The following is a 229048-nucleotide window of genomic DNA, read 5'->3' as shown; positions in this document are numbered from 1 at the left end:
CAGTGGTTTCCCAGCTGCCGAATCCAGTGAATTCTGATTCTTTGGCGGTGGTTGTTGCTGTTTTGCAGTGTTGGGGTGGAACCCAGGGCCTCACACATGCTACACAAGCTCCTTGAGGTACACACTAATTAACTTATTTCTTCTTTCTGCAGCATTTAGTTCTATTGATTCACCTTATTAAAACCCCCTCCTCCCTTACCTGGTCTCTGGGGTGCCAATATCTTGGAAATTTTGACAAATCCAACGAGGTACAGAGCTGCATACCTGTAATCCCAGCAGCTCAGGAGGCTGAGACAGGAGGATCGCAAGTTCAAAGCCAGCCTCAGCAACTTAGCCAGGCCCTGTCTCAAAATAAAAAAATAAAAAGTGCTGGGAGTATGGCTTAGTGACTAAGTGTCTCTGGGTTCAATCCCTGGTACAAAAAAAAAAGGAAAATAAAAAAGAAATAATACTAGGATATTGACAAGATGGACGAAACCTTCACTGACTTTCCTGGGCTGCATTCTTGGCCTAACCTTCAGAGATTGCACCACGGGATCTGTCCTGCGCTCTTCTCTCAGGCCTTGCCTGCAATGAGCTCCCCACTCCAATGACTTCGGCGCCACTGTGTCTATTACTGATTCACCAATGCTCTCGCAGCTCAGCTTCCCTCCTGACCATTGCATTTGACAGTACGTGGTGTGGTCAGTGGCAGCACTAACACTGAGCCAGTGCTGTCCACGCTCTCGTTTCCTGAACATACGTTGCTTAGGGCACACCTCCAGTGACTGAGCCCCATCCGCCATTTCTTCTTGATCTCTCCTCCTCTTTTTCCTTCACTCTTGAGTCCAGGCATGTGTCTGTTGATAGGTCACAGAGGATGTTATTAGGCCCATAGTAATATTTGTCGTATCACCTTCATATCAGATTGTACTTTTGTAGATCATCCTATAATTAGAGTAGCAATCTCAAGTACTGGCACATACAAGAGAAGATCAATTACATTTTACCCAAGGGAACCAAACATGTTCCGGCTTGTGGGCTGGACAGGCTCTGGCTTTGACGTGGCTGCACTCTGATAGTCCAACACTTTTGCCCAGTAGTGACCCAAAGGGGAACTAGTAATCTTCCAATTCTTGTGGATGAAAGATGATATTTCACTTTAATTCCAATTTCTGAGAAAGAAGGTCAAATATTTTGTAAATGCTTATTGGTTTTGGAGGTTACTTATGAATCTGCTAACTTTTGGTGTCATGCATTATATAATAGTGTGAGAGTTTCATGAGATCAAGTCAGCTACTCTTTTTATATATGGCTTCTGTTTTTTGTTTCTCCAGTTCTTGGATGCCACTTGCTACAGCTCAATGAAAGCCAAAGAGGAGATTATTAAGCAGAAAGAATTGCCCAACCGAAGGGCTGGAGGTTACATTTTACAATTATTTATACATATATATATGTATATAGTAATTTTATATACATATATAAATTTTTTTAAACCAGGGATTGAACCCGGGTCACTTCACCATGGAGCCACATCCCCAGCCCTTTTTATTTTTATTTTGAGACAGGGTCTCACCAAGTTGCTTAGGTCCTCGCTAAGTTACTGAGGCTAGTCTTGAACATGGCGATCCTTCAGTTGCTGGAGTCACTGGGATTATAGGACTGTGCCACTGTGTCCAACTGCAATGATATTCTTAATAACCACTTTGCATTCACCTGAGTGGACCCAACCCCAGACCTGAAGTTTTACCCTTTTGGTGACATTCCACATAACCTCATTAACATCTCTTCTTCTTTATCCCACTAACTTCTATTCCACTCTCTCCCACTAGGGGGTAGTGTTGGGCTAAGGATGGTTCCCGTGATCTAATCTGAAGCCCACATTCAATATATTCTCATTGAAGTTTTATTTGTCTGATCAAAACTAAAAGGAGATTCCGCCTTCACGTTAGAGATATTTGAGGCAGGAACAAAGGCAGAGCTATTAATTCAAGGGCCACAAAAATGACATTATCAAAAAAGTGTTTGGGTTGAATGCGGTGGTACATGCCTGTAATCCCAGCAGTTCAAGAATCTGAGGCAGGAGGTTGGCCAGTTCAAAGCCAGCCTCAGCTGGAGGCCCTAGGTAACTCAGTGAGACCCTGTCTCTAAATAAGTTTTTTTTTTTTTAAGTGCTGCAAATGTGGCTCAGTGGATTCAATCCCCAGTATCAAAAAAATAATAATAATTAAAATAAAATAGTTTGGCCAAAACAATTGCCCCAAATCCAAGCAGCTCTTAGCAGGGCCTTGGGGTTTATTCTGTGATGAACACAGGAAGCCAGTGGAGGAAAAGAAGAGGAACCAGAGGGAGAGGGTCCCATTCCTGACACACACTACCTAACATTGAATATTTCCACAGGATTTCGTTTCTGCTTAACATGTAATTTCCTCTTGAGTTCATGGCCTTAAGCTGGCAAAATCCCCTCCTCAGAGTCCAGCCAGAGCCAAGTTTCTGCCGAGCAGGCTGTCTCAGGGGTCACAGAGCCCTCCTCCTCAGCCAGCCCTGTCTGCACCCTGCCTTCAGGGTGCTGGCCAGGACCCCCGCGACTCCCTGGTGGCCTCCCCTGCCAATCATGAGTTCACAGAGCAACATGGCTGGAGGCCAGGTTTTCTCCATTTGCTCCACAATCATGCCCAGAAAAGATCGGATCACCTTTCAACCTTGGAAATATCTTCCACCGCTCTTGGGGCACTTGATTTGATGACACACTTTATTTCTTCCACAAAGGAGGCAAAGTCTGTTGCTGTTTGAAAAGCTTCCTTAAAAAGACTCAAGGTCTGGGGGCTGGGCTGGGGCTCAGTGGCAGAGCGCTTGCCTAGCATGGGTGAGCCACCGGGTTAGATCCTCAGCACCACACATAAATAAATGAATAAAGTCCCACCAACAACTTAAAAAATATTTTTAAAAAATATTCAAGGACTGAATGAAGACACTTAAATGTCCAAAGGATCTAAATAGAATGAAACAACCATTGAAGTGTTCGAGTGTGTGACTTTAAAATTAATATAGCCTGGACCCCGCTAGAGGGACAGATGCAGTGTGGGCCTTCTACTGAAAGCTCACAGGCAACACCACCAGCAAGGAAAGTGGGGTCATTTTCTTTCCCAAATTTTGAGAGGGGGGGGGTGGAAAGGAGGGGAAAATATGTGAGAGAAAGACCCAGTGAGCTCACTGAGGAAAATGGATTTCAAAAACACCAAGAGTAGGGCTGGGCTGTGCTCAGTGGTGGAGCGCTTGCCTAGCATGTGTGAGGCACTGGGTTCCGTCTCAGCACCACATAGAAATAAATGAATAAAACAAAGGTATTGTGTCCATCTGCAACACAAATGTTTTTTACAAAACCATCAGGAGTAAAGGAGGCTCACTCCTTCTGAGGGGGTCTCTAAGGTCACCTTTGACTGTGACATCCAAGGCATTGAGAGGAGTGAGGGACACTGAGCTGAGCCAGTGTCAGCAGGTAACAGGCGCTGGCTTACCCTCCCCGGTGATCCCTGGGTCTCCCTCCCCATCTGCAGTAAGAGGGCTGAGAACAGGAAGGGGCTACTGTGGGCCACCTCAAGTCTCTAGCCCAAGAGCTCGAAGAACAGCAGCCAGTGGAAGTGTGGTGGGGTCGTCTGCAAGGCAGCCTGCAGGTCTCTGGAGCCCCTGAGGAGAGGAAACACCCTCCCACACGATCTCTGCCCTGCCTAAATTGACTCCTGTCCCTCTCTTCTTTCCCTCCTCCCCCACTAATGGCAGCGGCCACTGAAACTCTTGTGAATCACAAAGCAAGCCCGAGATTTTAGTGAGCCCTCTGATCCAGGAGAGGAAAGGAAGAGGTACCACCACAGAGCCACGCCTGAAGAAGGAGCTGGGCTTCTCTCTCCATCCCGCACTTTCCTGTACCCAGAAGCCCACGCTCCCTGCCTGGACAGCCCCGAGCTGCTCCCAGACCTTCCTCCCCACCCCTGAGAGCAGTCACGAATCTAGACCTGGGCACCCCAGGCAGGAGGTGCCTGCCAGTCGCCTGACACATGGCCCTCTGGTGTGGAAACCAGTTCCACATCCGCCCCCACGGGCTACTCGGTGAGGCAGGCAGAGATGGAGGCGGCTACCCACTAGTATGAAATCAAGTTATAAGGTGACAACTGACCGTGACACTCTACGTAGGCAGGGGCGAGCGAGGGGCAGAGGGGCTGTCTGGCTCTGTGATAGGAACTGGGCTACACTGTAGGCCTCTGGGTGTCTCAGCGATGATTCTAACTGGGGTTGGCACCCTCGGCGGCATCAGTACTCACCTAGAAACACTTGCCCCAAACCCGCCTGTGCCTACGAGGGGTCTCATTGTCTATGCCAAGTCCTGGCTTGTGTGTTTTGTGGTGAAGACCCTGGGGCCTTCTCTGGAGTCACCCACTAAAGGTGCCATGATCAGTTATCCAGGCCCCCCAGTGCAGCCGCATGGACCAGGGTCTGCCACCCTGCTCACAACAACCATGCTAATACTTCTGCGCCTGTGCCCTTTAGACTGGAGCCTTCATGTCTGGAATGGTCTAAGGAGAGCAGAACGGATAAGGGCTAGCGTCCTCTGTGGAACACGCGGGGATTTATTTTCTGGAAACCAGAACACCTCCCTTCTGCTAACCCCGGCTGAGTGCATAGTTTGGGGTCACGTCTCATCCCCAACCCCCGCTTCTTCTAGAGGCTACCTCTCTGTCCTCATGGGGCCTTTCTCCCGAACCCCATACTGCTGCTCAGGACCCAGTTTGCCCATCTGAGTGACCTCAGGCACTTGGGAGGCGCCGTCAGATGACAGAGGATTCCCCACACACCAGGCTGCCCTGCTTGGGCCCAAATGACTGGGGTGGCAGATCCAAATAATCAGGAGGCTAAGCTTTGAGCGACTGTCAGGGGGTAACTGGGACAATGAGGTTCTATCCACAGTAGGGAAATCCCCCACTTACGGAATATCATTTTTATGTTTCAAAAGACCTCAAAAATTATTGGTCCCAAATCCCTAATTTTACCAAGAGGGGACTTGAGACCCTGAATATTTAAGCTTTACTTGGATTTTATAGAATAAAAGTGAATCTGGCAATCTTTTGTTACATCCCTGCTTGATGGTCAAAATTTCTACCCAGCCTTGACATAAGATATAGCCTTTCCTCTCAGGAGGTGTGTGTCCTGAGTAGTTTTCCCTAGCACATGCTAGACAGATGGGGGGGGGGAGGTGCTGATCATCTGTATAGCCACAGGCCACCATGTCCCCAGGAAACATCAGAATCCATCGGATCGTGGAAACATGAACTTCTCTGCTGCTTCTCACTAGTTACAGTGACAACTGTCCCCTTTGTTTTTAACTGGTAGCAAACACTACTTAGTTTGCACAAAAGGCACTGCGGTGTAAGGTTATGGCTGCGGAGTGCCGTACAATCTGGTTACTTCCACAGTGACTGACCCAGGGTGTCTCATAGAGCCAAACAAACAACAACAACAAAAATTTAGGAGATGTGTGAAAGAAAATGCTCTACCTGTTTTATATCCTTTGATATTCTTAGGGACTTCCAGTACAAATGAATTTTTTAAATCACATTTAAAGTACAGATCTGTTTATCTTAGGGTAGTGTGCTAATAATTTATCATACATAAAAATAACCCTATAATTTGGGGATCAAGCAACTTCTCACCTCTCTTTACTCTTCTTAAAAAGTATGTTATCAATGCCAGGTGTGGTGGTGCATGCCAGTAATCCCAGCAACTCGGGAGACTGTGGCAGGAGGATTGCAAGATCAAGGCCAGGCTCAGCAACCTAGTGAGGCCCCATCTCAAAATTTAAAAAAATAATAATTAAAAGGCCTGGGGATGTGGCTCAATGGTTAAGCACCCCAGAGTTCAATTCCCACTACCGAAAAAAAAAAGCAAGTATGTTTTCAAGTACTTCAGCTTCTATGTGAGACAGGCTGTCTCGTAGCAGATGAACACTCTCGCAAAAACTGGAAAAGGTGAATAAGATACCAAATCGATGAACAAAAACCCCTTGCATAAGAATGTCATTCAGGAAGCAAGGACTTCAGGGATCCAGGTCTGGACAGAGGACTTGTGCATTTTGCTCAGCCATAACATTCTGCTCAGCTTTCTCCTTTAAGGAATTCTCCAATTATTTGTCAATACAGGGGAAAGAGGTTAAGAAACCAAACAAAGAGGTGAAGATGCTGATCAGAGATTTGGGAGTCTCTTGAGGTTAAACAGACAACAATCGGAGTTTGAGAATGACAAGGCACAGAGGACATCCATCATGAAGGGGTATGAACCCGAAGTGGGGTGCCCCTCTCCCTGCTGGGCGTTGGCTGATCCCGAAGTAGCACACAGCCATTGGGTGACCTCAGCTTCTTACAAACCAGGGAGGTAAGAATGAGGTCTCAGGGCCAGTCAAGGAGGGGATGTCAACACCGCAGGCTGCTCGCTGGTGCTCCTGCAAATCTGTATCCCAACAGTGTGACCCCACGTGGACCAGTCTTTATCCAGACCGACACCCAGGAACAAGTTCAGCTTCTGTCATGAGAGATCTGTGTCCACTTTCACGGGGTGTCAAAAAGAAGGCAGATCCTCTCTGGAAGATACTATCACCTTCGTCATTTTTTAATATATAACACCTGGCATTAAATTTAAAGTTATTAAGCACAGCACGGGACAAGACTGGAAGAGGAAAACACTAGAATCAAACCCGAAGATGATGGGATATTGAAGTTTGTGACACAGACTTTTAAAAGATTGTGTTGAATTTGTTTAAGATGAATTTTATGAGAGGAAAGAGTAAGATGTGAATTAAAATTTCATAACAGATAAAAAGAATAATTCAAGTTAAAAACTCAATAATAAGTTGTACAGAAGGTTAGATGCAGCTTAAAAAAAATGATGGTAAGGGAAAAAGAAAAAAGTCAATAGAAATGTCCAGACAGAAGCACAGAAGGAAGAAAATAGAATAAAAGATGCCAAAAACAGTATCAAATAAATGTGGACTTAGGGGAAAAGGTTTACAATACAGAGAACACAGAAAACAGTATAAAATAAAGATGGGGCTTAGGGGAGAGGTATGAAATACATTGTCGCAATCCCAGAAGAGAAGGAGAGAGAATGAGCAGAAGCAATATTTGAAGAGCAAACGGCTGAGAATGTCACAAATTGACAAAAGACATCAGGCTACAGACTGCCGAAGCTCAAGATATCCCAGCAGGACAAATAAAAGGAAAACCAAGTCTTGACATTTTAAAATTGTTAAAAACATGTGACATAAACAAACCCTTAAAAGCATTTGTGGGGATTATTTTTAAAAGGAACCACAAAAAGACTGAAATCCTATAGAAATGAAGGAAGCCAACAGAGAGCAGGATGAACTCTTTAAAGGACTGAAAGACAGTAACTGACAAAGTAAAATTCTATATTCAGGGAAACTGTCCTGCAAAATGTAGACAGAATAACAAAGCGATGATGTCTTGACTAATAAAAAAAAAATTAAGATATTTAATGACCAACACACAAACAGTAAAAAAAAAAAAAAAAATACTAGCAGGAGTTTTTTTAAGTCAAAGGAAAATGATCCTAAATGGAAACATAAAAATGCAGGAAGGTATGGTAAGGTTAAATAAGTGAGCAACTCTAAATAGACGTTGACCAGACAGAGCAATTATGGTCATGTCTGTGGGTTTACAGAACTGAAATGCGTAGCAGCAACAGCCCAGAAGATAGGAAAGGGGTCGATGGAGCTAGTGTTCTAAGGAACTTGCGTGTTCTGGGAAACAGCAGAAGTAGCAGCATCATTTAACTTCAAACACTCAGTGATGCATGTTGTAATCCCTATCAAAGAATAAAATACAAAACTACTAAAAGAATCATAAACTATCATAAAACAATATGTAACCAGCTCACAGAAGGGGAAAAATGAATAGTAACAACATTAATAAAAACTTGATGGATCCAAAAGAACCCAAGAAGCAAGCAGCACCAAAAAATAGAAACACAAAAAGCATCAAAGAATAGAAGGAACAAACAATTCGATCATAAAATGATGAGATGCAATCTAAATATGTCGCTAATTACATTACTGTAAACAGATTAGACACTCAAAAGACAAAGATTTTTCAGACTATATAAAAAGCAAGTCTCACGATATGCGGCTTCTAACACATATATCTTAAATAGATGGGACAAGAGAAGTTGAAAGTAAAATAATGGAATCAAGTAACACCATTCACAGGATCACAGAAAAAAGTTGGTGTGTCCATAACAATGTATTTTCCGTCATTAAGCAGAAAGCTTTGCTATGGATAAAGAAGTATATTTCACTATTGTAAGAGGGACAATGTATCAGGATTTGTAATTAATAAAAATTTATACTTATAAAAAAATCTTATCTATAAATCCAAAATTGTCAGAAGGAAAAATTAGAAGCCCTGTAATTAAAGGAAGATACTTTTAGATTCAATTAGTGATAGAGCAAGCAGAAAACATAGCTGTAAGCATATAGAAAACTGGAAAATTGTATTTGAAATGCTTGATCTAACTGGCTTATACAGAACATTGCCTCCAACACCTGGTGAAATACTAAATACTTTTTTCCTAAGATCAGACCAAAAACAATGATGACCTCTATCATGACCTCTCTTCAATATACTGAAGGTACTAGTTGAAGTAATAAGACAAGAAAAACAAATAAAATTTTAGGGATGAAAAAACTCTGTCATTTGCAGATGATATGATGATGCATAAAAAAATCCAAAGCTATTAAAATTAATAAATAAATGTATATTTTTGCTGGATAAAATCAATATTAAAAATTAATTTTAGTTCTATACTCAAGTAACTAATTTAAAAAAGTAGTTTTAGAAGAAAATAGGAATTTAGAATTTTAGAAGTCATTTGCAGTAGCAAAAGAATTCACGATATATATCAAAAGAAATCCAACAGAATATGTATTAAGACCTCTATGCTGATAATTATAAAATATTATTGAAGAAATGTAAAGAGAGAAAAATTAATGAAAGCAAATATCATATTCATGGATTGGATGATTAAATATTATAAAGAAGACCATTTCCAACCAAACTTGTAGTAAATGTTAATTTTGTTTTGTCTTATCTTAGTGGAAATGAAACCTGGATCTAAAATTAATGGGAAATGCAAAGGATCTAGAAGAGGCAAAGCAATCTTAGTGGTGTTACGGAAGTAAAGCCGTAGTGATTCAGGCAGCACGCAAGCGTCACAAGTGAGACAGGCAGCTGATATTTGACTTACAACAAAGGCTACCATGAAAAGCGTTGAGAAAAGAGAGGTTTTCTCAATTATTGCTGCAGACCCATCTGTGTGAAACCAAGATTTTTGACCTTTCTTCAAGGTCAATGCTGATAGTGCTTATTTAGCAAGTTCAAGTAGAAATCCCAAAGGATTTTTTTTAAACTTAGCCACAGTTGCCACATCATTTGGAACCTGTGTATGATGGCCTCCCATTTCTTACCCTCCCTGAAGAGATTCAGAAAAGGCTGGAGAGCCCTCCGTCTTGATGAGACAGGATTGAAGAGCCAGCCCTCAAGGTCAGGCAGCTGGGCGGCTGGACCTAGGCCCAGCAAGGTCAGGTGTTCCAGGAGGCAGCCGGATCACAACCAGGAAGCCAGAGAAAACCCAGACTTTCTGCAGGTTTCCTGGAGGGCAGGAGTGAGGAGCCTATGATCCCCTAAATCTTCTTGGCACTTGAGTCCTCCTGGACTTCAGCTTGTCCTGGAAGTGCACCGTCAAAGCCATCACTGGTCACCAGCCATTCATCTCTGCCTTGTCTTCCTCTACTCTTTGCCCTTGTTTCCATTCAAGTTCTAGCAAACTGATTTGTATTTGATACAGTCCTTATCTTTTACCTGAACGATAATAAGAGCTTCTGTCTAGTGTGTACACACCACATATCAAGAACTTCACATGCAATCTGTGATTTCTGAGTCTTATAACAAGCGGTAAGCCAAGTGTCTATTATTATTATTATTTATTTAAAAAAAAGCAAGTTAGGAACTTTCATGTAGTGAGCAAATTGTAAAGCCAAGATTCAAATCCAAACCTTTCTGCCTGCTCGAGTTCATCGCCCTGTGATATTCCAGCTCCCATGTCACTGACATGCCATTTCTGGAACCTCAGCCCCAGAATCCTAGAGATTTGCCTGTCCTCGGAAGGAATGTGGTGCTTGCTAGTTTCAAACCTCCACTGCACACTCCTGAGCTCGCCTTGGGCAATCAATGATCACCCAGAGGAGAAGGGACGCTCACAGACAGGCTAGCTGCGAGGCGCAGAGGAGCAAAGGCAGCTGCACGCTGGGCAGTACAGGTGCCTGTGTCACTGTGTCCTTCTCGGAGCCCATCTCTCCGGATCAGTTGCTCACTTGGGTTCACCTCCTGAATTGCAGATGCCTACTCCAAGCAGTAGGAAGGGCAGTTTGCAAGGGACTCCTTGACAAGTCCTTGCACTTGGAACAGAGACACGCCACCTCCTGCTGCTGGCTGCTCCTGCTCAGGTTCCTTTGCTGCTCCCGACCTCCAGGGGTGAGGCAGCCAGGGTGGGCCCTTGGTCCTCTTCTCTCCATCTGCAACCCGCTGGGTGCTCTCATTCTATTCTCTGCTTCAAAACCATCTGGGTACTGCTGATGTCCCTGAAGCAGAGCCACACACGCAGTCACCTGATTGGAACGGCCGCTTGGATGCCAGTTGACATATTAAACTCAACATGCCGGAAGCGGAATTCTTCACTTCTGGAAGCCTGCTCCGTGCTTCTTCCCTTCTTCCCTTGGCTGTAGCCAAATGACTGTGGAATCATTCTTGGTTCCCCTCTTTCTCCTACAGGTCCTATCAGTTCTGACCTCTTCTCACCACCTCCACGACCACCACCCTACTCCAAACCCCCACCTCACCTCACTTAGACTTTGCAAATACCTCCTTACTGGTCTTTGTGCCACATGGTCCCTCTACAGTTATTCCTTTTAAAATGCAAACTTGATCCCACACTTTGCTGCTGGAATGTCTAGTAGCTTCCTATCACACTAATGATTAAAGCCAAAGTCTTCACCATGGCCCTAATGATCCAGCGCTGACGACTGCTCTAGCTCATTACTTGCTCTCTAACACACCTCCTTGTCCCTCAGGTCTCCTTGCTGTTGCTTGAACATGTAAGTGCATTCCTGCCACAGGGCCTTTGCACTTGCAGATCCCTCTGCATGGACTTCCTTTTCCAGTTACAAGGATGGTTTGTTCCATTACTTCATTCTGGTTCCTGCTCAAGTGATTATTAATGATGCCTGTTCTGAGTAATGCATCAAAATAACAACCCCCAGTCACTATCCATTCCCTTATTCTGCTTTATTTTTCTACATAGCATTGATTATTGCCTGAAATATTATCAATTTACTTACTTGTTTACTAACTTTATTCCCCTCTGCCCTACTCCTAATATAATTTTGCGAGGGCCAATGCATTGCTTTATCAGTAGGATCCAGAATAGTTTTTGAAGCCTATTGAGTGTTGAAAAATATTCGCTATATAAACAAAATGTAGATTGGGTTCCTAAAACATGTGCAAAAGGGTAGAAAAGGAAGTAAACAGAGTTAACAAAAATTCTGTTCCACATGAATTTATAATGACAGCATCTAAAAAGAGGGCTGGGGTAGGTCCATTTTCACGCTCCAGAGGAAAATGAAAACAGCAAATGGCTCCAAGTCTTCCCACCTGGTGACTTCATGTGAAGTTTTAGAATCCAGCTTCCAGGACCACCAACCTCCAGTGGGGCCTGGACCCATTCTGGGGACAGGGCAGGCTGACTGAGGACCCCTGTAAATGTCCATCCCAGGAGCACAGTGGGAACCAAGCAGTATTTTCAGGCCCAGAAGAGATACAGAACATTGCGGATATCTTCTCCCGCCCTCTTTTAGCTTCTTTTTATTATTTTTTCTGCTCCTTTTTTATAGTGACCACATTCATATGGAAGCTCTACCCTTATTTTATATCTCTATATTAGCAACTCTGCCTGTTTCCAGGTCAGCACCCTCGAAATTGTGAACAACTGATTTATATTGAGCAAAGTTTTGATTGGCACTTAAAAGACCGGCTGAAATCGAAAGATCATTTAGATGATTATAGCCAAAGCCACAGGTGACAAAGTATCCAAGCCACTGATTCCAAACAACCAATGAAATGAAGCCTGTCAATCCACTTAAGAGGAGGGAAGCCAACTGTCCTGAACTACCTGGTCACTGCCAGGTACTAAGGGCACACCTGGAGCAAACAGTTGGCCTAAGGGAAAGGCGGGCGCAGGGCAGAGTCCGGGTGGTGAAGGTCTCATAGACCACTGGAGGGGACACGGGCTTAAATAACCAATTATCAAAAAATGGGGACGAGGCATGGCGGGCACTGTGCAGGGAGCCCAGAATCACTGAAAAGTCACCTCCCACCCAGGGGCTGTGCAGGGAGGATGAACTGGAGGAGGTGACATTTCCTGGAGTCTCAGGAACAGGCTGAACAGGGGGGAGAGAAAGCAGAGGTCGCAGCCTGCAATTGACCAAAACGCAGGTGAGGAAGAACTCACAGAGGAGAGACGGTGGGCCCCGGTCGGATGTGGAGAGACGCCACTCTCCTCGCTGCCTGATGCCGATCTTCACTTTATTTGTGGGAACTCTCAGAAGCTTTAGATCGGGACCTAACAAAACAGATGGATAGTGTCTCGCTTCTTTTACCAATTATGTCTGATTCTAATATGCTTTCCCTATTCCAGGTTGGTAAAAATAATCTTTTATATTTTTCCTAGTACTTTTAAATTTAAAAAAAATATTTAACTTGTTCTAATAAGTTATACAAGATACTAGAATGTATTCTGACATGTTATACATACATGGAGTAAAACTGCTCATTCTTCTGGCTGTCCATGATGTAGAATTACATTGGTTGTATAATTTTATGTGACATAGGACAGTAAAATCCAATTCATTCTACTATCTTTCCTACTCCTATTCCCCCTCCCTTCCCTTCATTCCCCTTTTTCTAATCCAAAGTACTTCTATTTTTCCCTAACCCTCCCCACCTTATTATAAAGTTAGCATCTGCATATCAGAGAAAACATTCAGCCTTTGGTTTTTTGCAACTGGCTTATTTCTTTTAGCATGATAGTCTCCAGTTCCATCCAGTTACCATCAAATGCCATAATTTCATTCTTCTTTATGGCTGAGTAATATTCCATTGTGTCTATATATCACATTTTATTATCCATTCATTTGTTGAAGGGCACTTAAGTTGGTTCCATAGTTTTGCTATTGTGAATTAAGCTGCTATAAAAATTGATGTGGCTCTGTCACTGTAGTATGCTGATTTTAAGTCCTTTGGGTATATACCAAGGAGTGGGATAACTGGGTCAAATGGTGATTTCATTCCAAGTTTACTGAGGAATCTCCATACTGCTTTCCAGAGTGGTTGCAGTAATTTGCAGCCCCACCAGCAAAGTAGGAGTGAGCCTTTTCCCCACATCCTCGCCAAAACTTACTGCTTCTTGTATCCTTTTTGTTTTGTTTTGTTTTTTTGTTTCTCTCATTTTAAGTTTATTAAAACTTTAGCAGTACAAATTATCCAGGTTGTAGATTATCAAAAGATCAACTCAATGAAGTCCACATTTAAAAAAAAGGACAAACATAAAACAACTTAAAAACAATGAAAACAACATAAAGGAGATCCATCAGCAAGTCTCTAAAAAATTTCGAGACAGAAAGGAAATAATGTTCACACAATTCACTCAACTCACTCATCCACTTTGGTCTTCATCTGTTCCAGGGTTTGATTCATGATCACGTTTTTTATTTTTATCATGCACATGGTCATTTTCTTGACCCTTTGATTTTTGGTTTCTTTTTCCACTGAGGATCTGGTCTTCTTTTCCTCCTTATTTTTCAGTGTGGAGGACTGTAATTCATTGTCCTGACAGCTTTGTTTTACTTTTGGGAATGGACTTTGATCTCTATCAGACTTTTTCCCCTGTTATCATTTGAGCTATTATGATCACGATTTTTAGAGTACATTCTTTTCTCACCCTCAGAATTTTCTTTTCTGTGGGAGCTCTTACTTTCTTGGTTTCTGTATTTGTCTTTGTTTCTGTTTTGACTTTCTTCTCTCTCTGAGCTCCATGAATCCCTTCTTCTCCTCCTCCTATCTTTACTTCTGATCCTCCTAGTATTGCTCCTGTCTCGGCTTCAGCTTCGGGACCTTCCTCTTCTCCTGTACTCTCGCTCTCTGTATCTGTGCTACTCTTTGCTTCTGCTGCAATCTCTGTCATGGCTTTGAGATCGCACTCTTCTGCTCCTGTCCCTACCTCTGCCTCCTTCCCTTGTCCTGCTATTGTAACTATGTTTCATTTTAATTATATCACATTCTCTACTCCTGGGCTGTGCACATCTATCTTTTTCTTTACTTTTACTATGATCATGCCCATTACTTTTTAAAAATGTATTTATTTTTAAATTTTTTACAGACTGCATTTTGATTCATTTCGTTTCCATGACTGTACACAATGTAGATTCATACCATTCGTGTAATCATACATGTACATAGGGTGACGATGTCTATCTCATTCCACCACTTTTCATACTTCCTGTCCCTCTCATTTCCATCTACATAATCCATAGTTCCTCCATTCTTCTCTCACTCCCCACTCCTCCACCCCCATTATATATCATTCTCCTCTTATCAGGGAAAACATTCGGCCTTTGGTTTTATGGAATTGGTTTATTTCACTTAGCATGATATTCTCCAATTCCATCCATTTATTTGCAAATGCCATAATATTATTCTTTTTTATGGCTCAATAATATTCCATTGTGTATATATACCACAGTTTCTTTATCCATTCGTCTGTTGAAGGGCATCTAGTTACCGTGAATTGAACTGCTATAAACATTGATGTGGTTACGTCACTGTAGTATGCTGATTTTAAGTCCTTTGTATAAACCTAGGAGTGGGATAACTGGGTCAAAAGGTGGGTCCATTCCACCTTTTCTGAGGATTCACCACACTGCTTTCCAGAGTGGCTGCACCAATTTGCAACTCCACCAGCAATGCTGATTACTTTTTGATTCTAAGTTGAGACTTTTCTGTACTTCTACTCCTTTCCTGAGCTTTTCCTTTCAAATCAGACTGCTGTTCTTTTTCTTTAATATTCTCATGATCCCTTTAGCTCTGCTCCTTGGCTCATCCTCTTTTTTTTCATGTCTGTTACATTTTGGATCTCTTGCCTTACTCTTAGATTTCTCTTTGCTCTTATTCCTACTTTTAGGTTTGCCCCTTTTCTTCACTTCGTTTTATTATTTTTACCATCTTTTTCTGAATTCCCTCCGATGTCTCTCTCTTTGCTGTTAGATTTATGGTCTTAAACTTTCTTTTCCTTTTCATTTTTTCTGTTTGGACTCTCAGACGTGCCTGTGATCAGTTATTTTTCTCTCTTTGACTCTAATGGTACTCCTTTGGTTTTCTTTTACTTCATTTCACTCACTCTTATCCCCTTTGATCCATCTTTCACCGCTTGATACCTTCATCCTTGAGCTCTCTGCTCTCTTGCCTCCGATGTGGAGAAGTCTCACTACGTCTGAAACCATCCCTTGCTCTGGATCCGGAAGGAGTTCGCTGGTGCCTTGGTCCTCTTCCTTTAATTTTCCTGGCAGACCTCGTAACTCAGAGACGTCTCTGGTATGAAGCAGCTGGGAGTTCGGCAGGTTACATTCTCTCTTTCTCTCTCCCTGTTTTCCTTTCCTTTCCTTTCCTTTCAGCTTTAGGAGGACTTTTTCTCATTAGCAATCTATTTTCTGGTTTAGGAGGGATCTCTTCTGCACAGACAGTAGACTGGGGTTGTGCTTTGAGATTTTCCACCTCGCTTTCACTAGATGGACACTTTTTGCTTTTCTTTCACTTTCTTCTTCTTTTCTTTCTTGTGCTTTCAGGAATTTTTCCTATGCTTCTTTTTTCTTTCTTTTTTTTTTGACTTCTCTTCAGAAGCGCTTTCCGAGTCAGGAGAGTCAGAAGAGGACTGAGAGTCACTTGAGCTACCTGACTCACTGGATGACTGGTGCTGACTTAGGCCTTTTCTTTTCTTTTTTAATTGTAAACAAATGGGATACATGTTGTTTCTCTGTTTGTACATGGAGTAAAGGCGTACCATTTGTGTGATCACAAATTTACATAAATTTCCCTCTTTCTTAACTTTAGATTTGGGAATTCGCTCTCCACAGCCGAGTGTCTGTACTTCAGCAAACGGTTTGCTAGCTGCATCTGTTTTCTGGTTTTCTCTCTCTCTTACAACCTCTTGGTCAGAGATCACTTGCCCCAAAACAAGCTGATGCCCATCTAGATGAGGAGGTGGTTTTGTTGTTTTGAAGAATACAGAACCGTCTGTATCCTTCCCTCTGCTGGCCATTGACGAGAGAAATTCTTTGTTGTGTTTAACAGCAAAACTTTCATCTTCGAAAAATCCCCCAGAAATAGATTCCCCTCCTCATCCATTTCCTTCACTGAAGTCACCACCCTGAACCATAAAATCTTTGACAGCTCAGTGGAGGAGACAACTCGTATAACGCAATGGCTTCTGAATTGATTCCCCTGTCCCCTCTTCAACTGCACAAAGACAGCGAAAGTTCTCGCATGTGGGGCACACGTCAGAAAATAATTCACAAACAACTCTTCCAGCAGATTGGTTGCTAATGGCGATGTCAGATAAACAGCAAGGACACTGAACCTTTATTCCCATGGTTCCAATGCAGACTTTAATGAACAAAGAACACCAAGGGCAATTGATTCAATCCTTTGCTCCTCCAGGGAAAGACGGTTAACACAACCCAGCCTGCTTGTATTCTTGATTGTTGCCATTCTGGCTGGAGTGAGACGAAATCTCAGTGTAGTGTTTTATTATTATTATTATTATTATTATTTAGCTTTTAACTTTTACAGACTGCCTTTTGATCCATTATACACAAATGGGATGCATCATTTCATTTCTATGGTTGTACACAATGTAGATTCACACCATTCGTGCAATCATTCATGTACATAGGGTAATGATGTCTGTCTCGTTCTACCATTTTTCATACCCCCTCCCTCTTATTTCTCTCTACATAATCTAAAGTTCCCCCATTCTTCTCTCAGTGTAGTTTTAATTTGCATTTCTACTAGTACTTGTATCGTCAGTTTTTTGGTTGGTTGTTTGTTTTTTGGTATTGGGAATGGAACCCAAGGGTACTTAACCACCAAGCCACATCCTTAGTCCTTTTTTTTTTCTTAAGAGGCAGGGTCTCACCAAGTTCCTTAGGGCCTCGCTAAGTTGCTGAGTCTGGGTTTCGAACTTGAGATCCTTCTGCCTCAGCCTCCCAAGCTGCTGGGATATTGTCAGTTTCTTCACATGATTTTATGAATAACATTAAAAAGAGATACCCCTCCATATCCAGATGTCAAATTAAAAGAAGTCAACAGTAGTCAAATTATTCAGAGTCCTAGAAGACTCCTTAATTTTGTTCTCCATCTGGTGACAATTGACTTCAGGGTTGATTGATCATTTTAAACTTTATGGTTTTCACATACTAAAATACCGTCTCTTCAGTGTATACTTCTATGAGTTTCGACATCTTCATGGAAATATGTAGCCACCAATGCCAGTTAGGAGCCAGTGGAGATCCACTGTCCTCCCACACATTCTCATTCAAGCCTTTTTTATTCAAACCCCCCCACCACCCCTGGAAACCAAAGATCTGCTCTTTTTCTATTGCAGTGTCTTTCCCCAGATGTTACGGAGATAGGCTCACACAGTGTGTAGCCTTTTGAGTCTGGCTGCTTTGACTGAGCGTAATTCACTTGGTAGCCATCAATGTGGCTGTACATATCAGTATTTGTGCATTCCTTTCTATATGTACATATGTATATTCCTTTTTATTGCAGAGTAGGATTTCATCATGGTGCAAATGTACCGGAGTTTGTTTATCCATTCATCAATTAACTTTCCCAGTCCCCCCCGATTTCTAGACACTGATACTCTAATATAGGTTTAAGGAATAAGGTTTTTGATATACTATCCTTTTCTATGTACTATGCCTTTTTTTTAAATACCATTTCTTTACCAAATCGCTGTGATGCTCTAGGGGTGTGTGTGGGGGTGTGTGTGTATGTGTGTGTTGCTGGGGATTGAACACAGGGTCTTGGGCTTGCTCAGCACGTCCTCTACCACTGAGCTACACTCCCGGCCCTAAGACAACATTTAAAATGCTTTGAGGTAGGTAACCAGCTGCTGGTTGCTCTGAGTCTCCTGGGCAAAGGCGGCCTTCGCGGGCCGGTAGTAGGACCAGTCAGCATCCTGCCCTGCCTAGAGCTGCCCACCTATGCCGCTGCTTATTGGCTGCCCGGCACCGAGAACACATCGCCTCGCTACCTTAACCGGAAATGCACGGGTATCGAGAGCAACTAATGCTGAGTTCCTGTGCTACTAAGAGAGTCTTTTAAGTCCCTTTTGCATATGATAACATCAAAGTTGTGGGTGAACTGGGAGATACATATGATGATCAAAGAACACATTCTTTTTTTTATTAAAATCTTTTTTATTTTTACAGACTGCATTTTGATTCATTGTACACAAATGGGGTACAACTTTTCATTTCTATGGTTTTACACAATGTAGACTCACACCATTCATGTAATCATACATGTACACAAGGTAATACTGTCTGTTTCATTCTACTGTCTTTCTGTCCCCCAGCCCTCCCACCCCATTTTCCTCTACACCATCCAAAGTTCCTTCATTCTTCTCTTCCCCCGGCCACCACCCCCTCGTTATATATTGTCATGCACTTATCAGAGAAAACATTCGGCCTTTGGCTTTTGGGGCTTGGCCTATTTCACTTAGCATGATATTTTCCAACTTCATTCATTTACCAGCAAATGCCATAATTTTATTCTTCTTTATGGCTGAGTAATATTCCATTGTGTATATATACCACTGTTTCTTTATTCATTTGTCAGTTGAGGGGCATCTAGGTTGGTTCCACAATCTAGCTATTGTGAATTGAGCTGCTATGAACATTCATGTGGCTGCATGACAAATCACATTCATCTTAACATGGAAGCTGGTTTTGTTATTTTTAGCCCTGAGCCTGTGCAAAAGCTTATGGGTACAGTTAATGAAGTGTCTTGTAGCCAGATCATAGACTGATCTGGATAGAACCCATGTTATTAAAGTGCCATTTTATTATAGATGGAATAAAATGGTACATGGGTATTTTAATGCCTCTATCCCTAAACCTGAGCAGATGTCACTGAGCAGTGGCAAACCCTGGAGATAGACGTGGGTGGTGAATTAGAATTTGAACTATTTCAGTTAGACTCGGATGCTGCTGGAGAATAGTAAGTATTCTGCATTCGAGAAAAAATAAATATTGCTTGTTTGCAGTCCAAGTGCCCAGGTGTTTCTGAAGAAGTAACAGAAACTCTCACTGAGGAATCTGTTGGAAAAATTCCAAAGAAAAAAAAAAGAAGATCCAGAAATTTATGAAATAAACGTTGGTACCCCAGAGCTAGCAGATTTTATAAATATTATTCCAGAGGAAGAGGAAGAGTGACAGTAACAATATGATGGCCTTTGTGAGGAAGAGCCAAAGAAGAAGAAGAAGAAGAAGAAGAAGAAAAACAACAACAACAACAAGCACCAAAGATCAGGATCCTAGGTTTCAATGCAGTGACTCCATGGGCTACCAAAGTGACCACAAAAAGAAAACAAAGAAAAGAAAACACAGTGAAAAAGCCACTCTTATACCAGTTCTGGAATGCTCACCTAAGAAGAAATGAAGAAATAATTGTCTTTAGTGCATTTTAAATATGATTTAGTTGATAAAAGACTTATACACAATAGAGGAGCCAATGTTTTGAACCATACTTATGTTATGCTGGGTGTGGTGCACACACCTGCAACCCCAGCTACTCAGGGGGTTACAGGCCAGTCTGGGCAACTTAGTGAGACCTTGTCGCAAAAAGAGCTGGGGAGGTAGCTCAGTGGCATAGCACCCCTGGGTTTAACCCCCAGTGCTGTAAAATAAATAAAAAGGCTATGGATACCAGTAGTCTATAAAACAGGGAACACTTGAATAGGAGTTGGAGGCCTTTTGTGCTAAAATAAACTGACTGATCTGGATAGAACCCATGTTATTAAAGTGCCATTTTATTATAGATGGAATAAAATGGTAACAGCTGCTCTCATTCCCAGCTCTTGAATTCTTCCAGACGTTGCTTTCCACATCAGGTTTTCTTTGCACTCTGAAGATTAGCAAAAGTACTTTATTGTACAGTGTTATTACTATCATTAAGGAATAAGTTTGGGATTTCCACATCCCCTTAATAGGTTTCACCTTTAGTCATTTTATGCTGTTTTCTTTTGCTCATTTTGTTTTCTTTAATCATAGCTACTACAGTGTTTCTGTTGTTTAACTTAAAAAATGAATCGCCAAAGGAGCTTCTGAAATCTCTAAACCCCTTGAGCACCATGCCATTGTCGACTGGTGGATAAGTCAGTATTTACTACACTTTCCTTCAAGGTGTATGTGTGTTTTAATTCTGAAAACTGATGGAAGGTGCTCTTACCTTATACTTGTTCATTTGTGCCTCGTTTGTGTTGGAGGAAGAAAGTAGATGAAGATAAGATAAATAGAACACTGACCAGCGGGAAATTTCTAGATTACTTTTTATTCGTTGGAATAAGCCGTAAGAATCTGTTTTAAAGAGGAGATTTTTACTAAGAAAATATGGAATGTTTTGTGACTTTGTGGAAAAAACAGTCATGAAATGAGAAGCTGGTTGAGGCTGATAATCAGTATGTGGGTATGCGTGTATTTATCAGGGCGATAATGGCAAACAAGGTAGATAGACGTACCTCCTTCCCTCATGGGGTGTCATGAGAGAAACAGATGCACACATACAGCCTGAGTAAGGAAATGAGAACATTACTAATTGTGTCAAATGCTATGAAGCAAAACTTGACCACTCCTGTTACCCATGTTAGTATCTGCAAATAGTCAAATGGTTCAGTCGACTCCTCCATGTCCGCCATTTTTGTTGCCATTCTTCTAGTACCAGATATAGTGCTAGGCTCACAGTTTAATATTTGAGAGTGAGTGAATTCTGCTAGTGGCATATCTTAAACTAATCTACAAGAATAAGAGTTTGGCAAGTGGCAGACCACTCACAACTTGCTGTCACAGGTAGATGTGCCAGACAATGGCAAGGTGTTATAGACAATGTCTTTCATTCCAGTTGAGATGCATTTAGCCCTTGAAACATGACTAACCCCAATTGAGACATGTTGTCAGTACCAAATCCATACCAGATTTTGATGATATACAAGAACGTAAACTATATCCATTTTTATATTGGTAAAATTATAATTTTGGGGTTTAATGAGTTAAATAAAATGTTAATTTAAAAAAATAAAATGCTTTGAACCATCATTCTCAAGATATTCTAGAAACCTTTCAATTTTTGAATACAAAATATATAAAAATTTCCTCCAACTATTTTGATGTAACAAACTCTTGCTTCTTTTTATCATGGAAAGTTACTAATAGATTGTTTTTGATCTTTTTGCATTCATTTAATAACAGAATTTTTAAACAAAGCTATACTGATAGCTCATAAGTGTATTCGCATGTGATACTTTGTGACACCTAAACTGAGCTTAAAACTGAGCTTGTGACACCTAAACTAGTAAAGTATAAAAATAAGAAAGTTTATTATATATATATATATATATATATATATATATACACACACACATATACACACATGCATACATACATGATGTTCATCTTGATACAGGCTGAAATTTATACTGTACTTTAGAAAAAAGGTTATTATTAAAATAGTGCAGTGTCCAGTTTAAAAAAATAATATAATAAACTGGATAAACTAGGGCAAGAATACAGGATAGAATTACTTCCAAAATGAAAATAAGGGGCTGGGGGGTAGAGCTCAGTGGTAGAGCCCTAGCCTCCCATGTGTCAGACCCTGGGTTCAATCCACAGCATCACAGAAAAAAGGCAAGTCTCATCCATTTTGGAAACTGCCTGGTAAGAATTCTGTGCGCCAGTTTTCAATCCCAGGGCAGCAGAACACCTTGCACAGGTGAGTGATCCCAGAGGAGGATCTTGCCATCAGAGTGGTCAAGGAAAACACACCGCCGCCCAGCCCTGGATGGAGCGCTGCTTTACTTACACGGAGAGAAGACGCAGCGACGTCAGCTTCAATATGTTCTCCCAGCATGATCATGGGCTCCGTGCACCCCTCTGCTGGAAAAATTCCCATCTCTTCCTGGTAGAGTCTGAAATTTTGAAAACTGGTCTTGCTCGAAAAATCCAGAGGCACATGCTTAAGCAGAACAAAGGAGAACACAGTGAGTCTGAAACAGGAAAGATAATTTGCAAGCAAGACAATGAGCTGGGCAGGGACTGTGGGGCTCTTACCCAGTGGTGAGGAAGCCTCCCAGGACCAAGGGCCTCTCTTGAGTAGCCCTTCCAGTGTCCGAAGACCACAAGCAGAAGGCTGGCTTCCCCAGTACTGTCCTGCACAGGGGCCAGAGGAACAGTCTGTCTCAACCAGACCAGAACACTGGATCCCTGTGGTCTGGCCTTTGACCCTTTTTCCTTGTAGAAGCCAGACCTATGAGAGTCGGCACATAACAGAAAAGGTATGGACAAATTTACACTGAAAATTCGGACTTCCATAGGTAGCTGGATCTCCTAAAACAAAGGTAGGACCTGCAAAACAAACAGTGGGTTTTGGATAACTCTAGGTAGAAAAGCAAATAATTTTACTAATGTAAAAAACCACAAGTAAAGGACAGAATTTGAATAAAAAACTAATAACTTATGGCATAAATATACACATTCTTGAAATAAGACAATGGATGTTTTTGGTTGATATTGGTTGTTGTTTGTTTGTACTGGGGATTGAACCCAGGGGTGCTCTACCGCTGTGCCACATTCCCAGACCTTCTTATTTTTATTTTTTATTTTGAGACAGGGTCTCACTAAGTTGCTTAGGGCCTCACTAGCTGAGGCTGGCCTTGAACTTGCAATCTCCTGCCTCAGCCTCCCTTGCCACTGGGATTACAGGCGTGCACCACTGTGCCGGCACAATGGATGTATTTGTTAAAAATTGGTGAAATTTTTGCAATGCATAAGATTCCATAACACTCTGATGGGATTTTCTCATCCGAGCACGAAGAGTTTCTTTCTTCTCCTGAGTATAATCTCAAGAAACCGGGAGCTGGCATCCAGGGGCTGCTGCTTGACAGCTCGGGTGCTAAAGAGTGCAGCTCTGTCAGGTAAGGCAATCTCATGCCTTTAAGTTTCAGAAGTCCTGCTGAAAAACAGGGAAATCATCTTACATTGCTTGGTGTCCTGTTTGCTCTCTTCTCCAGCAGGTGTATCTAACACCAGATAGCATTTTTTGGTAATTCTATTTCTGTTTTGCTGCTGTTGCCTATTCTCTTACTTCTTGCATTTCAGTGTCTGCGTGCCTGGAAGCTGTCGATATTAATGCCCCAACCCTGCTGGGGAGTAGCAGGTTAGGGGCTCTCAGGTGGCGTTCTAAGAGCAGAGATCGCCTGGGGTGCTAACATGGCTGGTGTCGGCTGGGGAGCTGGGCGTGAGAAGGTCTTTGCTCTCCCACTTGCCCAACCGGAGATGGAGGTGGGCACACCTGTCCCTGCAGCACAGGGACAGGATGCTTGACAGGAGCTGGTGTCCAGTGCGGTGCCTGGAAGCCTTCACACCTGTCCTGGATCACCTGATGCCCAAGTCCCTCTACAAGCAGCCCAGATCAGGACTGCTGGGGCCACATCCGGGAGGAATCTAGCAGCCAGCAGCAGGGTGTCTTTTCCAGCTTCTTCCTTCACCTTTTAATTTTGATTGGTCTGTCCCTGACCTGGCTCACAGGTTAAAATATTGGTTTTATAAACAATATCATGCGGCTGCTTTTCTGAGCTTTGTTTATCTTATGGTTGAATCACTGTCCACTTTTCCATTCTACCATCTCTCTGATCTATCTTATTTTTTTTTGTCCAACATTCATTGCAATTGAGTGTTTTTCTTCCATCTCTGATTTAAATTCGATGTGTGCCTCTGAGATGTTGGCAAATGCAGGGATGCTTCTTAATTTCTGATTCAGAGCTCATTTCTGAAGGCCAGGTAGAAAATTTTGTTTTAGTTATTCGTTGGACTTCCTCATCCTGGGGTCTTGCTGTGGACCTTACAGTGTCAAGGGTGGAAGGAAGCTTCATGCAGCCCACCTCTGAAGCTCACATGCCAAACCTGGGGCAGGGAAAACCGCTCTGAGGTGGCCTTTCAATTGCTGAGGGGAAGAAGGGATAAGAGGAGGAGGCAAGTCTGCTCTGCATTAAACTGCTTGGAAGCCATTCTGCCTCTAACTGAAACTACTAGAAACAAGGGAAACACAGGTATAGGTAATGCTTTTTTGGATATGCCCCCCCCCCAAAGAACAGGACACAAAAGCAAAAATAGACAAATTTTATTACATCAAACTAGAAAACTTCTGCACAGCAAAGGAAACAAGCAAGAGTGAAGAGACGATACATAGAAAGGAAAAAAAAATTGCAAATGATACGTCTGGCAAAGAGTGATATCCAGAATATATAAGAATTCAAAAACTTAACAACTAGCGGGGTGTGGTGGTGCATGCCTATAATTCCAGCAGCTCTGGAGGCTGAGGCAGGAAGATTGAAAGTTCAACGCCAATCTCAGCAAGTTAGCAAGGCCCTAAGTAGCTTAGTGAGACTCTGTCTCAAAATAAAAGCTTTAAAAAGAGGGCTGGGGATGTGCCTTAGTGGTTGAGCGCCCCTGGGTTCATTCACGGTACCAAAACAAACAAACAACAAAATCTTAAGAACCAAAAGCACTCCAATTTAAAAATGGGCAAATGATCTGAATAGACATTTCCTAAAAGAAGAAACACATATGTTCAATAAAAATATCAAAAAATGCTCAATATCATTAGCCATCAGGGAAATGCAAATCAAAAGCACAATGAGGTGCCATCTCACATGCCCAGTTAGAATGGCACACACCTGTAATCCCAGTGGCTCAGGAGGCTGAGGCAGGAGAATCATGAGTTCAAAGCCAGCCTCAGCAACTTAACTAGGCCCTAAGCAATTCAGAGAGACCCTGTCTCTAAATAAAATACAAATAAGAACTTAGGATGTGGCTTAGTGGTGAAGTACCCCTGATTTCAATCCCTGGTGCCAAAAACAAACAAACAAACAAAAAAATGGCTATTGTAAAAAAAAATAAAATACAACTTTGGGGGAGGATGTAAAGAAAAAAAAAACCTCCTATATACTGTTGGTGGGAATACAAATTAGTACATATAGACAGAATGGAGAATGGTATGGATGTTCCTCAGAAAATCTAAATATAGACCTAACACATGATCCAGCTACTCCCCTTTTGGGTATAATCAAAGAAAATGAAATCACCCATACCAAAGAGACACCTGAAAGTCCATATTTATTGTGGCAGTATTCATAAGAGCTAAGATGAATCCACCCAGGTGCCCATCAGTGGATAAGTGTATGGAAGATGTGATCCGTAAACACAGTGGAATGTTGTTCTGCCATGAAAAGGAGAATGGGACTCCTGTCATTGGCAGCAAAATGGATGGAACTGGAAGACATATGTTAAATGAGGTAAGTCAGACACAATAAGCAGGAACCATATATTCTCTCTCTCACATGGGGAAGTTTAGAAAAGGGCAGGGGAGGAGAGTTCACCTGAGTGGAGGATAGTGATTTCTAGAGCTTAGGAAGGGGCAGGTTGGATAAAGGGAGGGTGTGTTTGATCAGCACACAAGGTATGAATGTATTGAAGTATTACGCTGCACAACACTAATATGTACAGTCAATACATGTTGATCAAAAAAGATTAACTCCCTTTCTGGGACTTTGTTTGGGAAAACAAAAGCTGGGAAGAAAGACTGTTTTTCAGGACCCTGTGATTTTCCATCTGGTCCTCTATCTCCTAAAATAGGGAGGTTGGAGAGTCAGTTACTTGTTTGAAAGAGACGAAGGAAAAGGAGAATATATATGGAGGAAATAACTCTTTAATAATATTCAAACATTGCTGGTGGGGCTGCAAATTAGAACAGCCACTCTGGAAAGCAGTGTGGAGACTCCTTAGAAAACTTGGAATGGAACCACCATTTGACCCAGCTATCCCACTCCTTGGCCTATACCTAAAGGACTTAAAATCAGCATATTACAGAGATACAGCCACATCAATGTTCATAGCTGCTCAATTCACAATAGCCAGATTGTGGAACCAACCTAGATGTCCTTCAACTGATGAATGGATAAAGAAACTGTGGTATATACATACAATGGAATATTACTCAGTCATAAAGAATGATAAAATTATGATATTTGCAGGCAAATGGATGAAATTGGAGAATATCATGCTAAGTGAGATAAGCCAATCTCAAAAAAACAAAGGACAAATGGTATCACTAATAAGTGGATGATGACACATAATGGGGGGTGGGAGGGGTTAGTGTTAGGGTTAGAGTTAGGGTTAGGGAGGGGGGCAAGAATGGAGGAAGGAAGGACTGTATAGAGGGAAAAGAGGGGTGGGAGGGGTGGGGGGAAGGGAAAAAATAACAAAATGAATCAAACCGCATTACTCTATGTAAATTTATGATTACACAAATGGTATGCCTTTACGCCATGTACAAACAGAAACAACATGTATCCCATTTGTTTACAATAAAATAATTTAAAAAATAATAATAATATTCAAAGTACTAAGTAGCTCTATTCAGTGTCTGCTTGTCTCTCACCCACTCAGATTTCTGTTTGACTGTAGACATTTTGAGTTCCCTGTATTTCTTTCTTAGCTCCCCGGTCCTTGTTCCTTTCAACCTGTCTGCATCTCACCCTCTTAACGTTCACCTGTACACAATTGCCCTTGATCTTGTGCTTTAGCTTTCAAAAATCTCATCTTCCTACTTCATTTTTAATTGGCCACTCAGTTTTTCTTACGTTTTCTTCCAGTTCTAGAAAAAAAGATCTCTTTGCCACATTACCTCTTTCTTTGTTTCTCTGTTTACTTGTTCTTGCCCCCAGAGTGACTTTGCAGACTCAAAGCTTGTTTGAAAAAAAAAAAAAAATTAAAAAACCTCTGTAGCTTGCTTCTGTCACCTGTTAAGGGTTGAATTGTGTCCCTCCCTTAAATTTGTATATTGGAGTCATAACTTCCAGGATCTTAGAATGTGGGCTTAGAGCAGATAAAATTAGTGAAGCTAAGATGAGGTCATTAGAGTGAGTCCTAATCCAGGGTGACCGGTCTCCTTACAGAAAGGGGAAATTTGTGCGTACCCACACACACACAGTAACATGCACGCACACACCATGGAAAAATGAAGGCAAACATGGCGTGCTGCATTTTCAAGCCAAAGAACTCCAAAAATGGCCAGTGAACTACCAGAGGCTAGGAGAGAGGCACAGAGCAGGTTCTCCAGCTCTCCCTCCCCACACGCATAAATCCACCAAAAACATAAAGTTAACTTTGTGGCTTCCCTCCTAAAAGCCTCCTTGTTATTTATGAGCTAATAGGATCAAATCCTCTGGAATTGCCCTGACTCCCCAAGCCCCAGTCTAACCTCCTGCTTTCTCCTGCCTTGTCTGCTATGCTCTAGAATGACCAACGAGCTTCTAGGTCTCCAAACCCACGATGCCCACGGCTCCATGTCTTGACTGTGCTGTCTCATCTGTCAGGCAAGACTTTGCTCCCCACTTCCCTGCCCTGTCCCTGCCTGGGTAACTCCTGCTCAGTCTTCAAAATTTGAGTCCATCTGTACATTTTTTGGGACACCTCCTATTATGATTGAATATGAGGGGCCCCCTACCGCCCCAAAGCTCCTGCTCATGCAGGGATATTCAGAGGTAAAATAATTGGATTATGAGCACTATAACCTAATCATTCCATCCAAGTGTGCATGGACTGACTGGGTAGTAAAGCAGGCAGATGAGACATGACTGGAGGGGGTAGGTTACCAGGGACATGCTCTGGAAGGGGGCATCCACGCCTTGGCCCCTTGGTCCCTCCCTTCTCACGCTTTCTTACTGCCATCAAGGGAACAACTTTCCTCCACTGGGCCCGGCCACCATGATATTCTGCCTCACCTCAGGCCCAGACCTGTGGAGTTGGCCAACCATGGACTGAACCTCTGAAACCAGAAGCCAAAATAAACTTTTCCTCCTCTAAGTTGTTCTTGTCAGGTCTTTTGGTCACAGAGTTGCAAAAGCTGACTAAAACACCTCCTAAATGGCCACAGTCATGGCCAGGTCCTCCTTTTCTTTGACCCCCATGCACCTGGGTACATGTTCAATACTTCACTTAGCAGATGGGATTGCAACCCTCTGTTAAGGCGTGCACCTACCCAGACTTTTTAGCACGATGGTTGCAGGGGGTACTCAGTAAAGGTGTGTGAAATTAGACATTCATCGAATAAACTAATAGTTCAAGGATGCATGTTCCATGGAAAGATGCTCCCAATACAAATCTCCTTCATACTCTACCATGAAATGCTGAACAGGGGTGCTTTTAGCAAAGGATCTTAACAGAGAGGACACACCCCCAAACATAATGCCAAAGGATGGTTTCCAATTGTTTTGTTTTATTATGACATTCTGTCAGGCAAAAATCCCTCCTGAGAGCCATCAAAATGGTATTCTTCAGATCATAGATTATAGAAAATAATAGGGAAAAAAAGATTCATTCTCTTACCTATGAGGTTCAGATATTTAAAATCAATCATACCTGTGTTTCCAAATAATCATTTTTATCATATAATGAAATGCACAAGAAAGAGCTCTTATGGAATTTATTTTATTTTATTTTACTTTTTGTACTAGGGAATGAAACCAGGGGCACTTGACCACTAAGCCACATCTCCAGCCCTTTTTAAAAAGATTTTATTTAGAGACAGGTATTGCTACGTTGCTGAGGCTGACTTTGAACTTGCGATCTTCCTGCCTCAGCCTCCCAAGCCGCTGGGATTATATGCATATGCAACGACGCCTAGTGCTCTTAGGGAAATTTAAGCACAGATGTATCGGCACATTATGAAGCATGCGCAGCTCCTGGATGGATGCATTTGTTTCAACCACAGCACCCTGGAAGCTCAGGTGTGGAGACCCTGGAACCCTTTAGAAGGTTCCCCATCACCTGTCCTCCAGCAAACATGCTGAAGCAACCAAGTGAAAGCTATTAAAGGGAATGGTCTCTTCATTATTCCCTGCTCCATTGTGCTATAAAGGAAATAAAACCATCTCTTTTCCTGGTGTCTGGACCTCATTTTTCCCAGACCCTCTGGAACAATCGCTGACCATATGAGGGCCTGCAGGATTTTTTCACAGAGGCAGGGTCCCAGTTGAGAAGACCTCCCAGATGGTCCCCCAATGTCCCCATACTGCCTGGAAATCAGCAAGGAAGTCCAGACACCCAAGGAACTCTTCCAGTGTCACCTCGGTTCATCTCTGCTCCTTCCCCCAGTGTCTGTCACGTTCACACTTGGGCTGCAAGCCTTCACCTTTCACATCATTCTGCAGTGTCCACTTGTCTGGGAGATCAGCAAGGAGGGACAGTGGAAGGAGAGCCCTGGAGTGGGTCTGTGACCTCTAACCTGACAACCGTGTCCTTGTTTGAATAGGGACTGAGCAGCCACTGAACACCAGGAGCCTCCCTGCTGACTCTCAGCTAGAATGTCCCCATTTTACCTTCTGGTCGCTGCTGGTGGTTCTCCATAAAGACATCTGGGAGCCTGAGCTGCTTCGCCTCCGTAATAACTGTCCCTGAGTGGGCCTCGGCGTCATAGGCTCATAGGATCTCAGGGTGGGAAGGGACCTCAGCAGAAGTTTTTTTCTTTAACTGTGTGCAGAATAAATCCAGCCTGTCCAAGCGTCTGAGGACTGACATGGCCTGTTCTCTGAGTCATTTCTTCCTCTTCATTCTCTGGTCCCTCCACTGGCCTCCATCTCTACAAATCTCATCTTTCTTTCTTAAATACAATCATATGATTTAATTATAGTTCTGAACAGTCATTATAATCATGTATTACAAAGCACTGATTTACATAGATGCTTGCCTACTTCAGTTAAACGAATGGAACTTCTGCAATTGTTGTTGACTACAACTTGTTTTTACCATCATGTTAACTTGCAAACGAGTCCAGGAACTTCCTCTAAGTTATTATGCACAGCTGAAAGGGTACCTGAAAGATTTTTCTTAGTGTTGGTGTTTTTTGGAAGTTAGGCATTTCTAAAGTAGGAACTTAACTAGTATATCAGATGCCAGGAATTTCCTCAGCCCTTAGGTTCATTACCAAGGTTCTACAGTGTTTGTAGGAATCAAGGAAAGGCCCGAAGCTAGAGGAATCGTGGGTTGGGGTTAAAACAGAAATGCAGACTGCTTCATGAATTCGCATGTCATCTTTGAACAAGGCCATGCTAATTTTCTCTGTATTGTTCCGAGTTGAATATATGTGCCTTTGAAGTCAGCACCGAGTCTCATTTTTTTAAATCTCTGCTACCAGGTCCTACCAAGAATGAAAAAAGTTCTTCTTAAGCTACAAGTGTTCATCGATGTCTTTGCAAGTCCCCTAATGATTTCAACAAACCAAGTAAAAGAATACATGTTCCATGTGACTTTTAAAAACTTTCAATTTGACCTACCAGAAAATTATTAGGCTAGCTAGTCCTTACATACCTTCACATCACAGGAAAGTATCGGGCCACACACATCTTGGGAAGGCAGCTGGGACATCACATAGGAATGAATCTGGAGGTCTGGCAGACCCTCCATGCCATTTCCTGGTTATGTGACCTAGGAGAAATCGTCTACCGTCTTTGAACCTCTCAACTTTCTCATCTGTGAAGTGGGGATAACAAGCTGTAACTCAGAGGCTGCAATGAGAACTGATGTGTTAAACTCCGTCCAGTCCTTAGAACAGTGTGTCACTTGGGCAATGCTATATAAGTGTTAAATGCATGAAATAAATACTTTATAGGTTTGTGAGGGGTGTGTACCCCATGTACATCCGGTGCTTTCCTCAAAGAGTGACTCGTTAGTGAGAAGGACTCAATGATGCGGGAATATGCTTCAAAATAGCAAACAAGTCGAAGTTCAGTGAAGTTCGGTGATTTGATCATTCTTACTTGGTCAGCATCTCAGAATTTGAACGTAGAGTCTCTGATCTCTCAGTCAGTAGGCCATCTACCACCTTCATCAGAACAGAAATGGAATATTTTCTTTTTATCACAGTTAGGTAGTCCCCCTGTCTTTGGGATGGGCTAGATCAGGAAAACTCGATCCTACTCTTTCTCTTTCCCTAAGGGCACATCAATTCCAAATAGAGGATACTTATGGGTCACCAATATCCACAGCTCTTCAGACAATCCCAGATATGCACATTTAGATCCCAAGCTGACAGTCCCTCTAATTTGCTATTATAAATATTAAACTGTAATATGCATCATTATATATACAACAATTTCATATGCGGGAGAATTATTTTTAGAACTTGAATTATAGGATCAAAGAATAAAGACATTTTCTTAGCTCAATGTGCACTACCCAAGGGGTTTCAAAAGAATTGTGTCATTTTATAAAGTCATCATGAATATAGCATTGATGTTATAATTATTATCTGTTTATAATTTGTAATTTTTAATTATAGCATTCACAATTTATTTGATTCTATTTGTAATATTAAATCAAATTTATAACACGTATAAATGTTATAATAGTTTTACATTGGTAGGGACAAGGTATTAATTTACTAGGTGAAAGATGCACATTTCTTTGTTAGTGGTATGAAATTTATTTCTGGCTCACATTATTTAAGTTTGTTTTTCTCTTTTAAAAATTGTTCCTTATGTCATTTGAACATTCATCTGCATAAGCACATCTTGACATGTCCTACCTGTGGCTAAGGTGAGGGTTATGGAGAGCATAGAACACAAGTTAGATGCAAAGCTTGTTGTGCTTTTGGACTTAAGATGAACACATGTTGTTCAGTGACTCCTGACTGACCACAGTTTGTGCAAATGCACTTGTTAATGTTCCAAATTGTAAGAGGACTGGGAACTGAGTCCATTCAGAACTTGCTGCCGCCCCTTTACTGCGTCACAGAAGGCCAGTGACCCTTGCTCACAGTGCACTTCTTTACCTCTCCACTTCTTGTGCCAGAAGAGCAGAAATCAGACCCTTTGGGGAAGCCACCCTCTCCCCTACTGTTCTCTCCAACCTGAAGCAAACTTTCTCCTACTTCCCAGCGCCTCTCAGAGGTCGTGAGGTCAGCCTGCTCTGGGAATCCACAACCGTCCTCTGTCTTGAACTTCTGTGACCTGGCAGGGTCTCCGTCCCCTAGATTTGAGTTTTGCTTCTCCTTTGATCCTTCATGGCCAGCACTGTACCTGGCACATGGCAGGCCCTCAGTCACTGCTGAGTGACACTGGTGCTATCCCCTGGAGAAGTCTCATTCGTTCATGTCTAGCCCAGTATTCGTATCCCAGAAGGTCATACAGACTCAAGTAAATTAGCCTCTTCACCCTGTCTGAGGTCCTCTCTCCCTACCTGTCCTCACCTGTTCTGGACTTCGACCTATTTTCTAATAGAGCTGTGTCTCTTATATCCACCCCTTGTGGCCTTCTTGTCTCCTTCTCTAGTTGGTTATACTCTACTTCTAAAATAGGCAAGCACATGTTTTATAGAAACCAAAACAACTTTTGGCGCACTCTGCTTTTTCCTAACAATTGTACTGGGGCTTCACTTAATAGTCCAAATCCAAAGACTCTATTCCCACCACGGCATCCAGTTCCTCATCATGATGGTGGGTTGGAGGAAGGGCAGATAGAGCTCGTGCCTCTCCCAGCTCCCCAAACAAGTGAAGCTGCTATTCTCCTCACCCTCTCCTACCTTAAGACAACAATCATTTGGTTTTATCTCACATGTTCACGGGTCAGGAATCTGGGCAGGGCTTGGCTGGGTGGTTCTTCTGTTCTGCTGACATTAACAGAGATGACTTGGTGGTAATGAGCTGGTAGATGGGCTTATCTTGAGGGGTTCAAGAGAGTTGCTCTCAAATGTCTGGTGCCTTGGTTGGGGGACTTAAATGCCTACATGGGGTCTCTTCAGCATGATGGCCTCAAAGAAGTTTAATTCCCTCCCCCATGGTACTGGGAAACCAACCTGGGGTGCTTTACCATTGAGCTACATCTCTGGTCCTTTTTATTTATTTTGAGACAGGGTCTTGCTAAGTTTCTCAGGCTGATCTCAAACTATCAACCCACCTACCTTAGGCTCCCTAGTAGCTGGGATTATAGGAGTACCATATGACTAGTGGGAAGTTTGATTTCTTACATGGTGACCCAGGCCCCTGAGAGCAACGTCCCATTGAATAAGGCAGAAGCAGCAAAGACTTTTATGATCCAGCCTTGGAAACCACACAGTTTTGGTCTTGTATTATTCTATTGGTCAAAGTGTTCACAAGCCTGCCAGAGGCAAGGAGAAGGGACTTGGACCCTCATTTTTTTTTAAATAGGATGAATGTTAGGAATTTGCAATTATATTTTAAAAACCATTCCAGATAGAACCACTGACAAAGATTCAGGGGTAGGATGCAGGTGAGAGTTGGAGACTAACTAGTTGATGATGAGGGTCACTGGAGTTACCAAGGAGTAACGCCCTCATACAATTTAGTTGGATTACACTGGATATGCTGCATCTCTGCTTAGCCGTCAACCTCATGACATACTAACTCCACGACAGCTAGGCTCCCTAAGATAACAAAGAATGTTAGAACCAAAGCCAACAGGCTTTTCTTTGTTTTGGTCCTTTGACACTTATCCCAAACTTGACACTGGCCAAGACCCAACCCTTTAATTATATATCTCAGATCCAGGTTCCGGGACTAGGCAAGCTACTCTTTCTTTCTTTTTTTCATTTTTATACCAGGGATTGAACCCACGGGCACCCAACCACTCAGTCACATCCCTAGTCCTTTATCATATTTTATTTAGAGACAGGGTCTCGCTGAGGGCTTCACTAAGTTGCTGAGGCTGACTTTGAACTCTCGATCCTCCTGTTTCAGCCTCCCGAGCTGCCGAGATTACAGGCGTGCACCGCTGTGCACAGCCCGAGCTGCTGTTTCTTATCCTAACTTTGTCTTTGGTAGGACTTTCTTTTCAGATGAGAACCCTGGGTTCCTCTATGGTTTGGCACGTTCCCCCTTTTCTTACTCCCACATAAAGTGCACCCACTTTCAACAGTCCATGTCCCTAACTCTTAAGTACCTTTCCATCCCAGCATCTCACTCTCTTAGCAAGTTATAGGCAATTTCCTATGGTAGCTGTCTACACAGGTACCAACACCATTCTTTCCAAATAATTTCAAGACTTTAAATGTTGTTCTCATCTCCTCACCCTTAAAATCCACTCCCCTTACCACCTGCTCATGGCAATAAGTTAGCTACATCGCTGAACCTGCTACCCACTAAACAAGTCACCTTTGAACAATCTTTGACTCCACTTCTAAATTTTCATAAAACTGTATTGTCTATCGGATCAAAAGTGACATTTATGTGAGAGCATTTTACACGAATTTCACAGGCATGAAGGAATAATACAAATCCACAATGAGAGTAGATTTTCAGCATCTGCTCCTTATTTGACTTCTCCAGGCTCATCTCCTACCAGCCTTTTGCCCCGCCCCCTCCTTTCCGTTGCTGACTTCCCAATCCATTGGGCCACCAGAATGCATTCCTCCCTATGTGCTCTGCTGGCACCACGTCTTCATGCACACCACTTATTTGCCTCAGTTGCTCTTTACTCCAACAGGTGATTGTAAGGGAGAAACCTCACTGTCTTCTTCCTCTTCTCTGTTTTTTCTGAGCCCACCCATTGGTCCACATGGCCTTCCTTGGGCAAGCCCTCAAAGCCTGCATCCTCTTGGAAATTCCTTAGAACTGGGTTCTTGCCAGGCGAGGTGGCGTTCGCCCATAATCTCAGCGACTGGGGAGGCTGAGGCAAGAAGATGGCAAGTTCAAAGCCAGCCTCAGCAGCTAAGTGAGACCCTGTCTCAAAATAAAATATAAAAAGGGCTGAGGACCTGGCTCAGGACTTAAACACCCCTGGGTTCAAACCAAACTAACCAACCAAACAACAACAACAAAAATGGGTTTTTGTAGAGTACACACCCCTTTTCTTAATAAGGTTTTGGAAATTATTCTTTAGGAGCTTCATGTCTTATTTGCTCCCCTCCCATGACTCCAACTTCCACTCTCCCTTCCAGGGCTTTGTTCCGTGTTGAGTATCAGCAGGACCTAGATGACTCAGTGTGGATGCTGATAATAGTCAAAGGATCTTTGGCCTGAGAGGTCCTGGAAGATGGGACCTGATCTTTTCCCCTGCCCTCTTTCTTTCTCCTGTTTCCTATGATTTCCCACTTACATTTTTTAAAAAGGCAGCAGGGTGTGGGGGTGCACTCCTGTAATTGCAGCAGCTCGGGAGGCTGAGGCAGGAGGTTCACAGTTCAAAGCTAGCTTCAGCAACAGCAAGAGCTAAGCACCTCAGTGAGACCCTCTCTAAATAAAATATAAAATAGGACTGGGGATGTGGCTCAGTGGTCGAGTGCCCCTGAGGTCAATCTCCGTAGCCAAAAAGAAAAAGGCATTTAAGAGGTTTTCAAACTATAAATAAATGCTCAAAATAAATCTTCTCCTGCCACAGTGTTTGACTTCTCACTATAGGTAACAGGATTGCGGTGGCAGGATTTCAGATCTGGGGAGCTCTGGAACCACATTTCACACAGTAGGGAACAAAAGCTGGAGTAAAGACGACTTTCCCAGGGTCACAGAGCTGGTAAGGTGGTAGAGCTGCACCTGGAGCCAAGCCACATACATGCCTGTTGCTTGCGCCCCTTCCACTCTCCCCTAAGAAATGTAACTGAAAGGAGCAAGGGATAGCTCATTCTGTGTGATGCTGTAGCAACTTGCTGGCCGCGTTCTAGTGCGTCAATTATCTCATTGCACATTTTCCTACAAAAATTTTCTTTCTTTTGAGGGCTCAGAGTGTTCTTGATCTTTACATGGATTTCCGAGTCTGATTTTGGTGCTTGGAAAGTAATGGGAAGGAAGGAGAATGTGCAATTTAAAGGAGAGAAATGGAAGCAGAAAACGTTGCCAGGAGCCAGCAAGGAGCCCAGGGAGTCTGAAGAATGCCACACCGTTTATCTCTTCTAGGAGGGGACCTTTTAACAGGATCTCTGAGATCTCGCTCTTTGGGGGATCCCTACCTGCTCCCCACCCCAGCCGAAGGTGCGCAGCTGAAGAGTGATGGAAAGTGCCGCGCGCGTACTGGGAGGGAGAGGATGTCTGCCTGTCGCAGGTGCGCCCTGGGGTGACGTCCAGAGCTTGGCGCAGACCGCGGGGTCCCAGGCCAAGGATTTAGCGATTGAAGGGCGGCTGGGCAGGCGCTGGGCGAGGATGGTGTGGGAGGCACCCGCACCCAGAGCACGCCCCTGCCGGTCCCCACGCCCAGGTCTTTGCCGCCTATATAAGTCACCGCCGAGGTGCGGGTCCGCCAGGGCGCAGCGGGTCCTGCTGGCGCGAGCGTGGGAAGGAGACGCGCGGGGCTCGGTCGCACCGCTGCGCTCCTCCTGCAGCAGCCACGTCTGGGCCGCCACCTCCCTGGTGGCTGTCCCAGAAGTCAGAGGGCGGGCTCGCTGCCCAGGCCGGGAGGGAAATCAGCTTCCACCTTGGGAGCTGGAGCCCTTGCTCTTGCCAGGCGCCGGGTCGCGCTGAGCGAGGATGGTGGGCCCCACCGCCTCCGACGTGCCCCCGACCATGGGCGTCAAGATCTTCTCCGCCGGAGTGGCAGCCTGCTTGGCGGATGTGATCACCTTCCCGCTGGACACCGCCAAAGTCCGGCTACAGGTAGCAAGCCAGACGCGGATGGCGGGGCATCTCCGCCAGAGAGAGGACGCTGTGGTGTGCGTCCCTTTGATGCCCCTCTTGGGCTTAGCCACCTTTTCAGTATGGGAGGCATGGTGGCCGCCTTGGAGAACAGCTTGGCAGTCTGGGGACTGGATGCTTTGGGATGGGAAGCTGGAACCTTTCCCAGGCTAACTGAAGAGCCAACAAGGTCAGGGACGATAGCTTGACCTTGACGACTGCCACACCCTCCAAAAGTTGGGTGCCCTACGCAGCCACAGCTGGGAGCTTTCCCCTTTCTTCTGACTCTGCAGGGCTGCCTTCCCTGCCTACTGCCTTAGGGTTCTGGAGAGTTCGTGGATGAGGAGGAGGGTTGTTTGGAATGTGCATTGAGGTCGAATGTGGCTCCATCCCCCATATATGGGACCTGCGCGCGCGCACACACACACACACACACACACACACACACACACGGGAGGGTGAACATGGCTTCTCCATTCAGGACAATCCCATGCCAATCTTGAATCTACCTCTTACTTAACGTCCACTTCCTAACCCTAACCTTAACCTGCACCTTTCTCATTTCCAGATCCAAGGCGAATGCCAGGTCTCCAGCGGTATTACTTATAAAGGTGTCCTGGGAACAATCACCACCCTGGCGAAAACCGAGGGGCCCATGAAACTGTACAGCGGGCTGCCTGCTGGGCTGCAGAGGCAAATAAGCTTCGCCTCTCTCAGGATCGGCCTCTACGATTCGGTCCAGGAGTTCTTCACCTCAGGGAATGAAAGTAAGCAGTGAGCCTTCCTGGGGTTCTGGGGAGGGGTGGACATGCCTGGGGCTGGGCTCCTTTAAAATGTGACCTGGGGAGCTGAGGTAGAGCCACTCTAGCATGTGGGAGGCCCTGCCTCTATCCCAGCACCACTAAACAAACAGCCTAGAGGTGTTCATAACAATTTGGCCACAAAATATCAATATTGAACTAACTACCTTCCCCAGGTATGAGCTCACTGTTCATAGAAAAAAAATGCAAATCAATTTTTTCAGATGTAAGTTTATACTTTTAAAAATCACCCAAACCATGATGGAAGTTTGGTGTCTAATTTAGGTCTCCCTCTGGAGAATAAGGATGGGCTGCCATAGAATATTTAACCCAAAGTCCCCCAAACAGCAAAGTATACCAGAAAGACCTGTGGAACTTGTCAAAAATCCAAATGAAAACTACCACAGCCCTCTGAATCTAAATTCTCAGGGGACCAGGGAATCTGTGCTTTCTTGTACAAGCCTTCCTGGTAATTTTGTTATCTAACAAAGAGATTTGCGATGAAAGCAAAGCTAGACGTTGAGAAGGGGGTCAAAGGACAGGAAAGACTCATCTTATTCCGAGGGTCCTCGTAGTCTGTCACTGCTAGGGGGGACCAGAGAAGAAAGCAAACTTCAGTTACAGTGGGAAGGCAAGCAATCAGATGATTCCTGAGCGTCAATGCAGCCTGGGCTCCTGCCCTTTCAACCTGGAAGTACTTGTGTTTCCTGTTTCCAGGCTCTGCTCTCAGTGCTAGAGATACATCACAGCTAGAAAGGTACTGGCATTACTATCCTTGGGTAAATGGGGAAACTGAGTAATTTCATAACTTGCCCAAGTTCACCAACCAGGAAAGGAGCAGAGCCAGAGTACCAACCCAGGCAGTCTGTTCTCTGACCCCCGACTTTTAACCACTACACCTGCTGCCCCTGCACCTGGCATGTGATTCTGGACATTCTTCAATGGAGACAATGCCATGAGTAGAAAGTACTATCTGTGTATCCAAGTCAACTGACACAAAAGCACACAGTTAATATTAGAGATGCTGTCATGTGGAGCAGACAAGCCAAGGAGATGTGCTGATGAGGAACAATAGATTTCATCATTTGCCTTGAGAAACTTTTGAATACTATAACTTTATGGGATAATTTAAAATTGTCTGTACAAATATAACTTGAATTATCCACACAGGTACTCTCAAAGTGAAGATAAGTCTGGGTGCTTCTAGATCAATACTGCATTGTCCTAGGTAGAGATGTAGCAAGAGAAGAAACACAAAGGATGTAAAACTGCCCACTCAGGTGGTTTTTTTTTTGTTTTTTGTTTTTTTTTTTTTTAACAGACTGACTGTCCTAATTGATCACTGGGTACTTCAGGCACCACATGAATGAGAAACATTTTGGCACTATTTGATGGTACAATTATTTGGTTCATTTGGCAAGCTTTGTTGAACTGCCAACATGCCAGAAACTGTGTTAGATGTACAGATGTCCATGGTTCAGAACAGGGGACTTGTGGGGAGGATAGATCAATAGATGATTATGTGCCATGCCATGTGCTGCGTCCCAGTGAAGGGGAACACAACCTAGCAGTGGGGGCATGGGCATGCAATGTTTTCCCAAAGTTAATGTCTGAATTGAAGAATCAGTAGAAGTAATCCAGGCAAAGTGGTAAGGAAAGACCTTTCAAGCTGAGTGAAGTTGATGTACAAAGACTCAGGAGTGGAGAGAAGTTACAGAGCAGAGAGAGAGGTGAGGCCAAAAGGCAGGAAGGAGCAGATCACAGAAGGCCTTGCAGGCCATGCTAAGTAGTTTGAACTTTGTCCTGACAGTGGTGGAAAATTATTGAAAAAATATTAAGCAGGGGAATGGCATAAACACATCTGATAGAGAATATATAGAGAAAGGATAAGAAGGGAGTAAGTCAGAAAGTAAGAAATAATCAAGTTATGCCCCACAGCATTGGCAATAGGGAAGGAGATATCAATTAGAAAGATCTAGGAAGTGCAACTGAGTGAACTTGGTGAAGGACTAGAAGTACGGATTAAGGGAAAGGTAGGAATATAAGATGATTTCTGTGATTTTGGCTAAAGACACCACTTCTTCAGGGAAGGAATATAGAAACTGTCTCATGGGAGGAAGATAAATTCAGTTTAGGACTCAACCAGAGGTAATGTCCAGTAGGCACCATGAGCTTAGGAGACAGATCTACACGAGATTCCAGGAAGTGAAATAGCAAAAACCAGTTCAGCAGAGTAAAGGGGTGGAAACCAGGAGCAGGGGACTGAAGAGGGAAAGGGCTGTAGAAGGGAAGGCAAGCTCAGCTCCCTTGGGGGGCCTGCCTGCGATGGAGGAGGACTGGAGGGAGGGAGACTGGCACACGGGGTAAGTGGACCTGGATGAGAATACAGATGTGGGCCTAAGTGAAGGCAGCTGTGATCATGATGTCAGCAAGCGTAAGCGCAGCTCCTGGCCAAGCAAAAAGTACAACCATAATATCGGTGAAAATTTGCTTCCAGTTTTGTGTATTCCCTCTGTACCACCCAGTGTGCTGAGCGCTTTGTCAGTATTATTTCAATTCACAATCACAATTCTGTGAAGCCAATACTATTACCTGTTTCACAGAGTAGGAAACGGGAGTAGGAAGCCTGAGGGAGTCCTCCATGAGCAAAGGTTATTGGACTTTATATCTCATTATAGGGATGAGTTTGGGGCTTCAAGACTCTTTGTAGCTGTATTCGCTGAGGCCTGTCTTGTTATGTTTTGGGTGGTACTGGGGACTGAACCCAGAGGGGCTGTACCACTATGTACATCCCAACCTTTTTTAATTTTGAGACAGATCTCCCTAAGTTGCCCAATCTGACCTCAAACTCGTGATCTTCCTGCCTCAGCCTATTGAATAGCTGGGATTACGGGAGAGCAGCGCCATGCCCAGCTAAACGAGATCTGTCTCAAGTGACAGCTAATTTTTCAACATTTCAAGACAAATACCCCCTTCTTGATGTCCTCTTTCTTATTTTCATCCCCTATGTTCGAGCCTTCTATGTAACTTCCCATATCAAGGCAACCTGTCCACTGGGCTTCTCCTAAGACCAGGAGGTCCAACTACTGGGGTCATCTTTGAATAGAGGAAGACAAGCACCCTCGGTGACTGGTGCTGCCTCGTAGTTGGGGAATATTGAAGAACACAGGAAAGAACTGTGCTGAATGCTAGGAAGAACTAAACCACTGTTCAGACGTTTTTACTTTTTCCTTGAACGTTTTCACTTTTAAAAAAAACTTTCAGACAACTGAATTTTCCTAGTCCAGCTATGATTTGATTCATCTTTAGTACATGGTTGGCACATGAGCACACAATTGGGAAAATAGAAAAGATGTAAAAATATAAAAACGATGATCACCGAACATTTAAAAGAAGTAGGAATGCACTTGGGGTCTTGCATTTCTTGTCTTGAATAATCTTTTTCCTCTCCGGATAGCAACACCCAGTTTGGGAAGCAAGATCTCAGCCGGACTAACAACTGGAGGAGTAGCGGTGTTCATTGGGCAGCCCACGGAGGTCGTGAAGGTCAGGCTGCAAGCACAGAGCCATCTACATGGCCTCAAACCTCGCTACACTGGGACTTACAACGCATACAGAATTATAGCGACAACAGAAAGCTTGAGGAGTCTCTGGAAAGGTAATAACTTCTAGGGGCATCTTCTAATTATTAAAACGTGTTTATCCAATGAGCACCTCATCAAAAACGTTGTCTTTTTTCTCTAGGGACTACTCCTAATCTGTTGAGAAACATCATCATCAATTGCACAGAGCTAGTAACATACGACCTGATGAAGGGGGCCCTTGTGAGAAACAAACTACTAGCAGGTACCTTCCTATCTCATGCCACACACACACTGGCACCTCTATCATTTCATCTCGGAGTTTCTGCAGCCATGTTATACTGAATCCCTCCTCCCCCCACTTTATTTTGGTACCAGGGGTTGAACCCAGGGGCACTTAATCACTTAGCTACACCCTTGGCCCCTTTTAATTTTATTTCTTAGGGCTTTGCTAAGTTGCTAAGGCTGGCCTCGAATTTGTGATCCTCCTGCCTTAGCCTCCTGAGTTGTTGGGATTATAGCGTGTGTCACTGTACCTGATTGAATGAATCCCTTACTTCTAATAGTCTCATTTAAGAAGTTAAGCAATTCTGAACATTAAATATAACTTTTGAGAAGCAGAAAAGATCTATACATTAAGAAGTTTGGGGGCAATAAAATTTTTTTGCAACAAATTGTAGTTTTGCTGCAACAAAACCAAAATTCAATTGCACCTCACATCAATATTATTCTCATTTAATACTGATATATGAGCTTTTGTGAGAATCATATTCTTCATACAGCAGAATTCAGGACATAAGTCTATGCTGCAGTGTATCCAAAAGATCTAGTTATATAAGGAGTTCATCAGTGATTTCATCTTCCATAGGTTGTTCCTAAAAGTAATATTGTTTCTAGAGACCCTGAAAGTCTCCTTTGACAATGACTTTCATTCAGTTAAAAAGCAGCAGATGCCCATGTGTCAGGCATTAAGCCAGGCCCAAGGCCCCAAGGCAAACAGTTATACTACAGTGTTTACAATCCATTATGACGCATACTATTGCCCACCTTCCTGGCTCAAGAGTGACCTTTGTATTGTAATTAGAAGACATCCACACTGACCTCCTACCACCAACAGGCTTACAAGGATCTGACCGATAACTAATAGTGCAAACCCCTTGAGAGTCCCGGGCTGACCTGTCCCATTGATACTTTCTAGATGACGTCCCCTGTCACCTGCTGTCTGCTCTCATTGCTGGATTTTGCACCACGCTTCTGTCCTCCCCGGTGGATGTGGTGAAGACCAGATTTATTAACTCTCCACCAGGGCAGTATACCAGTGTGCCCAGCTGCGCAATGACGATGCTCCACAAGGAAGGGCCAACGGCGTTTTTCAAAGGGTAGGTTGTGCTCTTCTGCATCTGTGTGGTGTGCAGGGCGCCTCTGTGCCTCAGGTACTGCATCTCGACAGCTGGCATCCCAGCCTCAGCATGTGCAGTGGGCTCAGTATCGACTTTTCTTTGTCACGGATTTCTCCAACCCACCAATTTTCCACTGTCCCAGAAAATGAACAACTGTAATGGTAATAAGTTTTCAATGTTGCTTAGAGGCTTATTCAAAATCAATGCCCTTTCTATTGGTTTCAGTCTACTGGAAATGTAAGATCATATTCGAATCATTACACCTTTCTTGGAACAGAGGAACTATAAACCAGAGAAAAGAATAATAGAGGGCTATGAGAAAATGATTTGGTTTTCATTATTTTAATTTGATAGATTCAACTTTTACAATTTTATTAAAGCAAAACTAGAGAAAAGTCACTGCCACCAATCTAGAAAAGTGATGCAGAAAATTATGTGGCTTAACTCACCTAGGAACTAGTATTGGGTAACAGGTCGCATTTTCCCATAGAACTGTAACATATATCAATCATATAAACCACTTTTCTATGAAAATATAATTTGAATTTAATTACTGAATATTTTCAAAGATTACTCTAGTGATAAGATAATAAAGGAAATGGCTCAAACCTTATAAAACAAGCATGAAACTGTGCATGGTGGCTCATGCCTGTAATCCCAGTGGCTTGGGAGGCTGAAGCAGGAAAATCAGAAGTTTGAGGCCAGCCTCAGCAACTTAGCAAGACCCTAAGCAGCTGGGGATGTAGCTCAGTTCAATCCCCAGTAACCCTCCCCCTGCCACGCCCCAAATGAGTATCATAAGCCACCTGTACCACAAAAGTTTTAAGAATTTCAAACAAGCTTATAATATGGTGACATGCACTTTTCTAGATTTGTACCTTCCTTCCTGCGACTGGGATCCTGGAATATCATTATGTTCGTGTGCTTTGAACAGCTGAAACGAGAATTGATGAAGTCTAGGCAGACTGTGGACTGCGCCACATGATCGGCTTCCAGAAAAGCACGGAACACGTCAGAGGGAGACTTTGCTGACTGGATCACTAATAAAAACAACCCCTATTTACTTTAGTTCCCCCTAAAAAGATAAAGAAATACTGGTAGACTGTTGGGACTTTCTTTTAAAGAATAGGAGAGGAAAACTAATAACTATTTTGTGTAATTTTATTGTCAATGCTAAAAAGAACATTAAATTCAGTTTGCACCCTGGGAAATGCTAATGCCCAGATAAGTTACTACTTTGATCATTTGGGGGATTGGATTCTATGAGCAAATATAAAGAAGTTTAACATGGCATTAATTATAGCACAAACTGGTGGAAAAGGAAAACTGAATGCATTTGACATTTATAAATACTTAAAGATTAAGTTATCACAGAAAATTTTACTGTTTTATTTATTAACCACAGTTGTCAGTTAATATATTCAATAAAGCATTGCCAGTATCTTTTGAAGTTTGTCTTCTGGGATCTGTACCTGGACGTAAGAGGGTTCACCTAGAACACAGCTTCGTCCAACAGCAAGTGAAGGTATTTAGAATCAATAGGCATAAGCTGACTGTATGATTAGTATAGATTTTTTGAATCCAGGTTCTATGGCAGCTCTAATCACTTCTAATCTGAGGCATTATACTCATTTGGCTTTGTTGGTATTGTATCTATCCTGGAATCAGAGAATTTAAAAGCTGGAATGCCCCTTTGGGAAGACAGAGGAAGAGTCTAAGATACCTATGCAGAAAAATGAATCTTCATGGGATCTTTCCAGAAAAGCCAAACTGATCATTCACAAATGTAGTGAGCTTTTCATGCTTACATTCTGAGTGCAGAAAAGACAAGGAAAGCAAGCATACACGAGAGATGACCAGAAGTATGACAAGGCCAATCTTGTTTTAAACTAAACACAAAGGCTGCCAGCAGGACCTGGGAGCTATAGCCAGCCAGCCATTATTCTGTTTGTTTTAATTAACTCCACATTATATTTATGATCATAGTTTTCCTCCTTGACTTCACACTTAACTATCAGCTCAGTTTGTGTTGCTATTTCAAAATACTTAAACTGGGTACTTTAAAGGGAAAAGAGGTTTATCTGGAACATCTATCAGCTCTGCTAAGAGCCACATGGCATATGGCATCACAATGGAGGGAGCACGTGGAGAAAGGAGGCAGAGTCTGAGGAGGCAGGGCTTGCTCTTTTTATAACAACCCTTTCTCAAGGGAACTCACCCCTGAGAGACAACCCATGCCAGGAGCCAGGATCTAATTACCTTTCACCAGGAAGCCCCTCTTAGAGGCTCCTCCACCTCAACACTGCACACTGGGGAGCAACTCTCCAGCACAGGATCCTCAGGGACAAATGGCACTCAAACCATAGCACTTTCCCTCCCCACACATATCTCACGATGGATGCTGTCAGGGCCCCCTACACACTGGATTCCTCTTACCAAACTGGTGTATGCTCTCCTGATTTCTGGTTGTCACATCAGCACCTCCTGTTTTTAGGATCTTCCAGCTGCCAAAGCCAGCTCTGTCCATCCGCTCAGGGCACACTAGAGCTGAGAAATACCCCTAGACACAAGTTGTACCAGTGCTTGCCTGAGATGGTGTATCAGTACCTCGGCTCTCTCAACCCTCAGGAGAAACACAGCTCAGGGGTCAAACCCCACCGGCATCTCGCTTTATGTGAAGACCCTATGTGGGCTGAGTTCAAGGTCCTCTCAGTCCCCCACTCCTGGGGTTGCCTCCCAGATGAATTGTAGATCCCTTACTCAAGGTCTGATTCTGAAGGAATCCAAACTAAGGCAAATCACAAACTTAGAGTAAATGAACAATGACAGTAGCCAATGGAGGGAATCAATTTGGCAAATTCCTGGTAAGCAGAAAAGTCAGCAAAGATATGTGAGGGTCTGACATTGTGTCTGAAGTGAGGGAAGTAGGTGGTGGCTTGTTTTAGCATGAAGCAAGCAAAGTGTCATAATCACCTTTTCTAATTAAATAACATCTTAAGTAGGTAATTAGTATGTGAGTTAAAAAGTCACAAAATAAAAATTTACGTATATTCTGATTTGCCTATGACACCATGTTAGAAGATTAAACAAGAAACACTGCTCTATGGGTATTAACAACTGAAATAAAGGTAGGATAAGAAAATAGCAAATGCATCAACAGAAAGGCTTACAATAATTTCAACAGGTTTTTATTTGCTCACTTACATCACAAACAAAATGACATCACGTTTCACACTATTGCTTTTGCTTAAGAAGTCAAATGCTTTATCCAAAGTAGACAAAAAATTAACTTAAGTTGCCAACTGACAATTCTTCCTGCAGGGAACACTACTGCTTAAAGTATTTTTTAATACTTCAACAAAAACACAGAATTCTCTTTAATAGCATTGTGGTAGTTGAGTCCTACCTGCACTACACTTTAAACTTCTCTCATCAAAAGGTGAAGACAGAAAAAACACAAACTCAAGTCATGGTTTCTCTCATATTAACAATTCCCTCAATCTTCATTTACAAACTGCTTGTGTGAACAGGTTCACAAGTATGAAAATGGAAGTTCAGCCTCCCCAGACTTGTTCATAGAGAAGCAGCTGGAACACATCCTGAGAAAATCAGCTGCTGGTTCCCAGTCACCGTTTCAAGAAGGATGACAAACGTTATTGCCCTGTAAGCTACGAAACCGTGTGACCTTTTCTATTCCAGAACAGGCATCCTTTGCACGCTCATATAATACTTTTCCTTCCAGCAGCTCTTGGATCAAATTCTATTTAACTGAATGTTCTCAAAGGGGAGAAATGGTGCTTGAACAATTGTATGAACACTGGAATAAGAATAATATGTACATATACAAGTGTAAACATACAAACTTAAAGAAGTCCTTAGAAAAAAATCAAGATGGACATTTGTAAGAAAAAAATGTGTTTTCTAAACTTTCAATGGTTTCACGTAATGGCCAGTTTAAGTTCTGGGTTTTCTCTCTAGTTATATAGCCAGAGGTTGGTGTAGGTTCACTGATACCTCCTGCTTGCTCCCATTTCTTTAGATTGTCTTTCAGAATATATTTAAACTGCAAATGATTAAACCGTATTTTTACACTATTCCCGTCACTGAGATGATCTCCTCAACCTGGCACATACAAAAATTCATTTCCACACTGATTTCACTTTTTGATGCTAAAACTAACACAATTTTCCTGCTAGTCAATGCCATATTATCCTACCACTACTTTGGCATTTTACTAATTATAGAAAAAGTGAGATTCTAAAGATGGATTTTTATACTACGTAACATTCTAACATACATTTCAAAGTCAGGGGAAGGAGAAAGGAAAGAACATTGTTCTTTTCACATATGTCACTATGCCGTTAAGTCAGAAGGTTCATGCTACGTTCTAACTTAACACCTGGGAAGAGCTTGCCTTCTAGACCATCAAATCTGAAAATCTGCTGGTGGCCTTTAGATCAATTCACAATAGAATATCTGAAATATTATTATTTTAAGCAAAAACAGGACATCTATAATGTACAGAGATGGATTTGAAGAACCTATTATGAGCAAACTTTATAATGACATTTTCTTAACACCATTATTTTTTTTCCCTCTAAAAGGGGAAAAACTTAAAATTTTTTCCTTCCATACTTCAAGCATTCTTTTAATAAGCATACTGACAAAGGTTTAAATGAGATCAAGATCTCAGCTGTTGAAAGATTGTAAAGAACTGTTTTCAGCACAAAAATTAAAGGCTAACTGAATTGCTTTCCATGGTATAGTTAATACCTTAACACAGTGAACTTCGTTGTTAACACCTGATCTTTGTTAGAAATTCTGCTACACATCAGGGGACTCCAGCAGAATGAAAGATCATGAAAACACTTCTGAAAAATAAGTGAAGATATGCCTAAAAGGTGAGAAGTCCCCTAAAGAAATCAATTATGAAATTCCTATAATACTGAAAAGTTAAACTGTCCCTATTATTAAAAAATGAACCATTTTAAAGTTTTATTAAGAAAAAATAATTTTAATGCATGTACTTGAATGTACATGGTATACAACACTGCATGTGTTACTTTCCAATTGGATAGTTCTTCTCACTCTTTGACGTTTTAAGATCTGTCAATAGACATGAGCAAATACTTGAAAAGTATCAAGTCTTGCTATATCACATACAAACCTCTACTTAAACAGTTGATATATATATGTGTGTGTGTGTGTGTGTGTGTATACACATATATATATGCACATATACACACATTAAAAGATGTGCAAAATAACATCATGCTTTAGATTAAATTATGTCTTTAACAAGCTGGATTCCATAGGATTGAAGGAGGACTTAGTTACCACATGAACTTTCCTATCTTTAAGCTCTTTTAGTTTTGCTGAGTACAAACATGTAAATCACATCAAGAAATTTCCATTAGGATCTCATCACATGTAATCCTTGACAGCACATGCTGCCCTCCTGAGAGTTTTAGAAGATTAAAGCTATACAAAACGAACAGTGAAGCTATTTTAGTGTCCCATAGACGGTTAACAGAAGGTCCATACATCGATATCTGGAAACACCATGGAGTCAAAGCAAGAGTTCAAAGTAGGAGAAGCAAGAGTTACGGTTCAAACCAATGATGTTTAAAAAAATTATTAAAAAGTTTTCAGTTTTCTTCTTAAATTTCAAAGACAGCTTTATTTTAATAGAAACTGTTGAATAAAATCAAGATTTACCTGGGCTGGGGTAGCTCAGTGGTAGAACACTTGTATAGCAAGTGTGAGGCCCTGGGCTCCATCTCCAGTAATGAAAGAAGTGGGGGGGGATACTTTTAGCAAACGCACCTCTATTCATAAATACACATAGGGAGAGGCCCTCAGACCAAACCATTAAGTAAATAAGGTTCTTTTCTACAATGGATAAAAAGCAAAGCAAATACTGAAAGAGACTATACCATTAAACCTTAATACTGTGATTTTTTTTAAGCATTATTTAAAAACAAAAAAGCTAGTCACACCATCATCCTCTCCTTATCTGTTATGTTCAATAATCAGAGAAAACAAAAAAGGAGGTCATGATTTTTGATCCTGTCTGACATCTCTGCTCCTGTTACTAATAAATACAGTGACATAAGGGAAAGTAATTGAGATGCCAAGAAAGTCCTAAGGAACTACTCTTGCTGTTAATTAGCCAAGAAATAAAAAGAGGACAAAACAAATGAAAAACAGTTATTGCAGGCAAAAAAAAAAAACCTTAAAGAGCTTTGAAAACAGTACCAATTTGATAGCTATGACACATAAGAAAACTGACTTGTACACATTTTAATCAACCAATTTAATATAAATACCTGATTTATACTTTTCCACAACGGGCTAAGTCCCAAGTTCCAAACTGTAGCTGACATGGCTCTACAGAAGGGATCTTTGGAAGCATAAGGTACCTTTGGAGAACAGTGTATAAACAATTGTAAACATACACTGATTGTCCACTAGCTTTCTTAAATAGAATTTCTGAAGTATTTTTGTAGGAAATTATATATAAGAGTGTAATTGATCAGATAATTTCTATTACAACATATAAATTCTGTTGTGTGTGCAAAATGTGGTAGAAATAGAAGATACTATGGATGATTTACATTTTTAAAGTAAGTGCTACATTGCAATCCATTAAGAGTCCTTTAATCTTTTCATGAAACTTCTCTCTGTACAGGTTGAAATACATAATGCTTTCTGGTTCTTCTTGAAACCAAAACTTGTCAAATTCATAGACAAGATAACCTGCAGTTAAAGAAAAACAAAACAAAGTCTGCAACAGTAAACCACATTCAAACCATTTCATTTCTAGGAAGCATACAATCACCCTTAAATTCTATAGTAGGATACACTCATCAAAAACAGCCTTAAGATTATAAGAAACCTGTGGAACTTTGTAAGAAATATTATTTATGTTCAAAATATACGGCAATTTCAATAAAATAGTTAGTGTACATTTACTATTTGTCTCAAAAATAACAAAATTCCCCAAGTCTGAGAGATGCAGTACTTTAAATAGACACCTTGGGAAGAGGAAAAAAGTTATTTCCAGAGACACCTGAAGCACAAAAATGAGAGTAACAGGAAAATGTTCGACAAGGATAAAGAAAAACTGTGCCCACCTGATTTTTAAATCTAAGAGGTTTTTTTAATATGAATTATCAGCACTTCTCTCTTTGAAAAGAATACATGAGGTAAAAATAGGCTTAATATTTTTGTTATTTCAATACCTTCATTATAGTAGCCAAATGAAATTTCAAATGTTAAAAGTATTTTGTGAAACTAAACGGGTATGTGTATACACATGAGTTGAGACATAAATCTGAAACCACTCATGCAGTGCTCACCACGTGCTCATGTTCTCTTAACGATGACCCTGTGCTATAGGCACTGTGTTATCTCCCCCACTTTACAGACGTGTAGAGAGGCAGAGGTACGGGGGGGCTAAATGATGTGCCCCAAATGCAGTTTGTAAGTAATCTTGGACTTCTATTTTCATTAGAACCTCACTGCCCTTCCAAAGAAACTTCAGAAGGGATAAGAGTGACTTTATTTCAGCTAAATCAGGGGAAAAAGCCAATAACTTTATATAAAGTGTGCCGAGACTATTACCATTGCCCAGTAGAGAAAAAATGGAAATTCCATTTTAAAGAGATGGACCATAAAGCAAAGATTAATAGTTGGGGGCCAGCATGTTTCAACATTACATATTACTGCACAAGAAGTAATATGTAAATCTTAAGAAAGATTTCAGGTTGGGGCCGGGGATGTGGCTCAGTAATAGAGGGCTTACCCAGCATGCCTGAGGCACTGGGTTTGATCCTCAGCACCACCAAAAATAAAAATAAATAAATAAATAAACAAATGTGAAAATAAAAAGATTTCAGGTTAATTTCTTGATATAAGATAAAACAGATTTTTGCATACCAGGACATACAAGAAAAACAAAGAATGAAACTTTGGAAAAATACCATCTGCTTCTTGGGACCAAAAGAGGAACTGAGAATGGCAAACTTGAATATTTTTCAATACTATTTCTTATCTTTATTTCATTCAAAACTTATTCTGTGCATATATGGATAAATAGTATGTGGGTAGAAATAACCTATAACATACGAATTAAATCTATGCCCATCTCCACTCCTAGTATACTGAGAGACCTGCAATATAAAAATCTACAGATTAATGTTCTGGACAGTGGGAAAAAGCAGCTATTCATCAAAGTTTATGATATACTTTTTAAAAAAGCATTTCTGGTTATTAGGTTGTGGCTATTTCCCCCTCCTTATGGTAAGTTGCTTTTTTCATTACTGTTAGCACTATGTGGTTCATTCAAATGACTACACAGGTCAAGTACTAGAAACTTTTGCTTCACAAAGAAGTTGTTGGTCTATACTATAAATCCGTGTCTGAGAAAACCTGCCTTGAGAACTGAGACTGTAGTAGTTGGCTGATTTACTAAACCATAAGGAAAAGCAGAAGAAAATGATATCAAAATTCCAGGAAGTTGGCAGGGCCATCCTTGGTTAAGCCTCTTAAGCTCTGCAGAAACTAATGGAAAAGAGCTATCTCCATGACATATATTGTCCTTTTGACACAGAGAGGTTTGGACTCAATAGAAATTACCATAAGAAAGTACTAAACTTACAAATCCCTGCCTGGTTGTACTTAGGGGAAAAAAACAAGGAAAACAGAAGAAGGGGATTAATGGTAAACCAATATGAAGGGATCTTAATGAGGTGACAAAAAATGTTCTAAAGCTGCATTCTGATGATGACTGCCCAACTCAGGAAGCTCACTAAAATTCACTGGAATATATACTTAAAAAGGAAGAAGTCTCACAAAACACTAAAAAAGAAATTAAAGACCTAAGAAGATGGAAAGATCTCCCATGCTCTTGGATAGGCAGAATTAATATTGTCAAAATGGCCATATTACCAAAAGCATTATACGGATTCAGTGCAATTCCAATTAAAATCTCAACATCTTTCCTCAGGGAATGAAAGCAATTATGAAATGCAATTGGAAAAATAAGAGACCCAGAATAGGCAAAGCAATCCTTAGCCAGAAGAGTGAAGCAGGAGGCATCACAATACCAGATCTTAAACTATATTACAGAGCTATAGTAACAAAAATGGCATGGTATTGGCACCAAAATAGACCAGTAGTACAGAATAGAAGACACAGAGACAAACCCACATAAATACAGTTATCTTATACTAGACAAAGATGCCAAAAACATACACTGGAGAAAATATAGCCTCTTTAACAAATGGTGCTGGGAAAACTGGAAATCCATATGCAGCAAAATTAAATTAAATCCCTATCTTTTACCCTGTACAAAACTCAACTCAAAGTGGATCAAGGACCTAGGAATTAGACGAGAGACCCTGTACCTAACAGAAGAAAAAGCAGGCCCAAATCCTCATGTTGGCTTAGGACCTGACTTCCTTAACAAGACTCCTAAAGCACAAGAATTAAAATCAAGAATCAATAAATGGGATGAATTCAAACTAAAAAGCTTCTTCTCAGCAAAGATAAATAATAACATGATAAGAGGGCCTACAGATTGGGAGAAAACCTTTAACACACGCATATCAGATAAAGCATTAATCTCCAGTATATACAAAGAACTCAAAAAACTTACCAAAAAAAAAAAAAAAAAAAAAAAAAAGCCAGTCAATACATGGGCTAAGGAACTGAGTAAACACTTCACAGAAGAAGAAATACAATCCATCAACAAATATATGAAAAAATGTTCAACATCTCTGCTATTCAGAGAAATGCAAATCAAAACTACTCTTAAGATATCATCTCACTCCAGTCAGAAAGTAATGATCAAGAAAACAAGCAACAGTAGGTGCTGGTGAGGATGTGGGTGGAAAGGAACTACAAAGTGGTGCAACCACTCTGGAAAACAATATGGAGATTCTTTATTGGAATGGAACTACCATTTGACCCAGCTATCCCACTCCTTGATCTATATCTAAAAGATTTAAAATCTGCATACTACAGTGATGCAGACACATTAATGTTTACAGCAGCTCAATTCACAGTAGCTAAGCTATGGAACCAACCTAGATGCCCTTCAACAGATGAATGGATCAAGAAATTGTGGCATATATACACAATGGAATATTACTCAGCCTTAAAGGAAAAATAAAGTTATGGCATTTGCAGGTAAATGTATGGAGTTGGAGAATATCATGATAAGTGAAATAAGTCAATCCCAAAAAACTAAAGTCCAAATGTTTTCTCTATTCTGTGGATGATGATCCATACCGGGGGGTGGGGGTGGAATGAATGAAGAAACTTTGGATTGGGCAGAGGGGAGTGAGGGAAGGGGGCAGGGGAGTGGAAAAGATGGTGGAATGAGATTGATATCATTAACCTAGGCACTTGTATGATTGCACAAATGGTATGGACTCTACATCAAGTACAACCAGAGAAATGAATAGTTGTGCTCCATTCATGTACAACAAATCAAAATGCATTCTGCTGTCATGTATAACTAATTAGAACAAATAAAAATTAAAATTTAAAAAAAGGGAGAAGTTTCTGGCATACAAGTTATCCCTCAATAAACTTGTTATCAAGGTATAACTTTTTGGTTATAGAAATGTGACGTGCCATTCTTTGGAACTACCAATTCAGAACGACACTCAATCCTGGAATTCAGACAACAGCATCTGGAAGATGGAGGGCCTGAGATCTGGAGCCCTCCTGCTGGACCTGTGGTCAGAAGTTTGCCAGGGTAAGAAGCGGACACCTGTTCACAGTTCAGAAGGTGCCAATGGAGAAAGAAGCTAAGGTACTACTTGCCATTCCCAGTCTTTCATACACAGAATAAAAAACAGACAAAAATGTGGGGAGAGTAAAGGGAAAGGTGGATATAAACACAGGGCACCAGGAAAAATACTGTGAAAGCTAATCTCTTTACAGTTCTTTCTTCTGGAAAGGAATCATGATGTTGGAACTGATTTGTGCTAACTGGGCCCATTCCCCCAACAGCAAAATGAATGTGTCTTCAGAAGACAAGGCTTTAAACTATTCCTCTAGTTAGGTCACTCCTGAGAAGAAAAGCCTTAATTAACACATGAACTGTCTGTCCACTGATACAAGTATGATGTCATTCAGTTACAAAGCAGATGGAAAGAGCAGACAAATGCAGGAGAAACTAAGGATGTAGACAAAACTGAAGCAGGTAAGTAAGGCAGGAGAGACTGAGAAGGAGACATGGATAACACTTTCCACTAGAACTGAGGAAGCTGACTTGGCCACTTAGTATCTAAGTAGCTTCCCATATCTTCCCAACATGCAAATGACATTCCAAAGCCACAAAAATACCATGGAAAGCAGAATGTGAAGCTAAGTTAGATTTGAATTCTTTGCTTCTGAGCAGATTTAGAAGAGGGATTCACTCAAACCATGAGTGTTCAAATATCATCACAGTAAAAGTTACTGTAGCAAAGAGGACTGCTTTAGTATTAAGTACCCCAAATTAACACAAGACAACCTCGCCTTAAAATAAGGGGGTGAAAAGTTCCTTTATATTTATTTTCCTTATGAGAGTATTTAAAGAAAAAATCTGCCTTGACTCCACAGCAATCTTTAGCTAGTAGTCAAGAGAGAAAAATTCATTTGTGGTTAACGGGAAAATGAAAACCTACAGAAAAACTACATGAATTCTAAATTTGTACACATGTGAAAAATGTTGCAGATTTTTTTTTAATCAACAAATACAAAAGTGAAGTACAAAATACTCTTAGGGACCATCTTCCATTACTTTCCTGGCTTTCAAAGATCATAAATAATAAAATGATAAACATAAGCTTTATACTTGATAGAGGTATTAGATTAAAATACATGTTATGCCATACTAATGGTTTAAAAATTCTCTTAGAGCTAATTTTCTTGTTCAAATACTCACAATAAAACTGGTGAAAGTGTTCCATTGTTGGTATGCCAGGAACACAGTTGTAGAGATGAGACTTCAAAGCTTCATTCTTTAGCAAGCTATAAGCCATCTCTGTGAGATTGATTCCAACTATTGCATAAGAATACCTATGTCAGAAACATCACCAGTTATACCAGCTAGCCAAATAGCCCATAAAATAAATTTTAAATTAGGTAAGAAATTAGCAAAATTAGAACTGCTTCATTTCTAATGCAGTACTGGTTTTAGAACATTCTCTGTAAAGTAAGAAAAATAAAAATTTTCCAAAAATTTCTTTCTGAAGTCTACTGATTTTCTGAGAAGAACCTAAAAAAATAAAAAAGCTCCGTTCCATGACATCCAAAACAAAAAGGATTACATTCAACAGATCTTACTGGTTTCTAAACTACACTTAATAATTTGTTATTTCTTCTCCATTACCAGGATATTTACTTATTTTTATGATCAAACAGTATTATCTTTTTTCCGAAGATTATATTTCAACAGAGTATAAAAAGATAAAACTCATTACCTGGCCTCAATTTACACTTCATGTTATAATTTTCAAAGTTACTTTCCATTTTCCTATTTTGAAGCCATTTCTATTTTCAACTCCATTTGGAGAAAAAAAATTTTTGTGTGTGTTTGGTTCTGGGGATTAATCCCAGGACTTCATATATGTTAGGAAAGTATAGGAAAGTACTCTGCCAATGAGCTACATCCTGAGCCCTCTTTTTCTTGATAGGGTCTCATTAAGTTGCCCAGACTGGTCTTGAAATTGAGATTCTCCTTCCTAAGACTCCCAAGTTGCTGGGATCAGGCCTGTACCACTATGCCTGGATTTGAAAAAAATTTTTCTAATGGCCCTTATCTTCATTGTGATAAAAATATATTGAAACACACACAAAATTCATTTAAGATCACCTTTTTGCTTAAAAAGAATGTAACATGCAATATCTTTTATAAAGTCCTTTTTTTTTTTTTAATACCAGGGATTGATCCCACTCAACCACTTAACTACACACCCGCAGTCCTTTTTATTTTTTTTTTAATTTTGAGACAAGCTCTCCGTAAGTTGCTTAGGGCCCCACTAAGCTGCTGAGGCTGGCTTTGAACTTGCAATTCTTCTGCCTCAGTGTCCCAAGCTGCTGGGATTACAGGTGTGCACTACCACACCTGCCTTTTATAAAGTTCTTAAGACAATCTCACTCTTTATTAGTTCGTTATAGTTACACACAGTATCAGGGTTCACTTTGACATAATTACACAAACATGAAATATAATATGCTCCAATTCAGTCTCTAGAACTTCCCCTTTCCCTATCCTCCTCCCTTCCCCATTCCCTTCCCTCTACTGATCTTTATTCTTAAAATAATCTCATTTTAAGAAATACCTTCAAATTCACTTAATCATGCAATCATCTTAGCAAGAGACTAGTTTCTCAATGTCATCCAGCTTACCCTAATTTTGGATGATTTGAGCGGGAAAGAATCTGATGAGCTTCACTAGTGTAATTTTCACTGAAATACCTAAAAAAAATGAAGGAAAATAATGAATATTCCATCTCAATATATCCAGAAGCCACTGTTCCTGTCAAAATGATGGTCCTCGTGTTGACCCATCGTCGCCACCTCCAGCTCATATCACTTCAGTGATTCAGATGTTTCTGAACGTGAGCAGAATGCCAAGGAATCAGGCCTATCTAGTATAAGACAGGGACCTTTGGCAAAACTGGAATGGTTTTAACAAACAGATCATCTAAAAGGAGACTTCCTACCTACTTTAAAAAAAAAAAAAAAAAACTTGAGTTCTTTATATTTGATTTGCTTATTCTATTTCTATAAAAGAGTTAATCTGTTCTTAAGACACTCTCCTTTTCATCTAAGCTTATTCTTTCTATTACAACTTAAGTCTGTATTGTTTAATGCCATTTTCAATACAATCAGAAAGGAAAAAGTAAATAATTCTCCTTTTGTATCAAACCCCCTCTTTGATCAATGGTATAAACGAAAATACTGGCTGTAAACAGAAGTGCCAGTAGGTTCGTGAGAAATATAGAACACATTTATAGGTTCATATATCATTTTGGCCTATATAAAGGCAACAATCTTTGGCTCACTTTATAGTGTACTGGTGTGTGGACCGACAGACAGACAGACACACACACACGTACACACAAACAAGATGTTGATATGAAGATTAAGTTGTAAATAAAAACGGACTTCCGTGGTTTATTTAAAATTTAGAGGACACAATCACTGAATTTCCATAAAGTATAGAAATTTCTAATTTAATCTTCCCCCTCTATTTTCATTCTTGAGAACAACACTGTACATATACTTCCATTTTGTTTCCCTGGCTTGAATTTTCAACCCATTTACCCAGGAGCAGATAACTTAGAGGTCCATTAAGGAAGGTTCAGTTATGAATGAAGAGGGTTCCATGAACTACCTTAAATTTTGTACAGATTTTTCTGTGGGTACTTTTTTGGGGAGAGCACATCCAAGGCTTTCAAGTCTTCCATGAGATCCAGAAACCCCAGACAGTAACAAGTCCTGCCTGGTGGGCGGTTCCCCTAAGTGCTCTGAGGTTCCTACTTTATCCTACTTTATTCCTATTTTAGCTCCAAAATGGCCTTCTTGGACTGTTTACACTTCATATTGTGCACAATACTCCTCATATATTTAAGTATTCATTAGCACTGTAAAAGTGATACTACTTTGGATCTGTAATAGAGTCTGTAATAGAGTAACTTCAAATTTCCCTGCTGGATTTATTTAGCTATCCCCTATCTTAAAGTGTCTAATGGTGAAGCCAGGCCCCGTGGTGCTCATTTGTCATCTCAGTGACTCGGGAGGCTGAGGCAGGAGGACTGCAAGTTCAAAGACAGACTCAGCAACTTAGCGAGGCCCTAAGCAACTTAGTGAGGCCCTAAGCAACTTAGTGAGATCCTGTCTCAAAATAAAAAATAAATAAGATGGGCTGGGGATGTAGCTCAGAGTCTAAGCACCCCTGAGTCCAATCTCTTGTATGGAAAAAAAGGTATCTAATGATGAAAAACAAACATCTATATACAACAAGAGAAACTATGACTATAAAAGACCTGCATTTTGAATTCCCTACTTTATTCCCCCCTTTCTCCTTCCATTCTTTCCTTCCTACCTACACAGATTTTTTCCTTTACTTGCAGATTCTTCTACTCTGCTGTTTCTACCTCCTGATTTATTTAGGTTTCTTCCATCTCCCTTGAATTCACTCTGGATGGCATCCTCTCTTTTTCTATAGCTGCCTTGCCATTCCATATCTAAAGCCTTGTTATTTATCAAATTACTAACTATCCTTCAAAGCAAAACAATATCTTAGGAGTTCACACACCAAAGGCCAAGAAATTTAAAGATAATATATCACATAAGGGCATTTTAATAGCTTGCCTGTTCCTGAACCATATATTTGGTTATTGAAATATCACAGCTCCATACGCAGGAAAATAAGCAACATTACAGAAGAATTAGAGTCAAATTTACATTTTCAGTCATTTCTAGTATATTGCTGGCAATCAAATAATTACAAATATATGTGAATCCTGGTCATTTTTCAAATAGGTTGACAGTAGTTCTAAATACTGTGGAAATATTTATGAATCACTTAAAGGTTTACCAGAATTCCTTCCCACAGTCTAGAGTCAAATCCTATTAAATTATTTATACTTTAAGCTAAACTAAAATCTCTTCTGATGAATGCTAATCATTTTCTTTTGCATGATCAAGTTTTATTATATGTAATTGTTTCACAATTTTGAAATGGTTTTGTTATACTTGTTTTTAAGAACTACTTTGATAGCCATTATTAAGAAAAGACCTTACAGTTTTGCATAGTTCATGATTATCATTTTAGTGTACTGATAAACCCCTTTTAAGAAGAATTCATGAGCATTCTAGTGAAAGGTACACTAACCTATCAAGGTACAACTGATCATTTTTGGAAATGAAAAAACTAAGATTATTCTGCTTTCTCTCTATAAAGAATCAGACAATAAAACTTAAATACTTATAAAATTTAGGTACAACAACAAATTAGGTACTTTGGTAATTGAAAAAATTGCAGGCACTGACATCCTACCATAGGTTTCTTTCGATACTGGGGATTGAAGCCAGAGGCACTTTACCACTGAGTTATATTCCTGGCCCTTTTATATTTTTTACTTTGAGACAGGAGCTCACTAAGTTGCTTAGGGCCTATGTTGCCTATGCTGGCCTCAAACCTGCAATCCTCCTGCCTCTGCCTCCTGAGTTACTAGGATTACAGGCATGTGCCACTGAGCCCAGCTAGGTCTGCTATTTTCCCAGTATCCCCACTGACCAAACTGTTTTTCTCAATATTAATGTAATCTACCTTAATTTCAGGTTTAATAAGTGTTTCACCTTTTTGTTTGAATTCCCATTCTAGACATTTTATAGTTGGTAAGTCACATTCACTGACAGAGTCAAACACTAGAATCTGTATATCTGCATATCCTTATAGGAGGAAATTAATCTTCCAGTTTCTTTTTAGTATATCTATATTAATTGTGACCTTAGTTGCATATTTTGGAATTTCATATATGAACCAAATCCGAAGCATTAAAAAAAAAAAAAGAAGCGTGAGTCCATGTAGGCACTGGAAAGTCAGGGATTTGGCTCAGCTGTCACAGGTGGAGAACACGTGAAGAGACTTCATCCCCTTACCTAGTTATATCTCCCCTAATGGAATCAGAGCTGAGAGAGAAGAGGCAAGAGGACGAAAAGAGTTAAGAAAAAGTATGTAATCGTTAAGAGGCATAAAAAGGGGGTCAGGAAGAGAAAGGAAGAGGACCCCTGGTAAGTAAAGAAATCACATGTATCTAGTGTATTCCCAGTGTCTTCAGACTGCTGCCAGCACATCAGTACCACAGCTATTAAAATTCAGAGACAGCGTGAAACACCTAGACCAATTCTTATTAGAACTGAACCAGACTGAAGATTATAAGTAATATCATTTAGAGAAGAAAAGAAAGTTCATTTTCACTTACACAAGATTGATTAATCCGAGTATGCCCATGCCTCTGAAGTCTGTCTTGGGATCATCACCCTGGAAACCAATGTCAGCCCACTGCTTGGAGATTCTCGCCGTCAACTTCTTTGTGGGCATTAGAAGATTCCAAAGCTGCACAAACACGCTTCCATATTACCAATAGTGATGTTCTTCATTTACCAGGACATTTTCCTTCTCATACCTTATATAACTATTCACTGAATACTTTCAATCAAACAACTTTACAAATCGTTAAGTTCAACAAAGATTATATTCAGAAAACTTTTCAGTTATCTTTAAAAAGTAGAACATCTATTCCAGTTTAAAAAGTTGGTCTAAATAGATTGTGAAAAGGTAACAAATAATACACAGCAAACTCAAACACTGAGATGAGATGTGTTTATTTGTTAATTAATACATATTTACAGATTGGTAAATTGCTTGCTTAAGAACACACAATTAGGTCATTGCCCCTATACCTTTTACTTGGCTTTATTAGAACAGTGGGTGATTAATCCTTAATTCAAGAAAAGGAAATAGGTCTGAAGGAGATGATTATGAAGAAATGATTCTGACAATCATTCCAACATATAGGATCACTATCTTATGAATCTTCGGTGTTAAAAGGAAAAAATGACTTCATTTAAAATAAATATAATCCTTAAAATTGAGAATATAAAAATAGCTATCAAATATCAGATACCAATGAACTAATCAATGTACAGTAATTTATTTTCAAAATTTAATATCACAAGTCATCCAACAGAAATACTTGCATTTTTCCCCATTTCACTATCATTTCAGGCATTGTTAAGTAAAGGACTCCTAATGAAGGGAGCATCCTGTTACCTAAAATAAAATGTGCAGAATTGGGACATTCCTTTAGAAAGACGGCCAGGGCTCTGGCTCTGAAGCTAAATCCAATCATTAGATCGGGTTTTCTCTTGTTCCTACTTTTATTACTAACACAAGTGTTTTGCTCATATTAGCAATTCCCCAGGAATTTGGTAAGGAGTTTGGTTATGCCAATAATAAGGTCATGTTACGGTCAGAGTTGCAGTGTAAAAGCACTAGTACTCAAAAATTTAATAAGCAAAGATATCACATTTCTGGGTTCCACCTTGGAGATTCTGATTTCATAAGGGTAAGGTGGGAGGGATAAATATTAAATACTGGTTAAGTCTAGTGAAGGTGGTCCTTGGATGACAGGTAGAGCAATTCAGATCCCATAGCTCTTCAGCTGAGTATGTGCCATGGTAAGTCACTGTCACCATCTGGTCCTTCACCTCTAGAACTGAATTTCATAGGAATCACAAAGGTAAAAGTCCTTGCACTAGAATCCTACGACTTGTATCCTACCCCTCCAAGAGGGAAGATGTTATGTAGAAAAGATCTGAAATTAAAGAAACAATAATGATGACAAGGGACAAGGACAGAAATAGCAGCTAATCCTCAGTGAGTGCCAGGCACTATTTCAAACAGTTTGAATACAAAACTTCAATCAACACAATGGCTCTCATTTTACAAAATCAAGTTTTATTTTATCTTTTTCAAATAGGTAAAGTGTATATGTTATACTTTTCCTGGGGGGAAAAAAGGATTTGGCTGTTTTTAAACTCAGGTCTCTTTTGGATACTGTCAATGTTTATTTTCATGGTACTTGTAGTTATAAAAAAATTCCTATCTACAAGTGCAATGTCTTTTATTTCATTTTAACCATTTTAAAATCCAATTACAACAGGTGTAGAAGATGGACCTAAGAATCAGCTCTCTTCCAGGCCCTAACCTAGTACCTAAGGCGAATCACTTCATCTCCTTTGGACCTTAGAAACCTCTTCCCTACAACAAAGAGGCTATAGGAGACATCTGTAGAGCTTACTCTAGTCTAACATTCTTTAATTCTGGCATTTCATTTGCCTTAAGTACTTACACTTCAGAAGTAAGAAACAGGAAAATTTGAAATAATTTTCATTTTACTTCCTAAATGTTTAAATCTATTGTGGGACTAGTTGGCAATTAACATTCCATATACTTCAAAAGGTTTGACCTAATAATATGTAAAGGGTCATCCATGTTCATAATTTCAGAATAGCTAAAAAATACTAAATTTATATGATCAATTTATATAAAAAGTAGAAAAATCTGAGGCTTGTGGACCTATATTTTTGGTTGAAAAGATTTCCCTTTATGAATTTATAATTTATTTTGAAATAAAAGTATTAAAATAAAATTCATTTGAATATCTTTTAATGATGCTTTCAAAAAATTATAAAAATTGTTGACCAAAAACTTTCCATATTAAGAAATCTAACAATAAAGTTTTCCAAGGGGCAAAGAAACTAGATGGCTCTAGAATCTGCCCAAAGATGTACTCAGCTCATACATGATATACTTTCCCAGTATTCAACAATTCCAAATATAGCAAACAAAAATTTACCTTCAGGAGTAGTTTCTCATGCTGTACATTATCAGAATCATATGGCTTTTTCCTTACATTTTCTACATCCAAATAGAGTTGTTTATAACCAGTTATCTGTAGTAAGCATGTCCTCATGCAGATTTTAAAACTGAAAATGAAAACATTATCATGATTTAGAGTCATACCTTTTTAGCACAATAAAGCAGTGCATTCCCCAGGTTTTGATTTAGGAAGCATCTGGCCATTGGTTTAATACAAGAAGTACCAACAGCCTCCTTCAATGCTGAACACTGTGCAAAGTATTACCCAGGACATGATAAATCAGGGCCTAGGAAGAGGACAAGATGCAGTAAGAATGGTACTTTGCAGTTACAAGGATCTGTCCTCTTCTTCTCATGACTCATTGGGCAACCCCATACATTCCCAAATCTCTACTAACAGATACCAACATACCTAATTTTCCAAATACATATATAACAAAGAGTTCCATGATAGGTTATCTCAGTTTTCCCAAATACAACAGTGTATCTTCCCTGAAACATGCTCTTTCCTAAGTCTCTAATCTATAAGGACATTGATAACCCTTAGTTCTCCAAGTTACAACACTCAATTCTGATCCATCTTTCTCCATCAACAATTCATACAGCAAAAGGTCCCCAAATAATACTGGCCAAATTACATTGTGTGCATGTACAAAAATGTAACAACAAATCCTGTCAGTATGTTGAACTATAAGGCACCAATTTTAAAAAGTGGGGGGAGGGGATTAAAATACATTGTGAAATAAAAAAATAAAAATAAAATGTCTCCAGGAGAACCTGCTGGAGGAGGATGAATTCTGAAGCACAAGTTTATTTAGCCTTAGGAAAGCAATGCCGAGCTCCCCTGAAGAAGGCAGATAGACTGGGAACCACGAGATACAGGTCCTGGGCCTGTGTCTATCACTTACCTCCCTGGACCTTAATTGTTCATTTAATGAAGTTGGTGTCAAATCAGATAATCTCCACAAAACCTTCAGCAGGTTCACAATGTGTGTGATCTCAACACCTCACAGACTGTAAATGCATAACAAAAAATAATAATGTGGAAACAGCACACCTGGTATCTTTCTCAGGATTAATGTTCTTTTCCTTCATTATATCTTCTACACATCTGTCCACTTCACTCTGAATAACTCGTGTTGCTTTCTGTAAAACCTATTTATATGAAAGAAAGGTGAATGAGAAGAATTCCTCAAAGCCGAAAAAGTACATTTTAAGGCAATTAACTGACTATATGAAACAGATATGACAATGCAAAAGCAAACCAAATTTGTTTTGAATTTTCCCCCATGATTATCATAAGCATATTTTGTTTTGGGTTTTTAATCAAAGAAAAGCAGTAAGAGGAATTGAGAGTTTTCTTCTCCCGATATGGACATCCAGTTATTCCAGCACCATTTATTGAAAAGACACTTCTTTCCTCAATGAACTGCTTTGACATTCTTATTAAAACTTCTACGACCTCTTTGTGTGGTCTGTTTTCGTCTCTCATCTGCTATATTCATCTATTTGCCAAGAAAAGTCTTGAAGTCAGGTAGAGTGAGTACTCTAACTTCTTTTAGAAGACGATTTGGTCTACTATACGTTCCTCCCATTTCTGCAAACTCGCTGGGATTTTGATTGGAATTGAATTGGATCCATACATCAACTTGGGATTTAACATCTTAAGAATGCTGCATCTTCTAATCAATGAACATAGCATATCTTTCCATTTTACTTCTCAAAACTGTTCTCCAAGAGTTTGAGTGAAGAAGTCTTAAATTGATCCCTAAGTATTTTATGTTTCTGGATGCTAATGCAAGTGATATTATTCTTTTTAACTTATTGTCCAAGTTTGTTCCTAACTTATAGTACACTGTGTTCTGTGAGACTGTCAAATTTATCAATAATGCTTTGTAGTTTCTACAGATTCCTCAGGATTTTCTAATTCACAAACTCTATCATCTGTTAATACCATTTTACTTCTTTCTGTCAAGTCTTAAATTTCTTTTTCTTGCTTATTGCAATTATTTGATGCTGAACAAAACTACAGACAGGAAACATGCTTGTCCTTTTTCAATTAAATGTGCAGAGCAAAGGTCTTCTATCATGTTAGCTGCAGGTTTTTCATAGGTCACCTTTAACAGGTTGAGGAAATCTTTCTGTTCCTGGTTAGCTGAGAGTTTGTAATCATGGGGTGTTAAAACACTTTTTCTAATATATACTGAAATTTTGATATTTTTCTGTTTACTCTGTTGGAATGGTAAATTATATTGATTTCTGAAAACCCAATCATAAATGTATTATTCTTTTTGATGCATTACTGGAATCAAGTTGCTGATGTTTTGTCAAGGATTTCCGCATATATATGTGTGAAGGATACTGAACTGTAACTTCATTTATTATATTATCCTTGTCAGTATCTGGGTTATGCTAGTCTCAAAAAATGTTTGTTTCTACTGTATATCTTCGAATTTCATGTAATAGTGGCATTGATTCTTCCTTAAATGCTCAGTAAGAATTCACTAGTGAAGCCCACATTGGAGATTTGTGCAAAAGTTCTAAATTATACATTTACTCTCTTTCCTGGGCAGATGGTTATTTTGATTTTTACTTCTTTCTGTGTTGGTTTGACAAACTTTTCAAGGACTTTCAGCCAAGCTACAGCATTCCCTGGCCTAAGGTGGTTCATAGTACCCCTTTTACTTTCAATGACAGAGGCAGGAGTGGTGCCCCTTCTGTAATTCTCAACATTGGTAATCTGCATTTTCTCTTATCTGATCAGTGTTGCTAGAGATTATTATTATTATTAATCCTTTTAAAGAATCAACTTATGAGCTGTTGATAAACTTGTTTGCTAGTTTCAGTGATTTTTAACATCTTAATTTAACAATATCCCTTCTTCTACTTACTTTGGGATTTATATATATATATTTTTTTGTAGTTTCTCAAAGTATAAAACTGATCACTGATATGCCTTTAAAAACTGCTTTAATGAACTACACAAATTTTGATTTTTTTTTTTCCCACGTCCTTGCCAACTTCTATTATACTTCACCTTTTTTGCATCATAGCCATCCTATCAGGTATGAGATGATATATCGTTTCTTTAAAAAAAACTTTTATTGGTTTTTCTTAGTTACACATGACAGTAGAATCAATTTTGATGAAATTATATAAGCATGGAATAGATCTTATTCTAATTAGGACCCCATTGTGGACGGGCACAATGGTGGGATTCACTTAGGTATTTTCATATGTGTACTGGGGAAAATTAAGTTAGATTTACTCTACTGTCTTTCCTATTCCTATCTGCCCTCCCTTCCATTCACTCCCTTTTGTCTAATCCAATGGCTTTCTATTCCCCATCTCCCTTTATTGTGTTTAGCTTCCACATATCAGCAGAAACATTTGCCCTTTGGCTTTTTAGGGTTGGCTTATTTAACTTAGCATGATAGTCTCTAGTTCTATCCATTTACCAGCAAATGTCATAAAATCATTCTTTTTTTATGGCTGAGTAATATTTCATTGTGTATATACCACAATTTATTTATCCAGTCATCTATTGATGGGCATCTAAGTTGGTTCCATAGCTTAGCTATTGTGAACTATGCTGCTATAAACATTGATATGGTTGCATCACTGTAGTATGCTGATTTTAAATCCTTTGGATATATGCCAAACAGTGGGATAAGTAGGTCAAATGACGGTTCCATTCCAAGTTTTCTGAGGAATCTCCATACTGCTTTCCACGGTGGCTGCACCAATTTGCAGTCCCACCAGCAATGTGTGAGCATTCCCTTTTCCCCACATCCTTGCCAGCATATACTGTTACTTGTATTCTTGATAATTGCCATCTTGACTGGAGTGAGATGAAATCTCAGTGTAGTTTTAGTTTGCATTTCTCTAATTACAGAGATGTTGAATGTTTTTTCTTGAATTTGTTGACCATTCTTATTTCTTTTGAGAAGGGTCTATTCAGTACCTTTGCTCATTTACTGACTGGGTTATCTTGTTATTTTGGTGTTAAGCTTTTTGAGTTATTTGTATATCAAGAAATTCATGCTCTGAGGTACAGGAAGCAAAGATTTTCTCCTATTCTGTAGGCTTTCTCTTCACATTATTGTTTCCTTTGCTGAGAAGCTTTTTGTACCCATCCTATTTACTGATTTTTTATTTTATTTCTTATACTTTAGGAGTCTTATTAAGGAAGTCAGTTCCTGAGTCAATATCTTCAAGTGTTGGGCCTACATTTTCTTCTTTGTGCAGGGTTTCTGATCTAGTTCCTAGGCTTTTGATCTACTTAGAGTTGACTTTTGTGCAGGGTGAGAGACAGGGGTTAACTTTCATTCCAGTTTTCCCAGCACCATTTGTTAAAGAGGCTTTTTTCTAGTGTGTTTTTGGTGCCTTTGGCTAGTATGAGATAACTATTTACATGGGTTTGTCTCTGTGTCTTCTATTCTGTTCCATTCATCTTCTTGCCTATTTTGGTGCCATCACCATGCTGTTTTTATTATTTTAGGTCTGTATTATAGCTTAAGGTCTGATACTGTGATGCCTTCTGCTTTATTTTTCTCACCAAGGATTGTTTCTGCTATTCTGGGTCTCTTATTTTTCCAAATGAATTTCATGCCAGCGTTTTTATTTCTATGAAGAGCATCACTGGAATTTCGATGGGAATTTATTATTCAGTTCAATTTTCTTTTTATATTTTTGTGAATTCTTCTTTGACCCATAGGTTACTTAAAAATTTATTTTCCAGTTACTTAGAGATTTTTTTAGTAGTCCTTAATATTTAATAGATAAGTAGACTCTAGTCTAAAAACAAGACAATGAGACTAAATTTTTAACAATCAAAGAATATCCAATGAGGAACAGTTGGCAACCCAACAAGACCATACTTTGAGATCACTACCTTCAAGAACCAGCCTTAACAGATTAAAGTCATTTTCATGAATGCATTAAACTACTAAAATTCTTAGAGTATATACTGATTTAATTCCATTATCATTAGTATGATCAATATTAGGCATTCCCTAAGATTGATTTCATATTAAAATCTCTAATTCTAAAAAATCCATGTGGGTGTTAATAGTTTTTACAATCAGGAAATAAGTATCTCATACAAAGTAGCACAGTTAACTGGTAAGCAATTGAAACCAGAATTTAAAACCAGATTTTTTTACATAATAAAAAAGTAGATCTGGTCAACAGAAATACCTTAAAATCAGAATTAGACTTTCTCTATAAATTAAATGGCATATACAAATCAAAGAGACACATACACTACATGTTTCAATTGATAAGACTTCTAATATGTATTAACGAGTTTGCCTTAGATTTAAAACTTCAAAAGAACAAAGCACCTGTGATTTTGTTCAGTTTTTAAGTAATTTGTTGACCAATCTCTTAGTAGAATGCCTGTACGCTATTAGCAATTTACATTTTAAATAAAATCATAATATAAATTTAATGTTTACTTTCCAAATGAGTTTTTAATAGCCAGTAAATACTATCACTACCGTAAAGCAGCCAACTGCTCTAGTCCCAATTTACCTCTTCCTTCTCTGAACTCCCCTGTATAGTTACATCTGATAACAGTCTCTATTTCTCTCTTATGTACAATGACATAAATAACAATCTTTACTTCTTTTGGATATATCAAAGATCCTGATAGAATACTGAACATATGGTATGTTCCTGGGTTAAAGATTTGATCAATGTTCTCAAAAGTAATATCCTATGTACTATTGCGCTTAAGCTTGGCATGATTTTACCATGCATAAACTTCAATAACAAATTCTGAGACTGAAAATGTTACAATCAATTACAAAGATAACAGTTACACTGTCAGATACAACACTATCCCAATTCCAGGATCTCATTAGTGAAGAAGCGAATGAAAGAAATGTTACAGACTCTTACTGGAGAAAAAGGAGATTTTCATTTACTTTCTACTTTGTCATTTTACATTCCAGGAGCTTATTACATTCATTGGGGGCACTGTTTCAGGAACTACTGATGTATCAGTAAACAAAAAAGCAACACTGTTTTGGTTTTGTTTTGTTCTTCTGTACAGGAGACAATGGAAAAAGGTAAAAATAAAAAGGTGAAACAACTAAGGAAAGACTACAGGGAGAGTTGAGGGGCTTAATTTTAAGCAGAGGGTGGTCAGAGTGCTCAGGGAGAACATCAAGACCGAGAAACACCTGAGGATGAGGAAGTAGTTAAGTTCTTAACCGCAGGAAGAAAGACAAGGCACAAAGGTCCTGTGGCAAGGTAATTTTGTGTCTGGAAAAGAAGTAGCACAGAGGTAATGACCAGTGAGCAATGAAGTCAGAGAGCAACGAGGGGCCAGGTGGAGTTCTGATGGACAGCAGTGGTGGTGTTGGTACACTCTAGGGCACAGGGTGTCAAGGGACACACTCCTGCAAAACGGGGAGTGATGGCTGAGGACTGTGAGTGCAGCATAAAGAGCTTAGTTATGGTTTTACTCTGCAATTTCAAATCTGAAAGAACGCACATTTCACAGAACAATTTATTCTAGAGGGTTTAACATCCAAATAGTTCCAAATTTTTGACATTTTGAAACACAACTTGCTTAAGGTCAATGGAAAATGAACATACTGTTTCTTAGAGAAACAAAGAGCAGTTATGAGGCAAAACAGTTCCCCCAAGAGCATAAATATGAAGGTCTTCAAAGCAGGGCCCTGACCAGATACAGCAGCAGCCTCTGGGAACATGCTGACTGGAATCAAAACTGAATCAGATATGCTGGAGGTGAAGTCCAGTCAACTATATTTTAACAAGTCTCCAGAAGATTCTGACTCACGCTCAAGTTTGACAGACACTCTCTTTATATATCTGATATAAACCACTTGTCCAAGTGCATCTATTACAATTTATGATATTGTTCCTTTGGGTAACTACGTCATAAGGTTCAATTAAGGAACCATATGGGTGGATAAGATACAAAGAGATTTTTTGAACCAGCAACTTGCTAGCTTTCTGGACTCCACAATCTCATTAGGAAGAAAAAACTCAACACAATCTATGACACAAGAGGACTCTGGACTCCTCCTCCCACTACTCATTCTTACACAGACAATTAAAAAATAACAGACTGTAACTAAACTAGTAAAGCACTTACTTTACAGGTCACTCTCTAGAACATAACAGATTTCTTCCACACTCAACAACATCCATTCTGTTTCTAGCAAATCTATCTCATGTCAATATCACTAGAGAGCAGTAAGTCAAGACTTTTTAACCCTGACACATTTTACATCATGACTAAGTACAAACTTACATATGGATATCTGAACTACATAGAGATACACACACATATGGGTAATTAAAGTAAAAATTTCAAAAAGTAATATTTAATCTTAATATGCCCGAGGACTTACATTTTCTATTCTATTCCTTTCATTGTTGTTTAGTGTTAGTTGTGATCTTATTAATGGGCTTTCACACAACTGTCTACGTGACTCAAACTCTATCTTTGGCCATAACAAATAATTTAACTACTTTAGAGAAGTTGCAGCATATGACTGAAACACTGGTCCCAATTTTTCACTGCCCTGAAAGTCAACTATACACTCACTACACACTTCTGCTTGCCATGACCTTGTGGTGGGCATAGTGTAATTATCCACTCCTTGACCTGGGCTTGGGCACTTATTTTAACCAATGAGATGCTAATGGACATGACATATGAGACTTAAAATACGTCTGTGTGGTTGGCCACTGGTGATCCACTATAAGAGCATTCCCTTGATATCCAACTGCATCTCCTACCTGGTTCCAGAGTAAGACACATGGAATAGACCTGAACTTGAAGAAGAGTGGCTCCAGCTAACCCATGGACACATGAGCAAGATATAACATATTGCTTTATGTTCCTGAGATTTTGTAAGTTTCTTATACAGCACATGCTAATAATATAGCATAACCTCCTATATGTCAAGGTTTATTTTGAATCAAAAGGTACACAGGTACATGACACAAGATTTCTTGAGTCAAAGTTGCTTGTTCTCTCACATAACTTGTCCTGAGGATAATCTCAAAGAAGGCTTTATTCTAAGATCCTGTTTTCCCAAATGCTATCAACTCTTAAGGCAAACTAAATGGGGGAAAACAAAAATTACCTCAGAACAAACTATTCAAATATCATCTTTGCTTATAAAACACACACATGCGCTCACTTTGGCAGCACATATACTAAAATTGAAACGATACAGAGAAGATTAGCATGGCCCCTGCGCAAGGATGACACGCAAATTCGTGAAGCGTTCCATATTTTTATGACACATATAGGGGGTGGTAAGGGGGCAAGAATGGAGGAAGGAGGGACTCTATAGAGGGATAAGAGGGGTGGGAGGGGTGGGGGGGAAAATAACAGAATGAATCAAAAACTATTACCCTAGGTAAATGTATGATTACACAAATGGTATGCCTCTACTTCAAGTACAAACAGAGAAACAAGATGTATCCCATTTGTTTACAATAAAAATGAATTAAAACACACACACACACACACACACACACTTGCATTCAAAAGATAAAATGTTTTAAAAACAGTCTTATTACTTCTAAAGAGGGAAAATTTCACTCAAAGTTCTTTATTGCAAAGACACTAATAGGACACTAAAAATAATGATTTCTTAATTGAAGCATTCTTTTAAATATCGTATTTTCTTGTATTCTAGAATTATCATAATATGATCTTACCTTATTCTTGGAGTATGTCAAGGAATTTTCTGAAATTAAAAAAAAAAAAGGAATGCTATCACTTCAATGCTTTCTATAAATAACTCCATAAACAGTAAAAAATCAAAACACGAATTATTTTCAGTTTGAGAAGACATAATTTATACAAAAATAATACAGCATACATTTTAAAATTGATTCTTACAGTATAAAGAAGTAGCTTTCATTCAAAAAATGTCAACCAAATACAACATACTAAGCAAAAGAGGTGACACTAACCTAATTTTCCCAGGGTCTTAGTTCCCATATAGACCCCAAAGTGTCTGTGAATAGCTCAGGTTCCAGAAACTCATGTGAAGACCACAATGAGAGCGCACTCTACTACATGTTCTTCTTTTCTCAGTCTTAAAGAATTAAGCATTAAGGCTCGAGATGCTAGCAACTGAACTGTATCTAGACAAAGGGACAAAGACTTTAGGTTTTCTAGCTAACCATCTATTCACCCAAGAGCAAAATAGCTTCTTCATTCTTGGCCTCTGTGTCAAGAATGGCAAGAACATTTTTGCTGGTCTATTAAAAAATCTGTCTAGCATAGTTACTAACAGTCTTCTCAGCAATTTGAAAAATTCAAGAAAAATGCTTTTACCACAAAGTAAAAACTTTTAACCTATTTTCTGCTCTCAGACTAGAAAACACCAACAAATGCTGCCTGCAGAGACTTCTTATCAAGAAGTACTTTGTTCTTCTGAGCAATCAAAAGGGCAAATCAAAAGAGCAGACAATAATTTAAGTCAGCCGGTGAGTTGTAAGAGAACTAGGAAAGTAATTAAAACTTCAATCACCTAGCTGCCCTGAGGTGGCCTCTGTCACTCTTCCAATGCTATCTTGGATGCCCATTCAGACTGCCAACACCTACTCTCCCCACCTAACAGAGCTGATTTCTCATTTGAAGGACACTTGATCAACACAAAAGGGGACCTGGTTAGTTCCCAACTTTCCATTTAACACAGAGATCTTGATCGGCAGCAGTTCCCAGGTCTTCCTTACCAAGGTTAAAAAAGTAACTTCAAACCACCTTTTTCACTCTTCCATTCTCCTTTGGAGCAGTATTTTTAATTAGCCATTGAAAAACTAACATATTTTGAAAAGAGTAGCACTGACCAACAGAAATATAATGCAAGCCACAATGTGAGACACATATATATTATAAAAGTTCCACAGCCACATTACAGTAAAAAAAATACAACTTTAGTACACATCAATGGGTCTGAACTATTATCACTTCAATGATCAATATAATCAATTATTAATAAGACTTTTTTTCATATAAAGTCTTTGAAATCCATTGTGTATTTCACAGTTACAGCACATCTCAATTCAGATTAGCCACATCTCAAGCTCAGTTACCAAAAGTGACTACAGCTATGGTATTAGTACAGATTTTGAGTCTAATAACCTTTTCTAGGGACTACTGAATAACTAATTATTATCCTTTCATAAATAACAGTAAAAAATTAAGATTGATGAATGAGGCTAAGTATTAAAGTGGATCTAGATGGAAGCACTCACTCTTCACACTATTTGTGTAAAAGTTTCAAAGGGAATTACAGAAATATTAAAAAAAAAAAAATTCTCCAGAAAAGAGGTTGTAACTATAAGCTAACGAACAACTGATACATTTATGAAGCCAGAAAAGATCATTCTTTGCATGGATATGGAATACTTAACTACAAATATACATATAAATAAATATATATTTTTCTATAAAGAAAATTTGAGAGCTTATAGTATTCAGAAATTACAAAGTTCATGATTAACTGACTTAATCAGAATACACAAGAAAAACATCATCACCTGAGAACTAAAATATAGTTAGTTTTATTAATTTTTTTATCTTTTTGAATAATATTACCTATCCTGTGTGTCCTTTGCGCACCTACATAGGTATCAAAAATTCGCTGCAATTCACATTTTCCAGTCATCTGTCGTAAGAGCCATTTCATCCAAAATCGAAAAAAGTGCCCATAGAAGAACTCCCACAAAGAAACAAACATTTTTTCCTGGAGAAAAAAAAAAAAAATACATAAGACAAACTTAATGACCTTACACTTGAATTCTAAAACTACAAAATTTTGTTTATCCAACTTGCCATATCTGAAGTTATATTAAAATCTATTAACCCACTGTGTCTATTTGGTGATGGTGTTTAATTGGGTTAGAAAACAACAGCAGGTGTAAGCCATACGTTCTAGATTAATTAAATGATAGCTGGCCAAAACGTCAATTTTATCATTTTTAAAACTGCAAAAATCAATTGTAAAAATCAAAAGAACTCAAGAGAAGCTACTTAATGGCTTAAAAGAAGCTAATAGAACAGTCTGCAATTTTTGCCAAATAAAATACTTCGTAGTTTCCTATTTTGTCCCTGAGAACTGGGACTAAACAGTTCGAGAACAAGAGGACCCCAACCATTATATCAAACAACAGAATTGTTTCTATAAGGAAAAAGGACTTCTAAACCCTTGTGGATAATTTGTTACAGCTGTCGCACAGTCGTTTGATGTCAGCAAATAAAGACATTACAAATGGCTTACAAACTCAAGTACACAAGTTGAAAGCAGAGTAGATCACACCCCAGCTAATTCATGATTTTCCATTCAATAGGTGAAGTGCAGAAATTCTAATAAGAGGTTCAAAACACACACTCCCCCGGGGGGGGGGGGACACTACACACTTGATAAAACTGGATCTTATAAGGAAACTCTTCAGTTTCTCAAGGAAGAGGAGGAGATGCAAGTGAGGGGCAGAGACTTAAAAACGTAAATGCTCATCTCCTTCCCGCCCTCAACATTCCCTCTCTGAAACAGGGCCCGAGGGTTTGTCAGATTGGAAATCCTCGCAGAGCAGTGCAGACAGTGCATCTCACAGACGGGCTGATCTGTATCTTTAAATTGAATTCATCCGGTCCGCGCTCCTCAGGACAAAAGAAGCAGAACTGCCGAGCCCAGGCAACGCCAGACTGGCGGCGCCGCGGCACCCCAGACCTCGGGGCGTCGCTGCACCGAGCCCCCTGCGCAGCCCCGCGGAGTCCGGCTCGCGTGCTGCCGCGAGTGGGAGGGGAAGGCGCGCACAAAGCCCCGCCGGCCCAGGCGCCCGCGCAACTCCCGCAGGACGGCGCGGAGCTCGCGCTGCCTGTGCGCCCCCGGCGCAGCCGCACGGAAGCAGCGCAGAATGAGAGAAAAGAAACAGCAGCCACCTCACAGCAACGGAAGAACTAGGGGGAGCTGGAGCTGCCTCGGTTTCCCCAACTGCAAACAGCCGGCAACGGAAACGACGCTATTCGCCAAGCGCTCCCTGCAAACACCGCGACCCGGAAGTCGGGGAGGGAGACCGCGGGACCGCCCTCCCCGGACTCTGCGGCCCCGCCCCTGCGGCCTCTTCCGATTGGCCCACGCTCCACCTATTGCAAATACTGAGGGAGTGTCGAGCGGAGCGGCCTGGGCGTGCATGCCCGGGTTCTCGGGACGCTTCCATGGTTACCCTGGCAACGGCGGCTAGTGGACACGCCCAGCGCGAGCGTAGTTCTCCGTGCGCTGCTGCGGAGCCTTTTCTTTCATTAAACCGCAGAGCGAGTTGAATATACGTACTGTTTTCTAGGCTCCGAGCACAGAGGTAACTGTGTGCTTTTAGTAACTTTTATTGCTCCAGGTTACACAACCACTTTCACCTACATTTAGTCTTAGTTCTGCCAAGTAATTAATTTGCCCCAGTTGATAAACAGGTCAATTGACTTGCCCAAGGCCAGTACGTGGCAATTAAGGAAAGCTCTACAGGTTGAGAAATTTAGGCATTTTTTTTTCTGTAATAGCAAACACTTTACAGTTAATGCATCATTCACTCCTTAACTGTTGCTGTCACTGGAAAAGTAGTTTATGCACATGATAAAACTGGTACAGCTACATTTATTAATTCAATAAATATCTGTTGATTACTTATTATGCACCAGGCCGTGTTCCAAAAGGGATTCATACACAAAGATTCAGTATGTCAGGTGGTGCAAAGTATTAAGGGTCTTAGGGGACATTAGGCAGGATGTGAGAAGAGTCTGCAGCGCGGTCAACAGTTTCGGTAAAATAATGTGATGTTTGAGCCTCACTGAATGAAGAGGGGGAGAGAACCATGAGAGTCGGGGGTGGGGCGGGCGAGGACTGCAGGTACTAGAATGGCAAGTCCAAAAGACCTGGAATTGAGCAACGTGTCTGAAATGTTGGAAGAACAGCAAGAAGGCCAGCGTGGCTGGATTAGAAAGAGCAAGGTGGAGAGAAGACAAATGATAGCTTACAATAAAAAAAAATAACTTTCCCCACCCATCCAAGACTCCTAGACCTCAATCCCCTTGCACATAAGCAACTAGTATTAATTTCTTATACTTTCAAAATATTCTCTGCATTTATCTATATGTATATTCCATCTACTTGTTAACAAAAATTAAAGCAAGTAATGCACTTTCCCACATCCCAGGAAGCATTTCTATATTAGATACTCATTGTGGGAGTATCTAATGACATTCACTAGACGAGTGAAGCAGGAGTGCACCACCACCCTTTGTCCCACAGAAGTTCATTCATTACAATGAACTTGGTAATGAAGTCCGGATGTATACTATGAAAATAAAATTATAGGATCTTAGGCCTTGAGGAGAACTTAGAAATTATCCTAACTGAATGTCAATCTGTTTAGTCACAGCCTGAGAAATTGGTTAAGCTGCATTTATGAGAAGTAGTCACTGTACATTTAAATTTACTGTGCATACTGATGGCTATTCTCTTTTTCCGTGAATTCTCTTGCATGTACCTGATGCAAGTATTAAACCAATCCTTTTTGTCTGGGAAGATTGGCCATATCTCTTTCTCTTGCATTTGTTCTTCTTCCATGCAGCTAGCTAAGGGGTGGTTATGTCCTACAATTCAGATTCTGGCTTCATGGAGAAGGTGGGACCTTATACATCTAGGTGTCTGGGTCTCTCAACTAACCTGTGTGCTTCTGCCTTACCTTATCAGATACCTTCATGGAAATCAGGGGCTACAATGTAGGGAAGTTTTTGTTATACTTTTTAGTTGTACTTAAGATCTCCACTGTTTTGAATTTTTGGTTTACTTTTTAGTTGTACTTAAGAATATCTACTGTTTTGAATTCTCAGACTAAACAACCATAGGACTATTGATTTTAGGAACTACTTGGGGAAAATGTTGTCTGGCATGACTACAAATGAACAACTGGTTACAGCATCCAGCATTTAATTCACAAAGTACCCAAGTCGACATTCCTTTTGGAATGTGTGAAGTCTGGAACACAGCAAATTTAACCTGAGAAAAAAATGCTATACCGTTGTCCCTTGCTATTCATGAGGGATTGGTTCCAGGATCCATTCTGATGCAAAATCCATGGATGATCAAGTCCCTTAAGTAAAATCAAATGCTGTTTGCATATAACTCATGACATCCTCCTAGATGAGTAAGGCACTTTAAATCGTCTCTGTATGTCTTATAACACCTTCTGTGATGTAAATGCAATGTAATTGGTTATACTCTATTATTCAGGCAATAATGACAATAAACAATCTGTTCATGCTCAGTACAGATATACTGTCTTCTCAAATATTTTTCATCCACAATTGACTAAATTCATAGGTGCAGAGCTCATGGGTAGAGAGGGCTTACTGTATATTCAGCACAAAGTAGAGATTTTAATTCATCTATTAAGGTTGTGGAAGAAGAAATCTTCATTTGTCTCCTGGTAAATGGTCCAAATGGTCCAAAGATGTAGGACGTAGCTAATGCTAAATGACAGAGGATAGTTGAAAGCTTTTTAAAATTATTAAGTATACCATATGATAGTGCTAAATGCTAAATATAAGCAGCAGAATGAAAAGGCAATATTATGGTATAAAAGCTAAAGTTTGGAACATATGAAAATGTAATCCTGGATGGCACCAGAATGACTATGAAACTGAATTTGGTGACATAAAAAATTTTTTAAAAAATCCAGCTCTTGCTTTTACCTGAATACATAATTAGAATGGATATGATAAAGGCCTTTGTCATTACCAGCTTAAAGCCATGTGTCTTTAAGAGAGATAGGTGTGCCCTTCGCATAGTTTTGATTAGACATGCATAATGGGAGCCCTACAACTTGCTTACTTTGTAATAAGTATCAGGGAGTATCAAATGCTGGAAGGACACAAGAAATCTTATTTTTCATTAAGAAGCAATGGGGGAAAAGATGCTAATCTCCACTGACACTTTCTATTAATCTTGCATGACTTTCTATTAATCTTGCATGGTCTGGGAGAATGCAAGATGGCTCTTGGAGGTAACTCTCACTATCATGATTCGAACAACTAGTTTCCAGAATTTAAACAAGGGTCTGCTCTTCCAGGCATCGTAAATGCTGCACAAGAGGTCCAACAAGCTGAATGTAACCCTATTTTGTGATAGTTTAGGCCAATGCTCGCTCCTTGAGCTCACTCAAAGAAGAGTCAGCTCAGTTTGCCTGTGCATGTTTATGGCCTTTCTCTGGGGATAACTGACCTCCCCAACTTGCTGTTACACTTTGGTGAGGTTGGATTTAGATGTGGTCACTAATGAAAATCAAGTTAATTCATTGCTTTGATGATGACATTAAGATGATTTTCCCCTTGGAAGAATAAACTCGGAAAGATTTGAGTTGTAGTGGTAACTATGACTAGCCTATGACTGGTTATTCCATCCAGCTAAGATTCAGAACCTGCCCCAATCAGCAAAATATCAAAAAATAACTTTGGACCATCAGAGGTATTCCACAAACAATAAATAATAAATTTCTCTCCCATCGGGACACTGACAATAAAAAGGAGGTACAACACCTTGAGGGGTACTTGATAAGCTTTGACCAATAGTAATGGTCGGTGACCTGAATACATCGCCAGGGACCCTCAAATTCCAGTACTTTCACATGATTTTGTAAGTTTCTGTCTCCAGGATACAAGCAAATTAAAGGCTTTGATTGAAAACTAATACTGCCATCTTGTGGCGACCACCAGGATTTTGATCTTGAACGTTGCCTGGTGATGGGACTTTTGCCAGCGTGCTACTGAACTCTCATGAAAACAATCCCCACAACTGAAGAGCATCACATTATTTTAAAATCCGAGCTACCTATTATGTCATTGGAGATCCTGCAAAGAGGTAATAATAAAGAGTGGAACAACAACATTCTCATCATGAGAAGTTTATCTGGGGAGTTTTGAGACATACCTGAGCAGGTATCATCTCTGTCTTAAGATTAACATGTGGCCCACTTCTGTCACTGAATTGTCTAGGCATCAACACTCTCTTTCCACCAAAATAGGTCAGGTTTCTTCGTTTATCCAGAAGAATGCCTATATAGCAGGAATGCCAGTTCCAGTCTGCTACTAGTTGCCCGGTGAACAGAAAAGACTCAAGTAATGTGAAGGCAAGCTCCCATCCGGGCAGAGTTGAGAGCGGTGTACAAGACAGTGGAGAGAGAACTTAGTTCTTTTCTTTGGGTAATGTCTGGATATTTGCAGAATCATAGACAGTAACCAGTGGCTTAATTGTGAGGTCAAGAATGTAAGAATCTTGATGAGTTAACAATAGGAATTCTCCAGTGCTAGAGATTCAATTATGGAAGGCCCTATAGGATTTCCAAGGGAGGATGTTAGGTGAATAAAATACCAAACCGATGGCCTATCATCCTCTGGAAGTAGCCACGTGGGTAGCTACTTTGAGTTGACATGGTGGTACCCAAGACATGTGATAATTATATGTGCTACTTGTTCCTCACTTAAACCATTAATTGGTAAGAAATTGTTGAATGCCAACCACTTAAAGTTGGCTTTTGGGAAAATCTCCTGGACTTGGAGGACTAAGCATAAGAGCCAGTGAACATCTAGGATTACTATTTGGAGCTCCAAAGGATTCAAATAAGTTTGACACTTATTTCATCTTGGGCCAAGTCAAAGCAGCAAATATTATCAAGAGCTCAGAAAGTAGCATTATACAGCCATTTTGCTGCCTAATCATATATCTCAGTGGACCAAAGAATATATTTATGTTAACAATGCACAGAATTATCTACCCCTGGAAAAGAACCCTAGCATGATACAGGTGTTGGAGATAGGAGTGAAGAGGTGGAGGTGGATGTCCTGATAGAACTCTCCTTTCACAACCTATAAACTTTTATTTTAGTCTATCCTATGTTTAAGGAATCACTATTGCATTGGAGTGACCCAATAGAAGGGAAAGTTGCTTCTCAGAACACAACTTCTTTTTCTTCGAATATAAATGTGCCATCACTCAAGTCTGCATTGCCACCCAGGAAACCTCTGCCTTGAATAGTGACTTTATATCATGTGCCTAATCCAGAATGGACTATAAGTCCACACATTTTTCCTGCTCACCCCTTGTAATGGGAATATGGCTAGACTCTACTTGATCTAGACAACAATACCATTTCTTCCTGAGCATGGACAAAAGAGGAGACCCTGGGAAGTTTCCTACTGTGCTTCTTTATGGGTTAGCAGTGTGGACCCTCACCTAAGAGAGCTGATCTGAATTCTGACAGGTGATAAAGGGAAAAGCATTGACATATTAATGGCAGGAGAAAAAGTGAATGGTTAACAGGGAGAAAAGAACTGTCACTCCTTGCCCCCTAGAGTGTCTCTTGGCAAGAGAATGATACGTAGAGTCATTAGACCAGATGTAAAGCCACATCATATTGGTGATGGGAAAAGCCCTCAGAACCACTCTCCTACCAAATCAGCTTGCAGCTCACTTACTTGTTTGGCCTGAAAACTTGGACAATCTGGAGGAAAATTATGACTCAGGATCCAACCCCTGCCTCAGCAGTAGCAGACTAGCATTGTGTGAGTTGTGATTTAACTGGCTATGCTTGTTTTTCTGGTCCTTTCTAGGTACGCTATGCATTAACCTATGTGGCTTTCTTGTTCTTGTAAGGATAGAGGCCTTGACCTTGTCCCATTGTTCCCAGGGCCTGGTGAGGCTCCAAGCATCTTACTCGACAATTCTGCGTGAATTAGTAAAAGACTCACTCCTTCCTCTAAGCACACACATCCTGAATCAGAGTGCCTTTAGAGCAAGTGCTGATTTCAGACTCAATCAGCCCTCCCTGGGCAGGGCCTCCTTGATAAGACACAACCCACACACCTTTATTCAATGATTCTGGAGCTTCCACTTTTATTCTGGAACACCAACATTGCTGATAGATGTTCTGATGCCTGAAGCTGACGTCACCTAGCTGAACCTCCCAGGGTTCTTCTATTTTTAGATTCCCATTACTGCTCTACTCTGCTTGTCTGCTGGAATCCTTTAAATCAGTCAGTTATAAGGTGTAGGACCCCAGCTCAAACTGATTTAAACTGGGTGAAAGAAATGTATTGGCTCATGCAAATAAAATGGCCAGAGGTGAAGAGTGATTCAGACGTGACTGGAGTAGGTAGACCATCAAATAAAATCCTTCGCCTCTGCTGAGTTGGAATTACTCTCGGGCAAGCTCTCCCTTTCTACAGGCAAGATGACCCTAGAAACTCGAGGTCTAGATTTAAAAGTCTCATCATTGAGCCTTGTTTGACCAGTCTGAGAAGAGCTGAACTATCTTCATGTGCAGGGCCATGGAATATGATTGGTCAAATATAAACCCTTCTCACATACAGGAGGCTTAGAGGGAATGAGCTCCCTGTATCATGAGCTTCCTGTATCATTGCTTATTGCAGAAAGACAAACCATTCCATATTTTGTGGCTTAAAATCATGATTTATTATTTCTTATGATTCTGTGGATTTGCTGAGTTCAGCTAGGCAGTTCTGCTGCTGGTCTCACTGAGGGTCTCCCACACAGCTGCATCCAGGTGGAAATTGGCTTCACTGAAAAATGTCTAGCAAGGCTTCTTGTCACTGTGACCTCTAGTCATTCAGTTGTCTGGCTTGGACTTCCTTATGCATGCTAAAGTTCAGGAGGAATGGCTGCCATAGATGATCCAGAAGCGTTCCCCTCGGTCTTGTCATTTTCCTGAAACAACAGCACTCGCCCTGGGTACAGATGACTTCATTTAAGTCATCTGAAACGGGGACCAGGACAGCAGGTATTTTAGTCACCTTCAATATCTCTGTTTTTGTTTTATTTTGTGGTACTGGAGATTGAACCCAGAGGTGCTCTGCCACTGAGTTACATATCCAGAGCTTTATATTTTTAATTTTGAGACAGAGTTTAGTAAGTGGCTCACACTGGCCTCTAATATGTGATCCTCCTGCCTCAGCCTCCTAAGTGGCTGGAATTACAGGTGTGCACTACCGTACTTGGCTTCTCAGCTTGTTTTCACCTTGGGGATCCTACACAAATACTAGAAAAATGTGTTTGTGCTAAGTTTACTTTTCTGTTAACAACTGTCATGAGACCACCAATTAGTCTGAGGTTAACTAAAGAAGATTTGATGGTTGTTTGTAATGCCGATAATGTCCCTGGAGAATACTCTTTCCATTTCTATTAGTGTAGTGAATATTTATCCTCTGCTTAGCAGTTCTCTACTTTCCATGTTCTGAGTGTGACACGAACTTTTAAAAAATCACCAAAGGGAATTGAAGGTGTTTGAGGATGTTATTGTATTCTCTGTCTACTAGGTTTCCAGGAACAAAATTTTTTGTTGGCATAAATCATAGTGGGTGGTGACTATAAATAGTCCGATGTGGATATAGCTCAGTGGTACCACAAGCTTGTGTTTCAATCAATCAATATCTTTCATTCTGTTTTCTTTTTTTCTTTTGGTACTGGGGATTGAACCCAGGATGCTTAACTACTAAGCCATATCTCCAGCCCTTTTTTATATTTTATTTAGAGACAAGGTCTCACTGAGTTGCTGAGGGCCTCACTAAGTTGCTGAGGCTGACTTTGAACTCATGATCCTCCTGCCTCAGTCTCCTAAGCTGCTGGGAGTACTGGTGTGCACACATCAATATCTTTGCACAGTAAACCACCTTGAACCATACAGCTGGGAATAGGACGTGAAAATGTTACATCTCTCCCTTCTAGGGCTCATGATATGGTAGAGGGTGTAGCAATCATGTGATGCAGACTGAGTACCCTGAGAGAGGGTCAAGTGCTCCAGAAGTTCAAGGAGGAGAGGAATGGCTTCACGCATGGGCCATCATGAAGGCTTCACAAAGGAAGGGCCATTTCAGCTGAGTCCTGAATACTTCTGACAGGTAAGAATATCAGTATTTAGCGGATGCAGTCCAGGTTTGAGCATAAAGAAGCTGGATGGAACAGAGAGCAAGCAGGTGAATACTTGTATCAACAGTATCTTATTTGCTGACTGGCACAGAGCAGGTGCTCAATAAATGTCATGTGTCCTGACTCAAGGAAAAATCATTGGCAAGGTTTTGGGGGGTTTTGTTCTTTTCTTTATAGTTTCAAGAACTATAAAATGTGAGAACCAAGTACTTTTCTGATCTCAACCACATGGTGTTGATGAATTTGTGTAGAGCATGACCTTTAAGTACTATAACTGGAGAGGTTAAAATGAAATCAGACTGGGTGAGTGCAGGAATCTAGGCTGACAGCACTTACATTAGGACCGGAAGTGTGCTAGGCTATTTTAAATATTTTATTTAACCTCAGCAACCTTGGACAAGTGTTATTCATCTCATCTCACTGATGAGGAATGCAAGCTTGGAGAGGATTTAAAACCTTTCCAATTTATATAATATACTCAGGAATTTCTGGGTCAAGGTTATATTTCTTATTAACTTTAATATAATGCCATTTCCTTATTATTGCCATAAAAAAAAAAAAACCTTTCCAATGGTACTTGGCTGGTAAGTAGCAACATTGTGTTCAAATTTACTATAAAATTAATTACATATTTAATGTGACTGATATGTTTTCTTTCTAATAATACTATGCTCCTTCTTGGTTGTACTAATTTATCAATTTCAAAAACTAATGATTTATTTAGAAGGGTAGAGGAGTTACATTTTTTGTGTTAGGGTTTGAATCTAGGGACTAATGCATAGTAGGCAAGCACTCTCTGACTCTCTGAGCTTCACCCCAGCCTAAAAGTTCTGAGAAACATTATTTTTATTTTGGTTAAGATGCCCAGCCCGGACTATATTTTTTAGGGTGTTTGTTTGTTTGTTTTGGTAAAATTTCAGTGGAATTCACTCGTGTCAATTTTAATCAAGATACCCCTTCCCCCAATCTCTAGTGAACCAAAGAAGTTTCCAAAACCCTAGAGGACAGGAAAGTCACATGATGAAAGAGGCTGGGACTCTGGATGATCACTTGGAAAGCAGCCAAGAAATTGGAAATAGTTATTAAACATTACTTGTGTCAGGAAAAAAAATCCTCTTTTGAATTAAACTATGGAAATGTAAAAAGCTATCTGTTCCTGGAGCTGGTATTATTTTAACTAATCAGTTGCTAATATATTTTAATTAAAGTTACGAAGCAAATAGTGAATATGAAGAAAATGTATTTATTTGATTTGTGATTTGGATTGAGTTGTTATGAAGATTTAATTCACTTGATGACATGTGGTTTAAAGTAAAATGCCCAAATGAAAAGCTCTAAATGTGTAAGTCAATTTCCTAAGACAACTAACAATTCAGTCCACTTTGAATATTTTTCTCCCTCAACCATGAGTGAAATTAGGATCATTTTGAGGACCCTTCCTCCCGAATACATTAGGTAAGCATCAAAATGAATGGGAGGGACCTATATACTATAGGAAGTCAGAGAAGTCTGCTCTCATCAGGTTTTGATTTATGAAACAGATATAATGTGAGACCTTGAGATAATGAAAAGATTTGGATGGTCAGAAAGAATGGGGGGCACTGTGGGCAGAGGGCAGACATCAAGAGAAGAGGCATAGAAAGAGCGATATGATACACATACGCAGGGTAGGGGGAAGAAAAGAGCCTGGCGGGTTCCAAAGGCATGTAAGTTTCCTGGGAAGTAGTGAAAAAGCATTGAGGGACTGGACAGGGAGAGAGGGGCTACTAAACAGGACTTAGTGCTGACAGTGGTGAACCAGAAAGGTCAACTGACATTGGAGAGGGCAGATACTACAGTGAGACCTGTTGGAATGTCATTGTAATAATCCAAATATTGGGGTTATAACAACAGAAACACAAGTCTGGAAATTTGACATTTCAAAGAAGGACTGTAAAGAGTTTATAAGTGATGGGATGTAATGAAAGCCAGTGAAATTGATCTGGTGCCATTGATAAAATTGAGGAGCTCTGGAAAGATAGCTAGCTTGGTGGGCATGTTTGGACATCTGTAAATTGAAGTGGGACATCCAACGGAGGTGGTGGGAAGACAACTCAAATAGCAATACTGAAGGATAAGGAAGTACTGATTCTGGAGACACCTGTTTGTGCTGAGTAGCTTCCTTCCCCTGCCCTCATCTACTCCAAGCCTCTCTCTACCCTTCTCCATTCCCCATGAGGAAGGTTTGTAGGACCGGGTACACTAAGCTGAAATGCTTGTCTTGTCTTCTGACTCCTGGTAGAGTTTAGCCAAAAGACACAGTCGGAAGGCATGCAGGAGGAAAAAGTTGAAGTACTTCTTCACCTCCCTCTTCTAGGATCTGGCCACTCCCTGCTCAACTCAAGGTCACAGCTCCTGGCCACTAGCACACAGGCTTACAATGGCATTCACAGGCTGGCAGATGTTCACATCATTCTCCCTTCTCCAGGGCCAAGAATCCAGTCCAGCGCTGGTATGAAATAGATCCCTTATAACCACATAGAACCAGCGCATCCCAAATAAGAGAGATCAGAGTGGAGAACTACAAGTACCGCGCTTGGATCAAGGAGCTACTTAGCGTTTCCCAGCTTTGAAAAGAAGTCTGACGAATTACTACGGGGAAATAAGTGAGCACCCACCACGTGCCAGGCACTGGGGGGTTTTCCCATCGTTCGTTGTATTCAACAACCAGCAGCATAGCAAACGGGTTATATTATGTGCTAAACCCGAGGTCAGAGATAAACGTTCAGGAGTTCTGCGGGAAGGAAGTCCTCAAGGGCCAGTGTGCTGGGGTCCCAAGCGGCACTGTGGGCTCACGTGCAGAGGAGGCTCAGAGGCGCGCGTGCAGAGGCCACGCGCTTGGCCTCTGCATCCTGGGGGCTGCCGGCTGCCGACCACCGGGCCAGCAATCATGAGGACCAAGCAAGTGAACTTGCTCATTTCCTTCGTCGCGGTCACGCTCTTCAGCTTCTCCTGCTTCTGCATCTCCAAGCTGACTCAAACTTGTAAGCGGCGGGCAGCTTCTCCAGCCCTGCTTAGCCCCCAGCCGGGCTTCCAGGATCTAGGATTGTGGGAGTGGCCGGGAAGGGGAGTAGGGTAGACGTGGCCACCTGGTGGCATTGGCCTGCTCTCGTTTTAGGATACATGCGTCGTGCTTTGTAGTTGAAGTGCCCCAAGTCCCCGACCTGCTGGCGGGCGGTTGAGCTGTAACGGGCGCACCCGGTCCTCTATGCGGTGACCATGACCCGCCCGCGCGCGCTAACGGACCTGGCGGCGGGACCCGGGCCCGATCGCTGTGTGGGGCTCCGGTCCCTCCAAAGGTACCGGCCGAATCCCGCCTCTGAGGCTGCTGCCCCTCCAATGATACAAGGACCCCGGACCTACGTCCCGCCTTCCCTCCTTTTCTTCCTTCTCCATCATTTTCAGAAGCGTGTGAATGTGTGACTTCAACTCCTCTCAGAAGCCGAAGTCTTTCATGGTCTATGGGGGTGCCGATTTAGCAAGCAAAAATAAACCTTGCCAGGAAACTCAAATTTCAGATAAAGAATGAATTTTGCTAGTATAAAAAATTGCATGGGACATAATTCTAAAAATTTGTTCCTCGCGTGTCTGATATTCAACTCTAACTAGGAGTCTTGTTTGTCAACCGCACTTGTCCGTAGTTGACCTTTAGGGTTCACATTTTTTAAAGTTAAGGCATAAGGACACTTAAATTTTTAAACTTAAGACATAGGAACACTAAATTATTAATCCAGATTTCCAAAATTGTGTTAAGTTGTTTTAGGTTAAATTTTCATCTTTCCAACTGAACACATTTATGATTCGGGTGCACACTAGGTAATCTTAGTAATTAAAGGTTCAAGTTTGGAAAGGGTTCCATATTTGAGTTCTTTAGTGTCATGGTGTATGCAAAATACCCACATACTCTTTTCAAAGATTAGAAATGTATATTAATTTATCTGATTTATAAAATGTCCCCTAATCTTTAGTTAAACCCTTTCCCTCTTCTGCACTTTCTATAAAGAGCATTATTGAAATTCATTTTTATTTTTAGAACAACAATGAGCTCATTTATAATAAAAATAAGCAGTTTCCTGTAATTAGAAAGCAAAAAGTAAACTTATAGTAATTTTGGAAGATAATTTAGAATGATAGTTTCAGAGGATGCTTTAATACAATTAACATTCTTATAATGAAATTGTAAACTTTGAGATACAAATCATTTTGATGTGTTTTCTAGTTATGATCAGAAAAAAGAGGTTTGGTTCCTGAAAGCATTTATATTATTGCCATTCAGATGGTCAAGCTCAGAAAATGAGATACAGTTCCTGGGGGAAAAAACTCACTTTTAAAATGCAGATAAAAGATTTTTCATTTTCTCTGTGTTTCTATGGAATCTACCTCTAAAATAACTAGGAAATCAATCCTATGATGAGAGATGTTCTTATATGAACAAAATAAAACACAGACATCATTTAATATTTGATGTAGTGATTTATATAAAGCACCTGGGATAGTCCCAGTGTTTTACAAAATTTGGTCTGTAGTTGTAATCATTATCAATGAAAATTTGGGGATATTTATTAAAAGATAGCCACAGTCTCATGCTTTACTCCCCCCCTTTTTAAGTTAACTAATTTTTATGGGTAGATAACCACTTTGATTTTCTTTAAGTTCATGGTATTAATAACTCATTTATTTGTTCAACTAATATTTGAACTCTGTGAGGACAGATGTTTTCCCCCTGTTTTGCTGATTACCATGTTCCCAGCATGTGGAAAAATGCACGGTACAGTCAAGAGGTCAAGGGAATAAGGAAAGTGGGAGAAGAATGATGTCATAGGGACCAAGAAAGGACCACGGGTTCCATTCTGTGGAAGACAGAGTGGTAGGAGGGTTTTATGCAGGGGAGTGGCACATGCTCGTATATATTTAAATGACTATTGATGTGGACTACGACAGAATCACAGAATGCTCCAAGAATTTTTGGCTTAAAGTAGGATTCTTCAACCTTAGCACTATTGATATTTTGGGTTGGATAGGGTTTTTTTTTTTTTCTTCTTAGGCAGGGAGGGCTATCCTGTACTTTGTAGAATGTTTAGCAGTATCCCTGGGTTCCCTCCAGTCTATGTCAGTGGAAACACCCCTTCCCCAGTTGTGAAAATCAGTATTTGAGAACCACTGGTTGAAACCATTGGAGAAATGGAGTTGCCATTTACTGAATGGTGAAGGTTGGAGAAGGAACAGTTTGGGGAGATAAAAATCAATACTGCTGCTATGCATGAAATACCTAATAGACCTCAAAGTCAAAGAACTCAAGAGGCAAGTGGATGTGTCAGTCTGAATCAGGACTTGTGATATTAACCTGAAGACTCCATACAGTGCTTAAAGCCATGAGACTGGAAGAGACTACCTAGGGAATAGATGAAAAGTCCCAAGAAATAAGCTTTGGGGAAATTCCAGTAGCTCAAAGTCGAAGAAAAACTAGAAAAATGAGAAAGCAAAGCCAAGAAGGTATTTCCAGGAGAGCACAAGAGTTTAAAAATGCTGAGATGGAGAATTCTCTCTAGTGTAGTAATAAAAAACCATCCCGCCCACAATCCTTAGAAGTCATCTCTCCTGTGCTATTGGTGAATACAGCATCCATTTGATCTCTAGGGTCCCAATTGAAGTTCATCATTACCACCAATGATAATTTAGAAAATTATTTTGCCAGTGCATATCATGGACTTATAGTATTCCATTTCCTGGGAGCAGCCTTTAAGCCCAAGTAGTGCAGATAACCAATCCCAGATTTTCTCCTTTGAGACCTTATTACCTGAGTAATGCAGGCACCCCCAAGAGCCCCTAGTTACCTCTTTGGGAAGAGCAAGCACTTGCCTTCCACTAACGCTGGATTTGGAGCTAGCGTGTTATTGCTGCCGTTGCCACTGCCTGAACATCTGACATTCCAGCAAGGGCTAGCAGATCAGTGGAGGAAACACCAAAAGCAAGCAGAATAACTTCCTTCCTTTTATACACAACTGCCTTCCTTGGCAAAATATAAGAAGAACACCACTGGTAATGGAGTCTGGGACAAATAACAGTTTTCTAATTTTGTTCGCAATGAAGATAATTTAGAAAGACTTATAAGAAGTATCAGTACATACAAGTTTTAGAAAGTCCGGGAACAAGGAAAATTAAACCACATATTATGTAGGGGCATATGTAAATGCGATAAAAATTGTATTCTGAAAAGCACAGAAATGATAAGCAGATACAATTCAGAAGAGTAGTAACATTAAGAGATAGGGTAGGAAAGGAATCCACCATAGACAAAGGCATTTGGGTGATAAGTTAGGTATATATATTTTGCATCATGCTGCAGAAATTCTCTAGGTATTACATCTTTTCTTTTGGATGTATACATTTTTTAAATGGAAAGAATTGAATGGTGAGAATATAGAAGCAAGAATATGGAAATGATGGTCACAGAGTATCTAACTCACTTGGAGAACGTGGGAGCAATCAGAACATCTTTTTGAAAATGTTTTTAAGTGAATGCTAATACTCTTTTATGTGCTTACGTAGTTGTTTATTAAAGTGGTTCAGCTAGTAGGGATAAAAATAAGAACAGCTTTTTCAATTTTTCTAGTAATTCCCTTACCTACTTCACGGTAGAGTTTCCTAGTGATCACGAAGACTCATTCTGTATTTTTAGGATAACTTTTGTTTATTTCAAACAGTCTCACTGGTGCTTGTAAAGACCCTGTCACCTTCTTTTCAAGTCTTCAATGGAATCGTCAATTAATAGTTTCTTCTCTCTTCCTCCTGGATAGACTAGACTATGGCTCTAGGAAGAAAAGGACTGGCAGGAGAAGAAAGTGGTCTGCTCTCAGAGAGTTCCCTCTTCTTTGCTGTATAATGTCCTCAAACTTTAGTGGTTCAAAATTATCATTTTGTTTAACTCTTGTTTTAGGAATTTCGGGATTTCAAGAAGGGCACACTGGGAAGTTGTCCATGATGGGAAGTAGTGTCAGCTGGGACACTCGGGGCTGCCTCTAGTAGATCTGCTAGATCCACTACCAAGAAGTCTCTTGCACACACCAATGTGGCATCTCTCTCCTCCCCGTGAGGTGCCTCATCCTCCAAGGCTTCTCCACATGGCATTGTGGTTATAGCAAGATTGTACTTTTTTTTTTGCCCATAAGGCAACTCCCCTTCAAAATGCAGAAAGTGGAAGCTGTCCAGCCAGGTCAAGACTATATCCCAAATTGGTAGAGCATTACTTCTGCTGTATCTACTAGTCAAAGTAGTCACAGGGTGTACCCAGATTCGGGAAGGAGAGAGATGGTACCTCTTGACCAAAGAGGGAAAAGGTCACCTTGCAGAACACTATCAGATAGGGGAGTTGTAACCATCTTTGGCAAATACAATCTGCTGTACCCCTCCTCCTTTTCTGTGCTTCCCCTATGGAATTGGACTGGGAGGGAATAGGGGAGCCAGAGGTTTCCTTTTGTGATAGCAGTATGGTGGTTTGGATTTCTCTAGAAGATGCTTCTGTCTGGGCAGGCGCCCAGTGCTTATGTATCCAATGCCGATGTCCTTAGTGGGGTGACTTTTGGTTGCTTCTGAGGGCCTGTTGGAGTCTCCCCACTGATTACGGTTCTGGCTGTCCATTTCCTGCTTGGGCCCTTCCTCCTTCCCTCTGCCACAGCCCCTTGCCCCTTAGGCAACCCCTTGTGGTTGTGCTGTAATATTTTCTTAAGCCACAGCATTCTTGCATCTTTGCCACTCCAGGCTACATGCCTGCAGGCCCCTTTCAGAAGACCCCCCTGGGCTTAGCATCCTTTCCCTCTCTCCTGCTCCTCTGCATCTTCTTATAGGTCCAGTGGTTCTGTAATTTCAAATAGAGATGCTCCTGGGCCTCTGTATTATTTCTTGGGGTTTCTCTTCCTTTGGTGGAAGGAAAACACCTGCATCCTCACACAAATGGCAGAGCATATAAATATCACCATGGTATCTGACCTTGTGGGAATATAGCAGCAATATCATTGTTACTGTGCATGGAGCAGAACTGGGCAGGAGAGGAGAAGCGAGGTGCGATTATAAGCTGGCAGGAAACAAGGTCCAAAGGTGGACTATTAAAGACAATCTGAGGAATGTCTGGTGGAATTTCAAATATGGATAGAACAATAATATTTGCCAAGAATCACAAAAAAAGGTAATAGGGAGAAGTGGAGAATTATACTAAATTTTAGTTCTATCAAGAAGTGAAAATGTAAGAAATGGGTTCGACTATAATGTGTCAAGGACTCATGTTGAAATGTGTAATCTAACCACTAAAATAATAGTAAGATAACATACAACTGTATCACTGATTATAATCAATGCTTTGAAAAAAATTAAAATTTTCTGGATGGATATAATTAAAACCCAACTTGATGATGCTTACAAAAAATATACTCCAATTTTAAAACACAGAGTGTTGGTAGAGTAAGGACGAACTATAAATCTGAAAACTCGGAGCCAAAAGAAAGTTGATGTAGCTATATTCATACCAGCAAAGGAGATTCTAAAGCAAAATGTAATTAATGTTTAATAAGCAGAAAAACATCATTAGCAATCAAGAAAATGCTACCATTCCCTGCCATTTTGATTTTTTTTACATTAGGAAATTGGAAATTTGAGGTGGATGTTGAATTTCAGAAATGTACACAAACATTCCTTGGAGTAGTAAACATTCAGTCACTTCTGTTACAAAACATGTGTTACAAAACTTTATATCTTGGCAATTTTCAACTACATAATACTCAGGGTGTCTGTCTTTTGGTGCTCTGTCTTACCCAAGGTGTGCCAACTTCTGTTCTCACAGATCTGTACCTGTGCCATACAGGTTGTTAAATATTTTAGATAACATCCCCACTACTGGATAGATCCTAGGGAAACTCTTGAACATGCTTACTGTATGTGTCCCAGAGTAGTCTTGGTACATGAATAACTTATAACTGTTCATCAACAGTAGGAGACATAAATATGTTGTGGCATATTTGGTTTAGTGAAATATTTTACAGCAGTAAAAATGAATGAACGACAGCTTGACTCAACAATATGGGTTAATCTTAAAAGTATAAAGAGCAAAAGAAGTATGGACAAATACATGCCTTTTATTTTACTTAACAATGTCTAGATCCAGGGTAAGTCAACTTGCAAAAGTGTTAAGACTATAAAGGAAAGCAGTGGATGATGAATACAAAATTTGGGAATGTGCTAATCCAGGACAAGGAGAAGGGGCAAGTGTCCTGGGAAGGACACAGACAGGGTTTCTAAAACCCACCTAGTGGTTGGTTCATAAACATCATTTTATTATTATCCTTTAAGCTGTTCTGTATATTCTTTGTCATAGCTGATGTATTTCACAATACAACCTCATTCATAAAGGAGCCTCTAAGGAGGAATTTAAAGGGTATGTGGTATGATTTGATTCTTGCAAAGATGCGTGAAGGGGAGTAAGACCAAATGTATTTTTCATCTCCTGTTTTAGCCAACTTTTTCACTGCTGTGACTATGATCTGACCAGCAAAATTACAGAGGAGGAAAAGGTTTATTTGAGGGCTCACAGTTTCAGAGGTCTTAGTCCATAGAAGCCCAGCTCCATTCCTCGGGGCTCGAGGTGAGGCAGGACATCATGGTGGAAGAGTGTGGCAGGGGGAAGCAACTGGCATCATCAGGAAGCAGAGAGAGAGAGAGAGAGAGAGAGAGAGTCTTCAGATACAAAATATATACCCTAAAGTCATGCCCCAGTCCCAACCTCGAGCAGTCACACCTGCCACTGCAATTAACCCCACCAGGGATTAATCCTCTGATTGGGTTAAGAGTCTTACCACCCAATCATTTCTCCTCTGAACCTTCTTGCAGTGTCTCACTTGTGAGCTTTTGGGGGACACCTCACATCCAAACCATAACATCTCCTATTGCCTGCCTATGATCCTCTAGATGCTGAATGTCCCCCAAAGGCCGGTGTGTTAAAGGCTTGGTCTCTAGAATGTTGCTCCTTGGGAGTGGTGGGATCTTGAAGAGGTGGGGTCTAGTGGGAGGTCTTTAGGTCCCTGGGGGCATGCCCTGGAAAGAGACTGTGGGACCCAGGCCCCTTCCTCATTCTCTCTTCTGCTTCCTGGCAATCACTCCTGGTGGAGCAGTTTGGCTCCACACATACTCCCTGCCATTGACATGTGGCACTCCCACCAGAGTCTAAAAGCCATTGGTCTGCCTGGCCATGGACTGGAACCTCCACAACTGGGAGCCAAAATATTCTCTTTTTTTCCTCAGGTATTTGTTGAGAGACAGAGAGCTGACTAACAAACTGCCTCAGATACTCTTTCTTTGGAACCACATTGGGTACAAATGATTGCATAAAAAATTTAAAATAATGGTGTGGTGGTACCTGCCTGTAATCCCAGCGGCTCAGGAGGCAGGAGGACCTTGAGTTCAAAGCCAACCTCAGCAACAGTGAGGCACCAATCAACTCAGTGAGACCCTGTCTCTAAATAAAATACAAAATAGGGCCTGGGATGCGGCTCAGTGGTCCAGTGCCCCTAAGTTCAATCCCCAGTACCGCGCCCCCCCCCGCCCCCCCCACAAATTGAAAGTAGCCTGCAATGTTTTACGACCAGGACTTTTGGTTTTCCTTTTATCCCACGAGTGAATGGCTTACTTTCCTCTAGCTGCACACCCCATTTCAGTCTCTGTGCATTTATGTAAGTGCTTCTGTAGTCTGGAATGCCCTTCCTTGCCTTTGCCTTACAAGGCAAAATTCTATGTAGTCTTCAAGTTGTTAAATATTCCCTTTTCTCTGAAACCTTTCTCACCTCCCTTCCCTGCTCCTCAGTTCTGAGAATTCATCGTTCCTGCTTCCCCTTTCCGATGGCATTTAGGGGATAATTCCATTTTAATCATTATTACATTAAATCTCCCCTATTCTTTGCAACCTGATTGTCAGGTGATTTAGAATAGAAACCTAGCTTTACCCATGTTTATTTTCAAGTAACATAGCACAATGAGTGCAAGAAAGAATGCTGGTCTTGCCATGCTTCTCCTTCCTGGAGGTATTCAGTGAATGAGCCAAGTCGGGTGGAGTCAGGTCATGGACCTTGTGCACCAAGACAAGTAGTTTGGATTTTATTCAGTGAGCATTCAGGGAACCACAAACACTCCTTAGCAGTGTTTCCAGAAGACTAATTGTGAATTGGAGGTGAGAGACCAATTAAGAAGCAATTATTAGAGTGCCACTAAAGGCAGTACGCCTGAACTATGTTAATACCAATGATGATAAAGATAAAACAATTAAAGAGGTTTACATTATTGCTCCTCAAATTTTAATGTGCATACCAGTCAACTGGGAATCTTATTAGAATACATGTTCTGATTCAGTAGGTCTGGGGTGAGAGAGCTGAGATCTGCATTGCTAACAAGCTCACCATTTATGCTAGAGATTTGTGCTGTCCAATATGGTAGCCCAGCCAGGTGGATAGAGAGTATTCAGAAAGCAGTCAGTGTGAATGAGGAACTGAATTTTTACTTTACTTTAATTTCAGGTCATTTGAATTTACATTTAATAGCTGAAGTAATGCAAACTATCTCTCCTTCAGTCAAACTTCAATGTTCTGGTGTGACATTTTGCCAATGTTATTGAAATTCAGCATTAAAATTGAGATGTGCTATAAGTGTGATATATAGAAGTTAGACTACTTAGAACAAAAAAGAAATGTAAGACATCCCATTGATTACTTTTGTGTTGTAATGACATTTTTTGGATATAATGGATTAAATAAAATGTTATTTAAATCTACTTTCCCTAATTTCCTTTTACTTTTTAAAATGTGGCTACCAGAAACCTTAAACTTACAGATATGGCTTACATTTTATTTCTGATGGAGAGCAGTACTTTGGTCCTTGCTGAGAGAGACAAAGATCAATGGTACTTAGGATCACACCTGGAACTTTTTTTTTTTTTTTTCCACGAGCAGAAGTCATATTGGCTCATGACCCACAGGAACCAGTATTTGTTTTCACAATTTCACTACAAAGATGCTCAGTTGACGCAAAGCATCTAATTATTGTTTATTGCAAACCATGCAAAGTAGATTTATAACATGTTGTCCTCACTAAATACCCAAGTGAATATGCATGTAGCATGAATATTTTTAAAAAGATTATCAATAGCTTGATTTATCACAGAAGAACATAAGGAAGCAAATCTAAGATTAGAGATTATGTCTTTTAACACTCTATGACTGTTTCTGTAAATACTGTTTCCTCTAGAGAAAACTCTTTCTTTTCATGTTTACCAAATTGATCCTTCAGGGACTGTTCTACATTCTGGAAACCCAGATATATTGCATCACCCATGATATATTAACTCTGCACATATGATACATTTTGCAAAAAGAATATTACCCAGGAAACCCTAATTACAAAGGGTTATACTGGTTACACTATATCCACCAGCATGTTTGTAAGCATCCTCAAATAATATCTACGATATACATAGTCAAGGCTTATTCAGCTAGGTGCAACTCTTTTGATTAGAGCAGGATTCAGTTTAAAAATCACTAAAATCAATTCCTAAACGGACACATCCATTCATTCCTTTTTTTCTTTCTTTCTTTCTTTCTTTTTTTTTTTTTTTTGATACTGGGTATTGAACTTAGAGACATTTTATCACTGAACTAAATCCCTAGTCGCTTTTATTTTTTATTTTGAGACAGGGTCTCCTTGAACTTTCAGTCCTACATTCATTTCATTCATTCATCATGTATTTGTGCTAAGAGCTATAAGCCATTCACTGTTTCAGGCCTTGGGAATTTAGTAGTTAAAAAAAAAAGAGAGAGAGAGAAGAAAACCAATCTTACTGTTATCAAGCTTACATTCTAGAGAGTTCTGGAGGTAGACATGAAACAGTAAATATGTAATAAGAAGTCAGTTAATGACTAGACATCGTATTAGTTAGTTTTTTGCCACTGTGACAAAATACTTGAGAATAACAAAGGAGGAATGGTTTATTTTTGTTTTCAGAGGTTCCATGGCTTGCTGATTACTTTAGTTCCTAAGGCAGGCATCATGGCAGAAGAGTGTGGTGGAAAAAAGATGCTCACCTCATGGTAGCCAGGAAGGGAAGAGAGAGAGAGAGAGAAGACATTTGCCAGGGGTCAATGACAAAATATACCTTCAAAGATGTACTCCCAGTGACGCACTTTTTCCAACTGGGTCCCACCTCTTAAAGCCTCCATTACCTCCCCACAGCGCCACCAGCTGGGAATCAAGCCTTCAACACGTAAGACTTTGGGAAACATTCCAGATCTAAACTATAGCAGTGATTTGAGGTTTTTTTGAAGGATAAGGGGAGAGAAAGGCTGCATGTATGCTCTTGTTCCTACAAGGCAAAGACTGAAAAACTCGCCAGTGGTGACTCCAAATATACAGCTTTATATTTTGCCTTAATTAAAAAATATCCATCTGAAATTTATTGTAATTCAAGTGTGCACTGACCTTTTATTCCATCCAAGTCATTAACTAATTTCTGTGCTTTCTCTACCAGTTGAAGTAGCATTTTAAAAAATATTCTTAGGTCTCTCATAGTTTTTCTTTATATGTTTTGATATATTGACTGTCTAACAAAGACTTGTTCTTTTGTATGACATGAAACATGGTGATTATAGTGAATAGCAATGTTTTGTATGCTTGAAAATTGATGAGTAGATTTTTAAGTATTCTCATCACCCCCACAAAATGGATGTGAGGTCATGCGCATATTAACTAGCCCCATTTAGCCATCCCACAATGCATAACTATTTCAGAACAACATGTTGTTTACCCGGAATATAGTCAATTTTGTTCAATTAAAAAATTTAAAAATTGTTATTTCATTTTCATCATAGATTATACTCTTTTGACATAAAATGAACCATATAATCTACCTTAATGGACTGTTTCCCTTTATCACTGGATCTGAAATGTATATGGTAAAGTGAGAAACAAAAGTAGGTTAAATGCCAGGTTGATATAAAACAAAACATTAAAACATTTACAGTGATTATCTTGGAGAAGTGAGATTACAATTCTTTTTTCCTTTTGTATGCCTTAAACATTTTTTCAACCTCTCTATTGCTTCTCTAATGATATGTCTGAATATTTGAAGAAAGCAACCAAGGTTAGAAGCTTTATTTTGCCCCTTCCTTTCCTCTAGACCGTATCCTAGGTCCTTTTAATAGGTTCTAAGGCAAGTCCAGATGTGTTAAGGTTAACAAGCACACAGGACAATGGTGTTTTGAATGGAATAGCAGGTAGGAGTGGCAATTCTCCTCTCGAACCTCATTGGAGTCTTTGGGTTCCTTTTATCTCGGTGCTGTCCAACTCCAGGGCACTCGTTCATCTGCAGGATCCATCCTGGCATCCAACCCCCCGGCCGAGAATCCCACTGCTGTGGAATGGAAGGACAGCCTTGCGGGTGACTGTGCATGTCTCCTGGATGCTTAAGTAGGCAGGAGTATTCCCAAATCCTGTCTTAACTGCAGAAAATGCCTGGGAAGGAATGAAGGCAACAGAAGGGTGAAGAGAGATGAGAGCCGTGTGCGAATGAATTAACCCTACTGCCACCTCTTTTCCTCTCTGGTTATCTTTTCTGAGATCCTCAAGACCTTCTATTGAATCTCTGTGCCCTGGACTTTCCTGGGAGCCTCTGCTTTGTCTTGCCCCATCTCCCAGCCTCATCTCCAGTGGAGGCCAGAACCAGTGAACAGCTCCCAGGGAGAAGAATCACCAATAATCCCCAGTTCTGTAACTACTCATTTCTATAACTACTGATGATCAGGTTAATAACAATACAAATGAAGCTTTTGAGCTCTTCCTATTTCAATCTAATACTTTAGGATTTTTATTTCTACCTTCTTTTATTTTCTGGTGTTTGCTACTTTCATCTAGAATTATAATGAAAATGTTTTATTTCCACAATCCCAGAGTCCTGGGGACTTGAACCCACGTCTCCAGCATGAGAGGGAGGCACTCTACGAGATGGGCTATATGGCCTGCACTTAAAGAAAACGTTTTACATATATTTTCATCATGCATAGTCTTATTTTAAAAATTCTGTTGCTTTCTCTTTCATCTTGTTGTCATTTTATAAAAATCATTTATATTTAAATCACTATATCTGGTGAATTTAAATGTACCTCTAATACTTTTAGACCTCGATTTCCTCATTTAATTTCTGTATCTCCAATTACTTGGAAAACATTTTTTTAGTACATTTTGTTAAAGAACGGTACATGTAAATTACCTTTACATTTATGAGAGGGTTTTGGGGTATTTTTTTAGTATATAAATAATAATATATCTGTGTATAAAATTACTGGATCACAGTAATTTTTCCTTCCAGCTGCTTGTCCATCTAGCCTGTGGGTTTTCCATGCTACCCTCAGTCTTGCAAAGTCACAGTAAATCATTCCAGATGGTGGTGATATAGACAGCTTATTAAAGATGCTGGAAACCTACTTGTTTCCATTCGATTTCTCAGGAACACCTTCCCTGCTTCATCTCTACTTCCCTCCAGCATCTACTCTAACACACACACACACACACACACACACACACACACACACACACACTATTGAACCTTTGCATGTGGCCCTGACTTCTTTGGGCTACCTCTTATCTCCTGGGTCATGGCAAACACCACAAGTTGTCTATTCAGTTTACAACCCCAGTCTCCAGTTTCCCTTCAGAACTGTGATTATTTGGGAGAGGATTGAACTAGATAAAATTCACCTAACTTCCCAGACTCTGTTTAATTCCATTGGGAGTTCCATGTGGATCAGATCTCTCCCTTCCAGCCTGTCATCATGGGGCAAGAGGACGTGCCAGAGACCTTAGGTTCAGCAGAGGACGCTCACCCCAGTCTGCCTCAGGGGGGAGAATAAACTGCAGAGTTCTCTGTGTCCCTGAAGATACACTTCCCTCTTTCTTTCCCACACTCAGCCTCATCACTGTGTCTTCCTCAGGCCTTCCATGGTGATCTTTCTCCCAGTCTCTGCTTTTCTGTACTCTAATCCCCAGGTGCTGTGTGGGTAGCCCCTCCACCTTCTATTTCTCTCTCTCAACTCTTCCTATTGCTCAAGGCCTTTGTGCTTTCTAGGATTCATGGTCAGGCACGCTAACTGTCTGTCTCTAACCCTCTTCTCTGAAGTTCCCCGCACCATCTTGCTCTCACTGACACTTGGACCGTCCCTGGGGAGCCAACTTCCCTAGTGGCCTATGTCAAGTGGTGGCTGTTTTCTCTGCCACGCCGCTTGTACTGAAAGCTGGGGAAATGCCCTCTGTCCTTCGCATTGCTGTTTCCAAATCTTCCTCCCACCCTTCGTCCCCAGATGCCCCAGTATTTACTCGGATGATATCAAATGGCACCTTCTCTCCCTGTGTGATTCAGAATCATGGGTCTCTCTCCCTCATTCCTTAAGGCCTTTAACTGTGCTGCTAGCAATAATGATTTTCTTCCATAATGTCCACTTCAAACATCCCGATCTCTGACCACCACCTCCAAATTTCCAGGTTGCGCTCTTTAGTACCCTGATGTCAACCATCCTTTGACACACCAGGGAACAGTCTACTCATTAGCCTAAACTTTTCACATCCCTCAGCCCCACTCTGTTCTTACTTGCCCAGCCTAAACACAGACAATTGTCATAGTTCCCTGGCACATACCCTCAAGAGAGTACCTTGCTTCTCTCTTACACGTGTTTGGCTAAATCATACTCCTGCTGAATCTAGTTCCTCTTTGACGCTGAATATCTACCCCAATGACTGACTATAATTGGAGTAAAACAAACATTACAATGACTCCCTTTCAAATTCGTGACACTAACTTCAAGTTAATGCTTCTTCGATATTGTATGATGAACCCCTGTCCTGTCCAACCTCCTCCTTTTCTAGAGGATTATGTCCAACCTCCTCCTTTTCTAGAGGATTATTTTGTCTTCTTTTCCTTCGAGTTTCCAGTGTCTCCTCCCTACCTTCACTAAGCCTGTCACTATGCTTCCTGTTTCGCTGAGAATAAAGGTGATAAGAAGAGAGCTTCCCAAGGGAAAGCCCACCTTCCAGGTGAAGTGCCGTTTCACCTGTGCTCTGTCCTGTTGTGACAGCTTCAACTGTCCCTGCCCCTGGCAAAAGCCAGCCCCTCCACTTGGATACTAGGTTCCATCCCCTCTTGTCTGCTTTCCCGTGTCTTATAAAATGGTCCCCCCTTCTAGGATCACATCCATCAGCGTACAACACCGCTATTTTCCATCATCTTAAAAAAAAAAAATGAACAACTCTCTTGACCCCAACCCTCTCTAGTTTCTACCCCACTTTTCTACTCCTTCATATAGCAAAGCTCCTAGAAAGAGCTTTGTCCAAACTTCCTGTTCTAAGTCTTCTACTCCTGTCATCTACTGAACCCTCTCCAAATCGGCTTTCACCCACATCACATCACGGAAGTCACCAAGTCACCGTTGTCCATTCAATGTATCCAACAGTTGATCTCCCTCATGCACTTGACTTTCCTCCTTGGTTTCAGGACTCTATATACTCCTAGAGCACCTCCTCCCTCACCAGCAAACCCATCTCAGCCTCCTGAACTGGCTTCTATGCCTGCCGATGTTGACTGTCCCCAGGCCAGGTCTGTGTGCGTGGTCCTGGTCATTTCTTTAGATAAATTCTTAAATGTAATTTTCTACTTTAGATGTGGGTTTTTCACATCTAAATGCAAATCTAATACATGTACAATATGGAAAATTTGGAAGTCATTGGAAAAGTACAAAGAAATAAGGCCAAAATAATCTTTGAGAATTCCATTAGCACCTATTGTTAACATTTTGTTCTTCCTTTTCTGTCTTCTCTATATGTTCATATCTATTCCATATGTTATGCTGTATAAATTTGTATATGTATACATATAATATATACATACCATTCTCCTGTTATGTATATATATAGAGAGATAGATGCTTATATTTTACATATGTTTTGCTAATACAATAAATCGTATGATAAAATTGCTACGTGTATAAATATATGCACATATGTTTTCTTTGCAGACAATCAATTAATTAGTTGTAGAAGCCATGTTTTGGAGTTTAGGGAAAACATGCTGCATTTAAAAAACAAAACTGAACACAACCGTCTAGAGCTGCTGAGAGCCTTGAATCAGATGAAGTATGAAATTACGCTGAAAGAGAATGTTTCCAGAAGCTTAGGTTTGTGTTACTTTTGTGTTTGTGTATGGTGGTTGGTTTTGGTTTTGGAGATTTAGATCTGAAGCCTTCTGATTTTAGGGCATTTTGCCTTGGTTAAACACAACCAGCTGGTACCCATTCTTTTACAGTGAGATATGCAGAAATCAGGTAAGAGACATCGCTGAATTGCTCCCTCATCTCTACCTGGACAGTGTTCTTCCTGTTTCCTGTCTCTGTGAACTGCACCACCCTTGATCCACCCGACAGATGCATCCAGAGACCTGGGCATCGCCTGTGAGTCCGCTGGCTCCCTCTTGCATGACTCCAATCAGGCAGCACACAATTCTCTTGATTCATCATCCTGGGCATCTCAAAAGTGTGCCTGGGTTTTCTATCGCCCTCTCCACTACACTGGTCAGACTGCTTCATGCCTCATCTGAATCACCCATACTCCTGATTTTTCTCTCTTCTTGTTCTTACCTATTTATATTCACTCTAACCAAAGTGCAGGCAACACCTTCAGTGGCTCCCCATTTCCCCAGGATAAAAACCCCTCCCTTGTGCTTCCCCTGGACAGTCAAACCTTCCTCCCACTCTTAGCCTTGGCATCTACTGATCAGTTTTCTGTTCCTACAGTACTGCCTTTTCCAAGATGCCATAAAAACAAACTCACACTGTGTGTAATCCTTTGAAACTTGTTTCTTTCAATTAGCATATATACATTCAATTGTTTTGAGACCAATCATTTGTTCTTTTTTGACTGCTGGGTAGCATTCCATTGTATGTATTTCCAATGGAAATGGTTTGTTTATCCTTTCACCAATTGAGGGAAATTTGGGTTATATTCAGTTTTCAGCTATTACAAATAAATGTCGCTATAAGGATTCACATACAGGTTTTTTGTATGAAGATAAGTTTTTATTTTTTTAGGATTACTACCTAGAAGTCGGGCTGATGGGTCATCTGGCACACACATGCTTTACTTTGTAAGAAACGGCCAGACTTGGCAGGAGCAGTGGCACATGCCTGTAATCCCAGCAACTCAGGAGGCTGAGGCAGGAGGATCACAAGTTCAAAGACAGCCTCAGCAACTTAGTGAGGCCCTAAGAATCTTAGTGAGAACTTGTCTCAAAACAAAAAAAAAAAAATTAAAAGGATTGGGGATGTGACTCTGTGGTTAAATGTCCCTGGAACCAAAAAAGAAAGAAAAAAAAAGAAACTGCCAGATTTTTCCATAGTTCATTGCCATTTTGCATTCTCTACAGCAGTGTATGAGAGCCCAGTCACTCCCATTTATTACAGCCCTGCTAGGGTTAGAATATCTCAGTTTTAGGTTCTATTTCCTTAGTGACTAATGATGGTGAACATTTTTCTTGTTCTTTTATTTTGTCATTCATCTATCTTCTTTGAAGAAATATCTTTTCAAATCCTTTGCCCATTTTTTTGTTTGACTAGTTTGCTTTCTCATTGAACTTGGAGAGTTCCGTATATTACCCTGGATATATATCAGATGAATATGTGAATTGGAAATATTTTCTTCCAATCTGTGGCATGTCTTATCATTTTCTTTATTATGGTCTTCAGAGGGCAAATATTTTAAAGTTTTGATGAAGACTAATGTATCAATTTTTCTATTGTATATTTATTTATTTATCTATTTGTTTGTTTGTTTTCTGTTGTATCTAAGACCTTTTTATGTAGCCCGGTGTCATGAATATTTTGTTCTTAAAATTTTCATAGTTTTATGTTTTACATTCATTTTTTTAGTTTCTTAAAGATAATTTTTAGAAGTAATATGAAGTACAGGTGAAAGTTCAATTTTTTCCCCACACAGAGGCCCAAGCGTTCCACCACCTTCTTGTTAACTGTATTTTTGGCATTGACTGTTTTTGAACTTTTAATTTGAATTACCAGAAGTCAGCATATTATCTGGCAGAAAATAACAACTCCATAAACATTTAGTGACTTCAATTAAAATATCAGTCAACCAGGACTGGGGACAGAGCTCAGTTGTAGAGCACTTGTCTGGTAGGCAATCCTTAGCACTGCAAGAAGGAGGAGGAGGAGGAGGAGGAGGGGGAGGAGGGGGGGTAGGAGGGGGAGGAGGAGAAGGGGGAGGAGGGAGAGGAGGGGGAGGAGAAGCCTCACCCACATATATATGAATCTGTACTCTGTTCCACTAGTCTGCATGTCTACTTTTATATAATACTATACTGTTTTGATTTCTGCACTATGTGTATCAGTTAAAATTGGATTGTGTGAAGCCTCCAAATATTGTTTTAATTTTTTTTCAGAATTACAGAAGAAAATTCTAATGAACAGTACAAATAGGGTCATTAAATCTATAAAACAAAGTTATCAAGATACAAACCTTGACAAAATGATATTAATCAAAGGAACAGAGGAAATAATTTGTAGCAGGTTTCAGTTTTATTTCCTTCATTTGGAAATGACAGCTGTATGGGCCTCTGGTATAGCTCATTGTGCTAGGTTTAAATTAAACATTGCTTTAAAAATAAATATCAGACAATAGTATTAGAGCTATACTTTATAGTATTAGGATTTTGATAATTTTCACTTAAGAGTGTATTTCTCTGAACACTAAATTAATCTGGGGTTAATTTGTTAATCCCAATTTTTAAAAATGTGTCATAGGGGGAAAATACCTATGGCTATAAATTCAGAAGTGCTATTTTTCTTCTCTCAGATGAGAAAACGGTTACCCCAAGGGAGAATGAAACTGAATCTAATAGATTTGAAGCCTTGAAATTCTTTCTTCCTCATCTAAGGCAAGTTTCCAGGATCTATCCTGATGTAATCATCAGCAAAGGGAAAACAAATGGTAAGAAAATTTGAAATTGAAAAATTAAATGCAAATATTTGATGTTTAGGAATACACTTTTAAGTTTGAAAGTGTAATCCATTAATATAATACTCAAATTGTTCTGTAGACCACCCCCAGCCTATTTGAGTAATGTGAATTACCAGCATATTGTCTGACAGAAAATAATTCCATAAGTGTTTAGTGATTTGAATTAAAATTCAGTCTTAATATAGAAACTTTAAAAGTAAATCAATATTAATCAAATATATCTGAAACCTCTGCTAAGTACTTGACAAATCTGTTCTCCTCATTTTGATAAAGCCTTTCTTAGCTGGTTATTTTCCTGTTTCCTCATCTTTCTTGGTGTCAGGCAAAGCTTTACAGAAGGGGTGATGTTTGAGCTCAAACTTGAAGAATGAGTTGAAATTCACCAGTATACATAGTGAGAAAAAGTCCTGGAGTTTGAAGCAGGAATATTAGGCCAAGTCTCTGACTGTCGCGTTCCCTGCCCGCAGAGAAACACGACACCTGGTTGAAGTTTCAATGCTTTATTGCGCTTCCTTCTGCTTCTATTGTTTCTTTTTCTTATCCTATTTCTTCTTATCCTATTTTCTTTTTCTTTTTTTTAGCAGGGAAGTTACAGACCTTATATAGGTAAAACCACCAATCAAAGGAGAGCACACGAGGGAAAAGCGTGGACAGATACAGAGAGCCAAGCAGGGCATACCGAGATTATGCGTTGTGCATGAGACCAGAGAACCAGTCATAAAGACTTCCTTAAAATGATGTCAGATGTTTGTGCAAAAGTTAACTGCTCTGGCTCACTGCCAGGCGCCATCTTAGCCACACCTAGGGCCAGGGGTCCCGGGTACCCCGACATCTGACTGCTTGTCATTCCCACAAACCTCTTTCATTTCAGAGAGTGAGTGACTTTACATACAGTGAATGATTTTACATATAGCTTCATTGGAACATAATCATTATCACTCATTTACTTATTACCTATGTTTGTTTCTGCGCTAGAGTACCATGATAGTATTTGTGACAGAGACAGTGTATTAGTTTTCCTTTACTGTAACAAAACACCTGAGATAATCAACTTTAAAAAGAAGAAGGTTTTATTTTGGCTCACATTTTTGGAGGTTGCAGTCCATTGTCTGGTGTCCTATTCCTTTGATGTCTGTGGTGAGGCAGGACATCATGGCAGCGAACACATGGTGGAACAAACTTCATATGCAAGGCAGCCAGAGGCAAAGAAGGTTCCAGTATCCCCTTCCAGAGCACACCCCCATGACTGAAAAGCCTCCCACTAGGTTGTATCTCTTAAAGGTTCCATCACCTCCAAAGACCACCACGGGCAGAGAACCAAGCCTTTAACACTGAGCTTTGGGTGGATAGTTATCTAAAACACAGCACCTGGATTGTCTCAAGAGTCAAACATGTTCACTGTCTGACCCTTCACAGAAAAGATTTGCTGACCCTTTGTTCTAGACAGCTCCTTGGGAACAGGCAGAGCTCTGTGTCACATGCCTCTGACATGTTATCCAAGCCTTCTGTGTTGGTATTAGGCTGCCACATGGCGTTGATCAACATCAGTTGAATTCCTCCTGTGTTCCCCATACTGATTTCTGGGCTTTCTCTCGTTATACCATTTAATCTGTACTGTCCAATGCAGTAATCCAGATTATTATTATCATCTTCATTTTCACTCCTGAGAAAGCTGAAGTTTAGAGAGATTAAAGAACTTTTTAAGTTCCTACTTGTCAAACTCTTTAACTGCATCTGATTCCCTCTTAGGAGTCTAGCATTTAAAAATGTGCACAGAGGCTCTGGAGGTGTAACTTAATGGCAGAGGGCTTTCCCGCATGGGTGAGGCCCTGGATTTGATCCCCAGCACCAACAAAACAAAACAAATCAGAATAAAACCAAAACAAAAAGAGTTTCTGTCTGAAAGATGGGAAGCCAGGCCACAAGTTACATTTCTGGTGGATTCTCTTGTCTTTAAACGTCTTTCCAGCCCCACAGCATCCATGAAAACCAACTCTGACTGATTCATATTTCTCAATCTGAAAGCCAAACAATAAGTCTTCTAGAAGCTGACTCAGGACAATGTCCTTATGACCTGAAGATAAGCACAGTTTTCTCAATAGGACTCAAAAAGCATGAACTGTAAAGAAAATGATTGCTACACTGTATTGCATGAAAACAAAGAATTTCTCTCCACCCAGAGGCAAAACTTTGAAAAGGAAACACAGAGTGGAAGATGACATTTATAACACACGAAACTGACAAAAGTGTCATATTCAGAATCTGCAAAGAGCATCAATAAATCATTTTTGTAAATGCAGAAACCTCAGTAGAGACATGGGTAAGGACTTAAAGAGGGATTTCCCAGAAGAGGCTATCTAAAGGCCAACAAACGTATGAAACATGTCCAGACTCAAGACTAATCAGCAAAATAACGATTCCTCCTGTAGTTACCAAAGTTAGTTTTTCTTAACATTTTTCAGTTTGTTGTCTGACAGAGTCCTGAGATGATTGTTTTCACTAATTTTTTTTTCCAGTTTTATTTCTGCTTTCTATAAAGAGGATCTTCTGAATGCTTCACTCAACCATCCCAGAGGGCCTTACCTCCACCTTCAGATGGAAAAAGGGAGGCTAGTGGGGCTGTGTGCACTGCCTTCTCTCCTGCAGAGGGCACGGGGGCAGCCAGGACAATGGGGCCTGTCCCCTGTGCTGCCCTCATTACCGGTGACGGCAGGCATGAGGGCATTCATTCATTCATGCCATCCAGCCGTTCAGAAATCACTTCAGACATTTTTATTTTCACAGATGAAACTATTTCATGGCATTTTTTTCATGTTTGGGGTTCCAGTGTGTCTCTAGTAAATAGAGTAGATAAATCAGCCATTGTGAGTTAGGTGAAAGCTATTAAAAAATGGAAAGAAAGAATCTGGTTTTATTCTTACTGCACCAGAATCCTCCCACATAAGAACATCATGGAGTCTCTTGGCTGTGAATCAGAATTCCCTCCAACAAAAAATGAAAAAAATGTGATAAAATCAATCAAGTTTGGATTAGTTTTGTAGTATGTTTTCCAACACTCTCACCATAAGACTGCCCAGTCATAGAAATGAGCACAGAATTAATGCTAAATGATGTTTGCTCTGCGATTTAAGCCTCCTATTCCTTTGTCTGTAGTTACCTTCGCGCTAGGTATTTCCACAGTTAACAGAGGAACTCAAAGTTACCTGAAGCAAACACTGAACTCCATCATCACCAGGATGACACCTTCAGAAGAGAAGGACTCCGTGGTGATTGTCTCTGTTGCAGATGTAAGTGTGAAAAACTGAGAAGTTCTCTTTACTCTCACCCTAGAGTCTCCAGGTTGCCTTTCTCAGTTGTAATCACTACCATTTTAGAATTTTTTTTCTTCAATTAAAAAAAAAAAAAGACATACATAGACACCTTTTGGGGGTGGCATCCAATGTATTTAATCCTTGCTTGGCACCACTGAGAAGAATTAAATATGTAATTCTAAAAAGAAAACATAATGGTGTAATGTGAGAGATATAAGGTTGTTAAATTTTAATTGCATTTGATATAGGATCCAGGTATACTGTAAGATACAGAAATGATATTTACAAATGATATTTACAAATCAAATTAAAATTGATGCAATAGTAACAAAACCTACCCAACCCAATGAAAGGTTGGTATATGAATCCAGAGACGATTTATATTAGGTAAAAACAACTACCATTAATTGAAAAACTCCAGTACTGAGGAATGGTGGTCAATATTTCTAGACGTTACCTAAAACCTGCATTATGTCAGTGTAAAGTAGATATCACTATCCTGATTTTCCTGATGGAAGAACTGATCTTAAAGAAAGTAAGTAAGTTGGCCAGTGATTAATAGAGCGGATTCAAAATTTGGTCTTCCCAATGGCTACAAAGACTTCTAATTTGCACATACTACCAGGATGGTAATCATTGTACCATTTAGAAAATTTGAGTAAAACTATAAAGTACTGTATAAATATTAATGCCAAAAGACTTTTGGGAGAGAAATTTGACAACACAATTCGTAATTAAAATGTGTATATCCTTTGTCTCAGAAATCCAAATTCTGGGAGTTTATCCTTAGGAGACAATCAAGCAAGTATTTAACACAATAAAAACATCACAGTATAGCATGATAGATGAGGATGCAAAATCTGGGTCAGCACTGTTAACCAGCTTCTCTGCTACCTGGTTTGTGAGCTTGGACAACTTACTTAATTTCTCTGTGCCTCACTTATCTGTAAAATTCAGGTGATAATATTACCTATTTGGTGAGGGTGTTTGGGGACAAGATCAGCTAATATACTTACTGTGTCTGTTCTTAGAGTGGTGCATGTACAGAATAAGTGTTCAATGAATAATAATTTCAGGGATTTTCAGTGTGCCAATTGCTTTATAAAAGCATAATGCTGAATATGCCCCTAATACTTATCAATAACAGGCTAATTAAATACTTTGTTATATATTTTTATAATGTGGTACTCTGCAGTCATTGAAAGGAGACTGAAAATCTATACACACAGATATAGAATCATGTTCACATTATACTGTCGAGTGAAAAAAGTTGAAAACCATCACATTTAATTTAATGTTATCTATGAAAATAAGAAGGAAGGAGAAAAAAGATATATAGATAGATTAAATATATATAGAAGAAAAAGAAAGAACAAATCTTAGAATAACAGTCTCCAAGATATTAATAGTGGTTATATTTGGAAGCTGAAAGTTAGAGGAATCTTTGTTATTCTTTCTTTATTATTTCCTTTGTTGTTTGAATTTCCTATAATAAAAATGTATTTAAATGCAGAAAAATGGAAACCTCTAAACAAAACAAGCAATAGAAGAATTATTAGGAAAACAAAAGTCAAGGATTAAATAGTCATTCTAGTTCACTCTAATTTAATTTCTTAATATTGGAAGCATACTGTGCCAGTCAACTTTCTGTTACTGTGACACAATACCTAAGACAATGAACTTAAAGGAGGAAAAATGTAGTTTGGCTCAGTTTCAGAAGTTTCAGTCCATGGTGGCTTGGCCTTGTGACCTTCGGGCCTGTGGCAGCACAGTACATCATGGTGGGAGCTTATGGAGAGAAAACTGCTCACCTCAGGGTATCCAGGAAGCAGAGAAAGAGAGAGAGAGAGAGAGAGAGAGAGAGAGAGAGAGAAAGGAGAAAGGGCTCCAACATCCCCCTTAAGAGCACCCCTCCAATGACCTAATTTCCTTCCACTAGACCCATCTTTTTTTGTTGTTGTTCTTTGTTTTGTTTTGTTTTGTTGGCTTTTGTTTTTGTTTTCTTTTGTTTTGTTTTTGGACCAGGGATGCTTAACCACTGAGCCATATCTGCAGTCCCCACCCCGACCTTTTAAAAATATTTTGTTTTGAGACAGAGTTTTGCTAAGTTGTTTAGTTCCTTTCTAAGCTGCTAAGGCTGGTCTCCAATTTATGATCCTCCTACCTCAGCCTCCCGAGCTGCTGTTATTACAGTTGTGTGTCACCATGCCCGGTTAGACCTCACTTTTTATGGACTTCAGCACCTTCCAGTAGCACCAGAGGCTGGGACCAAGCCTTTGGCATATGAGCCTTTGGGAAACATTTTTAGATGTAGGTGTAACATATATACAAGGCACATCTGCATAAAATGTGTAGACTAATCAGATATGGGAAATGAATTTAAAAGTAGAATGTAGAAGACTTAAGAAGTATAACTTTGATGCTATGTTTAAATTATGATGTGTTTCAGTGCATGACAAATATTTATTGATTTAATTATGGTTATCTTGAGAAATTCAAGTATTATATCCTGTCTGATATTTTCAAACAACCCAGTAACATACATTCAGAGTTGCCTTTCAGAGTACTCCAGTCTGACAATGGAACTGTCATTCTGTCACCAGAATATTTTCAGAATTTTAAGTTGGATATGTTCATGGACCCTGAGGTCACATCTTGTAAATGCCAGAAATTTTTTCTCTTTTTAATCATCTGAGAGGGTAAACCATCAAACACTTTTCACAAATGATCTGTCATCTATTCTGATATTTGAAGAACAGGTGCACAAAGTTTATTGACAGAAAGAAATTTGAGAATTGAGTAACACTGTCTAGAAAAATGTGGGGTAATTTTGAAGCAAGTTTATTGTCAGCTCATACTCATAAAATGAAGGTCTTTCCCCAAAGAGTAGTTCTTTGAAATAAGTTGTTCTAAGATGACCATAACACTTTTAGATACATGAACCCAGGGGTGCTTAATTACTGAGCCACATGCCCAGACTTTTAAAAAAAAAATTTTTTTTTTGAGTCAGGGTCTTACTAAGTTGCTTACAGTCTTGCTAAAATGCTGAGGCTGACTTTGAACTTGTGATCCTCCTGTCTCAGCCTCCACTGATTTGTAATATATACTATGGCAAAGGGAGAAGAATAAAATATTTCCTATATTCAAGTCAAAGTTTTTTAAAAACTTGTTCATTTTTAATTTTCTTAAAGAAAGTGTAAAACATTAGAAATTATTAGGACATAATGACATTCCACACATAAATTAAATTTACTTGTAGCAAAAATGTTGTATTACTACAACTATGAGGTACACTTAGCTTCCATAAATTTTTTTCTTATTTTCAGAGTAATGAAGATTATTTAAAGTCTGTTGTTGACATGATTACGAAAAGGTAAGTATTGTCTGATAGATTTTAAAATTAGCCAGTATCATTGTTCTATACTACTTTCTTTCTACCTAATTGTTATTTATAAATGATCATGTTCTTTTTAGTGAGTGGAGCTGTGCAGAAAGAATCTGCTGTTATTCCTAAACTGGGACGAAGAATAGTTAATGATTTTCCCCAATTTTGTAGTTTATCTACTTACTAGAATTCAGATTTTCATGCAATAATTGTTATAATGTTATCCTTCACGAAATCTATTGACCCTGAGAGAAACAAAATTGTGTTCAAAACACTGTTTTGTTTCTCACCGTATGAAATTACTTCACCTCTTCTGCTTAGATCATTGGAACATACTGATGAATCAATTTAATATCGAGAAGGACTTTGAGGGCTGGGGTTGTGGCTCAGTGGTAGAGCACTTGCCTGGTATATGTAAGGCACTGGGTTTGATCCTCAGCACCACATAAAAATAAATAAATAAATAAATAAATAAAATAAAAGGTATGGTGTCCATTTACAACTAAAATATAAAAAATAAAATAAAATTTCCTGTAATGTACCACATTTAAAAAAAAAAAAAAAGAAAAGAAGAAGGACTTTGAACTGGGCACAGTGGTGCATGCCTGTAATCCCAGGGGTTTGGGAGACTGAGGGAAGAGGATTGAAAGTTCAAAGCCAGTCTCAGCACTTAGTGAGGCCCTGAGCAATTTAGCAAGACCCTGTCTCAAATAAAAAGTACAGAAAAAAATAGGGAATGTGACCCAGTAGTTAAATGCCTGGTACAAAAAAAAAAAGGAAAAATTTTGAAACTTTGAAACCCCCTTGATTATAGGTACACACCTGTAATCTCAGAGACTCAGGAGGAGGAAGATTGCAAGTTCAAGACCAGTCTGGGCAATTTAGGGAGACCCTGTCTCAAAACAAAATCTAAAAAGGGACTGGGGATGTAGCTCAGGGGTAGATCACCCCTGGGTTCAATTCCCAGTACCAATAAAAGAAAAAAAAAAAAAAAGGAAGGACTTTGATAGGAATTGTATTGTTATGAATTAATGTGACATCTGCAGATGTTGAGGACTTTTTCAAGAAGATAGTCATTGAGCTGAGTTTGCACATATTGAGACCATTCATATAAAACTTGGTCCTACTTTATTTAAATTTTTAGGGAGTAAAACATAAACATTTTCTTGAAACTTTAACATCTTAATAAAAACTAATGTCTAAATTTAAAAGCATATTATCTGTCTCTAATGGAAGACCATTTTAAATGTTCTACCTGGTCTCCTATCCTGTATTTCCATGGTTAAAGATCTATTTTACAGCTTCAGCCAGAAGTATTTTATCTATTTTAGTGATGTCCTTGTTAGTCTATCAATATTAACTTTTAATAGAAAAATGCTAAAATGTACTCATAGTTCTCCCTTGCTGTAGTAGTTTGATTCCAGGAGATACATTGCTCTTCAGTAGGACTCTTCCTAAATTCAAAGTCATGCATTTAAAGATGATATGGTGTTATTGCTTTGTTGAAACTACTTTATTATCATAAGATATTAGTTCCCTTGTCAAGTGTGAGAGGACTCCTCTGATCATAAGCCTCAAACATTCAAAGTTCTTAGAATTTTCATGAAGAAATTAATTTTATATCATATATCTTAATTTTTTGATCTGTCATGAACTTATAAAATGAATACTTTGACTAAAAAGTAGTAGTTACATGATATATCAACAAGTAAAATAATTCAAGACAAAACAGTACATAGCTATGCCTTCAAGAAGTTATATCTAAGTATATTATTTTGGTAAAGTCAATATTCAATTATAAGCCTCCATTTACTTCCATTTAAGGTTCAAAAGGCAAGTGAAGTCTGGATCCCTAGAAGTCATTTCAGTACCAGCCTTTTTATACCCAGATAGTTTACATGGCCAGCAACCAACTGAGGTCTCAGAATTTAAGAGGTATGACATAGATAGACATCGTTCATCTTTTCCTAACTTGAATATGAGATCCCAAAGGATGAGGATGGCATTGTGTATTATACTTCATATCAGTGTCTAGTTTAGTATTAAATTACAGTGAAGTTGTTTTTTAGCTTTTAATTTTTTTACAGACTGCATTTTGATTCATTGTACACAAATGGGGTACATCATTTTGTTTCTATGGTTGTGCACCATGTGGATTCACACCATTCATGTAATCATACATGTACAGAGGGTAATGATTTCTGTCTCATTCCACTACAGTAAAGTTTTTTAAATAATTTCTGAACAAGGCATAATATCAGAAAGAATATTAACTTTATTACTTAGATTAAAATGTAAGAAACAAAATATAAAACACATGGGTTATGCTTAGCCTAGTTTAGGTACTGCCTATTGAGTAAAGATGGAAGGTTTCTAGTGTCCGTGTTAGTATAAACTTGTCCACTTTTATTTAATATAGCTACTATGCAGGGAGTAAACTGGAATAAATTTTTTTTGGATTGCTGAAATGTGTTTATAAATGAAATAATAATAACAAACATTAACAGATATTATTGGTTATCTTTAGTTGGCAAAGGAAACAAGTATTGGATTTTTGTATATTGATGCTGTATGCCCAGTCCAAGGCCATATATTATTTACAGGTGAGAACTTGGTCCATATGTAATTGACAATGAAGTCCTATATTCTGCTTCTTTTTTTGAGTTTCTTTCTTCTTGAGTTGTGTTCCCCGACCTTTGTTTGTACCCTGAAAATGGAAAATATCATTATATTCAAATGCCAAGGTGAAGCTTGAAATTGTTTATATATTAATCTTCTTGCAGAGTTCATTGTAATAGAAAAAAAATTAAAGTTACCTGAAGGAAAGTAAAGAGGAAATATAAAATTTGGGGAAAAATAGAAATTGCCCTGCCTCTATTTCTCTGCCCACAATTTTACTATATACAGCAAATGGATTTTCAGCACCTGTTTTAGGCTAGATATTGTGTACCCTCCACCATGGCCCACCTTTCTGCAGTGCCTTATTGTATTTGTAAAGATACAACGTAGATAGTGTAGTGTGTACCTTCTCGATCCTTGCATACTACTAAGTGGTAACTCTGTGATTCCTAATAGTATGTGTCTCACTACATATACAACATGCACTTGTCAGAAGACTTTTCAGAATATCTTTGTAGAATAGAGAGAAAGCTAGAGAAGAGCCAAAAGCAAAATCTTTTCTTTAATTGAAAGAAAAAATCATCCCTTTTGATTCCAAGTTGGTGGCAATGTATTGGAAACATAAGATCTGTCAGTATTCTCCTTCCATTCTGAAAAACAACTCTGTTTTATGCCCTGGTTAATGTGCCTGAGGAGTTCCACATTTTTCTGAACCATTTCGAAGGCACTCTTGGTTTATGAATTATACACTGTAAATATTAAGTGAAAAAGTAAGCTCTCATTTCCATCTTCCCTCTCTCTTCCAGAGGGCTATTTTTTGGGGGGAAGTGAGGTACCAGAGATTGAACTCAGGGGCACTTAACCACTGAGCCACATTCCCAGCCCTATTTTGTATTTTATTTAGAGGCAGGGTTTCACCCGGTTGCTTGGCACCTCCCTGTTGCTGAGGCTGGCTTGAACCTGAGATCCTCCTGCCTCAGCCTCCCGAGTTTCTGGGATTACCGGCAAGAGGGCTATTTTAGGCATTCCAGCACCATCTTTGTATGGGGACAGGAGTGTCCAGTTCCTTTTTGTAACCTCTGCCAGAGACCACTTTGTCAGCTGTAATAGCTGGAGATAGAACATGGCACCCGTCATCCCAAGCATAATTAAGTTAGTCTTTGCTAAGCCCTGGATGTGTGTACCTCTGCCCCAAGTTACTGTATGGAAACCCTAACCCCCAAAGTGATGATATGAGGAGGTGGTGCCTTTAAGACGTGATTAGTCCATGAGGGCGGAGCCCTGGGGATTGGGATTAGTGCCCTCAAGAAGAAGGCCTCAGAGAGCTGGCTAGCTTCTTCTACCAGGAGAGGACACATACAAGATGCCAAGGTTGAAGACCCAGCCCTCAGCAGACACCAGATCTGCCCTGCGCCTTGGTGTTGGCTTCTCAGCCTTCAGAACTGCAAGAGCAAAGTCAGACAGTCTATAGGAAATTTTCTTTTAACAACAACCCCTGCAAAACTAAGAGTCTTAGTCTAGAAGCTGAAGTATTCATGGGGATGAAAATGGATTCAGACAGATTTCTTCAAGAAGGTCTTAAATTGAATGTTACAGGTTAGAATTTAGGAAAGAAAAAAAAAAGATAGACCTTGATCTGGTTGGTTTCAGAATCAGAGAATAAAAATTAACTAGTCGTAACTATCCTCAGCGAACTGAACTAAAAATAAAATTATTAACCTCATGAAACCCACTTTTTCAGTGTATTCTCTTATTAGTATTTTCTATCTTCAGGTTAATATAAGTTATACAATGGAAGCATTGAAGGTAATGGAAGGTAATGCCCTTTTGGTTTTATATTTTTTTTTCCAGCTAGAAGATGATATTATAGCTAAAAGGATGTACTTCACAAAAATGACAGATTTTTTACATAATATCACTTCGAATAATTGGTTTTATATTCAGTTTTCAGTACTTGGATTCATAGGTAAGCAATTGGTTTCATTTGTTGGATCAAGATTTTCTAGCATTTAGAAAAGTTTTTTAAGAACTTATGCGAGAGTTTGTTACCAATGGGAACAGCATGATTCTTATGAAGATGCTATTATTTTAATAGTAAATTCAGATTCAAGTTGCTGAATTTCAGTTTTTCTAACCAAAAGTTTTTTCTAGATAAATCCTAAAAATGTGCAGATCAATACATATACACAGTTGTGATATAAAAATACTTTTTAAGTGGTTGCCAAGAGTCTGGCATAGTAGCTCTCTGAAAAATAGGAGAATACTGAGGGGCCAAGGGTGGAGCTCGGTGGTAGAGCATGTGTAAGGGTCTGGGTTCAAAACCCAGCAACCCCTTCCCCCCAAATTTTGAATCTCAAAGAACTGAAGTTGTAGAGAAAGGAATCTTGGCAATTTCCAGTATGGCAAAGTTGACATTCTTTTAACAATACAGAAATATGATATGAACTGTACCTACCATAGAAAATTTCCTTAAACTGCCCATAATGTGCTTGGGGTGGTGTTGGGGACAGAACCCAGGGCCTTGCACACATTAGGCAAGTGCTCTACAGCTGGACTATGCCCCCACTCCCCCACCCCCAACCCTTTAAAAATTCTGAGGCAGGTTCTTGCTAAATTGCCAAGGCTGACCTTGAACTTGGGATATTCTTGCCTCTACCTCCAGGTCACTGGTATTATAGGTGCATGCCACCACACCCAGCTATGTGAATTTTTTAAAACAATTCTTCCATAGACTTTCTTCTTTCTTCCTTGTGTTCTTCTTTCCTCCTTCCATCTTATTTCCCTTTTCTTCCCAGTGAATCTCAAGGTAGTGAATTCAATCACAGTACTCATTTCACAGTGCCTAGCATTACTGATTCATGCAGGCACCCTCTTATTTTCTTTTATTCTTTCTTTTTATTCTTAATTCCTGCTCTCACTTTCCCCCACCCCTTAGGAAGTTTTCATTCTAACATGCTCAGATACACTTACAAATCTGCACATACCATGTAAAAATATTTGGTACTTCTCTTGTTTGTACCTGTTGTAAATGTACAGAAATGGTAATATGAGAAGTCTATTTCTGACCCTTACATTTTCCCTTGAAACTAGATTTTTTTTTTTTTTTTTTTTTTTTTTTGGTACACAGGATTGAACCCAGGGGTAGCTAACCACTGAGCAACATCCCCAGCCCTTTTTATTTTTTATTTTTTATTTTGAGATAGGGTCTCGCTGAGTTGCTTAGGGCCTCACCAAATTGCTGAGGCTGTCTTTGAACTTCTGCCTCAGCCTCCTGAGCTGCTGGGCTTATGGAAGTATACCCACTGTGCTCTGCAAACCTAGACGTTTAAACTGTCAACATGTCGCTTTATGTCCATTCACTTTATTTACTTATTTATTTTTACTGTTGCACATATACTGAATAATAATCCATTTGACTCACCCACTCCCTGAGTTGCAGACCTTGATTGTTGTCAACTTTCTTTTGCCACAGGGAAAAAAAAAAAAAAAAAAAGAAATGACCTGTAGGTCCCCTGGAGTGGATTAACTAAGGACGAATATAGCTGGGTATCATTACAGTGGATTGCTTTGCAGATCGACTGTAGTTGATGCTCTTATAAGCACAGTGCTCATTGTTCTGGGAACAGTGTGATTGTCCACATTTGGTTTTATTTATTTGCCATTCGGAGGAGTGTAAAGTTTCCACTGATTGCTTAGTAAGGTCAATCTTTTCTTGATATACTTACTTGATCACATTTCTTTTCTCGAAGTTTCCACAACATTTTAAACTTCAAAGATTTTTACTCAGCCTTGGTTAAAATAAGAAAAAAATTATAGGTAAACACAATACCTGATGAGAAGCTTCAAGAAGAAATAATCTCATTGTATTACTCTGGGACTTTAATATTCTCAAAGAATTTTCTGTGTCAGGAACTTCAAATACACAAAGCATAGGGTATTTACATTTTAATCACTGCATACGTCTGGGCATGACACCAAAGTCTTACTGAGGCTTAACTTTGTGCAGGCTTTGCCTTCTCGTGATGAAAGTTTTTTTATTGTTTATTTACCAAAAATATGAACCTAACAAAAAGAATTTTACAGCATGCTAACAGCAGCTGAGGCAATGAATCAACAATTCCTGTTATCAAAACCCTTGCTTTGGCTTAATATGTAAATGAGTACCAAAAGTCAAAATGCAACCATATACTTAAATTACCAACAAAAATGCAAGTTTCAAGGAAAAATGAAACATGCTTACATCCTAAGATCATGCTTGTTAATTGGTTAAAGGTATTTTGCATGATTTACTTTTAAATGGCCATTTAACTGAATCTTATACCTTTTATTTCACTTTAAAATTAAAGATGAAGTGTATTAGCAAAAGCAACTACACCTGGTAGAATCGTATTTTAAATATAGTTAATCTTTAAGAATCATAATATAAAAAATATTTGAATAAAACAATGCTCAAATATTAAAATAATACAGCATTTTAATAAAAGTTAAGTACTAAAAGTAACTAGGCAGTAGATTGATAAAGTGTTACAAAGTTCAGGTAAAAAAATCACACTTTGTACAAAGTTCAGTAAGAGATTACAGCTCTTGTACTTTCCACTTTATTTACTTATCTTTCACTTGATTTTAGACAACCAGTTTGCACTAGATATCAAAATTGATTTCCTGAGATTATCAGTTAATCTAAACCAGTTTATAATCTTTTCTTCAGAACTGGTAACCTTTAATCAAAAGTTAAGCAGATATACTATTTTACTTTCTCATGTTCCAACTTCATTGTTGTTTTATACCTAACTTCTAAAGAATAGGTTATATTTAAGTTTTAATATTTGCTCTTTTCCCATGTTAATGATGGACAACTATTTGTGAATTATTTGCATTTATTTACTTTTGTCTTTAGGAAAACTGTTTAGAACTGAGGACTTGCCTGGCTTTGTACAATTTTTCTTAATGTTCTACAAAGATAAACCCATAGACTGGCTCTTAGAGAGTTTATTTCAGGCAAAGATGTGTGACCCAGCAGAAAATTTTGTGAGTATTTCTTTACTTTATAAATACCAATTATTTTAAGAAAACACTGTCTAATGTAATTACCTAAAACTTGTTTACCAACCCAAATTTGATAAGTGTGTCAATTTTTTTAAACTTCTGATACTCTCAATTTTATACCAACATTTTTGTATATTAATGAAATACTTACAAACCAAAAATGCAGTGAAAAGAGGAAACAGCCAAAAATAGAGTGAACAAATAAAAGAAAGGTAGACATAAATCCAGACATTCCAATATTTATATTAAATATAAATGGTCAGAATATAGCAATGAAGGGATCGTCACAATAGATTTTCTTAAATGATACAACAGCCCATGTCTATACTCAGTTCAAATATAAGGTATAGGTTGAAAGTCCTACATGAAAACTGGACCCTGTGGTGCATGAATGTAAGCCCAGTGACCCTGGAGGCTAAGGCAGGAGGATCACAAGTTCAAAACCAGCCTTAGCAACTTAGCAAGACTCTAAGCAACTTAGTGAGACCCTGTCTCAAAATAAATAAATAAATAAATAAGTAATACATGGAAAAATATTTATGATGCAAGCACAAATCAAAGGAAATTTGTAATAGTAGCTACATTAATAACAAAGGGGACTTCAGACAAAACAAAAACAGAAGAGATCAAGAAAGGTATTAAGTGCTGATAAAAGTGTGAGTTCACCGAGAAGACATCAATCCTAAGTGTATGCACCCAACAACAGAGACTCAGAGTACATGAAGTAAAATCTAACAGAACTGAAAGGAGAAATAGATTTATCCACAAACATACTTGGAGACTTTAACACTCTTCTCTCAGGAAGACAATAAACAGCAAGGAGAAGAGAGAACTGAACAACAGCAACTACCAACTGGATCTAATTAATATTTAAAAACCACTATACCCAACAATAGTGAAACATGAATTCTTTGAAAATACACATAGGAAAGTCACCAAAATAGCCACATCTTGGGTCATAAAACAAAGCTTATCAAATTTAAATGGAAATAACAAAAAAGTATGCTCTGACCACAGCAGGTTCAAATTGGAAATCATAATAGAAAGATAAGTAAAATCTCAAACGTATGGAAAGTAGGCAACAAGCTTCTCAATAAACCATGGGTATAATAGGATGCCTCAAAGGAAATGAGAAAATTATTTAAACTGACTAAAAATACAGTGTATTGATATTTGTGGCATCCAACTGAAGTGCTAGAGAGGCATTTATGGCATTACCAGCTAAATCTTAGAAGAAAGCTCTCACATTAACATCTGCTGCTGCCTTAATAAAGCAGAAAATAAGGGCAAAATAAAGCAAGCAGGGGGAGAAAATAATGACAGAAACAGAAAAAAAAAAAACGCAAACAATAGAGAAGATTAATGAAACCAAAAGCTAGTTCTGCGAAGAACAATGAAACCGATACATTTCTAACAACTGACAAAAACAGAAGACACAAGGATAAACAGGGAACTCTACAAACAGTTCTTTGGGTATAAATTCATCAACTTAAATGAGCCATTCATCAAAATTTGCAAACTATCAAAATTCACTGGGATTAAGTAGACAACCTGAATGGTAATATAGGTACTGAAGAAATTAGAAAAACAATGAAAAACCTTTTGAGAAAGAAATCTTCAGGTCCGGATGATTTCAAAGATGAATTCTATTTAAACATTTAAAGAAGAAATAATAGCAATTATCCCAACCCATTTTACCCTGACATGAAAACCAGACAAAGACAATGCCAAAAACAAAACCAAGGACAATACCTTCATGAATATTGATACAAAAATTCTCAACCAAAAAATAGTGAATTGAATCCAGTAGTACATAAAAAGAGTAATATACATGCCAATTGCTATTTATCTTATGAATACAAGACTGGCTTAATATTTGAAAACCATACAATGTAATCTATCCATTTATTATTCTAAGGAAGAAAAGTCACGTTTTAATATCAATTAAGGCAAAAATAAAAATCACTTGACAAAATTCAATGTCTACTCATGATAAAAAAAGCTCTTAGCCAAATGGGAATAGAGAGGAACTTGGACTTCAGCAAAATGAAAAATAAATAAATAACTTCTGTGTTGCAAAAGATACCGTTAAGAGAATGACTAGAGACCATGGACTAGGAGAAAATATTGATAAATTCCATAACCAGCAATGGACTTACATACAAAATATATTGAGAGAACTTATAAACCCAGCAACAGATGAATGAACAATACAGTTAAAAAATGGCAAAAGACTTGAATGGATACTACAAGGACTCCCTTGGGTTGTTACTTTCCTTACTGCCATATATAATTCACATAGCTTGACTTTACCAGCAGGATCTTTGGAGGGTCCTGCTGGAGTCTCATTTGACCATAAGCTCCTACCAGAGCTTTACTAACTGCTTAGCAAATACTGTCATATTTGTTATATTTTAACTCCTCAACCAATTTTATCTGATAGTAATGTAGTTTCAAGTTGAATTAATTCTAGATCATGAAATCATTATAGTTAGAAAAATGATCCCTTAATATAAAATTTTCCTACTTTCAGTATTTGGTAGAAATGCATCTGAGTAAACCTGCTATTTAAAAACAAAACAAAACAAAAAAATGTTGTGTATATCAATGAGTACAGGAAGAGAAAGGCAGAATAATGTAGTGACAGAAAAAGATAGGAAAGTACTACCGTTTTCGTTTAAATTATTGCAATAAGAAGAAAGGAGAGGAAAATGGTAGCTGATGCACTAGTTGCCTTACTTTCTGAGACAGAGTTCATGGAAATACAGGCTTTAACTAAAACCTTCTCTCTTCTCAACTCTTGCTCTATTGTTCTTATGAAAAGAAGAGCTATGAATTAAAGGTTTGCTTAAATTTTAAAATAGCAACGTAGAACTGTAGCAAAAACAAATGTCATAAAAATCCTGTCATGTGTAAATGTGATAAAAAGGAATATCTGGGATGTTACAGAAGATTGTTGTTTCATTTTCTCCCCAGAGACAGTGCACAACACGCCTGAAGGAAGTACTTATTCAGCACAAACCTTCTCTTTTCCAGCATGTGGGTATACATTCATCATTTCCCGGAAAAGAACAATATTTCAAAGTAAGATTTTGAAATGGAACTTAGTAGTTTATAACGTTTCATGCAATTATAAAATATCATTTAGAAAAGGAGTGATAATGTAAGAGACTATAAAATACTGTTGTTCAAGCACAATTCACGTGCAACAAAACCACGTGTTGTGAAGAGAACTTAGAAATTTAGCAATTAACTTTTAAAGACCCAAGTTATTTATCATGATAAAGAAAATTACAGCCTACATCAATGTGTTCACCTTCCTACTTTCAGCTGCGCAATTCAAGTAATAACATTCAAAATGTGTTTTGAAAATCATAATAAAATTCGCTAAGTCTAAAACTCAAAATTATAAAAAAAGGATATTTCAAAAATAGCAGGCTCTTATTGTTTAGTTTAGATTTATAGGTTTTTTTAAATTTAGATGACTCTTTACCAGATAAAGAAAATTTCAGCTTTCTTTGGTATTTAGTTGTTCTTAAATTTCGCATTATTTTTGGAAACAATATTATTGATAATTGACTTAGCATCTTTGTCAGTCAGCTTTCATCACTGTGACTAAATACCTGACATAATTGATCATTTACCTTAATAAGGGAAATGGTTTATTTTGACTCACAGTTTCAAAGGTTTCCTTCCACATCTTCCTCAGCTTATTGCTTTGGGACTGTTGTGGCACAGTACATCATGATGGGAGCACAGGGCAGAGGTAATGGAAAAGCAAAGAAAGAAAAGAGGGGAGGTTCTAATATCCCCTGAAGGCACATCCTCAGTGACCTAACTTTCTCCCAGTAGGCCCCACCTCCTTAAGTTTCCATCACCTCCCAAGGCAGGCAGTGACCAAGCCTTCATGAGCCTCTGGGGAGTTACTCATCCAAACCACAGGAACAGTTAGTGGATTACAAAAAACAAAGGGTTCATTTTCAAAACACTGAAGTCAGTCACAGTGACCTTGGACTATGTACATACATATAGGTGTGTGTTTGATATTGGACAAACACTCCTCTGAGGTTTCTTCAACAATAAAACAAAAAGTAGAACTTCAATGACCTTTAAGGCTTCTTCACCTTTGCGATGCAATTGGCATCACTATCCTTAGAGTCTTCACACAACAGAGGAAATACTTGCTTTAATCGCTTGTCAGCTGAAATGAGAAATAAGCACATTCACATCCTCCCGTCACTCACGACCTGCCCTCTTTCTATCTTTCCTGCCTTCAATTCGGCACCGCACTCCTGGAGGAGTATGGGGAATGTGGGAACTTAGTCAGTCAGCTGTCAACTCTCAGGCGAGGTAGATTCCGGGAATAAGTGTGCGCAGCAGACAAGACGCGGAAGCCCCTGGAATAATAACATTTTAACCATTGTGAATTTTTAAGCAAGAAATACCACCATCAAAAAAAAATTTTTTAAAACCACAAAATATGGCAGCAGATGATGTAGGCAGAAACTGGTCTATGTCTTCTTATTTTTTGGTCATCTTGTTTTATATAATGGGATGCTTCTCTAACATTTTCTATTTTTGCCATATAAGATATTTTAACATTTGTAAATTCATGACAGATTAAGAATGTACATATTAGCCTTCATATTTTGATGTTATAATCTTGGCTTTTTTCCTTTGTATGCTTAATACCACATAAAATAGAATTAGTAGCAAATAATATGCCATATGTGATTATATTTAAATTATTTTAAAAATTTCTAACAGGATATCCATTATTAGGACTTTCATAATTTTAACAGCTCCTTTAAAAATCATCAGACTCATTCTTTGGAAAAAGTAGCATAACAAGAATAAAACTATTTCTCAACCTTCTTAAGAGTGGATAAGAGACTACATCATTTTTTTTTTAAAGTTAAACCTTTAATAATAAAGTGGTAAGTATAAAGATTGACATAAATATGTAGGCAGTATAAATATGTAGGAAGTTATTAGACATTTGTTAATCTTATGTTACTTTAAAATATTGTGTACTTTATATGTTCAATTTTTGTTTCTGTGTTTTCCTTAATATTCATTCCTACAAGTCTTTCCTTAAAACATTTATGTATAATTCATTCCTTAACCAGTTAAATTATGTATTACACTTACTATAAAACTTTTAAAATATAAGATAAGTTTTCTATACTTCAGTTTTAATAAGTAGAAAGAATATTTATCTAACTTGTAGGTCAAAAAATAAACTAATGAAACAAGAAATATAATGTCCTCTTAGTGATGAGCTTTCTTAGTTTTAATTTTTTTGAAACTTGCCTGGATCTTCCATTTAAATGTTACTTAACATGTCACATATGGAATCTCTAATAAATATAACAAATTTTCTTTTAGAAGTTACTAAAATATTTTGGTGTTTGTAAAATGGTACTTTCTGAAAATCCATACAAAATATTCACACTGATAGGAAGGATAGTAGTGAAACAGGTATTATTACCTCATGTACATATAGGATTGCATGACCCATGTGATCCTCCAATATGTACAATCAGAAAAATGAGAAATTACACTCCATTTATGTATGATCTATCAAAATGTATAAATGCATTCTACTGTCATGTTCAACTAATTAGAACAAGTTAAAAATTAATAATGAAAAATGCTCACACTGGAGATTTAAAAAAAATTGATAAGCAAGCAAATAGCATGTTTTTCTAGAACTAACTCATGTTCTTTCCTATATGAGAAGTAATGTTTCTTTTACTTCACTGCACCAGGTGCAGGGCCGGGCATTTAAATGCATTGGAGATAGGGCTGCCAGATAAAACACACAAATCCTGTTATCTTACAGTTCAACAATTACTTTTTCACCTATGTCTCATTTGTTTTGTCGTTGCTGTTTTGAAGCATGACAAGCCTGGCTGAAGGTGGGGGAAGAGGGAGTAGAAGGAAGGATACTTCCCATCAGAAAGCTTCAACTAGACCGAGTCAAGACTATGGGAATACCCTTGACTTTTATTAAAGAATGATATTCAACATTTTTGCATTTTATTTCAAGTTTATGTTTCCTTTTAATGTAAAGATCCACAGCATCTTCTTAGAATGTTCTTAGATTTTGGGACTAGAAAATGATGTTCTTTCCCAAAGAACAACATTGATTTCTTTGAATCATTGTGGGCATTTTCCCCCTTTCACTTATGAGAAATCCAAAACTGTTGTCATATGAAATGTAATAACTCTATTATTTTATATTGACAGCAAAATACCTTCAGCTCATTAAATTTTACATTTAATCTCTGACTTTCATTAATTATAATTAAAGGATTATTGTATGTGTTTTCATGGTAAGTTACACTAACTCCTTTCTACAACTATCTACAATAGTTCTTTGGCTGTAATGATAATCATTTCCCAGGAATCCACTTTCACAAATTTTAACACCATGACAGCCTATGAAACAGGCATTATCTAATAATGCATCTTAAGAATTATTTTTTGTCAATGCAAAGTTATCTTCTCCATTTAAAGAGGGCAATGTAATGATATCAAAGAAGATACAATGAGTAAACTATCAAGAAATTGCTACAGAAATAATTATATCTTTATGAGTTATGTTATTTCTAGAAGTTACAGGTGTCTAATTTTCATTTCAGAAAATTTGAAGATAATAAGAATACCAAGAAGAAACTGCAGATAAACTTGATTTCTAATAGCATCTTTCAGAAATTGTAGTAGTGAGAACACATAATTATCTAGAAGAGGAAAAACAATGAAGAAACCAACAAACTTGAAAGTTTTAAATGACCTCTTATGCCAAGCAGGGGGGATAGACAGGAGGTGGGGGTATAACTCAGTGGTAGAGCACTTGCTTAGAATGCACAGGGTTTCATCCCCAGTACTGCCAAAAAAAAAATAATAACAATAATTGACCTTTGTTTATGATGTTTGCAACTATTACAATTTACTATCTAAAAAACAGCCAAGGCAGGGACATTTTTAAAAATTAAGAACTGTATTTTATCAACATAGATAACAAGACCATCTCGTAATCTCAATAAATAGCTAAAGTTCAGACAAGTTCTGTGTGAATTGGCATATGCTCTTCTCCATCTTGCTGGAACAGCTAAAGAAATAGATAGCACATATTTGATCAAGGTGGGCAGTGCCAAACATCTTCCCGTGTTTTAACAAATATATTTCAAACTATAAACTTACTCCTAGGTGCCACTAAAGCTGATCATTAAACATCTTGTTATGTAAATATTTTCGATAGCCATTCCGTTTTAAAAATTTGTTTAGCCCAGGGTTATTTGGGAGTACGTTTATTTTCTTCAAACATATTGAGTTTTACCTCCATCTTTTTATTGTTGATGTCTAATTTGATTGCATTGTTGTTAAGAAAATGTTATCTGTGTGATAAAAGTTGAGAACATTGTGAATCCTTATGTTCCATATGATTTTGAAAAGAATGTATAGTTTCTGTACACTTCTTTAAAAATACGTGGAACTCATTTGTTTTTACAAACGTTGATTTTATGCTTTGAAAATGTCTTTTTAAAGTATTCCTAATTATCGGGTCCAGGTTTTTAATTTGGTTGCTTAAATCTTTTAAAATATCATTTGTCTGCCTCACCCATCAGTTTCTTACAGAGATCTATTAAAATCTACTATTTATTCTTGCTGTTTTTCAGTTGAATTTGACTTTATTTTGAGAAAAATGAGATATTTCTTGTTTCTTATCCTTAATCAACTGAGTCTTAATTTCATATCACCATCTTACCTATACCAATTCTTCACACATTTACCTCACTATGAAGGTGTCAATTTGCAAAGAAAATATGGAAGATGTGCTTGCTGTCCATGGGTGTCCACTTAGTTCTGTTCTTTTAGAAGAAAAGAGGACATATGTATGTTGCAAAGATTTTAAATTTGACTATAATTTTGAACTTTTAAAATTAAATCTGCTAGAGCATATTCCATGTTAATATGAAGAATTAAAATTAAGTCTAGGTACAGTTTTGCTCAAGTTGCAACATTCCTTGGGGGGACATTCTTATCCAAACTACAGCAGAACATTTATATGAATTTCTAGTAATGTAGCAATATCACTAATATTTGCATTAGTAGTAGCTATGTTTCCACTCTTGAATAGAAGGGAAAGAGATACCCTCTATTAATGTAGATGTGTAAAAAGGTCTCGGGGACTTTTGTATTCTTTTGCATGAACTTCCACTCCAGGATAAAATTGTGACAATTATGAACAAATAGTGGGAGGTAAATCTGGGGTGGAATTACCAATTGAAACATTGTTATCTTCCTTTCTAAGAATTGGGCATACATTTTTAGATGCTGTGTTGACTTCAGAAGCTGTTATTAGGCAATGAATTATAAAGAAGTTCATATCAGCTGATATATTTTTGTTTTGCTGATACTAACTTTATTTCTCTACCTGCAGATACAATGAATAATTTATTAGGAAACATAGTTTGCTAAAATTGATGTCAGTAGAGACAGAAAGCTTAAAATGAGCAATTTTCATGAAATAAGTACAGATCAAGAAATAACCTAATACATGAAAAGGCACCAGTCCCAGATGCTCATAGTGGGAAATTGAACTAACCTTTTGGAAACCAAATAGTCCAAAATATGAATTTTTCCAAAATATTTTAATGATGTAAATATAACACTAGAATCTAATCCCAATAATGATAACTCAGAAAACTACAGAGCAATATCTTTTATAATGATTGTGCAGAATTCAGAAATGCAGAATTAGAAGTAGGTTTCCAAGCCAAATTAAGAAAACAGCATATCATGACTTGGTATTTATACCAGGAGTGCAAGAACTTGCTGGGATTCTGTTAGGAAGTCTGTCATTGTAATATACAATACTAACAGGTCTAAGGAGAAAAAAATCGTATAATTACTTCCACGGAGGCTGAAAGAAAACCTATCAAAAATTCAACATATATTTCCTATAAAAATTTTGGAGAAAATTTCAATGAACGGGTACTTCTTTAACAAGTGAGAATAAACCCTCTCATCCATTGCTTGTGGGAATGCAAAACAAATACAATTTCTACAGAGGGTATTGGTAATTTTTAAGAAAACTGTGTAACACTAGAAAGGCTACAATTAAAACTGACCATATTAAACAATCAAGATGATGTAGAGCAACTGAAATTCTCACACATTGTTAATGGGAGCATAGCATAGCACAGCCACTTTGGAAAACAGCTCAGCATGTTCTTAAACAGTTGTACAAATGCAGCCCCCACATCCCACCTTCCTGCTCCTAGTTACTCAAGAGAAATTAAGGAATATGTGCCTCCAAAGACTTGTACACAAATGCTTATAGCATCTTTGTTTGTAATTGACAACATCTGTCCATTAAGAGGTAGATATAGTAAACAGTTTTGTTCTGTACAGGGCAATAACAGCAATAAAAGGGAACTAACAATACAAACACAAGAATGGAACTCAAAGTGATTAATGCAACTGAAAGAAGACAAGTCCCCCCCATCCCCTCCAACACACAAAAAGAGTACATACTGTATGTTTCCATTTATATTAAATTCTACGACATGCAATCTAATCAAAACAAATCTGTGGTTGCTAAGGGACAGGGACGGGGAAACAATTGGAGGTGACTAATTCAGTATTCATTGCAATATTTATGCCAAAAGTTATCAAATTCTGTGCCTGACATGCAAAAAGAATACCACAGCTTGAAAGGACTCCCACTGGTGGATTCTGGGGGCATTTGACCACCACAATAACTCAGCACAGCAATGGACTGTAATCCATTGGGAGGGAGAAGCTACTATTCTATACCTATGATAAATTAGATGAATGGGTAAATAAAAACTCTTCTTAATAGAACATTGCCTAGTACAGAAGGAAGATGGGAGTTAGAAAAATCACTGTGTTGCTGATTAGGGCAAAAATTTTTGATAGATCCTAAATTCATGATATAGAAAGTGGAACAGTAAATTTAGTAAATTTGATTAAGAACCATATATTTACATAGCCTCAAAGTTTGTTCGTACAGATTACTTACTAGTTGGCAAATGGGAGAATTGGAGCTGTACAGAGGGAAAGCAGGCAACGCCTTAAAGGAGTATTCAAAATTAGCAACACCGATAAAAGGCACAATGAATGTCATGTGCCCCAGGTAAATTCTTAATAATATTGTCGAAAGGAATGCAATGTTTCGTATATAATTTATGTTACCATTAAATATCAAACACATAGATGAAATAACAGGCCTCCCTGTTGATAACAATGACAGCTCACTTTTTAAAATACAGAATTATAGAAGAAACCTAGAGTGCTAATCTAAACCTGCTGCACCTGTACGTGAGCACCGTCCAAAAACGTGATTTACATAAAATTCAGGACCCAGTATTGGAACCCACTGTTTGCACCGCGGCGGGCGCTCAGGATTCTCGGTCTCGGAGCGGAGCGGCGCGAGCCCAGGAGGATGCGCATTACTCAGGGTCCGTGGCGGTTGAGCCCCTGGCTGCAGGTGCCCATCGCTCGCGCCTCTGGCCGCCGCCTCCTCACCGCTGGCTGCCGCTCGCGCATGCGCGGTTAGCAGTCGCTGCTGGGCGACTGCCGGCGGGATTGGTGTGGGGAGACGCGGGGACCAAGTGGCAGCGAGTCGGACACCTGAGCTGCCACTGCCGAAAACAGACCCGCAAGACAGGTGTGTGAGCAGCAGGCCACCTTCCTGCCGCCTTGCGCTCAAGCTGGGTGAGGAATCCGAGTCTTTGCTGCTCCCCCAGGGTGAGGGCTCCTGGGCCGCACCCTTTTTTTTTTTTTTTTTTTTTTTTTTTTTTTTTTTTTTGCGACTGGAAAGGCTGAACAGGTTAGGGCCAGGTGAGGAGGTGGATGTTGAGGTAGAGGATGGGGGTGCAGTTAGCGTTGCTTTTGGGTGGGTTTTGCCGGCCTCGTGGGCACAAAGGCCAGCTCTGGGCAGAGGGAGTGGATGCCACCTCCAGGTGGTTGGGTCCTCTGGAACTGCTGTGTGCACCTGCTCTGCCTACCTCTGCGGACTTAGGGGACCGCAGGGAGCAGAGTCCGTTATCCCAGCGGTCGTCCTTCCTGCCTCGTTCCACGCTCGAGCCCCGGGACGCGCCCCCGCGGAGAGTAGAGAGCGCCCAGGGCGCATCCCGGCGCTGTTCTCCCCACTGGCTACTCCTCACAAAATCTCCAACACGAGCAGACTTGGCTCATCTTAATCAATGCCACCTCCGTAAAGGCGAAAGAACCCAGCCCTCACAGTGGAGGTGACCAGTGGCTCCTTAGATACACTGTGTGGAACCCAACTTGCGTCACTGGGGACCGCGCGAAAGGGTTGTGTTGAATCCAATGAAGCCTTAATTACTGGTGACTCATTATCTCCTAAACCGTGTTTACTATCAATCAGACACTTTAGCTGAATTTATGTATAGCATCTTCCCAAGTAACAAGGAGGAGGCATTTGCTGGGAATTTAAAAGCAAATGGCAACAAAGCTCAGGAGCGGAGAGAGAAGGTAAATAAAGCCGCCCAGGGAAGAAGTCGCAGATTATAAGAGAGTGAATTTTTACTGAAAGTTTCTGATGCATAAAAGTCTCAAAACTGCACGTAGTATTATGGTTTTGCCAGGTTTTAACATTTCATATCACTGTAGGTAGCCCTCCTTTTGGTAATTTTGACTTATTTTCCACTTGCAGTTTTGCCTTAGCATTTTGTTGGTTTGATCTTACAATCACGTTTAGACTTTGTCCCCAGATTCTTAGAACAATGCACCCTATATTCTTTGTCTTACCTATCTTGTCAATAAGGTTAATTATTGTGTGTAAAGGATGTAGGTGTGTTGATGGGTCTGAAGATATTGACCAGTGCTGTAAATGAACTTAGTATTGTGTTCATGCACTGCCTAATAACGTTCATATTCTTAATTTGAAAACTGGTATTCTCAACATGAATAGAACTTTAGATCATCTAGCTCAACCCTCTTGCTACACAAATGAGAAAACAGGACCAGGGCTGTTGAATCATTTGCCCCTTTAATAATAGAACTTGAAACTTGGTGCTATGGTATCAAGCTCAAAAAATACTTTATATCATTCTGTAGTTGAGTTCTTGAAATGGCACTACTATGAAAACTTTAAAAGGCAATTTTCAGACACTACTCCTGGGGCATACCAGCAATGGCCAAGACCTCAGTCAGCAATATGACTGAATAACAGCAGAAGGACTTCTCAGTTACAAGAAATTGTATATATTTATATGTATGTGCTAGGCATGGTGGTACCTTCCTGGAATCCCAGTGATTTGGAAGACTGAGGCAGGAGGATCATAAGTTCAAGGTCAGTCTGAGCAACTTAGACTCAGTGTCAAAGAATTTTTTAAAAAATGGGACTGGGGATGTAGCTCAGTAGTAAAGTACCCCTGGGTTCAATTCCCAGCACCAAAAAAAAAAAAAAAAAAAAAAAAAAAAAAAAAAAAGAAAGAAAGAAAGAAAATGAAGAAAGCATGCATATAGATGGGAGTGTCTATTAAATAGGTGAGTGCTGAGAGGGTGAAAGAAATGAGTCTTAGAAAAGGTGGAGTTTATGCTGAAAACTCTCAAGGACTATTGAATGTTTTTATAAACAAGTTATAAATTAAGACTTGTGTTTTAGAAAAAAAATCACAAGAATGGAAATGAAGGTATAAAGTGGTGGTTTACTAATACTGTTCAGAAGGGATATGTTTCAAAATTAAGGCTGTGTCATAAAAATAAAGATATTCCAGAAGAACTCAAATGGTTTTATTTACCAATAATGTAGGAAATCAGCGAGGGAAGACTCTTAGGAAAATGGCAAAAGTGACTGATTTGGTTGACTAGAGGTGTTGTTAATAGGAGAAGGGAATAAAAAATTGAGAGGCAGGTTTTGGAGGAAAGAACAAGTTCAAATTCATGGAGATTTTGGGACATCTTTGAAGATAGATTGGAATTTTAAAAGTAACCTCTGAGCTGTGGATAAGGTTTGGGAATCTTTAGCTAGCTTTTATAGGAGAAGCCAAGAATACATATGAAAGCTTGAGAACACAGACCCCTACAGAATACCAACATTTCAGAAGACTAGAGGAAGTGTCCATGAAAGATGCACAGAAGAGGGAAAGAAGCAGGAAGATGTACCGTGGAAACTGAGGGTGGAGAGGGCCCAAGGAGGAGGTCAGAGGGGTGAGACTATAGTGATCTGAAAAAATGCTACTACCCTTGGCAAGTTGTAGCAACGGTTCCAAAGATAAATTTCAGAGAAGTAAGAAATAGAGTACAGGAAGAATATTAGTTTTACCCTACTGCCATAACATTGCCACTAATTTATTGCAGCTTTAAAGCAACACACTTTTATTTTCTCAGAGTTCTATAGGACAGAAGCCCCGACACAAGTTTCGCCAGGTTGAAAACAAGGTTCCAGCAGGGCAGCCTCCTTGCCTAGAGTCCGGGGACACCTGTTTCCTCACTTTTTCAAGTTGGTGACAGAATTCAGTCTCTTGTGATTGTAGGACTAAGGGCCCTGTTCCCTTGAAGAGGTCTATTTCTAGTTTCTCAAGATCACCCTTGCCCTTGACTCAATGAGCCATTTTCTCCATCCTTGAGGCCTCTGTGGTAGGTAGCATCCTGGCCTCTCCCTCTTAAAATCTCTTCTCCCTGTCTCTGTGTGTGTGTCTCTCTCTTTGACTTAGACTTTGACTTTCTTTTCCACCTTGAAGGGCTATTTAGCAACCTCAATTCCATCTTCAAAGCCCCTTATGCTACATGAGGTTACATTCACAGGGTCCAAGTGTGCGCATCTTTGGGGGACTATTAGTTAGCCTGTCAGAGAAAGTTAGAACTATTAGCAGTTAATGGAGACAGTCTTCCTAGAAACTTAGTTGTCAGGGAGAGGAGAGGCCCAGACACATTTATATCATCTATCATGTGATCTGCAGTTCTAATAGTAAACTGTACTTCACCTCTGAACTTTTGAACCAAGAAACACAAGTATCTGCTTAAGTTCCTGAAATTTGTGTAAGTGTCCTTTATGAAATTTTAGAGTGCCTTATAAAATATAAGGTAATACAATGAAAATTTTAGTTTTTATACACTTTAAGATCTTGGATGGAAAAAGGCCACATCACCAACTAACTAAAGATATGTGTATAAAGCATAGTTTGGATATACATCAAATTATGGCTTTTAAAAAATAAAACCCACACTTATTGAAATGTATGTCTAAAGGATGGAACACAATAAGAAACCATTTAACCTTGTCCTTTATTTTGTAGGCCAAGAATTTTAATGCCATTTAGTGAGCATTAAATATTGGAGTCCAACCTTAAAAGTCAATGTTCTAATCTTGGGAATGTAGAATGTGAAACACAATTTACGTTTGAGTCTTGCCTCTTCTCTCTGGTAGCTTTGTGTGGCCTTGCCAAACTGCTAACCTCCAAGAGCCTCACTTTTCTTATGTATAAAATGGCATGTTAATTTGACTTTCATCACAAGGTGCTGTAAAGATTAATGTGCTTGAAACACAGTAAGCACCCAAAACATCACTTCTTGTTCTTCTTACTCTCTCTTCCCCTTTCCACTCCTTTTATCACACAGTGCTTCCTTTGTCCTTGGTCCAGGGAAATCTGTTCTATTCTTTCTATTCCATGTTCTCAAAGAGGCTGTTCTTACCCCGCTTCCACCACGTAAGTTCAATTCCCCAATAACCAACGATCACAAGTTCTTTTCTGCTACAATCATAACAAGGGTATTTGTTTATCATCTGCCTTCTGTCCTGGACTATGCACCTTTTGAACTTGGGATCCATCTATGTTCTGCTAATGCCTGCCATTGCAGCGTCCGTCATAATGCCTGGCACATAACTGACCGTCGTAAATATTTTTGAATGAGTTTTGTTCTACACTGACTGACCTCCTCTGAATTTTTCAAGTGAAACATTAGGCATTGAGAAATAAATAAGTCCCTGATACAATTTATTTCTATGGTGCTCATTGCTACTGTGAAGGTAGCTATATTTCGTATCAAGTCTGCAGTGTCTTTGGAAGAGACTAACATGCAACTGTTACCTACCTTTTAGTCTCATTTGTGACCCTTCAAAGTAATTTTTTTGTGTGCCCCATAGCCAGATAATTCCAGAAATAACCTCTAATCTTGGTAAAAAGTGTCTAATGGTATTTATTTGAGGTGGTATCAAAACATTTTCACCTAAATTTTTGTTTAAGGTCTTTTAATAATTATGATAGAGTCATGGAAATGTGGCATGTCTATAGCAAGACTAAAAAACATCACATTCAGAGCTGTTTCTTTAAAACTATAGATTTCAGTTTAAAAATATGATTAGCTTGCTGTACTAAGTAAAAAAAAAAAAAAAAAAAAAAAAAAAAAAAAAAAAAAAGCTTTCTGGACCACCATTTTCTCTCAGTACAGAAATGCTTTCACTATTTTAAGAACATCCCCCCAAATGTTAGAGGACCCCCTCTTATAATCATTGACTTATTTCTCTCTAATAAACTGTTAAGATACCTCTATATAAGGATTAATTGCATACATTTTTCTAGGAGTTAAACTGTAGGAAAGAATTTTCTCCCCAAGGATCTTGTAGATTTTTACAGTTACTTTTATTTCTGGTTTTCCTCTAATTGCCTACAAACCTTTTGCTAATTTTACTGCTGCTGTGCTACTGCATCAAAAGAAATCATCCTAATTGCTTGCTTGATGCCATCTATCTCCCCTCTCCCCCACCCCCTCATCATCCCTTCTATCAACATTTATCTCTTTCCATTTGTTGTGGGCCCGTGTGCGTTGGGGCACCATGGAGGCAGAAATGAGAGTGTTTTCTGGTGACCTTTTATTTGTATCTGTTTTGTGTTTTGTAAGTTGTCTCATGCTCCTTTTGAGGAACTATTGTAGAAGTAGTATAAATCCTAAATAAGTAAGTAAATATATCATTATAATGTTTATATGAACAGGATATTTTGCACATGGTGCTACCTAGTATTAATTTCCATTTTAGTGCTTAGCTATGGTTTTAAACCCCAGTGCAGAGTACCATGAAATAATATTCCTATATCCAAGCTTGTACCTCTGATTATGTCACACTGACCTTCTGTGGTTTGTCACGTACTTCAGGTCCAGACTCCTTTGGTTGCTCTGTAGTACTTTGTTGCTTAAACCTCCAGAAGGCTGTGTTTTCAACCACCATTTCTGCTGTTAAGGTTCTTTTTCACTTCTTGCTCTAATTCTTGAGGTATTTCACTTGTTTCTAGGTCCTTCCAACTTAGAAGAAAATGCCCAGTGTCAGTTAAAAGCATGTATTAGTTAAGACTAAAGATCAAATAGAAAAAGTTTAAAAAATCTCAGGGACTTGGCACAATATCTGGAGTCTGGTGTTCCTGAGGAGTGAATGACTGTGATGGTCAATGGCATCTGCTGGCCTGAATGGGCCTTGACATACCCAGATATTTGGTCAGACATTATCTGGGAGTGTCTTGTTGAGGGTGTTTCTGGATGAGGTTGAAATGGTAGACTAAATAAAGCAGAGTGCCCTCCCTAATGTGGGTGGCTGCCTTTCAGTCAGTTGGAAGCAGGGATAGAGCACAAAGGTCACCCTCCTCCCGGGAAGAGGTATTCCTCCCACCTGACTATTTGACTGGGACTCAAACTGAAACTTCGACTTTTCTTGGGTCTCAGACCTGCTGGCTCTCAGACTGGAACTTAAACCATCAGTTCTCCTGGGTCTCGGGACTTCAGAAACAGACCACAACTATGCTGTTAGCTCTCCTGGGTCTCTAGCTTACTGTCTTCAGATCTTGGGACTTCTTAGCCTCCATAATCATGTCAGGTAATCCTATATGATTAATAAGTACATCTATGTCCTGTTGGTTTGTTTCTCTGGAGAACCCTGACTCTTAAAATGGCTCTCCACACCACATTGACAGAGTGTAGGAGACACAGTCATTTCTATTGATGCATGAAAAGCATTTGATAGGATTCGGTACTCTTTCATAATAAGAACAAGCATCAATCTAGGAACAGAAGGAAATTACCACAACCTGAGGAAGTCCACATCTGAAGTTCCTCAGCTGACACTGGACTCAGTGTTGAAAGCCTGAACGTTTTTCCTCTGAACCTCAAAGAAGACAAAAGACTTGGGCACTTCTGTGGTGTAAGTCCTAGACAGAGAAATTAGGCAAGAAAAAAGGCCCCTAAATTGAAAAGAAGTAAAATTGTCTCTCTTTGCAGATCTCATGAATCTTATATGTAGAAGGCCCTAAAGATTTCACACGCACAAGGCAAAGACGAAATCTAAAAAATGTTAGCACTAATAAATGAATTCACTAAAGTTGCAGGGTAAAAAAAATACATAAAAATTACTTGCATAGTTACACACTAACAACTAACAATTGACAAGAAATTAACAAAACAATTCCATTTACAATAGCATCAAACAGAAAAAAAAAAAAAAACACTTAGAAATCAACCAAGGAAATAAAACTTGGAAACTATGAAATGCTGCTGAAAAAATTAAAGTAGATACAAATAAATGGAAACACATTCATATTCATGGAGTAAAAGACTTAATATTGTTAAGATACACAGGTCAGTGAAATCCCTATCATAATCCTGATAGCATTTTTGAAGCAATAGAAAAATCTATTCTAAAATTCATATGAAATTGCAAGGGATTCTGAATAGGCAAAGCAATCTTGAGAAAGAAGAATAAAGTTGGAAGTTTCACATTGTCTGATTTGGAAACCTTTTACAAAGCTACAACAATCAAATTAGTATAGGACTGTCATAGAAACAGACATATACCAACTGATAAATAGAACAGAAATAAACTCTTGCATGAATGTCCAAAAGGTTTTCAGCAAGTCGCAGGACCACTCAGTTTGGAGATTACAGTCTTCTCATCAAGTAGTATTGGGGAAAACTAGCTCTCAAAATGGATTGAAGACCTAAACTTAAGAACTGAAACTATAAAATCCTTAAAGCATGGAAAAACTTCATGATGTTGGATTTGGCAATGATTATTTTCTAATATGACTTCAAAAGCACAGGCAATTAAGAAAATAGATAAATCGGACTACTTCAAAATTTAAAAGTTTCTGAGCATCGAAGAACACAACAGAATAAAAAAACCTATGGGAATGGGAGAAAATATTCATGAATCATTTGTCTGATAAGGGGATCAGTGTTCAGAATCTGTAAAGAAATCCTAAAGTTCCATAATAAAAACCAAAACAGCCTCCTGAATTTTAAAAATGGGCAAAGGATTTGAATAGTCATGTCTCCATAGAAGACACACAGATGACTGACAAGCCCTTGGAAAGATGCTCAGCATCACTGGTCATCGGGGGAGAGTGCAGATCAGAATCACAGCATGATGCCCCTGTTAGGGTGGCTGTTGGATAGAACAGTGTGAGCAAGGATTGCAGCCACTGGAACCCGTGCACTGTTGGTGAGAATACAGAACAGTGCAGTGCTATGGAGAACAGCATGGAGGTTTTCAAAAAGCTGAAAGACAGAATTATCATGCACTTGGGCATTTGGTACACAGAAGAATTGAACACAGGGTCTCAAAATAATGTGTACACCTATGTTCATTGTAGCATATTCACAACAGCCAAAAGACAGAAGTAACCCAGGGGTCTGTTGACAGATGAATGTATAAACAAAATGTATAAACAGAATATTATTCAGCTTTAAAAACATGAAATTCTGACACATGCTACAATGTTGGTTGAATCTTGAGGGCATTAAGCTCAGTGAAATAAACCAGTCAGGGGAAGATGGATATGTGTGCTTCTCCTTGGTCAGATTCAGAGAGACAAAGTAGCATGGGGCTAGACAAGAAGGAAGGGGGAGTTATCATTTAATGAGCAGAGTTTCAGTTTTGCAATGTGAGAAGTTTGGGAGATCTGTTGCACAACGGTATGTATGTACTCAACACTATTGAACTGTACAGTGGAAATTAGTTAAAATGGTAAAACTTGTGTCTGTTCTATCACAGATTTAAAAACATTCCAGTGAAATATTTCAGGTTTTTGTAGTATTCCCCATCGTCTGTCCTCTCAAGATTTCAGTAAAGATCTGACAGTATCTTTAAGAGATGGAAGGTGACAAAGCTCCATTGTGTTTGGAACAGAATGACACATTGGCACTATTTTGTGATAGACATGAGCTTTGTGATCTGATTCATGTCAGCCAGAGCATCATTGAATAGACAGGATATTGCAGAATTGAGTTATTAGAAACTATCAGGTCTGAACAACAACCTTGGACTTGTATCATTTTCTTAAAGGAGACTATTATCCTGTAGAACTGCATTGTCTACAGAATGGTTTGTGAATGAGTACAGTACATTCTAAACATATTTCATGTCCATAGTAAAGTAGATATAACCTTTTCTGTGTAAATAACTCCATAACCTAATGCTAATCCGAGTTTTTTTAAATTCTCAAGACGTTTTAAAATATATTTTTTTGCTTCTGTGTGGTTTCTTTAGTATGCATATAATAATGCAATGGGGTATGATGGAAACAAAAGGAAACACAGTATCCCAGAGAAAATTTCTGCATTCTAATCATGTTTTCCACATTTTTAACATGTGACTTTGATCTGTTTTCCTTTTGAAGATTAGGAATGTAATATCTGTGCTACTTAACATATCCTGTTTATAAAAATTAAATTAACTAGTCCTTTTATGTAAATGTAATATCATAGTCTTAGAACTTTAGAGAAGAAACAAACTTTGAAGGTCAAGTGTTTCCTGAGCCTTTTCTGAAACACTGGTGACTATTTCTAAGGGAGAGTTAGGAAGAGCAGCCTATAGAACATAAGTACAGTGGGTTGCTCTGGATGAGTTAGGTCTAGAGTGCCCTAGGGGGCTCATCCCACTTACCTCCCCATCCCTCTGCCCTGGTAGGCTGTGCACCAGAGCCCTATCACTTAGAATGTAGTTTTTCAACCAATTAACTGTTGGGGACCTGAGCATTGTTCATTTTGAAAAACAAAATATGGATCTACAGTAATGTCGATATTCACTATTTTCCTTATTACTGCTATTAGATTTTGCATTTCTGTTTTACTCAAGGACTATTGCTAGCAAATCAAGCAAAACATCTTTTACTGCATTATGTTAAATCACAGAAGATTTAGACTTTTAGAACAACGAAGCCATTTGCAAATATCCTATTTTCTGTGCCCGTAAACTGAAAGTTAAAGAAATTTACTCTGATGTTACTCAGATTGATCTCTTTATATCTAATTCTATCCCAGTTGCACCTCTTCTATGATTGAGAGAGACCAAATACCTCTTACAAATGAATCCTTTTTGTGTGTGTGTCTTGACTTTGTTTATAAAGATGGCAGCATTAACACACTCGAGTATAGGAAGCTCCTGTGTTTTTGAGAAGGTACATTTTCAAAGTAAATTTTAATGCTGTAGTCAGTGTGTAGAGGGAAGCAAGGTTAACTGGCCCACTAGTGTAAAGTTTTGATCTCATTGAAAAGGGTTTTTATCAGTTGAGCTAATTAAGAAAAAATTTATGATCCAGTTTTAAAAACAGCTTTATGTTAATACTCAATTTGCATACTATCAAATTCACCTATTTCATGTGTGTGATTCAGTGGGTTTTGGTATATTACCATTACCTGTTCCACTATTAGAACTGTTCATCATCCCACAAAGGAACCTTGTGCTGTTAGTCCACCCTCAGCCCTTCTCTAGGCAGTCTTCCATCTATTTACAAACCCTATGGATTTGCCGGTTTCTTCCAAGAGGGCTCACACAACGTGGGGTGACTTCTCACACTTAGCATTTGACGTTCATATTTTGTGGTAATATCAGTACTCCATTTTTATTGTAGACTGCTATTTCATAGTATGGTATTCCAATTTTGTCAGTTCATAAGTTGCTGGACTATTTGTTGGGTGGACAGTCTCCATTGTTTAGCTAACGTGAAAAATGTTTCTTTTAACATTTGTACACAAGTTTTTATTTGGACATGTAATTTCTCTTGGATGAGTAGGAGTGGAATTGCTGGGTCATATGGTAATTAAGTCTTTAGTATTTTGAAAAAACTATTGGTAATATTTTAAAGTCCCACACTCCTGGCAGTGTATGAGGGTTCCAATTTCTCCATGTTCCCAATAGTTGTTATTGTCTCTTTTCTATCATAGCCTTTCTGGTGGGTGTAGTGTTTTCTTAATCCTTTGTTTCATAAGCAGACTCATATATGCCTATAGCTATTTTCTAACGAATCTGAGAGTGCTAGCAATTACTTTTTACAAAGTTTTTTTTTTTTCATATTGGTGTTAGCTTTGGAAAAAGAGTAATGTAACTGAACTGTGGATTATCTGGATGATTGATACCTATATGTAATAAAAAAGCCTGCCACGCTGCTTCAATGTCCACATTTAGTTGTTCGAAAGTCTATTGGCACCAAGAAATAAAACTTGGTTTTTTTTATGCTAATGGATATGTAAAAGGATGTAATTATGTAACTCATGTACTTTTGCCAAAAGGCAGCCAAATTGTGTTTGGCTCTTTCTCTTCTCAAAGCCATGAGGAACAGAAGTTTTGCAATATTGGAATAGAGGAATGGTTGGATAATTATGCAGTCAAAAAACTATAGGAAATGATGAATGCAAAAGAATGTTTTCCATAGTGGACAGTTTGAGAAGTCCCAGCAATAAGTCCCAGATTTGTCTGATCTTTCAGGTATTATTTGAATCTGGCAAATACTACAACATTAGATTTGTGATAAAATTTTTTTCCTTTAGCTTCTTTGGTGCTTAAATGTAAATGTATATTGGATTTATCATTATAAAATTTCTAATTGTACATATACATTTAAGCAGCATTGTAATAAAGTAATTTCAGCAAACATTTAGGAATCATAGTTTTTCATTCTTTTAAGGTGATCTACCTATTATTTGAGTTTGATAATCACTGTTACCTGTTTCTTTAGATTTTGTGCTATTGGCTCTTTGTTTCTGGATCTGCGGCAGTAGAATCTGTTTGCTAGATAATTTGAAGTTTGGGTTTTACTTTTTAAAGCAAAATTTAAATAAGTTTTGTTAATGATTGGTTTAAAAAGCTATCTTAGAATAAAGGTGGTATTAAGGAGAAGTCATTTCTTCAGTACTTAACATGTATCTTTTATAACTTTGTCTTATTTTCACTAATTTTTTTAATTTCACAGGTAGTCAATATGCATTTCCAAGGCCTTGGACTATGTTTGAGTCTTCTGTTCATCTCAATCAATGCAGAATTTATGGATGATGGTGTTGAGGTGGAAGACTTCAATGAGCATTCAGAAGAGATTGATGTTAATGAAGGAGAACAATCCTCAGAGGTAAGTTATTGAGAAATAAGTTATAAATTATTCCATTACAAGATGCATAGAAGTGACTGGTCTCTTAGAGTCATCTCAGTTCTAAGAGTCTTCATTTTCCAAGTAAATAGAAAGACGTTGCTTCTTCCTGACTATCTTGTTGCTGTGTTTTTTAGAGTGCCTACATATAACCGAAATTTATGTGGTATCTAGTACAGTTTTGTTAAATAAATATGCAGAAGGTTTTTACTGTCAAAATAGGGGTCCATCACTGGTTGAAGAGGACTAAGTACTTCAGCTAAGAGTAAGGGTTTAGTTTTATTTATGACACTGTCAGTCTTTTCAGTAAATAAAGGGTAGTGTAATATGTGGTCTTTGAAAAGTAAAGGAAGCACGCGGCTTTTGTTCATTTCTGGGAGGAAGAAAATGTTCACAAGGAGGATGAAGTAGAAAGGCAAGTGAAGATGAACCGGGCATTCAGGACGGCTGACTCGCACTTCTGCCTCAGTGTCACTGAGATGCATGCTTTGAGGGTTTGGTTAACAGGAGTCTGGGCACTGCACATAAGACCCTCCAGAAGAGTGTTCCCGCCAGACAAGGTGGAGCACACCTGTAATCCCAGTGACTCAGGAGACTGAGGAGGATAGAAAGTTCAAGGCCAGCCTCTGCAATTTCGTGAGGCCCTAAGCAGCTTAGCGAGATCCTGTCTCAAAATAGAAAATAAAAGGCCTGGGGATGTGGCTCGGTGGTTAAGTGCCCCTGGGTTCAATCCCAGGTACCAAAAAACAAACAAAGAAAAAAAGAAGAAGAAGAGGAGCAGTCCCATTGGGGACTGTTCATGTGACAAGCAGACCTATTTTCAGTGAGAGGAAGTGTTCATCATATTGTGCCAGCCACTGATTCAAGGCTGAGGGGATTAATGGTTTGTAGACGTCTTTGCTTCATTTCCTTTTATTGGGAGTTCTGTGTTTGTAAATGCAAGTGTTTAGTTGTTTAAACTGGATGTTCTGCTTCCCGTCTTACATTTTAAGCTCTATAAGATCATTTCTTTGAAAACCTAGTTCTATGACCAGCAAAGTAAGGACTTGAAGCGTTTCCAGCTGACTTAATACCGCCACCTTACGCATTTTGGAGTTTGGTCTTTAAAGAAATGGACAGATAACTCACCACTCCTGACTATATTTGGTGATAATTTGAGAAGTTGGAAAGAAAAATCATTAAATGTTTTTTGTTAGTGTGCTATAGTAGTGGTGGGGTTCATTGTGACATCATCACACATGCGTGGAATACAAGTTGCTCCCTCCCTCACCTTCCCCTCCCTCTACTGTTCTCAGTCTCCTTCAATGTATTTATTATTTTCAATTGGTGCTCTATACATAAAGGTGGAATTCACTGTGGTATATATTCCTGTATGTAAATACCATAATTTGAACAATTTCATCCCAAAGCTCCTCCCTTTTCCCATCCTGCCCATCCCCTTCTACTACACTGATCAGTGGAGGAAAGAACACTTTTTAATGCTTTTAAATTTGTAGCATGAGTAATCAAGATACTTGCAGTATAAGGGCAAAACAGACTGCTGGTGTTTTAGGGTTAGTCTGACAGAAGAAGCCTCGTGTGACCCCATTGTCCATTTAGGCAGTCTACAAAAATATAGAGAAAAATGAAGTCATACGTGGGTAAACTTCATAGAAAGTTGGCAATTTTGGTAACTGAATCTTGACCCTTTCAGAAATCATGAGTTTAATGAATGATAACCTTCCCTTAAGTGGGTAAAAAAACATTGTACTATCAGTACAGGGTAGGGACAGTGAAGATAGAAAAGCCCCTCTGTACCCTTTTCCCTAATGGCTGAGAGGAAATTTTACAACTAATCATGCAGTCACCAAAGTCTGATTCATAAAGTGCTAGATTATCCTTCACTTTGGGCGACGTTTTATTCATTCATCATCAAGCTGTGTTTTGGTAACTGGTGGATAACTCAATCTTGTACGTTACTTGGTGGGCACAGTCCATGTCGTGGAGTAAGGGGGTACAAGCTTGGGGCCAGTCTGGGCTCCCGCGTTGGCCTCCAGCTCCCCCGGCTAGGCTCTGTCCTGCAGCTTCATCTTCTGCAAAGCAGGCACCTCCGCAGCACTTCCCTCCGATTAGCCATCTCGGGCCACCACAGGCCCCGTCCCCACCCGCTCAGAGTAGTCTGCACTTACTGGCACTTGAGCCAGTGCTTCGCTGACGCCCCTTTGCAGTGCTGCCACCTTCAGATCTGTCTCTTCTCAGGTTCACAGTCTCTGGCGATGGCACCATTAGCACTTAGGCACCCACCAGTGAGATGGCAGACTTGATTTTAAGCTAGTCTAGATGTTTACTAAGTTTGTCCACTGATGTGCTTTTGTTTTGCTATTTGCTTTGCTTCTCATGACTTTCTTCCAAAAATATTGTCAGTTATCAGAATCATGAAACCTTTCAAATGTGTCATGAGGCCTTTTTAGCCACCCCCCCCCCCTTTTTCCAGTGGAGGCAGAGGTCAGTGGGTCTGTTTGGATGTGGAGCATTCTCACCATGACGGTATTCTATTCGCTTGTGTTTGCCATTGCTAGGATACAGCCTTGAGATCAGAGCTGGGGCCACCTCTTATCTGTTACCGTCGTGTGCGTGTCTGCTAAGTTCCTTACTGGATAGATTATTTATTTAAAATATTTGCAAAGATGAGTAACTTTAGGTTTTTAAAATTCTGTTTTTAGATTAAATATAAGACACCTCAGCCTAAAGGAGAAGTGTATTTTACAGAAACCTTTGATAGTGGAAAGTTAGCTGGGTGAGTATTCACTCAAGAGAATGTTTTTCTTGGGGATTCGCTTTTTTGAAGTTATTGGTTATTGGCCTATGAGAATTACTTCTATACATCTATAAGAAAATTTAAAGGACTTTAATTTGACAGTATAAAGTAATACTTCAAGCATCTTATTATTGATGAAAATGTTTAATTTGGATAGTTCTTTAGTTATGCAAAGAAAGATACAAATACATTTTGAATGTAAAGAAGAAACAAAACATCTTTTCATTTTCTAGAAGCATATATTAACAGTCTAAGTTCAGATTACAAATTTTGAGTTGCTATTCTGAGCTTCACAATGGTAAATCAATGAAGGTTAATAGTTATTGATTATTTTGTACCAGACACTGTCCGAAGTAGATAGGTAATTATTATATTTAGCCTCATTTTACAGGTAAGGAAACTGAGGCTTTGTGATCACACAAATAGCTAATTGCAGATTCCAACTTTGGCCTGACTCTAGACTTGCAAAGTCAGTCTAAGTATTCATTATTTTTGAATGAAAAGTGACAGTGTTGGATAATCTTGTTTCTAATATGCATTTTGTCTATAAAATACTAGTTTTATTTTTTAATGATAAACGTGTTTTCAACTTTATTTACAGGTGGGTCTTATCAAAAGCAAAAAAAGATGATGTGGATGCAGAGATTTCTATATATGATGGTAAAATATTTATTTAAATATTTGATATAACCACTATGATCCAGAGTTCACTAGTTGTCAAGATTGTATTTTATTAAATTATGTGGCTAGAGGGTCCATCCTACTTCACCATAAAATGTCCAGTTTATTTTTAACTCATACCTTTTTAGTACTTCTGGAAATCTCTTTTAAGCCACCATCCAGTTTTCTCTCCCTTAATGGTTGAATTTTCACTATGTTGCAATTAGTCTTTTTTTATTTTTATTTTTACACACTGCATTTTGATTCATTGTACATAAATGGGGTACGACTTTTCATTTCTACGGTTGCACACAATGTAAATTCACACTATTTGTGTGATCATACATGTACATAGGGTAATGATATCTGTCCCAGTTCACTATCTTTCCTTCTCCCACCCCCTCCTGCCCCATTTTCCTCTACACCATACGAAATTCCTCCATTCTTCTCTTGCCCCCCGCCCCATTATGTATCATCCACTTACCAGAGAAAACATTTGGCCTTTGGTTTTTTGGGATTGACTTATTTCACTTAGCATGATATTCTCCAACTCCATCCATTTACCAGAAAATACCATAGTTTTATTCTTTTTATGGCTGAGAATATTCCGTTGTGTATATATACCACAGTTTCTTTATCCATTCACCAATTAGTCTTTAATCAGTTATTTCTCAGACCACAACTGTTCCCTGTAATGTTACCTCAAGCTTGGGCACACCTGGATCATGTTCTAATTTATGACAAGGTTCTCCTAGCAAGTGGCAGTCAGAGGCTAATATGCAAGCTACAAGATACATGGCTGCTCCATGTCTCCAGCCTACATCCACCATCACAGGATCTCTGATAGCGTTACATCAGTCTTGGCTGTAGAAAGAACTGACCCTTAGGCAAGGGTCATCCTTTCCCACTATCAAGACTATCCCAGAGAATTCCAAAGAATTATGTCTAGTCTGCAACCAGCCTCCTCAATTGTGATATCCTCAGGGAAGATCAGCCTCTTTTCAAGGTGACATGACTGAGAGTGGAAATTCCCCTCTCAGAGGGTCTCACACTCCCACCCTAGAAGTCAGGTACATTAGAACAAAACCAGTGAGGGCATATGTTGGATGTCAGCTGTCTATTTCCTTTTTAGTTTTATTTTCTTTTAGTAGAAGATAAAGATTGTGTCTGTTGTCTTCCTTTGCTCAAAGCATTCTTCATCCCAGTAAATCCTTCCTGCTTTCGTGTGTTTATATACTCCAAAAGGGAGTATAAATTCCATACGCACAGAACAAACAATACTGCTTTTGGTCTAAGTCCATTCACAGAAAAGAATTGTTTCCTCTAGAGAAGCATTGAATCTGCAGAGACATATAATGCTTCTAAAATAAATCCACATAAACATTAGGTACAATATCAGAGTTCTTGGGCTCATACGCCCATGTTTTCATGCTTTATAGTTTTTTCCTAGAACATTGGGTGTATATTTGCTTTACATGTGAATTTTGTAAGAATCCTTGATGGAGCATCCTTAAAACTTAGATAAGGGTGAGTTTTAACTGTCTATTACTTAGCAAAAAAAAAAAAAAAAAAAAAAAACAACTATTAGTGTGTAGAGTTTTCCCCCCAAGATTAAAACTAAAAACAAACAAGTAAAACATAACATTTTCTTAGTAGCCAAGTTCGATCTGCTGTCTTATTAAACATTAAATATTCAGGTAAGTAACAAATTTTAACAAATATATAGATTCTCCTGGGTGTGAAAATGCAGAGTGCTTATAAATACCTCACAATCACCTAGAAGTGACCATACTGAAATATGTAAAGGGACTGCTAGAGCAGTGGGTGAAGTTGTTTTCTATGTATATTACTTTACCATTAAAAAATTAATGGTTACTGCAAAAAAAAATTAGATTAGCTAGTCAGACTCTTTTTAAATGTCTTAAAAGCAACTTTGAAAAATATGGAGTCTTAAAGTTTCAGGTTAAGGGGAGGATTATCTAAAATTTTCAGATTATTAAAAAAAAGATGTTAAAATTCTAATTCTTTAATTAACCAAATTTCATGATGTGTCATAAAAAGTATGTATAGTCTTTGTGAAATTTTACCTACAAGGGAATTTATATTACCTAATATTTTCCAGAATTTAGGTAAGTAATCTGGTTAATAGAAAGTCATTATTTAAGTTGGGAGAAACCTCTTGTCTTTTGTCGAAATTACCTTGTTTTTAAAAGTGCTAATGCCTTTTTCATAGTTGGTAAATATACATACATAATTGCAAGAAAAGCAACATAGTTTTAAAAATGTTTTACTATCACCATCTTAAAAATCCCAAAGTTGTTACTTCTTAAAATAAGTCCTTTTTTTGTGGACTGAGGGGAAGGGAGTTAGTAATAATATAATTCATTGTCAATGTGGAGAATAAAAACAAATTTATCTTTTAAAAGTACAATGTTGGGCTGGGGTCGTGGCTCAGTGGTAGAGCACTTGCCTGGCATGTGTGAGGCACTGAGTTTGATCCGTAGTACTGCATTAAAAAAATAACTAAATAAGGGTATTGTGTCCTTCTATAAGTAAAAAAAAAAAAAAAAAAAAAAAAAAAAAAAAAAAAAAAAAAAAAGGTACAGTATCACCAAATTGGGAATGAGGAAAAACCCGAAAACTTTTTTTGAAAAAAAGTATTTTAAAAAGTACTAAAATAAGTTTACACAGTGATAGACCAAAAATCACTGTTTTTGATTCATAAACCTTTTCATTCTTGCGTTACTTTTTAAGAAAAAAAAGTAACATGTGAGCATTAGTGATTTCAAAAGAACCCACTAATAAACATTTTGAGTTGACAAAATACTGGAAAACAATCAGTTTTTGCTGAATTGTGTTTACTTGATTTGACAATATCTCTTATATTGAAAACCAAATAAATTTGTGCACATTAATATAAGTTGAGTTTCTAAAGTAGTTAGGAGTAAAGTCCAGCATACCACTTTTTGGGCTGCAGGTGGCCTACTTGTCTTTTTGTCCAGTGCAGTCCCTTGATCTGATGGCAGGAGTGATTCTGGACTAGGAAATCCCAGCCCAGAGAGGCCTGACTCAGCTTTGCTCACTGACTCAATGCTGATCTAGGGCTTTCTGCTTTCCTGAGCTGTTTGGCAGGGCCTGGGAAGGGTGTATGTGAGTTAAGCATGCTGATTTCAAAGTAAAATTTAAATCCCTCCAATTATTACTGTGAGCAAGCAAAGTACCTTGTCAAGTACTGAGCGTTTCAAAATATGCTAATAGACTGAGTCCATGGCTGGTACTGTGTTAAGGATGCTCTTTATCTCATGCAGTTTTCAATATCTCAATTCAAAAATTCAATGTTGATAGACCCTATGAGACAATCCTCATTGTGTAATTCTCAAAAAAAAAAAAATCTGTTACAGAAAATCAAGCTTATCTAGTTTTAGAAGTGCCTTAGTCAGATAGTTTAGTGCCTTAGTTTGTTACTTATTAAATTTCACAGTTCTATCAAAGAAAAATGAAACCATTCTCTGATACAAAAAACGGAAAGGAAAGGAAAGAGGGAAAGGCAGATATATATGTAGCTACAGATATTATTTCCTGACCTATAATTTAGAAAAATTTGTTTACAACTGCTACAAAGTAATTCTAAAGTCAGAATTGTCTGTTTTAATTTGCTTTGCTTTATTTTTTAGGAAGATGGGAAATAGAAGAGTTGAAGGAAAACCGGGTACCTGGTGACCGAGGATTGGTATTGAAATCTAGAGCAAAGCATCATGCCATATCTGCTGTGTTAGCAAAACCCTTTATTTTTGCTGATAAACCTTTGATAGTTCAGTAAGTTTTATTATGTTTTCAAATACTTTTCAGAATTTATAATAGTTTGATGTAATTTGGCATCTGAATACAGCTTGGATTTTTATGCTTGGTTTAAAACTTTTTCCTTTTCAGCTTAGTTAAGTATACAAATGCACATACATAAACACAAGCACACATTTTTTTAGTGAAAAAGAGGTTGATGATAAAATCACATGCAATATAGCCTGTAACATAATCTCATCACCATAAAATACAGTATATAATACAATCACCATTTTTATTTTGTTTTCTTAAAAATACTTGCTACATATTCATATTATATATATGCACATATATGCATGTTTGTATATATATATTTACCTCAGTATATTCAGAATGGAATCATTAATGTTGTTTTTAAGTCAGTGATAAGATATAAAGGCAGCAAATCTATTTTAAAAGGATGTGTGTATGTAGCTCAGTGTCTTCCAGGTCACATTGACACATTCTCCTCTTGCCCAGTGTGTACGTGAACAAGCATGTAGCTTGCTTGTGTACTGCTGCAAAATTGGGTAGATTCCTCCAGATGTGTCACCTATACTGCTATGAAACCAAAATAAATCTATGCAGACAATTACACAACACAAACTCTCCAAATTCTAAAGAAAAGGAAATATATAAACATTACTTTCTGCATTACATCAGAAAATGTAGCTGTCCAAAATTAATTACAACATATGACAGTATGATTAACTATGAATTATGTACTCCAGAATCCCTTCTGTTCTCTGTGAACACATTAGAGGTGTTTTCAACCTGGTACAACTAAAATACTGTCTTGTGTTTTAGACATTTTTGAAAGAATAGCATTTGGTGTAAATGACTTGCTTTGTGAGACTTTATTATGACACTCTAAGGGACTTTAAGGTAGTAATGTCAAAGAATATATGATCATTAATTGAACAAATTAAAAATAGGGTACTTATTGGGACTCATATTTGAACTTGGTATTATTTATTATTATTCAGAATTTGGTTCATTTTTTCCTGGAGAATTTGAAGGTACTCTTATTATTCTCTTGAAACTTAAGTGAATGTAATATCTATTTTGACTCTTTGTGGTTTAAATAAATGACTAAGATTTAAAAATGTATAATTTAACTTCTCCAGAGTAAAATAAAGCAAATTTAGTTTTTTCCAGTGTGAGTACTACTAGGCAAATACTAAAATGGTAGTTTATGAGATCAGAAAATAAGTCTCAACTGTTACTAAAAATATTATGAAGTGCTTGTCCTGGAAAAAGAGAAGGAGAATCAAGAGTTGAATAACCTTCATATGTTTAACAATTCACAGCATAGATGTTTTTCTTCCCTTAATATTGATGAAGTCAAATGGACTAAATAAAATGAAGAAAATTTATAACAATAATATAAATACTATGGACTTATGATCTCTCTGTACCAGAAAGTACTTTTCCCAAATAGTGTACATGTAATACAGTTGAGCATCCCTAATCCAAAAATTCGAAATCTGAAATTTGAAACTTTTTTAACCTGTTCTATCACTTCTTCACATGATAGCAGTTTTGTAAATATTTCTTTTTTCTTTTCAGTTGTTAGGACTCCGAGTTTATGGGGGCTCAGCATGGTAGTTTGGTATGTGTACATAGTACGTAGTGATCAAGTCAGTTAAATTGCATTTCCTTCTCCTTAAACACTTGTCATTTCTTCGTCCTGGGAGCCTTTGAACTGCTCTCTTAATAAAATCTACAGTACATTGTTGTGAGTTGCAGTCACGCTACTGTGATGTGGAGCATTGTGCTGTGTTACCCAACCTCCTTTGTCCCCTACCCAGCTTTTCTTCTGTTTTCTACTTCTGTGAAATCATCTATTTAGCTTCCAGATATAAGTGAGGAGTGAGCGCACACACTGTCTTTCTGCTCCGGCTTATTTTGCTTAATATGACATCCTCCAGTTCTATTCATGTTGCCGCAAATGCCAGTCCCCGTTTGCTGCGGTTGTCTTGGCTGTTGTGAATAGCACTGCAGTAAACGTGAAATGTAGGGCTCTTTCGTGCGGATTCCATTTTGTTTGAATGTATACCAGCAGCTGGATGGCTGGATCATGTAATTCTGTGTTCTCCTTTTTCTACATCCTCATCAGCACTTGTTACTTTTTATCTTTTTTTTTTTTAATTTTTAAAAATTTTTTTACAGACTGCATTTTGATTCATTGTACACAAATGGGGTACATCGTTTCATTTCTATGGTTGTGTACTATGTAGACTCATACCATTCATGTAATCAACCATGTACATAGGGTAAGACTTTTTGTCTTTTTTTATAGTTGTTCTAACTGGGTGAGATGATATTGCATTGTGGTTTTCATTTGCATTTTGTTAATGATTAGTGATGTTGAGCATTTTTTTCATATACTTTTTGATCACTTGTGTATCTGTGTTTTGGTCTATTGCTCATTTTTAAATAGGATTATTTGTGGTTTTGTTTTTTTTTTTTTTTTTTCTTTTGTATTCTGGATATCAAACCCTTGTCGGATACACTAGTTTGCAAATAGGCTTTCCCATTCAACAGGATGAGGAGTGCGTCTTCACTCTGTAGATTGTTTCCTTTGCTGTGCATTATTAGCTTCTTAGTTTGATACAGTCCCATTTTCCTATTTGTGCTTTTTTTGTGTGCTTTGGCTTCTTATCCAAAGTCTATGCCTGTACCAGTGTCTCCTGGTGTTTCCCGTGATGTCTTCTAGCGGTTTCTGAGATTGCAGGCTGAAGCATTGCTCTACCTCTGGAGGCTGCTCCTTTAGATGGAGCATGCAGGGCACATGGCCGCCCCTGGGGTTTCCGTAGGTGGTGTGGGCCAGGGTTGCTCTGCTGGGCCCAGGCTGGCCTGGGGAAGCACATTCATGCTGGGTAGTAGAAGGAGAGTGCCTGTGGGTGTCTGAGTTCATGGGGGACCTGGGCTGCCTGTTGGCTTTGCCAGGCTGTGTGGCCCTCCTGGCTATCGGTGCAGGCAGCCATCCATTTCTCAGGGTTGTGAAGTGGGTGAGGTCATATCAGCAGACCTGGGTGTGGTGCTCTTGAGTGTCTGAGAGCATGTGGGAACTGAGCTGTTCTGATGGCACTGGGCAGGCGAGGCATGGTGCTTGTTGGTGTCCATGGGCTGCACTGGTGCCTTCCGTGCCTTGGCAGGCCAAGCTATTCAGAACAGGATGTCCAGCTCTTCCTGAAGCAGAGGATGGGTGGGCCCTGGCTGCTTTGCTGGCCTGTGGAGGGCCAGGGTGCTTAGGCAGACTTGTTGGTGCTTTCCAGCCTTGGGGGTGGGTGGGCAGGGTTGCACATTTGCTCTGTGGGTCTGTAAGTGGGAAGGATCTTGAGGCGGTGCTATGCATTAGGAGCCTGGTGTCCAGGGACAATGTGAACTGGGCTCTTCCGGGTGTAGTGCAGTGGTGTGGATTCTCTGGCAGCTCCCTAAGCTGCGCTTTGCCAGTGAGGGCTACTGGCTTCTCTAGCAGCATGGAGCAGGTGCCCATGGCACCCGTGAGCACTGCTGGGGCCTCTGCTTACCCATGGCCCTGGCTGAAGCCCCTTCTGTTCATGGTTGATCTCAACTGTAGAGGCTGGATGGTGGATGCTGTATGCTTCATTCCCTGGCCGTCCTAGGCCTCCACTCTTCTGGGTATCTCTACCACATGGCTACTGCATTCTGGCACTTTCCTTCAAACACTCTATAATTTCCTTTGTTTTGGATTCTTTGGTTTTGTTTTCTTATTTAGGTGGAGAGAGACATACTAGGCACCTTTAGTCAGCCACTTTCTCTGAAATCCAAAACTTGTCAAGTATCAGTGTGACTTTCAGAAGCTTCAGACTTTTGGAGCTTGCAAATTTCAGAGTTTCAGATTAGGGATGCTCAACAAATATTCCAAATCCCCAAAATATTCCCAAATGAGAATTTCTGGTCCCAAGCATTTCAGGTATTCAACTTGTGTGTGTTCTGGGGTCACATATGTTTTGAACACTAAAAATATACTAATTTAAGAGATGCAAAGTATATTAACCCATTAAAATTATTGAGAAGTGCTACATTTTAAGGAAAAATAAAACCTGGTTTTAGCTTTAATACTGTGTTTCCCAGGCATGTTTGAAGATATAAATTTATTTTCCTCCTAATGATAATTACTACTTCATAAAATAGTTTGGGAAATGATACTCTAAAGAAATCAGGGTTAACATATACATTCTCATATGTGTCCTCAGTTTTTCTCAAAGTTTAGTAGCACTCAAACTATATGATATGTCTATCCTTTGCTGATCTGTTATCCATTGTGAATCTTTTATGCTAGGCATAAGTTAATGTTTTGAAAAGTTGAAAATTTGCAGAATAAGAAATGGACAAAGTGGTTGAGCTTAGGCATAACAGGGCAGCAGAACTCTGTTAACACTGTGGGCCAACTGGAAAACTGTTCTTTCCAGTTCTGACCTTCACAAAGCACCTTGCCCTGAAATCACCTATAAGGAAGCAGTATCTCTTTTTATTTTTCCTGAAAATTGTGACCTTCTGGTCATATCATGTCCCATTTCTTCTGCTTTATAGTCTTCAAAGACACAAGTTCCCTAAAAAATATTTGTCAAGTTTTGTTTAAAATAAAGACTGTGGAGGAGAAAAAATAACCATGTCTTATTTTAAAAATGAAAATATATCGCTTCTGAAAACAAGCAAGTAGCTGGCTGTTATTGTGCCTAACACCCTGTAAATGTTTCAGTCCTTAGCGGGATAGGTATGGGCTATGTCCCCATGTTATAGGTGAGCAGAGAGAAGCTCAAAGCTTAAACAACTTGGCCTATCCAGGGTGTCACTAGAGCTAGTAGCAGAAGCAAGAATTACCCTTAGGTCTTTGTGACTTCAAAGTATATGGTAGCTAGTCACCACAAATGCCTCTAGTGCCAGCTACTCAGGAGGCTGAGGCAGGAGGATCACTTGAGCCCAGGAGTTGGGGGGCTGACCTGGGCAACATGGAGAGATCCTGTCTCCAAGAATAAACACATGCTTCTCATCACTAGTTTAAACAGCTGGAGAAATAAAGCACAGCAGACAGTGTAGGGAGAAATCACTCAGAGTCTTAGAAGTCGAAGAAAATCATTTAAAAATTTGCTGTATTTCTTCTGTTCTTTTTGATACAAATTATGTATACTTAACTGGTACTGAACTGTTAAAGACTGTATGCTATTATTTTCATCTTCTTGTCATTGAAGTTTCTTGAGAAACATTTAAACCTATAGTTCTTTATTAAAATTACCACTGTTTCCTATTGTTTCTTTGGTTTTCATCTTTGTTTTAATTCATTTAACAAAATCATAGTCCTTTTGATTTTTACTGTTTTTCACTTTGATATTTATTTCCTTACTGATTTTTATCATGTGTAATTCATTGGTCTTTCAGATATCTCTTCTAAGTTATGCTTCATTGTCTTAGCAAGACTATATTCCCTTAAAGTTTTGGTTTTTGCTAAGAATTACACTATGTTATAAATCCATGAAAAGACTCTCATATTAATTCATTCTTTTTTAGCTATTATACTAAATAGCTAAAAATTATCAGATCTCCTGGCTATTTAGGTCTGAAATACTCCAGATAATTAATTGAGATTATGAAATCTCTTTGCTAGAGTCATTTAATTAAATGTAAACTTTATTTAACATGGTATAGCTGAACTAAAAGACAAATTAGATTAGATAGCTAAGATCATCAATGATATCCTAGACATCTGCTATCGCTGTGGCCTTTTGTGGTTCTTTTTCTTTTAGTTTATAAAGAATATGTGTATTTTCCTACCTTTCAGAATTTGAAGTTTCCAGTAATAGTTTTAGTCAAATATCTTATTCTTAATTTTAACAGCTTCAATGGGAAAATATTTAAATAAATTGGTTGGCTTTGCATAGTTGATTATAATCACTCTATTTTTTACTATTTTAATGATGTGCCGTGTGTTACAGTAGTAGGAAAGCATCTCTGCTTATTTCCGAAAGGTTGTAGGTATGCTTTATATAGGAGCTTTCTGGTATTGTAAAACATTTAAATGCATTGGGAGTGATGCAGTAGGTTTTAAAGAGCAATCTGTCATTTTTATTTATCAGCAGTATGGTTCTCTCTCCCCTCGTTTAGATATGAAGTAAATTTTCAAGATGGTATTGATTGTGGAGGTGCATACATTAAACTCCTAGCAGACACTGATGATTTGATTCTGGTATGATATTTTAATATTTAAGAAAATCTTCTTAAAGTTAGTAAGTATTTTTAAGAAGTAATTGGGTACAAATGAAAGTTTCATTTCAAGCTAAAATCAAAAAGGACTCTGAATGTCTTTTCCTAACACAAGTTGACAGAGCTTTTACAGTTTGCCTTCAAGTTTCATATAGAGCTGGGTTACCTGGAAACATCCATTTTGTAATCTTTAGCAATAAAAAATTTTATCACATTTGTAAATAAAAGATGATATGGTGCTTATAAATGCTGTTGAAACATCCACTTAGAGTTCTTTACAAAATAAGAATCATTAAGTTTGTTCAGAGAAATAAGATAACAGACCAAAGTAGGAAAACGAAGCGGGTGGAGAGCCACCTGGAAAGGTGGGTGAGTCCAGGCGTAGCCAGCCCACTGAGAACGGCCGACTCCAAGGCCTTTTCACTGTGAAGTAGCTTCATTACCTCAAGAGGGTTCAGCACGACCGTTTTGAAGGGTGGGATGTTTCTTGGAGCTTTTTTCTGCAGCAGGCTGTGTCACTGTTTTGGCACATGACAAGAGAAGATCTGTGAGCTGTTGGCCAGAATTAATGGCCAAGCATCGGCTATATAATGTGTAGGTTAAAGGTTACTTTTAGGATCAGGCAGAAGAGGCCATCTGTAGTGTATGTTGAAGTTCTTGCTTTGGGTGTTGTGAGGGGATACCACTGAAGGTAGAACGGCAGAACCATTTAACGCCCAGCTTTTCTGTAAGCACCCTTTCTAATTAGCTCAGCAGGTTCTCAAACCAACCTTAGAAGGGGTGGGTATTGTTACCCGTTCTTCAGAGGCGATGAACGTACAGCCAGCATCAGTATCAGTGGTAGTCCTCAAACCCTGGGTTCCCAGTCTTGACCACCATGCCCTGCCAGCTGGAGAAGCTGACGGTTGTAGACGGGGACCATGGCTTTGTGTCTGTTTTCGAGTCTGAATTTCTCTTCATTCTGTACTCAGAAGGGTCATTTCCTGGTATCTTCATCAATAATAGTGATGAGTAAATCATTTTAGTCTTAAAGTCCTATTCATGCTTTCTTCCAATGCATAATTCTCAATGAAATACTACTAACAGATTTACATAAAGGAGCTGAAGCTTTTTATGATGTTACTTGGTCAGTTTCAGCTTATCTCCTACATCTTCAGGAAGGAAGTGGTGCTGTGTTTTAAAAAAATATATTTTGAGGTCAAATCTGTCATCTTTCTATATATTGCATTAAACAGTTCTTTAATAAATCAGTATAATACATTTTGTAAACTCTATTCATTGAATAGGATAGAAAATTTCTTTAAATGCTATGTAATTCTGGACTAATCCCCGCACTCATCTCTCTTTGAAGGAAAACTTTTATGATAAAACATCTTATACCATTATGTTTGGACCAGATAAATGCGGAGAAGATTATAAACTTCATTTTATCTTCAGACATAAACATCCTAAAACTGGAGTTCTTGAAGAAAAACATGCTAAACCTCCAGATGTAGACCTTAAAAAGTTCTTTACAGACAAGAAGACTCACCTTTATACCCTTGGTATATCCTTTTAATTCATTGATTAATTCAAAAACATTTGCTGACTATAAATATATTCATGGCAAGTGCTTTGGGAGAAAACAAACACTCACCTACCTTCCAAAAGTTATCTTTTGGGGAAAGTAAGATACACATATAGGTAGAAAATAAAGTGCCAGATGAGAGAGACAGATGAGGTGCAGTCAGAAGTTCAAAGGCAGTGTTGCCACCAACCTAGAGACTTGGAGAAAACTCAGGATTGTATTTGGACTTGTCTTCAAGTACAGGTGGGATGTAGAGGATAGGAGGAGGAAAGACATTTGGGGCACGCTGACAGTGGTGCTGTAAGAACAGGAAACTAGAAACAGAAATTACAGAAGGGGAGGTCCCAGTGCCCAGATGAAGAGTGCAGGCTTCATCTTGTAGGCAGCTGGGGTTGCTGTTAGGTGCTGCCTGTGGTTGAGGTGTGGCACTACCTAACTTTAAAAGGAAGAGCATTAGCGACCACGTGTTAACATAGGTAGCCTGGCCTAAGTAAATGGGTTTGAATAGGTGCGTCAGGTGTCGCTATTAGGGGCTGCTTCTCCAGGTCCTAAGGATGCTAGAGAGCTTTGGTCTGCCCAGGATTACTTAAACGTCCAGCATTTCAGAATTAACAGGACATTTTAAAATGGCTCTATCAGCTCATCTCTCAAGTTTCAGCTCCATCCAGTTTTCTTTGCAAAGGCTGCAGTTACAGAAACATTTGTCTGCAAAGTCAATGCCCAGTTTTCTCCTTAAGAACAGATATGATAAAAAAAAAAAATCTTTTTCTGAAATAATTGGAAAAGTAATAATAGACATTTTGGGGAGCACAAATGAAAAATTATAACTAGAACAGGACATTTTAACTTTGTGCAAACCTGACAAAGAGTAAATTAATAGAATACATTAGAGGTTGTAAGAGATTCATGTTCTTTGAAACCAAAATGTCACTTTCAGCAGTTTATCCAAAGAGAATAATCCAGAAGAAAGGTGACTTCTGTGTGAAGGTACACTACAAATTTGAAGCAACCTAAGTCTTATAATTAAGGAACTTTGTATACAATACAAAGGTGGTAACCACAAACATGTTTAACAACAGTGTTATTACTTATTCAGATTGAATAACGCTTATCTAAAAATCCAAAATCCCAAATGCTCTGAAATCAAAATTTTGAGGGCTGACAGTTTGAAATTTGGAGCATTTCAGATTTCCAGATTAGGGATGCTTTCAATAAATGAAGTCTATGCTAATACCCCCAAAACCTGAAAAACAGGGGTCATAAGCAATTTACACAAGAGATCCTCAACCTGTAATATTAAAATGGGGAAGGAAAGTGAGATCCAAATTGTAGGGATGTCATGGTGGTCAACAGGCAAATGTGATAAGAAAAGATGTGATATGTACCTGGCCTTGTTCTCAGTCTTTCCTCTGGAACCACAGAGGTGAGCAGTGGTCTCTATTTTCACCTTAGTTAATTTGCATGCCCAAGGGAACAAGAGTAACTAGTTCCTGAAATTCAAGTCCAGTTCTTCAACATTTGCTTCTCTCACTAATATGCACAGAAACATTGATTCTTGTGCTGGGATTACTAAAGGACTTTTTAAAAAATTGTGGTAGTATTACATTTTATAACATTACTTTTTTATAACGCAGTGTTCTTATTATAAAGTCATTTAAAATATTCAGTTTTCTAAATAGAAAATTTTGGCCAAAGATTTTGAACAGAGATTTTTTTCACACGTAACTATTTTCCATATGCTTTCTTTTTCCTAACTATAATTTTAAAAAATCTGTTTTAGCAACAAAATGTTTTCAGAAAGTTCTTTTTAAAATTTTTTTAAATGCTTTTTTTTAAAATTAAGAAGAACCCTGTACTTTTTGCATTTAAGATCTTGCTCTCACCTCTACTTCAGATTTGACTTTTCCTTTATAAGTCACCTAGTTTCATACCCTCAGCTATAATAGAAGAGGAAACAGTGGGGGAAATAGGGAGAAAATACCGAGTGTGAGTATGGTTATTTGGGTTTGCAGACAGCATTATTTTGCTTTGACATGGATAATCCATCATTGTCATGACCAAAAGCCCTGGAGATGGCTCTCACATCAGAGCTGTTGCTTCGCTAGTCAGTTGCCCACTTCTGTAGCAATCAGGATGATCCTGACACTTGTCAACAGCTACTTCTTCTTCTTCTTCTTCTTTTTTTTTTTTTTTTTTTGTATTTTTACTTTTTTAATTAATTTATTTTTTTCATCATCCACAAATGAGGTACCATTTTTCATTTCTCTGGATGTACATCATGTAGAGTCACACCATTCATGTAATCTTACATGTACATAGGCTAATGATGTTTGTCACATTCCACCGTCTTTCCTTCCCCCATCCCTTTCCCTCCTGAAAGCAAATATTAAGCACCTCTTTTTATCAACACTCTTTCCCACGATCTAAATTTTACCCAGAAGGAAGAGTAATCTTTTATTTTGTCATTACAAAGGATAAGGGACTCTTTATGAAATGTTTGACATGGGGACTTAGAGTCCTAGAGTTCACCTGGAACAAACCTACTGGTAAGAGTAAGCTCAGACACTTTAAACACTCGGAAGATGTTTTATACTACATGTGAGTCATTGAATTTGAAATGCCTGTGAGACTTATCTTTAAATCTTTCTGAAATTATATTAACATAGCAATGTTTATTTCTAATTTTAGTGGCCATATTGGACTTTTGTAGGAGAAATGTTTGTGAGAATATACCTTAAAACATTCAGGGTGATGTGTCAGTGGTCTGTAACTTACTCTCAAGTGGTTCAGGAAAAAAGTTATTGTAGTTTACTTGCAACTTTTTAAGTTTGAGAGTGTTTTAAAAATGTTTTAAATGCTGAGGAAGATTGGGTTGTATCTGTAGCTTGAAAAGGTGAAGCCGACTGGCATGAGTCTCAAAGAACTAGCGACTATGTATTTCTTACTTGAGAAGTATTAGAGCATTTTTTTATAAAAAAGTTTAAAAATGAAATTTTATCTTTATTTTAGAAAGTAGTAAATCTAATGATTTCAACATATTTTGATTTAATACAATGGTTATTCCTCTGTTTCTGGTTGGGAGAAAATTTTATCCATGAAGTTTAGATAGTTTTATTGTTTAAAACATTAAATTTTCATGATTAAGTCTGAAATGTTTACGTTGTTCTTCAGTAATGAATCCAGATGACACATTTGAAGTATTAGTTGATCAAATAGTTGTAAACAAAGGAAGCCTCCTAGAAGACGTGGCTCCTCCCATCAATCCTCCCAAAGAAATCGATGATCCCACGGACGTGAAACCCCCGGATTGGGACGAGAGGGTAAAAATCCCTGACCCTAATGCCGTCAAGCCGGAAGACTGGTGAGCACAGAGCTCAGTTGTGAGCCTCATTTCGCATAATTAAGTCAGGACACGTAATGTAGACGAAAGTTTACAACCAAGGAAACTAGTCTGTTCACATCATAACCACTTTTTTTTTTTACCATTTGTATGAAATATTTTTAAATTGGCTTTCCAGATGCTTTTGCACTTTCCTCCCTTTTAATTTTTAAAATTTCATTTTAATTAATACTTGCATGTTATTGTATATTTCAATGTGTTTGTTCAGTGCTGTGGGAGGAAATTCGTGAGTCAAACACCAACTCATTTCATTCCTTTTTCTTTACCATATGCATGTGAATGTTTCATCTAGTTTGGGTTTTTAGTTGATAATTATTTGCCCTTAAAATAACCATATCCTCAACATCTATTAGACTATGTAGGACTAACTCATACCGGTATGATTTCAACCATAAATTTTTCACCAGCCCAGTGTGTGTGTGGTCTCCATTCTAAAGGGTTATGCATATTTTCCTTAAAAGAAATGTATTTGGTTCCTGAGTTCCCATAACTTGAGTTCAGATGGCAAGAGATGCCTATATTTTTTTCATTTACTGGGTCTTCTTTGTAATTTCTCCATAAAGATCATGTTCATTTTATTCCTGAGAACCTTATTTTTTTTCCTGCTGAATAGGTGACCCTTAATTATGGTTTTTCTGGATAGATTATCTTTTTTTACTTTAACACACCTTATTTTCTATGGCTGTGTAACACAATACCCCCAAAACAGTCACTGGATGATACCATCTCACAGGGCTTCTGTGCCAGGGACCCAGAGGGCTTAGCCAAGAGGTGCTGCCTTGGACTGTCCAGAGGCAGTGGTCAAGCCACTGGCCAGAGCTGGATGCAGGGCCCACTTCCAGCAGTTCGAGTGGCTGATGCCAGGAAGTTTCCATTCCTCTCCACTTGGGCTGTCTTTGGGTCTGCTCATGATGTGGCAGATGGCTTCCCCCAAAGGGGAGTGATCTGGGATGAGGAATGAGCAACCACAGAAACTCTGGGTCTGTCTAACCTCGTCTTAGAAGGAACATGTTGCCACTTGAGCTCATTCTACTGGTCACACAGACCAATGCTGGTACATTTGGAAGGGAACCACACAAAGGCTGTTCTTAGTCTACTTAGAGTTTTTTCCTCATGATTTGGTATTGAATTTTGGAAAATCTCTTAAGGGCATCTATTGAAATGACTATGTGGGCTCTATTTTTTTTATTTTTTGAATTATAGTAATTGATTTTCTGTTGTTGAACTAACCTTACAATTCACTTGATATTATCCTTTTTAAAAATTTTTTTTTGGTTGTGGATGAATAGAACACTTTTATTTTTATGCAATGCTGAGGATCAAACCCAGTGCTTCACACTTACTAGGCTAGCACTCTGCCATTGAGCTACAGCCCCAGCCTGTTTTTATCCTTATTATAGTTTCTGGATTCTAGTTATATTTTTTTTTTCTTGTCAGATTCACTGTAGTGTAATTTCCACACACTTAAATTCATTTTAGGTTTACAGTGCTGTGAGTTTCGATGAACATATACAATGATGTAACCACACCACAGTTCTTATCTACAATACGCCCATCATCCCAGAGAGGTCTCTCCTATCCTTTGGTTGTCAGTTCCTGCCTCCCACCCTCAACCCCTGCAGCCACAGGTAGAATTTCTGTCCCTACATTTTGCCTTTTCCAGAACGTAGTTTATGGCTTTTGCATCTGAGAACAGTGCTTTTGAGATTCACTGGTGTTGCTGCACGTCAGTAATTGGTTTGTTTTATTGGTGAGTAGCATTCCTTAGTGGAGGTATAGTGTGAATTGATTATCCATTTACCTATTGATGGAAATTTGGGTGAATTCCAGGTTTGTGCAATTTCAAATAAACTTGTGATGAACATTTGTGGAGAGGGCCTTATATGGAAATTTTTTTTCCCTTTTTGAGGTTAAATTCCTAGGGCCAAGATTGCTGGATTGTACAGGAAGTATGTGTTTAAGTTGATGAGAAACTGCCAAACTTTACCAAAGGATGGTCCCATTTCATGTTCCTACCAGCACTGTGTAAGAGTTCCAGCAGTTCTACCGAGATTATCTGGTTTCATTCCTTAGGTTCTGTTTATTTGTTTTGGTTTTGGCTCTTCTAAAGGATCGGTAGTGATATCTTACTGCATTTTTAATAATTTACATTTCTTTAATAACTTATCACAGTGAGCATCTTTTTTTTTTTTTTTTTTTTGTACCAGGGATTGACCCCAGGGGTGCTTAACCACTGACCCACATCCCCAGCCCTTTTAATATTTTATTTAGAGACAGGGTCTTGCTAAGTTGCTGAGTCTGGCTTTGTATTCCCAATCCTTCCTCAGCCTCCAAAGCTGCTGGGATTATAGGTGTTCGCCACAGTGAGCATCTTTTCACTTACCATTCATACCATTTCAATTTTGCCCATTTTTAATTGTTTTTTTTTTTTTTTTTTATTACTGAGTTGTGAGAATTCTTTATATTCTGGCTACGGGTTTTGTATTGCTATCTAACAAATACCCGTAAACTTAGTGGTTTAAGACATTTCTCTCAGTGTCTGCGAAGGAGGCATCTGCACACAGCTTAGCTGGGCCCTCTGACTCTCAGTCTCTCACAAGGTTGCAGGTAAGGGATCAGCCAAGGCCATGGTTATTTTAAGCCTCTACTGGGGTTAAATCCATTTCTGGAGTGGATGTAAGTGGTTTTTGGCAAGTTCAGTTCCTCAAGGGACAGATTGCTGTTGGAATGATTGGCACAGTTCTGTGGTGGGTTTTGGTCCGTCTTTTCACATTTCAGAGTTCCCTGCAACGTGGACCTTTCAGTAGGGTACTCTGTTCCACAGGTGAAGCATGCGAATGGGGAAATGAGAGAATGTGAAGAAGGCGGAAGTCACAAGCTGTAACTGGGTTAAAGGTATCCTCCAAACATTTCTGTTTGCCTAGACCTGTAGTTGTAACCTTATTTGGAAATAGGGTCTTTGCAAATATAATCAAGTTAAGAGGAGGTCACACTGATTGGCTAATAGGTCATAGGGTGGGAGTCATCAATCCAATAAGGCAGTCTTTTTTATAAGAGGAGGGAAATTTGGACAAGGGCACTAAGGCAGAATGCCATCAAGGCAGAGGTTGGGGTGGCCTGCCTACAAGCCAGGCGTGCTGAGGGCTGCCAGTGACAGAAGATACCACCTCGGGAGAGCAGGGCCCTTCCACCAACCTTGATTTTAGACTTTCAGTATCCACAGCTGGGAGGCCTAAGGAAGGTCACAACGATTTTCTTTTTTCTCCTAGACAAATAATTTTCACTGAAACTCTGTCCTAAGTTGACTGTTTTATGTAGTGTAAGGTATAAATCAAGATGCATTTTTCTAAAAAATAATGGTGTCTAGTTGCCGTGGCATCCCCTTTTTTGTTTATATGCTTTGTTTATCAGAGCATTATACTTATGCTTAATAGCTGGGTTGGTTTTGAGGTGGTCATGCACGCGTGGAATTTGATTTACTCCATTTCAGTTCCTAGTGCCCCCCATTCTCTTCCCTCCCCCCACCCCTATTCTCCCTCCTCTATCTACTGATCTTCTTTCACTCATTTACTTATTTATTTTTGATTGGTGCTTTATAGACATACATAAATGCAGAATTTACTATGGCATATTCATATATGCACATGATGTGACTTTGTGAGATTCATTCTGCATTTCCTGCCCTTTCCCATCCTTCCTCCCTCCCTCTGATGATCTTCTACTCCACTGATCTTCCCTTTATCTTTATGATATCCAGTCTCCCCTCCTGTTCCCTCATCTTGCTCTAGCTTCTGCATATGAGAGACAACATTGACCCTTGACTTTCTGAGTCTGGCTTATTTCACTTAGCATGATGTTCTCCAGTTCCATCCGTTTACAGCACATGACGTAATTTCATTCTTCTTTATGGTTAAATGAAACTAATTGCGTAGATTTACCATATTTTCTTAATCCTCTCATCCGTTGGATGTAACAATATGTGCTGGTGCCCTCACTTTCATTTCTGATATGGTAATTTGTTTTATCTTTTCTGGGTGTGTGTAGGTAGGGGTGTTCCAACTTCACCTTTTTGAAGAACAGACTTCTGTATTAGCCTCCCCCTGCCCTGTTGTCCTTTTTATCCTTCATTATTTTCATCATTCTTACTTTGGCCTTAATTTGCTTCTCTTTTTTTCCCTTACGGGGTAGGGTAATCCTTCTTTTCTAATAGAAGTAGCTGTGAATTTTCTGTGAGCTGCTTTAGCTCATTATACAGTGTCGTTTACAATAGCTTCCCATTCAGACTCTTCCCTAATTTCTCTAGAGATATCTTCTGTGATACATGGCTCTTCATTAATGTGTTGCTTTATTAAAAATGATTTGTGAATTTTTTCAGATAAAACTTTCACTTTGTTTCTTGATTTAATTCCACTCTTGTCAGAAAACAGTCTGCATGAGGTCAGACTTGAGTTTTTTCACAAAGGTCAGTTTCTTCTGGTTGGTTGATAATGTTGTCCCAGGCTCCTGTGTTCTTACTGCTTCTTGGTCTTATGAGAAACACGCTCATTTGTCCGAGCCCAAAGAATGAACTGAGAGACACAAGGAGCAGGAAAAAGTCAGGTTTTAATGACAGGCTTGCAAGATCAGGTGCCTGATGGCCAGGGACCCACCCTCCAGTATAACTAGGTTTTTATCCCCTAGAGCACAAAATTCCCTCCCCTGGTTCCCCATTGGCTGAGTACTATGGAGTGCACAATCTTCCTGAATGTCACATAGGTTTGACTGTTTCCTATTGGGTTATTTAAAAATATAGACCTTTAGTTGTCCTCACCTCCCTTTGTTCTCTTGTGGCAGGACCATCTCCTTGGACTGAGTGTCTTTTGGCACCGTGGTCAGGTCAGCCCTTTCCCTATTACCTCTTGCCCGTGGAAGGGCTGTGAATTTTCACACTCCAGTTTTTACCTGCTTGTAACTGCTCTCCCCACCGGCTGCCTTTCTTCCATCCCAACTCATTTTACATTTAGGGCTCAATGCTGTATTCTGAAAGTGGACCGACCACTGGGATTTTTCTATTTCGGTTGGTTTTTGCTTCCCGTATACTCAAGATCTCTTCTTACATCCAGTCACAGTATCCCATGACCTCTTGAGGATCCGACTCCTACAGTGCTGCCTTGAAGTCTCCATGGTCTTGACCCTAAATCAGCACTCTTGCTTCCCTGTACTCATGTTGCAATGACTTTGTTCCCCATTCCTTACTACAATCTCTGTGTGCCTTTATTTTAAGGTGGGTTTCTTACAGGCAGCCTGCGTTTGGCCCTTTCCTTGAATCGTGTTTAATTCCAGGCTTACCTAATGTGGACCTATCTTTAGTCTCATTGTTTTCTACCTGTCCCATATATTCTGTGTGGCACTTTATAAGAACTTTTTCCTGACTTTGCAGTTGTTTTCTTCTATTGTAGTTTTCCAGTTTTTCTTTCCTGTTGGTTTCCTAGCCTTCCTCTGTGGTTTATGGTTTAGTGGTTGCTTCACCATATGCGTCTTTAACTGCTGTCAGTCTATCTTCAAATAAAAGCGCAGCCTTCACCTGGATTTCGACACTGTTTGAGTCCCCTGTCCTCCCCTGTGCCCTGCATGATGTTTCCGTGCATGTCCTCCCACGTGCACGGTGAAGGAGACCACAGTGCCTACTCTTTGCTCAGTGTCTTTGGATCACATGAAGGGAAAGCCTTTTGTTTGCCCCAAAATTCACCTTCTCTGGGACTCTTCTTCCTTCTGTGCCAGTGCAGACTTCCATCTGTGGTCATCTCCCTGCTGCCTGAGAAGCTTCCCTAAGGTGGGGCCGAGCCCGTCGACTGTCATTGGATTCTCCTGGCCTTCATCTAGATGGTTCCTTTGCCTTCATTTTTGAAGGGCATTTTCCTATCAACTCCAGGTTGGCAGCTGTTTCTCAGCAGGCATCTCTAATCTTGGGGTTTGCACTGTTTTTGCAGAGAAGTCAGCCGTTGCTCTCATCTCTGTTCTCCTTGATCTGATAATGTCATTTGTTTTCAGTTTGGTTTTAAAACATTTTCATTATTACCAGTTTTCAACAACTGAAAACTGTGGTGCCCCAGTGTGGCTTTCTGTATGCTTCTCTGCTTTGGGTTCTTTTGACCTTTCTGGAATGTGGGGGGTCAGAGTTTGTATCAAATTTGGGTGATGTTTTCAGCCATTTTTTCTTCCAACATTCCCAAGTTCTACTCTCTCTCCTTTCTTACCATATCCTCTTGTTCGCATGCTTCTATCTGTGGTCCTGTGTCCTCTCTGTTACACGACTTTAGATTATCTCAGATCACTGAGGAGATGTGCTCATTGTTTTTAAACTAGTTTTCCTCTTTGTGGTTCATGTTAGAAAACATCCCTTTCTATTTCATTACATTCTGTTTGTTTTGTAAACATCAGGGTTGCTACCTGTTCAGAAGGTAGTGTGGTGTTCCTGGAAAATCAAAAATGCTACATTGTTAACTCTCTCCTAGATAAGAAAGTCACTTATTACTAGTGACAATGCCATTGCTTTCAGGCAAAAGTTGTTATGGGGAAGTACCTCACACAAGGTAGGTAGCTCAGAAGTCAGTGGGAAGCTCCAGTCAGTAGCTGACCCTGCCTTCCTACCATCAGGAGTCTCTGCCTTCCATGTGAGCTCATGTGACTTCATGTGTGTTTACCCAAAAAGGGTAAATCTGTCCTTAAATGTGAGAAATCGCAGATAACTGTCATATTCTGACTGGCAAAATGTGTTGGGCTTACTTAATAAGGAATTAAAACAACGTCATCCTGGAACTTTAACCTCTGGTTACCCTGAGCATTCAGAGACTCAAGATGACCTTGATGTCAGGCAAGGTCAGGTCTGTACAGTTATAGTTATTTATTGTAGTTAATTTTTTTACTCAAGTTTTATTTGGAAAGTCATGAAGGAACAGCTTATTTTTAAATTTCTGTAAAGATGAAATTATACTAGTAGTTCTTCTGTTCAGTACTTAGTGTAATTATGTTTATATATTTTAGAATTGGACTCCCTAAGTTTGTGTTATTTTTAAAATAAAAATATTAGAATTAAATATGAAGAGTTTTTAAAGAAAAATAATAGTGGATAGGAAATATCTTTCCAAATATGACATGGTATCCAAGAACCATAACAGGAAATATTAGTAAATTCAACTGTTTGAAAGCAGATGATTTGTGTGTAGTAAAGAAAAAAGAACAAACTTTATAAAAGACACGTAAGAAACTGGAAAATATCTTTTGAATTCATACAACTGGCAAATGACTAATTTCTTTATTCAATGGTAATGAGCTGTTTAAACAAAATATAAATGATTTTTTAAAACTACTTTATGTTGTTAAATGTACACTAAAACTACAGGGCAGTGCCATTTTAAACTATCAAGTAGGCAAAATATCAATGTTTGGTAGCACTATTGGCAAGGTCAGAAGAAAATAGGTACTCTTGTACACCACTGACAGGATAATAACAAAGTGCAAAGAGCAATCTGGAAGTCACCAAAATTTAGAATGCACTTACTTTTACAGGTGAGAAATGGCACGTGTTCTACGAGTTGTGCTATATGGCCTGCACTTGGCACATGTTCTATTATAGCATTGTTTGTAGTGTAAAATTTTGGAAACACTAAATGTCTCTAAAAAGGAAATACCTCAATAAATTATGGTATCCACAAAGTAGAAAATTATGCAACTGCTAAGACTACAGCTGATATATATATATAAATAATATAGAACAATGTTGACACAGAGTAGGCATACAATACATATTTATTGTTGAGCGAGTGAGTGTCTAAGGGACAATGCCAGGGTCTAACCTACTGTGTAAAGCACGCTGTCCTTTGAATGCACACACGGGTGCGCGGTGCAGGTTGGGAAATATATCACAAAGAACCTGCGAGTTAGCAGAAGACTTCGGTGAGAGCGAGGTTGTGGGGCGAGAAGAGCGCCCAGCCACAAGGGCAGGGAACTCTGTGATGGTGCCTTCTGAGCGTGGCAACATGCACTTTAGAACTCTTTGGATAAATATTAATTAACATAAAATAGTGTATTTACAGGGATGAAAGTGAACCTGCCCAGATAGCAGACATCAGTGTGGCCAAGCCTGACGGCTGGCTTGAGGGTGAGCCCAAGTTCATCCCAGATCCTCATGCTGTGAAGCCTGACGACTGGTAAGCACTCTTCAGCTTCCACCCCCATGTCCAGGGGCTCATACTTGCTGTGCTGCCTCAAGCTGACAAGGCTGTTGGGAGAGAATTAAGGTCGCTCTCTGTTCTGTTCTGGTATCTTAAGGAATGAAGACATGGATGGAGAATGGGAGGCACCTCATATATCTAACCCCGCATGCCGGATTGGGTGTGGCGAGTGGAAACCCCCCATGATAGACAACCCAAAATACAAAGGGGTTTGGAGACCACCCATGATTGATAACCCTGACTACCAGGTAAGGACTCCTCTTTCCAGTTCCTAGGTAAAGTGTAAAATGTTTCCTTGTTTTATATATCTAATTGTCAGTAATATTATGTTAATTTTTAGAAGTTTGATTTGTAATTTATGAAAAAAATAGACCTCAGCTAATTTATACTAGAAAGGAAAGCATTCTTTGTGTAATTTTCTAGAGAAATAAAAACTTCAGATAGATAACTTTATACTATATTCTTCCCTAGTAATCAATTGATGCTCCCTTTGGAATAAAGTTCTGTTTTAGAAATAAATATAAGAAATAAATTCTGATCAAGAGGACTCATGTATATTTTAACAAATAGGGCCTGTGCTTAATTAATGTGCTCCTTAATTTTTTTGGATTATTAAAATTCAGAATTTTTTAATCTTTTGAGTGTTCCTAACTTTTTATTTTAAAAGTTCCTGTTACTCATTTAACCTTATAATTTTATCTTTGCAATTATTCATTGATATTTTCTAAAATTATATGTGTGTGTGTTTGCAGTTATATGTATGCAGTTACATATTCTCATTATTCCTTGGGTAGTTTTTGTTTAATGTCCATCTCCTCATTAGACTTCAGATGCTGTAACACAGGAACCAAGTCTGCCTTGATCACCATTGTATCCCTAGCATTTGGCACAGTGACAGTGCCTGGCACAGAGTGGATATGTGTGATGGTGGAATGAGTCAGCAAGTGATCACAGTGTTGAATTTATTTGACTTGATTGACAGTTTAGTCATGTAAGACCATTTGAGATGGGGCTTTTATTTTGAATAATCATCTGAGGTTCAACAGTGATCAGTTACTGATGCCTGCCTTGGGGATAGTCAAGAGAAGTGACTTCATTTTTGGTATACAGTGATCTTCCAGATTTGAACAAGTTTAATGACATCTTGCCTTGAGTAACTTTATTAAATACAGAATGTTTGTGTAAAATAACCCCACATGTGAAATTTAATTACTTAAGTTTCTGTGTGTGTTGGATTTTTGGTTTTTTTTTTCAGGGTTTAAAGTCAGTATTTCTCATAGGAAACATCATGAACAGAATAAGAAGAAACTGAATTTTATTTCCAATAAGTTACTAATGAATTTATGTCATTTTCAGTTTTTTTTCTACTTTCTGATAATTTCATTCAATAGCAACTGCTTCTTGAGCAGCATTTGTAATGAAATTATCTCTTTTGAAAATGTCTTCAATTATTGTTTCTTTCAGGGAATCTGGAGTCCTCGAAAAATTCCTAATCCAGATTATTTTGAAGATGCACATCCATTTCTTCTGACTTCTTTCCGTGCTCTTGGTTTAGAGCTTTGGTCTATGACTTCTGACATCTACTTTGATAATTTTATTATCTGTTCGGAAAAGGAAACAGCAGATCGTTGGGCAGCAGATGGCTGGGGATTGAAAATAATGGTAGAAAATGCTAATGAGGTAGGTACGGCAGTAACCATACTGGTTAGTGACGAAACTAGGACTTGGTCCTGGTTATAGGTTGTATGTGTGGTCCTTTCAGTGGTAAATAAATGTGCAATAATCGCTGTATGCCAATAGAATGTATTAAATAAGTTTATGTGGATAAAATATTTAGCATTGCCATATTATGATACAACTTCATTATAAACTATATAAGCCACTCTGTATGCATGTGTTCTCATGTTCTCATTTTAATTGATAAGTTATGATACTCTTAATGGAATTTAATACCTATTTATTGTTTGTAGAAATAAGATTTCTTAGTATCTTTATCACCTTGCCAATTCAACTAATTAAAACTAATCTATATTCATTTTAATTACTTTTCACTTAGAGAAACACAAAGAATTTTAAATTTAACATTATAAAATTGTGTTCCAGGGTTTGTTTGTTTGTTTTCTCCAAATCTTTCAACTGTTTAGAAAAGGCTAAGCTAAATGTTTCAACACATTTTGGAGAATTTTAAAATCAGTTAGCTGTAAAGAAAAATGCATACTTTGTGTTTGGTTTCTTTGGACACTTGCAATAACTGTCTAAAGAGTAGGTAAAAAGGGACTCTCATTTTGAAACTTTTAACAACATTTGATGTCCTCAGATCCTATTTTAATAAGAGAAACAGTTTCCTTATTGAGGTCATGTGTGAAGTTTGTTTATATGAAAAAGCAATAATTCTAAGGTATGATTTTATTGATAGGTTCCCAAAGTGTAGAATGAATTATCAGAGTTGTATACTTCTGAATGAAGCAGATAACAGGGTCCTGAAAAATAGTTCTATCCTGAGTATTTCTACAAAAAGAAAGAAAATTGTCATTATTCTTGCTGGCAGGTTAGAAGTTTCCATATATGTAGTAATATACTTCCCACTTCAAAGGCTCATTCATGCTAATGATTAAATTCAACTTGACAAAGAATAGTCTAAAGATGGAAAAATTTTTTCTTACAAGATCATTACTCCTAAATACAAAATACCTAGGTAAATATATCTTTTATAGATTGCTTCCCAATGGAGGTTTGTAAAATTTGAGTAACATTTTCATGCTTATCTCTCATGTAGCCTGGTGTATTTAAACAGCTAATAACAGCTGCCGAGGCACGTCCCTGGCTTTGGATCATTTATCTTGCGACGTTGGGGCTGCCAATAGTATTAATTGCTTCATTTTGTTGGCCAAGAAAAGTAAAGGTAAGAAAAACAATTTCCTTTGTGATTCTTAAAAGTAATAAGCTAAACTTCCTGTGTTTACTGATTACTTACTAAATAGTGCTTTCCTTTTGGCAAAAATTACTTGTGTTAAAACTATTGCAGAAAAAATATGTAGACGCAGAGTATAAAAAAACCGACATATGTAAACCACAAACGAAGGGCGCACTGGAGCAAGACGTGAAGGAAGAAAAAGGGAAAGTAGCCCTGGAGAAACCAGCAGAGGAGGAAGAGGAGAAAAAGCAAAGCGACAGTGAAGTTCCTGAAAAAGGTAGGACAACTCTGTGGCCTGTGGGAGGGACCCTGGACCAAGCTCTTGAAAAGAACCTACCACCTGGAAATAGCAAGTGGCAGTGCCGCCTGTTATCAGTGGCACACCTGAGTCCCCGGGTGCAGGCTGGCAGCGTGTGGTACATGGGGGAGGCAGAAGGGTCCACCATCAATTTCCCTTCCCCAAGCCTCACTTTTGGTGGGGTAGGAGTTTTTACTTTATGTAGCTCCTATATATATGTGTATGCTTTATATGTAATGATGGATGACATGACAAAAAAATAAATAAACTACAAAAGTTGGAAGTATGGTTAAGTAGAGTCAGTCCAACACAAACTGGACCATGTCCACAAGGCACAAGCTGAGCAAACAGCATGCTGAAGGGTAAAGAGGTCACCACACACAACACAGGAAGTGTTAGTAAGGTGTGGACACAGAAACCATCCTTCTTGAAAGTTCTCAGAGCACGTTTCATACAGTTTCACGTTATACATAGAATTCTATAAACGTGTCCCTTGCCTCCATTAGTCTTTATATTGTGGTAAAACAATGAGTACTTGCAATTACTTTTTTTTATTTTGGAAAGAAGAAATTGCTTTTATATTTTTGAATTTAAATAAGTCCCCCTTATTGTATTTTAATACTTTTCAGCGACACAATTCTTATTTACCAATTCTTTGCTTTTAATAAAATGTTTATTCTAGAAGATGAAGGCGAACCCGAGGAAAAGAGTGAAGAAGAAATTGAAATTATAGAAGGGCAAGAAGAGGGTAATAAATCAAATAAGTCTGGATCAGAAGATGAGGTAAGCATCTCTTTAACAGAAGACAAATAAGTTTCCATGTGTGATTGTTATCCACTAAAAATTATTTCAATAAAAGCAGCCACCTAGTTTGTGAAGGAATTTTTGCCATATTTTCCCCCAGCTTTCTTAAGAGCCTCAGTTTGCTTTTAGAACATATTGACAAAGAAGACAAGAAAGTACCATAATGATTCTTGACAACAATAAAACAATAAACCTGATTTACAAAATATGTAGAATTAAAATATATGTTAATTTTAATAATCTGATGATTTGAATACTAGGATTATAATCATTATTACAAGAGAATTTTCTTCATAACTGTTGCATATTGTCTCAGTACCGTCGCATTTTGAAATATTTCATTCATTGGGTATTCATTGGGTAGTTGAGTACTATCTGCCTGATTCCATGTTTTTCTCAAATCTTCAGTGAACTAGTTTTTTGTTGTTGTTGTTATGTTTTCTGATATAAAATGGAACTTTCCACAATGCTTTTTCTTTAGTCAGTTTTTATAGAATCAAAAATCACCCAGGACCACAGCTTGCTTTTCCACCCAGCGTAAACCAAAAGCTGTCCAGAGCAGCTGGGAGCCGCATCTCCAGCCGCCCGCCCCCCACGCTGTCGGGGCTCTGACCTGTTGCCGGCTGTGGATTTGAAGAAGTCTCCCATATACGTTAGTTGTTGATGTTTGCTTTTTAAAACTTTGTCTCCCCTAAGGTGGGAATATCCATATTTAGGGGAATTGGGTAAAAATAATTTCTTCCAGAGCAGAATTCTAAACAGGCACTTATTCAGCTATGATGTTCTTAATTAGGACACTTGAAGTCATTTACTCAGATGTTTTCTAGTTGCATTTGCTTCACAAAACATTTTTGTATGACTTAAAGAATATCTTAATTCCATTTTCCAACCTTTTGGTCTTCATATGCAGATTTGTCAGTAAGTCAATTTTGTGTGATATAACCTAAAGAAATAATTATGACTATTAATACCAGATAATATTTTGTTCCAAAAATTTGACTTATGTGCAAAAACACACTCTGAAGGATACAAATTAAAGGAATGAAAAAACTCAACCCATTATATTTCATAATTTCTTTTCCTCTTTTCATATTTTTCTGGTGATACTATGTGTGGAAAGTTCTGAAAACCAGCTCAGCAGTTCATTACTTTAGATACATTCTGATGAATAGTTAGTATTCATTGTCCCACAAAATTATCATATAACTATTAGTTAACTATGACATTGAGACCAAGTTCTGAGTCATAAATAAAATGGTGAATGCAGTGTTAGTGGTTGTCAAATGCTTATTTGAAGAGCAGTGTTATTCTAAAAATGTAACTATGCCAAGAGATGAACAAATGAAAACACATCCATTCCTGTACACCTTTTTGGTCAACTGCATGAAGTAAAGGAGCATGTATAAGATGGCTTTTGACTGTTAGAACATGTATTTTGCAGAATATGAAGTATGTCATTTACTCTTATGTACAGTTACATGTTACACTAAAATATTTCCATAATTCTCTTTTCTAGATGAAAGAAGCAGATGAGGGCACAGGATCTGGAGACGGGCCCATAAAGTCAATACGCAAAAGAAGAGTGCGGAAGGACTGAACTATATTCAAGTATTTTTAATACCTGAGAGAGATTTGGCATTTTAAAATTAGTGTGCCAGAACTGACGTTGAACCAATCTTCACATCCTGTTTCTAAATACCTAGCAATGTGATTCTCTCAGGTATTTATTTCAGTCTTTTCAGGGGGAAAAAGTCATCTTTGAAGTTACCTGGTCTTTGAATTTAGCATAAAAGTGGCACCTTACATATCAGATTTAAGGGATTAATAACATTAGATGTTACAGTTTTAATAGTTTGAAGATAGTTTTGGTTCATACAGAGCAAAATTATATGTAACAACTTCACTGCTATGGGAGAAATCAGTTAATTGTAATTTCCACTAAAATGGCTGTACAAGAAGATAACTGGTAGTTTTATAATAAAAATAAGAGTGTGTTCTGTTGTACAGAGCTAAAGGCAATAAAGTTTCTGTATGGTTGTTTGATTCCATCAGCAATTGAAAGTGCTGTATGTGACCCACATTTACCTAGTTTAAACTTTCTGGTCAGTTGTTCACTTAATTAGATTCCTTTAAGGAGATGCTTTGTTGACAAACATGTCAACAAAACAAATGTCTGTGTGTCACTCAGAGAATCACTGGATAATACTGCAGCATATTTTACACTTAAATACAAAGACAATAGGTCTATCAAAACAATATGGTGTACAGATTTTTTTCAAACTCTTATAGTTGTTATATGCCAGAGAATCTTACCCTGTTCACAAAATTGCTTGTGCCTATATTGCTCTTGAAAATAAAATCTAAATACTTTTCTTCTTTATACTCTCTTTCATACATAGATTATTATTGGGAGGCTTTGAATTATTCTTTTATTATGAGATCCTGATGACTAACATCAGTTTATCATGTTTTGCGTTTTTATCCTGCTTCTCCATTGACAAATTCAGATCTATCTGAAGCCTGTCATCTAGCTGCAGAGCTGCCTCTGTGGTGGATGTGAGCAACTATCACTGTTACGCCTCTTGTCAGAACAGTTACCAAATGTCCCTCAACTACCTTCTAGCGGAACTGTGTAGTTCCATTTAAAATATCACATTGAACAACTTTTTATGTTTAAGTAACAGGTATGAACCCAGTAGAAAGTGATCTATAGGTGTGAGACGGCAGAACTACTTGACTACTAAGTGTCTAGCAAACTTTGTATTAGTTGGGTGAGATTTTAGATTTCTTCCTGGACAGGTACACCCCATTTCCCACCCACGTTCCCATACAACTCCCTCCCACAGGTACATTTAGAATTTAAGTATAGGGAAAGTTAGTCCCTCTAGCTCCCCTTTTACTAAAGGAAACTGAGCACAAGCCAGTAAGACTGCTCACTCCTTATGTCAGCGAATGAACTGAAAATGAAAGGGAAGTGCTGTCCTTTCCTGCTGTGTCCCAACTTCTCAAATTGGTGGTGGAACAATTAGGCATAATTTATATTTATTTACTACTAGGTAAACTTAGCACATCTTGCAAGGACTCTCTTTTGCTTTGAAACTAGACATATTGAATAATTCTAGAGATTTCTCCAAGTGGACAACTATTTCAGGCAATAAATTCTGGAAACTTTGATAAGTGTCTTGTATGTGAACATTTCTTCTAAAGACTGGCTAAAATTGTTTGGACTCTCTTGGTTGCAGATTCATTTTAATTTGAACATTTGATTAAACCCCATGAGTTTGCAGTGGTGAAATTTGAGCGACCAACTTGCAAAGTCAGTGCTAATTTCTGTGTCTGCTCCCCTTTGTAGGTGTACTGTGGCTAATAGGTTTAACCCAAACTAACACTTAGAATTATCGTGTGTGAGATCTATGCAGTAGACAAAGCAGTCTAATAACCGAATGGCTTTTTTTTTGTTTGTTTATTACTCTCATCTGACTTTGCATAATTTAAATGCTGTCCTTTTCTCTATTAAGAGGAGAATAAATGCTTTTTTCTTAAAGTGTTGTCCCCTTTGAGACTTTTTAGCTTTACCAGGTTAAAGAAACTTTGCTTTTCCTGAAAATGTTTTTCATCTAGCTTTGTATCCAATAATTACTTAAGTAGGGAGATATACATAATGTGGGTCAAATAATATGGGTCTTTTTGAAGTGTCAGTCCCCATTTGGAGGAGACACAGGATGGAACAGTTTATATGTTAAAATGAATTAGTAGCAATTGATTTAATGTACCATAAACGTTTGGAATTCTAGTCCAAAAAATGTTTATTCAGTGCAAGCTATTCAGAATGGTCAAATCATAAATGTTATACTCTAGGTGTCTCCGAACAGGTTTTTTGTTGTTGTTGTTGTTCTCTCTTCAGTTTTGGTTATGTTGTAACTTCAAAAGGATTTACAGATGAAATATCAGATGGCTAAAATAACCACTTAAATCCTTAAAAGAAATGATCAAAACATAGTGGCATTTCTTGATAAATTGTAGTACTTTCTTCCCAGAATCTATAGTTCCCATGCATTTCCATAGTATGACTGCTGTTGAGAAGTTTTGTGAATAAAAGTAACCCTACTCTGACAAGTCAAATGGGACCAGTTGATGGAAGAGAAGATGCACGTGGAAACATTTGGAGTTTGTCTTGGGAGATCCAAATGCACAGAAGAGTGAAAGCTAAGGGCAGTTTTAGAGAAGATGGGCAATGGCACAATAGGAACATGATCTTTCAACATCTAACATAGTGTCTTATCACATTTTGTGTTTGATGAATGAATAAAATATACATACTCTGTGATTGGGAATTTTAAGTTTTAGTAACAGACACTTGATACATCATTTAATAAATAAGGTATAAAATTTAAAGCAAGAAAATACATTTACAACTGATTATAATGTATTACTTTAGATCCTGTCATCATTATCAAAACTCCCCCTCCATTATAAAGTAAATTATGTCCTGGGCCAACAAGTTCTTGTTATATAGGTCCTTTTAAACACCATTAATCTACAGTGAAATAAACTGTAGCTGGTTTTATGGATAGACACATGGAAACTAAATCATTCTCTCTTCTAATTCTTAATATTCCATGTAATCACACTCTCTGTACTTTCATGATTTGCAAGTGGTATTAAGAATTAATCTCTGATGTTCACTGGTAAAATTTTTGGTTGTGTTGGCATTGAAGAAGTATCTCATGATAACCACCAGAGGGCGTTAGGAAAGAAAAACGTATTGGACAAAGTAGACTTTAAAGAATTAACATCCATTTCACTTTGTTTTGGACCATAAAATTAATTTTAGATTGCATAATTCAGCTCTCATTTAGATCAGAGGGAAGTGTAATGGACAGGAATAAAGATGCAACATTACTAACTGATAGAAAGTAAATGCTCACAAGTTTTGTTGCTACAAGTACAATGCCGCAATCCAAAAATCTCTGCAAAGTGAAATTTAAAAAATATTTTTTTAGTTGTAGATGGACACAGTAACTTTATTTTTATGTGGTGCTGAAGATCAAACCCAGTGCCTCACACGTGCTAGGCAAGCGCTCTACCATTGAGCCATAACCCCAGCCCCAAAGTGAAATTTTAAAAATTATTTTGGCACTAAAACTCACTTGGCAGCCAAACCTGACAGGCATTTCTAAATATTGTATAGTCTGTCTTCATCCCAGTTAGTATGAATACTGATAGACTTTGCTGAGAAATGTCAATATATTTGATTACAGGTGCTACTCCAAAACATATCAGATATGGGTCATACTACTTTATAGAATCTAAAAAATGCCAAATTCTGAAACATTTGACCCTACTACTTCCAGACAAGGGGTTGCTCTCTGTAGTAACTTCAAGTCCTGTGCAAAGGGAATACAGAAGACAAGTTTGGGATGTAATGGCAGTGTTAGCATTGAGGGAAGTCCTCCTGGGGAAAGGGGTACCACAATTTGTTGAGGCTTCTGTAACAAAATACCATAGACTGGCTGGTTTATAAATAACAGAAATGTGTTCCTCACCGTTCTGGAGGCAGGATGTGAGATCAAAGTGCCAGCAGAGTTAGGTTTGGTGAAGGTCATCTTCCAGGCTGCAGGCTGCTCTTCTTGCTGTGTCCTCTAGTCTTTCTGGCACTGAATACCATTCATGAGGGGCCGACCCCTGATCTAATTATAACCTAGGGCACAACTTCCAAACACCATCACAGGGCATTAGAAGCTGCATCTAAACTGACAGGCCTTCATAGACATCCTGGCTTTTGACCTGAATCAGTAACTGGATAGAGGAGGGTTTGCATACTTTCTAGGTTGTGCAGATACTTAGTAGCAAGAGAAGGCTGTCTAAGCTGCTAGTAGCAACCAAAATCCTTCATGTTTTCATTGTAATAAATTTGTAGCCAGGTGGTTTCCCAGCCAACATCAGCCCTGTATAGAAGTAACTGTCTCTACATGATGGAAATGCAAAAAGAAATGAATAATTTCTAGGCCCAGCCATAAAACCTGACATATGCACACTTCTTTGCTTTTTTTTTTTTTTTTTTTCAAATTAGAATGATATCTGAAGTGACTTAGAATTCATGGCTGAAGATGGTAGAGCCATACTCAATCTAATAATTGTGAATAATTGTGTGTGGCAAAACCTGCTAGCCTGTAATGCTCTTACTTCTGAACCACTGTTGGGAGAGAAGCTGCCTTTCCCCTACATATCTTGGATTCTTTCAACAATTTGCTTCTATTTTTTTAAACTAATGTATAATTGTCCTGTGATATCTGTATTAATAAAAATATTTCCCAAACATTCAGTAACCAGGTACTTAAAAGCTGTAATTTGCCCTATGGCAGTGAGCCCCCCTGAACAGACCACTCATCTAGATACCCCACTCATTTAAGCAACTGTATCAAAACACACACCATCTCTGAAATAGCTTTTTATTAAACAGCAAAGCAGAACTGCAACACAATTTTAAATGTTTGTAAATTAGGTCACAAAAGGGATGCAAAATGTTTGCAGTTATTATATATTCATACAGCTAAAGTCACATATCAAATCTTACACTAATACATAAGATTATTTCATGATCAAAAGTAGCCCAAATCTAATAATCATAAGCTATATTAGTAGATCTCTTTTCCTATTATAACATCTTAATATTATTTCCAATACTGATTCCCTTACCAAATGGAATCTACAAACTAAATTTTTAAAAATTGTTAAAGAATGACTAAACCTCTGCAAACTAAATGGTTGAATTTACAGAAAATACTGGGAGCATAAGTGAGCTAATATGATTAAGATTACTAGTTATTATACATGTAAATTCTACTTTGTGTTCATGATTCTGATACTAATAAGTTGATCTACTGGGTAAATGTCCTTGAGACCAAATGGTATCTGGTCTCCCCAAAATGTGGCTTACATAAAGTTATTCAAACTTAATCCATTTTTATATCTATTGTACCCCAAAAATCTGTTCTGCCAGAGAGAACATAAATTTGGAGTGAAAGCATTTGGAGTTGGTTACTAGTACTTACCAAGTTTCCTGCCCCATTTTTATTTTTCCTTGAGATTTTCTATCTTGAACACATACATGACCAGAACTCCTCTATCTTTTCAGGTACCAAGTAGGTTATTTTGTGCAAAAGGAAGTTTTTAACAAATCTTCCCAATGTGAGACCATTTTTATAGTCTTGGTCCATCTTCAATTGCTTAAAGAGAAACCAGCAATCCTATCTCATTATTAAATATCACAAAGGACAAACCCTAGCTAAGAAACAATCTTATTTTGGTTAAGTTTCAACAATTAGATCAGGTTACTCTCATAAGTGATTAACTATTAAAATTACTTTTACAAATGTGAGACTTTCTTTTTTCCTTAGGGGAAGGGAAATGGGAAGGAAGAGGCAAATGGAGAAGAGGCACAAGATGGTGGACAGGGTACATAAAGCTGTGCATTCAGTACATGATTTTGGTCACTTTTTCACAACATGGTGGTTATTTTCTTATATATTTTACTAAGCCTATATAATAAAAGACAGTGCTAAACCTAAATATCAAAGCAAATTCAATAAAACATTCATCTTCAAGTCTCATAAATATATGCAGTTCTAATTATAAAGTCTCTACAATACATTTGCACATTTTCATAGACTAACATAATACACAAACTCATGGAACTCTCTTGTTATGCAGTTAATTTTGCCTAGATCTGCCATTATCTTCATAAATATTCAATGAAGCCACAAACAAAGGTACTGTAACTTTTGGAATCTATCCAAGTTTTAAAGGGAGGGGAAAAAAAATGGTCAGCAGCAATTCCATAAAACAGAAGGGAACCAATCCCTTACTTTCTTTTGCTTTTTGTGTCAGTTGTTTGAAAAACACTAGAAGCAGACATGAGGTTTTCTATATATTGTCCAAGAACTTGGTTTTCTGACTTTAGCTTCAGATTTTCTTCTTTAACTGCATCTACTCTTGCCGAGAGATCTATATAAAAAACAAAAATATCCATTATCAATAAAATGCCAATGACTCCCTGTTACAAAATGCTGAAGATTCATTACTAAAAGCAAGATCAAAGTGAGGATTATAGCTCAGGGGCTGAGCTCTGGTTTCAATCTGCAGCAGGGCAAAAAAGAGATTACTATTCTTAAGTTTTCTGTTTTAAATTCAGACGGATTTAGAGAAATTTAAGGCAAACAAAGTGAAACTAGTACCATCAGTAGATACCAATTCCCCAAAAGAGATTTCACATTAGATTTAATGTTATTCTTTGTAAACAGCATTTAAGTAGTTAAAACTTAACATGATAGCATAATGTCTTTACCAGAAATGTTTAAGATATGTAATAAAATATAATATGTAATTCATACACAGTGTATGAATTCATACACTGGATATAGGAAGTCTGTTTCCAAGCCAGAGATCATTTTGTATTTTTACATTAGCAAAACATTCAAAAGATGTGGGTCCTCATGATCAAATAAAAAATTACCTCCATATATGCATTTAACAAATAGTTACTGGGTGCCCCCAAATTGCTAAGCGCTGTTCTAGAAGCAACAAAAGCAAAAGGGTGCATGTGGACATGTGGCTTTAGGGGACCCAGAGTGGAGATCAGGAGCAAACATTAAATATACAGATGTCTCACAGTAAAGAGTGGGCTGGAGATAAAGCAAGAAGGGCAAGGGTCCTAAGAAGCTGCTCTTTTCTGGGCTAATTATTTTGGCAAAGGGAACTTGACTGGAGACTTAAAGGAAATGCCAGAAAGAGCCATATAGATAGGCAACTAAGGAAAGAAGACTGAAGCAGAGGGGAACAGCTACTTCTCCTGAGTAGAGGGGTACTTAGCATTTTGAAAAACAAGGAGGACCCTCGATAGTCTGAGGTGAAACATATGAGGCAGAGAGAATGACATGACTCTAAAGATAACAAGGAAGTCACAGTGATTGGCTGTTATTAATTCTGTCAAATGGGAAGCCACTGGAAGTTTCTAAGTGACAAGGTCTGTACATTCTAGTGCCAAGGGTCGGGGGAGACCCTCATCAAAAGATGTTTCAGTGGTAGTTATTCATTTTATGCAAGGCATTTAAAAAATGAAAAAATTCAGATCAATTTCCTTTTAGTTTCTGAGGTTAATTGGCATTTTTTACTTTACTGTAAGCTTTATTAACATGGACTTCGTTACAGGAGGTGAAAAGAGCTCTCATATTAAACAGCATCATGTTAGACCTTAAAGGGAAGCAGAATGTTTGATGTCCTTTGAAGCACATCTGTTCTTTACAATCACCAGCCAAAGCTACAGGCAGAAGCAAGAAAAACAAAACTTAAAATGGACTTTGATTTACGTTTTTCAAATTACACTAACAAAATTTAGCAACATTAATGCTTAAAATTTCAATTAAGTAGATGTCATTCATGAAAACTACAAAATGCAAGCTAACCTTCAAGTGTGTGTTGGAGTTCCAACACTTGATTAATAAGTCTTGTTTTTTCCTCCAGTTCCACCTGATTTTCAGCATCAACTGCTGTAAATAAAAGAGTGACATTTACTATTCATTAACATTAGATACCATTTATTTAGTGTAGCACTTAAAAATCTACAAAACATTTTCTATTATCTTGACTGACTTGTACAAGAGTCCTGCTAAGTAAAAAGTTATAACCCCACAAAGAAGCTGAGGACACCAAGGTAAAAATTTAAAAATGACTTGCCAATATCTCAGTTAAGGAATGGGAGCTGCCTTAGATTCTTTCTAAAACCTACATAGGACATAAATAAATTAGCCAAGTCCCAAACATTCTAAAAAGTGTTTCTCTGCTCTTCCCATTATTTAATAAAGTAAAAGAAAGCAACCAAACAACAACAAACCCCAGAAACACAAAAAAGAAAATGAAGAACACACCATCCATGTCAGCACTCATCATCTTGGGTAACAAACTTTTAGGACTTCGACGTAAAATTCTTGATGAATGATCTACAGTAAGAAAAAGAAACATGGACACATAATAAAACAGAAGTTTATTTTTAAAAAGATGAAGACTTAGTCAAATTATACTTTACTGTTTCTAAGGATAAAAAAGGGAAATGAGCAAAGGATACAGATTACAAAGAATCTGGGAAAATATTGAGCTTCTTGGAAATCAATGAAATTCACTCTTTAAAGGTAAGATAATGATCAAATGATAAAACATCCAAATACTGTACACAAATTTTAAATGTGCAATCTTTTGGGGAGCAGAATTATAATAAACAAGATTCATAAAGACATTTAAAACCTTTTTACTAGATATTTTACTTTTAAGAACTTAGCTGAATGGCAACAAAGAAGGAAAAAATTATACACATAAAAATATTTACTTCAATCTTATTTACAACACAGTATATCAGAAACAACATAACTGGTAAATTATACTTGCAATTCTAATGGAATGACTACTAAAAATAATTATGATTACTAAAATAATATGGAAGAATGTTCACAAAATTATGTATTCATTAATGTAAAATTACATAAAATACACATAAATATGAATAAAGAGAACAGAAAAATGAAAAAAGTTTTTAAAATTAGGTATTATAGCAGGGAAGAAGACAAATCTTTTTCAAAATATTAAGTATTGTTTCACATATGCTGCTTAACTTTTTACACACATAATTCAAAAGAAAAATATTAGATATCTGAAACACTAACATGGAATAAATTTAAAAAATCTACTTTTCATGTGTTATGATTAAACCAAAATGGATTAATCAGGGTGTAGATAATTAATAATAAAATAAATACATAGTAACATTTCATTATTTTAATACAAGGCTCCAAAACATTATTCAACATTAACAAAATTCCTATGAAAGATGGTCTGCTCTATTAATGAGGATAAAGTGTTATTAAACAATGCTACTAGAATATTACTGAAAACAGATTTGTAACCAATCTGCACCGAAGTAACCTAAACCTGTTTTGTCAATGTTCCTTTTTCAACAAGTATTTACTGAACACTAATAAATCCAAGGCATTGTTACACCTCCATATTCAAAGCAGTAGAACCCAGTCCTACTGAACAAAGATGTATGCATACCAAAATTAGGATCACAATCAACAGAAATCAGTGTATTTATCATTCCCTCACATCTATTAATATAATTGTGTTATATTTGTTACTAGCATGAACATAGAAACAGAATGTCCAGTGTACAAATTTATAAACTATTTCTTAAGTAAGACATCACTTGGTCTAAACTAAAAAGCAATTAAGTATCCTTGCATAACATTATTAAAGATCCACAATCAACTCAATGATGCATAATAACCTACTCCAAGTCTTGTTGTATCTTTCCACTTACCCAAACAGCATTTGCAGGTACTACCTTGTGTTTTTTTGAGACAGGGTCTCGCTAAGTTGCCCAAGCTGGTTTGAACTCATAATCCTCCTGCTTCAGCCTCTCAGGTAACTGAGATGACAGGCATGTGCCACTGCACCTGGCCTTTTCCACCTGTTTTTTACATGGTTTTAGTTCTCAGGTTCTCTGCACTTCGAGAAAGTATATGTACATCTCTCTAAATTCAAATAGAGTACCAAATTTTTAAAAAAAAATCTTTAATGCTATTCAATCTATTGTAGTACTGAAGAGCACACTTCAAAAATTATTCCTTACTGTCTCTTCTGATTACTTCCTAATTCACTTAGAATTGTATGTATTTCTTGTGTACATGTGTTGAACTATATATAAATTGTGGAATGACTAAATCTAGCTAATTAATATGTGCATTCCTCACAGTGATCTTTTTTGTGGTGGGAACATGACATCACTCTTAAAATGAAAACTTGATTCAATACCTTCCTGAGAGAAGAACACACTTCTAAGAAGTCACTAGTCACCCTGACTTTTAATACTGTTTTATGCACTGAACTGGCTTGGGTAGGTCTGGGAGAGGTGGCAGAGCAACAGCTGACACAGCAGGTCATCGGGGAGTACTTGGCAAGAGCAACTGCCCGCTGTGTGGCTCTTGTTAAGCGAAAAATAAACAGGGCTTCAAGTTTCTAATATCCAGTGTTTTTTAAGAACACAAGTAAGGCAGAATTTCCATAACTGCTGAGAAAAGTTTCAAGATACACAAGAACCAGGTAATCATGAAATCAATACATCTGATTTTAAAATCAGATATTGTACAGGAATGAAGTATTCCTCTCTGCTTATATTTCAGTCAAATATTAAAATTACAGCAAAAAGACTTCTACAAAAGTACAAGTGTTTCACACTGACCACAGGAGTAAAGAAAAAGTATAGTTTCTGCAATTTTGGCCACATGCAATCCAAACAACAGAAAATCTATGCATGATTTCTCAATGGTTTGACTTCATCTGAAAAAGTGAAAGGGGGAAAAAGGCAGAAAAGCAGAGACAAGAGGGCTCATAGAGGGGAATTTCTCTTACAAACACGTTCACCACTGAGGAGGCAGGGGTGCACACGTAGTGCCACAGGACGGTATTCCAAGACATACCTCACAGTCCCAGAGGGCACTATTCACATCACAGTCTCATGTGGGCCCTCGACCTGGGTGATGTAATGCAGAGCCTGCTGAACTGTAGTGGTGTCCCCATGCAAAAGGGCATTATTTTTAATAAAGTGAGCCAAAGCATTATTCACTGCCTCTTCACAACAATAAAAAAAAGTATCAATTTTCTTTTATTGTGATATGATTAAAAAGAATGGCCTCAAAATGGCACCACTAAATGGTCTTTCAGTAGATTTAAAGCAGTAAACAGATGTATTTTACATATGGGATCAAAAGATTTGTAGAGTTCTTTATGTCAAAGTATTTTAGTCTGGATTTTATTTTCTGTCAGGATGGGATCAATCCTCAATGTCTACATCAGCACTGCATTACATCTTAATAGGTACTCAATACAATACTGCAATTTTCAACTACAAAATCCTTTTATATCTATAGTTGCTATCACATCAGTACAATTCCACACCAAATGTGCCCCTAAAAGTTCATTCTAAATTCCTGCTCTAAACATAAATACAAATCTAACATGAAGAGAATCCAGACCAAAGATCTCAAGGGTGCAAACATGGAAATGAATTTGGAGTTCTGAGGCTTTTGTCTATGCTAAATCTATCTTAGCTCTGAAATGGGCATGGCTCTAAAATTTTTCAGGTCAGATATTTTAAAACTCTTCTCCAAATTTTTTTTTTTTTTTTTTTTTTTTTTTTTTTTTTTTTTTTGCGGTGCTGGGGATTGAACCCAGGGCCTATGTGCTTGCGAGGCAGGCACTCTACCAACTGAGCTATCTCCCCAGCCCCTCTTCTCCAAACTTAACAGTAAATTATGGTGCCTGTCTTTAGCCTTGGTTAGTAGAAGAGAAATTGAAAATTATTTTTGATAAGTTTCTTCATATGGGGAAGAAGGTATGAAGAAAATAAGAATTATGAAATGTGGCAATCATTAAGACAAGATCCACTTAAATAACTGTCTTTCCTATGCCCACAGATCAAATTGTGACCACAGACTACCATCTTACCAAATATTCCTCTACCTTCTTCTATAGTACCTCTTCCAAAGAGGGAGTTTAGCACACTAAGAATATGGTTGTACATGATCTGGATTCAAATTCTATCTCTGCTATTTATTATCTCTGGAACCTTAGCAAAGTTAAAATCTCAGCCTGTAAAACAGAAATAACATATATATGTACAAATCTGGTTTGTTCTGAGAATTCAATAGATTGATATATATAATGTGCTTGTGTACCTAGTAGGTACTCAATAATTAGCTATTATCTTTTCCTTTTAGCACTAGTTTGGGCCACAAAAAGAATTTTAAAAAACACATCTGGTCCAGCTGCCTCATTTTACAAATAAACCAAGGTGAAAGATGAGAATGGGTCAAACATTTATCCGCAGAGCTTAGACTACAGCCAATGCTCCAATCTGTCTTTTTCCACCATTCTACCTCAACTATGCTCACATCTCAGATTTGAAATTTTAAGAAAACCTAATATCCATACAACTTCAACCACTCAACTTTTCTGCATATAAAATTGATTTTCATCATCTGCCATCTACTTACTAGTGAACTGGTTAGATTTTAGCAGAATCTTTGTGTACTAACATGCTAAACACTTTATATTATTTCGTCAAATCAACAAGGAAATTGCAATCTACAGGTGTGGACACTAAATCTTAGAAAGGCTATGTATCTACATTACCTATGTTTTTCAGTCAATGTCTACATCAAGAATTTGAACTCAAGTCTACCTGTAAAGTTCCTTTTCCCACTGTTCAAAGGAAGAAAACTTTAGTATGATACTACTCTAAGTTTGCCAAACATTTTGCAACTACTGATATCAAACTTCTTTGGTGTTTCTACTAAGCAGCTGAAGGTAAATCTCAATCGCTTCAAGTTGCATCAATTTCATCATGGTTTCTTCAGATGTTCAAGTTCTGCTAGTGACTGACTTACTCTGGTTAGGTAATTCCAGTTTCAAATTCCACGATATGAAGGAACTGTTTGGTCAATGAGGATTGACTTAAGCTAGATCCCCCGGGGAACAGCTAGCTATGTTATGCTTTATCAGTGAGGAGTACCAGGATTCTTAGGTATAGTTTTTGGGTCCTCAGGTATGGATAGATATGGTGTTGGGAACACCTGGAATAGTAATCTGTCCTTAATATTGTTACATCACAGCCTGAGATTGATACATTGTAAAACACAAGTCTTGCCTTTCAGGAATGTATGCTCTTTCTCCTATCCAAACCTTACTCTTCAAAACTTGTTCTGTAGGACTCTTGAGAGAAGCTATCGAAGAAACAAGCTCAAGTGCTGCTTTCAGCTTCTGGAAAGATGTCCCCTCCCTTCCTTCGCCGCTAACCAGCCTCTCTTCCCATCCTGGAGTCCTCTCCCATCATCCGGGTTCTCCTAGAGCAGCCATGGGCAAGTCCAGGCGTGCCGGGTCCTATCCCACCCAAACCGCCCTCCTGCAGTTCCATTCCTGAGCGCAAGGCTAGATAAGGGCCCCGAACCACTAGTGGTGGGGACACAGCAGCAGGATGTCGGAGTCAGGGACCGCCGGCGGCCCTGTCCCAAAGGAGCCTCTGGGCCTGATAATGAGAAGAGGATGCGCAAGGGTTCTGCAGGGAGCCAGGCCTCCGCCGCCCACCAAAGCCCAGGCCCGAGGCGGCGGCCAGTCCAGTCCCGCCCGCCCTGCCCTCCAGGCCCGAGGCGGTACCGAGGCCGAAATCCCAATCCCTCCGTCCGGCCCTCGGCTGCACAGGACCAGTCTCACCTTCCGTTTGAGGCTCCGGGATGGGGTGGGAACAGGAGGATGCCTCAGACCGGGACACCTGGACCAACTGACACCGGCAGCTCCGCCCTTTTCGCCCACAGAGCGTGCGCTGAAAAAGTAGCCCCGCCCCGTCCGACCTGGTCGCCTGCCAATCACGACTCGGGATTGCACGCCTGCGCGTTAGCAGCCCGCCGTCCCCAGTCGTCCTATCACAAAGTGCGAAAGCATAACAAAAGGAAAGTGACGCCCAATCAGGATTGAGCTCTTTGTGGGCGGATCCGGGAAGAACAACAGCCAATGGCAATGCAGAAGTGAAGCGACTTCTGAGAAAGTGGGTCCCGGCCAAGCGGTTCTTGTCTCGTCGGGAACCTGAACACTGGCGTCAGAAATTTAGATGGATAATGCTGTCTACCGTTTACCCATACGCTAGGCGAGAGAGAAGACATTCAAATTCAAGAAGAGTATTTGGGGACAGAATAGATATAGAAAGCCAACGCCGTTCCTCAATTATAAAAGCAGGTTTTTCCTTTTCTTTCTTTCTTTCTTCCTTTTTTTTTTTTTTTTTTTTTTTTTTTTTTTTAGTTTCCAAAATCAAAGGGCTCATAAAATGTACGGCTAATCGAATATTTCTTTCCGTACTCCTCCTCCCATCTGTTACTAAATCTATAGTGATCCTGGTCACTTAATGATTGAGGAAATACCTTAAGTACGTTGGTATAGCCCCTTTGCTTGTCTCAGTCCATTTGATCTTCACAGCAACCCAAAGAAAAACTTGCAGCTTAAGAATAAATTCCTTGTTCAAGGTCATAGGTGTGGTACGAAATGCTCTGTGCCAGACTTCAGAGATTCGCGTCACCTTTCTTGGGGATAGCCATTGAGCACAGGTTAGATACCACCGTGATACCGTGATACATTCTTGTTTTGACTTCGATGCAACCTCCTGAGCTGTCGGGGTGAGCCTTTTGTCTACCCTGTTCCTGGCTTCCTACTTCTGTAAGAGCTTTCTGACATGGCCTTAATCCTTTAAGGACTACAAGGAAAAAAAATCTTCCACTTGGTGTTTGAAAAACATACATTTGGCTGGTACTACAATACAGTTTGAGGACATTTACTAGAGTGCATTGCAGGAGGTAATTAAATGAAGGGGGAAAAGAATCCAACAAATCTGACAGAAGTGCCAAGAAGAGTAAGAGAATGGGAGCAGCATTTAAAAGTAATAGCTAAGAATTTCCTAAGATTGTAAAAATATTTGACTACTCAGATTCAAGAAGTACTTTTTCTTGAGCAGGATTAATATAAGGAATTCCATGCAGTGGTGAAACTATGCAGAACCAAGGGAAAGTATTAAAATAACATTTTTTTTTCTTTTTTGCTAGAACATATTGCAAAAAAAAAAAAAAAGTCTTTTCTCAGTTGTGGTAAAAATATATAGCAGAAGATTGAGCATCTTAACCATATTTTAGTTCAGTGGTATTAACTACATTCACATTGTTGTGCAACCAATCTTCAGAACTCTTCATCTTCCCAAACTGAAACTATCACTAAATTCCTCATTTCCCACTCCCTACAACCCCTGGCAACCACTTCCTTCCTCTATGAGTTTCGCTACTCTAGGTACCTACTGGAGACATTGTTTTCAATGTTCATCCACATTGTAGCATAAGGCAGAATGTCTTTTTAAGGCTGAATAATTTTGACCACATTTTGCTTATCTGTTCTTCTGTCAGCAGACACTTAAGATTGCTTCCACCTTTTGGCTATTTCCAATAATGCTGCTGTGTGCAGATGTATCTTTGAGACCTTATTTTCAGTTCTTTGGATATATATCCAGAAGTGGAATTGCTGGATCATATGATAATTCTGTTTGAAAGAAGCTTCTCAATATATGGTATTGACATTGGTAGACCAAAAGAAAATTAGAAAAAAAAATACCTAGAAGTTGGTATATGCTAAAGATATCTGGGATAAGGGTTAATAAAGTAATGGGAAAGAGTATTATTCATTACTATTGGGAGAGTAAATTAGTACTATAATTGTTCATTGTTGTTGAAAACACAGATTATACTGTTTCTAGTTAAATTGGCTCATCGTATAAAATATCAAACCAGATCTCACACCAAAACTAAATTCCAAAAGAAGTGTGACCTTAATATGAAAAACAAAACTCTAAACTTTTAAAGTAAAGACAGAGTTGTTATGACATCACCACAGGGAAGACAAACCAGCACCAGGCAATAGGGTTTAAATATGTTACTATTTTTAAAATTTAAATGTTTTATAAACATAGAAAAGCCATCTTTTTTCAGGTTTACAAAAAAAAAAAAAAGGGTGGGAGAATACAGATCAGTAAGAAAAAGACAACTCAAAATAAATATATGAAAATAACATAAATATGTAACTCACCAAAGAAATTGAATGAATAGAAAGGTTTGTTTTGATGTGTTTTAAATGTTTACTGTCACTGGTAAGCAGGGAAATTAATATGAATACGATGAGATAAAGGGATCAATTCATCAAGAAGATGCAAACATTGATAGAACTGAAATAATAAACTAAGCCCCAACAATAATTGGACAGTTCATCACTTTCTACTTTTTAATTTGTAAAACAATTATATAGAAAATCAGTCAGGATAAAGAAAATAGGTTCCAAACTTCTCTATACATTAGAATCAATGGCAATCTCAATGATTACAATGAACAGGTGATAACTCCTAATTAAATCGAAACCTGTAGGAGTCACATACAGGCATTAGTGGTTTTGGAAGCTACAAAGGTGATGTCAATAAAGGGTTGGCAAATTTTCAAACTATTAATACAGAAGGCCTGAACAATACTATCAACTAACTTGACCCAACTGACATTTACAGACTATCCTACCCAACAACCGAAGAGCAAGCTTTCTTTTCAAATGTACACGGAACAGTCTCCCAAATGGACGCTTAAAAAAAAAAAAAAACTCAATAAATTTAAAATAAAGGCATACAAATTATATTTTTCGCTCACAAAGGAACTAAACTTGAAACAAATAACAGCAAGATATTCATAAATCCCCAGGTAGTTGGAAATCAAACTATGCACTTCTTACAAAAAAAATCAGGAATCACAAGAGAGATTAGAAAATAGTTTAATTAAATAAAATGTAAATATATCAAAATATGCAGAATGTGGCTCAAGTAGCAGACTTTTTTCTTTACTATTATATGCTTATATGAGAAAAACAAGGGAAGTTTCAAATCAAGAATCTAAATGTTCATTTTAGGAAAAGGAAAACAAGTCAAACTCAAAGCAAACAATGAAATAATATAGAGTAAAAACTCAGGCCTGGATCTTCATGGTGTGCAGGGTGCGAGGTATGCTGCATCTGTTACTTTGTTCAGTCCTCAAATAACTCGGTCAACTAGGTATCAAGAACTCCATTTTACAGATAAGGAAATCAAAGCTTACAGAGTGTTTTGTCCAGTATCATGTAATTGGTGATAGACTGAATTAAAATCATCTTTTTATTTGAAAAATAGAAATCATAATACATACTTTATTGAATTGTTAATGTCATTAGAATTAAGTAAAAATAAAGCTCTGCAAACTGAAATGACTTTGGAACCACAACCCCAAGAAGATGGGTTGGAACATGCAGTAGCCTCAGCCTGAACAACTCCTATTCCTAATAAGACCAAAACATCAACATTCTCCATAGAAATTAAAGTCCACAGGCTCATAACATACCAGTCAAAAAGTCCAGGGTCCAATCCACAATTATGCAACTTATAAAGATCCAGGATACTCAATTCCTCGCAGAGTAACAATCAACAGATACCAACACTGAGATGACACAACTGTTGAAATTATCTGAAAATGGCCTTAAGCAACTATTACAGAAATACTCGAACAATCCATCATGAAAAAAACCAAAACAAATTATAATTGGAAGTATGAACAACACAAATAAAAGGTAAGACTCAAGTGGCGATTTTAATTAATGATTTAATTAATTTTTTATATTTTATTGAAATTTAAACCTCTGCAAAAAATCAGTGACAAGATGGAGATGAAAGCAAAAGAGTGAATTTGGAAATCTGTAGAAATCATCCATTTTGAACAACAACAGAGAAAAATTATTGGGAAAAATATGAACAAAATCTTAGGCATCTCAGATATGGGAAAAAAAAAAAAAGGTAACATTTGTATCATCAGAGTCCCAGAAGAGAGGGGTAAAATGAAAATATTTGAAGAAATAATGGTTTTCCAAATTTGGCAAAAGACCATTGCATAGGGGGCAGAGGTTATTAAGAAAGTGTCTAAAAAAGTTCTAAGGAGAAGAATGTGAAAAAGAAGCTGGAGAAAGAATGATTTATAAACTGAGCATCAATATCACTAACACCACAAAGAAAGATACCAGCAGATGTCATTTTTCTTTCTAACAGAAGAATACATTGCCATCTATAAACTAGGTTTGTATTTTAAAAAAGCAAAAGTTGCTAACTGACTTGATCAAGCCCATAAACTAGCAATACAATGGACAAATATGTTAAATCCATCACCTTGGATAAAATTAGGAAAATTTTGCTATGGGAAGCACTGCCAGACAAAACCAAAAAACAGTAAAAACAAAGTTATTTTCTTTGACAAGTTATTGAACTAGAGGATAAAAGGATAGAAAGGAAACCTAAAACTAAAAAGACACTTAAAATACATATTTTAAAATTACACAGAAAAAAATGGCCTTTTGAAAGCATTTTGGGATGATGGAATTATTTTCAAAATGCAAGAAAATTATTTCATGTGGTTATTTTAGAGCATTCACCTTTTTAAAATTCCAGAACCAAACATGTTTGCTACTTAATTCAAACTCTAAAAGAAGTCTTATTCCTGTGCAGTGGTATACACCTGTTCCCTGTTACTCTGGAGCCTGAGGCAGGAGATTATTTAAGTCAAGAGGTTTGAGACCAGCCAGGGCAACAGAGCAAAATCCCAAAATCCCATCTCAAAAAAAAAAAAAAAAAAAAGCATTAAATTAAAAGCAATACACTGTTCACAAAATGTTGCTGATTTGATAAAACAGTGTTACTGTTAATTGAAATGTGCCCTCCAGGGTTGGGGATGTAACTCACAGGTAGAGTACTTGCCTAGCATGCATGAAGCCCTGGGTTCAATCCCCCCCGCATGGCAGGAAAAAAAAAAGTTAAAGATGTGCCCTCCAATGAACAAGAATAGTACACCTAAGTGGATATAAAAGGAACCTGAAAAGTTTGGCAAACTGGTCATGAAGTGAATATGCATTAACTGACATATTTATCTAATGTAATGTTCCATATTTGCATTATAATTAAAAATGGTTTAAAAATTACTTGACCAGAAAAAGTCTCCTTCTGAATAAGGAAAACAAACATACAAATAGAAACCACTGAAATTGTATAGAAATATTTGATTATAAGTGAACATTTATGTGATCTGAAATATATGAATATCGATATTACAGTTCATCAAAATAATAATGCAAACTTGACATTTTCTCCATGGAGAATAGAAGAAAATTTCCTGCACACTGAGGCTGTTTCACAGTCGGTATTATGTGAGGAAAACTATGGCCAAAATGGAGAACTTCAAGGTCATTTTGATGTTCCAGTTGGATACATTGTCGTCAGTCGCATGAAAACTTCTGTCTAAAGTAAATTAGAGGGTTCTAAACTTATTGTGGATATTTTAAGGTTAAGTATGCTAAATGGAGGCATTTTGATAACTTTCAAGTGGAACCAGGTGTGTTCCTTGATACTTCAGGCTCATTGATTTGCAAAACATGTTTCATTTCACTCCTAAATAAGCTCTCACATTTTATTTTTTACTGATTTTTTTTCCTTGAAAGGTTATTGAATTCATTGGAGAATGTGTGCTGTCTTGAAGTTGGTGATTAAAGAATATATCCTACTTGATTCCAAAACCAGATTATAATAGTATACTATAATATACTATAATGTACTATGTTTAGCATTCTATCATTATAAATTAAGTTTTTTTCATGTATCTTTTTCTCAAGATTATAATTTTAACCAATAGTTGGCTAATTTGATCAGTCATTTTTATTCATTTAATAGGAAAAGGAAATGTAAGAAATTACCAGCATAGTTTTTGAAAGTTTCTTAAGTGAAAATTCAATGGAATTCAATAGAATCAGGCTTTGAACTTTATGACAAAAATTAAAATAATTAAAAATGATTCTTCGAAGTTTTGGTGTTCATTTTTCTCTACAATAAGCATTTTTCAATCAATATTTCCCAAATATTGGTGTTTATACCTCTAGTTGTACAAGAAGAGCTTTTAAAAATAGTTACATGTTTATTTTATTAAAATGAAAATATATGAGTAGTACAACTAACCCTCCATTTGCTTACAACAAAGCTGTTATGGTTTTGATATGAGATGTCTTCCAAAAGTTCACATGTGAGACAATGCAAGAATGTTCAGAGGTAAAATGATTAAATTAGATTAATCCACTGATGTGGATCAACTGAGTAGTAACTGCAGGCAGATAGGGTGCAGATGGAGGAAGTAAGTCACTGGGGGTATGCCTTTGAGGTTTATATTTTGTGCCTGGTGAGCAGAAGTCTGTCTGCTTCCTGGTTGTCATGTCCTAAGCTGCTTTCCTCTGCCACACTCTTCTGCTATGATGTTCTGTCTCACCTGGGCCCAGAGCTATGGAGTCGGCCAACTGTGGACTGAAACTCTGAAACTGTGAGCCAAAATAAACTTTTCCTCCTCTAAGTTGTTGCTTTCAGCTCTTTTGGTCACAGTGACAAAGAGCTGTCTAACACAAAGGCCAAGTTCAAAAATGATTTAAAGTAAATGTTTAATTCAATATGGCAACAATTTTGATGTTGGTAGACAAATGCCTGGTTTGGAAAATTCTGATATTTCAGTAGTGCCGTAAGAATTTGTTACAAGAAGAAATCTAGATTCCAGTTCTGGCTCAGCCATTCAATTCTGCATTCACTTTCTAATTAAAAATTTTAATTTCGTGTCCATGATGAGATATATGATAAAATATTTTAAATTAACCTAAGACTGTGGGGGGTAAGTAACTTTTGCTATAAACCCCTGTTTCCTTAAAGGAGAGATTGGAATAGAGCTAATTTAGCTTCTCTGACATGATATAAAATAAAAGAACTTTATCAAATAGCACTATCCTGGAGTTTAGAGCATAGTTCCCCATGTTTAAGAGTTGACCTTTGGTGATTTAATAGTCTCTGACCATTCAGCTCTTAGCACCTGCTGTAGGTTCTCAGGGATGTTTCCTCAGAGTCACCACCCATTCCAACCTTTATGATTTGGTGATCCTCTGATTCTCTAAGCAAATCTACATTTTCATGTATTTTACCTGGATGCCGGTTCCATTAAATTTTTATTTTAAAAAATCTGGCTTTAAAATCAAAACTAATCATTTGGGTCTAAAAGTACTAAAGAGATTTCTGGTTTTAATAAGCCTAAAGTGATGTTTTGAAGGTCACAGAATTCAGGGTTATAGCGATAACTAATATTTTATGAAAGAATGCTCCTGAGTTGCCAGCAAGCCTCTAAAACTGTAGGCTGCTAATGATTTCCTAATTTTGATGTAAGAACATAATCCTTACAGTTTGGGGTTTCCCTGGCAACCATTTACAATAAAAAGAATCAGCTTAGAGCATGCCTCTGTTGGCTTCTGTCAGGATCTGGATTTTGCACTACTTACAAGCTAACAGGTTACCCATCTCATGCCTGCTGGCAGAGGCATAGGATACCTGTGTCTGAGCCCAGGGACTCTTGACTTACAGCTCACCAGCATCACGAACTTCAGGCTGTTTTGCTTCTGTTATCCCAAGTTCTCTGAGGTGAGGCAGAGGTCCTTAATGGATACCTGCACAAGCACTGGGTTGTGCGACAGGAGAAGAACCTAGGGTTTGAGGAGTCTGTTGCTTTTATAGAGAGCAAAAGCAAGCTTGGTCTTTAACCAGAGGGAGGCATTACCTCAGCCTTAAAGTGGCTCTCTATATACACTTTCCATTAAAGTCTGGGCAAGGGCCTTGGAATCTTGGCACATCAGCAAGAAATGCAGTGACTCCCAGGGCTCATGGCAGAGTGCCCCTTCCAGAAACTTCTAACCCTGAATGATCTTCAGTTCTTACACAATATCTCAAGATGAATTCTATAAAACATCTCACAGTGTTGATGAGGAGCCTCAGGCTCAAAAAGTAAGACAACTCCCCTAGCTGGAGATGGAAGAAGCATCAGTGGAAGTCAACAGCACATGAATAATAATGTTTGTAAATAAATGACATTTTGTAGCTCTCTGCCCCTAACCTATTGTTTTCACTATTTGATCTAACTCTGTGACAATTGGAAGTAAGGACAAGCCCATGTGTCACTGTCAAACAACTGGTGAAAATTTCTAATTGCCAGGATGGTAACACTCATCACAACACAGCAGATCAAGGGTTCCCCAGCTTGAAGCAGAGATCTGGTCAGACTCCCTTCCTTCTTTAGTGAAGACAGAAAATAAGAAAAAGTCTTGCCACTAAAGAAGAGGGGCTTTGCCTGTGTCCCGCTCTGAGCTGGCTTCCATGTGAGGTCTAAGTGCTGATTGACAACTAGTTTAAAACAGTTCAAGTCCCCTTAAACTACAGAAAAATAGCCCCTCAAGTTATATAGAGTCCAGAACTCCTCTGATTCATCCCTGAAGATAGAATTGTAAGCTAAGATTAGAAATGGGTTTTGTTAGACGAGAAGTGGAACCAACATATGACCCAGCTGTCCTCCTCCTTGGTATTATCCAAAAGAACTAAAAGCCGCATACTATATTGTGATACAGTCACATCAACATTTATAGCAGCACAATTCACAGTAGTCAACTATGGAATCAGGCTAGGTATCCATCAGTGGATGAATGAAGAAAGAAAATGTGGTATGTACACACAGTGGAGTTTTATTCAGTCATAAAGAAGAATGAAATTTGGCATTTGCTGGTAAATAGATGGAAATGGAGAACATCATGCTAAGTGAAAAAAGCCAGTCTCAGAAAGTCAAGGGTTGAATGTTTTCTCTCATATGTGGAAGCTAGAGCAAAATCAGAGGGAAAGGGTGGAGGGGGCAATCCCACAAAAATCGTGTAGTAGAGGAACGGATAGATGGGGAAAGAGGAAGGACAGGAAAAGGGAGGAAATGCAGAATGAAATTAACCAAATTATGCCAAGTGCATATAAGTGCATATCGCTGTGGACTTTACCTTTGTTTATAATTGTAATGCACCAATTTAAAAAAATCAATAAAAGGAAGACCAGTAGAGTAGAGAAAAAGGGACAAGGGGGAAGAAGAAGTGGAGGGAAAGAGAAAGTACTAGAGACTGAGATGGAGCAAATTATATTCCATGCATCTATGCTTATGTCAAAATAAATCCTAATACTATGAATAACTATAATGTGCTAATAAAACATTAAAATAAAAACTAGATTTTCTTTATATACATCATGAAACAAATTATAAGCAAGTGTCCTGAAGCTTTCACTGTGGGGAAGATTTGATAGAGTCTTCCGAGGCATGTCGGAATCCATCCTTGCTCACTCACAGAGAAGTTCCTTCAGGAGAGATCTCTAGGGATCTTTATGCTCTAGGCATTAATTTCTCCCATTATCTCTCCCATCCAAAGAGTTTTATGTTGAAGTAAATTTTAATAGATTTTTTTCCTAACAAGCATCACAGACCCCAACCCACTGACCATTTTGACATTCTCACGCGCATATCTCTGTGGTTCCATTTTAGATTTGGCATAGAAGGTCTATTGTGTCCTCTTAGCATAGCCTTAGAGAAATTAAAGATTTAAAGTGGACTTTAAAGATCCATTGATCCTTGCTGTGCTGCCAGTGATCATCCACAGAAACAGAAGTTATAGTCTTGTCCTATGGGATCTGAATAGAAACTCGTATACTTGACTCCTTAAATTCCTTGAGGACAGTGTCTTGTCCACTAATGTCACCCCACTGCCCACCACAGTGCCTGAATGTACGTCCACAAATACTGGCTGAATGAATGTTCTGCTTCGGGTCCCTTTTCTGTCACAATGAAGCACACAAATCTGCACTGCATCATGCACGAAACTGGATTTCCACAGTGTTATCACCTCAGAGCTCGTATTGTTTTCTATTGAATTATCTCAGGGCCCCTGATTACACCCCAGTGAGAGGCAGAGGAGCCCAGGAAGTCATTTGCTTACATAGAAGATCACCTACAGTGGCAACTGATATCACCCTGTCACAACTGTACACCTCTGACAACTGTCAGGAGATATTCCTAGTAAACAAAAAGATAACCACGAGTGCCTTGTCTTCAGGCCAAGGCTAGAACTGTTAGGGACCTGAGCGTATTTACTCTTTTTGAGATGGTACACTACTGACCTCTAGTGGCAAAATTGACTCAAAATCAGTTTGTAGTTCACACACACACACAAATTTACTTATTACTTCATAATTCATTTTATCCTTTATTTAGTAATGTGTTGTGCTTGTGGAATGACCTTAAATATCACAGGTATTTGTATCTGTTGATAGCCACATAGTATAATTTTGATTTTTCACAGAATCACAGAATTTTTGAGCTGAAAGAGCTCTCTAAGGGATGTATTTTATGCTCTCTAAGGGATGGGTTCTATTTCACCATGTGTGGAAAATGAGACCCGGAAGAGGAAAGTGATAGACTGAAATCCTCAGCACAGGGATGGGTGGAAAGTTGTCTGAGCCCGATGCTCTTTCTGGTCTAGCACCCTGCCTGCCAGCCGGGAAGAACCCACAGTGACTGAAGAGAAAACAAGATTGTATTCAAAGGTCTACGCTGAGCAAAAGTATTAATGTTTTCCTAGTCAGGAGAGAGTTCTGGAAAACTGAAACTGAACTGAAGCACCTCATTCACATCTGCATCTGCAACCCAAGACCCCCATCTGGAGCCTGTGTCTGATGTCACACTGTACGAGACTCGGAGGGGGCTTGGGAGAGAGTGAATGTATTTGCAGTTGGAAGATTGTGAACTTGGAAGGATGTAATTAATCCTTCCAGTGTTATTAGAGAACCAACTGGCTATAAAGATAGCCACACATTTTTTGATATCCTCTCACAGACATCCGTTCCTGTGTTCCTCCCAAATGAATCTGAACAGGTTTGGGACTATTTTCATCCATAGAATGTGATACTGCAGTGCTATGTGACTTTAAGGATTCATCATAAAAAGTCATACAACCTCTTCCTGGTGGTCACAGAACACTTGCTCTGGGAAACTTTGCCACCAAGGAGAAATACAACTCCCCCAAGACCATGGTATTGAGGAGGCTAAGTGGTTGACAGTCTCAGCTCACCTCCCAGTCAATCGCCAGCATCCACTGAGCACAGTATAGATAAGCCATCTTGGATGTGCAGCCCATCAGACTTCAGATGACTGCAGCCCTAGCACACATCTGACTACAACTGCATAGGAGATCCCTAAAGGAGAACTAGCCAGCTAAGTCCCTCCCAAATCACTGAACCACAAAATAATAAGCAAAATAAAATGTTTGTTGCTTTACAATGCTAAGTTTGGGGGCTAAGTTGTCACAAAACAGTAATAATCAGAACCAAGAATTCATGAAAGGAATTTATCTCATTCTGTAAAAATAATGAATGAAAAATACAAAATAATACATGCATCTCAAATACTAGTGGAATCTTTTATTCTTTCGTTCACATATAAGATATCAAAAAGCTCTTGGTCCAAAGGAATATATATTCTGAGTGACCAAAATATAAGTTATCCTTCTGCCTTAAAGTAGGATCTTCATTTTAAGAAGATTTTTGCAGTTTTCCAGAGACAATTTTCTGCTTAGCAAGCAAATCCTTTCTCAACCAGAAAAGGATCTGAGTGACCGTTTTCTCAGTTTCCAAGGATTCCATGCAAGTGGTACCCTTGTAGATGCAAGGAGAGAATTTATTCTTCACTGCACACAGTGAACACCTTTGGAGGGATTAATTCCTTCTCAGAACCCAGGCTGAGAAGGGCTGGAGGTACTGTAGGCAAACCAAGTCATGGTGTAGAGTTGTCAACCAGATGAGAAAACTGAAGTTGTAGAGGGTCACATAACCTGCCCAGTGTTACCACACTAGCAAAGCCAGGATTTGCTTCCAGGGATCTCATCAGAGCTAGGAAACTTAATAATTTCTCAGTGCTTCCCAAGGAAAAGGCATACTCTATTAAAAAAATAGTAATTAAAGGAGCCACTAACCTTAGCAGCAATGCTGTGTTGTAATGAGCACTTAAAATAGCAAAGCTAAAACTTCTCAATAAGGAGTATGCTAAGCTTTGGACCAAAGGAGCCAAGGGTGAGGCCAGGATGAGAGCCCCAAGACAGAGGACCTGTGGACATGAAAGGGGAGGTGGGCATGAGGGAGGATGGAACACAGGAATGGGAAGGAGACAAGGAGGGAAAGGAAAGGGGGCAGAGTAAGGTCAAAGAACAGCTCGGAGGGCCATTTTGAGAAGGCCACAGAGAACAGCAGAAAGAGAAAGGCGTGAGATCTAACATTAACAACATTTCTACCCTTTGACCTCCATTAGAATGATGAAGATGAGACCAAATGCAATCAAATAATTTTCTCAGAGCAAAAGCAGGAGGAAGGGTTAGGGAAAGTAGCACAGCCAGGTGACAGGCAGCTCAGCTCCTAATCACCATTTTGTTAAAGTTGCATATCCGACGTGAAGAGGTTAAGATCCTAAAGCTAACGTGAGTCCTGGGTCTGAGATCTGCGTGAAAATGCCAGTGTTTGGATTATAAACATCCTATCTCCTGATGACTTTGGAGAGTCCAGACACATGACAAGAAGAACACATGCCGTCTACACTCGCTTTATATCCATTTACTGCAAAAGGGTCAGTCCCCAACTCAAACCAGATGGCTCATACACAGCCTGTATCAAGTACCCAGTACAATGCAGACTCTCATGGAATATTTGTTAAATGGATAAGTGAATACAGGAATATTCATCTTTCTTTGTTGGTCACTCTGCTTATCTCTATTGGAGAGAAATTTGGAGGCAGATTGGTGGAGGAGAAATGAAGGGAGGATGAGAATTTGAATAACTCAAGGCAGTAGGAATAGAATCTAGGCAAACTTGATTAGAATATTATTTTAGAGTAAAATTACAAAATACTATTTTATAAATTACAACTGTGCATGAAAGATTTTAATCTATTATGTAACCCTTCTCTAAGAATATATTAAGGATTATAATGTGGTTAATTAGAAAAACAGTCTATTCTGACATAAATACATAAATAAATTTAAAGTTTGATATGAAATGGAATATCTATATAGTCTCAAAATATATCCTAATTACTACAGAAAAAATTAGTAAGATGACCACTGATGAATCAAAGGATCAAAGTTAACTTCTCCACTAAAGGGACAACAAGAAATCATGGGCTACCAGGTAGGGTGCAATGAGAACTCAGCATCGCTTCTCTGCTATTCTTGCCAGATTTGATCTTGAAGAAATATCAGACAAACACACTTGAAGGTCAATTCACAAAAGAACTGCCTCCTAATTTTTAAAAGCATCCAAGTTATGAAAGTCAAGTAAAGATTGAGGAATTGTTCAGAAGGAAGGAGGTTAAAGCGATGGGACAGCTGAACGCAATGTGGGATTCTGAGCTGGTCCTTCGGCAACAAATCATATCATCAGGACAACCAAGCTCACATGAGCTTTGAGCCTTGGAGTGAGGAATGGTATTGTTGTTTTCTTGACTTGTTAATTACATTATGTGGGAGAAAGTCCTTGTCTGTAGGAAATACTAAAGTATCCAAGGGCGATGGAGTTGGTAACTCAGCCTCAATTAATTCAGGAAAAATAATTCTTTTTAAAGTACTTGACAATTTTCTGTAGTTTGAGATTGTTTTAAAATAAAAGGCAAAATGAGTCAGACTCTGTCGATGGGTGGCATTTACCCTTTGTATCTTCTCTCTGTACTGCTCCCCACCTTCTGTGTCCTGTAGAATTTCCCATTTTCTAGATTTTATTTTTCTAAGACAATTTTTGCATGTATTACTAAAAATGCAAAAGACGTGTTGATAGATGTCCATAATCTAAGCATTGCTAGCTTTCCTGTTAGGATTGATATTTTACTTTCATATATTAGAAAAACTCTGGTGTTGATCTTATTCTTTAAAAAATATATATAAATGTAACACCATGAAAATCTAATAATCTCTAATCCCTTCACACTAATAAATACATTTTTTTGGTTCCCTTCCTGTCTGAGTCCATATACATAAATTACTTTTCCATGGTTGTAATCACAACATAGATACAATTTTATATTCTCCTTCTCTTGTCTGAGCATGTCCCAAGATTGCTAGCGAGCCTCTGGGGCTCTTCTTGCCCTCTGATTCTGTGATTACATTTTTGAAACACTGACCTCATAATGTAAGTACAGGACCATATTTCATTATTCAATACCTGCAGCGTGGGCACCTTATTGCTTCTGCCTAGTCAGTGTGATGTAGTTATGCAATCTATCTAGTAATTTCTACTCTGATGCTTTATCACTTGACAAAGGCTTCAAAGTCACTTGGACCTGAGCTAGAATCCCAGCTCTGCTTTGTACAAGTCACTAAATCTTTCTTAGCCCCAGTTTTCAATCTGAGAAACCAGGATAATAATACTTACCCTGTGATATTTGTGAGGATTTAATTAGATCATGAATGTGAACTTCTTAGGTAACAAGTTCTTAGCAAATGTTTGTTATTATTATTATTATCCATCTAAAAGATAAATGACTAGTTAATAAAATGTGGGCTTGCTCCAAACATTTTTTTCGACCCTTTTAGTTTTATTTGTGATAACCTTTTTATTGAGGGGGGAGCGGTAACCAGGGATTGAACTCAGGGGTGCTTAAACACTGAGCCACATCCTCAGCCAGTTTTTACATTTAATGTGAGACAAAGGATCTTGCTAAGTTGCTAAGGCTGGCCTTGAACTTGCCATCCTCCTGCCTCAGCCTCCTGAGCTGCTGGGACTACAAGCATGTACCACCACACCCAGCCCTTTTTTAGACAGTAACAAGAATCCAAAGAATTATTAGGATTTCCTAAAACACCAACAGGTTTTCTAATGACCAGAATTCAGAACCTACAGCAAAACTAGAACAACATCTGATTAATCATCTTTCTCCAACACCTGCTTTGGTTTTTCCGCCTCCCTCCAAAAAGGTATGAAAAAAAAAAAAAAAGCCTTCAAGATGTAATCAAGGAGCATGCAACATCAGGTAATTGTGAATCTTCATAATTCCTCCCACTTTCAAATGATTACACAAGATGGAAAAAGAATAATGTCCTAAATTATGAAATGGACAAATAGAGAAGTTAGTATCTGTCTTACCCCCCCCCCAAATGTGCAAAATTAAAAAGTGGTCTTTGAAAAAATCCTTGAAAGGTAGACTTTCAGTCCTGTGCTGGGGTCACTATGTATTTCACAGGGACAAACTGAGAAATTTAGTGTTTGGGGATCAACAGTCATTACAAACTGAAGATTCTCTCAAATTACACAAATTATATGTCAGTGATATTTTATTTACAGAAGTCCCAGTTTTACACTGTTAGAGGGCTCAAAGCAGAAGGGACAGAACCCACTGTGCACGCTGAGGTGACTTGAAGCTCAAGTCAGTGAGGAGTCTAAAATAAAAAAATAAATAAATTTTAAAAAAAAGAAAGAAAGAAGAAGAAAGAAGGAAAGAAAGAGAAAGAAAGAAAGGAAGGAAGGAAGGAGGGAGGGAGGGAAGGAAGGAAGGAAGGAAGGAAGGAAGGAAGGAAGGAAGGAAGGAAGGAAGGAAGGAAGAAAGAAAGAAAGAAAGAAAGGAAAGAAAGAAAGAAAGAAAGAAAGAAAGAAAGAAAGAAAGAAAGAAACTGATGAGGTGAAACATTGCTGAGACAATTAACCTAAATATTTGTACAAACGAAGCTTTCTAAATGGTTATTGTGACCTGAGAAAAGCCCACTGACCCTGCTAACAAGAATGAAAATGAAAGCAAGAGTCACACAGGAGAGCACACAGGAGCAGAGCCTTTTGTCTGCTGGGAAAAGCTAGTGCAGCTCCTGGGGCGGGGGGCGCGGATAAGAGGAGGAAAAGGTGCTTTAAAACTCCAGCTTCTGGAACAGCGTTGACTGCCGGCGATGGGAACCACGCATGTGCACAGCCCAGCGCTCTGAGTCAAAGTCATCAGACTGACAATGAGACGCGTGTGCCGAGAAGGGAACAATGATTAACCCCGGAGAAAGCCGGGAAAGGCTGAAAAGGCCAGCTGTGGACCGAGCTGCCCGAGAAGGCTGGCGGGGCGCAGATGCATGTCACTCCAAAGCAAAGGCAGCAAAGAGGGTGTGTTGTCTCCAGGGCCCTGAATGTGGGCCGCCACCAGGGTCTTCATCTTTCTCACGTTGAGCATTCAAAAATGAACATAAAAATCTACATAGGAGAGCAAAACATATCTTTCTGGAACCTTTTGTATGATGACTTTGGTTCTGTGATTGACCTACATACCAGTAGGATCTTTCATACTTTTTCATCATTTAAAATGTCTATCTCTAGGGCTGGGGAACCCAGCAGAAGCTGGTTTCTCATCTGTCCCGTTCATTGGTGGCTGATGTCCCCTTTCTCTCTGCATGCCTGATGATGTTAAGAGTCCCTAAGGGCTCTGATCCTTAAATTCTGGACAAGTCATTTCAGACAGGAGGCCTATGAGGCCCATTGAGTCCAAAGATCCTGCCCAACCCAGGCCTTTGTGAAACGGGTCAAGGAGCAACCAAGCTCTTCACCACTTTCTCAACAGGAAGCAAACCTGAGAAAGGTCAGCGTCTCATGATCTCAGGAGCTCAAGTAAACAAAATTCACCCCTGATTTTTGGCACCTCCTCTGGGGAAAAAAATTACCACAATTTTGAAGGATTTTATATACATTTAATGTGTAAAGAAATCTAATTTCCACTTTTGTTTTTTTGCTAATCTAATGAAGAAGAAAAAAAACATTGCCAATATGAGGCAACTGATGGATGATTTTTGTCTATTGAAGGAAGAGTCAAAATATTAGTACTTTTCCTTTGATGAGAAAATTAGAGAACGCTCTAGATGACTAAAAACAGTTAGACACTGCCCTTGCACTCCATTTCTTAAGCTTGTTTATTAAAACTAGTTTTTTCATTATGCTAGATCATTTATTTCAGTTAAGTGGATTTCTTCTGTTTGAAGATTTTTTTTCGCAGAAAGAGCACTTACAATTTCTAGCAATACATTAGCGACCCCAGAGCCATACCACCCTCAGAAGCAGCTAAGGAGCGGGCTTAATCTCCTTCTTCTTATTAAATCTCTTATGCTAAGTCTCTAAGGCATTTTACTGGGCCAGAGGAGGTATTCCTAATGCCACCATCCATATTATCTTCAGCTTACAGGGACAGATATTTCACTCTGCCAATGTCATTATCCATACTTAGTTGGATCCCAAATGCCAATTAAGATTTGCTGGAACTTTCTACCATTACTGGTGCAATGAATATACTTGTTCAATTCCACTGAAGATATCATGCTAGCGATAATTTTTTTTGATGCCCTTAAGAATGTCTGAATAATCTTAATTAATATTTATGGCCAAATTCATTGTGTGTGTAAATAGCGATGACACCAGGGGAGCTTGGCTGGTCCTGGTCAGCACATCAGTGCACACACACACACACACACACACACACACGTGGCACTCGCCACATCCCCGGATACTTATTCGATGATGCACCCATTCTGGGACTCTGTCCACATAGCTGTCTCCCAAGATGTCCAGCGTAACCTGGCAAAGCTATTAACAGCCACACAGCAGGCACTTGGGAGCGTGGTGCTGTCTGCAAACTCTAGCTCCATTCAGCACCAGAAAAGAAAGACTTGCTCCCTCTTCAGGGACAAGACTCCTGCTACTGCTCAGTGTTTCTCCCAGCTGGGTAGCCACAAGTCTATTTCCTTCTTTAGCCCATATTATAATGGCAGATGAGATGAAAAGGAACACAAGCTCTTGATACCTTTTCCTACGAGTGCTAACTAATGCAGGGCGTCATTCTGATCTTCTGCTTGGCCGGGGGGGATGGCAGATGGCCTTCTGAAAGCTTTTCAAACCCAGGCTGCTTTCAGCAGGCATGAGGGGGTATTGTTACATTTTCTGCAGAGTGGTAGGAAGCGGCACTGAATAAAAGCACACAACAATTGTGCCACTTGTCTGGGAAGCACATTACAACCTGACAATGGGGGCTAATTGGCTGATGCCAAAAGCAGCCGCAGCCACAGCTTTGAATATTATTCAGGGGCGGTTTTAGAAAGCAGAGTCAGGAAGCAGGCTGGGGCATAAAGGAGAGCGGCGGGAAGGACATCGATGGGGAAGCGGCGAGGCCGGGATGAAGAGGGAAGAAAGTGGCTTCATTCTATTTATCAGAAAAGAATCGCGCTCTCGTGTAAAGAGTTTGTTCACGTCCACCTCCCCCTCGTCCCCGGAGCTCCCTTATCAGGACCACGTCAACAGCCAGTCCTGGCTTACAGTACCAGTTCCACGGGACACTGCCGTTACCATGAGAACTGGTGCGGGCAGATCTCGAAGCCTTTTAAGAAACTTTTGTGTGAGCTCCTTGAAGTGGGCAGCGGAGGGAACAAAATGTAGACGGGACTGTGGGCCCAGCTAGCTCAAGAAGCCTCCTGTACTATTTTGGTTTTCAAAAGGTTTCTGAGACACTCTTGTGATCATCGCGCACCTGAAGGGACTGAGCCTGGGCATGTTAAATAACTTACTCAAAGTCGAACAGATTCAGATCCTGGCATTTCTGGTTCTGAAGTTCAAGTCATACCGCCTGCGCCAACTCTGTGAATAGCGGGCTCCTGTCTAGTATCTGACTTATGATAGTAGGTGTTCAATGGAGCTTTTCTGAGAATAGAACTAAACTGACCCAAAGTGCAGACAGGAAAGAAGCTCAAAAGTGTAGAAATGATTTATGAAAAATGATCTTCGAAGCTGATTCTTGCCTAGGGGCTGGTCTCTCTAACTCATCCTCACCTCGACACACACACTAATTCAGTTACAATTCTTTAGCAAAAATGTATTGAGCATCTCTTATGTGCCAGCCCCTGTGCTAGGTGCCAGCTGTTTCTGGACATTTAAAACCAGGCTCTGTCCTCTAGAAATTCTCAGTCGGTTGGGTAGGACATATACATATACAACTACACTGTGCTCTGAGTTTGTTTTTTTTTTTTTTTTTTGCAGCACTGGGGATCGAACTCAGGGCCTTGTCCTTGCGAGGCAAGCACTCTACCAGCTGAGCTATCTCCCCAGCTACACTGTGCTCTGAAACTGCACAGGTAGAGGTAATATCAGGGTTCTCAGCAAGCAAGGAGGAAGCCTCATGCAGCCTGGGAAGATCAAGGAAGGCTTCCTCGGGGAGGCGATGCTGCATGGGGTCTTAAAGAGCAAGAAGGAACTGGTCAGGCAAAGACAAAAATGGGTGTATCATTCCAGGCTAAGGGAGGGGCAGTACACAGCTCATGAAATAAGTACTAAGTATCTCCTACTGAGCCCAAACCGTGGGGCAGGAAACGACAAGAAGAGGTAGGGAGAGCCAGGAAAAGGGAGACCTCAAATGTCCTGCTAAGTGTCTTGGACTTCATCCAGCAGGGGATGAGAGGCATCGATTGTTCTCTGAAAAGAGTGATACGGCCAGTGTGGATGATGGATCTGAGAGAATGTGAATGGAAATAGGAGAAACTGCTGAGGGGAGGTGACGTGGCTCACGGGGAGTCATGAGGGCCTGACTAGGGAGGTAGCGGCAGGGGTGAAGGCCAAGTTATGATCACGTCAACAAGATTCAGTGATTGATTGGATTGTGGGAGGAGTCACATGGATTTCTAACGGGTGGATGGTGGGGTGATTCATTCAAGTTATGAGTCCAAGAAGGGGAATAGATTTGAGGGAAAGGTAAGTCCATTTGAAAACTGGGCAATATCCAGGGATCTAAGAGGAAATGGAATTATGATTCAAAAATTCAGAAGAGATAGGAAGACAACCGATGAAGTTCAAGAAGTGAAGTCTGAAAATAGTTTCGCCTGCAGTCACAACTGTGCTGCTGATGTGTTACATCTGGACCTCTGTGTCGTCGTTTTTAAAATTAGCAATAGGTAAAAAAACAGGAAGTTCACCAAAAAATCATGGAAAAATCAGGAAATTGCACAAAGAATCAAAATATGTGTGCGTCTTGGAAATTCATTGTTGGTTTTTTGTTTTTTTTTTTTTAGCGGTAAAGAGGAAAGTATGCTATTTTTTGTTCACTTATCTCAAATCAAACTAGAAAATGCAAGAAAACAAATAACCCGATTTAACAATAGGCAAAGAACCTAAGTAGACATTTCTCAAAAAAAAAAAAAAAAAAAAAAGACATATAAATGTTTGATATCACTAACCACTGGAGAAATGCAAATTAAAATCACAAGGGAGATAGCACACCCACCTGTTAAAATGGCTATTACCAAAAGATGGAAGGTAACAAGTGAGGGTGAAGGTGTGTAGAAGAGGGAATCCTTGTACACTGTTGGCAGGAATGCAAATTAATACAACCATTTTGGAAAAAAGCATGGGGGTTCTTCAAAAAATTACAAGTTAGAACTACAAATGATCCATCTATCCCACCACTGTATCCAAAGGAAATAAAATCAGTAGGTCAAAGAGGTATCTGAGCTCCCATGTTCATGGCAGCATGAAACAGAAACCACCTAAATACCAGTTGATAGTTCCGGAGATAAAGAAACTGTGGTATGTCTTAGAAGTGGAATAGTATCCAGCCTTAAAAGGAGTGAAATCCATGTATGATTTCATGCATGAACCTGGAAATCATTATAGTAGGCATAGAAAGACAAAAATTATGTGATCTAATCCATAGTGGAATCTGAAAAAGTTATACTCACAGAAGCAGAGAATGGAATGGGAATTAACAAAGGCTCGGGGTTAGGGAGATTGGGGGAGATGTTGGTTAAAGGATATAAAATTCCATGTTGGACAGGAGAAATAAGTTCGAGAAATCTGTTGTATATTGTAAAGACTATAGTTAGGAACAATATAGTAGATAATTAAATTGCTAAGATGGTAGCTTTTAATGATCTCATTACAAAAAACCGATGTGAGATTATATATGTGTATATATGTTAATCTATGTTAATTAGCTGATTGAGCTACACTACAACAAAAAACATGTTGCACACCCTCAATATATACAGTTTTTATTTGTTAATTAAAAAATAAATGTAAAAATGAGGAAAAAGTGGAAATGGAATATAGTCCAGGAGGACCGTGTATTTCAAGGAAAATGGTGGCAAGAAATAGAAAGTGTTCCCATATCTACTATGAAAACAAAGCCTGTCCTTGCAAGAATGAAACTCGAGACGCCATTGCTAAATAAGCCAGGGTGGGAGCAGTGCCTAGAACAGTTAAATGACACACGATGCAAAACCTCACTGAGTTGAAATTTCAGTAATTCTTTTGCTGTTTTGAAACTGAATAAAATAAATGGTAACTTACAATCGCCTCTGTTTTCGTTAACTTTTTTTTTTTTATCACTGTGACTGAAATATCTGACAAGAACAAGTTAGAGGGGGCAAAGCTTATTTGGGGCTCATGATTTCAGAGGTCTCAGTCCATACACAGACCCATTGCTCTGGCCCAAGGTGAGGCAGGACATCAAGGCAAGGACTGAGCCGAGGAAAGCTGCTGGGTCAAGGCCAGGTCAGGAAACAGAGAGAGGGAGGAGGGCAGGGGCCACAGGGAAGATGCACCCTTCCAAGGCATGCCTCCAGTGACCCACCTTCTAACCACACCCCACCTGCCTGCAGTTACCACCCAGTTTGTCCATTCAAACTAGGATGGACCGATGAGGGTACGGCTCTCAGAATCCCATCATCTCACCTCTGAACGTGTCTGCATTGTTACAGGGGATTTTGGGGGACACCTCACATTCAAAGCATAACAGCCTCTTTCCCACACACATTGGCTGGCTCTGAAGTGTTTGCATTGGCCAACCCTGTTTTAGAGTCACTGGTCTATAACCTGGACGGTGACAATGGAACCAGGAGTGGATGAGATGGTGTAAGGAGAGTGTCTGAAGAGAAAGTAGCCAAGAACCAAAGCTTGGGGAAACACTGGAGAAGATGGGTTCCCAGAAGAGCCTGAGAAGGAGAGGGTGTGGCCTCAAGGCAGGGGAGCAGGAACAGAAGCAAGGAGCGGAGACCAGTACTGCCACGTCTTCCGCTCTGCACAGCATGGCGCCCGCCTCAGCAGTGTCAGAGGTGAGGCCAGTTCATCCATGGTACAACTTAGACCAGAGATTCCCAAACTGGCTTGGTTTACAGTGCCTTTAGTGTCTCAGTAATTTTGTCACAGGGCTCCAAGGCCAGGAGAAACACCCAACAGTTTCCATGTGTTAAGTGTTTAGATCCAAACATCTTAACAAATGACTCCTACATTGAAAAGAAAGCATTTTAATTTCATTCTTAAATAAACACAATTACAGACAATCCCTGAATTACAAGAGTTCGACGTATGAATTTTTTGAACTTTGACTATGGTGTGATTTCAGTAGAAATCAAACTGAATTTTGATCTTTTACTGGGTTGGTGATGTGTGATAAGATCCTCTGTAGCTGCTGGGCAGCTCAGTGAGCGCAGCTCCCAGTCGGTCAACTGATCCTTACAGGGTGCTCTGCCCTTAAGCTATGATGCACAGTGGACTGGTGTATGAAATGCGTTTTTACTTAGGATATTTTGAACTTATAATGGGTACGTTAGGATTCAGCCCCATCGTAAGTCCAGGAGCGTCTGTGCTTAGGGGATGTGCACATCAGTTGGCATTATATAACTTCCCCGACCTCAAACTACCACCCTCATTACCTGTTCTACATTGATTTTCACACAGAATTTGCTTTTTGTCATAGCAACTGCAGAAAAGAGATGGTTTCATTGAAAGAAATGCAGCTGTGTCTAATGTGAAATTGGAATGATCTCTGTCAGAAGTTCTCACAGTCTCTGGTAGAGATTGAGACACCCCAGGGAGCTCCTGTGAGCTTGCCATAGTACCCTGGGGCACCTGGGCACACTGGGCAGAACGCTGAGGTTAGACAGCATTGGCTGGTGTGCAGTCCTATCATTTAGAACCTGGTTTCTTTTGGACATTTGCTCTCAAAGCCACACAATTAACCTCGTAGAGTTTATGGAACACTACTGGTTTGTGATTTGAATAACCACAGATATAGCCAGTTCTCATGGCTTCATGCTAGTAAGAAGTATTACTTAAATAAATGAAATCCAGCGGGTGTGGTGGCATGTGCCTGTAATCCCAACAACTGGCGAGGCTAAGGAGGATCCCAAGCTTGAGACCAGCCTCAGCGACTTAGCAAGGCCCTCTCTCGAAATAAAAATATAAAAGAGGAACTGGGGGTGTGGCTCAGTGGTAGAGCACCACTGGATTTAAGCCCCAATACCAGAATAAATAAACAGTTAAATAATAAACAAATAAATAAATAAAAATAAATGAATAAAATCCAAAAATAAACCAAAATATAACTAAGACCTTCAGTCCTCTCTCAAACAAACCCTTTCCCAGAGTTAGCACAAACTTCCTTCCCCTTTCTCTTGCCAGTCTCTGAATAAGAAAAGAAGTTATAAGAGAGCAGGTGATAGATGTGAATGAGGCGGTGACCAGGTCTGAAGCAGCCACACTGGGAGCCCGCCCCAGAAGGAGAGAGAGCGACCTAGTGTGACAGACTCCTCATCTAGCAGCTTCAAATAGACCAACCGGCTAGCATCCTGCAGCCGGTGCACTTTCCAGGGAATCACCGAGACAGTCTCATGAAGCCTATCATTGCTATTTGCGGTGTTTCATAAAGGGGCACGACTTTCCCTGGCCCCTGTTGCCACAAGCTCCTGAAGAGCTGAGAATGAATTAACACAACGGCTACTACTCGATGGCAGTGTAGAAAGAGCACAGTGAGAAGAGCGCCCAGTGGAAGTGTCCCATCATGCGTGACCTGTCATCTGCTCTGCCACTTGCTACATAGTGGCCTTGAGCAAGTTACTCAGGTTTTTAGAGTTTTATCATTTTTAAATAGGACGATACTATTCCATGATGATGTAAAATTTAAATACTTGTTTAGTAGATGCTTATTCAGATACCTCGCATTGTATCTGGAATCCAATAAATGCTTTAAATCAGGGATTCAGCAAATGCGTCCTTCCTCTCCAGTTTGGTTCTGTAATCCTGGGCAAGGTTCTTAACCTCTCTGGGCTCCATTTTCGTTGTATACTACATGTGTGTATACACTGCAATGCACACGTGTGTGTGTGTGTGTGTGTGTCACAAAGAGAAAAACAAGAAATTGGACTAAACATTTTTTATGATACAAGCAACATTTTTTAATGCTTTCCTCTTGCATGGACTCCACAGTTTTTCTTTTGTGTGTGTGTACCCTAGAATTGAACCCAGGGCTTCATGCACACTAGGCAAGAGCTTTACCAACTGAGCCATATCCCCAGTCCCTAGACTCCACAGTTTGAATGATGCCCTACTGAACAAACTTCCTTTAGTTCATAGTTTATTTTCCTGTTTGTGTTTATCGGATTCCAAGAAGCTCTTTTTAATAAGAGCTAACCAGTGCTGCCACATCCAACAGATCAGGTAGACCTCAAAAGCCAAAGACACATGGTGTTTTAGTTAACTGGCACATTTCGGTCACAAGTATATCAACAATTTCCACTCACCATTTTGAAATACTTAAACAGCACAAATTAGTATGAGTTCCTGAGCCTGCCGCTGGCTTCCCCGCTGGACCAGGTCCTGAAGACCTTTGTGCACTGAGATGCTGGTGACTTGGTCTAACCAAGGAAGAAAGGGTTTCCAATGGGAGCGAGGACACTCTGGCTCAGTTTGTTCAAAGCAGCTCTGAGGGATTCCCTCTTGAAACCATTGCCAAGAGAGGACTACATCTGAATTCAAATTCCCTGCCCTCCTGCTGTCTCCTCCCCTGGAAGTATGGCAGAAGATGAGACAGGGAGTGGATGAAGAAAGGAATGTAATGGGGTGGATGACAGAGAAGAACTTCATAGACTCAACACCCACCACCCAAGAGCCTTGCTTCTAGGCTTAGCCCACATTACAGTGCAGGGAATATTAAGGGCTCAGCTGCATCCCAAGCAAGCCAGCAAGTGCCCTGTCTGAGCTGCCCTGCCCACGGCGCATAGGACTCCCTAGCGCATGATCATGCTCAGCGGGTCTTCTGGAAGCTAAGAAACTTAGGTTTCCCTCTGTCTTTGTTTCCTTCACTGCCTTCTGCAGCTTTCTCATTTTTCTAAAACGCCTGGGTGGCAGTGTGTTAAGGACAGCAGTATCCCATTTCTTCAACAGCCCCCGGGACTTTGTACCTTTCCTCTTCTTACAAAGACTGAAAATACTCCTGTTTCATTTCCAAGACTCCAGCATGTTTACGCGGGGCTGGGAGGGAAGCTCAGCTCCGGCTGGCGGTTTGTGTTAATTGTCTGGCTGCACTTTAGAAAGACGCTGTTTTGAATCTGAGCATTTAGGGAGGAAGTGGAGAAGCGTGGCTGTATGAAAGAGCAATGGATGTTAAATATTCATGCTCTGCTCTCTGTTAATCAAAAGCAGTAACCCCCATGGCTTAGCTCAGTCTTGCTGGCTTCTTCCTATGATTGTGCTAAGGAACCTGGATGGAAAACCACCAACACCAACACACACACACACACACACACACACACACACACACACACACCAAGATGATGTGGGTGCTTACAGGTTTGAAATGTTTCTAGTTAGCATTGTGCAATTCAGCACTGTCTATTTTCTCCAAGACATCGAATGAGCCCCAGTTATCCCTACCGTCAGCATTTTATACCCACTCCCCCCACTTGATTTCCTTCTCCATATTAAATTCAGCAAACTTTGTCCTTGCCTAAAACCCGGACATTTTCTAAAATAATTCTTAAAGCTAATCATAGTGGATTCTAGGTCATTTTTTAGAAGAGATAAACTGATTTGATGAAGTAGATTTGAAACTGACTATAAGTGAACAAGAATATGGTAATAATATCATAGGTTTAGAAACAACTTTGAGGTTATGATTCCAGAACTTTCAGGAAATGAATATTTTATATTTTATTTGTTGATTTATTTTCAAAAACCCATATAACATAACCACAGGAACCTTAAAAATTATCACTTAATTTAAAAGAAGAAAAACAGTTCTTAATTAAAAACTGTTTTGTAGCTATGTTTTCTCAAGGTTTCTAGAATGAGGATGGTTTGCCATTTTAATAAAAATAATAAAGGTTATAGTTTTTAAAACCTACCTAGCAGTTGCTGAATTGTTTTTAAGAATCCACCCATTTCTTTCTTACCCGTGTCATCCACTAGAGAAATGTTGGTGAAGGTGCTCTCCTCCTCCTCCTTTTTTCTGCTGGACACGTCCATCTTGGTCAATTTGCTGTTAGTGAGAAAAACAAGGGCTAAGAAGAGCAGCCGTTGTCCCATGTGACCACCCTTGTTAAATCATTAATAAGTGAGCGTCCAAGCAGGTGCTATTGGATCCCCGTGCTGGCCTCCCTCTTCCTGATTTCCACCTGAGAAGTCTTACCTGAGTGTGTATGCTCCACCGGAAATGATCAGAGACTCAGGTTAAAGAGTTACAGCCTTTACCTAAGACTGACCTGGCACCACGGCTGTACCCTGGCTAAATGCCAAACCTTGCCTTTGGTCTAATGATGACAGTTTTCTTGCGCTGGATTGTCTAAGGAAATGGACCAAAAAAAACACTAGGATGAGTTTGGGGAGAAGAAATTGATTTTATATGATTCACATACTTTTTGGATACCTATAATGCACTTCTCAAGGATTTGCTTAAGGGCCTAGCATGACCTAGGGATAAGTCACCTAACCTGTGTGTGATATAAAGATAAGTCTGTTGGAAGAACTGAATTAAAAGCTCCTGGCACATATTGCAAAATTGATAAATGTCAGCCACAATGATGATCACAGATGATCAGGCATATGTGAAGAAATAAGATTCTCTACACAGTGAGCTCGTTAGTACTCATTGGCATTACTATACATAGACCACCTATAAACATTCTTCAAAATGACAGAATCCCCCTTCTCTGCTTCTGAAGTGGAGCCCAAAGGGAGAGACATTGGGCTCACCAGCCCTTAAGCCAAGGACCCTTTGTTGAAAGAAGAAACATTCTCTTACCATTGTTTGTCCTGGTTCCCTGGTCCACATCCGTACACGTGGACACAGACAAACCCAAAACTATTTTAGAATTTCAAATCATCACTCCTTTGGGAGGTAAATCTGCCACATTTGATGAAGCATTTTAAGCAACATTAAAATGCCTAAAATATTAGGGCTATATTCTGCCCTACGTGCCTTGATGCATGGGTTTCTTTTTTAATCACCCCGATACATTGTTGCTGTATCAAGCAAAATGAATGTGAGCTGTTGGAAATTGTGAATGTTAAAAATCAAATTCACTAGAATAGAATTTCCCCTAATTTTTCAACTATGTTCTACAAATATCAGGAGCCTATTCTATACAAGCTGGGTTCTTTGGACAGTTCAGAGCGAGATATATTCAAGGTTATTAGTAAGCCCGAGAAAGAACTCAGAAACAAGAGTCCCAGAGGTGTAGAGAAGGAAAAGAGTGTATCTGACTGACCCAATCTTGAAAATCTCAGAGAAGGTGACATGTGAGAAGCAAGATCAATAGACAAATGTGAATGCAAAGGCAAAAATGACCAGGTAGTGAGTACTTTCTCAGTGGAGGAGCTGGGGCAAAAGCTCAAAGTAGGAAAGTACTAGTTAGGTGTGGTAGTGCATACCCATAAGCCCAGCAACTCTGGAGGCTGAGGCAGGAGGATTGCAAGATTGAAGCCAGCCTCAGAAACTTAGCCTGATCCTTTGCAACTTAGTGAGACTCTGTCTCAAAGTAGAAGATTTTTAAAAAGGACTGAAGATATATAGCACAATGGCAAAGCACCCCTGGTTCACTTCCAATTATCAGAGAGAGAGAGAGAGAGAGAGAGAGAGAGAGAGAGAGAGAGGATTATGCACATTTGGGAACCAAGAGTGAAAGTCCCATGTAAGTAAGAGATGGAAAATAAGAAGGAAAATTGGAAAATTGGATAAGATCATATCTAAGAGAGCTTTGAATGCTAGCCTGCGTGAGTTCAAACCCTCTACGAATCAAATCCCAATATGGGATTAAACAGTGAAGAAAATAGAGAGGGAGGTGGGGAAGTTTGGCAAGGCATTGTTTGTGATGCAAGTCTGATCTGGAATGAAAGCAAAGTGGGATAGAAGATCCTGCTGGTCCTTCAGAATAAAGAAGTTTGGACAAGCTTATCAAAGAGTGCTTGAGCCAAAGTTGACCCTGATTCCCCCGAATGGCCTCCCTTGGCATTCCTACAGCACTTAGTCCCTGGCTGGGAGCAGTTGGTGTAAAATGAGGCCCTGTGAAAATGTGGTGATGGATTTCAGAGCATGGCAGTTGGAGCCCTTGGTCAGTTGCACTGGGTGGGGTTGGAGGTCTATAGGCCCAGGCTACCACATGGGCTGCTTTCTCTAGGTCCCTGGATATAACCATGGGCAAGATAACCAGTGCATTAGAAAGCATATAATCACTTCTCTTGGTTGCTCTGACCTATCTCAGTCCTAGAAATAATAGCACACACTTTAAAAAGCCTACTGTGTGCTAGGCAACAATCCTAGGAAGTAGGGTTTTAAAGGTTAGGGAGTTGAGGCACAGAGAGAGGTTCAATAAATGACAAAATGTCCTACAGTTAAGTCCATGGTGATGCCAGGACTGGGCTCTATTCTCTCTGGTTCCAGGCTCTGTGCTTCTAACCATTACGTTATCGACTCCTAATAACATTATCAAGTGGGAAAGAGATGCAAGGAAGAGTTGATCAGTCCACCAAATGAATTTTTAAAAGCGGAGTGCGTTCCATTTAAAACGTGTATTTGGGTTTTATTTTTATTACTCATGGTCAATCGTACTTAATTGTTAGGATTAGCTTAGGCACACACATTGTTTTTGATTTTCTTTCTGATATTATTCTAGGACATTTCTCATGAAGCATCACAGAGGAATTACATAAGAAGAAAGTCAAGTTCATCAGCATTCTCACCAGGCAAAATGTATGATGGAAAAGAGGTTCACTTTCAACTGGTGGCAAGAATTGTCTGTGAATTTACATTATCCATGGTGAATCTTACTCCTATGTTGTCTTCTACAAGCTTATCATTTTAGCTTTTATTCTTAGGTCATTGATTCATTTTGTGTTAATTTTTATATATAGGGTGTGAGGTAGGGATGCAGCTTCATCCTTTAACATTTGGAGATCCAGTTGTTCCAACACCACTTATTAAATGCAGTATTTCTCCCATTGAACTGGGCCAGCATTCTTTTTGGAATATCAATGTTTGGATTTATTTCTTGAATTTCAGTTCTAGTCCATTGGTCATTATGTCTATCCTATGTCTGTGACATACTGTTTTGATTACAGTTGCTGTGTTAAAGTTTCAGTCTTGGGAAGTGTGAATACCTCAACTTTGTTTTTCTTTTTTATTATGTTTTGGGCATTTGGAGTCCCTTGCATTTTCTTATGAATTTGAGACTTGACTTGAATTTGGCTGTGGATTCTTGGGTTACACCAAAAGCACAAACAACAGGAGAAAAAAAGTACATAAATCAGACTTTCTAAAAATTGAAAACTTTTGTGCATCAAAGGTCATGATCAATAATAAAAGTATACAGAATGAGAAGATGGGAAAGGGAAAATTTTGCAAATCATGTATTGTGGTTTAGATGAGGTGTCCCCCAAAAGCTTATGTGTGAGACAATGCAAGAATGTTCAAAGGTGAAATGATTAATTTATGAGAGCTATAACCTAATCAGTGGACTAACCCACTGGTATGGATAAACTAGGTGGTAACTGTAGACAGGTAGGGTGTGGCTAGAGGAAGTAGGTCACTGGGGGTGTACCTTTGGGGTTTACATTTTGTCCTTGGTGAGCAAAGCTCTCTCTGCTTCCTGGTTGCCATTTCCTGACCTGCTTTGCTCTGCCACGGTGTTCTTTCTCATCTCAGACCCAGAGCAATGGAATTGACCCTCTGTAAACTAGAACCTCTGAAACTTTGAGCCTGCTCTAAATTGTTCTTACTGAGTCTTGTTGAAACCTCAATGGAAATTTGATTTAAACATCGCTTATCTGGTTAGGGTTTAGTACCTACCACATATGAGGAACTCTTACAACTCAACAACAAAAAGAAACCCAAATTTTTTAAATGGACAAGGAACCTAAATAATATAAACCCAAGTCATAAAATAGCCAATAAGTATATGAAGATATGTTCAACAGACTTGAGCATGGTGGTACATGATTGTAATCTCAGCTGCTTGCGGGTGCTGAGCAAGAGGACAGCCAACCAGGTCAACATAATGAGATCTTGTCCTAAAAAAAAAAAAAAAAAAAAAAAAAAAAAAAGAGTCCAACATCATTAGTCCTAAAGGAAAATGCAAATTATAACCACAATGCCATCCCAATTCATAACCACTAGGATGGCTTTCATTTAAAACCAAAACAAAACAAAATTCAAAATTAGTGGTGGTGAGAAAATGGAGAAATAGGAATCTTTGTATATTACTGGTGGAAATATAAAATAAGACAGAAGCTGTGGAAAATAGTTTGACAGTTCCTGAAAAATTAAACATTGAGTTAACTTATGACCCAGCAAATCCATCCTGGATTATGTACACAGGAGTAAAGAAAACATGTCCACACAGACACATGTGAATCAGTGTTTATAGAAACACCATTTGTAGTAGCCAAAAGGTAGAAACAACTTCAATGTCCATCCGTGAATAAATGGATAAACAAAAAGTGATATGAAAATTCAGTGAGACACAAAACGTCACATATCATATGATCCCCTTTATGTGATATATCCAGAACAAGCAAGTTCATAGAGACGGAAAGTATATTAATGGGAGAAATGAAGGCAGTGGAGTGATGTCCTAATGTGCAGGAGGTGATTTTTAGGGTCAGGGAAAACTTTTAAAACTAGAGCAAAGTAGTGGTTGCCCCATATTGAGAATATACTTAATGCCACTGAATTGTATACTTTACAATGATTAGGTCTATGTTACGTGGCTCTTACCTCAATTTTTCAAAAGAAATCCAATGGAAAAGAAATTAGCCATTGTGTATGCCAAAGTGGCATTGACTGAGATGTTCATAAGCATCCTAAATCATAACATGCTCGACAATTTCAAATTCAACATGAGACCAGTCTACCATTCCTTCTAGAATTAGCAGGGATAGAATATACCTGCATCAAGGTGTTTCAGAAAAATCACAAGTCTTTATTATGATAGTCTTCCCTAAAGCAGAGCTCACAAACATGAACGCAGAGGTCAGCATGGTATGTAATCAACCACCTTCTCTCATTTTTGAAGTGGGGAGCCCACGGGATGAGGATGTGTTTCGCATGTGTGCTTGCATGTGCCTGCACCTGTTAGTGGGCATTGGAAGTAATGGACTGAAGAAAGAGTGAAATGGGGAGAATTAGTAAATTAATCAGCTTTCTCACACTCCCTTTGTCATGATCTCAAAATATCAATATTGATAATGAAACACATTGGAAGCCAGTGTTTGCTATGGGCTTTCTGTGGGCTGTTTCTGAGCAATAACCTAGGCAATATCTCTAGGAGCTCTGAGTACCAATTATGACCTCTGAAGTGTGTGTAATCAGTAGATTCCTGGAGAGAAACTGGCATCTCCAAGAAGGTGCTAAGCACTCCTCTTTAGTATAAAAGGTTTTCTTTCTTTAGGAGTAATTTCACATGAAACTATTTGGATATTTTTGACAAATTAGTGCAAATTGGATTAATTCAGCCCATTAGCTACAAAGGGAGAATGTGATGGTGAAACTTTATTTTCATTATGTGTAGCTAATAACAAGAGCTAGCATTCACTGAGTGATTACTGTTTGCTCAGCACTATTTGCCTGCTGTATCTGTACCCCCTCGTTATTCCTCTCAACAGCCCTATAAGGAAACAGAAGCTGAGGACAACATAGTTTGCTCAAGACCCACAGCCAGGAGATGGGGGATTCAGGTCCTGGCTGACCAGGGCCAAAGTCCACACTGACCACCCCCGTGGACAGCCTCTATCATACATAGGCATTAAAATATACAATCTGATGAATATGCATGTTGTATGTTTACATGTTTTTAAAAATAAAAATCGAACACTAGTGTTATGATTTGGATTTGAGGTGTTCCGCAGAAGCTCATGTGTGAGACGATGCAAAAAGATTTAGAGGAGAAATGATTGGGTTAGGAGAGCCTTAACCCAATGAGTGACTTCATCCCCTGATGGGATTAACTGAGTAGTAACTGAAGGCAGGTGAGGTGTGGCTGGAGGAGGTACGTCATTGGGGGCGTGGCTTTGAGGTAGGGTATATTTTGCATCTGGAGAGTGGAGTCTCTCTTTTTGCTCTCTGATCATCACGTGAGCTGCTTCTCTCCACCACACTCTTCTGCCCTGATGTTCTGTGTCATCACGAGCCCCGAGGAATGGAGTCAGCTGTCTATAGACTGAGACCTCCACAACAGTGAACCCCCAAATAAACTTTTCCTCCTCTATAATTGTCCTTGTCAGTCTTTTAGTCACAGAAGTGAAAAAGTTGACTAAAACTGTTATGGGGCACAATTTAAGAACAGACCGATCACCACTGAGAAGTCCAAATTTGAGAGTCTTTATTAAGCCTGCCGGCTGACTGTCTCACGCGATGCCCCCAAAAATGGCTATTGGGAGAACAGCCCTGACCACAGGGTTATAGGGGTTCTTATACGAAAATCACATTAATCATAAGTGTCTGTTGCTATGATTCAAAATTACAAACTAACATCATGAGGTCATCAACAGAGGGGGAAGTGGGTCAAAATGACCCTTACCTAGGTACAAACTAAAGAATGGTTACTAACATCCACACAATCACCATTCACATGGTACATTGTTTAGGAGCAACAGGAATCAAAAGAGAGCAATTTTTCTTTACATAGGAATTATCATTCTGTATTGTTAAACATGTCACACCAAGTAACTGATGATGGGCACAGAAGCAGGGTGTTCCCATGGGAGAAGCTTATTTCCTACATAACATGGAGTCTCAGAGCAAAATGGAATCTGTTTAGTCATTTCCCTTAGAATTCTCATGGAGTCAGAGCTGTCAGCCCATCACAAAACAACTAGCATATGTAGAAAGGAAAGCCCACAAACTTTTCGACGCAAGTTCTTCCTCAGGTACTGTAAGTCAGGTTATTTCACAAGTGTCGTGTCTTTGAGGTTCTTGCATGTTGTGGCGTGTTGCAGGATTTCCTTCTTCTTACAAGCTGAATAATATCCCATTGTTCGCATATGCCAAATACTGTATGACCCCATTTAAATGATCTGTCTAAAATAGTCAAACTCAAATAATCAGAGAATAGAGGGGTGGGGAGGTGGAAGAAGTGGGGAGCTGCCATTCAATTGATTTAAAGTTTCAGTTTTGCAAGAAGTTCTAGAGATCTGCTTGCTTTGTGCAATTGTGCCTCTGGTTAACAAACCTGAATTGTACACTTAAAATTTTGTTAAGAGGGTAGATCTCATGTTAAGTGCTTTTTACACAATAAAATAAAAATTGAAGGAAAAGAACAATTTACTTCCTATGATTTTTTAGTGAACAATTTTTCCTTAATTATCCTCTGTTTTCAATGAATTTATGTTTTGGGTCTCTGAAGTGTATTTAAATCATATGTTATTCAAACCATGAATTCAATTATAGTAAATATACATTAATATGCCAACAACTCACATCAAGGTGGGAATCCTTACATAAACAATTAGCTTTCACAATAAGGCGATAAATAGAAATGCAACTCCTGACTTTATTGATGGATATTCTCTTCTAAGATACTGATGAATATTTTCTTCTAAGATGTTAAACTGGATTCTTCAGCATCAGCAATAAAAAATTAACATTAATAGTGTACTCATGTAGAAGGGCATATAGCATATGCAAATCCAGTTGTATAATAAAAGTTAACAGCAGTTATTAAAAAGAAAATGTAATAAATACAATGTTTTTTGATTCAACACAAGAAGGGGTTAACGAACGTTGATTCGTAGCTTCCTTTTTTGCCCAATTACCTCTAGGCGATCTACTCAAGCACAAAGATGGCAGATTTCATTCCACCATTCATCAAATATTCATGTGGCATCCACTGTGCTTCAAGGGTAATCACTGTATTTCTTTAAAAGCCTTCCAAGATGCCCACTTCTACCTGGGCAACATGGGAGAATTTAAGGCAAAGTTTAGCATGTTTTACTTTGAATATTATATTACAATTTGTAGTCAGTATATAAATTGTCTGGGTTCATTCAACAGATATCTCTCAAACCCCTTCTTTGTTAGGCGATGTTCTAGGTGCTGGGGATATAGCATGGGGGAAACAGAACACTTCGTATCACAGATTGACATTCTTGGTGGGAAGACAATACACTACACAGATATGTACATACAAAAAACATGTAAAGTTCATGACCACGTCCCTAAACCTACCCACATACAGTGGAGAGAAATGCCATGGAGAAAATTAAAGGAAGGCAAGACAGACAGAGACGGATAGGAGTGTGGGTGTTATTTAGTGTAATCAGGTCAGGGAAGGCCTAGCCGAAGTTATGGCATTGCAGAGATTACGGGAGTTATGGGAGCAAGTTCAAGGACATCTTCAGAAAGAGCACTGGCGGAGGGATCAGCAAGGACAAAGACCCTGAGGTGGGAGCAGTTTGGGTACGCCCAAAGTAAGTTCAAGGACCCAGTAATAGTGCAGTTGATTGACCATGTGGATCCTCAGCAGCCTTTCCAAATTCCTTGGGCATCACTCTGTGAGGTTAGACATGCTACCCAGAGGACAGATGTGCTCTCACTTATAACAGGGTCCCTCTGACTGCAGTGAGGAAAACCGACAAGTTGAGGGGTTGAGTCGGTGGCGGGGGTTGGGGGAGAAGGACAGAATTAGGGAAGTGAATTCAACTATTGCAACAAGCCAGGCAAGAGAAGGTGCTGTGGCTGAGACCTGGGTGACAGCTGTGGAGTGGTATGAATTCGTCAAATTCTGGACGTACTTCAGCTCTGGAACCAAAAGCATTGGCTGTCGTGGAGAGTGAGAGAGACAAGCCAAGGATGATTCTGATATTTTTGGCACAAATAAGTAAAAAGGAGGCATCATTGGCTCAGGTGAGGAAGATAATGGGGGGAGATTAAGAGTTTGATTTCATACATGTGAAGTTTGAGAGGCCTTTAGACATCCAAATGGAGATGATGAGTAGGCAGTTGAACATGGGTCTGGTTTTCGGCACAGAGGCACAGTCTGTGAGAGATGGTATGCAAAGTCAGAGGCCCCGTGAGATCACCTAAGCAGTGGTGTAGACAGAACAAAGGAGAGGGTGCTTATGACTGTCACACTTAGAAATCAGGAAGATGGGGCAGAATCAGGGCAAGAGACTGAGAAGGAGCAGCCAGCTCGGGAGGAAGAAAAGCACAAGGGCTGTAACCTGGCAGCCAGATGAAAACAGTGATCAATGGCATTCAGTGCTATTGTCAGATCAAATAAGGTAAGGACTGATAATGATCACTCGTAAGATGTTTAAACGAACGGCCTGCTTCCAGTTCCTCCTGCAAACCAGTGAGAATGGCTGACGGATTTAGTGATTGCAAAAATAAGGAACTGAGGAGTGATTAGAAAATGCAAATCATAAAGAAAATGGCAACTGGGGAATTGCAAGCAGCTCCTTCCCTGCAGGGTGATGTGGAAACAGAGAAGAGCATGGGAAACGTGCACTTCCCTAGCTCAGCAGTGGAGTCAATTTCTCCATTGGAAGCATTTAAGGTTAGCATCCTGATTGGAAGAGGACAGGTAGGCAACTAGTCTTGGAGCTACATTTCACGTGAGATGAAGAAATTCACAGTTCTTATCAAAGCATTGGAGAGAGGGAGGATTTAAACTCTCCCAAGAAGCCCCTTGGAGACACCCCTGCTGACTGCTGGGCTGCTCCATACAGATGTCTCTGTGCACAAAGCTGCCTGACGGGGCAGTGGGATCTGAAATCCATCCCATGCTCTGTTCACCAAGTGGTGCCTCAGACCTCACAGGAGTGCCTTTTTCTCATTTGCATACATACTAGTGGTGCCCTGCATAAATGCAATGGGAACTATTTTCTCATCTCTGACAATCATAAGCTGTACTTATAAATTAAATCCTTGTATTAAGGAGAAAAATTGTTAGCACTAGGGAGACAAATTGCTAGCACTTTTCTCTCATCGATTGAAAAATCTTTCCAATCTGTAAAATATTTTTTTCTTATTTCAATGTTCATTTCCTTACTAGATGTTTATTAGTGTTAACATCCTCAAAGTCAGTTGCCTCTTGTTATTAAAACATGTCTACTGTTGAGAAAAATAAGGCCATGAATTAGATCTGCCTTCAGTAAAATTTCACATGCCTTCCTTGGAAGCAAGAAATGGATTCTTTTTGTGTCTGAACTCTGCAGTCCTTGTCTGAGAATCTTGATTTGAGGCTGGCTAAGGTCAGGATGTTGGTATTATTCGGGTTTTGTTGGCTCCCTCTGGTGGATAGATTATGTGAACATGAATTTTGGGTGCTCTTTAACAAAAAGCTTCTGGTTTTGAAGCCTGGAGTGATTTGCCTCTTCCGGTGAGTGCCAGGAGATTCCGGGGAATAGACGCTAAGTAGCAATGGGTCACCTTTGGGATTGGGTTGGGAGGCAACCAAGGAAAAGGAATTCCAGGGTAGCAGTTGTGAAATTGTAAACAGGTGTCAGAATCACCACTGATGGGGAACGGACTTTTTAAATTTTCTATTGAGGTATGACATATATAAGGTGAAGTGTGCAAATTGTAAGATTATAGATGCATAGTATAGACCCAACGTTCAGATGGAAAGCATTTCCAGCACCTCTGGGTAAGAGGTTTTAAAAATTGCTTTCCTTTTTAGCACTCAAGTCCATTTTGCAAAGAAAACAAGCTATAGTTACAGAACTGCTGCCTGTAGTCGACCCAAAGGAACCGAGAGGAGTAATTTGTTAAGTGCATTGAGATGAAAAGAATGTTGGGTCCAGAGGCGACTCTAAGGTGACACACAGATATTCCTTCCCCCGCGCCAAAGCGGAAATTACTCATTTTTGTCCCTGTGCTTGGTTGCTTTTGTCACTTTGCTCTCTCCTAAACAATTTTCCAATTCTATTCCCTTTTTCTCAGTCCAAAACATATCGATTGAATGTGTTGTGCTGAGCACTGGATGCAGAGAGGAGTAAGTTATGGTCCCTGCCCTCTAAGAACTCATGGACCAGTTGCATTTACAGCAAAAATAGGAAACGAGTGACTGTAATCCAGTGGCTTAAGTGTGACAATAACAAGAGCTAACATGAGGTGTTGTGTTCTACATGCTAATCTTTTCTCTCTGCAGGACACCTGGTAGGGCAGTGCAAACATCTTCCGTCCACTGTTCTAGGTTCAATGGCTAGGCTACAAATTTAATTGATATACACGCACATGCACATGAAGGGCCCTAAAATTTTAGACTTGAAGAAGAGTCAGATGATTGAAGTTTATATAGTATCCTGAGCTGCAGAGACTGGGGGCAGGTGGAGTTATCAGTGAGTAAGCAGGGGAAGGTCCTGGTGGCTAAAGTTTGTCTTGTTGTGCAGATAAAGTCTCTCAGGTAATAAAAGTTGTCTGGAGCAGCCCTCAGAAGAATAGGACAGTCTGTCTGGGTGTGGCGTCAACCTCCAGTCTCCTGTCCCAGTGATCCTAGTTAATCTTCCCTGGTTGATAAGAATCCCAGGGAGGGGATTCCTGATAACTGAGTTCCTTTGGAAGAACTGTCTTGAGGCAGATAAGGGAGCTCAGAGAAGACTCCTGCCCCATCTTTGTTCACCAAGTGCCCTCCATTCAAAGTACTCAGCCTAGCCACGCATCATATTTAGGCACAGCCTTTCCTGAGTTCCTGCACCTGCTGTCCTCATTTGAAACTCCTCACCATCAGCCTGATGAGGGAAAAGAAGCACAGAGAAGTTGGTGATGGGCCCCGGATCCACAGAGGTGGCGAGCTTGGCCCTCCAGGACTGGGTTTATGTGTATCTGCTGCTCAAGAGTGGGGCTGGAGGCACCCACGGGGCACTGAGGGAGCCCAGAGATCTGTGAGTATCCATCTGCTGACCTGGCCAGTCGCCAGCAACACTCAGCACTGAAAAAGAAAAAAAAATGCCAGTCAGCATCTTGCTCCGAAACAGTCCTTGCCCAGACCCTAACTTGTATCTCCAAGGCTGCTGCACTGTGGGGATAATTCGAAGGTGTACGTTGTTTTCATATGCCATCTCGCAATGTGTTGGATTACTCCAGCAAGAACACTTGAATATTCATTGTTAGGGCATGAATTTCTCCAAATCACAGGCAATCAACAAAATTAGGTGTCGAGCAGGGTTTTTTTGTGTTTTTTTGTTTGTTTTTTTGTAAACCCATTTAAATGGCTCATTGAACTGCCCACTAAGAAGTGATTTTTATTTTAAGTCTTGAAAGCATTGCTGTACCTTAGGGAGTTCCGCATAGTTCAAAACAGATCAATGTCATGTCATGGCGCAAGGTTTTGAAATCTCACCTGAGGGTGGTGTTTTGCACCTCCTTCCTGTCAGAAATCTCTAGACAGGCTACACATCTGGATAAAAAGAGCAGAGGGGTCCCTCCTAATCACAAACAGGTCCTTCTGTCCTCCATAGACACAAACCATGTCCATCTGCATCACTGTAATCCCCTCCCACATAGGCACCTCAGTGCACAAGGACCAAATTTCACTTAGATTGAATTTTGCTTACCACAGGGTAGGTGCAGGAAATAGACAAATCACAACTGGGTTTCATAATACTTATGCTGCTAACATGGGAAGTAAGACTCAAACTTCTTCAAGTTCTCTCAGATGACATCAGAGTGTAGTAGGTAGAGTGAACTGGTTGAGAGAAGAGAGGGTAAAGGTGGGGACATTCAGTGGCCACGGTAATCATACCTGCCCACTTCAAAAGACCAGACCACAAGCAGCAGGATCAGTCATGTGAGCAGAGATTGAGCTTCACTAGTTTAATGCTATTAGATTGAACTTTATGGGGGCTACAGTTTTCTGAGTCTGGTTTATAATTAGGCTGTGGTTTCGTAGCTGCACATGAATAGGAAGCATAAAACGTTATACATTTTCATGAATACACACATTTTTAAAACAAGATGGTAAAAGGTATCAGCCTTAGAAGTCCACAAGAAGGTTTTCGGTTGAAAACACATTTGAGGATCGCTGCAGCTGAGCCCATGGCCTACAGAGGGAGACAAACACAGGCCTTGCTTTAACAGAGAATTCAACACAGTGGACGAGAGTGGAGAATTTGTAACAGAACTTTTGAGGTTCTGGCACTACATTTACTGCTCTTTGTCTTTTCTGCTCATTGACACTTCTTAAAAGTTACTGCTTAGAAATAATTGTTTTCTGTGTTCCCTATTAAAATGCACCCTGATATTCTTTTTTTTTCCCCCTCATGTGCATCAGGTAAGGTTCTTGCTCTGTGGTTTAGAGTTCTATGAGGTTTTACAAATGCATGGATCTAAATGCCCACCCTCTCGGCACCACAAAGAACAATTCCATCCTCCGAAAAATAATGAGGCCATTTAGCCTTTTTAGGAACCCTCCTCTCCCCCCAAGCCCTGGAGACCACTGCTCTTTCCCATCCTGCTAGACTTGCTCTTTACATAATATAAAGATGCAGTTGTACAACATGCGGCCTTGTGGGTCTGACTTCTTTCACTTACAGAATGCATTTGAGATCCGTCTATGTCATTGTGAAAATCAATAGTACATTCCCTTTATTGCTGAGTAATAAATTGCCCATCATGTGAATATATCACAGTTCATTTACCTATTAATTACCCTGTTGAAAGATATCTTGGTTGTTTCCAGATCAGGATGACTATGAATAAAATTGTTGTAAACTTGGATTTTATAAAAACTTTAAAATTTTAATAAATCCAATGAAGTGGGATTTCTGGGTCATGGGTAAGTATTGTAAGTTATACTACATATGTATATGTTTATGTCAAAATACAGTCTACTATCATATGTATCTAAAAATAACAAATTAAAAAGTTAAAAATAAAAACAAATTGCCAAATTGTCCTGCAACACTTTGTACTATTTTAAAGGTAGCAGTGGATAAAGGTTCCTGTTGCTTTGCGTTCTTACCAGAATTTTACACCGTCAGGATTTTTTATTTTAGCAATTCTAATAGGTATGTGGTACTGTCACATTGCGGTTTTCATTTGCAGTTTCTTGAGAACAAATGATGTTGAACACCTTTTTAGGTCTTTATTTGCCATTGCTCTCCTCTTTGGTATAAAATTGTTCAGATCTTATGCCAGTTTTAAAAATTGCATTATCTCTTTTCTTCTTTTTTGAGTTTTAAGATGTCTTTGTATGCTCTGAATACAAATTTTGTTAAATATATGATTTGCTAAGTTTTCCCCAGTCTGTGCCTTGTCTTTTCATTTTCTGAACTGAATCTTTGGGTAGGCAAAGATTTAAGTCTTGATAAGATCACATTTATCATTTTTTTAAAAAAGAATTATGGATTCTTTAAATGGATGGTACTTTTAGTGTTGTACCTAAAGACTCATTGCCAAACTGAAAGTCACACAACATTTTTTTGCTATTTTATTCTAGATGTTTATAGTTTTACATTGTCCATGTTCATCTATGATCCATTCTGAGTTAACTTTTCCCCAAGATATGAAGAGGTTCACTTTATTGCATATGGATGTCCAATTGTTCCAAGAAAATCCTGTCCCATTGTACTGGCTTGGCACTTTTGTCAAAATCAGTTGACAGTATTTGGTGCAAATATGAATTCTATTCTATTCCATTGCTCTACATATCTGGCCTCTGGCCTTCAGCCAGCAACACTGACTTATTAAGTTTTAGTCTTGAAATCTACTAGAGTGAGTCCTCTACCACTTTTATTTTTATTATTATTTTCTTCTTCAGAACTCTGTTGGCTATACTAGGTCCTTTGTCTTTCCAAGTACATTTTTTAATTAATTGTCGTCATCTATAAAAAGCTTACTGGGATTTTGATTGGGATTGCATTGAATATATAGTTTGAACTGCAAAGAGCTAACATCTTAATAAAGTAAATATATCCAAACTATGAACCTGGTATATCTCTCAGTGTACTTTAGACTTTAGCATTTTTTAAATCAGTGTAGTTTTCAGCATAGCGGCCCTGCACACATTTGTTAACTTTTCTGATACAATTGGAAATGATATTAATTTTAGTATCAAATTCCATATCTGGAATATAGAAATATGGTTGGTTTGTGTATCACCTTTTTCAATTACTTAGTAATTCTAGGAGTGTGTTTGAGATCTTAGAAACTATCTATGTTGACAACCAGGTTATCTTCAAAGATAGAGAGCTTACCTTTTTATTTTCAAAGCCATATATCATTTTTTTGGGCTTATTTTACTGACTGTGACATCAGATGTAATGTTAAATAGCAATAGTGAGAGTGGACATCTTTGTCTTATTTCCAATCTTAGAGTGGAAAGCATGCAGTATTTTACCCTTAAATTTGATGTTAGTTGTAGGGGTTTCATAGTTTTTCTATAAAAGATTGAAGAAGTTTCCTTTTATTTCTATTTTTCTGAGAATTTTGGCATGAATGGATGTTGAATTTTATTGATTAGTTTTGCTCCTTTTGAGATTAATATAAATAAATAGGGTGAATTACATTGATTTTTTAAAACATGTTACCAGTTATCCCTGGGATCTGGGATAAACCCCAATTGGTTATGTGTTATCTTTTTTATATTTTGCTGGATTTAATGTGCTAATATTTTGTTGAGAATTTTTGCATTTTTATTCATGAGGAGTTTTTTTGTTTGTTGGTTGGTAATATGGACTGAACCAGGGATACTTTGTCATTGAGCTACATCCCCAGACCTTTTTTTATTTTTTATTTTGAGACAGGGTCTTTCTAAGTTGCTTAGGGCCTCACTAAGTTGCTGAGGCTGTCTCGAACTTGCAATACTCCTGCCTCAGCCTCTGGAATCTCTGGGATTATAGGTATGTGTTCCTGTGCCTGGTGTCATGATGGATCTTGATATGTAGTTTTCTTTTCTTGCAATGTTCAGTTTGGTTTGTGTCTTAAAGTAATGCCCACCTCACAAAACAAGTAGGGAAATATTCCCTCCTCTTCTATATTCTGGAAGATATATAGATATTTTTTGTTTAAATGTTTTGCAGAATCCACCAATGTAACTCTCTTAATAAAGTAAATATATCCAAACTATGAACCTGGTATATCTCTCAGTGTACTTTAGACTTTAGCATTTTTTAAATCAGTGTAGTTTTCAGCATAGCGGCCCTGCACACATTTGTTAACTTTTCTGATACAATTGGAAATGATATTAATTTTAGTATCAAATTCCATATCTGGAATATAGAAATATGGTTGGTTTGTGTATCACCTTTTTCA

The 229048-nt window shown here is 38.8% G+C and overlaps 5 protein-coding genes, 2 non-coding genes and 2 pseudogenes across 15 annotated transcripts; 5 read left to right on the top strand and 4 right to left on the bottom strand.

Annotated features, from left to right (window-relative positions):
* Positions 1-13809: 13809 nt before the first annotated feature.
* Positions 13810-16797, bottom strand: LOC124995088 (peptidyl-prolyl cis-trans isomerase G-like; annotated as a pseudogene).
* Positions 16798-17992: 1195 nt separating this feature from the next.
* LOC124994148 (DNA-directed RNA polymerase I subunit RPA43-like) lies at positions 17993-19874 on the top strand (annotated as a pseudogene).
* A 10668-nt stretch (positions 19875-30542) lies between these two features.
* Positions 30543-30648, bottom strand: LOC124995126 (U6 spliceosomal RNA). The gene has a single exon (XR_007110616.1). It is a non-coding gene; the product is annotated as a U6 spliceosomal RNA (small nuclear RNA).
* A 6305-nt stretch (positions 30649-36953) lies between these two features.
* On the top strand, positions 36954-44128 carry Ucp1 (uncoupling protein 1). Of its 4 annotated transcripts, none has more exons than XM_047567204.1 (6): positions 36954-37079; positions 37666-37864; positions 41355-41555; positions 41642-41743; positions 42677-42857; positions 43749-44128. In XM_047567204.1, exons 1-6 carry the CDS (start codon positions 36954-36956, stop codon positions 43861-43863), a joined length of 924 nt encoding a protein of 307 aa, XP_047423160.1. In that variant the 3' UTR covers positions 43864-44128. The 4 variants fall into 4 exon arrangements, with proteins under 4 accessions (XP_047423160.1, XP_047423161.1, XP_047423164.1 ...); XM_047567205.1 differs by having other exon boundaries at positions 37666-37871; positions 41365-41555; XM_047567208.1 differs by lacking the exon at positions 41355-41555.
* Positions 44129-46059: 1931 nt separating this feature from the next.
* Elmod2 (ELMO domain containing 2) lies at positions 46060-74400 on the bottom strand. Of its 3 annotated transcripts, none has more exons than XM_047567511.1 (9): positions 74285-74400; positions 72941-73088; positions 71050-71078; positions 63395-63492; positions 62315-62444; positions 59876-60009; positions 56289-56357; positions 54823-54956; positions 46060-49637 (listed from the first exon to the last, which is right to left on the bottom strand). In XM_047567511.1, exons 2-9 carry the CDS (start codon positions 73080-73082, stop codon positions 49492-49494), a joined length of 882 nt encoding a protein of 293 aa, XP_047423467.1. In that variant the 5' UTR covers positions 73083-73088; positions 74285-74400; the 3' UTR covers positions 46060-49491. The 3 variants fall into 3 exon arrangements, with proteins under 3 accessions (XP_047423467.1, XP_047423469.1, XP_047423468.1); XM_047567513.1 differs by having other exon boundaries at positions 74290-74390; XM_047567512.1 differs by lacking the exon at positions 74285-74400 and adding an exon at positions 73623-73736.
* Positions 70516-70622, top strand: LOC124995185 (U6 spliceosomal RNA). The gene has a single exon (XR_007110656.1). It is a non-coding gene; the product is annotated as a U6 spliceosomal RNA (small nuclear RNA).
* A 10863-nt stretch (positions 74401-85263) lies between the features above and the next one.
* Positions 85264-128540, top strand: Mgat4d (MGAT4 family member D). The gene is made up of 11 exons (XM_047565984.1): positions 85264-85357; positions 100460-100618; positions 103305-103439; positions 106623-106756; positions 110107-110153; positions 111990-112100; positions 112693-112768; positions 114636-114750; positions 117682-117812; positions 120807-120914; positions 128223-128540. Exons 1-11 carry the CDS (start codon positions 85264-85266, stop codon positions 128538-128540), a joined length of 1428 nt encoding a protein of 475 aa, XP_047421940.1.
* Clgn (calmegin) lies at positions 128433-173367 on the top strand. 2 transcript variants are annotated; one of them, XM_047566795.1, is made up of 15 exons: positions 128433-128532; positions 140066-140218; positions 142939-143012; positions 143635-143693; positions 147368-147509; positions 153645-153726; positions 155095-155287; positions 158482-158671; positions 166786-166899; positions 167021-167171; positions 168388-168603; positions 169700-169825; positions 169949-170114; positions 170818-170918; positions 172456-173367. In XM_047566795.1, the coding sequence occupies exons 2-15, from the start codon at positions 140075-140077 to the stop codon at positions 172534-172536; spliced, it is 1839 nt and encodes a 612-aa protein (XP_047422751.1). In that variant the 5' UTR covers positions 128433-128532; positions 140066-140074; the 3' UTR covers positions 172537-173367. The 2 variants fall into 2 exon arrangements, with proteins under 2 accessions (XP_047422751.1, XP_047422750.1); XM_047566794.1 differs by having other exon boundaries at positions 128457-128579.
* A 4008-nt stretch (positions 173368-177375) lies between these two features.
* Scoc (short coiled-coil protein) lies at positions 177376-212868 on the bottom strand. Of its 3 annotated transcripts, none has more exons than XM_047567532.1 (4): positions 212757-212868; positions 180866-180937; positions 180404-180487; positions 177376-178946 (listed from the first exon to the last, which is right to left on the bottom strand). In XM_047567532.1, exons 1-4 carry the CDS (start codon positions 212827-212829, stop codon positions 178804-178806), a joined length of 372 nt encoding a protein of 123 aa, XP_047423488.1. In that variant the 5' UTR covers positions 212830-212868; the 3' UTR covers positions 177376-178803. The 3 variants fall into 3 exon arrangements, with proteins under 3 accessions (XP_047423488.1, XP_047423489.1, XP_047423490.1); XM_047567533.1 differs by having other exon boundaries at positions 180404-180484; XM_047567534.1 differs by lacking the exon at positions 212757-212868 and adding an exon at positions 212709-212727.
* Positions 212869-229048: the final 16180 nt, after the last annotated feature.

This window comes from Sciurus carolinensis, chromosome 10 (assembly GCF_902686445.1).
Source record: "Sciurus carolinensis chromosome 10, mSciCar1.2, whole genome shotgun sequence".
Lineage (NCBI taxonomy): Eukaryota > Metazoa > Chordata > Mammalia > Rodentia > Sciuridae > Sciurus > Sciurus carolinensis.
This window is presented reverse-complemented; position numbering and strand designations above follow the sequence as displayed.

Coding starts and splice junctions, on each gene's coding strand:
- Ucp1 (XM_047567204.1), top strand. CDS start 36,954: ATGGTGGGCCCCACCGCCTCCGACGTGCCCCCGACCATGGGCGTCAAG. Junction 37,080..37,665: donor CCGCCAAAGTCCGGCTACAG/GTAGCAAGCCAG, acceptor TCTCATTTCCAG/ATCCAAGGCGAATGCCAGGT. Junction 41,556..41,641: donor CTTGAGGAGTCTCTGGAAAG/GTAATAACTTCT, acceptor TTTTTTCTCTAG/GGACTACTCCTAATCTGTTG.
- Elmod2 (XM_047567511.1), bottom strand. CDS start 73,082: ATGTTTGTTTCTTTGTGGGAGTTCTTCTATGGGCACTTTTTTCGATTT. Junction 60,010..62,314: donor ATGAGAAACTACTCCTGAAG/GTAAATTTTTGT, acceptor GTGTTTGTGCAG/CTTTGGAATCTTCTAATGCC. Junction 56,358..59,875: donor CTCGGATTAATCAATCTTGT/GTAAGTGAAAAT, acceptor CATTTTTTTTAG/GTATTTCAGTGAAAATTACA.
- Mgat4d (XM_047565984.1), top strand. CDS start 85,264: ATGAGGACCAAGCAAGTGAACTTGCTCATTTCCTTCGTCGCGGTCACG. Junction 106,757..110,106: donor TGATTGTCTCTGTTGCAGAT/GTAAGTGTGAAA, acceptor TCTTATTTTCAG/AGTAATGAAGATTATTTAAA. Junction 110,154..111,989: donor GTTGACATGATTACGAAAAG/GTAAGTATTGTC, acceptor CTTCCATTTAAG/GTTCAAAAGGCAAGTGAAGT.
- Clgn (XM_047566795.1), top strand. CDS start 140,075: ATGCATTTCCAAGGCCTTGGACTATGTTTGAGTCTTCTGTTCATCTCA. Junction 143,694..147,367: donor AGAGATTTCTATATATGATG/GTAAAATATTTA, acceptor TTTATTTTTTAG/GAAGATGGGAAATAGAAGAG. Junction 155,288..158,481: donor GACTCACCTTTATACCCTTG/GTATATCCTTTT, acceptor GTTGTTCTTCAG/TAATGAATCCAGATGACACA.
- Scoc (XM_047567532.1), bottom strand. CDS start 212,829: ATGGACGTGTCCAGCAGAAAAAAGGAGGAGGAGGAGAGCACCTTCACC. Junction 180,488..180,865: donor GATGAGTGCTGACATGGATG/GTGTGTTCTTCA, acceptor TTTTATTTACAG/CAGTTGATGCTGAAAATCAG. Junction 178,947..180,403: donor ACTCCAACACACACTTGAAG/GTTAGCTTGCAT, acceptor TTTTTTATATAG/ATCTCTCGGCAAGAGTAGAT.